Here is a 243793-nt window from a genome sequence, read left to right as displayed (position 1 = left end):
TTGGTTTATGATAAAATACCTTAAATGTAGAGTCCGATGACCAGTCAGCCGCCCTCATAATGTCCTCTAAACGAGAACCATACAAGAATGACTTAGATGCCATCGCTCCCCTGACAGAATGTGCCCCAAATTGCGAAATATCAATCCCAGCTTCTTGCAGGATCCAACGGACCCAACGTGCTAACGTTGTTGCTGAAACAGGACCAAACGGTTTTTGTAAGGAAATCAACAACTGACCCTGAAAATTTTGACGCACTTCTCTAGTACGTTCCTCATAAGCTTTTAAGCATTTTACAATACATAGCTTTTGATGGTGAGGGAAAGCTGGGTATGCAACACTTCTAGAACAGGTCTTAGTATGATTAGAAATAGTAAACGAGACTCCCGAAGGAGTAAATACTCTACCTGCTAAATCCAGAGCTCGCACATCAGACACTATGCGGCATGATAACAAACAGAGCAAAATAGTCAACTTCGCTGAAAGTTGTTTGCGTGAAAGGTCCTCATTGCTCAGCCATAATTTTAAGAATTTTAAAACAATATCGACATCCCACAGGAAAGTATACTTGGGCTGAGGAGGGGTCACCATGCGAATCCCCCGCAACAGCTTACACACTAACGGGTGTTCCCCAATCGGTTTACATTCTATATGGGGATGCCCCGCTGAAATTGTGATCTAAAATTGTTAATAGTTTTATAAGCTAGGCCATGCGTCGCTAATTCTGAAAGAAAATTGACGATCATAACAATGGAAGACCCCACGGGATCAATATCTCATTGATTGCACCAATCCAGCCATCGTTTCCAGGCGGATTGATATCGTTTGTTAGTGGAAGGAGCCCAAGATTGTGACAAGAAGAACATTGTGTTGTCCGAAACTCCCGGCATTTGCCAGCGTCTCCGGAAATTCTCCACACCATGAGGTTTATTTGTTCCCTCCATATCAATGGATAAGGAGATCCCACCGGATCTAACAACAGTCGAGGGTCCTGGGGAATCGCTACAGGGGAAGCGCAAGACATCAACATCGCCAAAGGGAACCAAGGCTGAGCCTTCCAGATGGGTGTCACTAAAATCAATTCCGCCCTCTGTCTCCGCGCCTGCGAGAGTACTCTCTGAATCATGATGAAAGGGGGAAACGCATAAAGCATCCCCGACTTCCAAGATTGGAGAAATGCATCCGTCCCGGCCGCCAACACGTCTGGTCTCCAACTGAAGAACCATGTCAGTTGAGTGTTGAGTCCATCCCACAAGGACCCCAAAGAGAGTTCAACTTGTTGAATACCAGAGGGTCCATCTTCCAATCGCTGCCATCCCTGAGGAACCGATAATTCTAGTACGCAATGAGATTGGCTCGACCCGGAATGTATTCAGCCTTTACCGATATGTGATGGAGAAGACAAAATTGACAAAACTCCTTTGCAATCTCTACCAATACCCGGGACCTGGTCCCACCCAGACGGTTGATGTATTGAACTGCTGAAATGTTGTCCATCCTGAGTAGAATACAACATTTCCCTTGTTGGGGAGACAGGGATCGAATAGTAAAAGCTCCCGCTAATAACTCCAGGCAATTGATGTGAAGGGTTAGTTTGTCCTGGGACCACCGACCCCCCGTTTGAACAGAGCCACAGCTGGCTCCCCAGTCCCACCGGCTGGCATCTGATTCGATAATCGTCTCTGGATTCAAAACGAAGATCGCTCTGCCGTTCCAGGCATCCATGTGTTCTAGCCACCAATTGATTTCTGACCGGGCCTCGTCCGTCAGAGTAATCTGCTCTGCATACGAAAGGCCCTTGCGAAGGTGAAGAATCTACAGACGCTGAATGCTCGATAATAGAGAGGCCCTGGGAAGATTGCCTGAATTGAGGAAGCTAAAAGACCCACTAGGAGTGCTAGGGTCTTCAATGATATAGTCAGAGAGGCAAGGGCTCTCCTCAATTCCTTCTTGATAGCTTTCCGCTTTGCAAGAGGTAAAAACAACTGTGCTTTGATGGAGTCTACCTGAAACCCTAAGAATTCTACAACTTTGGACAGGATTAAGACCGATTTGTCTACATTGATGAGAAATCCCAAGTCTTGTAGGAGATAGACTGTCCATGTCAGGTGAAGGAGGACTGACTCTTCCGACTGAGCCATGATCAGAATATCGTCTAAATAAATAATGAGACGAACGCCCCTTTCTCTGAGTAGTTGGACCACTGGCCTTAAAAGTTTGGTGAAACACCACGGGGCGGAAGAAAGACCGAAGGGAAGGATGGAGAACTCGTACCAAGTCTCCCGCCAACTGAATTGGAGGAACTGTCCGTGAGGCTCGAAGATGTGAACTGAAAGATAAGCGTCTTTTAGGTCCAACTGAACCAGGAAATCCCCCTCTAACAGAAGGTCTCTTAAGAGGTGAATGCCTTCCATTTTGAAATGTCGATAGACCACCCAGGAATTGAACTCCTTCAGATTGAGGACTAACCGAGAGCCACCTCCTTTTTTCTGAACCAGGAATATCGAACTTACAAACCCTCTTGGGTGTGGTTCGGAACGGCAAATTACGCGTTTCTGGAGTAAACGGGCAATCTCGACGTCTATGAAATGACCGTCTGTTTGGGAAAAAACAAGGGGACGGGGAAAATTCGTCTGATGCGTCGGTGCATAAAACTCTATCTTGTAACCCTGAACAGTCTGAAGACTCCACATATCTTGAGAAATCCGTTCCCAAGCTCTTAAGTGATCTTTAAATCTCCCTCCCAAGAAAACTTCTGAAAAGGGAATAATTCTCACCTGTAGAGGGTCCTTCGACGGAGTTGGCGCTGCCTCTCTTGCGGTAACCGCAGCCTCTGCCTCTGCGGGCTCGGGAGGGATAGAAACCCGACCTGGGGTAGTATCCTTGTTGGTTGTAACTGCCTGAGGCCTGATTGAAGCCACGGCCAGGCGCTCAGCCTCTGAAGCGTCCGGCCCTGGCAAAAAGGCCTCTATTAAACATTTTTCTCATGGAGGATTGAGCTTTATCCAACATGGAAAAGGTGGCAACATATTTCCCCAGGTCTTTCACAAATTTGTCGCCGAAAAGAAGGCCATTCGCTGCTGGGCCTGCATCATTGGGGGCTAAATCTGCCAGTTTCGGGTCAATTCTCATGAAAAAGGAGCATCTGCGCTCCGTAGACATGGCACAGTTCGCATTACCTAGTAGACAGATTGCTGGTTGAGCCCACTCTAAAATTGTCTGAGGGTCAAGAGACGATTTGGACTCTTTGGCCTGGACAGCCAACTCAAGGATTTTTGTAATGGGGCCAGAGATATCCAGGAGCCTGTCCTGAAAATTCTTCCAGGCCCGATCCAGACCCTTCTTCGGATCTTTTGAGAATTTTCGCATAAAGGTCGCCATGTTTGGGTCAAGGTCTGGACTCTCTGTTACTTTGCCATGGAGCGAGGGACGGGGGCATTCAGAACGTAGGGTGTTTCAAACCCTTTACGGATATGATCTTGAACATACTGCGCCACTTCCTCACAGGAAGCCATTCAGTGGACCTGGGATGTATTATATTTTCTGGTTCAAAGGAAAGATTGCGATAAGAGGAGCTACGCTCTTGCGTGTTATGAGATTTGCGTTTGCGCTTTCCTGATGGTTTGGGGTCTTCTTGATCCTGATCTGAAGCAGAGGACTGCGCAGGGGAAGAAAGGTCGTCTGGCCTAGCCGAGGATTCTCTGTTACCATCTAATGTGTCTAAGGACGAATAAACATCATAGCCGTGATCTTGCATCACTGAGGCGGCCATATTCGCTAGTATGTCAGCTGACGATAAAGGTCTTTTTAAGGCACCCTGGGACAAAGCCAGATCAGGTATTTGGTTGGGTTGCGAACCAGCTTCTAATAGAGGGCAACCCCTCAGTTCACGCTGCCCAAATCGTCTTAAGGGCTGAGCAAAGGGCTTTAGCGCATTTATAAGATCCTGATTTACAGAGTCCTGGACATGATAACCCAGTGCTTCCACTAGTCTTTCCTCCATGTGTTCATCAGTAAAATCAGGTTGGTCCTGATAGAAATCATCCTCTCCGGCGTAGTACGCCATGACCACAGAGGAAAATGGAGGAGATCACGGAGGGGAATTGTCTTTCCCAGCAGGAAAAAGGGTCAGTATTTAATTGACCTAAACACAATTCTTTTATAATTGTTTAAATTATTGTTATTATTAGCACAACAATATCAGGTGTGCAAGGAGCTCCTGCTAAAACCCCTCAGCCAAGCTTTTCTATGTGAAAATCGCACCGTCGGGCGTTCTAGGGCTCGAGAAATTCGGTTGGTGGAGAAATGAGCTAACAATAGCTTTTCCTCCAGCTCTGACGCGCAGCACACTCCCCGTTCTCTTCCGATTCGAAGGAACGAGGCGTGCGCATGCGCGCGCATAGAAAGTAAAAGAGGACTTAGCCTCTAGTGCGCGCCGCGGTCTAGGAGTCGGAACGACTCCTAAGCTAGACGCGAGCGCGCCCCTCGGCAAAGCCGAGCCCTCAAAATGAAAGTGCGAGAAATCCGAAAAGGAAAGGGCGTGCCGCGCAGAATGTGCAATGCGGCGCGTTCAGAGCCCGCTACCGCTCCACGTTGTGCCGGCATAAAATTACTAGAAAAACAATAGGAATAAGGTGCAGAAGGAAAGGAATACACTTATCTCTTGGCTTCAGCAGCAAAGAAAGAGGAAGGACTATGCTGCAAGGGACAGTTATATGGACAGGTTACTGGTGATTGGTGGACTAGAACTACTGTGTTTATGGGAAATGTAGTTCTTTTGTTTTGTTAAATTTCATTGGCTGCTGAGTTTTGCAGTAAAGAGAGAGAAAAGCATAATCCGAAGCCTCCGGTCCTGACATAGAATGAGAAATTTCCCAGCTATCGTGAAGGAACGTTTCAATTCTATTAAGGACACGGAGGCGAGGATTATGCACAATCTTTCTTCACTTTTTATTAATAGCAGGTTCAAAGTTCAACAAAGAAAACTACAATGCCCATGAGACCTATTCCCATGGCAACCAATGTCCAATCACACTGCCATCCGACTGCTTGTATAAATATCTCCAGGCGGTGACGTTCTTCCTCGTCTTCACTGCGAACTGAGACTGACTCGTCGCTAGGTAGTCGCAGGTTCCACTCCTAAGAACAAAAGTGTGAACAATGGATAACCATTGCTATCTGAAAGAATAGTCAATAAATTAAACAAAACGGAATTCCTAGTCCCACTGACAACGTAGCAAACAATGCTTGCAGTATTGAAACATACGTAGCTAACACCTCATGCCCCAATCATATCAAAGAAACTGAAGATACCACCTCTCAACTGATGGATTCGTTCCGGGCGGGCGCCATGGCCACAATGGCGGGTGGGATAATCCTCGCCTCTGTGTCCTTAATAGAATTGAAACTTTCCTTCACGATAGGTAGGAAATTTCTCATTCAATGTCAGGACCGGAGGCGAGGATTATGAATGCTCAAAGCTTATTTACCACTAATGAAGCGGCTTCATGGATTGGTTTAAAATAGAACTTTTTAAAAGTGGACTAGGATGACCAGTCAGCTGCATTCATAATGTCCTCCAATCTACCACCTAACTGGATTGCTTTAGAAGCAATGGCACCCCGGGTGGAGTGAGCCCCAAACAGTTGGACGTTAATGCCCGATTCCGATAGAATCCACTTGACCAACCGGGCAATGGAAGGGGAGGAAACCGCTCTGAAAGGTTTCTTGATCGAAATGAGCAGCTGTCTCTCCCCCGGCGGCCGGAGTACCGTCGTCATCTCTTCATATCTCTTTAGACACCTGACCACGCACAGTTTGGTTGTATGCTCAAAAGTGGGGTAGGTTACTGACCTGGTACTACACTTTGTACGACGAGAAATCGTGAAAGTCACTCCCTCCGGAGAAAAAACCCTAGCAGATACATCCAGAGCCCGGACATCTGAAACTCGTTTGCACGAAATGAGGCAGAGCAAGATTGCCAGTTTTGCCGATAACTGTTTATGTGAAAGGTACAGATTATCCGGCCATGAGATCAAGAAGCGCAAAACCTGGTCAACATCCCACAGGGAGGCATATCTGGGTTCAGGCGGTCTAGCCATTCGAATGCCCTTCAGGAGTTTGCACACCCACGGGTGTTCCCCTACGGGGCGATCATTAATTGGGGGATGCCCCACCGAAATCGCGGACCGAAAGGAGTTAACTGAGCAATAGGATTGGCCATAAGCCGCTAGGCCGGCTAGAAAAAACAAGATATCGGTAATCTGGGCCCCCAAGGGATCGACGTGCCTTGCCATACACCAACGAGCCCAGCAGTTCCAGGCTGATCTGTACCTCTTACAAGTACTAGGGGCCCAGGCCTGTCTGATGAAATCCTCAGCCTCCTGTGAAAGTCTGTGGTCTGCCCAGCGATCCCGGAAATCCTGCAGGCCACCAAAGAGAGATGCCCTAGCGGGCTAGCGGATGGGACTGCCCCTTTGGATTTGACAGTATGTTTGGACGGACTGGAAGTAGGATAGGAAGATCGCAGGAGAGCTCTAGAAGCGCTGGGAACCATACCTGAGACCGCCAGAGCGGTGTGATTAGAATCACTGTCGCCCCCTGACGACGAATCTGAGCAGTTACCCTCGGGATCAGTAGGAAAGAGATAATTCTGATCCCGACCCCAGTCCTGAAGGAAAGCGTTGATTGCCATCGCCCCGGGATCCGGGCTCCAGCTGAAGTACCGTGGCAACTGAGTGTTCTACTTGGACGCAAAGAGGTCCACCGCACAAGGGCCCCATCGATCCAAAAGAGCTAGGAACACTGCTCTGTCCAGGTGGCAATCGCTGGAATCCTCCAGATGTCTGGAGTTCCAGTCCGCCAGGGCGTTCTGGGATCCCGGAAGATATTCCACTGAAACCGAGATTTGACGTTGAAGGCAAAAGTGCCAGAAATCCTTTGCCGGCTCCGCTAAAGCCTTCGAGCGGGTCCCCCTCAAGCAGTTGATATATTGCACCGCCGAAACATTGTCCATCCACAGAAGGACGCGGCAAGAGACCTATGCCTGCATCAGAGATCTGATCGCGAACGAACCAGCAAGGAGTTCCAGGCAGTTGATGTGGAGGTGAGTTCCCGTTGGGTCCAGCGGCCCCCGAAGGAGATGTCCCCACAATGAGCTCCCCAGCCGAACCGGCTGGCGTCCGACTCTATGACCAGATCGGGTGCGGCCCCGAAAATCGCTCTGCCGTTCCACGCTTCCATGTGATCCAGCCACCACTGGATCTCCGTCCGCGCCTCCTGGGACAGAGCTATCAGCTCCGAGTACGAAAGGCCCCGACGTAAGTGGTGGGCCTTGAGGCGCTGAAGGGCCCTGTAATGGAGTGGTCCTGGGAAGATGGCCTGAATCGTGGAAGAGAGGAGTCCCACCACTCTGGCCAACTGCCTCAGGGAGATCCTGTCCCGTCTCAAGACTTTGGACAGTTCCTTCTTGATCTTCGTAATCTTCGTGCCCGGGAGACTGAGGGAGGCTGCCTGGGAGTCGATGAGGAAACCCAGAAACGTCATGGACTGCGAGGGGAGCAGTTCCGACTTCTGTGAATTGATCATGAACCCCAGGTCTTGCAGAAGCTGAATAGCTATGCTCACGTTGGATATGAGCTGCGAGCGCGACTGGTCCATCAGGAGGATGTCGTCGAGATAAATAATCAAGCGAATCCCCCGAGCCCGCAGGTACTCCACTACTGGCTTGAGTAGCTTCGTGAAGCACCATGGGGCCGACGACAGGCTGAACGGCAGGGACGAGAATTCGGATGTCTGTCCTCTCCAAATGAATTGCAGAAACCGACGATGGGGGCGAAAGATGGGGACTGTAAGATAGGCGTCCTTGAGGTCTAACCGCACCATCCAATCCCTGCAAAGCAGGAGGTCTCTGAGCATGTGGATGCCCTCCATTTTGAAGTGGCGATAAACCACCCACTCGTTGAAGGACTTGAGATTGATAACGGGTCGGAAACCCTTGTCCTTCTTTTCTACCAGGAAAAGATTGCTCACGAAACCCCTGGGATGGATAGTCGCTGGGTAAATAGCTTCCTTCTGAAGAAGCCCCTGAACCTCTGCATCTATCAGTACTGCGTCCGCATCTGAGAAGACTAAGGGCCGTGGAGGAGAGTCTTGAACTGGAGTCCCCCAAAATTCTATGCGGAAACCCGCGACCGTCTGCAACACCCAAGCGTCCGACGTTATGGTCGCCCACTTATGGGCAAAGAAACTCAGCCTACCTCCTAGAACGCGAGGGGAAGAAAGGGTAACACTCACCATTAACGCCTCGTGGGGCATTATCTCCATCGCGGGCGGTCCTCTTGGTCTTCCCTCTACCTCGGTTGGGGAAGAAGGTACCCTGCTGGCCGTCCCTCCATCCGTTGTTACGCGGTGGGTAGGGGTTGGGGCCTTGCTGGAACGCACGGCCGGAAGAGCGGCCCCTGCCACGTCCAGCCCCACCGAAAACCTTTCCCGGAAAGATTTTCTTGATGGAGCTCTGCGCCTTGTTGAGCGCAGAAAAAGTTGCCACGAACTTGCTCAATTCCTTTAAGAAAGGATCTCCAAACAAGTTTCCCTGGGCCACAGCCCCAGCCTCTGAGTTGGAGAGTTCTCCTAACTTAGGGTCTATTTTAATAAGCAGGGATCGACTCCTCTCTGCAGAGAGAGCGAAATTCGCGTTCCCTAGCAAGCAGACCGCCCATTCGGATCCTTGGCATACTTCCCGAAGAAAGTACACATCTTAGGATCCAAGTCAGGGGTTGCTGCCACTCGATCTGGCAGAGTCGGGCGCAGGCATTCTGCCCGTAACCTGGCCCGAACCTCTTTCTCCAGAGGCTGGCGGATTTTGCTGGCCACATAATCCGCCACTTTCTTGTCCGGGTGCCACTCCGAATAGCGGGGGTGATATAAATCCTCAGGTTGGAACATTTCCGAATCTGAGTCCTCAGTTCCAGGCGGGTCTGACAAATTAGAGGACGGGCGCCAAGGCCGCCCCGCTTCCTGATCTTCCTCGGAGAAAGAATCCCCGTTTGTGTCCCTCACGACCCGCTTAGGGGAACCCTGATCTGGGTCCGATCTGGTGTGAACCACTTCACAGGTCTCTCTGGGTTCGGAACCCTCCCGGAAGGGAGGTTGCTTTAGCGAGCGCGCACTCTTACGGAAGGCTTCAGCCAGACTACCGAAGCCCTCCAGGTGCCCCGCGACACGCTTGTGACATTTCTTGGGGACTGCCTCTCCCTGTAGTTCAGTCCCCGTCACCCCAGTCAATCCTGTCCCCTTGAACACATGATCTGAGAGCCTGGCCACGCTGTCCTTTAAGGGGCCCAAGGCCCTACTAATGGCCAGTGTCAGCAGGAGTTCCACCTCAGGGGCCAGGGCCCTCTGAGATGAACCCTCCTCCGGGGACAGGGCGGGGGAAGCATCATGCTCATGTGAAGTCTGCATGAGGGCACAGAGAGTTAAATTGCAGGAAAAAACGCCCTTCGCTTTACAGGGCAGCCCCCCTGCACTCCTGCCGGAATGGAAAATGTGCCCTGAAGGCAAGGGCCTCAACGCACGAGACGCACGTTAAATAAGGGCCCCGAGTAAAAATACACCGCCACGTGGTGTCTGCGGGGATTGGCAAGGCTTAAAGTGAGCAGGGACTCACTTTTAGCCCAAACGCGTTTTCCAAAGGCGACCGAGCGCAAACGTGACTCGAATCGCTGAGGAGAAACGCTTGTGAACACCAGAGCGTGCAAAAGAGCGCCCTCTGGTGGACCCGACTGGTATCAAATATCGATTGCGCTCGGGCTGAAAAAACTAGCAGCAACGCATGCGCGTGCGATCAATACAATAGGCAAACTATATATATTAACAGTAAACCGTCAAAAGACAATCCTTTGCAACTCTACAACTGAGAGACAGAGAAGGGGACTTATCTGAATCAGAGAGCAGTGAAGAAAGAGGAAGAACGTCACCGCCTGGGGATATTTATACAAGCAGTCGGATGGCAGTGTGATTGGACATTGGTTGCCATGGGAATAGGTCTCATGGGCATTGTAGTTTTCTTTGTTGAACTTTGAACCTGCTATTAATAAAAAGTGAAGAAAGATTGTGCATAATCCTCGCCTCCAGTCCTGACATAGAATTCGAGCAACTCTCATCAGCCTGCACCGTAAACTAAAGTGACCTCTCACAAGCTTACTCATACTATCCCACTACACTCTGTCAATCCCTTCTCAAATGTAGAATGAGCAAAAAAGTCACAGAGCTTAAGGCGGATGTCCATGTTAGGAAAGCGACGCGGGTGAGTGACCTTGTATATGCAGTCCAGGGCAACTGTTGTTTGCACGGCCATTTGTAAATCATAATAGAGCACATAAGGTGATAAAATGTGAAATGTACCTTATCTCACGGGTGTGGCCTTTTTCTGCTCGCAAAAAAAAAACTGTGTTACACAAAAGGTGCCACTAAACGCACACTGCAAAACATGCACAAGCAACAAACAAGCACATTGGAACCTTCGCAACTATGCCCAACTCCCCTCTCCACGAGTAAGAGCGTCTTAAGAGACGTGAACGCACTGTCCTTACGCCCTCTTCCCCCATTTCACCTAACCACGAGTGGTTCAATTCACGACACTATTGAGACGAGCTGTACACAAAAAAACACAACTACGCTTTCGCTTTTCTTTTCGTATCAACATGCTCAAGAGCGCTGCTTAGATTGTACGCATGCGCGTCAGATGGACTCCGCGCATGCACGTCAGATGGACTCCGCGCATGCGCACCAGTAGGAAGAAACGCTAGCTCTACGACGAACGCGAGAACACCACAACCACGGCACTTGCGTTCTGTTGCCATGGCAAGGTTGATTTTTAAATGGCGCCGGAAGTGATGTCGACACACAAGCAAGTGCTGCCCGGGCTGTTTGAAAACATCGAAGGCGCTGGGAAGAATAAGGGACCCGGAGCGCTGCTTCAAGTCCAGGGAGGGGACTGGTACACTTGCGTCGCACAGAGACATTAATTGCCTCCTTTACAAAAGGTATTTTTAACCTATAATTTCAGTAAGCAATATGTTATTGAGAAGCGGTGAACGAGTTTAGGAGACAGCTGACTGGCTTCCCCCTCCTGAATTGTTAGTTATGGCTGGCACCGCTCCGAAATCGGGTGCAAAGGACTGGTGTTGAACGGACAGCGAGCGCTGTACCAGGTGATTAATGTCACCCGTTCGAGGAATGAAAGGGAGGACGTCATACTGCTGGCTCCCAGTGATCCATTTTACTGATTGTGTTACAGAAACCAATGTGTTTCCTGTCTGTGTTTATTTTCAAAAGAGGCAAAATACTGAAAATTGAGCTTCTTGTGAAAAACTCCATGTTGTCCTTCTTGAATTCCAGGCAAACGCTGCACAGATAAACAGCATGGGGAGTTAGAAAAAAAAACAAAAAACAGGATGAGAATTCTCTATGTACAGGCATAGGTTAGCATACATTTGTACTATAACAATTTTATGCACCTGTAGGTGCACTGTTTTCTTATGTGTGGCTGCTTAATGTGGTAAAACGTGACATGCATCCATGTATGAGTGCACAGGTATGAAATGTGGACATATACCATTTTACAGCTCCATTTATTTTCAAAACAAAATTTGGATAAATACTTTCAAGATGACAAAAAAGTAAATATGGATTAATAAAAATAGGAATGTAAAAAAAAAATACCATAAAACAGGAGCCCTGCTTATAACGGGTACATCCATGCACGCTTAACCTTTCACCCAGTGACGTTACTAGACATTGACCCCTCAATGACATTACAGAAAGGTGCATGGGTACATACTTGTACAATAAAAGTGCCAACTTAATAGAATTTCACCGGGTTGGGGGGGAAGGGGGGCTGAAAAGGACTGCTTCTGCAAGAGGCACTTTTGCCTAGTTCTCCCTCGATTACCCTCCTACTCCAAAAAGAAAACAGGGAAAAAAAAAAAAAAACCTTGCATATTCTGATGCAGCCAATGTTCATAGCGTTTTCATACTGCTTAATTGACGTTGGCTACTCAGAGCCTCCAAAAACAGCTGAAAAAACATTACTGTGCAGTGTTTTCAAGCTGCCCATCTCCCTCCCCACAGCATGATATCGATTCCTCTCTGGGTGTCCTTTTGAGTGGAGCTAATAGTGTGTGACACATGACACTATGTGAGGTGGTTGGTTTGCTAAGGGAAATCGCATACATTACGCTTCCACCCTGTCCTAGCAGTTTTGTTTATATAGACATTCACATTCTGGTACATGTGAATCAAAGACTACACTTTTTGCGTATTAATTGCTGGATTGCAGGTACCGGGATCCAAGGTGTGTAAAGGACTGGTTGAGCTTGATGGCATGTACAACAGCAGATCGCTGCTTTCAGATTATTAATCCTCAAAAACAGCATTAAATAATTATAATATTTGTGAGTAATGCATCTTTGCTTGGAAACTATTTTTTTATGTTTCTTGGTTACATGGAACTGTCTATTAACTGAAGACTTTAGGCACTTTGGCATTGTATTTATGGCCTTAGAGCCGCCGTGGACAGACGCAGTACTCTTAGTCTCAGCTTGTGAGTATTCTGCAGGACCACTGGAATTAGGCAACAAAGGAAAACCAAATTATGCAACAGAGTTGACTAAATTATGCACCAAGAAAAGGCAAATTATAACTTCATTATTTTGTCATTTGTATACAACATTGTCTGGGCAAAGGTTTCACCACATTAGTACCACTAAATACAGCAAAGAGCAACGCAAGGTGACCAGTCAATCTTTGTGAAGGGCTCTCCGCTGTACAGTAGCACACTTTTACTAACTTTTCATCGTTTGTGCTAAAAACTACTTTTGTTTTGGTTATAATCTGCAAATGATGGATTATGTGGCAAATTCATAATTAAGGGTGTTGTTGGCAGGTCACGAATAAAGAACGACAGGATTCAGTTTGGCAATTAATATGAGCATTTATGAATAACGGCCGGGAGGACAGCACAGCTCTAAGTCTGAAACTGCTCTCAAATTCATCAACTCAAGCAGCCCTTTTTATATACTTTTGCTACCTTGAATGCATCTTATCACTTGTCATGCATTTTGATTTAAGCGCTCATGTGGTACATTGTATCACTGCTTACGTCAGCATAAAGACGCATTTCTAATGAGAAAGCATCTAATTACACATTTGCAGAAAAGTGAAGGTTACATATCTGTCACGTGCACATTTACTAATAAACAGCAATACCTTTTATCTCACGTTCTAAGGCTGTCTGTATTTCCTCCTTTTCTAACTCCGGACTTGGAACGCCCCCAACTGTCTAGCCTCCCTCACACAGCTGCTGACCTTCAAGCATCAAAGCTTATTATGCTCCTGTCCAGAAACTCCCTTTCCTCATTAGCGTGGATTTGAAATGCGTGCCTTTCCTGTGACTATATTATCGAGTTATGATACAAGCTTCTAGGCCTTTCTACGTGTAGCTGCTTTGTGGATAACTATGCCTTTGTCTCTCTTCTCTGTCTCCTGTACCTTTTACTTGGATGCCATGAGCACTCGGGGCCTGTATTCCTCTCTGAGCATATACGACTCTGCACGTTTTCCTCCCAACTCATGCATTAGCAAAAATGGGCCCTCTCTTTCTATATTTTCAGTAACAAGGGGAAAAAGCTGCAGCTGCAAAATCACCTATTTATAGTGGCCCCAGTATACTGTCAGTTCATGGACTATGAGAGGTGCCATTCTCAGGCTGCATGGAGTCATGTCTTCCTCACCAGAGACTCTGACGCACAGCCTTAGGTGAAGGCACAATACGTTCCAAGCTTCACTTATGAAGGGATAGGTACGGAGAGGGACTTATCTGGTCAGGCTCTGCCTGCTCCCAGAAATTCTAGTGGGAACAGTATTCGGTGTCTGGATGGAGTCTCTCTTTACAAAACCTTATGGACCAGTGGAAATTATTTTACTATGTGGAACTGTGAAAGTCTATTGCCAGTATTCATCACGTGCTGGTGAAGAAAAAGTGACACTGCACAAAACAAAATGTGTGGATTGACGTGGGACTGGAGTAGAATAGGTTTGAGGATTATATAGAGGAAGGTTGGCCATCAGTAAAGGGTATCCGCCTGTAATGCACCTTTCTTCTTTGTGGCTGGAGTAGAGTTGTCACTCGAGACAGGTATACCATCTGGCGGAAAGAACTCTGTTCCACCTTCTGGTATGCAGAATGTTTTTTTTTATGTGGCATGACCTACAGTGGGCATTTTGGAAAAGCTCTGACCAAGTGAAGATAAAGAGAGTCCTACTAGTAGCCTGGAATGGATAGACAGGTGGATGAGCGGGTGAAGAGCTGTGTAGATTTCGTAAATGGTGAAAGAAGATTGACTGTCTTAAACCACCTTTTGACTGATGTGAGCCTGCATGTAAAGTGTGGGAAAGGGCTTTATCTAGCTGTTATCGGACCAGTGTTTGATTTGCCATTTGAAAGTGTGTTTTGCTGATGTGTCTATTATAACTGGTACCGGTGAGGTTTTGAGAGATCTATCCAGAATACATTTTTTTTTATAACTTAGAATTTTTTATACACAACTAAATCTTTCCAACAAATTGTTACAAGTCTCTGTATCTAATGATACCATGAACTCATTATACATTCCGAGCATCAAGCTGTTTAGTGAGACTCATTCTTAAAAGATACTTCACATTTGCAGATCTAGCTCCTAATCTATAGTTGAATCTATACATTTGTTGAGATATTTTTAGGAAAGAGGGGCTAAGCAGCTAAAATTGTGATTGATGATGGTTCGTTTTTATTATTGGAAGAAATTAAAGTCTATGACATTTGGTATAGGATAGTATTATCCACAGGCAGACGGCCAGGTAGAGCATATGAATAACTTTAAAAGTTCCTGTAGGCAAGTGTTCGATGTTAATGAAGTGATTGACGAAATGCTGAGTGTTCGTAAGAGTCCACAGGATGATGTCACTGGATGACAACTTTTTTGTGTTAAGTCCATTGATAGTGAAGTTTGACAGCCTCAAAGATATGGACAAGATACCGAAGATAGAAGAGAAATAATTCATATAATAAAGAAGCAAGGGAGAGATATTGGTCCAGGCAATGTAATTGAAGCACGATTGCACGAAGGAGCATGAAAAATAACATTGGTGGTGATTTTTGTACAGCACGTTAATAAATTGAATGTCATCAAAAAGGCTTCGTTTGAAAAGACAGTAGAAAAAGGCAGGTAGTCTGCAAGAGAAAATGATGACTGGGCTATTAGAAGAGGTGGATGCTTGAGAAGACACACACATTGAGAGCACAAATACGTTTAAGGGACCCATACAAACTGTGATGGAATTGGACTGAGTTTATTGAAGAGAGGATGTGCAATTCTATACATTACTGTTGGGGTTTGCATCCTCAGTTTTCTATATGATTAGGGCTGCACGTTTCGGGTTGTGTTGAGGAAAAGTGAAACGTTGTGTATAGAAGGCTGGGCAGCGCATGTTTACTGCATGGCTCGGTCAAGCGTGCAACGTTTGCGTAAGTTCCCTTTACAATGAGTCCCCGTGTACTTAGGGTTTCCGCATTAGTGCGCAGGGATGCATGCTGCGAATCTGAAGCAGAGTGAAATGAGACTTGCCCATTGCTCTATGGCCTGGAGGGGCACCCCGTGTGCACACTTCCTTTTCTCAAGGGGTAGAAAATGACTGGCCGCTGTGGTAGTAAAAGTTTATAGTAGAAGCAGCAGGCTGATGGACTAGCTACTTTTCGTCTTAGTTTTGCCTACTTGCCATCTCCTGGTTAAAAAGGTGTGCCACTTCCTTTGACCTGGGTTCTGTGCCTCATCTATGCGTGGGCATGGATGCCACGTTTGCTCTGAATGGATTAGGCTATGCTTGACTGCATGAATATGGGAATCCGTTTGGGAGCCCTGTGGGTGAATGGCTAACAAGACGGAAGATGGAGAAAGGCTGCAAAACAGGGATGTCATTTGGAAGAACGTGCTGAACGTTCTTGAGATCTATTGAACTGGACCAGGCTCCCCAAACTGCTTGAGTGACGACTACAGCAGGGATGCATTATTTCTACCGCGCTAGCGACTTTTTGGGGGGCTACGGGCAACAGGTTTTGTTTACTTTATCCAGCAGAACAGCGAGCCAAGCCCAACCCACTGCAGCACAAAGTCTTGGGCTGTCAGTTTACAGTCCCCCAGAATGGTTGCGGGAAAGATAATGGTCTTACTCTAAAGCAAGACTTGTATGCATCAGTGTGCGCCACATCACTGAACACCCACTTCGGCCACCCACTCGCCACACTCTTGCGTTATTCCCTCCCACCTCTTGCTCTTCCCTTCTTCCTAGTGCACCGATTTTGCTCTCCAACCCACCAGCTGCCCTCTCTGAATTCTCATGAAAAGGACATTATGTTACCTAGAAAAAGGTGACGGTCCTCGAGAAATGTCCTGCTGCAGCGTCGGGGCAGCTTCACTGGCATGATTAAGAACGGAGGGAAGAAGGTTGCTGTTATTGTGCACACAATCACCAAAACAACCATGCATTACAATCACTTACTACGCATATTTACAGTAGTTTCTTTTTCTTTTTTTGTCTGTTTTTTGTTGTTGTTTTGTTTTTAAGTTCCGATTTACTTCTGCTTCACTGGTAGGTCTAAATAAACTGAACGTTTCATCCTTTTGAGGTAAATACATTGAGCACCAATACATTCGATAATTATAACAGCCACAGTGTCTCTCTCTTAGAAAAGTCCCAGGGTGCCAAATGTTGGCTAAGTGGCCAATAACAGCTTAAGGTGTCACGTTAGAGATTGATCACCTTGCCAGATTTATTCCAAGGCTTATATAGCACCATGCTCATTCAGCCGCTGGCCTTAACATAACCCAGCACTGATTTTATCGTTCTCAAAATGATGAAGAGCTAAATGCACCACCAGGTTTCACCAGTAAGTTGCACGAAGCTCTCTGCAGCAGGCACGTCACTCCTTTGAGCTATCTGTGTAGTTCTTGGGTGTTTTTTTACTGTTGTCCTTGTTCAGCCTCTTGCGATTTTAGCTAAGTTTTACTATGCCACACACCCTTCAAAGCCTACAAGACGGCACAGTTGCCAGGTTTGTTAATGACTTCTTGTGGGCATTCTGAAAGCTTTCCTGGGAATGTATTCTGCCCATTGCTGACCTGAGGTTTGTGACTCACATCTGCTTGCTTTCTATTTGCTGGCTTTATTTGCTTTAGGCTGCCCAGTTTGAGTTCGTCCATCTGCTAGAGCATTCCCTGTTTACTGTATCCCTCTGAGTGCTCATTTTCTGTAAACATCGCTTTAAACCTTGTTTTTATCTTTTCACATTTGGTGTACATTCGAAGACTCCAATCCACTTTAACCTGCGTATAGCAGATTAAAGTGGATTGGAGAGGTTTAGAATGGAGTGTTATAGATTGGGGTGGTATAGACTGGGGTAGATTGAGTGGGGTAAATTGGGGTGTGGTAGCTTGGGGTGGAGTGGGATAGAAGGAGTTGCAAAAATGAAATGGACTCGTTGGGTAACCAAGAGTGACTCGGAGAGCTGGTCTACCTCTGATGCCGCTGGAAAGTCGGGGAAGGGATTAGCAGAACGGAGCTGCTTTTACCCTCATGGGATCTCCGAGAGCAGAGGAGACAGACCGATCTCAAGAAGCCTGCAGAGTGGCCCTGGCTGTACAACACCTCCTCCTCCAAAGGCCGCATCCGAAGCTCTCAAGGGGCAGCAACTGAGTTTGAGAGCGGTCTCTGGAAACTGCAGACTACATTTGGCCCTGAATTTCCCATCTCCCATTATAGTGCTCAGTGAGGCTGGTGTCTGTTTTAATAGAGCAGTTAATGCTCAGGTGAGCTTTGCATTCATAAAACTCTGGTAAGACGAGACTGGATTCAGAGCACTGACTTCAGACGGACCTCAGAAGCTAAATAAGCATTTGCAATGCAATAGATCTCGTATTTCCTTGAGTTGGAGCTATTGGCATTGAAAATGCATAACTGGACTTGTTTTGACACAATAATTGGTCAGCCCTGCTGCATATTTTGGTCCTTTCTGCCACATAATTCCAGTGGCCCTGCATATAACTAAAGGGCTAGTAGGCCTTCTGGAATATTGAACTGAAGTATTAGTTATAAAATATTGATCACTGTACAGCATAACAAACTGAAAGCTCTCCTCAAGGTTAGTTTTATTAATACATGCACACACCATTCAAGTTTCACGGACTCAAACGTGTGTAGTTCATCTAGTCCGGTTCCTGCTTTGTATTCATAGCTTGTATCGTGTCAGAAAAATAAAACTACAAGTCCCAGAATGCAAAGCAGAAACATAAATTGAATAAGCGAATTGGTCATCAAACTAGGGAGTGGGACAACTCTACTCCAAGAGCTGGCTTCGAAATTTATGATATTACAGTTGGAATGCCCTCTTGAATTGTGGTTTATCACAGTAAAAGCATGACAAAGCCAGGATTTCAGCACCTTACCTGACTGTTTTCATCATGGACTGTAGCTACAGCTCATGAGCTGGGGTTGGTTGCCTGCAAAGGGTTTAGAAGCGGCTGCAGTGCACATATTTCAAAGGTATTTATTAGCCCCTTAGCTGCTGGGCCTTTTCCCCCCCAGTGCTGAGCCCTTTTTTGGCTATTTGGGGTAGTTCGCGCTTAGGGCTTCATAACTTTTTGTCCACATAAGCTAACCACGCCAAATTTGCGTCCTTTTTTTCCAACATCCTAGGGATTCTAATGGTACCCAGAGTTGTGGTTTACCCTGGAGGAGACCAAGAAAATAGCCAAAATACAGTGAAAATTTAGTTTTTTCCAAAAAAATGGGAAAAAAGGGCCGCCGAAGAAGGCTTGTGTTTTTTTCCCTGAAAATGCCATCAACAAAGGGTTTCTGGTGCTGAAATCACTATCTTCCCACCTTTCAGGAACGGGCAGACTTGAATCAGAAAACCACATTTTCCAACACAAATTTGGCATTTTACTGGGACATACCCCATTTTTACTATTTTTGGTGCTTTCAACCTCCTTCCAGTAAGTGACAGGAATGGGTGTGAAACCAATGCTGGATCCCGGAAAGCTAAACATTTCTGAAAACTAGACAAAATTCTGAATTCAGCAAGGGGTCATTTGTGTAGATCCTACAAGGTTTTCCTACAGAAAATAACAGCTGAAATAAAAAAATATTGAAATTGAGCTGAAAACAACAGCCATTTTTCTTTATGTTTTACTCTGTAACTTTTTCCTGCGATGTCAGATTTCTGAAAGCAATATACCGTTTTGTCTGCTGGACTCTTCTGGTTGCGGGGATATAAAGGGCTTATAGGTTCATCAAGAACCCTAGGTACCCAGAGCCAATAAATGAGGTGCACCCTGCAGTTGGTTTTCATTCTATACTGGGTATACAGCAATTCATTTGCTGAAATATGAGGAGTGAAAAAGAGGTATCAAGAAAACCTTTGCATTTCCAAAATGGGATCAAGATAAGGTTTTGAGGAGCAGTGGTTATTTGCACATCTTTGAATTCCGAGGTGCCCATACTAGCATGTGAATTGCAGGGCATTTCTCAAATAGACGTCTTTTTTACACACTCTCTTATATTTGGAAGGAAAAAATGTAGAGAAAGATAAGGGGCAATAACACTTGTTTTGCTATTCTATGTTCCCCCAAGTCTCCCGATAAAAATGATACCTCACTTGTGTGGGTAGGCCTAGTGCCCGCGACAGGAAATGCCCCAAAACACAACGTGGACACATCCCATTTTTTCACAAAATACAGAGCTGTTTTTTTGCAAAGTGCCTACCTGTAGATTATGGCCTCTAACTCAGCCGGCACATAGGGAAACCTACCAAACCTGTACATTTTTGAAAACTAGAGACCTAGGGGAATCCAAGATGGGGTGACTCGCGGGGCTCTGACCAGGTTCTGTTACCCAGAATCCTTTGCAAACCTCAAAAAGTGGCTAAAAAAACAAGTTTTCCTCACATTTCGGTGACAGAAAGTTTTGGAATCTGAGAGGAGCCTCAAATTTCCTTCCACCCAGCGTCCCCCCAAGTCTCCCGATAAAAATGATACCTCACTTGTGTGGGTAGGCCTAGCGCCCGCGACAGGAAATGCCCCAAAACACAACGTGGACACATCACAGAAAACAGAGCTGTTTTTTGCAAAGTGCCTACCTGTAGATTTTGGCCTCTAGCTCAGCCGGCACCTAGGGAAACCTACCAAACCTGTACATTTTTGAAAACTAGAGACCTAGGGGAATCCAAGATGGGGTGACTCGCGGGGCTCTGACCAGGTTCTGTTACCCAGAATCCTTTGCAAACCTCAAAAAGTGGCTAAAAAAACAAGTTTTCCTCACATTTCGGTGACAGAAAGTTTTGGAATCTGAGAGGAGCCTCAAATTTCCTTCCACCCAGCGTCCCCCCAAGTCTCCCGATAAAAATGATACCTCACTTGTGTGGGTAGGCCTAGCGCCCGCGACAGGAAATGCCCCAAAACACAACGTGGACACATCACAGAAAACAGAGCTGTTTTTTGCAAAGTGCCTACCTGTAGATTTTGGCCTCTAGCTCAGCCGGCACCTAGGGAAACCTACCAAACCTGTGCATTTCTGAAAACTAGAGACCTAGGGGAATCCAAGGAGGGGTGACTCGCGGGGCTCGGACCAGGTTCTGTTACCCAGAATCCTTTGCAAACCTCAAAAAGTGGCTAAAAAAACAAGTTTTCCTCACATTTCGGTGACAGAAAGTTCTGGAATCTGAGAGGAGCCACAAATTTCCTTCCACCCAGCGTTCCCCCAAGCCTCCCGATAAAAATGATACCTCACTTGTGTGGTTAGGCCTGGTGCCTGCGACAGGAATAGATCACACAACGGTCAATGTTGGTCCTTACGTGAGGCAGCTGTTGACCCTGGGGTGATCCATTCCTGACACAGACACTAGGTGTAGGCACTCAAGTGGGGTAGTGTTTTTATCAGGACAGGTGAGGAGTCACTGGGTGGTAGGAATATTGTGGATCCCAGCATATTCCTGTAGTTTGTGTGACAGAAATGCGAGAAAAATTGAGTTTTTTTTCAACATTTCAGCTTTGCAGGGTATTCTGGGTAAGAAAACTTTGGGGAAGCCACACAAGTCACACCTCTGTGGACTCCCCCGAATGTCTAGTTTCCAGAAATGTTTGGGTTTAGTGTGTTTCTCTATATGGCCGCCGAATCCAGGACCAAAAACACAGGTGCCTGCCTTACAAAACCAGTTTGTTTTGCCATGGATAATTTTGATGTCTCCACAATATGATTTGGGTGGTGGAATTTGGGGCTGAACTAAATTGGGGAGCTCCCAAGAGAGCACTCTCTCTCTGCTTGCCGCCGCATTCACCTGCTCTCTGGGTTGGCCTAACCCACTATTACCCAGTTGCACAAACAGCTTGCAAAGGGACAGCAGGACTGTCCTCATCACCTCCCTCATAATGTACTGGAAGAGGAGTTATCGAATGGGACTCCTCTGACTGAAAAATCACTCCCAGAGTCTGCGCCATTGTCCTATCCCTCAGATGCTGTCTCAGTATCTGATGTCTCAGTCTCTGATCCTATGTCAGAGCGGTCCTCTATAACCCGAGTGTAGGCAGCAGTCATCCATCAAGATGCCATCTCTGCTATTGGCTAAACTGTTGCTCTAAAACACTAGCCTACGTAGACAGTCACAAAATCGATGGTGTGTGAGATACGTGCAACAGTAGAGGCCACCTTACCTGCGCTTCTTCCCTCAATCAGCACGTACTTTCAAGACACTCAAAAAACACCTTGTCACATACCATTCGTCACAGTCTTTAGCACCTCCTGCGCCCAGTCCAACAATCATTATTGGTGCTCCCACTCCCTCCTCCTCGGATTCCCTCATTACCACCCAGCAAAAGTGCCTTTCATCTCTCCATAGACTTTGCTAATGTACTCAGCTATTTACATAAAATACAGATTTGCTCTTTGCAGTAGGCATATAAACCTTCTGCGCTTCTTTATGGCACTAAAACTGCCACTAGACAAGTCGGACCCTTTTCCCCCCAGGGAAACCACACACATATTGACAAAAGTGATATATATATGACAGCCAATCACCTGAAACTCAACTCAAGCAAAACCAAAATAATCCTCTTTGGCCCACACAAAAACACCTGGGACCCCTCATGGTGGCCCACCACGCTAGGCCCTGCACCCACCCCCGCCAACCACGCACGCAACCTCAGCATCATCCTAGACTCCTCCCTCTCGATGACCCAACAAATCAACGCTCTCACCTCCTCATGCTTCAACACACTCCGTATACTGAAAAACATTCAAATGGATCCCCACAGAGACCAGAAAAACTGTCACTCACGCACACATCAGCAGCAGGCTTGATTACGAAAACGCCCTCTACGCCGGCACCACTCTAAAACTCAAGCGCAAACTACACTCATCTAGAACTCAGCAGCACGACTCATCCTCGACCTCCGCCGACACGAACACATCTCTCCACACCTCAAATCCCTCCACTGGCTCCCCATTGACAAAAGGATCACCTTCAAGATCCTCATCCTCGCACACAAATCACTCCACAACACAGGCCCTGCCTACCTCAACGAGAGTCACCTTCCACACCCCCACACGAAACGTCCGCTCAGCTGACCTCTCTCTCGCCTCTGTCCCCCGCATCAAACACACCACCACCGGGGGCAGATCCTTCTCCTACCTTGCACCCAAAACCTGGAACGCCCTCACAACCCACCTACGCAAGACCCAAAACCTACTTCTTTTCAGGAAGGGCCTCAAAACCTGGCTTTTCGAACAGTGAACCTCCCAGCCCCTTTCCCTCCCCCCGCCCCCCCCCCCAAGCGCCTTGAGACCCTCACAGGTGAGTAGCACACTTTATAAATCTCTTTGGTATATATAGATCTACCTCTATATATATATATATCTATGTACATAGATATATCTATAGATATATCCATGTACATAGATATATCTATCTACATAGATATATAAATATAGATCTATATATAGATCTATTTTTTTTAGTTGTTGTATGGTTTCCTTGGGGGCCAAAATGGCCCCCAGGGAAACCCTACAACATCTAAAAAAAAAATTGCCCCCACAGGGGGTCACCCTGCCCACGGGCGACCCCCTGTCATTTTTTTTATTTTTTATTATTTAAAAAAAAAAAAAAAACAATCCCCTGGGGGGGGGCAGCTGTGCTGCGATCGGGGGCCAGGAAACACTTTCAGGAAGGCCTCGTAAGAAAGGGGAGACACTCCCCTTTCTTACGAGGCCTTCCCGAACGTGAGAAAGGCCGTTTTCCCCTTCAAAGTAGGAAGCGGCCGCAAGGCTGCTTCCTGCTTTGATGGGGAAAACACCTTTGCAACGTCAGCGTGCCGCGAGGCGCGCTGACGCCACAAAGGGGCGGGTGGGGGGGGCGGGGGGAGACACGGAAGCTTCCGTGTCTCCCGGGGGGGGGGTTAAAAAAATAAATAAATCCTCGGGTGCAACGCACCCGAGGATTTATTGATACCCTTCCTGGTGTCGGCCACTGGTCGTGACCCGCACCAGGGAGGGTGTGTGGGCGTCGGCCAGTGGCCGACGCCCGCACCTAAGCGGTTAAGGAGTTCAGCAGTTTTTTTTTGTTGTTTTTTTTTTTCCCTTCATTTGTGACGTTTTTCTGTTTAAAGTGCATCTAATGTACAGATGTCAAAATAAATCTGGCGATTAATGTTCTTTTTGGAGAGAGAACATACTTTTGTCTAGTGGAAGCTTGGACTCCTTATAAGGTAGCAGAGAGGGTTAATATACCTGCTGCAAAAAATGTGTACTAGGCACATTACAAAGTGCATATAATGTAAAAATGTAAAAAACTCTGGTGATGAATGATTTTTCTGGAGAGAACCTACTTTTTTTTTTTTTTTAGTGGAAGCTTGGACTTATAATAAGGTAGTGGAGAGGGTTAATAGGCCTGTTTTAAAGAACGTTTACTAGGCAAATCACAAAGTGCATGTAAATGTAAAAATAACTCTGGTGATTTATGTTCTTTCTGGAGAGAGAATGTAATTTTGTTTAGTGGCAGCTTGGAGTCATCATAAGGTAACGCATAGCTTTAATATCAATCAGTATATAATGTCAAAATAACTCTTGTGAGTAATGTGGTTCTGGAGAGAGAACATAGTTTTAACATAATATTATCTAGTGGAAGCTTGGATTCATTATAGGTAGCACAGAGGGTTAATTTTCTTACTGGAGAGAATGTACTTTTGTCTGGTGGAAGCTTGGAGTCATCATAAGGTACAGCACAGGGTTAATGTGCCTGCTGCAATAATGTTTACTAAGCAGATCATAGTGCATATAATGTAGTCAAAATAACTCTGATTTAATGTTCTTTCTGAAGAGAGAACGTCCTTTTGTCTAGTGGAAGCTTGGAGTCATCATAAGGTAGCGCATATCCTTAATATGCAGCTATAAAGAACGTGTATTAAGCAGATCAGAGTGCATATAATGTAAAAATAACTTTTGTGATTAATGTTGTTTCTGGAGAGAGAACATAGTTTTAAAGTAGTTTTATCTAGTGGAAGCTTAGATTCATTATAAGGTAGTGCAAAGGGTTAATGTTCTTTCTGGAGAGAATGTATTTTTGTCTAGTGGAAGGTTGGAATCATTGTAAGGTAGAGCACAAGGTTAATATGCAGCTGCAAAGAACGTGTGCTGAGCAGATCATAGTGCATATCATGTAAAAAATATCAAAATAACTCTGGCGATTAATGTTTTTTCTGGAGAGAGAACATACTTAAGAGAGAGCAAAAATAAATTACTCTAATTAGGTAACAATGTGACCAGTGCGCTTTCTGCACTGTTCACGCTATGGCTGCCTTGGAGCATGAATGGGAGAGACAAAACCAAAAAGTAGTTGACCCACACTGAAGTATATCGGCAATCATGCAAATAATCCATGTAACCGGATCAGTCTGCAAGGCGGTAACAAAACCGCCAAAAGGCAGGACAAATATAAAGCATTTAACAATGACATCAAGGCATTTTTGAAAGGCAAGCCTATGAATGAGTGAAAGTGATGGACATGGGTGAAACGCCCACTGAATATTTACAATGGGTCGGAAAGTGCTTGCCCATTCAACCTAACAAGTAGTTTGCAAAAACAACATATGGTCAATAGCAAAACGATTTATGTAGCAGGGGCAGTCTCCAGGGCGGGAACAAAATAGCTAAAAGATGGGACAAATGTAAGTATTCACCAATGAAACCAAAGGAATTTCAAAAGGCAGATGAAACAATCAATAAAAAGCAGTACAGCGTGTCCAAAGCCCACAGAGGAAGTACAGCATGTCTCAAACAGCCCATGTGCGCTGGCTAGGCTTGACTTATAAAGCGGCCAGGGCTGGCTGCTTCATAGTGTGTTTTTTGTTGTTGTTTTTTTTTTAACTTCTGTTAGTGGGATGGGGAAGAAATAGCAGGCCAAGTATGACACCCAAACTCCTTCCCCCATAGACCATTCAGGCGCTTTGCACTGTGTAATACTTTGGCACCTCCTATGGTGTTTAAAATGCCTGTTACAATAGGAAAAGCTGGCCCATGAACAGGCAGTACAACAGTGAACACAGGATGTGATGAACCAAATAGTATATGGGGCGGACAATATGGGGAATTAAGAGAAAATGACCAGTATGAGATACAGTTTAACAGTCCACGATAAAGAGAATTCTTTCCCTGTGCTTATATATATAATAAGTCACCTATGTGCCCAGCTCAATCCTAATCCTTATAGCTAAATCGAATTTTTCGCGAGCAGGTTATACACGGTTTCCTGCAGCAGGCCCTCAACCCGCTGAGCCCTGCATAGAGTCGCACATGGGCAGCTTGTAGAAGGCCCCACCCTTGTTTTTATGGGTTCTTGCTTGGTCACGTTTCAGGAGGGATTCTGGGGTAAAGAACCAGTTACCAGCGAGGCAGCAACCATAATAACAACAACTTGTTTTTATAGCATAAAATGAAAGTATTGAAGCTTCCTAAATAATAATCGTATTACCTGCAAGAATGGACCTCTTTGGGATGAATAGTGTTTCTAGTTACAAGAGCAAATGCTCATGGCCGTGCGAAACTGAAGGCTAATAGTAATGAAACCTGTGACCTTCAAATGACTCGCATAGCTTAGCAGCAAGCGCCAAGCCGATGCGCTGTTTTCCATGTTCTACATCCCCAGATCCAGGGTGTATTCCCTCAGAGTATGTGTCCCACCAGTGTGGTTGAGAACTCACTGTGCCACAGGGACCCCAAGTTCAATGCGACATTCCCCCCTCCGCCATTTCCTCGGGCAGACCAGTCTTGAACCTCCATGAACTGCAGCCAACAGGTAATGAAGCGCACGCTCACAGCCCAACAAACCCCACAACCAAGACTATCTCCACAAATCCCAGAAACAGTGGAGATGAGTACGTCCAACAGCACTGCGAGGCCGTACGTAGGCAGGTAGGCTAGCAAGGGTTCCACGCAGACACGGAAAGTTGTGCCTACCTATTCTTGGTGCTGTAGAAAAATAAACCCTAATTGCAGAGCAGAAATCCCCTCACACCCTTGCATCTCTCAGTGATGCTGCACCTTAGACGTCCACGGATCTGTACAGACAGCACTATACAAAACACAACACAAACCTTGACAAAGCCAATAGATCTACTTCCTTTAGCAATCGGGTAGGGACTGTTAATTGGGGATGCAGAGTTTGACGTTTGAAAGGGATAAAAAAAAAAACAATTGAGCGCCAGTGCTACCCACGACTTAGCATTTTTGATGTTTTACTTCTGTCAGTGGGAGGAGAGAAGAAAAACTGATTGGTTGGGTGGTAGAGGGGAGAGAAACAGGAGGGGAAGACTGATGGGAAGGGGGAGAAGAAACATGATGAGGGTGGGGAGAAAAGAAACCGGATGGGCCCGGTGGGGGAGTGGAGGACTGGGGGGTGTTTAAAAAAAAAAAAAAAGAAGAAAAAAAAAGCTATGAGGCTAGCATTGCCTGTGTTATGGTGTTTTTTTTTTTTATTTTGTAAAGAAATAGTACCTGTGTTATAGCAGGGGGTGTTTAGTGGCGGGGCACTAATTAAACGTATTTAACCTATGCTTAGACCAATCGCATCCGTAACAAAAGGAAGTGATGCATGTCAAGCACTAACCAATTAGAATGCAGCGAAGAAGAGTGGCAATGCTGCAAATGAATGCTGCACAATGGGCGGTTCCAAGCCTATTACTAAACACACGAGTCTTGCAAATTAGAGGGCATGTGGTAATGCATGCTCACACGGGCGAGACCGTAAAAAAAGATCTATGGTCTAATTTTGTAGGCGCAACAAAGCATGCATTCGCCTACAAAATGATGCAGGTGCTTTTTAGGTCACTCCTGAGACAGCGCATGCACTGTCCCAGAGCCCGTTGTCTTAAAAAAAATAAAAATCTAAAAAAGGTTTGGAAATTATTTACCGTTGGTCGGCTTCCTCCCATCCCCCATCCCCCCCCCCCCCCCCCCCCCCCCGGCACCACCCAGATGCACAGGGGTCAGTTCTTATCTTTCCGCACCAGTTAGCGCAGATCCAGAGACAGCTACCCCTCTGTCGCTTTGTGACAGGCCTTTTCTTGACGTTTTGTCCAATTTTTTTTCTTCTTCTTTTTTTGGTTTCTTCAAGAGTAAAGGATATCATCGAAGAAGGCTGGGTTCAAATGGTTTGGCACCTTTCAGCGTGCCATGTCAGTTTCTGACCTCTTTTTCGTTTGCCTCCGGTGCCCTGAGCGCGACGATGACTCCAAGTCATGCTCTGACTGCCAGGCCGTGGCGCCGAATGTTTTGAGGGAGCGGTTTCTAAAGCTGCTTACAGCCCAGCAGTCGGCGACACCAGCACGCACATCTTTTCGGAGGTCTCAGTCGGGAAAAAGGTTGCAGGACTTCTTCAAGAGTCCCAAGTCCTCTTGGTCCCACTTGAGGTCCTCAGGACTCTCAGGGAAGAGGCACAAAAATAAGTTGTCCAAGAGGACTTCGGCTTTACCTTGTCTGCTGGCGAAGAGATGAGCGGGGAAAACAGTATTTCAAGTACCATGTATAGCAGGGATTGCACCCCTTTTGTGTATGTGACAGATTAAGAGGCCGGTGCGATTCTCCGGTAATAGCCTCCCCTTTTACCTCTTTGTGGTGGTATAGAGGATCGGGAGGGGTCACTGGTCCCTTTAGAACACCAGTTGGAGAGATCTTTGGATTGGTCTGAGGACCTAGGAGAGGCCAGTGGTCTCTAGATACTGGCGTGCTCCCCCCACTTTGGCTACTGAGGAGGAAGCTTCCTATGCAATGGTGGTGTGTAGGGGAGCAGAGGTCCTCGAACTTGAACTGCCCTCAGTGGCTGTCAAGATGACCATCTTGACAGAAGTGCTTCAGCCTGGGGCTTCTACATCCTAACCCCTTCTGCTCTTTAATGAGGCACTTACCAAAGTCCTGCTGGGAACTTGGTCCAACCCCAGCACAGGGGCTCCTGTAAACAGGATGAATGCCCGCCATCACCCAGCTCCGGGCAACCCTAGCTTCCTCAGCCAATACCCCACCCGAGAGATTGGTAGTCCAAGCCCCCACTTCCCACGATGCATTCCCTTCTGCTCCCCTGGACAGAGAATCCAAGAGGCTGGACCATCTTGGGAAGAAGATGTTTTCTTCCACCAGCACGTCACTGACATCGGTGAACACCTTTTGCTTATTGGGCCGTTTCTCACACACCAATTGGGATACGGTTGCCCAAGTGCTACCTCTGGTTCCGCAGGAGGCCCGAGTCATACTCCCCCAAGCTGGAAAAGACGCCATTCAGTGTGGTTTAGATATATCTGACTAGCTAGGCTGAGCAGTAGTGTTCTCCTGGCGGAGAACATGTTTTTTCGGGGGATGCCCAGGCAAACCTGATGGACATGCACTTCGAGGGAACTCACTTGTTTGGCAAGAAAGCCGACTCTGTGCTGGAGCGTTTTAAGGACTCCTGGAGTATGTCCCCTCATCCACCTTCTTCCTTTTGGCCCTTTTGTGGCTATGGAACAGGTGTGGCACAGCGCCCGCCCTATCAGCCACCATCTTACACAACCACCCCAGGCTATACAAGATGTGGGGGCATTGTCTTCAGACCTAGAGGGTCTGCAGGCCAGCAGTCGTTAGCCTCAAAGCCCTCCTAGTTTGTTTCTACAGGACCATGCTTGCCCATTTGGAGGGAGAATACACAATCGTCTCCACCACTGGCAGTCCATAACATCTGACGCATGGGTACTCCAGATCATCAGGAAGGGCTACACCCTTCTTTTCCTCCCCAAATACCGCCAACATTCGAACAGCTGGCAGAGGATCATTTGTTTCTACTCTGAGAGGAAGTTACGGTTCTCTTGGGTGAGGGAGCCATAGAAAAGTTCCCAGTATCAGAAGTAGGCAGTGGTTGTTATTCTTGCTACTTTCTGTTACCCAAAAAGAACGAGGGTCTTCACCCTAGTGCAGACCTACGGGCCATAAATATCTTCCTTAAGAAGAAGTTCAAGATGCTCATGTTGGCTCAAGTCTTCTCTGCCCTGGACCTAGAAGATGGTTTGGTAGCGCTGGACTTGGAGGATGCATATTTTCATATTCCAATCCCACCGGCCCCCTAGACGTTACCTGCGGTTCAAGGTAGGACACAAACACTTTCAGTTCACCATGCTGCTGTTTGGCCTTACCAGTGCCCCTCGGTTGTTCACCAAGGTGATGGTGGTGGTTGCAGCTCATCTGCGCAGTTCAGGGGGTTCTGCCTTCTCCTACCTCAACGGCTGGCTGTTAAAGGCGGGTTCGCCCCAGGCAATTGTCTCCCACCTCCAGAATACGGTGACCTTCAGCACATTTAAAGTGAACCCCAGCGAAAGCAAAGGTCACAGCTGACTCCCTCTTAGATGCTCTCTTTCATCAGATCTATTCTGGACACCGTGCAGTTTCAGACTTGTCCTCCTGAGCAGCGAGTCTAGGATATTCAGGCTAGGATATCGATGGTTTATACTAAGTTTTCGGTGAGACTGACTCTGAGGCTGCTGGGCCTCATTGACTCCTGCCGGTGAATCATGCCAGATGGCATATGTGGGCTCTGCAGTGGGACCTGAAGTTCCAGTGGGCTCAGTGTCAGGAAAACTTCTCTGATACGGTTCAGATCTCGGAGAGAACTGCAAAAGACCTGCAGTGGTGGATTTTAAACCATGATTCAGTCAGAGGCAGACTCCTCTCCCTTTCCCAACCAGATCTTACAGTAGTGACAGATGCGTCACTTTTGGGAGGAGTCGGGCATCTGGGAGAGGTGGAGATCAGAGGACTCTCTCTGGCAAAATCCAGACTCCACATCAACCTGTTGAAGCTCTGGGTGATCCGGCTAGCACTGAAGGCAAGTCTTCCCTCTGTCAAGGAGAAGTTTATGTAGGTGTTCACGGACAACACCACCGCCATGTGGTACTGCAACACGCAGGGCGGGATGGGGTTGTGGACATGGCTGGACCTTGGTGGTTCAACACCTGGTAGGTTCTCTGAATGCCAGGGCGGATGAACTCAGCCGTCAATGCCTAGCTGATCACAAGTGGTGTCTCCATTTGGAGGTGGTGCAAAGTCTTGCGCTTTTTGTTGTGAGTGGAGTTCAGGCCTCCTGTACTCCTTTCCGCCTATACCACTCCTGCCCAGAGCTTCAAGTAGATCAAGAATGACCAGGACCAAGGCATTCTTGTGGCTCTGGTCTGGGCACGGAGAGTCTGGTATCCCAAGATTCTGGAAATGAGTACTGATCCTCCGATCAGGCTGCCCCTTTGGGAAGATCTTCTGTTGCAGCAGAAAGGGAGAGTTCTGCACCCGAACCCGTCAACTTTGCATTGTCATGTGTGGAGACTGAGCGGCGACAGCTGACAGCATTCAACCTTCCCCCCCGAAGTCTGTAACATTACCTTGGCCACCAGGCATTCCTCCACAAAAATGGTATACGCCTGCCAATGGCAACAGATTGTATTAAATTGTACAGAAAAATCTATCGACCATCTTTCTGCCTCTCTTTCTGACATTCTTCTCTCATTATTACCCTTTCCCAGCAGGGCTCTCCTCCGGGGTACTTGTCTCTCTGCTCTATCTGCCTTATTGCGGCTGCCTGACCAACCCTCTTTATTTAAGTTCCATACTGTAAATTGATTTCTCAAAACCATGCAACATGACGGAGACTGTTCAAAAACCCACAGACTCTCATGGAGTGCTTCACACATAAAGAAAAAAAGTACTGTTTGAAATGCAAGCTATGGAAGCTGAGATGCCAGTCGATTAAAGCAATGGTAAAGACACAATGCTACATGGGAGGGAGAAACACAAGATTGATAAGCTAGGGCAACAGTAAGAAGCAGGCAAATGAGTGACAAGGACAGCTAAGCAATGGGTGGGCTCCAAGGCTCTTTGTGTTGTTCCTAAGCTGGCCTCAAAAAATGACAGTGCACTACCACAGCATGCTTTAGTAAAAATATTTATTAAAAGTGAGAGTTTTTAAACACTGAGAAACATTCATGCCTCAGCCCTGATGAGTTATTGAACTAAGAGGCAAGTCAAGGGTCATCTGTACCCTATCTGTATGCTAGTTTCGTATTATACATGGAGAATAAGGTTAGTCTATTAAATCAAAACAAAATAATTTTTTGTACAACAGACATGCTGAACTTACATATTTGAAGGTGCTCTATTATTCGATAATGAAGAAAACAGCAACTATGAAATACAATATTTGCCTAGCATCATACAGTTTGAGACCAGTTTATGGGTCAAGCATTTCACAGTCAGATCGAAGAGATTATTAAAGTTACTCAACCAGCAGGTCTAGTAACATTTCTGATTGTCCGAGGCCTCGTAAGTCAAAATACACTTCACAACAGACATGCATCCGCTGTCTAGAGGCATGACCTAAAAATCAGAATTCCCATTGACCTAATCACAAGTGATTTGTGTGTAGCCACTCTGGCTTGCCAGCTTAAACCACTCTGCATAGAAGTTCTCATAGTTTTTTACAGAACCTGATGTGGATGTAAAAAGAACTTGCCTATGCACCTCAAAAGTGTGGTTTCCCGCATCATAGGAAAGCCTTAAACGCTTTGCTTTTCTGTTAGACTCTTTACTACGCAGTTTTGTTTTTCTCTCTCTAGATCTATTTTCTTAGCGCCTGTGTTGCTGAACAGTGTTAAACACAAAACGACATTGCAATATACCCTCTTGGCCTTGGGTAACTGTAATTAGGTAAGTAAAGGTGCCAACAAGATCACAGTGTGCATTACCAAACGTTCTAGTGGAAAGTTTCCTAACGCAGTAGGAAGGAAGGCAGTACCTCTGCTTCTATCCTGGGACACATTTGCCCATCAGAAGTCTGCTAATATTGCCAAGAATACAAAGTGTACACTGATTTTTCATCTTTAGGTACAGCATTATAGAGAAAATTTATTCATTTTAAGTTTGCTGAATCACTTAGGATTCATTAATATATAATGTTTTAGTACTGTCATCTCAGCTCCGACTAGATAATGATTCTACAGGGGGGTCCTTCATCTCTATTAAAAGATACAGCCCTGAAGATGGTCTCACTGATGTCTCACAATAGAGACCGAAACGTCAATGCATAACCCAACTTTGTTTGAAAATACTGCTAACATCTATGAAGTCTAGTTCTGTTGATACAGTCTCTAGTTATTTGTCTAAAAGTGGGTACTATATACATCGACATATAATGGACAAGATTTTAATTGTTTTATAACAAACATTGTCAATTAAGATTTGTTTGAACCCCTGTGACCGTGTGTTTAATACTTGTACTTTTTTGCAATATGATTTTGAAAACATATACAACTGTATGTAGATTTTTGTTCTCTTTCAATCGCTGTGTATAGGTTACATAATTATTCAGTTGAGTTGGGATGTCACTAATGGACATCACAAATGTATATCAAATTATTTCCAAAAATTGTTGTTAAGTAAATCCCTTGATGGCACCTTTACTTACCTAATTATATGCTGCTGAACAAGCACTTTATAAATCTCCTGAGCAGTCAATCAACCTACAGCAGAAGGTTCTGTGTAAATAGCTGATAATGGTGCTGTGGAGGCTGCTTCTAGGGTCTGAAGTGCTGCTCAATCAGCTGAGGGGTGGGACACCCTGGAGCTGTGGCTAGGAGAGCTTCTAAAGGATTCTGAATATATACACTAGCCTGTGTTCCCTGACCTTGCCTAAAATAGACAGGTATCCAGTAAAAGAAATGCATTGTGATTATTATTGGTGTACTTTGCAAACCGATTAGTTTGTACTTTGCTAGTAAAATAATATACACAATGATAACCAGAGTAAGTCCTAATTTATTGCAAAACACTTAGTATAGCCCATGGGTTATAGCGTTTTGTTTGCTGGTTACTTTGAGCTTTTTCTGGGTGATATGTGTATGTTGTATTTGACTAGCCCAAACATAGCTGGAAAGCAGTAAAGTATCAAAGCCAAAGATGCAGTCAGCATGCGATTGGAGGGATAGCTGGATTCAGTGTTCTCTAATGAGGAGTGTTTTTGGGTCTCTACTAAATTGGAGCAGGTTTGGGGCAGTCCTGACTGATATGGCATGTTGATCTAGATACTGGATTGATAGATTAAGGCCTGTTGTCTTGTTTAAAAAAAATTAAAACTGTGGTTTATGACAAACCTTTTGCTAAAAATAATGTACCTAGAGTGGGTTTGAGTCCACTCCATTCAACCAGTGGGTTACTTCGAGCAGCCTCTTTCATTCATTGGCCTGACATGGTCTATTGCATCTTGGCTCAGCCAGTGGAGTATTCATCTCGCACCTACTGCTTATTGACTATATGCTTTCACATCCTTGCAGCACATTGAACTTCATGGGAGACCATTTTATATCTGTAGTCATCTCTGTCTACTCCTGCTGGGTCCTTCTTTTGTTTCTCACCCCCTCCTAACTCCCTCAAACTCATACCTTCCTTCCTTCCCCTTGTGCTCCTTGTCACATATGAATTACTAGGTAGAATGATCAAGACGGTGTGCCAGTGTCAAGAAACTCTTGTGAGGAAAATAGCAGTGTGCTCAAAGATGTATTCAGAGCTACAGCTCAGTGGTAATTGACTTGACAGCCTCCTTACCAAGTCTGATCCCGTCTTGGAAAATCCTGAACTCTTAGATAAGTGCTATCGTCCCTTGACCTTGCGGGAGGAAGTTATTTGCTGCGAGGAGAAGTTGCAAGGTAAGTGCTTCATCAGGCAGAGGGCTGTCCAGGAAAGGAAGACTATAGCCCAGTGACCTGCAGTTGGCAGAAAGTTATGTAGAGAGATTCAAGGAAGACTTAACATCTACACTGCCAAACCTGGGAGAGGAGTGGCAATGTGAGGAATTGTGTCGAGGTCTTCTGTCCCTGAAAGTCTCAGTGTGTGCACCACTTGCTGTCCCCAATTTGGACTTGATCTGAAAACCTCTCAGCTCCTTAGCATGACCCATAAGAGCCAGCTAAAATGAGAAAAAGCGATAAAGATTTCTGGTACTATAGATCAACTGTCCACTTGCCTTGATTCAATCCAGTAATGAAACAACTTCTGTTGACTGACTCTCAATGATGTAGAGTGTCAGGCACATTTTTGTAGATACTTACAAATGCATTTACAAAGGAGTTTTGACATGGAGAGCCAGAGTGAAAAATCAATGACCGAAGGTCTATTTATTTTTGCTGCAGCAAAAGAGGACAGGTTTACCACTGGCATCCCTGGCCCGAAGTAAAGTGTGGTAGCATGGAGCGTTTAACAGTGATATTTATACTCATACATCAAAGGATACATAAAGTATGTAAATAATGATATACGTCATACAGATATTTTAAGGAGGTAATCAGTTTCCACACACCGGTTCCATTCCCTGCTTTGTCCTCGACTCCCTTCTGCGGCTGCCTGACTTCCCACATTCTTGAAACCCTTCAAAGGATTGCGTGGTTCAAAGGTATAGCTATCAGTCTTTCCCTCCCCAAAATACAACAGCTGAGGTCGGTTAGTTATTTTTACCACATGATTATAATGAGTAACATGCCCCAGCTAGGGAAAGAAACCAGCTGCAAGCCTGTGGTGTGGAGCCAGGCTTATTTTACTTAAACAAATATACATAAGATAACATATGTGATAGGCAGTGCGTTCAGAGAGAAAGAGCTCAAACTTACACGTGTTAAAGGAAAAGGAGCAATTCAAAATGGATTCTTACAATCGACCCTTTTTGAGTTTTTCTCACTGAACATAATCAACGTTTGAATGGAGTTCTAAATTTCCTCATATATGTTGAATTTTACTCCTACTTCCTTGGAATTGACATTCATGGGGACATAAACAACCGATGGGTATGAGCAACCAGTATCTGTAGTGAGAATAGTGGGATCAATAGCCATTAGGGAATTTATCTCTTCTCTCTGCAACATAGTTCGATTGGATTCTAGTATTTTCACTGGAGGAAGTTTACACAATTTTAAACAGGAACAGAAAGCAGGTAAGCACTGTACTAACAGACAGCTTAATATAATACCTATTATTATAAAAAGTATGTCTTTAAACAATCAGCCCCACCCGCCAAGCCAAGACCATAACCATGATAAACTTAAATTGCCTCCTTCATATTGGCCCCCCTTTTCAAATACCTGTACTGCTTCTTTTATTTTCCCAATATCCAATTCTATCTATGATGATTTGTTGACAAAGTAGCAGCATTTGTGCTGGTACTGATGTTGAATTAAAACACATGCTCCTCCTTGTTGTACCGTAATCAAATCTAGAGCAAGCCGATTTTGTATCACCAATTGGGCTGCAGAGTTTATTTCTAGCTGTACACTTCCTATGGCCTCCTTGGTAGCATTAAATGCAATGGCTAATTCAGCAGACATGTTCATCATTGCCAGTAAGTCGAAAATTCCAAATCCTGGAATAAGAACATGTAGTACTTGAAATACCCAGTTCTTTCGTTCCTCTATTATGGGCGTCGCTCGTTTGTACCTATGAGCAAAACTCCCCATGTTAAGGGGCTGGGAAGATGATATATTTGATATCATGGTAATGTTGGGTGCCAAATATGCCAGTGAACATATCCCTTCCCAGTTTAGAGGAAGTATTTTATATGCAGTTCTTCCACATACAAAATACATGCCTCTCTGGATTTGTGAATTTATAATACTGTATTTTGTTCGGGGCAAACCTACACCCTGTAGTGTCATGCTCAGAACTATTACAATACTTGTAATCCACCCAAATTTCATTTATTAATGATACATTTGCCCAGGGTGCAACATAAGAACATCTAGCCGTGCAGAGGGGGCCAAGGAAAACCCGAGACAATATTACAGGTGAATTCTTCCCATTTCTATCTCGTTCCCTGGAGGGATCATATAGCAATCCTTCTGGATCTACCATAACCTCGTTTCCTCCCACCGTCAGGTTCCAATAATTTACAGTGCAAGACCCCGGCCAGATGATTTGCTACCAAGCAAATCTGATGGTCCTTTGCCCAGGACCATAGTCGAAGAGCTTCTCTGCAGAGAAGGTACGACCCTACTCCTCCCTGTTTGTTTATGTACCACATCGCGGTAGTATTGTCCGTCAGGACCTGTACAGACTGACCACGAAGGGAAGGGAGGAAGGCCTTGAGAGCCAGATGTACAGCCCGCAACTCCAACAGATTGATATGAAAAATCTGTTCCTCTGGAGACCAAAGCCCTTTGATCTCCAGATCCCCCAGATGAGCTCCCCACCCTAGAGTGGAAGCATCCGTTATGACCGTGGTCACTGGTGGTGACTGCGCGAACAGCTTTCCTTGTGAAAGATTGTTGCCCGCAATCCACCACTTCAAGTCCACAGCAGCATCTCTGGAGATCTTGACAGCACCTTCTGGATCTCCTTTGTGTTGAGACCACTGCCTTCGGAGGCACCACCGAAGAGCCCTCATAGGCCAGCGAGCATGCGTGACCAACAGTATGCAGGAGGCAAACAGACCGAGCAGACGAAGGACCTTGAGGACTGGAACTACCGCTCCATTTCAAAACATTGGAACCAACTCCTGAATATCTTGAATCCGCTGAGGCGGAGGAAAGGCTCGATTCAATGTTTTATCCAGTACTGCCCCTATGAACAGGAGGCGCTGAGAGGGCTCCAGGTGAGATTTGGGCACGTTCACTGAAAAGCCCAGGTCGAACAACAACTGGGTTGTTGACTGCAGATGATGCGACACAAGCTCCGGAGACTTGGCTTTGATCAACCAGTCGTCCAAGTAAGGGAATACCGTTATCCCCTTCCTTCTGAGCTCTGCCGCAACCACTGACATCACCTTCGTGAAGACTCGAGGTGCTGAAGTAAGACCAAACGGGAGGACCGCAAACTGATAGTGCTGCGACCCCACCACAAACCGGAGATACTTCCTGTGCGACTTGAGTATTGGGATATGAAAATAAGCATCCTGCAAGTCGACAGACACCATCCAATCTTCTTTGTTCAACGCCAAAAGCACCTGAGCTAGGGTCAGCATCTTGAACTTTTCCTGTTTGAGGAACCAATTCAAGATCCTCAGATCCAGGATTGGTCTCAACCGACCATCCTTCTTGGGAATCAGGAAGTACCTTGAGTAACAACCTCGACCCCTTTCCTGCTCTGGGACCAACTCCACCGCGCCCTTTGAAAGGAGGACTTGAACCTCCTGTTCTAACAACAGGAGGTGTTCTTCTGAACAATAAGATGGGCGGGGCGGGATGGGGGGCGGAAACTGCCGAAAGGGAAGGGTGTAGCCTTTTCCCACAATACTGATAACCCAAGTGTCCGATGTAATAGTCTCCCACTTGTGGAGAAAATGCCGTAACCTACCCCCTACAGGAGAGGAGTGAGTGGGAAATGGTGGAAGCCTAAGGCTGCTTTCCCTGCTGCACCCCTCCAGAGGACGAGGAAGAGGCAGAGTGCTGCTGAGAGGCTCCTCTGGTGCGGGCCCTACCCCTCCCTCTAAATGATCTATAGGGGAGGGAAGAGGTGGGTTGCTGGAATCTCCCCCGAAAGGAAGAGGAGGAAGAGCCACGCCCAAATCCATGAAACCTCCTAAAAATTCTGGAGGAGGCAGAAGAAGAAGGGGCTTGCAGCCCTAATGATTTGGCTGTGGCCCTGCTTTCTTTAAATCTCTCCAAGGCCGAATCTGCTTTGGCTCCAAACAGTTTGTCCCCATCAAACGGGAGGTCCAACAGGGTCGACTGCACGTCCGCAGAAAACCCTGAGTTACGGAGCCAGGCCTGCCTCCTTGCCACCACAGCCGTGCCCATTGCCCTAGCCACCGAGTCGGTCGTGTCCAGCCCAGACTGGATAATCTGGGTTGCGGCAGCCTGGGCATCCGAGACAACATTCAAGAGTCCCTGGGGAAGCTCCGTAAATGAAGATGAAATATCGTCCATGAGAGCATGGATGTATCTCCCCAGAATGCAAGTCGCGTTGGTGGCCTTCAACGCCAAACTACAAGAGGAAAATATCTTCTTGGATTGTGCATCCAGCTTTTTAGAGTCTCTGTCTCCTGGTACCGTCGGGAAAGATCCAGGCGCTGACCTAGAGGAACAGGAGGCTTGCACCACCAAGCTCTCCGGCGTAGGGTGTCTAGACAGAAAGCCAGGGTCAGATGGTGCAGCTCGATATCTCCTGGCCACAGCCCTATGAACAGCCGAGGAAGTTACTGGCTTCTTCCACACCTCTAACACCGGATCAAGCAAAGCCTCATTAAATGGCAAGAGAGGCTCCGCTGCAGCAGAGGCCGGATGCAGTACATCAGTCAGTAAATTCTGCTTCGCCTCTGCCACCGGCAAAGGCAGGTCCAGAAAGTTAGCCGCCTTCCTCACCACAGCGTGAAAGGTAGCAGCCTCCTCCGTATATTCCCCTGGAGATGAAAGGTCCCACTCAGGGGAAGTATCCAGCCCACTGGCTGTATCCAGACCATGCAGTCCATCACCAGAGTCCTCAACCTCTCCTTCCTCCAAGACTCGTTGGTATTCCTGCTCTTCCAAAAGACGGAGAGCACGCCTCCTCGAATGTAGTCTTTCCTCGATACGCGGAGTCGACATGGCCTCCGTCGAAGATCGGCGCGATCTCCAGAACCATCCGGCGCCACAGGCAGCTTCGGCGCCGAGGAAGGAGCCGGACGAAGAAATTGATGGACCTGCCGGAGTCACAGGACGAAATCCTGACGTCGATGGGATGGAAACCTCTGGGGCCAAAACCTCTGGAGCCACCGGCGCCGAGCCCACATTCCCTAAAGGGAGAAAGGGCATAAAGGGTGTCGGCCGTAGAGGCGCAGGATCACCCAATGAAAAGGCCAAGGGCCCCGAAGGACCAGCCGGAGCACATCCTGGAGCCATCTGTTGAAAGATGGTATACATCGCATTCAGAAATGCGGTATTATCGGCTCCAGGGGCGGGAAAAGCTGGATACTGGGGTGCCTGGATCGAAGGCGACCCCGACGCCAGCCTCGACGTCCGCGACGCCGGAGACATCACAAGAGGCTGCATTACCTCAACCACAGACGCCTGTCCAGGCGAAGTCGGTGACGTCGGAGAGGGCAACGGCGTCGATGGATGTGGCGTGACCGTGGGACTGACCTCCCAAGTCTTCCGACGCCGAGCCGAAGGCGACCTCGAACGAGACTCCTTGCTGGAATGACGCCGTGAATCCCTACGGCGCCGGGAGTCTCGATGACGCCGATGAGACCTTGGCGAAGAAGACTTCTTATGATGTTTCTTCTCCTTTCTCTTCGACTTCGCCATGAATAGTTTAGCCTCACGTTCTTTCAGGGCCTTCGGATTCATGTGCTGACATGAATCACAAGTTGCGCCGTCGTGGTCGGAGCTTAAACACCATAGACAGTCGGAGTGAGGATCAGTAACGGACATCTTGCCGCCACACTCTCGACAGGGCTTGAAACCCGACTTCCTCGGACACATTATTACCGCAGAGAAAATCCACGCAGCAGAAAATACACTCTAACTATGAAAGTAACAGTAGCTCCCTCGAAGATAACTTTTTCGAATGCACGTAAAAAATGTTGGTACTGACGTCGGCGAGGACCTCCTATTGTCTGTATGACGTCAGACGGCGTCACGTGGGCTAATGTGACGTCCTCGTCGACGTGCAGAAGCTAGGAAGAAGATTTCCGTCGAATGCTGGCGCCATGGGAGTATTCATTAGGTGAGGAATCCACAGGTAGCTAATGTATCCACCAGAAAAGTCGTTACCGAAGGTAAGTAACTCGTTCTTCAGGTGGAATCTTCCCCATGTATTTTGCCTCTGGATTTTGCCCGTAAAAAGAGGTACCAAAATATATGGGAAACATTTTAAGTGTGGCATTCTCTCCAGGAATCGGGGAAAGCTTGTATTCTTCCTGGGTATTAGGGAGCACAACACGCCTAGGGTACCACTGATATTCTCGTTGGTCACATGTCTAAGTGGTATTTGGTACAAGATACACTTCCCCACTTTCATATTCGCTTGGTGATACTGGTACTTCATAAAGGCCTATATGGTCCTCAGGGCGTCTAGACAAGTGCGGGCAAATCCAGCAGTCAGTGAGACTTAATGTCTCAGCCAACTTTCCATGAACCTTTATCAATGGATGTAAAGTGGGATTTTGCAACAATGATTCAACACCGCTGGGCATTATACATATTAACATGAGGGTCACTAGGTACTTCATTGTTGTTTTGTAGAAATAGTTATAAGACCACTCTTCTCTATTCTCTTGAAGGATTTTTGTCGGGCAAATGGATATATTTTCATAATTTTATTCTACTCTCCTCCTTGTTCCTGCAACCTTTCTATGGTGCCGTTTTACTCGTCTCAACCACCTATGCATGTTAAAAAATATACCCACACAATTACCAAATATGCAAATGCAAAATATTGAGACCACTATACTAATAATCATATATGTATATATACAAATAAGTGAGTTTCCTTCAATGTTCACAACCCACTAGGGTTCAGCGACGCCGTGCTTCCCACTCTAGCAGTTCGGCTGCACTAGTTGGTCCATGAACTAGTTTTTTAAATACTGGACAATAGATGTTGGCTTGATCCTAGGTCCCTTGAACGCTCCTTGTTGAGTTTTAACTCCTGATGAGAACTCAACTCCCAGTGAGTAAGTCGCGATACTTCAAAGTTCGTCTTCAGTATAGTTTGTCAGTTTTGTTCAGTGTTTCAGCAAAATGAGGGCAGAGGCCAGCAATTGCAACCAGATCGGTGGTGTGCTGGGTACTTAACAGAAAAAGGCACCTTCTTTCCCGCTGGGACTACAAACCGCACCAACCCTAATGACTGGCCGCTTCCGTTGAATTGGTACTTGGTTTTTCTCGCCAGTCACAGAACTGTTAACCCCACTTACACACTTTCTTATCACAGATAATATTGTTGCACAAGCTGCATCCCACTATGCTTGTGTTCTTGTTGAGACAGTTGTTCTGACCAATGTTCTGGTGTCGTTGCACAGGCTAGTCACCCATGTTCATGTTCATGCTGAAGTTTTAGTCATCACAATCATTTACAACCTCGTCGCCCCATGTGTGCGTAACAACAGTGAGGATAGCTCGTTGAAATGCTGTTACATAAGGGGCATCGGAAATGCCTGTGGTGGTGAAAGCGGGGAACTGTATTTCATGAAGGCAAGCGTGCCGTATTCAGCTGAGCAAAAGATTCTTTGGCCATTCAGAAAAGACCTCAGTTTGCAGTTCCAGGCTGTGAGCTATCAGGGTGATGTAAATGTAGCTTTTCGTAGGGGTGACCACTTTACGCACCGTCAGAATTCTGTTCATTTGGGTGGGCGAGGACGCAGATTGTATCAATGAGTTGGTTGATCTTCAAACAGCAAACCTTCGTCATTGGGCTGCTGTGTCACCTCAGGAGCAGAAATGGTAGCACTTGAATCATGTGGAGGTGGTTCCTGTCTCCTTACTTCTCTGTAATCAGGAGACAACGGTAATTCTGCTGCTGGAGTAGATTGCAGTGGAATTGGTGCACGCTTACAGTGGCTAGCATGTATCCAGTTTTTCCTTCCTTCCACTTTCACTGCCGTCTGTGACAAGCAGTACCTGGGCTGGCCCCCGCCACCTGGGCTGAAGACTGTTGGTTCTTTGAAAGTTCTTTGTCATAAGCCAATCCCCCGGCTTGAAAGGGTGACCAGGGCCTTCAAGAGGAGTCGGTAGGCTGGCCTTGACCTGTTGGTGGATCAAACGCAAATCTTTAGTCAATTGTTTACAATAGTCTGCAAACAAAGGATATTGTACTTCAGAAAGCTTCTTTGGTCGTGGTACCCCCCAGATATTGGCTGGCCTTCCCATGACTGTCTCATACAGGGATAATCGTGACTTGCTACTGGCAGTCGTCCCAATGGACATTAATGCCAGGGGCAAAGCATCTGGCCATTTTAAATTGGTCCCCGCACAAATCTTAGCTATTTTGCTCTTCAAAGTGTAATTATACCTTTCTACAAGGCCCACTGCTTGTTGGTGATTTGCAGCATGAAATCGCTGTTTCATGTTAAGGGCGTGTAAGGAAATGCCTCCTTGGCATGGTTACCCCCTGACTTTTTGCCTTTGCTGATGCCAAGTTATGATTTGAAAGTGTGCTGAAGCCTGCTAACCAGGCCCCTGCACCAGTGTTCTTTCCCTAACCTGTACCTTTGTTTCCACAATTGGCACACCCTGGCATCCAGGTAAGTCCCTTGTAACTGGTACCTCTGGTACCAAGGGCCCTGATGCCAGGGAAGGTCTCTAAGGGCTGCAGCATGTCTTATGCCACCATGGGGGCCCCTCACTCAGCACAGACACACTGCTTGCCAGCTTGTGTGTGCTAGTGGGGATAAAACGACTAAGTTGACATGGCACTCCCCTCAGGGTGCCATGCCAACCGCACACTGCCTACAGGTATAGATAAGTCACCCCTCAAGCAGGCCTTACAGCCCTAAGGCAGGGTGCACTATACCATAGGTGAGGGCATAAGTGCATGAGCACTATGCCCCTACAGTGTCTAAGCAAAACCTTAGACATTGTAAGTGCAGGGTAGCCATAAGAGTATATGGTCTGGGAGTCTGTCATGCACAAACTCCACAGCACCATAATGGCTACACTGAAAACTGTGAAGTTTAGTATCAAACTTCTCAGCACAATAAATGCACACTGATGCCAGTGTACATTTTATTGTAACATACACCCCAGAGGGCACATTAGAGGTGCCCCCTGAAACCTTAACCGACTACCAGTGTGGGCTGACTAGTTTTAGCAGCCTGCCACACACCAGACATGTTGCTGGCCACATGGGGAGAGTGCCTTTGTCACTCTGTGGCTAGTAACAAAGCCTGTACTGGGTGGAGGTGCTTCTCACCTCCCCCTGCAGGAACTGTTAACACCTGGCGGTGAGCCTCAAAGGCTCACCCCCTTTGTTACAGCACCCCAGGGCACTCCAGCTAGTGGAGTTGCCCGCCCCCTCCGGCCACGGCCCCACTTTTGGCGGCAAGGCCGGAGGAGATAATGAGAAAAACAAGGAGGAGTCACTGGCCAGTCAGGACAGCCCTTAAGGTGTCCTGAGCTGAGGTGACTCTTACTTTTAGAAATCCTCCATCTTGCAGATGGAGGATTCCCCCAATAGAATTAGGGATGTGCCCCCCTCCCCTCAGGGAGCAGGCACAAAGAGGGTGTAGCCACTCTCAGGGCTAGTAGCCATTGGCCACTAACCCCCCCCAGACCTAAACACACCCCTAAATTGAGTATTTAGGGGCTTCCAGAACACAGCAAGATAGATTCCTGCAACCTAAGACGAAGAAGGACTGCTGAGCTGAAAAACCTGCAGAGAAGACGGAGACAACAACTGCTTTGGCCCCCAGCTCTACCGGCCTGTCTCCCCACTTCTAAAGACACTGCTCCAGCGACGCGTTCCACAGGGTCCAGCGACCTCTGAAGCCTCAGAGGACTACCCAGGATCTAGAAGGACCAAGAACTCCCGAGGACAGCGGCTCTGTTCCACAAAGACTGCAACTTTACAACAAAGAAGCAACTTTGAAACAACACACGTTTCCCGCCGGAAGCGTGAGACTTTGCACTCTGCACCCGACGCCCCTGGCTCGACTTGTTGAGAACAAACACAACAGGGAGGACTCCCTGGCGACTACGAGACCGTGAGTAGCCAGAGTTGACCCCCCCTGATCCCCCACAGCGACGCCTGCAGAGGGAATCCAGAGGCTCTCCCTGACCGCGACTGCCTGCTTCAAAGACCCGACGCCTGGTAAAGACACTGCACCTGCAGCCCCCAGGACCTGAGGGATCCGACCTCCAGTGAAGTAGCGACCCCTAGGTGGCCCTCTCCCTTGCCCAGGTGGTGGCTACCCCGAGGATCCCCCCCCCTTGCCTGCCTGCATCGCTGAAGAGACCCCTTGGTCTCCCATTGAAACCTATTGCGAACCCGACGCCTGTTTGCCCACTGCACCCGGCATTCCCCCGTGCCGCTGAGGGTGTACTTTTTGTGCTGCCTTATGTCCTCTCCCCCCCCCCCCCCCCCAGTGCCCTACAAACCACTCCTGGTCTGCCGTCCGAAGACGCGGGTACTTACCTGCTGGCAGACTGGAACCGGGGGAACCCCCTTCTCCATTGAAGCCTATGCGTTTTGGGCACCACTTTGACCTCTGCACCTGACCGGCCCTGAGCTGATGGTGTGGTAACTTTTGGGGTTGCTCTGAACCCCCAACAATGGGCTGAGTTGGACCCAACTTTGAACCCCATAGGTGGTTTACTTACCTGCAAAACTAACAAACACTTACCTCCCCCAGGAACTGTTGAAAATTGCACTGTCTAGTTTTAAAATAGCTATATGTCATTTGTGTGAAAACTGTATATGCTATTTTGCTAATTCAAAGTTCCTAAGTGAAATACCTTTCATTTTAAGTATTGTTTGTAAATCTTGAACCTGTGGTTCTTAAAATAAACTAAGAAAATTTATTTTTTTATACAAAAACCTATTGGCCTGGAATTGTCTGAGTGTGTGTTCCTCATTTATTGCCTGTGTGTGTACAACAAATTAACACTACCCTCTGATAAGCCTACTGCTCGACCACACTACCACAAAATAGAGCATTGGAATGATCTCTTTTTGCCACTATGTTACCTCTAAGGGGAACCCTTGGACTCTGTGCATGCTATTTCTTACTTTGAAATAGTACATACAGAGCCAACTTCCTTCAGGGCGGTACAGACTTTTCCCATTACCTCATTAGCAAAATGACAGCCATTGTCACTCCAGACTAATCTTGGCAATCCGTATCTAGGTAAGTACTCTTTGAGTAATATCTTGGCGGTAGAGAGGGCACCATTGTCTTTTAATGGGTAGGCCTCTATCCATTTTGTAAACATACATACTACCACTAACACGTATTTCAGTTTGTTACATGGTTCCATGTGGATAAAATACATCTGTATTGCCTCAAAAGGGAGGTCAGGAGGGGTAAAATGGCCAGGGGGCGTAGGGGTCCCTTTTCCTGCATTATGTACTGCACACACCATACAACTTTTGACCAGGTTATTAGCAGCTTTGGATATCATGGGATTACTCCAAACGTGGTCCAAAGTTGTCTTGATGCCTTGGGCACTGATGTGTGCAGGACTGTGGGCCATAGTAACCATAGCGTGTACATAACAATTAGGTAACATCCATCTTCTTCTGTCTGTGTCATCTGTGTAACAACCCTCACTGTCTAGACTACCGTTCTTCTCCCACTGTTCCCTTTCCTCTGCTGTTGCTTCTGCTTGAATATCTCTCACACACTGCAAGGTATTTTCTAATACTTCGTTCTTGGGCTCTCCCCTGATACTACTCTCAACGTATACCTTGTCAAATGGTGCTCGTGCTGTTGCTTTCGCAGTAGAATCTGCAAAAGCATTTCTTCGTCCTATATCATCAGTAATTTTCTTGCGGGCACTATACTTAATGATTGCGACCTGACGGGGCAGGCTGAGAGCATTCAAAAGTGTCACAATCAAGTTGCCATGTTGAATAGTAGTGCCATGTGACGTGATAAAGCCTCTATTCGTCCAGAGTCGGTCAAAATTATGAGCTACTCCAAACGCATACTGGCTATCAGTGTAGATATTAACACTAAGATGTTCAGTTATTTCACAAGCTCTGGTGAGGGCAATTAATTCTGCAGCCTGTGCCGAATTTTGCGTGATTCTATGAGACTCAACCACTGTTTTTCATCTGGTGACGGCATAGGCTGCAGTGGTTGTACCGTCTGGTAACTTGATGCAAGACCCATCTACAAACAGCTCTGCCTGCGGGTCAGATAGGGGAGTATCTGTTAAGTCTACCCGTCCCTTGGTTTCTTCCTCAGTGGCAAAAATGCAATTATGATTAAATTCCACATTGTCCTGAGGGAGGGTTAGTAACGTAGCTGGTTTCAAGATATTGCACCGCTTCAAAGTAATATTTGGACTGAACAATGCTAATTCATAACCCGTTAGACGAGCACTGGTGAGGTGCCGCATCTGTGTCTTGTTTAACAAAATATCAACTGCTTGAGGAACCATCATAGTGAGCGGATTGCCACCAACAAACCCTTCTCTTTGTTTCACCGCAGAAGCCACTCCTCTAAGACAAGTAGGCAAAGCTTGCACCACAGTGTCCAAGGTGGAAGAGAAGTATGCACAAGGGCGTTGTCTCCCACCTTGATCCTGTGTCAAAACAGACAATGTACAGCCATGCTTTTCATGCACAAATAAAACAAATGGTTTGCTGTAATCCGGATCACCCAATACAGGAGCAGAGCACATCGCCTTTTTTAATTCCTGAAAAGCCTCCTCATATCTGTCAGTCCAATGTACAGGAGAGGGCACATCTGAAAGTGTCAGAGCAGTTAATGGTTTTGCTATAAGTGGAAAAATTTGGAATCCACTGTCTGCAAAAAGATGTAAATCCCCAAAATGCTCGGACTTCAGAAGGGGCGAGTGGTCCAGTCATTGTATGAACCAGTTTTATTCTGTCTGGATGTAATCTCCTTCCCTCCTTAGAGAGGAGGTGTCCTAGATAGGTGACCTCCTCTCTACAATACTGCAATTTTGGGAGGGACACCTTATGGCCCAGAGATGCTAAATGATGTAATAATGCAACAGTATCAGTCTTACATTGTGTCATGGAATCTGAGGCAATTAAAATATCGTCAATGTACTGCAACAGTGCAGAGCCTGAAGGTGGATTGAATTGGTCTAGTTGACGTTTAAGATATTGACTATATATACTCGGGGACTCCACAAACCCTTGTGGAATTCTTGTCATTGCGAATGACCTACCAAAAATTGCGAAGCTGAACAAATATTGGCTTTCTTCGGCAATTGGAATACTGAAGAACGCATTCTTCAAATCGATAACGGAGAAATAACACGCAGAGGGTGGGACCATGGTGAAAAGACTATTCATGTCTGGGACCATAGGAAACTGGGGAATGACTATTTTATTTATTTCTCAAAGATCAATAATTGGTATACCGTGTTATCAGTAACTGATTGCTCACCATCTGATCTATTAGCATAATTTTGTTTCTTTACAACAGGAAGAATTGGACTGTTACAGGGGCTGCTCACTATTTCCTTTATTACACCTGCGTGCAAAAGATCAGAAATGACTGCCTTGAGCCCTTTTTCGCTTGCTTTAGATAATTTGTATTGAGGAACACGAGGTAACCGGGCACCTGGTTTATTTTTTATTACAATAGGGTCGATATCCATAATGCCTACATCATTTTTGCCTTTGGCCCATAAGCGAGGGTCTATTTCCGCTAGCTCTGGGGGTAAGTCGTATTCCTGTGAGAACATGCACCGAGTAGGGGCAACACTATCCATAGTTACATAGACACCATCCATTGAACAGTGAATAACTGCATTTAATTTCTTTAACATATCTAATGCAAACAAGTTTTCATTGCAACCTGAGGTTAAAGAGAGTGGCCTGTAAATGGTCCTACAGTTACTCTCATAGGTGCTGAGATGGGGCTCACCACGGGGATCCCAGAAATCCCAATTGATGTGGTATGAAGCCCAGACGGGGGAGCCCCGGGGACTGCAGAATGTGCAATAGATGTTCTGGTGGCACCAGTATCTAGGAGAAACTTATGGCCCTCTCCTTCGATTTTTACATCGATATAGGGACCACTCTGATCTACAGGAATACTTACTCGGCCCTGGCCCTGTCTGTGGCTGTCCTAATAATTGTAGGATTCAGAAAAGGAATCATCAGCATAATATTGTCAATCAAATGCATTGTCAAAAATATTAGTATTATGCGGGACCTGGTTCTCATTCTGCAAATTCTGACCATTTCTACCTCTTGTATTGCCTGACGCGTTACCTCTATCACGTGACATACTATGCCTTCCTTCCAGTAATGGGCAGGTATCACGCCAATGGCCATCTTGTTTACAGTAGGCACATTGAATATCAACCAATCGGCGGTCTTGGGGTGGTGCAGATGCACCTCGGCCTCGACCCCTTCCCCGTCCCCTTGGTGGGCCACCCCTTGGCTGAGGGGTTGTGTCCCGCTGGGTATATGCCTGCTGTAATAGTACCTTTTTCTTCAATTCTTTCACTGACTTCTCATTCTTTTCTAATTCTTCCTTATACCTGCTCTCATAATATTGTGCCATCTGTAAAATCTCTGCCTGTCCCTTCGTCATCCACGAACTCTCTGTTGCTTTTAATTTTTGTGATATTTCAGGTAGAAGGCCATTAACAAAGTGTTCCACAAATAGCGTGACACCTGTTATGGTGGCGAGGTCTTGACTGCTAAAATCTATAAAAGCTTGTTCAATTCTAGTAAAATAATCTGGGACATCTTCACCTATTTTCTGTTTATAAGTGGCAAGTTTTCCCCAATCCACAGTCTGAAGGGGAATAACAGTTTCTAATTTAGTCAATATCCGGTTAGGTAAATTTAAAATATCCTGATGAGGCAGGGATCCTGGTGCCCTCTGTGCTTCATGTGCTTCTAAAACCCCCCATGTAGCTCCCAAAGTAGGCGCATCATCTACTCTTCGAATTTTATGCCAGACTTCAGGGCCCAATAAGACACCAAAAAAATTATCAATGTCTTTGAGTGTCATGGTGGTGGTGGAAATAGCAATTCCAAGGACCCATAAGAATCCAGCTGGATTCTTTAGAGGATCTGGCAAGTCTTTTTTTTATAGCCATTACCTTCTCCCTTTTCCGTGGGATATGGACAAATCGGGCCACCGGTACAGGAGGTGTACTTCCCTCATTGGGTACTCCTTGTCATATGTATTGAGATATACACTTATAGAAGTGGCTATAACGCAAATGCGTACTCCCTCAGTTATGCCCTTACTATCAAGATTACAAGCCACACTGTCCCGCCAAAATTGGTGTAATTCTTATTCATAAGGGAGAGGGGTAGAGTCGCTAATACAAGAATTCCAATCCCTTTCCAATCATGTACTGTATTGCTAATTGCTGTCCAAAATGTGACATCTGTTGTATTGTGCGCATAATATTGGTGCGAGTGTAAATAGGATGTGCCATCCAGGTCTCTGACTGATTTTTGATAACCCGTTTTTCCTCCTCCCCAATAGTGGAGCAGGTACTAGGGGGCGAAATCGACTTCATAGGTGTGCTCCACATGGGTGAAAGTGGATGAATGGCTGTACATCGTCGGCGTTGTCCATTTGGGGTATTAGGGGCAGAGGACATTATTGGTAAACTTGCAGTGCTGGCTGGTAGTGGTGGAGCAGGTGGCAGAGGGATTTGGACTTGGGCTAGAGTCTGTGGTTGCTGTGGGACTTGCTGATGTGGTGGTGCACATGGATTTCCCAAATTGTGCCCTTGCTGCTGTTGCTGTGCCCCCATGATAGGTTGGGCTACTGCAGGGGGTGTGTAAGGTGGAGGTGCAGTGGGGCTATTATCTAATATCTGTAGCAATACCTCATCTTCCTCTAATGCATGTTTGGATTCTGTTGACTTTGATACATAACTTCCCTCCACCTGGGCTCTATGGACTCTATCTTTAGACTCAACGCTTTTCTGGGTTTGGGAATGGTGGTATTGTGCGGCTTTTTGCATGATGGTTTTCCTTTGCTCTTTCTCTATCAGTTTATCTGTCTTAATTTTTCTTTTGGTGGCCTCCGTTTCCCATTTTCTGTATACCTCAAACATGTGTTGTCTAGCCTTTTTATGAAACAAACATAACTGTAGGTAGGTTATTTTCTTTAAATCAAAAGAACCATCCTCCGGCCACTGGAGGTCAGGACAATGTCTAGTATATCTGCGCAATATACTGTTATACAAATTATTCTCTAAACCATAATCCTTTAACATGTCCCACCCTGGTGTTCCCTCTTTTGGGATCGGTTGTTTTTTATCTAAACGTGGAACATGATTTCGGCGAAAACAACGACATAGCCCTTGCCAGCATTTTTTATTTCCCATATCTAACCTTTTAAATTTCAAAATGTAACATGCAACAAAGAAACTTTTTTTAAACCGCTTTTCAAATGTTTACCAACTTACAAATTGGTCCAGGCCTGGGCAAAATATTCAAAATTAACAAAACACGTGTAATACAAATTTTCAAATGGTACCTTGTACAAATGCAAATTTACCAAGAACTAATCATTCCCAAAATTGATAAGTTATCCAAAAACAATTATTCTCTCAAATGCAAGTTAAAGCAGACAAATAGCCAGCGAGGAACAGTCTTACCTGACTATCTGCTTTTCCTGGATTTCTCTCCGGCCGCCCGTGTCAGACTAATCAGTCAAGTTAAAAACCGATGTTCAGGGTCTTCGCTGGGATGTCGTGAAAAGCGGGGAGAGGCCTGCCCGGTGGATAAGATGCAGCTACTTTGAAACTAAGTCTTTGTGCAGGGGCCCCTGGAATCTACACCTCCGGAACGGCGTCCCCCCACTGGCAGCACGTCTCGTGACAGCGCTAACGAAGACATCCACTGGAAGGTCCCTATTCGGGCGCCAAATTGTCAGGCACGTTTTTGTAGATACTTACAAATGCATTTACAAAGAAGTTTTGACACGGAGAGCCGGAGTGAAAAATCAATGACCAAAGGTCTATTTATTTTTGCTGCAGCAAAAGAGGACAGGTTTACCACTGGCATCCCTGGCCAAAGTATGTAAATAATGCTATACGTCCTACAGATATTTTAAGGAGGTAATCAGTTTCCACACACCGGTTCCATTCCCTGCTTTGTCCTCGACTCCCTTCTGCGGCTGCCTGACTTCCCACATTCTTGAAACCCTTCAAAGGATTGCGTGGTTCAAAGGTATAGATATCAGCCTTTCCCTCCCCAAAATACAACAGCCGAGGTCAGTTAGTTATTTTTACCACATGATTATAATGAGTAACGTGCCCCAGCTAGGGAAAGAAACCAGTTGCAAGCATGTGGTGTGGAGCCAGGCTTATTTTACTTAAACAAATATACATAACATATAATATAAGATAACATATGTGATAGGCAGTGCGTTCAGAGGGAAAGAGCTCAAACTTACACGTGTTAAAGGAAAAGGAGCAATTCAAAATGGATTCTTACAAGAGACCCGATTCCTTTAACAGGAACAGAGTAAAAGCGGGTGAAAACACTCTTAATCCAAACTCCTTCAGACTTTCATTGTCATGTAAGTAACAAAAATTGTTGACCCTTAGAGAAACCCCCTTGACTCTGTCACACATATTTTCTCTTGAGCCCTGTACTTCAAACCGTTCATGCAGTCCTCTGTAGCGAGACATGTACGTGGCCTCTGATGCTAATCACAAAAGGGATAGGGAGCACTCTGCCTGGCATACCAGCACACAATTAGCCCAGGTGCATTGTGCTAAATGCAGTGAATGATAACACTCACTTTAGTTGAAAGGCTTTAGCATTCACCATTTTGGTGCAGCTAGTGCTGTATATCTCTAGGCACGTGTTTCAGGATTAATGTCCTTCTTCAGATGAGAGTAAAAAGTGAAAATTGGGGGTGCCAGCAATGCCATGTACAGTATTCTCAGGTGTCTATACCATTCCCAGAGTGTAGGGGTATCCCAGAGTTTGTCAGTCCAACAACTCAACAAGGACACAATCACAGAAGGGGTTGGGGCACACTACCCGGCTGCACCAACAATGGTGGAAACCAAAGGCGGACTGAAGTGTTACCATGCATTGAATTTACCATAATGCATCTGAGCAAACTGAGTGCTGGGGTGTGAAGCAGTGTGCTCCTTTGTTTAATATGGCTTCTGATGCTATGCTATAATCTCTGTGCGCTTCACATCAGCCCTGATTGACGTATCTGTACAGACCTAGTCGGAAGCCATTGATCAGAACTATCCTACCAGGATCCACTTAAGGTACAAACTATCGCTGGGCTAAGTTAAGATGTGGTCTAGTGGCTGTCAGTTGCTCTTATCTAAGTATGACTTTCCGTTTTCCTGTTTGTTTCAATCTTGGATAGTCTTGTGTTCTTTCTTTGGGGCACATAACTTAAACTCTTTCTCATAAAGCACTGGCCAGTTGTGGTCACCTACCTAGGCTGCTGTCTTCTTTATTTCCAGTTTAAGTAATTTGGGGGCTAGGCTACACAGGCTTTTGTGTTCCAAATGTAGGGCTAGAATATTGACAAACACGCCCTCTTGAAATCCCGGCCAGATCCATAAGTTTGCTGATGCCTTGGAGGTGACTGAAAAGGGGTCCTGATGGTAGTTTTTGTTTTCCCTCTGCAGGTGCTTGCTGCTCTCTGGGGAAAGGCTGGAAACTGTGAACAGCCATGAGGCACACAGCCTCTCCTCCTAGTACATCTGTTTCAAAGCGCAAGGCCAGGACGCCAAAGAAGGTGATAGACCCCAGACAACCCCCTTCACCTCAGCCTTCTCCGCAGCGCCGGCCTCAGCCTTCCCCACACCGCCGGCCTCAGCCTTCCCCACACCGCCGACCACAGCCTCCCGCAAGAAGTCCATCTCAAGCAGGTAGGAATTTAGGAGGTAATGGATGTCAGTGAGATGGTGGATTGGAGGCTGAGCTTTGATGCTCATATGAAGTATGGCTGTGATCTGTATATTCACAAGCCTACAGATGAGTGTTAACAGGTGTACACGAAAAGTGAGTTCAAGAAGTCTTGAGCAACAAAAACAAAAGACTGCTTCATCCTCAAATGGGTTCAATATTTAAAAGATTGCATGAAATATACTACTTACATATTTGGTTGAGCTACCCAGAGCATGAGATACTAGACTGGTTATTTGGCCTGTTCTCAGATAAGGAACATTGTCACATGAAGTCACTGTTCATTTAAGAGGGCTTAGCCTGCCCCTCATTCCTCTCTTGTGGGTGTGTGAGCCATTTGAACTGATAAACCTGGGATTAGTAGGTGTGAAGCACTGAGGTGCCAGTCAGAAAATGTAATGCACTTTAGTGCAGTTTTTCCAAGTATTAGATCATTGACCTTAATTGCTAGAAGAGTAACTAGAAAATAACTGCATCGATGATCTTCCCAGACTACGTTGCCTGTGTGCTGTGAATTTAGCCCTGATGGGGTTTACAGTTCAAAAGTTGAAGGTTAATGGTAACTTTATATTTTTCTAACTTGCACTATATCTACAGCATTGCCTTCTCAAACGTGTCCTTCACTTCTTTTCTTTTATCTATTCTCCTGGAAGCTGCACATATAAGTTTCAGTTCTTAGACATCTTTGGGAAGTTATCCCAAAAAGGAGTACTAATAATGGAAAAGAGGCAGATTGGTCATTGTTGAGTCTGCAGAGCTGTGCATTAGCTGTAGTTCATGAAAATGTATTTTGGAAGTGCAGCTCAAGAGAACGTATCTAAAATCCATTTTGTATCTTAAATACTGTTATTTTGGTGCTAATAACGGCTCAACATCTTATAACTTACCTACAGTACACCCAGCACCCTTATTACTAATTAATTGTAGAGCCTAAAATTACTGTGGGAATGGAGGTCCCGCAAGACTTATAGAAACATGTTTATTATTTTTGTAGTGTCAGACAATTGTGTGTGGAGGGCTGTGATAGTATTATCTGACATAACAATGTACCTGTCCATATTCCATCTGCTCATCCAATGGCAAACAATTTTGGAATCTTTTCACCCATCATCTTTCTGTGTTCCTGCTTACTCCATAGCTGCAGCTGTTATTGCCCAGATGTGTGACTGTGTTTACTGTCTCGCTGGACTCCAGTTGCACCTCGCTGATGAGGCTCAACTTGTATTCCTATCTAAATGGCACCTGGTTGGATACTTTGGACTGAACAGTTAACTACTGGAGCAGGACTGGGGCCTGATAGCCATACTGGGTTGATTAACCTATAGGTTTGAGGCACTTGCTGGGAAGATCGATACTGGTACTGTGTGTGGGGAAAATGCCACTGTTGGCATGGTTACACCTTAACGTTTTGCCTTTTGTTGATGCCAGCTTTGATTGAAAGTGTGCTGGGACCCTGCTAACCAGGCCCCAGCACCAGTATTCTTTCCCTAAAACTGTACCTTTGTCTCCACAATTGGCCCAGCCCTGGCACACAGATAAGTCCCTTGTAAATGGCACCCCTGGTACCAAGGGCCCTGTGGCCAGGGAAGGTCTCTAAGGGCTGCTGCATGTATTATGCCACCCTGGGGGACCCCTCACTCCGCACATGCACACTGCCCCACAGCTTGTGTGTGTTTGTACTGGTGGGGAGAAAAATACTAAGTTGACATGGAACTCACCTAAGAGTGCCATGCCCACAAACCACTGCCTGTGGCATAGGTAAGTCACCCTTCTAGCAGTCCTTACAGCCCTAAGGCAGGGTGCACTATACCACAGGTGAGGGCATAGCTGCATGAGCACTATGCCCCTACAGTGTCTAAGCAAAACCTTAGACATTGTAAGTGCAGGGTAGCCATAAAGAGTATATGGTCTGGGAGTTTGTCAAACACGAACTCCACAGTTCCATAATGGCTACACTGAATACTGGGAAGTTTAGTATCAAACTTCTCAGCACAATAAATTCACATTGATGGCAGTGTGAGATTTATTGAGAAATGCACTCAGAGGGCATCTTAGAGATGCCCCCTGCATGCCAGCCCAACTGCTAGTGCTAGGCTGACCGGTCTCTGCCAGCCTGCCACTTCCAGACTAGTTTCTGGCCACATGGGGTGAGTTCTTTGTGCACTCTGTGACCAGGAACAAAGCCTGTCCTGGGTGGAGGTGCCTCACACTGCCCCTGCAGGAACTGTAACACCTGTCAGTGAGCCTCAAAGGCTCAAGCCTGGTGTTACAACGCCCCAGGGCACTCCAGCTAGTGGAGATTCCCGCCCCCGGACACAGCCCCCACTTTTGGTGGCAAGTCCGGAGGAGATAATGAGAAAAACAAGGAGGAGTCACCCTCCAGCCAGGACAGTCCCTAAGGTGTCCAGAGCCCCTTCCTTAGAAAATCCTCCATCTTGCTTTGGATGATTTCGCCTAATAGGATTAGGGATGTGCCCCCCTCCCCAAAGGGAGGAGGCACAAAGGAGGGTGTAGCTACCCTCAGGGACAGTAGCCATTGGATACTCCCCTCCAGCCCTAAACACACCCCTAAATCTAGTATTTAGGGGCAACACTGAACCCAGGAAATCAGATTCCTGACGACCTAACAAGGACTGTTGACCTGAAAACCCTGCAGAGAAGGAGACCACTGCTTTGGCCCCCAGCTCTACTGGCCTGTCTCCAGATTCAAAGGACCTGCAACAGCGATGCATCCAGCGGGACCAGCGATCTCTGCCGACTCAGAGGACTGACCTGCAACCCAAAGGACCAAGAAACTCCTGTGGACAGCGGCTCTGTCCAAAACAACAAAGACGAAACCATCTTTAAAGGGGCTCCCACCTCCCTGCTGAAGCGTGAGTCCCCAACACTCTCCACCAGATGCCCCCTACGCGTGCCCAGAGAAACCAACACTGCATTGTGGACCCCCAGGCGACTCCCATGACTTGTCGACCCTGAGATGACCTCCCTGCACCTCCACAGCGACACCTGCAGAGAGAATCCAGAGGATCCCCCTGACTGTGACTGCCCGGTAATAAAGAACCTGACGTCTGGAAGAAGCACTGCACCAGCAGCCCCCAGGTCCGAGAGGAACCAACTACCAGTGCAGGAGTGACCAGCAGGTGACCCTCCTTCTTGCCCAGTCGGTGGCTGGCCCGAGAAGCCCCCCTGTGCCCTGCCTGCATCATCAGAGTGACCCCCGGGTCCCTCTATTGATTTCTATCACAAACCTGACCCCTAGCTTGCACAGTGCACCTGGCAGCCCCTGTGCCGCTGAGGGTGTATTCTGTGGGCCAGTTTGTCCACCAGCCTCCCCCCCCCCCCCCCCCCACCCCTCTACAAAACCCTCCTGGTCTGCTCCCGAGTACTTACCTGCTAGCAGACTGGAATCGGCGCCTTTGTTATTTGGGCCCATCTTTGACATCAGCACCTGACTGGCCCTGTGTTGCTGGTGCTGGGTGTTTGGGGTTGACTTGAACCCCCAACGGTGGGCTGCCTATGCCCCAGAGACTAAACTTGTAGGTGCTTTACTTACCTGACAAACTAACCTTTACTTACCTCCCCCCAAGAACTGTTGAATTTTGCACTGTCAACTTTTAATAATAGCTTATTGCCATTTTTTGCTAAACTGTATACATTACTGTTTTACTTCAAAGTTCTGTATTGAACTATGCCAAGTACCTTATAATTAAATTACTTAATTTATTTTAGAACCACAAGATTCAGAGTTCAAGTAAGAAAATAATATTTTTCTATATAATAACCTATTGTCCTGGAGTTAAGTCTTGGAGTGTGTGTTCCCATTTATTGCCTGTGTGTGTACAACAAATTCTTAACACTACCCTGTGATAAGCCTACTGCTTGACCACACTACCACAAATAGAACATTAATATTATCTATTTTGGCCACTATCAACCTCAAAGGGGAACCCCTAGACTCTGTGCACACTATCTCTCACTTTTAGATAGTATATACAGAGCCAGTTTCCTACACATTGTTTGACTGGAAGGGCAGAAAATGCAGCTTTTGGTGTCAGGAAGAAGAGACTGATGGTGCTTGTTGTGGAGTGTCTGACCTTCGGCCTTCTATTTGAATCATCCCAAAAAAATAATCTCGGACCAAGTTGGATGAAAAGTTGTCAAAGACTCTACCTGAATCAGTAGCAAACTGCCTTTAAACGTCTGCCTAGTTTTCTATGTGATTCTTATAGAGGTCAGTTTAATCTCTTACTCAGGGGACAGGCAAGATCCAGCTCATTACCGACTTATCGCCTGAATGGATATCAAAGCAAAGGGCTTCGCCTCCGTTCTTTTAAAAGAATTACAAAGCTGGGCAGAGTCCACAGGGATAGTCCCCCCTTTGTCAAACTGGTTTCAGGATGAAATCTGTGACCACAGATAACATCATGGCCCTCTCTTTTCTGAAACATGAGGCTGCCACTAAGAAGCCACCTTCACTCTTTGCTTGCTTTTTGGATTATTCTGCAGTCTTTGATGCGGTGGACTGGAACTTGTTAAGGAGCAAACTCCAAAGCTGGGCAATCCCAAGTAAATTATTAAGGGTAATAATCGGACTCCCTCTGATGTCATTGTGGCAATAAGAGGTCCTCACCGGCATGATGACGTCAGTTCCCTTTTTTCCATGCCTTTGACGCTAAAGTTTTTTTCCTGGCTCTCGAAGCTACTGTTTCGAAGGTGTCTTGTTGTACTTGTTACAATGTCTCCTCCAAAGAAACGAGGATTTAAGCCTTGTCACAAGTGTGGGGGTCATATGTCAGTCACAGACCCTCATTAAGAATGCTTGTGGTGTCTGAGTTCGGACCACGGCGTAGAATGGTGAGTGTCTTGCCGGAGGATGAATCTAAAGGCCTTAAATGAAAGAGAGGCTAAACTCTTCTTAGCAAAAGCTAAGCGAGGACACAAGGGCCATCGGCGATCTAAGACTAGGGACTCTTCTTCTCATAAGTCATTGAGATCTCACAAGAAGAGGCGCCGGCACAATTCTCGATGCCGTTCTTCCAGAGATCAGTCTCGGCCCCCTTGGAGACAATGGCGTGGGAGGTCAGTCCGACTGTTACTCCCCAGCCTCAGAGTCCTCAGGCTTCTCCGGCGCCATCATTGATCGAGGTTGTCAAGTCTCCGGCGAGTCCTCCGACTCACTTTTCACCTGTGTTGGTCCAGGAGCCGGTGGTGCAAGCTTCGGATCCGACCCAAGTGCCGCAAGATGAGCAGAGGTTTCTTGCCTTCCTGACTATGGGAGTGGATCCAGCAGCTTTCCTAAATGCTATGTCCAGCATTTTTAATAAAGCTATGGCCCCTGCTGGTGCACTGGATGGTCCTATGGGTCTATTAGTGTTCTCTTTGGGTTTGCTGGCACCATACAAGTGAGCTCCGTTTGTGCCCTTCTATCAGGCTGAGGGTGCTGGTTCGGCTTCGATGACGTTGTCGCCTCAAATGATGCCGACTGCGCTGATGGCGTCAATACTGGCGCTGCATGGGTCCTGGTCGGGGCACAGTGTGTCTCCACCATCTCCTCTGCCACGTCAGTCTGCCTTGAAGCCGGTGTCGTCGACGTCTGCTAACTCTGTCGATGCCAAGATTGGAGGACAGATTATGATCGAGGAGGAGAGCATTGAGGCTCTTGGAGGAGCATTAATACCAGCAACAGTTGTTAGAGGAAGGAGAGATTTCTGAACCTATAGGAGAGTTTCAGGGTCTGGACTCTGCTAGTGGACTGGATCCATCCCCTGAGTGGGATCTTTCACCCCTGGGTGAATTCACAGAGGAGGCAGCATCCTATCACACTGTTATAAGGAAGGCTGTGGAATTTTTGGAGCTTCGTTGCCAGCTTTGGAAGTAAAGACAAACATTTTGACTGAGGTATTGCATCCTTCTACTTCGGCGGAGCCCCTGCTCCCTTTTAATGATGCTCTTACTGAGCCTATTTTGGGCACTTGGAAAAAGCATGTTATGTCTCCAGTGGTGTCCAGGACTGTAGCAAGAAGGTACAGGGTTTGCTCCTGGGGATCCAGGATTTTTATCCCAACAACCGACTCCTGAGAGCTTGGTGGTACAAGCTTCTTGTTCTGCTCAATCTGCACCTGCCTCGTTTCCTGCTACTCCATCAGACAGGGAGTCCAAGAGAATGGAGCAAGCAGCCAAGAAGAGTTTCTCCTCTTGTGGTATGGCCCTAAAATCAGTCAATGCTACCAGTGTGCTGGGGAGGTATGTTCATGCCCTGATGGACACGGCAAGAGCTGTGGTGCCTAACTTGCCTCAGGATATGCAGGGGCAGTTTGATGAGCTCCTTTTGGACGCTCAAGCGGCGGCCAAGCAGATTATCCAGTCTGGTCTGGATACAGCAGACTCAGTAGCCAGAGCAATGGGTACTTCGGTGGCCACCAGGAGGCATGCGTGGCTTAGGTCTTCTGGATTTTCAACGGACGTTCAAACAACTTTGTTGGCTTCCATTTGACGGCAAAAAGTTGTTTGGGTCCAAGGCGGCCTCTGCTTTACAACGTTTCAAAGACAGCAGGGCTACTGCAAGATCTTTGGGGCTACAGGCGTCTGCATCTACTCCCTTCAGATCCTTTCAGAGGTTTAGGGGGTTAGGCCGTGGATCCTCTTATCGTGGAAGGCCAGTCAGAACTCAACAGCCTGCCAACCCTCTCTAGAGATCTTTTAGAGGGCGGGGAGGGAGTTAGGACACGAGGAGCCACCCAGCAGCACCCTGCCTCATTCTCTTCCTCTGGGGGGACACAACAAGGAAAGCAGCCCTAGTTTTCCATCCACCTTAAGTCATGCGTCACCCGTAGGGGGCAGGATATTTCATTTTTGCCACGAGTGGAGATAGTCACATTGGACTCTTGGGTACTAAGTATCGTGGGCAAAGGTTATGTCCTTCCTTTTCTGGACTTTCCCTCTCCAATCCCTCCCCATCATTCATTTTGTTCAGAAGATCATCTCCTGTTGCTGCAGCAGGAGGTTCAAGTCCTTTTATCAAAACGTGCAGTGGAGTTGGTTCCAGAGCAGGAAAGGGGTCAGGGATGCTAATCAAGATATTTCTTGATTCCCGAGAAGGATGGTCGGTTGAGGCCTATCCTGGACCTGAGGATTTTGAATTGGGTCCTCAAACAAAAGAAGTTCAAAATGCTGACTCTAGCACAGGTGCTTCTGGTGTTGAACAAGGAAGATTGGATGGTGTCTGTCGACTTGCAGGATGCTTATTTTCATATCCCCATTCTGAAGTCGCACAGGAAGTATCTCCGGTTCGTGGTAGGGTCGCAACACTACCAGTTTGCAGTCCTTCCTTTAGGTCTTATTTCTGCACCTCGGGTCTTCACAAAGGTGATGGCGGTGGTTGCAGCAGACCTTAGAAGGAAGGGAATATCTGTATTCCCTTACCTGGACGATTGGCTGATAAAAGCCAAGTCCCCAAAGCTTGTGTTGGACACTTGCAAGTGACAACAAGGTTGTTCAACCTGGGAGTTTTGGTGAACGTGCCCAAGTCTCCCCTGGAGCCCTCTCAGCGCCTCCTGTTCATAGGGGCAGTACTAGATACCACATTGAATTGGGCCTATCCTCCACCTCAGCGGATTCAGGGCATTCAGGCATTGATTACTTTTTATTTTGGAAAGAGAGAGTGCCATTTTGGGTTCAGCTCCTTTATCTTCAGGCCAACAGAAAGCAACAGAAAGAAAAAAGAAAATCCCCTTGGCAGAGACTTCACAATTGATGAAAGAATCACATGTGATACTACATTTGTAGTATATGTGATAGAATGTCTCTGTGGTATGAGGTATGTGGGCAGTACTATTTGCCCCTTAAGAAAATGATTTTTAGAACACATAAGGGCAGTTCAAAATGGTGACATCAATTATGCAATGACTAAAAACTTGAAAAATCACGTGGGAGCGGATTGGCTACATATGAGATTCTTTGGCATAGTGGTGGTAAAAAAACATGAGAGATGAGTTGACAGAGTAATTATAAGCCTTGATTCTAAACATCTCAACTTTAGTAGATTAAAAACTAAGACCCAATGTGGGATCAATGGGGATGAAGAATTATATTGCCATCTTTAAGTTGCTCTAGAAATCTAAACTTTTGAAGAGACATGGTTGGCTGTTGCTTTTCTGTGAGGGAGTGTGTAACTTGTATATGAGTCTGTGCAAAGTCAGGACTAGGATGTACATGAATATATAGATATTGACACACACACATAGAGAAATATGTTCAACATCATAGCAAATGTAAAGAGCTGCCTAGATGAAGTAAGACGGGGACAGTTTGAAAAGTAGAAATTTCTTTAGTATTAGTCAGTTAGGAGATTACTGGACCTGCCGCTCTGACATATAACTTAAAGAAATCCAAATAAATCTAAAAAACTCAAAAGTGGATAAAACTCTGAAATGACAATAAGGTTTATAGTTCTTTTTGTTTATATTATTATTTTTCTTGGTATATAATTTGCTTCTCTTGTGACGTTGTCCCCCATTTAAAATATGTAAAAATCGAAAATTTAAATTTGATGTGTGCAAATAAGAAAAGGTCAACAAATAATTGGTTTTAATATTTGTAATATTCACATTTGCTTTTGTTTTATTAATGTGGTATGTGGGGTGTAAAATAATTTTTATTTTGTGTGTCACTGTGTGGAGGTACATAATGGTAAAACTTGTTATAACTACATATCCCAGAATGCCCCATAATGGCAGACAATAGGAGAATCTATAAATGAAGCTGTAAATGGATCACTTACTCACCGTGATCAAGACCTTTGGTGATTGAAACACGTTGGTGGTGCACACAGTTTGTGGTGATGGATACAGCTACCTGTGGCTTCCTCAACTAAAGAATTTTCCCCATGCGCCAGCTTTCGACGGAAATTTTCTTCTAGCTCTGCACGTCGACGATAACGTCACAATTGCCTGACTCCCACGCGACACCGTATGATGTCATCCAGGCAATAAGAGGTCCTCGTCGACGTGCAGACGTCAATTCCCTTTTGTCTGTGCCTCCGAGTAATGTTTTTTTCTTCTAGGCTACCACAGAGCTACAGTTTCACTTCGGTGTAACTATGTCGCAGTCTAAGAAGTATGGTTTTAAACCCTGTAAGCAGTGCGGAGGTCGGATGTCGGTCACGGACCCAGATGACAATTGCTTGTGGTGCCTTAGTTCTGACCACGAAGTCGAGTCGTGGGGTTCATGCCAACACATGAATCCAAAGGCACTGAAAGAATGGGAGGCCATGTTGTTTCTGACTCAGTCCAGAAAGAGGAAGGAGAAGCATCACCACAGAGAATCTTTTTCAAAATCCTCGAGGTCTCATCGACATCATGGGGACTCTCTGCGTCGACATGGATCACGGCGGCGGTCGAGCAGGGACCGCTCCCGTTCGAGATCACCATCGGCGACCGACGTGGGAGGTCAGCCCAACTGTTACGCCTCCGACGACTCCAGCTTCACCAGCGTCCCCTCTGTCGGTGTAAGAAGTTGACCCACGACAGGAGCCGAGGGTTTCTCCGGAGCAGGAGATGCCTGAGCCAACGCCGGCTTCACCTCAAGCACCGGCTCCTCAGACTTATCCAGTGTTCCCGGCGCCTGGCACGGATCCAGCAGCATTTCTTAATGCTATGTTTAATATCTTTGCCACCATGGCGCCTGGAGGTGTGCATGCGGGGCGGTCGGGTCCTTTGGCTTTTGACATGGGTGTTCCGGCCTCTTACCGACTGACGCCCTTTGCACCCTTTCTTCCTTCGGGAAGTACGCTTCGGCGCCGATGCCTATGGCGTCGCCCAGAAGACCGGTGACGCCGACGACGTCCACCATCCCGGCGCCGATGGATTCACCACGGATCCAATCCACCTTGGCGATGCCTGTGACGCCGAGGAATCCGGCTTCGGATGACTCCATGGATCTACGCCGTCTGAGGTCTTTGGCGTCGGCTGACGCCTTATCGATGCCGGGGCTCAAGCCCACACTCCGCTCCAGAAGGTTGGCTCTAAGGCTGCTGGAGGAGCAGGAATATGAGAAACAAGACTTGGAGGAAGGGGAGATCATGAAGCCTTCAGGGGACCTGCAAGGTTTGGACACAGCTAGCGGTCTAGACACTTCCCCGGAGTGGGACTTGGCTTCTTCGGGGGAGTATACAGAGGAGGCTGCCTCTTTTCATGCCGTGGTGCGGAAGGCAGCAGACTTTTTGGACCTTCCTCTTCCTGCTGCAGAGGTTAAGACCAACCTCCTTCCTGAGGTGTTGCACCCAGCATCAGCTGTTGCAGAGCCGCTTCTTCCATTCAATGAGGCTCTTATGGACCCTATTAGGGAAGTTTGGAAGAAGCCAGTGACTTCGGCCGTGAATAGGTCGGTGGCAAGACAATACCGAGTGGCCCCAGGTGAGCCGGCATTTTTGTCCAAGCACCCGGCTCTTGAGAGTTTGGTTGTGCAAGCTTCCTGTTCCTCTTGTTCTGCTCCTGGATCGTTTCCCGGAGTTCCTGCAGACAGGGAGTCTAAGAGAATGGACCAGTCGGCTAAAACGGCCTTCTCTACATGTAGCATGGCTTTGAAATCTACAAATGCTACTTGCATTTTAGGACGTTACATTTATGCCCTTATGGACGAGGCTAAGGGGCACCCTGGATTGTCGCAGGAGGTGCAGAACCTTTTGTCGGACGCTCGGGCGGCGGCGGCGACCCAGGTGATTCAATCTGGGCTGGACACCTCGGACTCAGTGGCCAGGGCTATGGGCACATCCATAGCGATGAGGAGGCATTCCTGGCTGCGGTCGTCAGGGTTCTCTCTTGATGTTCAGACCACACTGCTTGACCTGCCATTTGATTGGGACAGACTCTTTGGGTTGAAAGCTGACTCTGCCTTGAAGCCGTTTAAGGAGAGTAGAGCCACGCCAAGATTCCTGGGACTGTAAGCAGCCACCTCCTCTTCTTTAAAGTCATTTAGGAGGTTTAGAGGATTTGGTCGTGGCGCTTCCTTTCGTGGCAGGCTCCATGCGCCAGGACAGCAATCGCCAGGAACTCTCCCTTATGGGTCCTTCAGGGGTAGGGGTAGAATACGCACTAGAGGGGCCACCCAGCAGCACTCTGCCTCTTCCTCTTTCTCCAGAGGGGTGCAGCAGGGAAAGCAACCTTAGTTCTCCATCACTCCCTGTTCACACATCTCCTGTAGGGGGAGACTATCTCACTTTCTTCACATGTGGGAGTCAATAACATCAGACTCCTGGGTCACCGATATTGTGGGGAAAGGTTATGCTCTTCCCTTTCAGGAGTTTCCTCCTCCTATCCCTCCCCGCCCACCCTTCTATTTGAAAGACCATCTTCTGTTACTGCAACAGGAGGTGATGTCCCTTTTGTCAAAAGGCGCAGTGGAGTTGGTCCCAGAGCAGGAGAGGGGTCAGGGCTGCTATTCAAGGTACTTCCTGATCCCCAGAAAGGATGGTCGGTTGAGGCCAATCCTGGACCTGAGGATTTTGGATTGGTTCCTCAAGCAGGAAAAGTTCAAGATTCTGACCCTGTCACAGGTTCTTTTGGTGTTGAACGAAGGAGATTGAATGGTGTCTGTCGACTTGCAGGATGCTTACTTCCATATTCTGATCCTCAAGTCGCACAGGAAGTATCTCCGGTTTGTGGTGGGGTCGCAACACTATCAGTTTGCGGTCCTTCCGTTTGGTCTTACTTCGGCACCTCGAGTCTTCACGAAGGTGATGATGGTGATTGCAGCGGAGCTCAGAATAAAGGGGATAGCCGTATTTCCTTATCTGGACGATTGGTTGATCAAAGCCAAGTCTCTGGAGCTCTTGCAGCATCACTTGCAATCGACAACCCAGTTGTTGTTCGATCTGGGCTTTTCAGTGAACGTGCCCAAATCTCACCTAGAGCCCTTTTAATGCCTCCTGTTCATAGGGGCGGTACTGGACACAACATTGAATCAGGCCTTTCCTCTGCCGCAGCAGATTCAGGACATTCATGCGTTGATTCCAATGTTTCAAGATGGAGCGGTCGTTCCAGTCCTCAAGGTCCTTCGTCTGCTCGGTCTGTTCGCTTCTTGCATTCTGCTGGTCACTCATGCCCGCTGGCACACGAGGGCTCTTCAGTGGTGCGTCCGCAGGCGGTGGTTTCAACACAAAGGAGATCTTGAGGACTCGATAAGGATCTCCATAGACGCTGCAGCGGATCTTCAATGGTGGGCTGCGGTCGGCAACCTGTCTCAAGGAAGCCCATTCTCGCTACCTTCGCTGGTGGCCACCGTTGTAGCGGATGCTTCCACTCTAGGGTGGGGAGCTCATCTGGGGGACCTGGAGATCAAAGGTTGTTGGTCTCCAAGTTTCACATCAATCTGTTGGAACTGCAGGCGGTACGTCTGGCTCTCAAGGCCTTCCTCCCTTCCCTTTGCGGTCAGTCGGTTCAGGTCCTGAGGGACAATACTACTGTGATGTGGTTTATAAACAAACTGGGAGGAGTGGGGTCGTATCTTCTCTGCAGGCAAGCTCTTCGGCTCTGGTCCTGGCTTCAGGACTACCGGATTTGCTTGGTACTAAATCATTTGGCCGGAGTTCTGAATGTGCGTGCCTACAGTCTCAGTTGGCTCATCTCGACCGATCATGAGTGGCGTCTTCATCCAGATCTGGCTCTTTACATCTTCCAGACGTGGGGATATCCACAGATAGATCTGTTTGCCACTCGGGAGAATGCGCACTGCCCGTTGCTTTACAGCCTCCAGTATCCGGTGCAAGGAGCTTTGGGGGGCGCGTTTCAGATGGCCTGGAAGGGTCAATTGCTTTACGCGTTTCTCCCCATACCCTTGATTCCTCGGGTTTTGAGGAACATCCGCCAAGATTGGGCTCAAGTCATCTTAATAGCCCCGGATTGGCCAAGGAGGGTATGGTACTCTGATCTTCTCCAACTCTCTCTGTGCCCTCCGCTCTGTCTCCCGTGCAGGGCAGACCTCCTCCCGCAGTCGCAGGGGTAGGTTCTACACCCCCACCTCCAGAGTCTGCACCTTCATGCCTGGAGATTGAACGGGGCAATCGGAGTTCCTTTTCTCTCCTGCCGGAGGTGGTGGAAGTTATTTTATCGGCCAGGTGACACTCCACCAAATCTATCTATGCAAGCAGATGGGCCAGATTTGTGAGTTGGTGTGGAGAGAACCCAATTGATCCCTTGAGGGCCCATCTGTCTGACGTCTTGTTATTTGCTCTATCCTTGGCACAGAAGGGTTGTGCGGTTGCCACAGTTAAAGGTTATTTATCAGCGCTGTCAGCTTTTCTGTGCCTTCCAGATCAACCATCCTTGTTTAAGTTGCCCATTGTTTTAAGGTTCCTTAAGGGTCTCACTAATAAGTTTCCGCCCACTCCGTTCGTTATGCCGCAGTGGGATCTTAACTTGGTTTTGACCTTTCTTATGGGATCGCCATTTGAGCCAATGCACTCTTGTCCATTGAAACATCTCATTTTGAAGACTGTTTTTCTGGTGGCCATAACATTGGCTAGAAGAGTGAGTGAGCTCCAGGCTCTTAGTGTAGAGCCCCCTTATATTTCCTTTTACAGGGACAAAGTGTTGTTAAGGACCAAGGCGGCTTTCCTTCCAAAGGTTGTTATAGCCTTTCATTTGGGACAGTCCATTACTCTCTCTTCTTTCTATCCTCCCCCTCACCCATCTAAGGAGGAAGAGAGACTTCACCGGTTGGATCCGCGAAGAGCGTTGAGCTTCTTCGTCGACAGGACGAGGGAGTTCAGGCAAGACGATCAGCTCTTCGTTGGTTACGTGGGGAAGAGGAGAGGCAAAGCTGTCCACAAGGGAACTCTGTCCAGGTGGGTCATTCTTTGCATCAAGTTATGTTATTTGTTAGCAAAGAAAGAACCTCCTGTAGGGCTCTGAGCCCATTCCACTAGAGCTTCATCTGCCTTGGCTAGAGGTGTTCCTGTGGTTGACATCTGCAAAGCGGCAACTTGGGCATCCCTCCACACTTTTGCCAAGCATTATTGTTTGGACTCTGAGGTTAGGAGGGATGGCCATTTTGCATGCTCAGTGCTGCAGGACTTCTTGGTTTGACTATTCAGGCACCCACCTCCGGAGGTGGTTCTGCTTTGGGACTCTATTCTTTAGGTGAGGAATCCACAGGTAGTTGTAGCCATCAGAAGAACAAGTTAATTACCTTTGGTAACGCCTTTTCTGGTGGCTACACTAGCTACCTGTGGATTCCTCAAGGTCCCACCCGCCTCCCCGTTGCCTGACTAGTCTTACTAAGAATTCCTTGGGTGAGTGCCCGTATATTGTACATATGTATATGCTGATGCAAGTTTTTTGTGTGTATGTATGTGTATATATATATATATATGTATATGTGTATATATATTATATATATATAAAGAAACGTGCTTATTGGTATATATATTTTTATGCATATGTTTCGTGTTATTGATTTTTATTAAATAAGTTTCATAATATTCTAATAAAAGTTTCATTGATGTACTCATATCACAGCTGTAATGTCAATGTTCACCTGTTCGCCTCAAAGGCAAGTAAAACATGATAACTGACATCTGCACGTCGACGAGGACCTCTTCTTGCCTGGATGATGTCATACGGTGTCGCGTGGGAGTCGGGCAATTGTGACATCATCGTCGACGTGCAGAGCTAGAAGAAAATTTCTGGCGAAAGCTGACGCGTGGGGAAAATTCTTTGGGTGAGGAATCCATAGGTAGCTAGTGTATCCACCAGAAAAGGCGTTACCGAAGGTGAGTAACTTGTTCTTCAGGGCCCTTTTTATCCCTATCTGTGTCTGGGCGAGCAGAACGAGATCATCTGGATAATAGGGAGACTTGTCTGGCCAAGTTTGGGTGGTTGGGGGGGGGGGAGAATGTGTTCCCTTCTGAGCAACTCCGCACCCAGGTCAGCTGTATATAGATTAAAGAGAATGAGGGCAATAGCACAGCCTTGTTTTAGGCCTCTATAAGTGTAAAATGCCTCTGTTGCTTGTGTTTGTGATATCTTGGTGCACACCCAGCAGGGGCGGCTGCTCCCTCACGCCCCCCCACCAGCAGCTTCAAAACTTTTCAAAGAAAAAGATAATAAACTATGGGGGTCATTCTGACCCTGGCGGTCTTGGACCGCCAGGATGCAGAATGACGGAAGCACCGCCAACAGGCTGGCGGTGCTTCAAAGCCCATTCTGACCGCGGCGGTAAAGCCGTGGTCGGAAAACCGGGGCCGGCGGTTTCCCGCCGTTTTTGCCCCGGCTGGGCGAATCCGCCAGGGCAGCGCTGCCCTGGGGATTCTGACCCCCTTACCGCCAGCCTGTTTCTGGCAGTTTTCACCGCCAGGAAGAGGCTGCCGGTAAGGGGTGTCCTGGGGGCCCCTGCACTGCCCGTGCCACTGGCATGGGCATTGCAGGGGTCCCCTAACAGGGCTCCGGCCAGCTTTTCACTGTCTGCCTAGCAGACAGTGAAAAGCGCGACGGGTGCAACTGCACCCGTCGCACGGCCGCAACACCGCCGGCTCCATTCGGAGCCGTCTTCTGTGTTGCGGCCTCATTCCCGCTGGGCGGGAATGTTGGAATGCCGGCAGCGGTCTTTTGGCCGCATGGCGGCCGATTGCCGGCTACCGCCGCCCGCCAAAGTTGGAATGACCGCCTATGTTATTTATCATTTTCTTTCAAAGAGGTGGGGGTCACAGGGGTACTCCCCCTTACTGCGCATGTATGTTTGGCCGCCCCCTCCATGTTGTGTCTCCCCCGCCTGTGTCTGTATATAGGGCACTTATGGCTGTTAGCAGCTTTTTTGGTCTACCCCATTCTGCAAGTTTTTTCCAGAGGGTATTGCAGGTGAGTCTATCAAAAGCTGTGAAACAAGCATAGAGTGGAGGGGACAAGGTTTTCAGTGCCTTGACATCCAAATATGAAAGAGCGAGTACATTGTCTATAGTAGTTTAAACCCAGTCTGGTGCATAGGTATGATGTTATTTTCTGTTATCCAAGTTTCAAGCTCTTGTATGAGAACTTTAGCAGATGCCTTACCATCCACATCCATTAGGGCTGTTAGCCTATAGTTTTTAGGGCCAGTGACGTCCCTCTTTTTATAAATCGGATGCAGGATCAACCCCTTCCAAGCCTCTGGCACCACAGACAAATACGAGCATTCATTGAATAGGGTTGTCATGAGGGCAGCCCAGAGATCCAAGTCTTCCTTAAAAATATTCCCCGGAAGACCATTTGGTCCCGGTGCCCTATCACCCCGGATACGTCTGAGGGTATTTTGTGTGGTTTCTTCAGCAACAATTAGGGTGTCATTGTCCATGCAATCTAGTGCTTGTAGCAGCAAAGATGTATTATGAGCCGCTATGTTGTCAGGATCCACATATAATTTTTTAACATGGCTCTCCCAGTCGCAGGCCGTGACCATGCTGTCCTAACTAGTGGATTAATTGATCAGGGTATTAACACAGTCCCAAAATTCTCTGCTTTTACTTGGCAGCAACAGCGCATTAATGCGTTTCCAGCATTTCTATGTATCCTTTAGTCTTAGTTTCCAGGTTAGTTTCCTATGTTATTTTCTTGCCTTGTGTTGTGGAACGTAGTAGTCAAAATTCCCCACTGGTCCACCACCCAGCTTGTTCCCTTTACAGGAGTTGGAAATCCATGGGCAAGTTTCCATTTCAAATACTTAGTCAAGCAGAATGGGCCCCGTTTAACCCCTTTTGTAATGGGCTTAGATGGGTAGATAACGGTTTTCCACTAGCTGTGTATGTCTGTGGCCTCCCTGCCCTGAGATTGATCACTATTGACATAGAATTGTGGTTGCTTTCAAGTCTGTACAGATTCTGATTGCTTAAACATCTAGCCCAGAAAGCCATGTTTACAAATATATAGTCCAGTGTAGTGATATTTTTAAAAGTTGGTCTAAGTGTACAACTATGATCCAATTTTGGTTGGTCGCTCTCAAGCCAAACTCTTCAAATACATTTTTTAGGGAGATTCTTGCAGGTCATCTGAGAGCCCATCAGTTTGACCCACATTTCGATAATTTAGGTCTCTTGTTACCATGTACTTGTGATTAGGGTCCTCCTAGAGAATGCCTGTACCAGAGATATGATATGTTTAACATTTGCCTGTTTTTTTCTCCCAACATGGGTTGATGTACAGATTTGCGATTGAAACCGGGGTGATTTTCTGGATAATGTATCTCTACCTTTACTTGTAGGTCTAATTTTACATACGTCACAAGGTCACCTATTTGTCTGCCAAACAGATTTTTCTTTTGCGTAGGAGTCTGAGTTATTAAAAAGCCTTGAATGGGTAGAGGCTACACCAACCAGGTTTCTTTGAGGCACAAAATGTCAGCATAATTTAAAACCTCATAATTTAAAAACTCCCTTGGTAGTACTCTTGATAAGGGAGGACAAGCCCAAGACATTTCAGCTTACTACCTTGATCGTACTTTTTATCAATTTGGTGTTTATCCCTTTATGGCTAAAGAGTCAGCCTTCCCTTGGTACACAAGGCTGCAGGAAGCCAAGCCCAATTTCAGGGTCCTTCATTGATATGTGCTGTTAGCGCATCTGAACATTGTAAGCCACCTATGTCCCTTGGCAGTTGGATAGTGATTTTTTTGTCCATTATCAGCAGACATCCAGGGTGTTCCTCTCAAGCTGTGGATCGCTTCTTTATCTGTATGAGATGGTTGTTTTCCCATTAATAAGACAAACAGATATTTTTTATTTTACCAGCTTGCTAATTAATATGTCCCAGTTTTTCAACTGATGGGAATTTTCAAGATTCCTTTAAATACTCTGATCAGTCCATGTTGTCAATGAGGATTCTCCCTGGCTAATCCAGGCGTAAAAATTGAAGTTTACCAACATCAGATGCCCTGGTTGGAAAGCGATGGTATACTAAGATGCAGGATATTTGATCTGTTAAGAATGTCCCAGGGCCCCCACGTGGCATATTGCAAGGTGAAGATTAAAGTAGGCATTCCAATTTTCCTCTGGGAATTTGTTGTCAAGTCTATCTTGACAACTTTTTTTTTCTCCATATTGCGCATGCGATGGGCCAATTCCTTGCCTGGTCTGGCGCTCCAAGTTGTCTTTACTAGCTGGTAGCCAATTAGTTGAAGGCTTTGATTTTACATGTTTTTCATGCCTTTGGCCCCAATCTTACTCCTCTGATGACATATCCTCCCTTGGGAGGGTTACTTCCTGCGAGATTCCTTGTTCATCTGGACCCTGAGATTGCACAGTCTGTGAAGATGCGACAGTCCTAGCAGGGGTTGCGTCCTGTGTGACTCTTCGTTCTGCAAGGGCCAACTCCTTTTGTCCTATGCTAGATGAGTAGTTGTGATTTTTTTGTAGTTTATTTCTTTATGTAACACCACATGTGGCATGTCGCAGCTATGCCTTCTCTGGGCTGTCAAGGCTGCGCTACTTCTCTGGGTAGTTGACTGATGTACCCCAATGCTGATTATTGCTGAGGTGGCTACAGTCTCCACACCGGCCATCTTTGGCACTGACTAGTCCCTAGTTCGCAAAAAAGCAACCAGGTTTTCCCTCACTCACTTTAGCCTTAGTGCACAGCACCTGAGCATATGTACAGTCGATGTTAGCTGAGTGTCATATCTGCTTTTCCCCTTACTGTCTTCAGGGGGTTTAAAACATTCTGGGTTGACCTGTCCTTCTACCACTTCTTCCAAAATGATGGATTACTGGGTTTAGCCAGACGTAGTGGAACATCGGGTAAATATCTAGCCATACAGAGTTGTCCCCAGTTCCATGGAGTCCCTGCTTTTTGGAGAGATGTGGCATGGTGCTTTGTTTTTCCCATTGAGACAGCCTATTCTTTATTTTGGTGTTTTTGAGTGATTTTTCTTTAGATTTGTCTTCTGGCATCTCAAGAACTGTGACCGTTCGGTTGCTTTCAGAGACCTGGCCACCTGCCAGAGTACTAGAGGCTCCTGTCACCTGCCCTATTATACAATGTGGTGCAGCAACCACTGCCAGGAAGATCGTCAACCTTGATTATTGTTCAGTTTGAGGTAGAATGTTCTTATCTCTACCCATTCACTCTTCACAGGACTCTTTTGGTGTGACGGTTCACCCATGTTTCTGTGTCCATTGATTCCCCTAACTTTATATCAGCCCTCACACTACAGTATTTGTCACACTACAGTAGATGAGCAATATATTGAGTTAGTATTTTGCATGAATGATGAAAATTGTTTACCTTAAATGATGCCTTTTGGGACACTCGTAGGACTCTTTTATCTGATGGTACGACACGCTCATAGTACCAGATGCAGAACTTCCTGTTCAAGGCATTTGGTCAGGGCCACTAGAATTATGCTGCAGGGGAGGGGCAAATTAAGTGACACGGATAAGTAAATTAAGCGGGAAGAATAGGAAAATTATGCTGCGTAGTAATCTAGGAATCTGGCTATCTATACCATGTACCAATGTATGGGTACACTATGCAGATAGTACAGTGGCCCTTATTGGCTGATGGAGATTAATATAATAAACCTAAATGCTTTTTTTTGTGGTAATGTGGGCGAGCAGTTCAGGCTTATCAGAGGATAGTGCTAAGCATTTGCTTAACACACAAATTCAGTAAATGAGTCACACACTCCAGAAGAAACTCAAGACCAATTTTAGAAAAATATAACACATATTTTTGGACATCAAAAATCTTCAGCATAAGGTAAGTACTGTTCAAGATATCACTTTGCACAGCGAGGTAAGTATTACACACAAGCGCACTTTTACGCGGTAATGCTTTTCAATGGAGAAAAAAACATGTACTGCATATGGGTACTTGCAGAGGTATCTCGGTGGATGACGGGGGGAGGTGGAAGCTGGAGGGATGGGGTCCCTTAAGGTCTTAAGATACTAGGGGGGTCAAGGTCACGAGAACGGCCAACACTTTGGTTTTTCCTGCCGCAGGTGTCCAGGTGCTGGATGAATCAGGTGCCTCGTGCCCTGCATGGTTGGCGAGGAGGGGGGCTACCTAGAAACAAGCTGCAGAGGGGAACTTGAGGATAAGTCAGGGAGCTCCTAACAGGGGACTCCGTTTGTGAAAGTCCTGGAAGCAAGAGGGCACAGTCGATAGTCATGCACCCGGGGCAGGGCTCTCGAGTGCAGAGGGTTTTGGTCAGCTGGTCCTCTGGGTCAAAGGTGCTCACAGAGTGGTTAGACCTGCAGAGGGGGAAGGAAAACAGACAGGAGGGCCACTCTCGTGGGCAGCCTCCTTGAGTCAATCGTCCCTTGGGGACAGGTTGTCTTTTTGCAGAGGTAGTGTCTGGTCAGACACAAACAAGCCTTGGTGCTTGCAACTGCTCCAGCATCCTGGGTATTGGTACAGGGCAACTCCTGGTGAGTTTGGCATCTTCAAACTTGGTGGGGAGACTGGTCTGTCCTTCTAGAGCATGGTGACCTCTTCCAGGGTGACTGCTTCATCAGTGGACCTGGTGGTCAGTAGATTGGTGGACCGGATGTTGCAGGTGGTGCCTGCAGGTTGCAGGGAAGTGGCTCCTCCACTCCAAGGGAGATGCTGGCTGGTTTATAAAGTGCCTGCAGCCCTCCGAGGTTTTTGGGAGATGCACAGCTGCAGGATAGGTCTGGTCCGGGTGACTGTCGGGACAGCAGCAGGTAGGCAGGGTTTGGCATCAAAAGTTCAGGCTGGTCCACCATTCTCGAATTGGTCAGGTCTTCTTTGTCCTCTTTCTTCCGTCAGATGAATCTAAGTTCATCTAAGCTCAGAGAGCTACCTAAATTCTCAATTTAAGGGTGTGTATGGTAGTAACCAATTGGCTTCTCACCCCCTAGGGTGACTACACCCCCTACATGACCACTTCCTGTTCCAGGACTCCTAACTCCACCAAAAACAAGATGGGAAATCCTTCTTTTGGAGAGCACATCAGGTTGCCTACTTTAGGGGTGTGACTAGCTTAGCTGTGCAAGGAGAAGGGTTGCACTACCAATTTCTGATGGATACACCTACCTGTGGATTCCTCACCTAAAGAATTCTCCCCTCGCGCCAGCCTCGACGGAAATTTCTTCTAGCTCTGCATGTCGACGATGACGTCCCAATCGCCTGACTCCACGCAACGCCACATGACATCATCCAGGCAATAAGAAGCCCTCGTCGACGTGCAGACGTCAGTTCCCTTTTTTCCGTGCCCGAGTAACGGTTAATTCTTCGAGGCTCACAGGGAGCTACTGTTTCCAACGACGGTTACGATGTCGCAGCCTAGAAAATCCGGCTTTAAACCTTGTAGACAGTGTGGGGGTCGGATGTCGGTTACCGACCCCCACGAAAACTGCCTCTGGTGCCTTAGTTCCGACCATGAGGTCGAGTCATGCGGTTCATGTCAACGCATGAACCCTAAGGCACTTAAGGAGAGGGAGGCGAAATTGTTCTTGGCTCGCTCCAAGAAGAAGAAGGAGAGGCGTCATAGGAGGGAGTCTTCGTCGAGATCCTCGAAGTCTCGTCATCATCATAGTGACTCTCAGCGCCGTCATGGATCTCGGCGCCGATCGAGCAAGGGCCGGTCCAGATCAAGATCGGCTTCTCCGTCGGCTCGGCGTCGGCCGACGTGGGAGATAAGCCCGACCGTCACCCCTCCGCCTCCGACGACCCCGACATCACCCGGGTTGACGGTCGAGCCTCCCCAGAGGCCTGAAGGTTCTCCTGGCCAGGAGTTACCTGGACCCTCCTCGGCAGCTATGCCGGTGCAGCAGCAGCAGTACCCGGCTTTCCCGACTCCTGGATCGGACCCTGCAGTGTTTTTAAACGCAATGTATAAAACTTTTGCTTCCATGACTCCAGGTGGAAATCATGCAGGTCCGTCTGGCCCTTTGGCCTATGATTTGGGGGTTCCGGCGTCTTACAGATCGGCGCCGTTTACCCCATTTTTATCTGCTGCACCTGAAGCGGCGCCGATGCCTATGACGTCGCCCAGGATGACTACACCTGCTACGGTGCCGTCGGATTCGCCTCTGCCTCTTCCTCTTCCTCGGAAGGGATGCAGCAAGGAAAGCAGCCGTAGTCCTCCTCCACTCCCTGTCCACTTGTCTCCAGTAGGGGGGAGACTTGCCCATTTTCTTACAATGTGGGAGGTTATAACATCGGACTCTTGGGTCATCGACATTGTGAAGAAGGGGTACGCTCTTCCCTTTTGGGAATTCCCTCCTACCTTCGCTCCCCGCCCATCCTTCTATTCGGAAGACCATCTTCTCCTATTACAGCAGGAGGTATTATCCCTATTGCCAAAAGGTGCAATAGAGTTGGTTCCCGAGCAAGAGAGGGGTCAGGGTTGTTATTCAAGATACTTCCTGATTCCCAAAAAGGATGGTCAGCTGAGACCGATTTTGGACTTGAGGATTTTGAATTGGTTCCTCAGACAGGAAAAATTCAAAATGCTGACCCTCTCACAGGTTCTTTTGGCGTTGAACGAAGGAGACTGGATGGTGTCGGTCGATTTGCAGGACACGTATTTCCATATTCCGATCCTCAAATCGCACAGGAAGTATCTCCGGTTTGTGGTGGGATCGCAGCATTATCAGTTTGCGGTCCTCCCGTTTGGTCTTACTTCAGCACCTCGAGTCTTCACAAAGGTGATGGCGGTGGTAGCGGCAGAGCTCAGAAGAAGGGGGATAGCTGTGTTTCCCTATCTGGACGATTGGTTAATCAAAGCCAGAACTCCAGAGCTCTTGCGGTGCCATCTCCAGTCGACGACTCAATTGTTGTACGACCTGTGTTTTTCAGTCAATGTACCCAAATCTCACCTGGAGCCCTCTCAACGCCTCCTGTTCATAGGGGCAGTATTGGACACAACATTGAATCTGGCCTTTCCTCCACCCCAGCGGGTCCAGGACATTCAGGCGTTGATTCCAATGTTTCAAAATGGAGCAGTAGTTCCAATCCTCAAGGTCCTTCGACTGCTCGGTCTGTTCGCTTCTTGCATATTGTTGGTCACTCATGCACGCTGGCACATGAGGGCTCTTCAGTGGTGCGTCCGCAGGCAGTGGTTTCAGCACAAAGGGGATCTCGAGGATTCGATAAAGATCTCCAGAGACACTGCAGTGGATCTTCGATGGTGGGCAGCGGTCGACAACCGGTCTCAAGGAAGGCCATTCTCGCTGCCACCTCCAGTGGCCACAGTGGTAACGGATGCTTCCACTCTAGGGTGGGGAGCTCATCTGGGGGACCTGGAGATCAAGGGCCTTTGGTCTCCAGGGGAACAGAGGTTACACATCAATCTGTTAGAGTTTCGGGCAGTACGTCTGGCTCTCAAGGCCCTCGTCCCTTCCATTCGCGGTCAGTCAATCCAAGTTCTGACGGACAACACGACCGCGATGTGGTATATAAACAAACAGGGAGGAGTGGGGTTGTATCTTCTCTGCAGAGAAGCTCTTCGTCTCTGGTCCTGGCTTCAAGACCACAAGATCTGCTTGATTGCACATCATTTGGCCGGGGTCCTGAACGCGCGTGCAGACATTCTCAGTCGATGCAGCTCGGTCGACCACGAGTGGCGTCTTCATCCAGATCTAGTTCTGGGTATCTTCAGGATGTGGGGATACCCGCAAATAGATCTGTTTGCCACTCAAGAGAATGCGCAGTGCCCGCTATTTTGTAGCCTCCAGTATCCGGTGCAAGGAGCTTTGGGGGCCGCGTTTCAGATGACCTGGAAGGGTCAGTTACTTTACGCGTTTCCCCCCCATACCCTTGATTCCTCGAGTTCTCAGGAAGATTCGCCAAGACTGAGCACAAGTCATCCTAATAGCTCCGGATTGGCCGAGAAGGGTGTGGTATTCGGACCTACTCCAACTCCGCTCCGTCTCCCTTGCAGGGTGGACCTCCTCTCGCAGTCGCAGGGGCAGATTCTACACCCCCACCTCCAGAGCCTGCATCTTCATGCCTGGAGATTGAACGGGGCAATCTGAGTTCCTTTTCTCTCCCACCAGATGTGGTGGAAGTTATTTTATCGGCCAGGCCACACTCCACCAAGTCAATCTATGCTAATCGTTGGGCGAAGTTTGCAAAGTGGTGTGGAGAGAATAGTTTAGATCCTTTAAAAGCTGGTTTATCTGACATTTTGTCATTTGCACTCTATCTGGCACAGAAAGGTGTTGCAATTGCCACTGTTAAAGGTTATCTGTCTGCACTATCTGCTTTTCTGTGCCTTCCTGATCAACCGTCCTTCTTTAAATCACCAATTGTTTTAAAGTTTCTAAAGGGACTAACTAATAGGTATCCACCCACACCATTCGTTATGCCTCAGTGAGACCTTAACTTAGTTTGAACTTTTCTTATGGGGGCTCCGTTCGAACCAATGCATTCTTGTTCTTTACGGTACCTAGTATTCAAAACTGTTTTCCTGGTGGCCATAACATCTGCCAGAAGGGTCAGTGAGCTTCAGGCTCTTTCTGTGGGGACCTCATACCTTTCTTTCTTTAAGGACAAAGTGGTGTTGAGGACCAAGGCGGCTTTCCTCCCGAAGGTTGTTACACCCTTTCACCTGGGGCAGTCGATTACTCTCTCTTCCTTTTACCCTCCACCTCACCCATCCAAGGAGGAAGAGAGGCTCCACCGGCTGGATCCGCGAAGAGCTCTGAGCTTCTACGTCGCCAGGATGAAAGAGTTCAGACAGGATGAACAGCTCTTCGTTGGATACGTGGGGAAGAGGAAAGGTAGAGCGGTCCACAAGAGAACGCTATCCAGGTGGGTCATTCTATGTATTAAGATCTGCTATTCTTTGGCAAAGAGGGATCTACCTGTGGGGCTTCGTGCCCATTCCACCAGAGCCAAAGCAGCTTCATCAGCTTTGGCTACATTTGTTCCTGTGGCTGACATCTGCAGGGCAGCGACTTGGGCGTCCCTCCATACTTTTGCCAAGCATTACTGTTTGGACTCTGAGGTTAGGAGGGATGGCCATTTTGCTCGCTCGGTGCTGCTAGATTTCTTGGTTTGACCATTCGGGCACCCGCCACCGTAGGTTATACTGCTTTGGGACTCTATTCTTTAGGTGAGGAATCCACAGGTAGGTGTATCCATCAGAAGAATAAGTTACTTACCTTCGGTAACGCTTTTTCTGGTGGATACAGTAACTACCTGTGGATTCCTCACGGTCGCACCTGCCTCCCCGTTGCCTGTCTGGTCAAACCAGGATGTCTTTGGGTGCGCATCCTTGATTCTGTATATATATGTATATAGCAGTTTCATGCATATAGTTGTATTCATTGTTTATACTTTTCCTTTACAAATTATGTTAGTGAAAAATACATTTTGGACTGGAATTATACATATATATATATATATTTATTTATTTCTATCTTGAATTAAACATTCATAGCTGTGATATATATAATGAGTTCTACATTAAATGTTTTATTTTCATCTATTCTGGATGAATGTGTACTCTTTAGGTTTAACCTGTTCGTCTCTATGGCACGTAAAAAATGGTGATAACTGACGTCTGCACGTCGACGAGGGCTTCTTATTGCCTGGATGACATCATGTGGCGTCGCGTGGAGTCGGGCGATTGTGACGTCATCGTCGACGTGCAGAGCTAGAAGAAATTTCCTTTGAGGCTGGCGCGAGGGGAGAATTCTTTAGGTGAGGAATCCACAGGTAATCCACTGTATCCACCAGAAAAAGCGTTACCGAAGGTAAGTAACTTATTCTTCTGATGGATACAACTACCTGTGGATTCCTCACCTAATGGATACTCCCATTGCACCAGCATTCGACGGAAATCTTCTTCCTAGCTTCTGCACGTCGACGAGGACGTCACATTTGCCCACGCGACGCCGTCTGACGTCATACAGGCAATAAGAGGTCCTCGCCGACGTCCGTTCCCTTTTTTCCTTGCCATTCGAAACGGTTATCTTCGAGGGAGCTACTGTTGCTGTTCGGCAGTTACAGTGTGTTTTTGGCTGTGTGTTTTTTCTCTGAGGTTACTATGTCTCAGAGGAAGTCTGGTTTTAAGCCCTGTCGAGAATGTGGGGGCAAAATGTTGGTTACTGACCCACATTCGGACTGTTTGTGGTGTTTGAGTTCCGACCATGATGTGGCCAGGTGTGATTCATGTCAGCACATGAATCCGAAAGCCCTGAAGGAGCGAGAGGCCAAACTTTTTATGGCGAAGTCGAAGAGAAAGGAGAAGAGGCACCATAGAAAATCCTCCTCGCCGAAGTCTCATTGACATCATCGAGACTCCCGGCGCAGTCGGGAATCACGGCGCCAGTCGAGTAAGGAGAGGTCTCGGACGAGGTCGCCATCGACTCGGCGTCGAAAGACTTGGGAGGTCAGTCCCACAGTCACTCCTCATCCATCGACGCCGTTGCCTTCTCCAGCCTCGCCAACTTCACCCGGGTCTTCGGGCCAGCCGCCTTCAGTATTTGAGGTGCCACAGCCTCAAATGTTCTCACTGACGTCGCAGACGTCGAGGCTGGCGTCGGTGTCTCCTTCGATCCAGGCACCCCAGTATCCGGCTTTTCCGGCCCCTGGAGCCGATAATACCGCATTTTTAAATGCAATGTTTTCCATCTTTCAGCAGATGGCTCCAGGTGGCGCACCGGCTGGTCCTTCGGGTCCTTTGGCTTTCAGTTTGGGTACTCCGGCTCCGCTGCGACCAGCACCCTTCATGCCCTTTCTCCCCTTGGGGAACGTGGGCTCGGCGCCGGTGTCGGCTCCGGTGGCTCCAGAGGCTTCGGCTCCGGAGGTTTCGGCTCCATCGGCTTCGGTTTTTCGGCCAGTGACGCCGTCTGGGCCTTCTGCGACTCCGAGGCAGTCTTCTCTTCATCCGACTCCTGGTTCGGCGCCGAAGCTACCTGTGGCGCCTGTTGACCCGGCGTCGGACGGATCCGGTGATCGGCGTCGTTCTTCGACATCTGCTGACGCCATGTCGACATTGAGGAGAGGCTGCATTCGAGGAGACGTGCTCTCCATCTCTTGGAAGAACAAGAGTATCAGCAGGTCCTGGAGGAAGGAGAAATTGAGGACTCTGGCGAGTGTCTTCATGGGCTGGACAGCTAGTGGCCTTGATACTTCCCCTGAGTGGGACTGGTCATCTCCAGGGGAGTATACTGAAGAGGCGGCCACTTTCCATGCTGTGATAAAGAAAGCAGCTAACTTCCTGGAGCTGCCTTTGTCGGTAACTGAGGCGAAGCAAAATTGGCTGACTGAGGTTTTACATCCGGCCTCTACATCAGAAGAACCTCTTTTGCCATTTAATGAGGCGCTGCTGGAACCTGTGTTGGAGGTCTGGAAGAAGCCGGTATCTTCCTCAGCTGTCAATAAGTCTGTGGCCAGGAGGTATCGGGCTGCACTAACTGACCCTGGCTTTCTTTCCAGACACCCTACGCCTGAAAGCTTGGTGGTCCAGGCTTCCTGTTCGACAAGATCTCTGCCTGGATCTTTTCCATCAGTGCCGGCGGACAGGGACTCCAAAAAGATGGATATGCAGTCAAAGAAAGTGTTCTCGTCATGTAGCATGGCGTTGAAGTCCACCAATGGTACGTGTATTTTGGGGAGGTACATTTATGCTATGATGGACGAGATAACATCTACGCATACAGAGGTTCCTCAAGGGCTGTTGAATCTCGTGTCAGACGCTCAAGCTGCTGCAACCCAGGTTATCCAATCTGGGTTGGATACAACTGACTCAGTGGCCAGAGCGATGGGCACGGCTGTGGTTGCCAGAAGACAGGCTTGGCTTTGCAACTCAGGGTTCTCTTCGGATGTGCAGTCGACCCTGTTGGACCTCCCTTTTGATGGGGACAAGCTCTTTGGTGCCAAGGCAGATTCGGCTTTGGAGAGGTTTAAGGAGAGCAGAGCCACGGCCAAGTCGTTAGGACTACAAGCCACTTCTTCTGCCTCCTCCAGATTTTTTAGGAGGTTTCGAGGATTTGGTCGTGGCTCATCCTCTTCCTCCTTTTGGGGGAAATTCCAACAGCCTACCTCTTCTCTCACCTATAGGTCTTTTAGAGGGAGGGGTAGGGTTCGTACCAGGGGAGCCTCTCAGCAACACTCTGCCTCTTCCTCTTCCTCTGGAGGGGTGCAGAAGGGGAAGCAGCCTTAGGCTTCCACCTATTCCCACTCACTCCTCTCCTGTAGGGGGAAGGTTACTGTATTTTCTTCGCAAGTGGGAGGTCATCACATCAGACGCCTGGGTTACCAGCATTGTGAGAAAAGGCTACACCCTTCCCTTTCGGGAGTTTCCGCCCCCCATCCCGCCCCGCCCATCTTATTGTTCAGAAGAACACCTCCTGTTGTTAGAACAGGAGGTTCAAGTCCTCCTTTTAAAGGGCACGGTGGAGTTGGTTCCAGAGCAGGAAAAGGGTCAAGGTTGTTATTCAAGGTACTTCCTGATTCCCAAGAAGGATGGTCGGTTGAGACCAATCCTGGACCTGAGGATTTTAAATTGGTTCCTCAAACAGGAAAAATTCAAGATGCTGACCCTAGCTCAGGTGCTTTTGGCGTTGAACAAGGGAGATTGGATGGTTCCCCCCATACCCTTGATTCCTTCGAGTATTGAGGAAAATACGCCAAGACCGGGCCCAAATAATCTTAATTGCTCCGGATTGGCCAAGGAGGGTGTGGTATTCCGACCTTCTCCAATGCTCACTGTGCCCTCCGCTCCGTCTCCCTCTCAGGGCAGACCTCCTCTTGCAGTCGCAGGGGCAGGTTTTACACCCCAACCTCCAGAGCCTGCACCTTCATGCCTGGAGATTGAACGGGGCAACCTGAGGTCCTTTTCTCTCCCGCCTGAGGTAGTGGATGTTATCTTAGCGGCCAGGCGTCACTCCACTAAATCTATCTACGCTAATAGGTGGTCTAAATTTGTGGTATGGTGTGGAGAGAGACAGATTGATCCCTTACGTGCTAATTTGTCAGACGTTTTATCTTTTGCTTTGTCTTTAGCACAGAGGGATTGTGCAGTGGCTACTGTTAAGGGTTACTTGTCTGCTTTGTCAGCCTTCATTTGTCTTCCAGACCAGCCTTCGTTATTTAAATCTCCTATAGTACTTAGATTCTTGAAGGGCCTTATGAATAAATTCCCTCCAACTCCTTTCGTTATGCCTCAATGGGATTTGTCCTTGGCCCTAACTTTCCTTATAGGGTCCCCTTTTGAGCCTATGCATTCTTGCCCCTTAAGATTGTTAGTTCTTAAAACAGTTTTCCTGGTTGCTATAACTTCTGCAAGGAGAGTAAGTGAGTTGCAGGCTTTATCGGTAAAACCCCCTTATACAACTTTTTATGGGGATAAGGCGGTGTTGAGGACCAAGGCTGCTTTCCTTCCGAAGGTTGTTTCACCCTTTCATTTGGCCCAGTCAATTACTCTGTCCACGTTTTATCCTCCGCCTCATCCTTCAAAGGAAGAAGAGAGACTACATCGCTTGGACCCAATGAGGGCGTTAAGCTTTTACATAGGACGAAGGATTTCAGGCTGGAGGATCAGCTTTTCATCGGATACGTGGGAAAGAGGAGAGGAAAGGCAGTCCACAAGAGAACACTCTCCAGGTGGGTTGTTCTTTGTATTAAAATGTGTTACTCTTTGGCAAAGAAGGATCCTCCTGATGGTATTAGAGCTCATTCCACCAGAGCTAAGTCGGCCACTTCGGCCTTGGCCAGAGGTGTTCCTGTGGTCGACATCTGCAAGGCCGCAACTTGGTCGTCCCTTCACACTTTTGCGAAACATTACTGTTTGGACTCTGAGGTCAGAAGGGACAGCAATTTTGCACGGTCAGTGCTGCAGGATTTCTTGGTTTGACCATTCAGGCACCCACCACCGGGCGCGGTACTGCTTTGGGACTCTATTCATTAGGTGAGGAATCCACAGGTAGTTGTATCCATCAGAAGAACGAGTTACTTACCTTCGGTGACGACTTTTCTGGTGGATACATTAGCTACCTGTGGATTCCTCACGGTCCCACCCGCCTCCCCGTTGCCTGTTTGGTCTAACCAAGTAATTCTTGAGTGTGCTCCTCTTGGTTTTGAGGACTGGTATAGATTATGTATATATATATATGCATGTGTATATATCTATATTTATATATATATATTTATTTATATTTAGTGTATATATTTATTTATAAAAAAAATATATATATATTATTAAATTAGTAGTCTGTTTTATCGCAATGATGTGTTGTTTACAATGTCATGAAATATTGCTTGTGTCTTTCATCTCATTGGATTATTGTTCTCAGGCACGTAAAAAATATTGGTACTGACGTCGGCACGTCGGCGAGGACCTCTTATTGCCTGTATGACGTCAGACGGCGTTGTGTGGGCAAATGTGACGTCCTTGTCGACGTGCAGAAGCTAGGAAGAAGATTTCCGTTGAATGCTGGCGCAATGGGAGTATTCATTAGGTGAGGAATCCACAGGTAGCTAGTGTATCCACCAGAAAAGTCGTCACCGAAGGTAAGTAACTCGTTCTTCTGGCCTGTCCAGGTGCCAGATGGGCCTCAAGACAGGGGGCGGCCACTTCCAGGTCTGGGGGATGCCGGGGTCGCATTACAAAGGTGACAGGGACTTTGAAGTCCCTGGCCTTGGCATGCAGATTCACTACCCATCCTGCTAGAGGAGGTGATAACACTTCCTCTGGAGCAGACATTGTTTCTGGCCTCTGAGAGCGCAGGCTCTCTCCTCTAGGGGGAGCAGAAACCTGTCTGTGGTGGCAGACTGGTCGATACCAGTCAGCCAGCACACTACAAGTCTGGTAGGCTTTAAAGGACCCTCTAAAGTGCTCTCTGGGTGCATGTCACAATAAACCCAATACAGGCATCAGTATGGCTTTATTAAAATGAGATGTTTGGTACCAAACATCATAGGTTTCATTAAAGTCATTATGTAGCTGGGTAACTCATAAAGACAAGTGCCCAGTACATATCTTAAGATGGCTTCCCTGCTCACTTGCAATATCTAGGAATCAAACTAGACATCACTAGGGCATATCTGCTCATGCAGATATGTTCTCACATCAAATATAATGTGACCTGCTATAGGCCTTAAGTTAGATGCATGGACCTCAGGCATAGCACACAATGAGTGTGCAATGTTGTGTTTTCAATAATGATTTGCACCAGGACACGCAGTCTTCAATAGCAGCTGTGTGAAGTTTGTAAAGGGGGGTGGGGGGCTCACTTAAGGTGGCACAATACATGCTGTAGCCCTTAGGGACCCTCCTTTGTACCCAGGCTATACGTACCAGGGGTATCATTTCCTAGGGACTTACTGCAGTACTTAAGTGTGTGCCAATTGTACACATTTAGACCTTTCACCTTGTTTTAAGGAAGGAGTACTGGCACAGGGGACCTGGTTAGCAGGAACACAATGCACCTCCAGTCCAAACACCTCTGTACCAGTGGCAAAAAAGTGGGGGTGACCATGTCAAAAGGCGCTCTTTCCTACAGTATTCATCATTTTGTCATTTTTACACTTGTTAACACTATCTGGGTAATGTTTTCACCTCATTAGTACCAGTTAAACACCCAAATAAAACAGTAAGCAACAGAAAGCTGACCACTAACCCTATGCAGAGGGCTTTCCACTGTTTGGCATGTTGCTGCAGTTTTAGTAACTTTTGAACCGTCTGAGCTATAAAAAGTTTTTTTGTTTAAAATCTGCAGACTATGCAGCAGATGATGAATTAAGTGAAAAATGTGGCAAATGTATAACTTTGCGAACACACCGCTGTCGCACAATCCATCATTCCTGTGGCCATGCATTTCATGCACAAACAATGTTTTGCCCCTCATTATGTTCATATACTCCTCCGTTAGATTGAGGGGGCCGGATGACAGGTGTGTGGGATAATTCCAGGCAAGCTCACTGTTGGCTTGTGACGATTTAGGGTCTTACATATTGGTGAGACGGTACAACCGCATGGAGGCCTCCTTTGCGGTTGTAGAGATTAATGAAACCGGTCCAGGTACTATTATATGTTTGGTGGCCACCAGCAGATTATAGTTTCACAAAATCACTTTTTTAAACTTTTAATGTGGAACCTAACCAGTATTTCTTTAGATAGTTCGAAACAAAAACGGCAAGACAAACGCATGTATTTGAACCAAAAAATTTATATGCACATTAAGAAATAAAATCAAGAATTTCAGTTAATGATTTATTGAGTGGTGTAGCTGGTTTAAAAAATAACATAATGCAAATTTTGTACAGGTTATAGCTGAGGTTGCACGGTAACACTTAATTTTTAAGTAGAAATCTAAGCTTGGCATCTGAATGCGAGGAGCAGCTGCTGGAGCCTAGAGGGAGTGGAGTTCTTGAGTGTGGTTTTTGACACACTGATGTACAACAGAAGCTGTGTCTGCTGACCCGAACTTCAAAAGTGCCCTGGCCACAGGGAGCCCCAACGTTTGAATTGATGAAGCTGAGCTCACACACCTAAAGTGCAAAACCAGCAATGACAAAGCCAATAGGTTCCGCCTTTCTGGTGTTTGGGAATGGGCCCATGAGTGCATACTCGTCATAGCTGCGTTGTTCTGTAGGCCCGTGCATGCATGATGACGTGTGCATTCATATGCCTAATCATGCATACATCTTTCTTTTTTTTCTTTACCAATCCAAGATTACGTAATAAGTGACGCAACATGTTAAGATATAAGCTGCGCTTAGGGAGGAGAAAGCAACGCAGAGCACACGAGAGAAAGAGCAGGTAGGCAGTGTGGCGAAGCAGCATGAAGCGTGTGAGGAGAAGCAGCAAACAGAAGTATAAGAAAACAATTGCACTTTCATGAAGTGCTCCAAGAAAAGGCAGTTTGCTAAATATGAGTAATGGAAGGATATAAGTGATCCAATCCAAAGGAAAAGTAAAGAAGGAATTGCTACTTGTAATCCTCCTTCAGCATCACAGGTATTCTCACTGAAGTCATAAGCCTATGATGGACCTGTGGGCGCTGGCTCTCTCTTACTCTCATACACACACTTACTTTCTACTGAGGTTGACAACCCATTAGTGCATGGTTACACAAGACCTCCATAAGTCTGTGAAAGATCAGATTGAACTGCATTTTTCTGATAGTGCAGTTTTCTGTCATATTAAAACCAAGCTACAGTACAGCATCTGGTTATAGAAATGTGTTATATAGTTAACACAACCTGAAGACATCATGTAGCTGCAGAGATAAAGGGAGACGAGCCAGTCAGGTTAAAAGTGCACAATATGCATTCCGCATACAATGAGCTCCATTATACAGCATGCACTCCACTGGCAGCTTGCCTCATAGCCTCAGTTCATGTTGTGCAGGACAATATGGTTTTGTATCAAGAGAAATATCTACGTTGATAACCGATGAGGAGGGAGGGTTGTTAATGACTTAAGCGAGACTACCCACAAAGCAGAACTAAAAAATACCTATGATGCAGAACTAGGACTGCACATAAAGTATCCTTAAGCTGGTTTGCTGGCCTACAAGGTCCAGGAGGCTGCAGTAGACATTGGAGGAGGCAGAGGTAGAGGGCCCCCCCCACACACCATTTCATGGAGCGTGGTCAGCGTTCCAGGCGCACAGGGTGCGGACTGCCGTGCCTGGCCTATTTTCATCATCAACCAGAGGAGCCAGGCCACCTGTCTTTGCTCCTTGCAGAACAATCGGTTCCGTTTTTTTTGTTTAAGGCTTTATTCTCCAGAAAATAAATCTCTAATGACTTGCTAAAATCCTGTTGCTTTGGTATTACACCGACTGAGACGGTCACTGCACTTTTCGTTTGCCCACCCTAAGCCATTTGCTTCTTAAATTTGCAGATGTTATGCCTGTGTTGGACTGTATAGCACACCTCTCTAGTAATTCCTTGTTACTAGTTTTCAGTTATTATGCGCAGCTCCAAGAGCCTTTATAAGCCAAAAAGTAGCACTTTGGAACACGCATTAGAGGTCATCACATTGTGGTAGTGTCCAGGGGCTTGTTGTTGGGTGGGGGCATATTCTACTTCCAGTTTTGCCTCCAGTTTAGACCTATGAGATGAGACTGGGGTTCTGGATTGTTGCAGTGATAAGCAATGCTGGCCTTTCAGAAAATAGAATAAAAGGGAGATGAGAGACCCTGAATTACCTGCACAAATGGACGGTCCAATATCTCTGAGTCAATAACGTTGGGGCAGGGAGAGTTTAGGGTAATGGTCCCACTTAGGATATGTTTTTTCTTGTTTTCTTTCTTTATTTTTTTAATTGAAGGGTAGACCAAGTTACTCACCTTCAGTAATGTCTTATCTGATAGGGAGATTATCTAGCTGCAGATTCCTTACCTTCGAATTATCCCCAGGCATCAGACTGGTCATGAAAAAATTTGGTGAGCAGTACTCCTGCGCGCCAGTAGGTGGTATTGTTCAGGTCTGCATGGTGCGTCGTCCGCACCGGAAGTGATGTGCGTGGTGCCTAAATAGGTGCCACTCACGTGCGCTGATGTTGGTGTCTTTTCATGACTTTCCACTCCAGGACTGTGGAGCCACGAAGAACACTGACCACTGGTGTGGAAAACTAAGGCCCTGAAAGGGGAAAAGCCCTGTTCCTAAAAATCTGTTCACAAAGTGGGGAGGATGGGTGAGTTGGTAAGCAATCTGCGGCTAGATAGTCTGCATCAGATAAGACATTACTGAAGGAAAGTAACTTGCTCATCTGATAGTCATCTAGCCTCAGATTGCTTACCTTAGAATAGGTACCCAAGCAATAACTCCCAGGAGGTGGGCTTGTGGAACAATCTCAAACCAAAAAGTCCTGCATGACTGAATGGGCGACAGACCTGACTGGCTTGACTGTCCAGTCAGCAGTGCTTGGTGAACATGTACAGAGAAGCCCACGTTGCTGCCTGGCAGATGTCCAGGACCGGGACTCCGCATGCTGATGCAGTGGTCTCAGCCTTGACTCTGGTGGAATAAGCACGCAAACCCTCGGAGTGTCGCTTCTTGGCCAAGGCATGGCAGATTTTAATTGAGATCAGGAGATGGTCTGTTTCAGCACAATTCTGCTCTGATTATACCCCGCAAAGAGTTGGTCGTCTACCCAGACCAACTCTTTTGTGTGGTCTTGGTGGGCGGGGGAACATGGCGGCTGACTGAGAGTGCTGGTCGGAAGCTCTCCAACCCGGACAACACCAGGACGCGATGCAGATGAATTGGTAAAGACTAAACTAATTTGTTCCCACTACTGACCTTTTTCTCGGACAGAGCGTTTGGCCCTCTTTGGTTCCATGCTTGTGGAGACGTTTCTCCATCGTGAATGGTGGAGTGGCGGTCCGCTGGAGCAGCAGAGCAGAGTTGTGGGCAGAGGCGGCTGCAAAGCTATGCTAGGATCGGTGCGCCTTGGCTAGAATCTGCTTCCGGGGCTTAGTGACTAGCACAGAGGGCTACTCAGGAATGGCTGTGGCTCCTTTGATCCAGATGGAGAGGGCTGAACTAGAGCAACACATCAATCTTCCTGGAGGGTGACTAATGATAACCCACAAAGTTTCAGGGTCGCGGAGGGAAAGAAAAAGAGCTACTTGCAGAGAAAGAGAGACCATCTATGGGGCCCGGGCACGGAGCAGGCTTTGTTGGAGTGCGGGCAAAGAGCTATTTCTTGAGAAACAAGGGACAGAAGATATCACAAGTCGTTTGGGCACTCCTGCGGTTCAAAGAGTTGGAGTGCGACAGGTTCAGGGGAGAGCCTTGGGAACCTGCAAAATCTGACTATTGACTCTCATTGACTTATCTAGTACAGCTATACACATTAATTCTGCAACCTGGGCTTTGAGAAGGAAGGAGGGAACACTTAAGTGAGGGGGTGTAAGGTCAGTAGGGGTGCATTAACATCACACCGTCTTTGCGTTCTTTTTTTTAAAGCCCAAGTGTCGAGGCCACAAGAGTATACCAACAAATCTTTGGGTTCTGTTAGTATAAACACCATAATGCAGCCTGCCGGTAAGAGCAGTTACTGTGGAGGGAATAACCCAGGGTTGGCAGACCCTTTGAATAAGGTCGCGACCCAAGTCGGAAACCGGATGACCCCCAAGTTCCTGCACAGGGGCCGTCTCTCCAATCTCAATCTACTCAATTGTTGGAAGGTGAAGGGCAATTAAACTTACAAAAAATCCTGATAACCTTTACAGAAGAAATAAGGGGGAAGTTTGCAATTTCGTAAGAAAATCAGGAAAAGATTAAGGAGTCATGTGAGACCATAGAAGAAAAAATAAACGAGTTATTAGACAGAATGGTGGCAATTGAAGCCTTGATGGAAGAACTGAATAAGAGAGTGAACTTGAATTGCCTGGAAGACAAAAAGATTAGAGAATAATTTGAGAACAAACAACATCAGGATTTTGAATGTGCTGGAGGGTCTAGAGGGGGAAGACATTAAGAATTTGGTGATATCTTTGATTAAATAATTTATCCCCTCTGAAAATAATCTAGCTCTTGAAGAAGATATTCAGAGAGTCCATTGTGACCCCTTTAAAAAAAAAACAAATTGCCAGGAAGGCTCCCAGGAAAATTTCAAAACCTACTCTATCAAAGAGAAAATCTTTTCGGAGGACCTTTAAAGCCAACAGCTTTACGAGATAGGAATGGTCCCTTCGCATAAGTTCAGACATCTCCAGAGTAACACAGAATAGGCAGTGGAACAAGAAGGTATATTCAAGAACTGAGGTCCTTGGGGGTTACTGACCAAATAAGATTTCCAGCCACATTAAGAATTATGTGGAAAAACAAGATTTATAACATCAAGAACCCTAATAAAGTTAATACCTTAATCAGGCAAATTAAGGCTCCACAGAATTCTTGTTGTCAAGGATAAGGAAGACTTGATGGGGTTACATTTATTTAGATTTACCCAATAACAATAGGGAGGGTTCCCCAGAGTTGTGGGATGGGGGTTAGGGTCACAGCAATTTTATTTGTTTCTTTTTCTTAAGTCACAGGGAGTGGGAGCATGTGGGAGAAAAACAAAAAAAGTGTTAGTCTTCATGTGGAATTCTGGTGATTTTGGAAAGATGTGTCGTGTTTTGGAGCTCAGGCTAATAGGATTTCTCACCCACCTAGGAGGTTTTGATCTGTGTGACTTGAAAGTGGTGGTCACGATGGTCCCCCTTCCCACATCCCTAAAGGTTGTCTCTGTGTATACCAGGATGAGGGGACAGGCGCTCATGTCTCTAACAAGATGAGCTCCCTTATCCCTTTGAATTCACAAATGAGGATAAACAAAAAAAAAATGCTTATAGGAAAGTCCCCTCTTTCTGGCCTGGTTACCCCCACTTCTTGCCTAATGTCAGTGTGCTTAGACTGCTTTCACTGGAATCCTGCTAATCAGGACCTCAACCAGATTTAGAGGAGCGAGCATAATCACTCTCTTGTTACTTCTTACACCTAACAATTGGCATACTGGGGTACCCCAGTAAGTCCCTGGTAGATGGTACTTAGGTACCCGGGGCATTGGTACAGAAGGAGTCTCCCATGGGATGCAGCATGTATTATGCCACACATTGGAGCCCATGCAAACTGTGTCTGCAGGCCTGCGATTTGCAACCTACGTGAAAAGGTGCATGCATCCTTTTACTATGGGTCACTACACCAAGTCACTGTAAGTCACCCCTATGGTAGGCCCTGTAGGAGGCTGGCCTGGCTTTTAGTGGGTACCAGAGGTACTTACACCTTGTGCCAGGTCCAGTTATCCCTTATTAGTGTAGAAGAGGTGTTTCTAGCAGCTTAGGCTGATAGAAGGTAGGTATAGCAGAGCAGCTTAGGCTGAACTAGGAGACATGCAAAGCTCCTACTATACCACTGGTGTCATATGCACAATATCATAAGAAACCACAATACACAGATATACTAAAAATAAAGGTACTTTATTTTTATGACAATATGCCAAAAGTATCTCAGTGAGTACCCTCAGTATGAGGATGCCAAATATATACGAGATATATGTACACAATACCAAAAATATGCAGTAACAGCAAAAGGAAGTAATGCAAGCAGTGTAAGGATACAATAGATTGCAATAGGAGCGCATAGGTATAGGGGCAACACAAACCATATACTCCAAAAGTGGAATGCGAACCACAAATGGACCCCAAACCTATGTGAGCCTGTACAGGGTCGCTGGGGCTGTAAGAAAATAGTGAGGGTTAGAAAAATAGCCCACCCCAAGACCCTGTAAGGTAGGTGTAAAGTGCACCTACAACCCCCAGAGAGCACAGAAGTCGTGATAGGGGGATTCTGCAAGGAAAACCAACACCAGCAAAGCAACAACAGTGGATTTCCAGACCTGAGTACCTGTAAGAGAAGGGGACCAAGTCCAAGAGTCGTGACAGTGTCGAGAGTGGGCAGATGCCCAGGAAATGCCAGCTGAGGGTGCAAGGAAGCTGCCACCGGATGGGAGAAGCTTGGTGTTTTGCAAGAACGAAGAGGACTAGGAACTTCCCCTTTGGCGGATGGATGTTCCACGTCATGAAGAAGCTTGCACACAGAAAGACCGCAAACAAGCCTTGCTAGCTGCAAGGTTTGCGGTTAGGGTTTTTGGATGCTGCTGTGGTCCAGGAGGGACCAGGATGTCGCCACTTGGATGAGGAGACAGAGGGGGTGCCCAGCAAGTCAGGGAGCCCTCACAGAAGCAGGCAGCACCCGCAGAAGTACCGGATCAGGCACTTAGAGGAGGAGTGAACCGGAGTCCACCCGAAGTCACAAAAGGGAGTCCCACGACGCCGGAGGACAACTCAGAAGGTTGTACACAGCAGGTTAGAGTGTCGGGGGCCCAGGCTTGGCTGTGCACGAAGGAAATCCTGGAAGAGTGCACAGGAGCCGGAGCAGCTGCAAATCACGCGGTACCCAGCAATGCAGCCTAGCATGGGGAGGCAAGGACTTACCTCCACCAAACTTGGACTGAAGAGTCACTGGACTGTGGGAGTCACTTGGACAGAGTTGCTGAGTTCCAGGGACCACGCTCGTCGTGCTGAGAGGGGACCCAGAGGACTGGTGATGCAGTCTTTTGTTGCCTGCGGTTGCAGAGGGAAGATTCCGTCGACCCACGGGAGATTTCTTCAGAGCTCCTGGTGCAAGAAGGAGGCAGGCTACCCCCAGAGCATGCACCACCAGGAAACAGACGAGAAAGCCGGCAGGATGAAGCGATTCAAGGTTGCAGTAGTCGTCTTTGCTACTTTGTTGCGGTTTTGCAGGCGTCCTGAGCAGTCAGCGGTCGATCCTTTGGCAGAAGGTGAAGAGGGAAATGTAGAAGAACTCTGGTGAGCTCTTGCATTCGGTATCTGAAGAATTCCCCAAAGCAGAGACCCTAAATAGCCAGAAAAGGAGGTTTGGCTACCTAGGAAGGAGGATAGGCTAGTAAGAAAGGTAAGAGCCTATCAGAAGGAGTCTCTGACGTCACCTGATGGCACTGGCCACTCAGAGCAGTCCAGTGTGCCAGCAACACCTCTGTTTCCAAGATGGCAGAGGTCTGCGGCACACTGGAGGAGCTCTGGGCACCTCCCCTGGGAGGTGCAGGTCAGGGGAGTGGTCACTCCCCTTTCCTTTGTCCAGTTTCGCGCCAGAGCAGGGCTGGGGGATCCCTAAACTGCTGTAGACTGGCTTATGCAGAGATGGGCAGCATCTGTGCCATCAAAGCATTTCCGGAGGCTACTCCTCCCCAGCATTCACACCTATTTCCAAAGGGAGAGGGTGTTACACCCTCTCTCAGAGGAAATCCTTTGTTCTGCCTTCCTGGGCCAGGGCTGCCTGGACCCCAGGAGGGCAGAAACCTGTCTGAGGGGTTGGCGGCAGCTGCAGAGGAGACCCCGGAAAGGCAGTTTGGCAGTACCCAGGTCCTGTGCTAGAGACCCGGGGGATCATGGAATTGTCTCCCCAATGCCAGAATGGCATTGGCGTGACAATTCCATGATCTTAGACATGTTACATGGCCATGTTCGGAGTTACCATTGTGATGCTATACATAGGTAGTGACCTATGTATAGTGCACGCGTGTAATGGTGTCCCTGCACTCACAAAGTCTAGGGAATTTGCCCTGAACAATGTGGGGGCACCTTGGCTAGTGCCAGGGTGCCCACACACTAAGTAACTTTGCACCCAACCTTCACCAGGTGAAGGTTAGACACATAGGTGACTTATAAGTTACTTAAGTGCAGTGGTAAATGGCTGTGAAATAACGTGGACGTTATTTCACTCAGGCTGCACTGGCAGGACTGTGTAAGATTTATCAGATCTCCCTATGGGTGGCAAAAGAAATGCTGCAGCCCATAGGGATCTCCTGGAACCCCAATACCCTGGGTACTTCAGTACCATATACTAGGGAATTATAAGGGTGTTCCAGTATGCCAATGTGAATTGGTGAAATTGGTCCCTAGCCTGTTAGTGACAATTTGGAAAGCAGAGAGAGCATAACCACTGAGGTTCTGGTTAGCAGAGCCTCAGTGAGACAGTTAGTCATCACACAGGGAACACATACAGGGTACACTTATGAGCACTGGGGCCCTGCCTGGCAGGGTCCCATTGACACAGACTAAAACAACATATATACACTGAAATATGGGGGTAACATGCCAGGCAAGATGGTACTTTCCTACAGGCCCTTTTCAGCACAAAGTGCAGGGTGCAGGTCCCTGTGTGTATGGGCACCCCTGCATGAGCAGAGTTGCCTCTACAAACTCCAGTTCCATTTCCCCGAGTTTCGTAAGTGCACGGAAGCAATTTTATCTATCTACCTGCCACTGGTCACTGTGTGGTCTGTCTACATAATGGTAACCCCTTACCTAGGCATATTTAGTATCAAACATGTCTGAATCATACCCCAATACTGATTTAAGTATTAGTGACATGATTCTATCCACTCTGGGGGGTTCCAGCCTTCCAGGGTCTGTGGGCAGCCTGCCCTCCTGCAGACCCTCAGACATGATTCTGCCCTGCTGCTGCTTGACCAGCTCAAAGAGGAGATAGCAGTCAAAACGTATTAAGCAAAATGGAAACATGTTTGATTTGGGACAAAAGCTAAAGCTAGACCCTTTACGGATATCATCTCACAAATTCATGCTGAACTTACTAAGCCTGGCTAATAACTGGCTGTTTAATATATTACAGTGCATCTGGCTGTAAAATCTATATTTTTAAGAAAGCCAAAAGAATTATACATATGCTCTCAGCCAATAAACAAAACGTTTATGAAAAGAGTCTTCTGAATGTTTTCTCCATTGCCAAGATTGGCTCTGGGATGACAGTTAAATGGGATGACATTTGGCAGCTCCGAAGTGCCTGCAATTTGAGCACATTCATAAATCTACTATCCAGCATATCTCTCGTATGCTTTTCATTGAACGCAAAGAATCATCCTTCCAACATTATTTCTTTGGATGTGATAAGATGCCTTAATTTTTCTTTTAACGCCTCTAAAATGTCCGCAAATCAGACCAGTTATTTGTTGCCTTCAGATCACTAAACAAAGGAAGATCGATAATGAAACACACTGGCAAGATGCACTGTTCCTTGCATTACACAACAGCATCTTATTTGTGAGCTTGTATTAACAATTAGTAAGGGCGCACCGAACAAAAGTGATGGAAGTCCCAACAGTTCTTTTTGTTGGAGTCCTTTTTTTTTTTTGTAATTTTTTTTTTTTTAAAGGAGATATTTGCAAGGCTGTGACATGAAAGACAACGCATTCTCCAGGCATTACTTTATTTATGTCAATGTCACCAGGGAGGCAGCAGTCGAAAGGGCAGTGCTCAAAAGCCTTGTTACCTAAGATAAACCTTATGCCCTCTGCTACTGTGAACTGCTATAATAATCTTAATTGAAGCATGTGACTCTATGAACGATCCAATGCCGAAGGAATACAGTTACTTATCTTTAGGTTCTCCGGCATCTGCATTTTTCATAGAGTGAAATTCAACCCACCATCCTTCACTTGTCATGAGGCTTGGAGAAACAGTCATAAAAACATGTAACAAGCTAAAGAATCTGACAGCTGGAAGCCTCTGGCAAGGGGACAGCTAGGGGGTGCTGGTCTGATTGGCTGATTTGTCTTTTATAAGGATGTGGATAGGTTACTACAGTCTATTTGAAAGCTCTGCATTGCAGCATGAATGTAATTCCTACACTGCTGTACTAACATTGATAATAGATCGTTCCAGTGTGGCAAACATGTGAATCGATGAAAGATGCCAATGCTGGAGAACCGGAGTTACAGGTGATTAACGGTTTTTCCTTCTCAGTCAAAACTATATATCCCCTTAACAGCTCAATGGGGAGAAGCATACGAGCAATCCAGTGGTCTCATGGAAAGTGGGTGGCAAAGCACAAATGCTGAGTAATGTAGAAACACTGAAGTTTTGATCCAAATCAATATGTCTGTAGGAAAGTACCCTCTTTTTGGTATGGTTCCCCCACTTTTTGCCTGCTCTCTGTATATGTTTTGACTGTGTTCACTGGGATCCTGCTAACCAGCCTCCCAATAGATTTGGTTGCTTAGGACGTAGTAAGTCCCACAACTGGCATATTGGTGTCCCCATATAAGTCCCTAGTATATGGTACTTGGGTACCCAGGGCACTGGGGCACCAGCGGTTCTGCACGGGCTACAGCATGTATTGTGCCACCCAATGGAGCCCATACAAAATGTGTCTGCAGACCTGCCATTGCAGCCTCTGTGAAAAGGTGCATGCACCCTTTCATTACAGGTCACTACACCAGGTCACTGTAAGTCAACCCCATAGTGGGCCCTCCTAGTCCAAAGGGCAGGGTTCAGGTACCTGTTTGTAAGGGCACCCCTGCATGAGCAAACTCCAGCTCCATTACACTGGACTTTGTAAGTGCAAGGAAGTCATTTTACCTGTGTCCAGCTACACAATAGTAACTTTGAACCTGGGAATGTTTGGTATGAAACATGTAGGAATCATACCCCAATACTGTTACCAGTATTGATTGTATAATTCCATGCACTCTGGGGGCTCCTTAGAGGATCCCCAGCATTGCTCCTACCAGTCTTCTGGGGTTTTCCGGGCAGCCCGCCCTGCTGCAACCCCTCAGACAGGTTTCTGCCCTCAAGCAGAGGAAGGCAGAAAAAAGGATTTCCTTTGGGAAAGGGAGGCAACACCCTCGTCCTTAGGAAATAGGTGTTACATGGCTTGGGAGAGGTAGCCTCCTCAAGCCACCGGTATACTTTGAAGAGCACATTTGGTGCCCTCCTTGCATAAACCCTAGTCCCTATTCTGGTGTGAAACTGGACAATGGAAGGGGGGGGGGGGTAACCACTCTCCTATGCATCACCACCCTAGGGGTGGTGCCCAGAGCTCCTCCAGGTGGCCACTTGATTCTGTCATCTTGAATCCAAGGTAAGCAGAGGCCCCTGGGAGCATCTGAGTGGCCAAGTCAGGCAGGTGACGTCACAGCTCCCTCCTGATAGTGGTCACCCTTCTAGGTGGCCAATCCCCCTTCCTGCGCTATTTAGGGTCTCCCTCTTGGCTTTCCAACATTGTTTCCCCATCTCCTTTCAGCAACTGCAACATTTCCCTGGCTGTGCATCCTCTGAGGGGGATGAGTCTTCAGCCTGCACAAGAAGTGAGAAGGAATCTTCCTTGGAGTGAACGAGTCACTCCCCTGCTTCCGCAGGCACCAACTGCAATGATGACCGGCTGCGTGGATTCTCTCTCCTCCGGAACTGCATGGATCCTGCATCACAGGTGGTGGTCTGGAGTGGTCCCGTTGGTGCTATCTACCAGCTGTCCAACTAGGGAGATGGTAAGCCCTTGGATCTCCTTGCAGGACAGTACCCCTCCCTGTGCACCCAGACTCTTGTAGCTACCAAGGTTTGTTTGTTCCTCCTCTAAGGGATCTTCAGGCTCCGTTTAGCCCCAGCCTCCAGCACTGTTCCCAGCAAAGCACAGTCTTCTGCCTGCTGCTCCAGAGACGTGGGACTTCTCTTGAGGTGTGCTGAGTGGGCCTCACTGTGACAACTGTGCCTGCTGCCTGTGGGTCACGTCTGGGGACTGCCTCCTCTTCTTGTGACTCACCCAGCTGCTGAGGGTCAGCTCGGACTCCCCTCCTTGAGTAGAGTGCCCTGGGCCTTGCTGGTCCTCTTCAGCCTTGCAAAACCTTCCACTCCGACTCTTGCGTTTGCCAAGGCTTGTGGGTGGTTTTTCAGCACCACTGACTGACTGCAGCATGACCGCCAACACAGGACATCGCTTGCATCACTTCTGGAACTCCTCTTCTGCTCCTATGCTGCACTGCTGACTTTCTTCATCCACAGTCGACCTGGTCCTACATCCACAGAAGGGTGGGTAGTGGTTCCTGCCACAGCCAGACACTCCAACTCGAACTGGACCTAGTCCCTTCTTTGGCACGTCCTCTTCTGTCGGGGGTCCACCTTTGGTTTCTTCCAGTCTTGTCTGGGTCTTGCACAGTCCTTTTCCAAAGTTTTCTGTGGTTTTGGGGAAAAACAGGTACCTATCTCTTCTCTCCTGGTTGCTTGGGGGGTGGGGAAGGGCTGGTACTTATCTTTTGGGGTTCATAGTTCCTCCAGTTCCCCTCTACTGATTCCACTTCCTTGGGTGGGGGGGACTGTCTTTGTCATTCCACTTACTTTGTATATAGTTTGGTCTCCCTTATTTTTTTTTTTTAACTGGTTGCCATTGGTTTCTATACTAATCACTGACTTATAATGTGTACAACTTAGTGTGTTTACTCACACCCTAGTGGAGTATTGCTTATACAGTATTTTGGAATGTGTATTAATATAATAAACTACCTTTATTTTTGTAACACAGTGTGGTCTTTTAATGTGTGTAAGTGTTGTGTGACTGTAGTGGTATTGCAAAGCTTTGCATGTTTCCTAGATAAGTCTTGGCTGCTCATCCACAGCTACCTCTAGAGAGCCCTGGCTTCCTAGACACTAGACACTGCTCACTAATATGGGATACCTGGATATGGTATAAGGTGATAACACCATAAGTGCTCACCACATAGCAGGCCATCTTCCTACAATGTCTTCACGAAATGTGGTATTTGGGGGACCTGAAAATACACATATGGAGTATCTGAAGAAGCAAAGCTGTTTAAGGCGACGTAGTCTTTTTGATCTCCACTGATAATAAATTGACTAGTGTAAGGAAATGCCTCCTTGGCATGGTTACCCCCTGACTTTTTGCCTTTGCTGATGCCAAGTTATGATTTGAAAGTGTGCTGAGGCCTGCTAACCAGGCCCCAGCACCAGTGTTCTTTACCTAAAACTGTACCTTTGTCTCCACAATTGGCACACCCTGGCATACAGGTAAGTCCCTTGTAACTGGTACCCCTGGTACCAAGGGCCATGATGCCAGGGAAGGTCTCAAAGGGCTGCAGCATGTCTTATGCCACCCTGGGGACCCCTCACTCAGCACATGCACACTGCTTGCCAGCTTGTGTGTGCTGGTGGGGAGAAAATGACTAAGTCGACATGGCACTCACCTCAGAGTGCCATGCCAACGTGACACTGCCTATGGCATAGATAAGTCACCCCTCTAGCAGGCCTAACAGCCCTAAGGCAGGGTGCACTATACCACAGGTGAGGGCATAGGTGCATGAGCACTATGCCCCTACAGTATCTAGGCAAAACCTTAGACATTGTAAGTGCATGGTAGCCATAAGAGTATATGGTCTGGGAGTCTGTCATACACGAACTCCACAGCACCATAATGGCTACACTGAAATCTGGGAAGTTTGGTATCAAACTTCTCAGCACAATAAATGCACACTGATGCCAGTGTACATTTTATTGTGAAATACACCCAGAGGCCATCTTAGAGATGCCCCCGAAAACATACCCGACTTCCAGTGTGGGCTGACTAGTTTTGCCAGCCTGCCACACACCAGACATGTTGCTGCCCACATGGGGAGAGTGCCTTTGTCACTCTGTGGCTAGTAACAAAGCCTGTACTGGGTGGAGGTGCTTCTCACCTACCCCTCCAGGAACTGTAACACCTGGCGGTGAGCCTCAAAGGCTCATCCCCTTTGTTACAGCGCCACAGGGCATTCCAGCTAGTGGAGATGCCCGCCCCCTCCAGCCTCGGCCCCATTTTTGGCTGCAAGGCCGGAGGAGATAATGAGAAAAACAAGGAGGAGTCACTGGCCAGTCAGGACAACCCATAAGGTGTCCTGAGCTGAGGGTGACTCTGACTTTTAGAAATCCTCCATCTTGCAAATGGAGGATTCCCCCAGTAGGATTAGGCATGTGCCCACCTCCCTCAGGGAGGAGGCACAAAGAGGGTGCTCCCAGACCTAATCACACCCCTAAATTGAGTATTTAGGGCCCCCCAGAACCAAGCAAGATAGATTCCTGCAACTTGAAGACGAAGAAGGACTGCTGACCTGAAGCCCTCCAGAGAAGACAGGGACCCCAACTGCTTTGGCCCCAGCCCTACCGGCCTGTCTCCCCACTTCAAGAAAAACTGCAACAGCGACGCATCCCCCAGGGTCCAGCGACCTCTGAAGCCTCAGAGGACTCCCCTCCATCTAAAAGGACCAAGAACTCCTGAGGACAGCGGCCCTGTTCCAAAGAAACTGCAACTTTGCAACAAAGAAGCAACTTTTAAAGACCACACGTTTCCCGTCGGAAGCGTGAGACTTTCCACTCTGCACCCGATGCCCCCGGCTCGACCTGTGGAAAACCAACACTACAGGGAGGGCTCCCCGGCGACTGCGAGCCTGTGAGTAGCCAGAGTTGACCCCACTGATCCCCCACAGCGACGCCTGCAGAGGGACTCCAGAGTCCCCCCTGACCGCGACTGCCTGCTTCAAAGAACCCGACGCCTGGTAAAGACACTGAACCTGCAGCCCCCAGGACCTGAATGATCCGACTTCCAGTGAAGGAGTGACCCCCAGGAGGCCCTCTCCCTAGCCCAGGTGGTGGCTACCCCGAGGTGCCCCCCCCTTGCCTGCCTGCATCGCTGAAGAGACCCCTGGGTCTCCCATTGAAACCTATTGCAAACCCGACGCCTGTTTGCACACTGCACCCGGCCGCCCCCGTGCCGCTGAGGTTGTACTTTCTATGCTGACTTGTGTCCCCCACGGTGCCCTACAAAACCCCCCTGGTCTGCCCTCCGAAGTCACGGGTACTTATCTGCTGGCAGACTGGAACCGGGGCACCCCTATTTCCATTGAAGCCTATGCGTTTTGGGCACCACTTTGACCTCTGCACCTGACCGGCCCGGAGCTGCTGGTGTGGTAACTTTGGGTTTGCCCTGAACCCCCAACGGTGGGCTACCTTGGTCCAAACTTTGAACCCTGTAAGTGCTTTACTTACCTGTGAAACTAACAAATACTTACCTCCCTCAGGAACTGTTGAATTTTGCAGTGTCCAATTTTAAAATGGCTTATTGCCATTTTTGCCAAAACTGTACATGCTATTGTGATGATTCAAAGTTCCTAAGATACCGGAGTGAAATACCTTTCATTTAAAGTATTGATTGTAAATCTTGAACCTGTGGTTCTTAAAATAAACTAAGAAATTATATTTTTCTATATAAAAACCTATTGGCCTGGAATTGTCTGAGTGTGTGTTCCTCATTTATTGCCTGTGTGTGTACAACAAATGCTTAACACTACCCTCTGATAAGCCTACTGCTCGACCACACTACCACAAAATAGAGCATTGGAATTATCTCTTTTTGCCACTATCTTACCTCTAAGGGGAACCCTTGGACTCTGTGCATGCTATTTCTTACTTTGAAATAGTACGTACAGAGCCAACTTCCTACAACTGGCCTAATATTGTCGCTGAATGGAACTATGGTACAGGTTATGTTGATTAGTATTAAGGCAATAAGACGACAAAATAGTTTATCTGTATTATTTGTAGGAAACTGGCTCCTTGTTGCAGTACTCCTCCACACACTTTGCGTCTGATTTTTGATGCTAACTTGACTTAGTGTGCTAAAACGTTACGATTGTTTCCACAATTGACAGACCTCTGGCACACAGATAAGTCCCTTGTAAAAGGTACCAATGGTACCAAGGGCCCTGTGACCAGAGAGTGTCCATAAGGGCGGCAGCATATATTATGCCACCCTAGGGGACCCCTCACCACACCACATGCACACATCCACTGCAGATGTGTCTGTTGGTGGAATGAAAAAGGTAAAGTCGACATGGCATCCCTCCCTTGGTGCCATGCCTACCAAACGCTGCCTGGGGCATAGGTAAGTCACCATTCTAGCAGGCCTTGCAGCCCTAAGACAGGGTGGACGATAACTCAGGTGAGGACATAGGCACTGCACATGCAGAGTAGTCAATTCTTAGTCATTATAAGTGCAGTCTAGTTATATTGAGTACATGGGCTGGGAGTTTGTCTCCCAAATTCCATAGCTCCATGATGGCTTCACTGACCGTTGGGAAGTTTGTTATCAACATTCTCAGCTCAATAAATCCACACAGAGAGCATCTTAGAGATTCCCCCTGAAATTCACCAAACTCTCTAGTGTGAGGCTATCCGGTCTATGCCAGCCTGCCACCACCAGACCCATGGGGTGAGGGCCTTTGTGCTCTCAGGGGTAAGGGACAAAGCCTGCTCTGGGTGGAGGTGCTTCAGACCTCCCCCCAGCAGGAACAGCAACACTTGGTGGTGAGCTTCAAAGGCTCCTGCTTTTTGTTATGCTGACCCCAAGGTACTCCAGCCAATGGAGATGCCCACCCCCAGACCAAGCCTCACTTTCCAGCCGCAGGTTCCCACCCAAGTTGGGACCACCCCTAGGGTGCCCAGAGCTGATGTGAACTCCTCTCTCCAGAATCCTCCATCTTGTTTTGAAAGTTATAGAGTTAGCCAATAGGGTTAGGAAGGTGCCACCTCCACCCCAAAGGGAGTGCGGACAGGGTCAGCAGCCATTGGCTAATGCCCTCTGACCCTGTAGCACCTCTAAATCTTGTATTTAGGGGCACCCCTGAACCTTGCTCTTCAGAATCCCAGCAACCTCTACAAACCCTCAGAGGACTGCCTGCCTTCCCTAAAGACCAGATCCCCCGAGGGTAGCTGGCCCTGTTCCCCTCCACCCCACCTCTGACTGGGCTGGAGCCGGTGAAGATACCAGACGCCTAAAAGTACCCCTGCCTCCGCAGCCCCCTGGCCTTTGGGAACCCAGCCGACGGTTTATCAACGTCCAGAGGAGCCTCAACATACCTATCCAGCCATTGGTCTTCTTCAGCCGACCCGCTGGACCAAGCCTGCAGCCTCTTTTGTGAACCCAGAGTCCCTGATAGGATTGCATTGGGCACTCAACGCTGTTTGCACCCTACACCCAGCCGCCCCCATGCCGCTGAGGGTGTATGTTTGGTGCTTACCTGTGCTCCCTCCTCCCCGTGCTAATTTACACCCCCTCCAGCTTGTGACCTGATCCCGCCGGTAATTACCTGCAAACATTTCTCTTTTGAGCGCTCCTCCCCCCATCGCCATTGTAAACTGTGTATGCCCCCCCCCCCCCCCCCCAACTGCCAGCTTTCGATGCATGTGACTCTGTAGGACCTTTGAGAATCCATATTAATCAAACAAACTACAAATGCAAGAGGCAATTTCCTTTGCGAAAATCTTTGCTATTGATTTTAAGCAAATAAATGCATTGTTCCATTCAATTTCCCTAGCCTATCTTACACATCTCAATAAATGGCAGTAACAAGTATTTGATGGAAGATGGAGACAAAAAGTGGTAAGAAACTTTAGAGTGGCACTCTCAAAGACATAAGGTGTTACTGAATCTAATTACCTGAATACCTTCCCTAAACATTGCATCTATGCCCCATGGAAACAGAGAGGTATTTAGCTTTTTTTTAGCCTATACGCATTCTGGGTAACAAACACGCTGGAATCCAGGCAGTCAATACCTCCCTGAATCCCCTTAAATCTTTAATCTTTAATCCTTAATCTTAAAAAATGCCGCGGTTTGGTAGGAGTTTTTATGTGCTGGATGACCCCAGCATCAAGTAATGCAGCAATCCCCCCCCCCACACACATGTTCAGTCCATATTGACTTCTCCAGTCATGCCAAGTACAGCACGTCACAGGTTACACTAATACATTTTAGTGCTGGTGTCTGCATCACTACAGTGATCAATGGTAGTTTTCAGAGTCTGTCTGAGTCAGGACCTGTTCGAAAAGAGGTAGGTTGCTATAGAGAGCCCAGCCTTGACCCGGCTAATCTGTTTACTTTAATAAAATTATTAATAGTATCTTCCTTTGCTCAAACGCACCTCCCCACATGCATGCATTCATAACTGATGCAGTGCTTTTCCAGCTACCAGTGCTCCAACTGGGCCCAAAAAATTGTTTCATGATAGTACTGCACAACACAGGTCTCCCCCAGGGTCGGATTGCCAGCTGCTCATCACACAGGTGAGATCTACTCCTGCGAGAAACTATCAGTAGAAATGTGAGAATGCTGGATGATGGGACTTGTGCTGCTAGCCGTAAACTCTGGTGTAGCCAGTCATTATATTAATGTGATAAAGGAGTGCTACTCAGACCTCTACTCTTCTGTTCTATGGGGAGGCTAGATATTCTTAGCTCTAGTGCAAAGCAGAGGGCCAAAATTTGAGACATGCCACTCGTAAATTCTCAGACAAACCACAAATCTAAAGACCTTTATGTGTTGATTCGGGTTTTGAATGTTAATTTTCACTGTTGTATAGTCGCCCTCTCTTGTGGTCTTAATTTGATAGTAATGTGTGGGATAGCTAGGTGGGAGGCAAAAGGAGCTAAATACTAACCCACAGTGCAGACGTCCTCTATATTCTCTACTTGTAGAAAAAATAGTGACTCTTGTTCTTTTTATTCTTACCTACCTTAAGATGCATGGAAGCATAAGACTGGCATGCCATTTGCCAGAAAGCACGCATTTCCCGTCTGTTTTGTTTTCTTCTTGATTAAAAAATAATCCCACCAGTCTAAGGGGCATTTGGAGTCCCAAAGGTTGCCAGATGGGTGGGTTAATGACCCTTGTCAATCCTGGCAGGGAGGGACGGAGGCTGATGGTGAGGCACCCCCCCCCCCCATCATCCCTTGTGGGGTATGCAAAGTAGGAAGCCTCTGAAGCGAGTACCAGGTGTTTCCCATCCCACTTCTGAGGATATAACCTCCAGGTACTCGACAATATAGAGGTAATTGAAGAAATTCTCAGAAATGATTCTGGGCTCTGAGTAAATTAATAAACAAAAGGCAAAGATATTTTGCTGTGCTAAAAAGGTGGTAGAGCTATATGAGGTATTGTCAGGATGTTAGGTTATATTCATCTATTTTAGTTCCTTCTGTATTCATCCCTATGGGTTTTTTATGGTATGCTGTAGGAATGTTGGGGTTGTCGATGGCTGAATTATATGTGCTGTGACAGAAGCTGCTTCTGGAGATCTGCCAGGGCTGTAATGTTGTGAATGGAGTTTCTCTTCATTACATGAAAGTGAGTTTCTTTATTGATGCATAATCTTGCAACATACTTTCCATGGTATATCTATCTTAAAATGTATTAAGGGTTAGTTGTAGCAAGGTGGCAGTATTATGTGGTATGACTGGGTAGTCATGTAATACCCAACATGTTACCCAAAAGTGGACCTCTGGTTCACACTGGTAAACCTTAGCTCAGTCCTGGTAGTGTGGCAAAGAGCAGTTAAGCTAATTAGAGGGACATGTGTAAAGCATTTCACAATACCAACCCGGGCGATAAGTAAATGACACAACTCGTAAGAAATCCAACACCAATTTAGAAAAATAGAACTTATTTTTATGTACATTTAGACAGCAGAATCAAGTCCTAAAGTTGCACACAGAGTTATGAAATTTGAAAACATTGATAGATCGCTGCAATTCCCTCTTTAAAACAATCACCATAGAAGTAAATTGGGCAAAACCAGGTTGTGCACTCAGGCGCTTGAAGGGTGACTTCAGGGAGCCCACAGAGACTTAAGGTTCTTGGGGGGGGGGCTAGACCAAGGGTCAACAGTCAGATTTTGGTTACCTTGCCCAGGGAGTCAGGGTGCAGAGGTACTTTAACTGTTCTTGGTGCTGAAGAGATTTGGGCTGCTTGCACATTTGCCCCACTTGGAAAATGGGTAATTAGGAATGGATCCACTCTTGCCCTCGATGTAAGGTCCTTGGGTGGGAGGGGGCAGGACCAGGATTCAACAGCTGGATCGATGTCACCACTTCTGGTGACTCCAGGTGCAGAGATCGCTTCCAGCTGTCTTTCATAGGAGCTGGTCATGCCAAGGGAACTTTGCTGTTCTCAAGGTCACGGTCTTCAGGATGAAAATCCACAGGAGAGGGGTCACTGCAGGCGCCTCTGTCTCTATGCTGAGGTCTGCTCTGGGGACAGAGATGTCCAAGGGGCCGTCAGTTTTCATGAAGGCGACAGACAAGCTTTGGTAGCAGTGAATGTGGTCCACTGCTTCATCGATTGGAGGTCGATTAGAGTCTCGAGACTTGGAAGCAACCTCCCTCCCACTCTTTGGATGCTGGACACAGAGTTTCTTTAGGCTCCGTCACATGGGGACCACCAGTCCGGGGGGGTCCTTCTTGGTTACTCGGTGACCAAAAAGGACCCTCATGGTAGGCTCATTGATCTTTCACCACGGCACACATCAGGCACTCAGCTTCAGCACTGGGCTCCACAGGTCAATCTGGTGTCCCCTTCTATGTGCTGTGGCAGGAGTCCAGGGGCTGTTGTTGGTAGCAACGGCTCTTTGTGCCTCTTCTTTGTTTCTAAGTAAGAACTGACGGTCTGGTACCAGGGGAGCCCCTTAAATCCTAGTTTAGGGGGTGTAGCTGGTGAGGGTGACAGTGGCATGGGCCATCCTGTGGGATGTCACTTCCTACCCAGAATACACTATTCCTAAGGGTTGTCAATATGGCAGCACCCTTCCTCGGCTCTACAGACCTCCTAGCCCAAACTAAAGGTGTGGCTAGCTCGTTGGAGGTATACGCTTCCTGCATAACTAATTTTCCTGCCTCTCAAGCTAGACAGGGCAGGAAGGGCTCTGTCCTCCCCTGGGGTACACACACATACACTGTGGCTTGTGGTCGCAGAGGCTCGAGAGAGCTCACCAAAACAGCATAGTGCTGGTTAACTTGGTGGGCACCCTCTAAGAGTGCCAACAGGGTTTGTACAATTTAATTTAATACTGGCATAGCACTCAGGTTAAAAAGCACGGTGTTTGATACCAAACATTGGGGACATTATCGGCCGGGCCATCACTGAGCTGGATATCTGGATAGTGCCCCATCGCCAGCCCATGTTATCCCATAGACTGCTGGTTACTCATGCCAGCATTATGTTTTAAATGTCAGCACGGGGTCATCCTAGCTCATAACACAGTGCACACTGCCTCCTGGGCTACAGGCGGCCTGACTTGGGAGTGACTGAATTGCCTATGGGCAGTAAAGGGGGCTCTGCCTGCACTTGGTGTGGGCAGAGTCTCACTCGAGCAGCAAGCTGCTTGTGAAGGCTGACAGAGCAGCTCTGCAGTCTTTCATTTACTTGGGTCACTCAGAATGGCACAATCGGCTCTGCAGTCCTGGTGAGCCCTTTACCACCCTTGCCCTGAGTACCCCTGGTACCATTTACTAGGGACTTACAGGGATGTTAACGCCCTTGCCAATTGGCCTGTGCAATTTGACATTCTGTTTAAGAGACAGAGCAAAAGTACTGTGGTCTGATTGGCAGGCCTCAGTACACTAACAGGTCAAAAATTACAGCATCAAGCAGCAAAGAGTGGGGAGGAGGGTGACTATCCAAAAGGGGCACTTTACAACAGTTGTGTAGTGCAAACATAGCAAAAAGGGCAGCGGATGGCAGTACTAGGTCAACTGCAAGCATACAGTCATTAAGTGATAGGCAATGTTGGACATGGCCCTTTTTGCAGGGTCATCCCCAAACGTTGTGCCTCATTCCTCCTATTTTTTTCTGACCTGTTTTTGTTGGCTTTAGGACTCTAGCACTGGTTAGCAATGGTAAAGTGCATATGCTATCTGTGTAAACTGTATTGGTGATTGATTTATCCATGATTGGCATATTTGTGCCACCCATGTGTAAACCTGTAAACATGTCTCAGACCTGCCATTGTGGGTCTGTGTGTGCAGGCTTGCACTGCCAATTCAACCTGGTATGTGTACCCACTTGCCCGGCCCAAACATTCCCTTTTTATGTATGTAGGGCAACCCTAAGGTAGGCCCTAGGTAGCCCCCAGGGCTAGGTTCAGAGTATGTTAAAGATGGAACATGTACTGATGTGTTTTACATGTCCTAAATTTGGTTTTCACTGTTGCAAGGCCTATCTCTCTCATAGGTTAACATAGGGGCTGCCTTTAAATATTATTAATGTTCAGATTCCCTTCGAGAGCAGATACAATATGGAGTTTGGGGTCTCTGAACTCACAATTTAAAAATACATAGTGAAGTTGTTTTTTAGATTGTTAGTTTGAAAATGCCACTTTTAGAAAGTAGGCGTTTTCTTGCCTAAACCATTCTGTGACTACCTGTATGTGGATTCCCTGTCTGGGTTAGAATGACTGTTGGGCTGTTTGAGAACCCCCTCTAGACAGTGAGACAAAGGGAGCTAGGGTGTAGTCTGCATCTCCTGATGAGCCATTTGTGCTAGAGGGGAGGGAGGAGTGGTCACTTACACCTGAAAGGACTATGCCTGCCCTCTCACAATGCAGTCTCCAAACCCCTGGTGTGTGTCTGGGACCTGGCCTGGGCAAGGTAGGATCTTGTAAACAACAGAGACTTTCCTTTGAAGTTTTCCTACTTCAAAGGCAGAAAGGGGTATAAGTAGTGGACCCAAAACCCCATACCTTAGATTTCTTCAAGATCACTTCTGGATTCAAGAGGAACCTCTGCCAAGGAGATGAGCTGAGGAGAAGTGCTGCCCCTGCCTGTGACTGTGCTTTGTTGGGATATCCTGCAGTTGCTACTTCTGCCTGTGAAAGGGGATAAAGACTGGACTTTGTTGTGCATTCCTGCTTGAGAAGAATCTCTGAGGGCTTGAACTGAGCCTGCCTCCTGTTTTGAAGTATCAGGCCATCAAAGACTTCCTCTGCCAGCATCTGGGTTCTCTGCTGAGACTCCTGCCCTGCCAAGTGGTGCCCTATCCAGTCCCTGGGCCCTTAAAAGGTGAAGTTGGTAGAACAAGAGCTGAAAATCCATGCGCATTATGTTGTGCAGGAAATTTTCAACATACTGATAAACGACGCGCCGCCGGCTCTGCAGCTGAAATCGAAGCTGCACCTGCATCGCAGCTGGGAGATTGACTCATCGCTGCTGGAGAAACTACGCACAACACCCGCTTGTGGCTGCTGATAACGACGCAAACCCCATGCAGCGTGGTATTCTGACACTGTGCAACTGGATTTTCCACGCATCGACCCCATCGACCGCATCGGTCACCCCGGCTGTCCGTGGATCCGAGGTGCCCAGTCTGGAAATTGACGCATTGCTCTCTTGCCAGGGAGAAAAATGCCAACTCACCAACCCGATCGTAGAAGAAACAACGCACGGCCTCCTTTGCGACGAAGGAATCGACTGCTGACTGTTCTGGCGCGCATGCTCGCCCAGGTTTATTTTTGGCGCAAACCAGCCACTTTGTGCAAAATCATCGTTTCCATTGTTTTCTATGGAGTAAGACTTCTTCTTTTGAAAATTCATATTTTAACTTGTGTATGTTGGATTTTTGTTGTTTTGGTCTTGTTTGATTTAGATAAATATTGCCCATTTTTTAAAACTGGTGTGGTGTCCATTTTGTAGTGTTTCACTGTATTACTGTGTGTGTTGGTACAAATACTTTACACATTGTTTCTGAGTTAAGACTGCCTGCTTGTGCCAAGCTACCAAGGGGGTGAGTGGAGATTAAACTGGTGTGTTTCTCCTTTGCCCAGACTAAAGTGGGTATCCTTGCTTGGACAGGGGGTAACCTGACTGCCAACCAAAAACCCCATTTCTAACAGGCAATGTAGCTGATTATTGGATTGTTACTGCATTGCGATGTAGTGCTCTTAAAGAGGGTGTGTCTTCAACTCTTAGCTAAACTGCAGAAGCTTAGGGGCTGTTCTTGTGTATATGAGTATGTTGTCCCAGATCCTAGTTATACAAGTAGAAAACTGAAATAACTACATTTCCATCAATGCAATATCGCTAATGGTGATCTCTTCACAAGTGACAAAATAGTGACCTAATTCATCAGCATGTTTAATTGGAAAAAAAAAAAAAAAAAAACAGTTTCAGCTACAACAGACAGCACTAAAAATAATCCTTAATTCCTTATCTCCATAAATAAGTGAAAAAAACTGATAGGCCTACCCAAAAGCACAATGTGCTGAGCAATACAACTGGAACTGAACCTGCTGGCGTGAAACGTTTTAGCTTATAAAGCTACCATATGCTTTTGGGATAAGCTTTTTGACCCCTGACGTCCCAGGGCAATGGATCTCTACTATGTTTTAAGAAAACCCTCAGCGAGTTTTATTCTCGACTCCTGGGATAATTTAAGGATGTTCACTTATAGATCCACATTTCAAGGGCCCCAGTTGTGTATGCTGATATTAAGGTTTCGAGCGGCATCCAATTTTCAATTTTTAAATCTGGAAGAGTTTGACGCACTTCATGATTCTGATAATAATTGCATTTGTGGATTATGGCCGCAAATGTTAATGTGCATCTCATGTTAGACTGTTTATCCTTTTACAGATTACCATATCAGATTTAAAAACCTCAGCTTTAAAAAAAAAAAAAAAATAGTATGGCATCGCAATGAGTAACTGCCAGTTCTCATGAATGTGGAGTTTTTAGATGCAGCTTGTGCTTTAGCAACATTTTTAAAAACTAGCTTGTGTTAGAGTTATTGTTAGAGACTATGGCCCATATTTATACTTTTTTAGCGCCGCATTTGTGTAATTTTTTTACACAAAAGCGGCACAAACAAAAAACGACGCAAAAGCGGCGCTAAAAAAGTATAAATGTGGGCCTATGTTGTTTAGGGGGTGGCCAAACCCCATGTTGATTTTTATAGGAGGAGTGCCGAAGCAGCAATCTTGGTAATATGTGTAATTACGCTGTACTCTTTATTGTAGCTCAGTGAGGACAAAATGAGTAGGTGTTTTTAATGTTGGTGAATAAGCTTTAGGGGAAAGCGGGGTAGGGTATAAGGTGTTATCGTGAATGTGTGTACATTGTTTTATATACGTGTCTAAACAATAATAAATATTTTTACCTACCTCCATAAGATTTACAAAGGATCTCAAAGGTAGATAAAAAAAATAATACAATGTTCTTAATCCCAAATGATCTAACATTGATTTTTTTTTAAATAAAACATTTAAACAATTTGAGTCTTGTTTGTTAAAGACCTATGTACTTTCCTGCCAGTTGTTCTGGCACAATGGCTAAAGCATCTTAGATGCAAATCCATAAAGATGGTTAGGATTTTGTGGATCCTGCAAACTACAGGCCAATCACATTCTGAAGGCAATGAGTGCAAATTAAATGCTAGCAAATAAGCAGATTACACTTTCACCTACACTGAGTCATTTGCAGACAAAAAAATAAATTGTTATCCAGTGATAACTCTAAACTTTCTAACTCTAATCATAAACGAGGCACCTACTTCCGTTGATATTTCGGTTGCCATTGAATCAGAACATGCGCCTGATAGGATGTCACAGCAATTCCCGTAAATCAGAGTGCATGTACCAAATGTCAATAAATATTCTGGTCTTAAATAGCAAGACCATGTGCTTAGATACTAGATGATACTGAGCATAAACAATAAAATCACTATTGCAACATTAAGAGAAATAACACAAAACTGGGGCAGAATTGATGCCACAAAGCTGACCGTCATTCCCATAATTATGTGGCCTTCAGCACTAGATCTTTCAAAGAGTTACATGCATGAATATACATGCGTTGTCAGGGAGTGAATCCTCCGTACATTTGTATAAACAGTAGCCCTTTTACTGTGTTTTTTTACCATCACACAAATACAGAGCATACATATAATCATTCCACATAATTGTTACTCCATGCCATTGGCTGAAATATGGGTGGCACAAAGATCCCCTTTCTGGCCCGAGAGTCCAACTGCGAGATTTTTCTACTGTTCATTTACTTTAGGAACCCTCTAGAGCTCAGCTTAGCGCTACATTCAACAATTTCTTAATTTAAAAAGCATAATGTTACTTTGGAGTTAGTGCGCTTTACCGTTAATCTCTACATAATTTCTCCATATACTTCCTTTTCACTACCAGCTTCCTTATGACTGAAGATGACCATAAGGAGAATCTCTTTTTGAAAGTGTACTGTATGTGGCAAGAGATCGATGTGTGAAGGACAAGCATACCTAATGTATGGTTTGCCTTCACTCTGGCCACGACCTGGAATAAGTGACATTTCTGTTACCGTTCCAAAAAAATGACCTTGAAAGATCACATCAGGAAGCTAGCCGTTGCCTTTCTGGTTGAAGATGTCTGAGCACGAACAACTGTTTTTGCCAAGAAGAGAATACTGGAAACAGAATCATCTTCCAGTAAAGGTAGTCTTAAGAAAACATTTAAGGAGCGATCTACATAGCCTGCTACTAATACTCAGTATCATGGTCAGGCAGGTATTGCACATTGTTGGAAATACCCTTTCAGTAGGCCCTTTTTGCCTTTTTCCTCCTATTTTTCTAACCCTCTTTTGTTAGCTTTAGGACTCTGGGCACTTTACCATTGCTAAACTGTGCCAACGAGCATGCTCTCCCTCCTAAAAATGTACCTGTAATTCCCTTGTAAAGTGGTATACCATATACCCAGGGCCTGTAAATTAAATATTACTAGTGAGCCTGCAGCACAGATTGAGCCACCCACAGAAGTAGCGTTTCAAACATGTCTCAGGCCTGCCACTGCAGTGCCTGCATGTGCAGTTTACTGCCAAACTGACTTGGCTAGTCAAACTACTTGCTAAGGCCTGAGCCCCACTTTTACTACACCTCAGATACCCCTAAGGCAGGGTGCTTTGTATGTAAAAGGTAGGACATATATGTTTATGTACTACATGTACTAGTAGAGTCCAACAGCCTATTTCGTTTTTCACTGCCGTGAGTGCTGCTCCTTCATAAATTTGCATTGGGAATTAACTAAGTGGTAATTTAGATAAGAAGCAGCGTGGGCATGTTTAGTATGTGTGTAATGGTAGTGAGAAATCCCTGTTACTGGTGTAAGTGGATTTTCTTTATTACTATTTTAGAAATGCCACTTCTAGAATGTGGACATTTCTCTGTGCCCATAACTCTAATGCTTTGCAGCCTGACTCCAATCCACATCTGGGGCAGATTGACAGCTTCATTTGGTGCATACGTTCCAGACAGCCACACCACAGGAATGTCTGGTTGTGACAGAAGTGGCATCTGCTTGTATATAATCAGCCTGGTCTGGGGAGAGGGAAGGTCGTTCACCCCTTACATGTCAATAGAGTGTGACCAGCCCTCACACAAATTAATAGATTACCCCCTACTGATGTCTGGAGACAGGGTTGGGTTGAAAGGGTGTTGTACTTCACTTGAAAGGGTCCCTTTGAATTTATGCCCTGAACAAAGTCATTTTTTTTAGTCTAAGTAGCTGGGCTCTGATTCTGATGGATACAACTACCTGTGGATTCCTCACCGTATGATTCCTCACCGTATGATTCCTCACCTTATGAATTCGCCCATGCGCCAGCATCCAACGGAAAATAATCCCAGCTCGCCACGTCGACGTCACAATTGCATGGCTCCACGCGACTCGGTCTGATGTCACCGTGCCAATAAAAGGTCCTCGCTGGCGTGCTGACGTCAGTTCCCTTTTTTCCGTGCCTCGACGCTAACGGTTTTCTCCTAGCTCTCGCTACTGTTGGAGGTGTTCCATCTTGTTGCTAGTTTCTATCTGGCTTCTTGTTACAATGTCTCCTTCTAGGAAGTCGGGATTCAAGCCATGTCGAGAGTGCGGGGGTTGCATGTCGGTTACTGACCCTCATGATGATTGCCTTTGGTGTCTTAGCTCTGAGCTTGACGTCGAGGAGTGTTTCTTGCCAGAGCATGAATCCAAAGGCTTTGAAGGATAGAGAGGCCAAACTCTTTTTGGCCAAGACGAAGAAGGGTCATAAGAGCCATCGTAGATCCTCTTCCAATGCTTCTTCGAAGAAGCATAAGAAACGGCCTCATCATGACTCTCTGCGTCGTTCGGCTCTGAGCCGATCAAGATAAAGGTCTCCATCTCGTCGGCACCGTGCGACGTGGGAGGTGAGTCCGACGGTGACTCCACAACTTCAGAGCCCTGAGGCTTCTCCGGCGCAGTCAGTCTTTGAGGTAGTGGCGCCTCTGGACAGTCCTCGATTTTCACCTGCTGCTCATGAGTCCGATGTTCAGCAAGAACAGGTGCAACAGGGAGATCAGCAGTATCCTGCCTTCCTGGCTCTGGGAGCGGATCCGGCGGCATTTTTGAATGCCATTTTGTCAATGTTCAATGCGATGGCCCCTGCTGGTGCACCGGCTGGTCCTACGGGTCCGTTGGCATTTACGTTGGGCTCCCCTGCTCCATACAAGGCGGTGCCGTTCATGGCATTCTATCCGGCTGAGGGTGCTGGACCGGCGCCGATGAGGTCGCCTCGAGGCCCTGTGGTTCCCATGACGTCGCCTTTCAGGCCTATGGCACTGATTTCATCGCCCCGTCAGCCGGCGCCAATGGTGGAGCCGCAAGTGTCCTCGGCGCCATTGGGATCCGTTCCGGCGCCGGGTCCGAGTGATGGATTTGACTGAAGTCAGCCTTCCTCTCCTGTTCCACATCAAGTATTGAAGCCATTGTCTTATTTGGGCAATTCTCTGTCGTCGCCGAGGTTGGGGGCTAGACTGAGGTCACGCAGAAAGGCCTTGAGACTCTTAGAAGAGGAAGAGTACCAAAGGCAGTCGTTGGAGGAGGGGGAGATTGTGGAGCTCTTGGGAGAATATCAAGGGCTGGATTCGGCCAGTGGGCTTGACACTTCCCTGGAATGGGACTTGTCTTCACCGGGGGAGTTCACGGAGGAGGCAGCCTCTTTTCACACAGGATTAGGAAGGCAGCGGAGTTTTTAGATCTTCCATTGCCTGCTGCAGAGGTTAAGACAAACATTTTAATGGAGGTCCTGCATCCTTCTTCGACTTCTGTGGATCCTTTGCTTCCGTTCAACAAGGGTCTTAGGGAGCCCATATTAGAGCTTTGGAGGAAGCCCGTGTCATTATACGAAGATAGAGTGGTGCCTGGTGATCCGGGGTTTTTATCAAAACATCCTACCCCGGAGAGTCTGGTGGTTTAGGCCTCTTGCTCTACACGGTCTGCTCCAGGCTCCTTCCCTCTGATTCTATCAGACAGGGAATCCAAAAGAATGGAGCAATCCGCAAAGGAGACTTTCTTGTCTTGCAGCATGGCTCTCAAGGCTGCGAACGCTACCTGTGTGCTGGGTAGAAAAGTCCACGCCCTGATGGACTCTGCGAAGGCTAAGGTTCCTGACCTGCCACAGGATGTACAGAGACTGTTTGGTGAACTCTATCTGATGCGTCGGCTGCGGCAAAACAAATAATCCAGTCTGGTCTGGATTCCACGGATTCGGTGGCCAGGGCAATGGGTGGTACATCTATCGCTACCAGGAGGCATGCTTGGTTGAGTTCCTCTGGGTTTTATTCGGATGTACAGACCACTTTATTGGAATTGCCTTTTGATGGGGAAAAGCTGTTTGGTGATAAAGCGGACTCTGCCCTAGAGCGCTTTAAAGATAGTTGGGCCACAGCAAAGTCTTTGGGTCTTGAAGCATCTTCTGTTACCCCTTTTAGGTCCTTTCGGAGGTTCAGGGGGTTTGGGTGTGGAGCTGTTTACCGTGGGAGACCCCAGTCCACGTTCCAGCAGCCTACCAGCCTCCCATATTGATCCTTTAGAGGGCGGGGGAGGGTTAGGGCAAGAGAGGCCACCCAGCAGCACCCTGCATCATCCTCTTCCTCTGGAGGACAACAGCAAGGGAAGCAGCCCTAGTTTTCTCCCCTTTATCGACCATACTTCTCCTGTAGGGGGAAGATTATGTCTTTTTCTCCATGAGTGGGAGTTAGTTACATTAGACTCATGGGTTCTAAACATTATGAGAAAAAGGATATGCTCTCCCTTTTCAGGAGTTTCCTCCTCCCTTCCCTCCCTGTCCCTCGTTTTGCTCAGAAGACCATTTCCTGTTGCAGCAGGAGGTTCAGATCCTATTGTCAAAAGGTGCGGTGGAGTTGGTTCCAGGGCAGGAAAGGGGTCAGGGTTGGTATTCAAGATACTTCCTGATCCTCAGGAAGGACGGTCGTTTGAGACCCATTCTAGACCTGAGGATTTTGAATTTGTTCCTCAAACAGGAAAAATTCAAGATGCTGACTCTGGCACAGGTACTTCTGGCGTTAAACAGAGAGGATTGGATGGTGTCTGTCGACTTGCAGGATGCTTACTTTCATAGCCCTATACTTAAGTCGCATAGGAAGTATCTCCGGTTTGTGGTTGGATCGCAACACTACCAGTTTGCGGTCCTTCCATTTGGTCTTACTTCAGCACCTCCAGTCTTCACAAAGGTGATGGCAGTGGTGACAGCCAGTCTCATAAGGAAGGGGATATCGGTATTCCCTTACCTGGACGATTGGTTGATCAAAGCCTCATCTCCAGAGCTTGTGATGCCTCACCAGCAGATGACAACTCAGTTGTTGTTCAATCTGGGTTTTTCGATAAATGTACCCAAATCTCACCTGGAGCCCTCTCAACGCCTCCTGTTCATAGGGGCAGTACTGAATACAACATTGAATCAGGCCTATCCTCAGCCTCAATCGATTCAGGACATTCAGACGTTGATTCCAATGTTTCAAAATGGAGCGGTTGTTCCAGTCCTCAAGGTCTTACGCCTGCTCGGTCTGTTCACTTCTTGTATTCTGTTGGTCACTCATGCACGTTGGCACATGAGGGCTCTTCAATGGTGCCTCCACAGGCAGTGGTTTCAGCACAAATGGGCTCTTGAGGAGTCAATAACAATCTCCAGAGATGCTGCAGCGTAGTTACGATGGTGCGCTGAGGACGGCAACCTTTCTCAGGAAAGGCTGTTTTCACTGCCGCCTCCGGTGGCCACAGTCATGACGGGTGCTTCCACTCTAGGGTGGGGAGCTCATGTGGGGGATCTGGAGATCAAGGGTCGTTGGTCTCCAGTGGAACAGACTTTTCATCAGGGCGATAAGTTTGGCTCTCAAGGCCTTCCTCCTGTCCCTTCGCTGTCAGTTCAGGTCCTGATGGACAACACTACCGCGATGTGGCATATAAACAAGCAGGGAGGAGTAGGGTCGTATATTCTCTGCGTCTCTGGTCCTGGCTTCAGGACCATCGGATTTGCTTGCTAGCCAATCATCGGCCGATGTGCTCAACGTGCGTGCAGACTCTGTCTGCTCCTTTCGGCCGATCACGAGTGGCGTCTCCATCTGGATCTGGTCCTGCACATTTTTCAGATGTGGAGTACTCCGGTGATAGATCTGTTTGCCACTCAAGAGAACGCGCACTGCCCGTCATTCTTCAGCCTCCAGTATCCGATGCAAGGAGCTTTGGGGGATGCGTTTCAGATCTCTTGGTGCATCCAGTTGCTTTACGCATCCCCCCCCCCCCATATACCCTTGATTCCTCGGGTTCTGAGGAAGATTCGCCAAGATCGGGCTCGGGTTATTTTAATAGCCCTGGACCGGCCAAGAAGGGTGTGGTACACGGACCTTCTCCAACTCTCGCTGTGCCCTCCGCTCCGTCTCCCTCTGGGGGCAGACCTCCTCTCGCAGGGGCAGGTTCTACAACCCCACCTCCAGAGCTTGCACCTTCATGCCTGGAGATTGAACAGGGCAACCTGAGTTCCTTTTTTCTCCCACCAGATGTAGGGGATGTTATTTTATCGGCCAGGTGAGACTCCACGAAGACCATTTATGCTGGTAGGTGGGCAAAATTTGTGGCTTGGTGTGGAGAAAAGCAAATTGACCCTTTGAAGGCCCACCTTTCTGATATTTTATTATTTGCTTTGGACTTAGCAAAGAAGGGTTGTGCAGTGGCTACGGTTAAGGGTTATTTAGCTGCTCTGTCAGCCTTTCTTTGACTCCCGGATCAGCCCTCATTGTTTAAATCACCTACTGTAGTTAGGTTTCTTAAGGATTTACTTAATAAGTTTCCTCCCACTCCTTTTCATGTGCCTCAGTGGGACCTAAATCTTTTTTTACTTTTTTAATGGGGTCACCTTTTGAGCCCATGCACTCTTGCCCATTAAGGTTTTTAGTGCTTAAGACAGTTTTTCTTGTTGCCATAACCTCTGCCAGGCGTATTAGTGAGCTCCAAGCTCTTTCTGTAAAACACCCCTTTTACCTTGTTTTTCCCCAGATAAAGTGGTGTTGAAAACCAGGGCGGCTTTCCTGCCAAAAGTTGTCACTCCTTTTCATATAGGGCAGACTATCACCCTTCCATCTTTCTACTCTCCTTCTCACCCCTCGAAGGAGGAAGAAAGGCTTCACTGGTTGGACCCTAAAAGGGCGCTTAGATTTTACATTGAAAGGATGAAGGTCTTTCGCCTTAGAAGATCAGCTGTTCGTGGGGTACGTTGGACAGAGGAAGGGCAGAGCAGTCCATAAAAGAACTATCTCCAGGTGGGTTATCCTTTGTATCAAGATCTGCTACTCGTTGACGAAAAAGGTTCCCCCTGAAGGTATCAGAGCCCACTCCACCAAGGCTAAGTCTGCTATTTCGGCCCTGGCAAGGGGGGTTCCGGTGGTCGATATTTGCAAGGCAGCAACTTGGGCGTCCATCCATACCTTTGCAAAGCATTACTGCTTGGACTCTGAGGTTTGTAGGGACGTCTATTTTGCACGATCTGTTTTGCAGGATTTCTTGGTGTAATCAGACAGGCACCCACCTCCAACTGCGATACTGCTTTGGGACTCCATTCATAAGGTGAGGAATCCACAGGTAGTTTGTATCCATCAGAAGAACAAGTTACTTACCTTCGGTAACGCTTTTTCTGGTGGATACAATAGCTACCTGTGGATTCCTCACAGTCCCACCTGCCTCCCCATTGCCTGTCTGATTGCACTTCGATTTGTTATTTATTGGAGTCATTGTGGAGTCGATTCTCACCTGTTTGCCTCAAAGGCACGTAAAAAATGGGTGAAATGGATGTCAGCACGCCGATGAGGACCTCTTATTGGCACGGTGATGTCAGGCGGAGTCACGTGGAGCCATGCAATTGTGACGTCCTCGTCGACGTGGAGTGCTGGGAAGAAGATTTTCCGTTGGATGCTGGCGCAAGGGTGAATTCATAAGGTGAGGAAGTCATAGGGTGAGGAATCCACAGGTAGCTATTGTATCCACCAGAAAAAGCGTTACCGAAGGTAAGTAACTTGTTCTTATGGTTCATTAATGCAAAGCCTTTAGTATAAGTGTTGTAAATGCATGTTGTAAGCTCCAACTGCACTAATGACAGTGGTTCCAGTAAACAAATGTGATACACATTTGAAAAGTTTTACAATGAAGCTATGTATAATGCTCCCAGAATGTTCTCTGATTAGATGAAAATAGTTGTAGATGCTTGAAAGCAAGATTGATGATTCTTTGTTTTCAAAATAAAATGTTCACAAAAAAATGCAACTAGGAAAAAAATGTTTTGCAACATGTCTGTGAAATTTTAGGTACCAGATCTTTGCAGCACCATAAAGTAAAATGTGGAATGTGGTGATGCATGGCAGTAAGTTTAAAAAAATAAATACAAATAAAAAAATATCATAAGTTCAGAATGGAAAATCAGTGCATCCAGTTTCAACAACATTATGGGAAACATGGAAATAAACAAGCATTGGCAAAGCCAATAGGTCCGATATTGATGGTCAGTCTTAAGGCCAAGGCCACTGGAATTATGTGATTGTGCAGTTGTGGCGATTTTCACATAATTATAAATTTGCCTCTTTTGCCCTATAATCCATCATCTGCCACATAATCTGTAGATTTTCACCCAAAAAATTTTCTACCGCGAACGGTTCAAAAGCTATAAAAAATGAAGACGTGTTGCCACTCAGTGGAAGGCCTTTTGTAAAGCTGGATTGGTCCCTTTTCTATTGCTTGTTGCTATATTTGGGTGTTAAACTGGTACTATTAATGTGCAACAAATGGCCAGAGTGTTAGCAAGTTTAAAAACAATGAAATAATGAAGTAATATTATTACAAAATGTGCCACATTATGCAGCATAATTTGCCTTTTCTTGATGCATGATTTGCAAACGCTGCTGCATAATTTGACTCTTTCCTGCTGCATAATTCCAGTGATTCTGCTTATACCTTTGTCAATGCATGTCTTATTTTGACATGGCTTTTGTAAAATGTTACTGTTGTAGGAGCTGCCATGCCTTCACAAACATTGGCACAAAGCAAAAGCACAAATTGCAACAGTAGCTTCTGCCACTGAACAAAGCTGCTTTGTGTACCAATATGCTCACAGTGTGAGAGAGAAAGAATTTTAATAGAAACAAAAGGTCTTGGTTAACGCCAGACCTAATTAGGGACCCAATTATTAAAGAAAGTCGCAAAATTGCACTTATGGCATATTTCGTTGCGTTGGTGCAGATTTCCATATTTCATGAAATCACAAGAATTTATAGAGGTAGACCAGGTAATCATACTTCTAGAAAATATTTGTGAACTGTATTTTAGCACGAGTAAATATGCATGTGTAGATCTGCTCATGTGAAAATCAGTTGAGCATTTAGAAGTTCACTTTCCCTCTAATCACCTTTTTTTCCCCAACCCTGGAAGAAGATTTACTTCTGCCCTTGTCCGGAGTAAATTTCCAACCTTTCTCAATATAGGAAACGATTAGAGAAGAATTGGTGAAAACCCTTAAAACATGCAAGTTAGATTTGCAAAGACTCAAAAGACCATTCCAACCCTGGAACGTTTGCTTACCGCTACCTCCAGCACCAGTATGTAGATCTGCAGAAAGGTGACAAACAAAGAAAATTGCTAGTATTCCAGCCCTATTATAGCATTCACCCTAGCATGATCAGAGAGGCTAATATCAGAGCTCTTATATAATGAGATTGCTGCCATATTTTGTGTAGGAAAGTCCTTTATTTCTGACATGGTTACCCCCACATTGTGCCTGATATCAGTGTGCTTAGACTGTTTTCACTGGGATCCTGCTAATCGGGACCCCAGTGATTTTGCTCTCTCCTCCAAATTTGATTGTTTTGGTACTTAATACAACCCACAATTGCCATAGTGGTGTACCCCTGTAAGTCCCTGGCAGATGGTACTTAGGCGCCCAGGGCATTGGTACACCAGGGGTCTCCCATGGGCTTCAGCATATATTATGCCACCCAGGGGAGCCCATGCATACTCTGCATGCAGGCCTCTAATTTGTAGCCTGTGTGAAATGGTGCATGCACCCTTTCACTGCTGGTCACTACACAAGGTCACTGTAAGTCACCGCTATAGCAGGCCTTTCTGATGGATACAACTACCTGTGGATTCCTCACCTAATGAATACTCACATGGCGCCAGCATTCGACGGAAATCTTCTTACTAGTCTCTGCACGTCGACGAGGACGTCACTCTAGCCCACGCGACGCCGTCTGACGTCATACAGGCAATAAGAGGTCCTCGACGACGTGCGGACGTCAGTTCCCTTTTTTCCGTGCATTCGAAACGGTTATCTTCGAGGGAGCAACTGTTACTTTTTTGGTTACAGTGTATTTTTGCTGCGTAGTCTTTCGCTGTGGTAATAATGTCGCAGAGAAAGTCTGGATTTAAGCCTTGTCGTGAGTGTGGAGGCAAGATGTCGGTGACGGATCCTCATTCCGATTGCCTTTGGTGTTTGAGCTCCGACCACGACGTCTCGACTTTTGATTCATGCCAGCACATGAATCCAAAGGCCCTCAAGGAACGTGAGGCGAAGCTGTTTATGGCTAAATCGAAGGAGAAGCATCACAAGAAGTCTTCTTCTCCAAGACATCGGCGTCATCGAGACTCCCGGCGCCGTAGAGATTCTCGGCGTCATTCGAAGGAGACTCGTTCCAGGTCTTCGGATCGGCGCCGAAGGACATGGGAGATCAGTCCCACGGTTACGCCGCATCCTTCGACGCCGGTGCCCTCTCCGGCGTCTCCAACTTCACCTGGACAGGCGTCGGTGATTGAGGTATTGGAGCCTCAGGTATTTTCTCCGGCGCAGACGCCGAGGCCGGCGTCGGGGTCGCCTCCGAGACAGGCACCTCAGTATCCGGCTTTTCCCACCCCTGGAGCCGATAGTTCCGCATTCTTGAATGCGATGTATGCCATCTTCCAACAGATGGCTCCAGGGGGTGCTCCGGCTGGGCCTTTGGCCTTTTCTTTGGGTGATCCTGCGCCTCTTCGGCCGGCACCCTTTATGCCCTTTCTCCCTTTTGGGAACGTGGGCTCGGCGCCAGTGTCGGCGCCGGTGGCCGCTCCGGTGGCTTCAGAAGGATTGGCCCCGGGGATTTCCATCCCGTCGAAGTCGGGATTTCGGCCTGTGACTCCGGTGGGTCCATCTGCTTCAGCTGCTCTTTTGTCGGCGCCGAAGTTACCTGTGGCGCCGGACGCGGCGTCAGTGGCTTCTGAAGATCGGCGCCGATCTTCGACTTCGGCGGAGGCATTGTCGACTCCGCGTATTGAACAGCGACTTCATTCCAGGAGACGTGCTCTCCGTGTATTAGAAGAGCAGGAGTACCAACGAGCCCTGGAGGAAGGAGAGCTAGAGGACTCGGGTGATGGGCTGTGTGGACTGGAGTCGGCCAGTGGGCTGGACACTTCCCCTGAGTGGGATCTTTCGTCCCCGGGGGAATATACTGAGGAGGCTGCCTCCTTTCATGCAGTGGTACGGAAGGCAGCTAGTTTTTTGGACCTGCCTTTGCCGGTGGTGGAGGCTAAACAAAACCTTTTAACAGAGGTGCTACATCCGGCCTCAGCTGCGGCGGAGCCTCTGTTGCCATTTAATGACGTTCTGCTGGATCCGGTGATAGAGGTGTGGAAGAGGCCGGCATCTTCCCCAGCAGTTCACAGAGCCGTGGCCAGGAGGTATCGGGCGGCTCCGACTGACCCTGGGTTTCTATCTAGGCACCCTACGCCGGAGAGCTTGGTGGTGCAGGCCTCCTGTTCATCCAAGTCAGCGCCTGGTTCTTTCCCGACAGTGCCTGGGGACAGAGATTCAAAGAAGCTAGAGGCGCAGTCGAAGAAGATTTTTTCGTCCTGCAGTCTGGCGTTAAAAGCCACCAATGCAACCTGTATCCTGGGGAGGTATATTCATGCTCTGATGGATGACATTTCCTCATCGTTTACAGAGCTTCCCCAGGGTCTTTTGGATCTTGTCTCAAATGCTCAGGCTGCTGCGACCCAGATTATCCAGACGGGACTGGATACCACTGACTCGGTAGCCAGAGCAATGGGCACAACTGTGGTGGCAAGGAGACAGGCCTGGCTCCGTAACTCGGGCTTTTCTGCAGATGTACAGTCCACATTGTTGGATCTCCCGTTTGATGGGGACAAACTGTTTGGAGCCAAGGCTGATTCGGCCTTGGAACGTTTTAAGGAAAGCAGGGCCACGGCTAAGTCGTTAGGGCTCCAAGCTCCTTCTTCCACGGCCTCTTCCAGATTTTTCAGGAGGTTTCGTGGATTTGGGCGTGGCTCTTCCTCCTCTTCCTTTCGGGGAAGATATCAGCAACCTGCCTCTTCCCATCCCTATAGATCTTTCAGGGGGAGAGGTAGGGTCCGCACCAGAGGAGCCTCTCAGCAGCACTCTGCCTCTTCCTCATCCTCTGGCGGGGTGCAGCAGGGGAAGCAGCCTTAGGCTTCCACCATTTCCCACTCACTCCTCTCCTGTAGGGGGAAGATTACAGCATTTTCTCACCAAATGGAAGACTGTTACAACGGACACTTGGGTTCTCAGTATTGTGGGAAAAGGCTACACCCTTCCCTTTCGGGAGTTCCCGCCCCTCATCCCGCCCCGCCCTTCTTATTGTTCAGAAGAACACCTCCTGTTGCTAGAACAGGAGGTACAAGCCTTCCTTTCCAATGGCGCGGTGGAGTTGGTCCCAGAGCAGGAAAGGGGTTGAGGATGTTACTCAAGGTATTTCCTGATTCCCAAGAAGGATGGTCGTTTGAGACCAATTCTGGACCTGAGGATCTTGAATTGGTTCCTCAAGCAGGAAAAATTCAAGATGCTGACCCTAGCACAGGTGCTTTTGGCGTTGAACAAGGAAGACTGGATGGTGTCTGTCGACTTGCAGGATGCTTACTTTCATATCCCGATACTCAAGTCACACAGGAAGTATCTCCGGTTTGTGGTGGGATCGCAACACTATCAGTTTGCGGTCCTTCCGTTCGGTCTTACTTCAGCACCTCGAGTCTTCACGAAGGTGATGTCGGTGGTTGCGGCAGAACTCAGAAGGAAGGGGATAGCAGTATTCCCTTATTTGGACGACTGGTTGATCAAAGCCAAGTCCCCGGAGCTTGTGTCGCATCATCTGCAGTCAACAACCCAGTTGTTGTTCGACCTGGGTTTTTCGGTGAACGAGCCCAAATCTCACCTAGAGCCCTCTCAGCGCCTCCTGTTCATAGGGGCAGTACTGGATACAACATTGGGTCGGGCCTTTCCTCCGCCTCAGCGGATTCAAGATATTCAGGATTTGGTTCCAATGTTTCAAAATGGAGCGGTAGTTCCAGTTCTCAAGGTCCTTCGTCTGCTCGGTCTTTTTGCCTCCTGCATTCTGTTGGTCACGCATGCTCGCTGGCACATGAGGGCTCTTCAGTGGTGCCTCCGAAGGCAGTGGTCTCAACACAAAGGGGATCTAGAGAGTACTGTCAAGATCTCCAGAGATGCTGCTGTGGATTTGAAGTGGTGGATTGCAAGCAACAATCTTTCACAAGGAAAGCCGTTCCAGCAGTCGCCACCAGTGGCCACAGTCATAACGGATGCTTCCACTCTAGGGTGGGGAGCTCATCTGGGGGATCTGGAGATCAAAGGACTTTGGTCTCCAGAGGAACAGATGTTTCACATCAATCTGTTAGAGTTACGGGCTGTACGTCTGGCTCTCAAGGCCTTCCTCCCTTCCCTTCGTGGTCAGTCGGTACAGGTCCTAACGGACAATACTACCACGATGTGGTACATAAACAAGCAGGGAGGAGTGGGGTCGTACCTTCTCTGCAGAGAAGCTCTTCGACTATGGTCCTGGGCAAAGGACCATCAGATTTGCTTGATAGCAAACCATCTGGCCGGAGTCTTGAACGTGCGTGCGGACAGTCTCAGTCGCCATTTCTCGGCAGACCACGAGTGGCGTCTCCATCCAGATCAAGTCCGTTTAATCTTCCAGAGGTGGGGGTTTCCTCGGGTAGATCTGTTTGCCACTCGAGAGAACGCGCATTGTCCGTTGTTCTGCAGCCTCCAGTATCCGATGCAGGGAGCGTTGGGGGACGCGTTTCAAATAACCTGGTGCGGCCAGTTGCTTTACGCGTTTCCTCCCATACCCTTGATTCCTCGAGTATTGAGGAAGATTCGCCAGGACCGGGCTCTAGTCATCCTAATAGCTCCGGATTGGCCAAGGAGGGTATGGTACTCCGACCTTCTCCAACTCTCAATGTGCCCTCCGCTCCGTCTCCCTTTCAGGGCAGACCTCCTCTCGCAGTCGCAGGGGCAGGTTCTACACCCCAACCTCCAGAGTCTGCACCTACATGCCTGGAGATTGAACGGGGCAACCTGAGTTACTTCTCTCTCCCGCCTGAGGTAGTGGATGTTATATTAGCGGCCAGGCGACACTCCACTAAATCTATCTACGCTAATAGATGGTCTAAATTTGTTGCGTGGTGTGGAGAGAGGCAGATTGATCCTTTGCATTCTCATCTATCGGACGTTTTGTCTTTTGCTCTGTCTCTAGCGCAGAAAGGTTGTGCAGTGGCTACCATTAAGGGTTATTTATCGGCCTTGTCAGCCTTCATATGTCTTCCAGACCAACCATCTTTATTTAAATCCCCTATTGTTATCAGATTCCTGAAAGGTCTTCTAAATAAATATCCTCCAAAGCCATTCGTTATGCCGCAATGGGATTTGTCCTTGGTCCTGACTTTCCTTATGGGGTCCCCTTTTGAACCTATGCATTCTTGCCCCTTAAGGTATTTGGTTTTAAAAACAGTCTTCCTGATAGCTATAACATCAGCAAGGAGAGTGAGTGAGTTGCAGGCCTTATCAGTAAAGCCCCCTTATACAACTTTTTATGGGGATAAGGTGGTGTTGAGGACCAAGGCTGCTTTCCTCCCGAAGGTTGTTTCACCCTTCCATTTGGCTCAGGCAATTACTTTGTCCACGTTCTATCCTCCGCCTCATCCTTCCAAAGAGGAAGAAAGACTGCACCGTCTGGACCCAAAGAGAGCGTTGAGCTTCTTTATTGATAGAACAAAGGATTTCAGGCTGGAGGATCAGCTGTTTATTGGATACGTGGGCAAGAGGAGAGGAAAGGCAGTCCACAAGAGAACACTATCCAGGTGGGTTGTTCTTTGCATTAAAATCTGTTACTCTTTGGCAAGGAAGGATCCTCCTGAGGGCATTAGAGCTCATTCCACCAGAGCTAAGTCGGCCACTTCGGCCTTGGCCAGAGGTGTTCCTGTGGTCGACATCTGCAAGGCCGCAACTTGGTCGTCCCTTCACACTTTTGCAAAACATTACTGTTTGGATTCTGAGGTTAGAAGGGACGGCCATTTTGCACGGTCAGTGCTGCAGGATTTCTTGGTTTGACCATTTAGGCACCCACCGCCGGGCGTGGTACTGCTTTGGGACTCTATTCATTAGGTGAGGAATCCACAGGTAGTTGTATCCATCAGAAGAACGAGTTACTTACCTTCGGTAACGACTTTTCTGGTGGATACATTAGCTACCTGTGGATTCCTCACGGTCCCACCCGCCTCCCCGTTGCCTTTCTGGTCTTACCAAGTAATCCTTGAGTACGCTCCTCTTGGTCTTTGAGGGTGCAATGGAGGTTGTATATAATATATTTATATATATGTATAATATGTATATATCTTTGTGTATATACTTGATGTGTATATATATTTTAAAAAGAGAGAGTTATATATATATATATATAAATGATTTACAGTTATTCATGCAATGTTGTGTATTTTTACAATGTAATGGGATGTTGCCTTGCTCTTTCATTGCATTGCCTGGTTGTTCTCATGCACGTAAAAAATGATTGGTACTGACGTCCGCACGTCGTCGAGGACCTCTTATTGCCTGTATGACGTCAGACGGCGTCGCGTGGGCTAGAGTGACGTCCTCGTCGACGTGCAGAGACTAGTAAGAAGATTTCCGTCGAATGCTGGCGCCATGGGAGTATTCATTAGGTGAGGAATCCACAGGTAGCTAATGTATCCACCAGAAAAGTCGTTACCGAAGGTAAGTAACTCGTTCTTTCAGCCCAAAGGGCAGGGTGCAGGTCCCTGTGTGTGTGTGTGTGTGTGTGTGTGTGTGTGTGAGCACCCTTGCATGATCAGAAGTGCCCCTATGAACTCCAGTTCCAATTCCCTGGACTTCGTAAGTGTGGGAAAGACATTTTATCTATGTACTGGCCACTACATGTGGTCCCGCTACATAATGGTAACTCCAAACCTGGGCATGTGTGGTATCAAACATGCCGGAATCATTCCCCCAATACTGATTACAGTATTGGTGGCATGATTCCATGCACTCTGGGGGTTCCTTAGAGGATCCCCCAGTTCTACTCCTGCCAGTCTTCCTGGGTCTGTGGGCAGCCTGTGCTGCTGCAGCCCCCAAGACACAAGCTGATGTCAGTGACCCCCCTGTTGATAGGTGGGCACCCCAACCAGTGACCAAACCCATTTTGTTTGGACTATTTAGAGACTCCCTTGTGAGTGGGTCCCCAGATACGCCACACAAACTACTGCAAGGAACTCGCTGTAAGACATTTTCTGTTCCTGTCCCCTGGAACCTTTTACTGGGCTACACAGGAACTGGACAAGAATGCACCGCTTGAGGGGACTTTTCTTTGGATCATTGCTTCCGTGGTTCCTGTCAGAATTCTGCAACATCTCTAAGGCTGTGCATCCTGTGGGGTCGGCAAGACTTTGACTGCACCAAGAACCAAGAAGACATCTCCCTTGGAGTGAAGGAGTCAGTCCCCTGCATCCACAGACACCTAAAGAAACGACTTTGGTCTCTTGTCTCTACCACTGGGACAGAAGCCCTGTGCACTGCGACTGTTGCACCAACCATGGCTTGTTGACTCCTGATCCGAGGGATCGCCAGGCTCCAAGTAGCCCCGGTCCCCAGCATTCTACCTCTGCAAAGTCGGTCTCCTCTTTGCAGTTCCAGCGACTTGGGACTCCTTTTCAGGTGTGTTGACTGGGCCTCAGTGTGACTTACTGTGCCTGCCGCAGTGGGTTGCTTTGTGGGGGCTTTGACTGCTTCTTCTGGCTCTCCTGCATTCTGAGAGTCAGTCCGCACTCACCTCCAAGGGCCGAGTCTCCAGGACCTTGCTGGTCTGCCACAGCTCTGCAAAACGTCCAACTGCTCTTTTGCATTTGCTTGTGCTTGCTGGTGGTCCTCCAGATCACTGGCGTGTTTGCAAACTGGTGACTGTCGAGGGACAGTTCGTAGGTGACTTTAGGTACTCCTCTGCAGCTTGTGAATCATTGACGATCCAGATCTTCAGTCATGGATGGGGGGGGGGGGGGTAGATTTGGAGGGCTTTGGTGGGGAGGTGGCTCACCATCACAAAAACAAAGGATATTATTCCAGATTTGTGATTTTTCTTCCTAATCATGCAGAAGAATTAGAAGTGGAGTCCAATCCAGCACCTAATGAGGATTATACATATACTTTAATATGAAAGTGTTTAAGACTTTGTTCCTTTAGTTCAAAAACATGATTACTTTGCCTCAGCAGATCTAGAGGATCCATATTTTAATATAACCATACTTGGTGTCCATTGCCAGTTTCGAAGATTTGAAGTAGAACTGCCTCCTACCCTACCTGGACACTCTACGTGGACTGGACTCGTGTGCCAGGACTAGGGCCCTGAAAGGGAGTCCATGTCCCTAGAAATCAGTTTGTAGTGTGGGGAGGATGGGTGGGTTGGTAAGGAATCCACGACTAGAATATATCTCTCTCAAATAATTTGTTACCGAAGGTAAGTAACTTGTTCATGTGACAGAGACTTCTAATTGCAGATTTCCTACCTTAGAATAGATACCCAAGCAATACCATTTCCGGAGGAGGGTCTGCAAACCAGGATCATACCAGTAAGTCCTGCAGGTCTGAGCGGCCAAAATAGTCTCTATGGACCTGACTAGCCAATCAATCATGAATTTGTGAAGCACAACACTGTTACCCTCCTGCATCTCTGGGCTGTAGGGAAGCCATGTCTCCATCGAAGGGCCATGTCTTGAATTGTTTCCTGAACACTGCCAGGAAGGGGTGGCCGTCCTGGGGTGTAGGAGGAGGTTGTTCCAGGATTTGGCAGCAACGTAGAAAAAGGAGCAGCCGCTGCAATGGGAGCGATGGATGCGGGGAATGTGTGTCAGGTGAAGGGAGGCGAAGCAAAGCTGTCTTGCAGTGTGTGAATATTTAGTCTGTAGTTGAGGTATGGCAGGCCTTCATTGTGTGTGCTTTGAAGGCCAGTGTTAGGATCTTGAATTAGCACCTCTTTTGGACCGTGAGTGAATGAAGGGCTCTTAGGTGCAGGGTGGTGCTGGCGCATCTGGGGAGATCAAGGATGAGTCTGGCTGCTGCATTAAGTTTGGACTGCAATCTCTTCTGTAGATGGGAGGGAAGACTGACGTAGAGGGCATTGCCGTAGTCTAGGCTGCTGGTGATGAGTGCGTGCATGACTGTTTTTCTTTCGCTGGTGGGGATCCACTTGAACGTTCGGTGGAGCATCCGGAGTATGTGTTTCAGCGTTCAGCGAGATTTGGCTGTCAAGGATGATGCTGAGGTTGCAAGCATGGTCCGAAGGGGTGGGTGGGGGGCCGAGTTGCTCTGGCCAACTTGAGCAGAGCTTCAGGCAGATTTCCTTCATCCATGCGGCTACGTTGTTCATGGCGTTGCGGAAGTTAGTTTTGGCTTTGAGGGGGTCATTGGTGAGGGAGATGATCAGCTGGCGGGGGTGGGGAATGGGCTCAGGGGGGTCATGTAGATGTTCAAGAGGGTGGGGGCTGAGGGAGGACCTTTGATGGTTTTGGGCGCCAAGGTAAAGGGTCAGAGGTGGATGCTTTGCATGCTGTCTGTGAGGAAGGATGCGATCCACTCGAGAGCTCTATGTTGAATACCATTGCGGAGAAGTCTCATGAGGAGTGTGTGGTGGGAGACAGTTGTAGGAAGCTGGCCTGGTGGGTGATGAGCACCTATGGTGTTATCACCTTATACCAGGGTCATGTATCCCCTGTTAGTGAAGTTTAGACAGAGTCTAGGAAGCCAGGGATCTCTAGAGGTAGCTGTCGATGAGCAGCCAAGACGTTTTCAAGAGACAAAACTTGTGCAATACCGCTACAATCACACAGCACTTACACACAGTGTTACAAAAATAAAGGTACTTTATTATGGTAACACAAATACTAAAATACTGTATAGGCAATACTCTATTAGCATGTGAGTAAACATACTATTATATACACATCAGAAGTCAGGAGTTGGCATAGAAAACAGTGAAATAGCAGAATGTAATCCAGACCCAAGGGGGAGACCAAACCCAGGGGTGTGGAATTTATTAAAATATCTACTTGTCCAGGGGACAGGTTGCTTCTCAAATCTACTTGTCCTGTAAAAAGATCTACTTGTCCCTTTGGTGCCATGTAGTGTGGCGACAAATTATGGCAGCAATTAATAGCCTCTCTGATTATGCCAGGGCTACTACCATAGTAGGGCTTGAATACTTGGAGTTTCAATCCCTACTGTAGCAATTTCCTTATTTTGCCACCTTTCTGCAGATCTGCATACTGGGGCTGGAGGAAGCAGTAAGCAATAGTTTCAGGGTTGGAATGCCTTTGAGTCTGCAAACCTACTAACCTGCATGTTTTAAAGATTTTTACCAGCTTCTCTCTAATATTTTCCCATAATAAGAAAGGTTGGACATTTACTCCTGACAATGGCAGAATTAGAACTTCTTCCAGGGTTGGGAAGAAAGTGGCTGGAGGGAAAATGAACTTGCAAATGCTCAATAGATTTTCACATGAGCAAATCTACACATCGTATTTACCCATGCTAAAATACAGTTCACAAATATTTTATAGGGGTACTACATATACCATGGGTGCACTTTTGTGACTTTCTTTAAGAATTTGGGGCCACATGTAGGTAGGTTCAGATTTGTGACCTGCACATTGCGAGTCGCAAATCCGAATGTAGGATGGTGTCCTTGACACCATCTGTGATTCGCAAGGGCTTCGCAAATGCCCACCTCATGAATAATCATGAGGTGGGTCGCAATTTGCGACCCCCTCGCGAATGGTGGCCTACTGGAGACAGCAGACCACCATGTCTGTGACTGCTTTTCAATAAAGCATTTTTTTTTGTTTGTTTTTGTAATGCAGCCCGTTTTCCTTAAAGGAAAACGAGATGCATAACAAAAACGAAAAATGAAACGTTTTCGTTTCATTTTTTCAGAGCAGGCAGTGGTCAGTAGGACCACTGCCTGCTCTGAAAAAATGTTTACAGTGACATTCACAATGGGGAAGGGGTCCCATGGGGATCCCTTCCCTTTTGCGAAAGTGTTAGCACCCATTTGAAATGGGTGCAAACTGCGATTGGTTTGCGCCCGCGTTCGCGGTCACAAAACAATCCTACATTGCACTGCGAGTTGCAATTAGGAAGGGAACACCCCTTACTAATTGCGAGTCGCAAACCCGTTTTGTGATTCGGTAACCAGGTTACTGAATCGCAAAACTGGGTTTGTGCATCGCAATGTGCTTTTTGCATGTCGCAAACAGCGAAAGTCGCTGTTTGCGACATGCAAAAAGCTACCTACATGTGGGTCTTGGTCCCTAATTAGGTCTGGTGTTAACAAAGACATTTTGTTTTTATTAAACTTCTATTTCTCTCTCTTTCAAAAGTAGTTTTGTTCAGTGTCAGGAACTACAGTGGCAATCAGTGACGTAACGAAACTGGAGGGTGCCTCTTTGCAAAGAACATGGAGGAGCCCCCTCTCCAGACTCACTCAGGGCAGGTGCTGTGCTGGAGGGGCCCCCTGGAGGGCGGCTGCGAGGCCTTTGTTATGCCGATGGTGGCAACGTGTGCTTTAAGAGTTCAAAAACTTTTGGGGGGGGTTTTGCCAATGTTTGTTACAATGTTGAGGGCCTGGGAGCTCCCACAACAATAAAGTGTTACAAAAGCCATGTCAAAACAAGACACGCATTGATGAAACTAAAAGACTTATAAAAATATGTCAGATCAGTTGGCTTTGTCAGTGTTTGTTTATTTTCATGCTTCCCATAATCGTGTTGAAAATGGTTACACTGATTTTCCATTAGAAATATTTTTGGGAAATACTAGCATGCATCAACACATTTTACTAAATGACACTTCATTTGCATATAATCAGAGAGCATTCTGGGAGCATTATACTTAGCCTCCTAGCCTAAACTTTTCAAACATGTGTGTACACGTTTTTTTTTTTTTGTACTGGAACCAACTAGTGAAGTGTGACCTTAAAACATTTATTTACAGCACTCACCCTAATAATGAAGGCTTTCAAATAATGAACCATAAATACAAGTTCGAACAGCATTATCTTTTGGAAACACATTACCTCAACTGCAGAGAATTCCACTCTCTGTAAACAGGCAGCCAAAGGGTTTGTGCTGCAGGGGGTTGGGCCTACTTGTCCCAAGGACAAAGTAAACATAAAAACGTGTTGCCCTTGACCCCAAACAAGATGTCCCGGGCGATAGGAATTCCACATCCCTGCAAACCAGGGTGCCCCCCAGCGACTAGGAGAGAAAAGGCTGAAACATCGGTATCATAGCCTGAATATCCTGGACTCATCGCTCGGGAGGATAGGCCTGAAACTGCACTGTGTGCAGAACAGCTCTGATGAAAGGTAGTGTCTTAGAGGGAGTCCGGTGTGACTTCCGCACACTGATAGTGAACCCCAGCGAATGCAGGAGGTTCGCCATAGTCTGGAGGTGGGAAATGACAATCTGGGGTGAGTCTGCCTTCAACACCAAGTCATCGAGGTAGGGGAAGACTGAACCCGCTACCTAGCGTAGATGAGCTGCAACCATCACTTTTGTGAATACCTGAGGGGCACTGTTAAGGCTGAAGGAAAGCACAGTGAACTGAAAGTGCAGTGAGCTTCTAGGAACTGCAAATAACGTCTGTGGGCAGGCAGGACAGAAATATGAAAACAGGTGTCCTGCAAGTCCAACGCTACCATCCAGTATTCAGGTTCCAGGGCAGCAAGGACCTGAGCCACAGTGAGCATCATTTTGAACTTCTCGTTCCTGAGCAAGAGATTGAGGGCCTGGACGTCCAGGATTGGTAAAGCTCTAAGCCTGCCTTTCAGGTTCCCCCGGGAGGACATCAACCCTCATACCTGAGCAAAGACCTGTTATCTGCATCAGCATCTGCAACGGGGCAGTCAGCATCTAGTTGTAGGTTCCTGGTCGGAATCTCCCTCTTACGTGTACTGGGACTAGAAAGAGTTTTTATATCTAACATGGGATGTTCTAAGAAAATGTCCCTACGTAAGGATGTGTATTTTCTATGAATACTAGAGACTAAACTTCTACCACGTTTACCGGCAATGTACCAGACTGTAACCTTGACTGAAGCACAGAGTGAGCAAGAATGCATTGTTTGAGAACACAGTGCTGAACTAAGCTAAACAGTGTGATAGAATGAAATAAAAACAAGACTGTAAAACTGGTTATTGTAAAATAACAGTGCAAGGTTGAATAAAATGTATTTAGGGCAAAGTGCACAGAGGCCTAATATTTTAAGCTAACGTGCACAAAGCTATATTAAAAAAATGGCTACACTACGCCCTCCCCTTGTCGGTAGAAAGTGGTTTAAGCCGAAGCTAAAAATGCCCTAAGCTAAAATATAAGTAAAACCCTATCCAATTTTAACAAGTTAAGAAGACACACAAGCATAGTAATTTGTAATTTAAAATATGAGCATGCGGCCAAAGCCGAATTCAATTGATAACGTCAATTTAGAATAAGTCCAAATTATGCATTGATCATGGAAAGCAGGAAATTCTCCACTTCGACAGATGACAAAACCGGAAAATCCACGCCAAATACTAGCAAGGAGCAGGTGTGTTCCAAAGCCCCAGTGTCAACCAAGGCGGCATCCCTTGCAGTGCCCATGAACGAGTCAACATCAACTTCCTCCAGGAAGGGTATCTCGTAATCAGCCTCTCGAAGCAAACGCAGCCGCAGCGCGCATGTCTGGTAATGAGCCCTCATCGAGAGCATCAACAGATCAGCATCAATCACTGGGGGGCGCTGCTGTGAAAGACAAACGGCCAGTGCATGTTCAAAAGAGCACCAACGGCACCGAAACACGGGCTGCACACAATCCAAAACTGGTCTGAATGACCGAGACCAGTTACACTCCAAACATTCCAGGAGTGTTGCTCCAAAGTACTGTATCATGCGTTCACGACACAGCTGCGCTGATGGGAGCGCCCACATTCGCCCTTGTTGCAGCGGGACAGCCATTGCAGAAAAGCAACAGCAAAATGTCGGCTAATAAAGCCAAAGTTATCGGAAATCCCCCAAAAATGCTTCCGAAAATTGAATGAATAGCCGAAGGTATTAAACCGAATATGGAAGAGAAGGTGTGAACGAAACCAATACCAACTGCTTTGAAAAAATGTGCTAATCCAGTCTTGCTCGAAGCATTAAATATACGTCCCACGAGTTCACCAAAGTGGCTCGGAATGTTTGTTTTTAACAGGGACTGTATTTCCGCGGATGACCTTGCTACCTGTAGTGCGTAGGTCTCGCGTGCAGATGTAAGGGCCACATGCTTCTGAAACAACAAAGCCTTCAGTCTGCTTAACTTGTCAAAATTCACCTTGGAAGTAGCAATGTGAGGCCAAATATCTGCAACCTCCCTAATTTTAGTGGGGGGGAAACAACACGTTCCCGCAGCAAGTAACGATCTTAGTGACCGAAACAACGGAAACTATTCCGGGCCGCATGCCACAATAGTCTTCACTATTGATGAGGACGTAGCTGCTGTTTGAAAGCACCTGGAACGTGCGTTTAATCAAGGGGACTAAAACTCCCTTCAGATAGCAAGCCAAGTTCGCAACCGAGGCATTACATGCCCCATGCAAGGACAGCTGCTTACAAATCATCAAATGGCTCACTGAAGTCTCACATTCACTACCGCTAAGAAAGACCTCTTTAATGCCATTGAGGAATTTGTACAAAAAGGGAAGCTCCCACACCTCATGGATGTAACTATCTCCTAGCTTCTCATATCTGCCTAAAGGAACATGTTTTAAACAAGAAGTGAATTGTAATGTAGAAATAGGCAGATTAATAACCCCGTGTATCAACCACTCTGCTGAGGGAATCTCAGCCACGGTAAAAGGCAATCTTTCCAACTTTTCAATGTTAAGCATGACATAAGTCGCCTCCTTCTTAGCCATTAGTTGTTGTTGTCACGTCAAATTATGAGAAAAATATTTCCCTGGCACTGATGTGCTGCCACGGAACGCGACCCGCCTTCAATGTCTGAAGCGTCCAACCTAACTGCATAATGGACCTGGTCTGACTCTGTCCATGATATAAAGAAGACATATCAGATCGTAAAATGTCTATAGCAGAAGAAACAATGTTGTTAATTGAATAAATGCGGTCGGACAAGGTGTGAATTCCATTATCCACAACAGCTAATGCTTTTTTTCAGATTTTCCTGATCTATCTGCCTTAACTGGGCTGCAGGGTCTTGTTGAGAAAGCTCCCATATTTCATTGTGTACTTCATACAAGAAACGCTTCCTAAGTGGCGTCTTCGGGCCTGACAAAAAATCTTGTAAGTCAGTGTCATTAGACAGGAGAGTGAGATGTGTCTTAACTGCATCTAGCGGGGATGATTTCAGCCATTGCTGGCACAATTTTCCCACACTATATGTCGTAATTATTTCTGCATGTTCTGGTGATATATAGGGAGGGTCTGACCTACTCATTCGGAAACCCCCTGAGGAGGTGACAAAACGTTGGTATCTACTGGCCACAATAACCACTTGCCTGGATGTGTCAATGAAGTGTTAAATGTACCATTCTGGACCCATTCAGTAAGCTCACCAAAGGTGGCATTTATGTATTTCTGTCAATTATTAATTTTTGCAGGGGCAGGTATACTGGGCATGTTTAATTCTCTGATTGTAGCTAAACCTAAGCAGCTGGTCTGCTGTACTGTTTCATTTAAAAAAATCATTTGAGCAGGAATGAGACATGCTCTAAACAGTGCTTCTGTACCCGTAGTTTGCCAGTTCTTTGTTCCCCAAACACTTTTCAAATCAAACTTTCTGATGGATACAACTACCTGTGGATTCCTCACCTGATGAATACTCCCATGGCGCCAGCATTTGACGGAAATCTTCTTACTAGTCTCTGCACGTCGACGAGGACGTCACTCTAGCCCACGCGACGCCGTCTGACGTCATACAGGCAATAAGAAGTCCTCGCCGACGTGCCGATGACAGTTCCCTTTTTTCCGTGCATTCGAAACGGTTATCTTCGAGGGAGTTACTGTTACCTTCGTGGTTACAGTGTATTGTCTGCTGCGTAGTCTTCTCTGCGGTAACAATGTCTCAGAGGAAGTCGGGTTTCAAGCCCTGTCGAGAGTGTGGGGGCAAGATGTCAGTTACAGATCCTCACTCCGACTGTCTATGGTGTTTGAGCTCCGACCACGACGTCTCGACTTGCGATTCATGTCAACACATGAATCCGAAGGCCCTCAAAGAGCGCGAGGCCAAGTTATTCATGGCAAAGTCAAAGAAGAAGGAGAAACATCATAAGAAGTCTTCTTCGCCAAGGTCTCACCGGCGTCATCGAGACTCCCGGCGCCGTAGAGACTCACGACGTCACTCCAGCAAGGAGTCTCGTTCGAGGTCACCTTCGGCTCGGCGTCGGAGGACTTGGGAGGTCAGCCCCACGGTCACGCCGCATCCATCGACGCCGTTGCCCTCTCCGGCGTCACCGACTTCACCTGGTCAGGCGTCAGTGATTGAGGTGGTGCAGCCTCTTGTGTTTTCTCCGGCGTCGCAGACGTCGAGGCCGGCGTCGGGGTCGCCCTCGATCCAGGCACCCCAGTATCCGGCTTTTCCCACTCCTGGAGCCGATAGTACCGCGTTTCTTAATGCGATGTATACCATCTTTCAGCAGATGGCTCCAGGAGCTGCTCCGGCTGGTCCTTCGGGGCCCTTGGCCTTTTCGTTGGGTGATCCTGCGCCTCTTCGGCCGGCACCCTTTATGCCCTTTCTCCCTTTTGGGAATGTGGGCTCGGCGTCGGTGGCCGCTCCGGTGGCTTCGGATGTTTCGGCCCCGGAGGTTGCCCCTCCGTCGAAGTCAGGATTTTGCCCTGTGACTCCGGTTGGTCCATCGGCTCCAAGACCTCGTCCTCCGGCTCCTGCCTCGGCGCCGAAGCTGCCTGTGGCGCCGGACGCGGCGTCAGATGCTTCTGGAGATCGGCGCCGTTCTTCGACGTCGGCGGAGGCCATGTCGACTCCGCGTATCGAGGAGAGACTTCATTCGAGGAGGCGTGCTCTCCGTCTTTTAGAAGAGCAAGAGTACCAGCGAGTCCTAGAGGAGGGAGAGATTGAGGACTCTGGAGACGGACTGCATGGTCTGGATACAGCCAGTGGGCTGGACACTTCCCCTGAGTGGGACCTTTCATCTCCAGGGGAATATACGGAGGAGGCGGCTTCCTTTCATGCTGTGGTGAGGAAGGCAGCGAGCTTTTTGGACCTGCCTTTGCCGGTGGCAGAGGCAAAGCAGAATTTTCTGACAGAGGTATTGCATCCGGCCTCTGCTGCAGCTGAGCCTCTCTTGCCATTTAATGAGGCTTTGCTGGATCCGGTGTTGGAGGTGTGGAAGAAGCCGGTGTCTTCCTCGGCCGTTCATAGGGCTGTGGCCAGGAGGTATCGAGCTGCACCATCTGACCCTGGCTTTCTCTCTAGACACCCTACGCCGGAGAGCTTGGTGGTGCAAGCCTCCTGTTCCTCAAAGTCAGCGCCTGGTTCCTTCCCGACGGTGCCTGGAGACAGAGACTCCAAGAAACTGGATGCGCAGTCCAAGAAAATATTTTCGTCATGCAGTTTGGCGTTGAAGGCCACCAACGCTACGTGCATTCTGGGGAGGTACATCCATGCGCTGATGGATGATATTTCGTCTTCATTCACGGAGCTTCCCCAGGGTCTTTTGGATGTGGTCTCGGACGCCCAGGCTGCCGCGACCCAGATTATCCAGTCTGGGCTGGACACGACCGACTCGGTGGCCAGGGCGATGGGCACGGCTGTGGTGGCAAGAAGACAGGCCTGGCTCCGAAACTCAGGGTTCTCTGCGGATGTGCAGTCGACCCTGCTGGACCTCCCGTTTGATGGGGACAGACTGTTTGGAGCCAAGGCAGATTCAGCCTTGGAACGATTTAAGGAGAGCAGAGCCACAGCCAAATCGTTAGGACTGCAAGCTCCTTCTTCCTCTGCCTCTTCTAGAATTTTCAGGAGGTTTCGGGGATTTGGGCGTGGCTCTTATTCCTCTTCCTTTCGGGGGAGGTTCCAGCAACCCGCCTCTTCCCTCCCCTATAGGTCATTTAGAGGGAGGGGGAGGGGTGGGGTCCGTACCAGAGGAGCCTCTCAACAGCACTCTGCCTCTTCCTCGTCCTCTGGAGGGGTGCAGCAGGGGAAGCAGCCTTAGGCTTCCACCGTTTCCCACTCACTCCTCTCCTGTAGGGGGAAGATTACAGCGTTTTCTCCACAAGTGGAAGTCTATCACAACGGACAATTGGGTTCTCGGCATTGTGGGAAAAGGCTACGCCCTTCCCTTTCGGGAGTTCCCGCCCCTCATCCCGCCCCGCCCATCTTATTGTTCAGAAGAACACCTCCTGTTGCTAGAACAGGAGGTTCAAGTCCTCCTTTCAAAGGGCGCGGTAGAGTTGGTCCCAGAGCAGGAAAAGGGTCGAGGTTGTTACTCAAGATACTTCCTGATTCCCAAAAAGGATGGTCAGTTGAGACCAATCCTGGATCTGAGGATCTTGAATTGGTTCCTCAAACAGGAAAAGTTCAAGATGCTGACCCTAGCACAGGTGCTTTTGGCGTTGAACAAGGAAGATTGGATGGTGTCTGTCGATTTGCAGGATGCTTACTTTCATGTCCCGATACTCAAGTCGCACAGGAAGTATCTCCGGTTTGTGGTAGGGTCGCAGCACTATCAGTTTGCGGTCCTCCCGTTTGGTCTTACTTCAGCACCTCGAGTCTTCACAAAGGTGATGTCAGTGGTTGCGGCGGAGCTCAGAAGGAAGGGGATAGCAGTATTCCCTTACTTGGACGACTGGTTGATCAAAGCCAAGTCCCCGGAGCTTGTGTCGCATCATCTGCAGTCAACAACCCAGTTGTTGTTCGACCTGGGCTTTTCGGTGAACGTGCCCAAATCTCACCTGGAGCCCTCTCAGCGCCTCCTGTTCATAGGGGCAGTACTGGATACAACATTGAGTCGAGCCTTTCCTCCGCCTCAGCGGATTCAAGATATTCAGGAATTGGTTCCAATGTTTCGAAATGGAGCGGTAGTTCCAGTCCTCAAGGTCCTTCGTCTGCTCGGTCTGTTCGCCTCCTGCATTCTGTTGGTCACGCATGCTCGCTGGCACATGAGGGCTCTTCAGTGGTGCCTCCGAAGGCAGTGGTCTCAACACAAGGGAGATTTAGAAGGTACTGTCAAGATCTCCAGAGATGCTGCTGTGGAATTGAAGTGGTGGATTGCGGGCAACAATCTTTCACAGGGGAAGCCGTTCGCGCAGTCGCCACCAGTGGCCACGGTAATAACGGATGCCTCCACCCTAGGATGGGGAGCTCATCTGGGGGATCTGGAGATCAAAGGGCTTTGGTCTCCAGAGGAACAGGTGTTTCATATCAATCTGTTGGAGTTACGGGCTGTACGTTTGGCTCTCAAGGCCTTCCTCCCATCCCTTCGTGGTCAGTCGGTACAGGTCCTGACGGACAATACTACCACGATGTGGTACATAAACAAACAGGGAGGAGTAGGGTCGTACCTTCTCTGCAGAGAAGCTCTTCGGCTATGGTCCTGGGCAAAGGACCATCAGATTTGCTTGGTGGCAAATCATCTGGCCGGGGTCTTGAATGTACGTGCGGACAGTCTCAGTCGCCAATTCTCGGCAGACCACGAGTGGCGTCTCCATCCAGATCAAGTCTGTTTAATCTTCCAGATGTGGGGGTTTCCTCGGATAGATCTGTTTGCCACTCGGGAGAACGCGCATTGCCCGTTATTCTGCAGCCTCCAGTATCCGATGCAGGGAGCGTTGGGGGACGCGTTTCAGATAACCTGGTGCGACCAGTTGCTTTACGCGTTTCCCCCCATACCCTTGATTCCTCGAGTGTTGAGGAAAATTCGCCAAGACCGGGCCCAAGTCATCTTAATAGCTCCGGATTGGCCAAGGAGGGTATGGTACTCCGACCTTCTCCAACTCTCACTGTGCCCTCCGCTCCGTCTCCCTCTCAGGGCAGACCTCCTCTCGCAGTCGCAGGGGCAGGTTTTACACCCCAACCTCCAGAGTCTGCACCTACATGCTTGGAGATTGAACGGGGCAACCTGAGTTCCTTCTCTCTCCCGCCTGATGTAGTGGATGTTATCTTAGCGGCCAGGCGACACTCCACTAAATCTATCTACGCTAATAGGTGGTCTAAATTTGTTATGTGGTGTGGAGAGAGACAGATTGATCCCTTACATGCTCATCTGTCACATGTTTTGTCTTTTGCACTGTCTCTAGCGCAGAAAGGTTGTGCAGTAGCTACCATTAAGGGTTATTTGTCGGCCTTGTCAGCCTTCATTTGTCTTCCAGACCAACCATCGTTATTTAAATCCCCTATTGTTCTCAGATTCTTGAAAGGTCTTCTGAATCAATATCCTCCAAAACCATTCGTTATGCCTCAATGGGATTTGTCCTTGGTCCTGACTTTCCTTATGGGGTCCCCTTTTGAGCCTATGCATTCTTGCCCCTTAAGATATTTGGTTATTAAAACAGTATTCCTGGTAGCTATAACATCTGCAAGGAGAGTGAGTGAGTTGCAGGCCTTATCGGTTAAACCCCCTTATATAACGTTTTATGGGGATAAGGTGGTGTTGAGGACCAAGGCTGCTTTCCTTCCGAAGGTTGTTTCACCCTTCCATTTGGCTCAGACAATCACTTTGTCCACGTTTTATCCTCCGCCTCATCCTTCAAAGGAGGAAGAAAGACTACATCGCCTGGACCCAAAAAGGGCGTTGAGCTTCTATATCGACAGAATGAAGGATATCAGGCTGGAGGATCAGCTGTTTGTCGGATACGTGGGCAAGAGGAGAGGAAAGGCAGTCCACAAGAGAACACTCTCCAGGTGGGTTGTTCTTTGCATTAAAATCTGTTACTCTTTGGCAAAGAAGGATCCGCCTGAGGGCATTAGAGCTCACTCCACCAGAGCTAAGTCGGCCTCTTCGGCCTTGGCCAGGGGTGTTCCTGTGGTTGACATCTGCAAGGCCGCAACTTGGTCGTCCCTTCACACTTTTGTGAAACATTACTGTTTGGACTCTGAGGTCAGAAGGGACGGTCATTTTGCACGGTCAGTGCTGCAGGATTTCTTGGTTTGACCATTTAGGCACCCACCGCCGGGCGTGGTACTGCTTTGGGACTCTATTCATCAGGTGAGGAATCCACAGGTAGTTGTATCCATCAGAAGAACGAGTTACTTACCTTCGGTAACGACTTTTCTGGTGGATACATTAGCTACCTGTGGATTCCTCACGGTCCCACCCGCCTCCCCGTTGCCTTTTTGGTCTCTCCAAGCAATCCTTGAGTGTGCTCCTTTTGGTCTTCAAAGTTGCAATACATTTTGCATGTATGATATTTGTATATATGTGTATATTTATATATAAATCTATATATATATTGGGTATATACATGATTCGTATGTATAAATATATTTATTTGTTTAAAAAAAAAAAAAAAAAAAAAAGTTATATTAAATCTACAGCTATTTTATTGCAATGTTGTGTGATTTACAATATTAAGAGATGTTGATTTGCTCTTTCATTGCATTGGGTTATTATTATTATTCTCATGCACGTAAAAAATGTTGGTACTGTCATCGGCACGTCGGCGAGGACTTCTTATTGCCTGTATGACGTCAGACGGCGTCGCGTGGGCTAGAGTGACGTCCTCGTCGACGTGCAGAGACTAGTAAGAAGATTTCCGTCAAATGCTGGTGCCATGGGAGTATTCATCAGGTGAGGAATCCACAGGTAGCTAATGTATCCACCAGAAAAGTCGTTACCGAAGGTAAGTAACTCGTTCTTTTTGACCAATATTCATAACCTTCATTTGACAATCGGGAAACAAAGGAATCTGAATATATGAATTTCGTGTTGGTCAGCAACATTTGTTTATCTTTTGTCGGAGTTAACTTAAAATAATATGACTCTGCATTCTTTTGGTGGTGCCCAGAAAAATACGTGAATTTATCAAAATAGGTTTTGGAACTCCCTTGCGGGGGAGTCGGGCAATGTTCCCATTGCGTATAGTCAAATACCGTTTTGGGAGTACTTGCTTTATGTATGAAGTGGTGCCCATAATAATTATAGCAAAACATGTCACCATAATTGTCTCTAAACTGGTAAACATCTTCATTTTCATAGACCGTGTAATATTGCAATTCTGTCATCATTGAGTCAACTGTCTTTACATCCCAATCATCAGAAACAATACCTGGTATTGCTATATCATTCATGGATAACTTTAGCACATACGGTATTTGAATTATTTCAGTGGGACCATATATATCAAACATTACTTTATCCCACACAATCCTATCTGGAATTGGCACTGCAGAAATGTTCACAAAGGACAAGTCTCTTCGAACCTTATGTGATGAAAAATGTGGTTTCAACACCTCCTCCACCTGTTCAACCACTGATCTTTCAGGAAGAAAATGACCATGTATCAACAGAAAAAAGGTAATGACAAACCCAATCCAAAGAAAAAATGCTAGCATAGTCCATAAAAACCACAGATAGTTCCATGGAGAAACAAAACACGTATCTTTAAGCCAAAGCATCAGCTTACGTGGACCTTACGGGTCAGCAGTTGAAGAGGCAAATGAGTCCGATAGACTATCATCGTTGTCGGCAAAGTAACCAGAGGCAGTTAGTGCAAAAGGCGTTGCCGTAGTCAATGGAGGAGTTGGTGTCTCTCGCAGTGGTACACTGTAGACAGCACCATCCGTCACATCTGTAGTCATGGTGACTTGATCATATGTTTCCAAGTTGGTCGTTGTTAGTGGAACTAATGCAAGATCATCATCCACCCTCCCTAAGCTCGGAGAGTCAACAGTGTTGGTATAGACTACTTGAAGCGGAACTTCTTCTCCAGTAGTGAGAGGGATTCAGGAACTACTGTACGTTCCTCTTGGTCGGCTGTGTAGAATCGGCCACATGTTGTAACTTGACATTGTCAATCGAAACAAAGCTATTTTCTTTGGCACCTGGCAACGGGGGTAGAATAACAGTTCTGATGGATACAACTACCTGTGGATTCCTCACCTAATGAATACTCCCATGGCGCCAGCATTCGACGGAAATCTTCTTACTAGTCTCTGCACGTCGACGAGGACGTCACTCTAGCCCACGCGACGCCGTCTGACGTCATACAGGCAATAAGAGGTCCTCGACGACGTGCGGACGTCAGTTCCCTTTTTTCCGTGCATTCGAAACGGTTATCTTCGAGGGAGCAACTGTTACTTTTGTGGTTACAGTGTATTTTTGCTGCGTAGTCTTTCGCTGTGGTAATAATGTCGCAGAGAAAGTCTGGATTCAAGCCTTGTCGTGAGTGTGGAGGCAAGATGTCGGTGACGGATCCTCATTCCGATTGCCTTTGGTGTTTGAGCTCCGACCACGACGTCTCGACTTGTGATTCATGCCAGCACATGAATCCAAAGGCCCTCAAGGAACGTGAGGCGAAGCTGTTTATGGCGAAATCGAAGGAGAAGCATCACAAGAAGTCTTCTTCTCCAAGACATCGGCGTCATCGAGACTCCCGGCGCCGTAGAGAATCTCGGCGTCATTCGAAGGAGACTCGTTCCAGGTCTTCGGATCGGCGCCGAAGGACATGGGAGATCAGTCCCACGGTTACGCCGCATCCTTCGACGCCGTTGCCCTCTCCGGCGTCTCCAACTTCACCTGGACAGGCGTCGGTGATTGAGGTATTGGAGCCTCAGGTGTTTTCTCTGGCGTTGCAGACGTCGAGGCCGGCGTCGGGGTCGCCTCCGAGACAGGCACCCCAGTATCCGGCTTTTCCCACCCCTGGAGCCGATAGTTCCGCATTCTTGAATGCGATGTATGCCATCTTCCAACAGATGGCTCCAGGGGGTGCTCCGGCTGGGCCTTTGGCCTTTTCATTGGGTGATCCTGCGCCTCTTCGGCCGGCACCCTTTATGCCCTTTCTCCCTTTTGGGAACGTGGGCTCGGCGCCAGTGTCGGCGCCGGTGGCCGCTCCGGTGGCTTCAGAAGGATTGGCCCCGGGGATTTCCATCCCGTCGACGTCGGGATTTCGGCCTGTGACTCCGGTGGGTCCATCTGCTTCAACTGCTCTTTCGTCGGCGCCGAAGTTACCTGTGGCGCCGGACGCGGCGTCGGTGTCTTCTGAAGATCGGCGCCGATCTTCGACTTCGGCGGAGGCATTGTGGACTCTGCGTATTGAACAACGGCTTCATTCGAGGAGACGTGCTCTCCGTGTATTAGAGGAGCAGGAGTACCAACGAGCCCTGGAGGAAGGAGAGCTAGAGGACTCTGGTGATGGGCTGCGTGGTCTGGAGTCGGCCAGTGGGCTGGACACTTCCCCTGAGTGGGATCTTTCGTCCCCGGGAGAATACACTGAGGAGGCTGCTTCCTTTCATGCAGTGGTACGGAAGGCAGCTAGCTTTTTGGACCTGCCTTTGCCGGTGGTGGAGGCTAAACAAAACCTTCTAACAGAGGTGCTACATCCGGCCTCAGCTGCGGCGGAGCCTCTTTTGCCATTTAATGACGCTCTGCTGGATCCGGTGTTAGTGGTGTGGAAGAGGCCGGCATCTTCCCCAGCAGTTCACAGAGCCGTGGCCAGGAGGTATCGGGCGGCTCCGACTGACCCTGGTTTTCTGTCTAGGCACCCTACGCCGGAGAGCTTGGTGGTGCAGGCCTCCTGTTCATCCAAGTCAGCGCCTGGTTCTTTCCCGACGGTGCCTGGGGACAGAGATTCAAAGAAACTAGAGGCGCAGTCCAAGAAGATTTTTTCGTCCTGCAGTCTGGCGTTAAAGGCCACCAACGCAACCTGTATCCTGGGGAGGTATATTCATGCTCTGATGGATGACATTTCCTCATCATTTACAGAGCTTCCCCAGGGTCTTTTGGATCTTGTTTCAAATGCCCAGGCTGCTGCGACCCAGATTATCCAGACGGGACTGGATACCACCGACTTGGTAGCCAGAGCAATGGGCACAACTGTGGTGGCAAGGAGACAGGCCTGGCTCCGTAACTCGGGCTTTTCTGCGGATGTACAGTCCACATTGTTGGATCTCCCGTTTGATGGGGACAAACTGTTTGGAGCCAAGGCTGATTCGGCCTTGGAACGTTTTAAGGAAAGCAGGGCCACGGCTAAGTCGTTAGGGCTCCAAGCTCCTTCTTCCACGGCCTCTTCCAGATTTTTCAGGAGGTTTCGTGGATTTGGGCGTGGCTCTTCCTCCTCTTCCTTTCGGGGAAGATATCAGCAACCTGCCTCTTCCCATCCCTATAGATCTTTTAGGGGGAGAGGTAGGGTCCGCACCAGAGGAGCCTCTCAGCAGCACTCTGCCTCTTCCTCATCCTCTGGAGGGGTGCAGCAGGGGAAGCAGCCTTAGGCTTCCACCATTTCCCACTCACTCCTCTCCTGTAGGGGGAAGATTACAGCATTTTCTCACCAAATGGAAGACTGTTACAACGGACACTTGGGTTCTCAGTATTGTGGGAAAAGGCTACACCCTTCCCTTTCGGGAGTTCCCGCCCCTCATCCCGCCCCGTCCTTCTTATTGTTCAGAAGAACACCTCCTGTTGCTAGAACAGGAGGTACAAGCCCTCCTTTCAAAGGGCGCGGTGGAGTTGGTCCCAGAGCAGGAAAGGGGTCGAGGATGTTACTCAAGGTATTTCCTGATTCCCAAGAAGGATGGTCGTTTGAGACCAATCCTGGACCTGAGGATCTTGAATTGGTTCCTCAAGCAGGAAAAGTTCAAGATGCTGACCCTAGCACAGGTGCTTTTGGCGTTGAACAAGGAAGACTGGATGGTGTCTGTCGACTTGCAGGATGCTTACTTTCATATCCCGATACTCAAGTCACACAGGAAGTATCTCCGGTTTGTGGTGGGATCGCAGCACTATCAGTTTGCGGTCCTTCCGTTTGGTCTTACTTCAGCACCTCGAGTCTTCACGAAGGTGATGTCGGTGGTTGCGGCAGAACTCAGAAGGAAGGGGATAGCAGTATTCCCTTACTTGGACGACTGGTTGATCAAAGCCAAGTCCCCGGAGCTTGTGTCGCATCATCTGCAGTCAACAACCCAGTTGTTGTTAGACCTGGGTTTTTCGGTGAACGAGCCCAAATCTCACCTAGAGCCCTCTCAGCACCTCCTGTTCATAGGGGCAGTACTGGATACAACATTGGGTCGGGCCTTTCCTCCGCCTCAGCGGATTCAAGATATTCAGGATTTGGTTCCAATGTTTCGAAATGGAGCGGTAGTTCCAGTCCTCAAGGTCCTTCGTCTGCTCGGTCTGTTTGCCTCCTGCATTCTGTTGGTCACGCATGCTCGCTGGCACATGAGGGCTCTTCAGTGGTGCCTCCGAAGGCAGTGGTCTCAACACAAAGGGGATCTAGAGAGTACTGTCAAGATCTCCAGAGATGCTGCTGTGGATTTGAAGTGGTGGATTGCAAGCAACAATCTTTCACAAGGAAAGCCGTTCCAGCAGTCGCCACCAGTGGCCACAGTCATAACGGATGCTTCCACTCTAGGGTGGGGAGCTCATCTGGGGGATCTGGAGATCAAAGGTCTTTGGTCTCCAGAGGAACAGATGTTTCACATCAATCTGTTAGAGTTACGGGCTGTACGTCTGGCTCTCAAGGCCTTCCTCCCTTCCCTTCGTGGTCAGTCGGTACAGGTCCTAACGGACAATACTACCACGATGTGGTACATAAACAAGCAGGGAGGAGTGGGGTCGTACCTTCTCTGCAGAGAAGCTCTTCGACTATGGTCCTGGGCAAAGGACCATCAGATTTGCTTGATAGCAAACCATCTGGCCGGAGTCTTGAACGTGCGTGCGGACAGTCTCAGTCGCCAATTCTCGGCAGACCACGAGTGGCGTCTCCATCCAGATCAAGTCCGTTTAATCTTCCAGAGGTGGGGGTTTCCTTGGGTAGATCTGTTTGCCACTCGAGAGAACGCGCATTGTCCGTTATTCTGCAGCCTCCAGTATCCGATGCAGGGAGCGTTGGGGGACGCGTTTCAAATAACCTGGTGCGGCCAGTTGCTTTACGCGTTTCCTCCCATACCCTTGATTCCTCGAGTATTGAGGAAGATTCGCCAGGACCGGGCTATAGTCCTCCTAATAGCTCCGGATTGGCCAAGGAGGGTATGGTACTCCGACCTTCTCCAACTCTCAATGTGCCCTCCGCTCCGTCTCCCTTTCAGGGCAGACCTCCTCTCGCAGTCGCAGGGGCAGGTTCTACACCCCAACCTCCAGAGTCTGCACCTACATGCCTGGAGATTGAACGGGGCAACCTGAGTTCCTTCTCTCTCCCGCCTGAGGTAGTGGATGTTATATTAGCGGCCAGGCGACACTCCACTAAATCTATCTACGCTAATAGATGGTCTAAATTTGTTGCGTGGTGTGGAGAGAGGCAGATTGATCCTTTGCATGCTCATCTATCGGACATTTTGTCTTTTGCTCTGTCTCTAGCGCAGAAAGGTTGTGCAGTGGCTACCATTAAGGGTTATTTATCGGCCTTGTCAGCCTTCATATGTCTTCCAGACCAACCATCTTTATTTAAATCCCCTATTGTTATCAGATTCTTGAAAGGTCTTCTAAATAAATATCCTCCAAAGCCATTCGTTATGCCGCAATGGGATTTGTCCTTGGTCCTGACTTTCCTTATGGGGTCCCCTTTTGGACCTATGCATTCTTGCCCCTTAAGGTATTTGGTTTTAAAAACAGTCTTCCTGATAGCTATAACATCAGCAAGGAGAGTGAGTGAGTTGCAGGCCTTATCAGTAAAACCTCCTTATACAACTTTTTATGGGGATAAGGTGGTGTTGAGGACCAAGGCTGCTTTCCTCCCGAAGGTTGTTTCACCCTTCCATTTGGCTCAGGCAATTACTTTGTCCACGTTCTATCCTCCGCCTCATCCTTCCAAAGAGGAAGAAAGACTGCACCGTCTGGACCCAAAGAGGGCGTTGAGCTTCTTTATTGATAGAACAAAGGATTTCAGGCTGGAGGATCAGCTGTTTATTGGATACGTGGGCAAGAGGAGAGGAAAGGCAGTCCACAAGAGAACACTATCCAGGTGGGTTGTTCTTTGCATTAAAATCTGTTACTCTTTGGCAAAGAAGGATCCTCCTGAGGGCATTAGAGCTCATTCCACCAGAGCTAAGTCGGCCACTTCGGCCTTGGCCAGAGGTGTTCCTGTGGTCGACATCTGCAAGGCCGCAACTTGGTCGTCCCTTCACACTTTTGCAAAACATTACTGTTTGGATTCTGAGGTTAGAAGGGACGGCCATTTTGCACGGTCAGTGCTGCAGGATTTCTTGGTTTGACCATTTAGGCACCCACCGCCGGGCGTGGTACTGCTTTGGGACTCTATTCATTAGGTGAGGAATCCACAGGTAGTTGTATCCATCAGAAGAACGAGTTACTTACCTTCGGTAACGACTTTTCTGGTGGATACATTAGCTACCTGTGGATTCCTCACGGTCCCACCCGCCTCCCCGTTGCCTTTCTGGTCTTGCCAAGTAATCCTTGAGTACGCTCCTCTTGGTCTTTGAGGGTGCAATAGATGTTGTATATATTATATGTATATATGTATATATCTTTGTGTATATACTTGATGTGTAGATATATATTTTAAAAAGAGAGAGTTATATATATATATAAAAGATTTACAGTTATTCATGCAATGTTGTGTATTTTTACAATGTAATGGGATGTTGCCTTGCTCTTTCATTGCATTGCCTGGTTGTTCTCATGCACGTAAAAAATGATTGGTACTGACGTCCGCACGTCGTCGAGGACCTCTTATTGCCTGTATGACGTCAGACGGCGTCGCGTGGGCTAGAGTGACGTCCTCGTCGACGTGCAGAGACTAGTAAGAAGATTTCCGTCGAATGCTGGCGCCATGGGAGTATTCATTAGGTGAGGAATCCACAGGTAGCTAATGTATCCACCAGAAAAGTCGTTACCGAAGGTAAGTAACTCGTTCTTCTGGTACTGTGTATCCCCAACACAGGGACTGGTGCACAATAAGAAGGGCCAAATTATTTTTTCACGGCGACCTTTTCACGCACAAGATCCCCAACCCTGGGAATCCAGCTGGTAGGTGTGACTGGCACATCCTTAATTCCTGTGGAGGCAGCACTTTTAGAAGAGTTATCTTCACGGAACTGCTGTAATTCCTATAAAACAGTGGCACGATCATTTATGTCAAAAGGTGTCTCCGCCGCCTCCACACCAGGACCATCAAGATCCAGAACAAACATTTGTGTTCCGAACAGGCACTCATATGAAGTACGACCCCCCCAGGGACCTTCTAGGCAGGTTATTTAGTGCTCTCCGAACTCCATATAGGTGAGTTAGCCAACTATGACCCGTACCCAAGATTCTGGCTGTTAAGGATTGCTTTAAATCGCGTTTTAATCGCTCCACAACAGAATTTCCCTTGGGATGAAATGGAGACGAGTACTGGAGCTCGACCCCCAACAAAGCCATGGTGTCCCTGAATGCCCTTGAGGCAAAAGCAGGGCCCTGGTCCAAATGGAATGCCGCAACTTCATATGCACCGACAAAGACTCGCAAATCTTTAATAACAGTCCGAGCGTCAGCCGAGAGCTGCGGACACACCCACAGAAATCTGGAGCAAGAATCAACAGCGACTAGTATATATTTGTATGCACTATCCAGTGTTAATGGACCACAATGATCCAGGTACACACATTGTAACGGTCTGTTTGAGATTAAGAGGGGTATCTGCTGCAGGCGCTTAGCTGTTCAGACTTTAATTTGTTGACAGATGTCACAACAAAGGACATACTGCTTGGACTTTTTATAGAGACCAGGCCACCAATAGCGGGCCTGTAATAGCGAAATTGTAGCGGCCACGTCAGCATGTGCAGATGCCACTCCCTCATGTGCTGTTTTAATCAGTTGTGGTCTTACATCTTTATTGGGGATGTCGCGTACGCCTACGCCTTGAATCTTAACTTCAGCGTTCAGCATACTTCCCATGAAGTAGTGGTATTTATTAGGCAATCCCTTAGGATAAGGCGTGCCTACAACCATATCTTTTATGGCAGCCATAATGTCTGTGTCTGGTTTGGAACTCGAACGAGTCACTGCAGCTACAGTAGCAACAGCCACTGCTGACTTTGCGGCTTCATCAGCCAAAGTATTTCCAGCAACGTGTATTCCAACGTGCTGGTGTCCAAGTGTATACACAACATGGACCTTGGGTAGCGTCTCTTTCAGGTCTGCTACCTTCCCCCACAGTAGTCTGTGTTTAATGGTGTTGCCTTTCGAACCTCTGAACCCATTCAAGCGCCAGTAATATAGGTATTCATTAAAAGACTGGACGCAATAATACGAATCACAAACAATCAGTGTAAACTGTGTCTGATCCGTATATGTTCTAGTGCCATTAGTAGAGCTTTTAGCTCAGCCAATTGTGCTGTACAATCCCCTAAGGTCTGGGTATAGGTATGTTGGGGTCAGAATTTCGCCCCCTCCATATAGCCGTCTACTACCGCACATGCAGCAGAATATTGATGTTTTGTTCCAACCGCTGGTTGCGCAGAGCCATCGGTGTACATGACTACCCGAAAATGGTCAATAGGCAATGTGTCAGCGGGAACCGGATATTCAACTTCACATTGTAGAAATTCCTGAGTTTGTAACCTTGGGTCAAAAATGTAGTCTACATCAGTGGCTGTCAAGGACGTGGCCCATTGTATCCTTCTTGGGTGGAGTGCTTTTGCATTTGAGACGCTAGCTTTTGTAACAGCCTCAAGGGCTGGAATCGGAGAAACGACAATAATGCGTTTTCCCTGGGCCAGAGGTCTCTCTTTAATAACAGCCATCTGTACAGCAGTGAGAATTTTCTCTGTGGGTGCAAATCGTTGTTCGGCAGCGGAATACCAGTGTGACTTGTTTGCTATTGGGACTGTCTCACCTTCATTAAATGTGACATAAGTAAACCCAATGGCCCCAGCTATCACCCTGATGACCAAATGTGTCTTACTGTCACGTGTGTGTAGATGTTTTGCTGCGAGCATATCTGCTTGTAACTCTCGAAGAGTATGTGTATGTTCTATTGTCCAAAATTTGCCCGAAAAGTCAGGGCGTATTAATTAATATAAAGACTTTATGCGTGTAGCATAATCCGGAATGTATGTTCTGCCAAAATTCAGAAAGCCCAACAATGATTGGAGTTTCTTAATCGTATTTGGTGGTTGCAATTGTGCAAATTTTTCTAAGAATTGTGGCGCTAGGCTCCTCCTTTCATTCGACAGCTCATATCCCAAGAACAGGACGCTGAGGAAGGCAATTTTTGATTTTTTTAAAGTTAAATTTGTAGCCTATTTCGGCAAACCCTACAACAATGCGGGCTACCCGTCTTAAATGTTGTAGCAACTCGTCATCCGTGAGATATGTATCATCCACATATGACAACGCTTCAGGGTCTAACTCGTGCAAAATAGCAGTCACACGAGCTGTAAACAGTCCTGGGCTATTCTTATACCCCTGAGGCAAACAAAATAATTTTTTCTGGGAGCCTAGTGCGCTAAAGCTTGTTAAATTTCTGCTTTCAGGAGCTATATTCTGGCTGAACAATCCATTTGAGATATCCAAAGTCGTTTTATATTTTTTACGCACAATGTTGCTCATTAATGCAGTGCTATGCAAGTTTTGTATAGCATATGTACGTGTATGTACGTTCAAATGTCTGTAGTCTGACTATTCTGTATGAATGGTCCGGTTTTGCTACAGGAAATAAGGGATTATTCATCGGTGAGGCACAGGTTTCAATTACCCCCTGGTATTCTAATTGTGTAAGTATTTCTCTCACCGGTGCCCTTGCTTCATGTTTTATGGGATACTGCGGTTGTGGCTGAGGTTCACCTTTAATGGGAATTACATGATATGGAGAATCCCTGTCCCACCCTACGTGATTTCTATATAAGGCAGGTGCCTGTGCAAGAGCCCATTTTATAGAATAGGACTCTGCGAGTTCCTCTGGAACAAGGGGCGAGAAGGAAGGTTTAATAACCTCCTCCCCAGCTCGGCAGGTGCGGCCAAAATCAGATGGGCAATCTTGTTCGGCCAGGAAAATGTCATATATCTTAACTACACAATCCCAGAAGATTGCGTGTATAGTGCGTTCAATGTCTCTTTCCAATTGTAAAGTTACTTTATGCACCCTATCGGGTTCGGAGACACGTATATCTGCTGTTTCTACTTGTATAAAGTCATCAGTTGCTTTCCCTCCAGATGCTCTAGAAGATTCCGGCGAACTATTGTGACCTCTGCCACGCTGTCTAGCAGTGCTAGAGCCCATTTCTTGTTCTTCAAGAGAACCCTCTTGCTGAGTGGCATGTCTAACTGAGACTGCTGCCACTTTTTTCTTTTTATACTGTTGTTTTTGTTGTACCGGTTTCTCTTCCTTCTTGACAGAAACCTCCGAAGAGCGTTGTGATTCCTGTCTGGGTTTCACGTACTCTGTTCTGCGCTCTGACCGCCCACCTCTCTCATTTCTCTTTTCCGATGAGTCCTGAAAGGAACGAGATTGGCGGGTATCAGTATATTGATATCTATCAGGCGTTTTAATATTCTCTCCATTTCTGAGATTATACCTATTCTGCGGGGTCTCCTTATGTGGAGATTCTCCCCTTTCTTTTTTAGGTGTTTGTTTTTTCTCCCAGCGCTTCTTATTACCCTCCGGTTGCTGTTTAGTATTGTCTTTATTAATTTTTCCCTGAAATTTAGGTTTTTGCGCTCTAGCCCCCAGGCTATCTCGACCGATACTGGAATATGTTTCCGCTATTATTTTAGGCAGTTCCCGCTCCTGATCTTGTTGCAGAACGTCACGAAGACACATGCGCACTGCAAGTGCAACTGCTTCTCCTTTAAGATTGCTTAGGATTATCGAAGAAACCGTGGCAAAGTTGCTCATCAGTTGCATTTCTAAATTTAAGGCCGGGGCAGCCCCGTATTCATCTTGAATTTGTTTAAGCACTTCCGGTAGGCTGGCTAGTGTCGGTGTACCGCGTGCCGTCATATAGAGCGCGGCAAATACCGTGCCCCATGTATTACAGTGTTCAACTGTAGGAACCATCCCAAAGGGTAAACACATATTTAGTATTCTATGATTGTCCTGAGGTCCCGTATGGGGAAATACCCCCTCCAGCGTATTAATTTTTTGTGTCAGCCAAATTGGAGTCTCCTACCGTTTTGCCGGGACCTTACCCATAAAAGAGTGTACGGTCACCGGATGTATACCTGGTGTTACTGCATGTGGCTGTGCTGGAGAAGCACGATCTGGGTTTGTATTTAGTGTCTGCATCACAAATTGTACTAAACATATATATCTGTTAAGTCAGTATATAAGCGTCGAACCTCAGCCACCGCCATATTTGTAGCCACAGGATGCGGTGTATATGTGGCCAATAGAGGCCAGGTAGGACCATCATCACTTAGTGGACCTAACCTTACTGGTAATAATGTATGGGGTAGGGCGCCATCAAGCCAATTAAAATGTTCTTGATAAGATAGAGGTATCTCTACGTACGTGAACGCCCTGTACTGTCCAGGCGCGTTCGCAACTGTATATGTATGAAATGTATTTGTGTTCCCATCAACTGCTGGAAATGTGACCCAAGAGTAAAAAAGTTCTGTTCTATATGCTGCGTGGGCGTCCACCACAAACGTGACTGGACCACCGTGGGCCGTAAGGCCATTTGCTAGCAAATGTGCTGTGAGCGGTTGTCTCCTGTTAAGAGCTATTTATACAACTTGGGGATTCGCCATTAGAAAAGCACTAAGCATTCAGAGAAGGCACACCAAGACAGGGTCTATCCTTTTAAGGTTCAAACTTGAACAACCACCCGCTGTAAATAGGGCTACCTATACGGCAGTGGTGGAAATCCTCAGTTCCACGGACGTCTCCGTATACGGAATTGAGGGATCATTATATTATATGAGACCGAGATATGCCGGTGGACCCGAAAATTAGAGCCTGACCAAACGTTGGCGGTGCCATGTTGCGTAGGCTCTCATTATCCTAATGAGACTACTGGATTTTGAGCAGAAAGATCGTTCACAGTGTGGGGGACTAAGTCTGACCCACGGTGAAGGACCCTTGTCACTCTAAATCCGGGTTTTGCTCCGGCTAACTAGCAGTGCCTCATCTCTCCCAAAGGGAAGAGACAATTGGGCAGCCGAGCGCATGACATCTTAGTATTTCCCAGGGAAGTCGTGGTCACTCAGGTCACAACCGGTTCTCTCATACACAGTGCGGTCTCCTATATAAATGACAAAGGCAGTTTAAGTTTTAAAGATTGGTTTAATAAAACGACTGCATTTTAGATAGCAAAGCGTGAGCTGCAATAACCAGAACTACACAACACAATAGGATTAAAATAGTAAAGATGAGAGAAGCACAAGAATAAGGCTATCATAGTGCAACTAGATTAGGTTTTCTCTAAGTTATAGTCTGAGCACAGCATATAAAGCTCTAAGCATGCCTTTCAGGTTCCCCCAGGAGGACATCAACCCTCATACCTGAGCAAAGGCCTGTAATCTGCATCTGCAACGGGGCAGTCGGCATCTAGTTGTAGGTTCCTGGTCGGAATCTCCCTCTTACGTGTACTGGGACTAGAAAGTGTTTCTATAAATAACATGCGGATGTTCTAAGAAAACGTCCCTACGTAAGGATGTGTATTTTCTATGAACACTAGACTAAACGTCTACTAGGTTTACCGGCAATGTACCAGACTGTAACCTTGACTGAAGCACAGAGTGAGCAAGAATGCATTGTTTGAGAACACAGTGCTGAACTAAGCTAAACAGTGTGATAGAATGAAATAAAAACAAGACAGTAAAACTGGTTATTGTAAAATAACAGTGCAAGGTTGAATAAAATGTATCTAGGGCAAAGTACACAGAGGCCTAATATGTTAAGCTAACGCGCACAAAGCTATATTAAAAAATGGCTACACTACAGGATGACGGACTATGAAGGTTTGGAGGATGCAGTGGTAGGGTGGGGAGGGTAGACTGGGCCAACCGCTGGCTCCCTGATCTACTGGGACATTGGATCCTGCATCCTCGGCCATGGTGGCTGAAACGAATTTGATGTTTTTGGGCACCCCTTCCGCATCAACGAAAGAGGAGAAAAGCGGACTGGGGGCGAAGAGCAGCTGCAAGGCCAAGGAACCTAGCCATAACCTGGGACTCACTCAAGCGCTCAGTCAGCATTTTCTCCGAACAGACGGGTGCCATCGGAGGGCATGTGCATAAGCGATTGCTGGACATCCCCTGAAAAGCCAGATGTCCTCAACCAAGTGTGGCGCCAAAGGGCCACTGTTGACGCAACTGATCTGAACAGTGAGTTGGTGGTGTCCAGTCCTCATTGAATTGTGAACTTTGCTGTGTCTCTCCCATCAGCAACAGCTCGGAAAAGAATGTCCTAGGCCTCCTCCAGGACCTGTGGCAGCACCTGTGCGACCGTATCCCATAAAGTATGGGTGTAACAGCCCAAAAGGCATGTGGTAGTCAGACTGGAGGAAGAGAACATTTTTTTCCCCAAGTTGGTCCAGTCTTTTCGAGTACTTGTCTGGGGGTAGCGGAGGGAAATGCACCCAAAGAGGAAGAAGCCTGCATGACAAAGCTATCAGGCATTTAGGGTGCTGGGTCCAGAATTTAGGGTCGTTAGGCCCAGGCCTATGACTGCGGACAATTGTCCTGTTGATAGGAGCCCCTGTGCTGGGTCTAGACCACTTTCCCAGCAGGACATCAGTGATAGCCTCATTGAAGGGCAATAGGGGTTCAGATTGGAGGCCACGGGCTGAAGCACCTCAGTAAGGTTAGCTGACTGCCAATGAAGGCAGCTCGAGGCCCAGGTCCTCAGCCACTCTTCGCACCACCATTGAGTAGGAGGCTCCCTCCTCCGTAGCCACAGTAGGGGGAGAAAGCATGCCAGAGTCTGTGGAGGTGTCCAGCCTCACTGGCTTCACCCAATTCCCGAGCCCAGTCTACTTAAGGGTCTTCAAGCTGGAATTCTAGAGGGTCCAGCGACTCCCCCGACCCCCCCCCCCCTCCATACTCTCACCGTCCCAATACCCATAGGTATCTAACCAGAGGGGGGAAATGTCCCTGCCAAAGTCTGAATCTGATTCTGGCGACGTCATTCCTGCTTTGGGTCAGAGTCTGGAAGGAGTATGGGATTGATGTCGGTTATGGGCCCATCCAATGTCGGGAGTGTCAACTTCTGCGCTGGGGAAGATTGCAATGGCACGACCAGCATCGGCTCAAATATAGAAACACATCCTGGGGATGCCTCCAGACCCACAGGGGCCTGCCAGCCTATTGGGCCCAAAGGCGTCACAGGAGGGTTGGTCTGCCCAAATATTAAGCATATGGCCTCATAAAACTCCCTGAGTTGGGCAGGGGTGGCTCCGACTTCTGGAAACTTGGGGAGGCGCGGAGCCGACCCAGAAGCAGGCTCTGAAGATGGAGGCCTATAAGAATGATGCGCCTCCCATGTTGCATCTGCCAAGCGATGGGGTGAAGTCAAAGAACGTTTGCTTTTCTTCGACCTCTTCTTATGATCCGAATGTCCTGAGGCCTTGGAGTGTGACGAGTGGTGATGACTCTGTGAATGGTCTTGTGACCTTCCTGTTGAGTGAGACTGAGAGCTATTCCGAGCTGACCATCGGGCCACCATGAGCTTTAGGGATCGCTCTCTCAAAGCCTTCAGGTTCATGACCTGGCAGTCTGAGCAAGACTTTGGGTCGTGGTTTCGCTCAAGACACCACAAGCACACACGCTGTAGCTCTATCACCAACATCATGCTTTTGACAGGAGTCACACGGCTTGAATCCGGAAGACATCTCAACGCACCAAAAATGTCAAAGTCTGACAAAAGAGTTGAAAAGTCAGTCAAAAGCGACTAAGGATAGCAGTTCTCCAGGTCAGAGCGTAGGCTGGCACGGAAAAAAAAATTGATGTTCGCGCACCAGGTGGTGCCTATATATGACCGAGACGTCATCACGGCGACCACGGTGCCAACAACTGATGAGGAGTCGACCGACGGCACCTGACAGCACGCAAGGATACTGCTTGAAGAAAAATCTCTAGATCCAGTCTGATGCCTGGGGAAATTCTATTGTAAGGAATCTGCAATTAGAAGTCTGAATCGGAAATGTATGGTACCGGTGGTAGCCTCTCTATGTCAAAACAAATGTCTGATCTATTATTATCTATACCGCTGGATGATTATCAGCACTATCTTACAATTATGCACAAAAGGAGATGCATAAGCAAAGCTAGGTTTAGCAGTATTCCTAAAAATCCAAGTTGTAGCTTGAAAAAGAGATTATCTTGAGAGCAAGAATTATTGCCAAGAAAGGTATTTTCATTACAGGAAATGGGAAGAAAATTAAAACACTTGGCATTCTTTAGACGATCTTGTCTCATATCTTTATGCACCACGCTACTTCATTATCGCCTATGCAGGAGGAATTGAATGATCAATGGATTCAGGCAGAACGCAAGTGAGAGGACAAAATCCATTTGACGCAGCATATTGAAAGCAGCATATTGAAAGCAGCCTCATATGGTGTATATGAGAATTTTTTTTGCAGGCTTGCCAGTAATGGTATCTGAACCGTTGAGTTACAATAATTATGATGCCGTATTTACAGGAAGGAGAGCACATCTTCAGTGTCTGCTTGTGACGGGACACTGGAACAAATTAAAAAGATCAATGTACATCAGTCTTCTGGAGGTGAGAGCAGTGAGACCTGCTTTAAAGAATTTTATACAGCAGGTGCAAAGCAAACCAGTGTTAAACCACATAAGAACTATGCACTATATAAAAAAGCAAGTGTACAGTATCTTTTGCAGTGTCCCAAGGAGACCGCATCTGTGGATGTGGGCACTCAAAAATAAAGTGGACATTCTAGTGGGGCATGTACCAGAGTGCACAACATACCCAGAGAGAGCCAGGAGGCTTCGGTCAGTAAACCACAAATAGGAGATCAACAACCATCATCTGGAAGTATGGTTCAAGTGATAGGGACTCCCAAGGATAGACTAATTTGCAATAAACACCAACCAAAAATTGTTGAAATTCAAAAGTTGATGGCCTTGGCTTGGTCTGAAGGGGCAGCGTTCAGCAGAATTGGAGGGAAGGCATAAAGCAAAGCTTCCAATCTGTGCTGAACCCAATACCACTAATGCAAGATGAGGACAGAAATATGCCTTAAGATGCTGATAGCTCAGGTGTAGCCCCGGCATTATTGGTTTTCTGATCTGTAGACAGACCCGTTCAGTGCAGCTCCTGCATTACTGTTCAGGGATCAAGCACACATTTTCCACTCAAACCCATAGTCATTGCACTTGACACACATTGTTTGCTGAAGAGCTAGAGTTCAGCGCTATGGGAATTCCAGCAGGCCGCAAAGCAGTAATTAAAGAGCTTCAAGTCACATGCTGATTTACGTGACAGAACAAAATATATTGTTACAGATATTGCTGTGGTACAGTCATTTAATGCTGGTGTTGTGCTGTTATCTAATGTAAATGGAGCAAATTGCTGTAATAGACTGATGTAATGATTGAGACCTATGCTGCATTCTTTTCCTCTAGGTGCTGAACGAACAGCTCCTCGAAGAAGAAGATATCGGCCAGGCATCCGGGCACTGATGGAGATCCGAAAATACCAGAAGACCACAAACCTGCTTATCCGGAAACTTCCTTTCTCCAGGCTGGTACATGAGCCTCCCTTTTTGTTTTTTTGTTTTTTTAATAGCAGTTTACATTTTATAGCTAGATTGAGGTTATAGATGCCAAACTACACAAATGCTTTGTGCCACTTGTAGGAAGTTGGCCTGGTGTGGCGTTGGGCACCTATGGTGTTATCACCCTATACCATGGCCAAGTATCCCCCATTAGTGAAGTGTAGGCAGTGTCTAGAAGCCAGGCTCTCTAAAGATAGCTGTGGATGAGCAACCAAGGCTTATCTAGGAGACATGCAAAGCTTACGCAAAACCACTACAGTCACACAGCACTTACACTCATGAAAGAACAACAAAATATTACAAAAATAAAGGTACTTCATTATAGTAACACAAATACTAGAATACTGTATAGGCAATCCCCCAACTGGAGGTAAGTAAACACACTATTATATACATATTAGCAATCAGTAAAGAGCATGGAAAGCAATAGGCACTGGTTAAAGCAATAGCAACTAGTGAGGGGTGTATGGGAGGGCCAAACTATACTAAGAAAGTGGAATGTGAAAGGAAGGCCCCCACCCAAGGATGTGGAATCGGGAGAAGGGAGCTGGAGGAACTAGGAACCCCAAAAGGTAAATACCAGGATGCCCCCCAGCAACCAGGAGAGGTAAGTACCTGGTTTTCCCCAAACCCAACAGGCAGGCTTTGGAAAATGATTGTGCAAGACCCAACGTAGACTGGAAGAACCCAAAGATGGATCCTGACAGATGAGGACATGCAAATGAAGGGGGCCAAGTCCAGTTCGACTTGGCGTGTCAGATTGTGGCAAGAGCCACTGCCCACACTTCTGTGGTTGCAGGACCAGGGCAATGGTGGACGAAGAAGACCAGCAGTGCACCACTGAAGAAGAAGAGGCGTTCCAGGATGCAAGTGACGTCCCACGATGGCGGTCATGATGCAGTCGTCAGTGGTGCTGGAAATCCAGCAACAAGTCTTGGCAAATGAAGAAGACTAAGAAGAAGGTTTGCAAGGCTAAAGAAGACCAGCAAGGTCCAGGGGACTCTACCCAAGGAGGGGAGACCGGGGTGACACTCAGCAGCTGGGAGAGTCACGAGAAGAGGAGACTGCTCCCACTGGCAACCCACTGGCAGCAGGCACAGGAGTCGCAGTGAGGCCCACTCAGCACACATGGAGGAGTGTCCCACGTCGCTGGAGCAGCAGACGGGAGACTGCGTTGCAGAAAGAACTTCTGTAGGCCGGGGTTACACGGAGCCTGAAGATCTCTTGGGGAAGGAGTGTTTTGCTTTCACTAATGACCGAGCTGACAAAAATCTCAGTTCAAAGAAGACATTTATTATTATTTCACCACGAGGTTCCTAAAAAAGGAGATTAGTAGGTCGAAAGCACACGTTTAAAAAGTCACAGCAAAGAAAGGAAAATTTATCAAAAATGATTCTCAACTGCAATGTACAGAGCAAATATATGTGATTATATTATAGCATAATTTCAAAGCAAAGAATAAAGTAAAAATTCATCACCGTAGGGCCTGCCAAGCTCTTCATCTTTCTCATGCCAGCAAGAAGATGACTCCGTTCAACTGCGAGAAAGAGATATCCACCCTCACGGGCCAAGTGTCTGTGTCAGGCATATGATGTCTAATCCTGACAGAGGTCTTGGAAATTCCCTTACTACTTGAGCAGGGCCACCTTTTTATATCTTTAAAGAACAGAAAGGGTTTTCTGGGGGAAAAAAAACCCTCCCATGAAAGAGAAATATTCAAACATGCTGGCTACTGTAGGTCAGAGCTGGAAGAAAAACGTTGAAAACTGGCCAACATTTCAAGGCTCTCCTCCCAAGGCCGAACCGTTCCATGCACTGAAAAAAAAAAAAAAAAACATGTACATTCTTATCATGCTGACTGACTAACTGTCCATGAGAAATAAATATGAAAAACAAGCACAGTTTACCATGTGGAAAAACACAGTTCAACTCCAATGTCTCAACTGCAATGTCTAACGCCACAATAAAGTCAATAGGCAGCTAAACTGAATACAGAATGTAATCTGCAACTGGTGAACACTTAACAGCCAATATGCAAAGTGGTGCAACACAAAGTCAGTGGTCAAACATACCTATTGTCATTACAAGGAGCAAACAAGCCTTGGTAGCTGCAAGTGCTGCGATGCTCAAGGGTGCTGTCCTGCAAGGAGAGGCAAGGCCTCACCATCTCCCAAGTTGGAGAGCAGGCAGAGAGGACCAAGGGGACCACTCCAGACCACTACCTGTGATGCAGGATCCATGCAGTTCTGGAGGAGAGCCAATCCACACAGCCAGACATCATTGCAGTTGGTGCCTGCAGATGCAGGGGAGTGACCCCTTCACTCCAATTGAGATTCCATATTGCTTCTTGGTGCAGGTTGAAATCTCGCCGACCCTAGAGGATGCACAGCTGGGGAAATGTTGCAGTTGCTGAAAGGGGCCAGAGAAACAAAGTCGCAAAGCGAAGTCATCGCAGAAGTTGCAGACTTGTCAGTTCCCGAAGAGTCCAGTTGCGGTTTCAGTGACCAGAAGTAAACGATGTAGAAGAGTCCTAGTGAAGTCTTGCATATCAAATCTGGGGACCCACCCGCAAGGGAGATCCTAAAAGGGGGTTTGGTCACGGAGCACAGTAACCACCTATCAGGAGGGGTCTCTGATGTCACCTGCCTGACTGACCTGGCCGCTCAGATGCTCCAAGGGGCCTCTGCACATCTTGGATTCAAGATGGCAGAGGCAGGGGCCACCTGGAGTAGCTCTGGGCACCACTCGTGGGTGGAAATGGACAGGGGAGTGGCCACCCCCTTTTCTGTGTCCAGCTTCATGCGAGAGCAGGGACTGGGGGTGACATAAGTCCCTGTGGCTGGTACATAGGTAAAATGGCTTCCCAGCACTTACGAAGTCCAGTACAATGGAGTTGAGGTTCGTAGGGGTACCTCTGCTCATGCAGGGGTGCAGGTCTCTGTCCCACAGGGGTAGCTTACAGTGACCTGGTGTATTGACCTGTGTTGAAAGGGTGCATTTCTCCTGCTCCAAGGAATCTTCAGGCTCTGAATAGCCTCGGGCTCCAGCACTTCATCTTGCCAAACATAGTTTCCTCTGTGCTGCTCCACCGATGTGGGACTCCTCTTCAGGTCTGCTGACTGGGCCTGCTGCCAGTGGGTTGCCTGTAGGGGCTGCGACTGTTTCTGCTGGCTCTTCTGACTACTGAAGCTCAGCCTGGACTCCCCTCCAAGGGTAGAGTCCCCTGGACCTTGCTGGTCCTCTTCAGCTTTGCAACTCCTCCTGTGCCTCTTCTTGCCTTTGCCAAGGCTTGTTGGTGGTTCCACTAACCACAGACCAACTACAATCTGACAGCCAACGTGGGACACCATCTGCACCACTCCAAGGACTTCTCTTCAGCTTCTGGGCTGCACAGCTAGTCTTCTCCTTCACCTGTCAACCAGGTTCTGTATCCATAGGTAGGTGGGTAGCGGCTCCTGCCACGACCGGACACTCCATCTCTAACTGGACTCTATCCCCTTCTTTTGTGGGTCCTCTTCTGTCAGAATCCACATTTGGTTTCTTCCAGTCTGGTCTGGGTCTTGCACAATCCTTTTTCTGATTCCTCCTCTTAGTCCTTGGGAAGACCAGATACTTACCTCTGCTTTCTTTTTGTCACTGGGGGTCACTCAGGTACTAACCTCTTGGGGCCCCTATTTCTTCCACCTCCCCTCTAACTACTCCACATCATTGGATGGGGGACTTCTCTCTGCATTCCACTTTCTTAGTAATGGTTTGGCTCTCCCTTAGGGCCCTCACTATTTGCCAATGCTTATTGTTTTTATGCTAATCTGATTACTATGGTGTATGTATGTGTGTGTATATGTATGTATGTGTGTATATATATATATATATATAAGTATTCTAGTGTCGTGTTACTATAATGAAGTACCTTTAATTTTGTAACATTGCATTTCTTTCTTGTGTGATACGTTGCTGTGTGACTATAGAGGTATTACATATGGTTTGCATGTCTCCTAGATAAGTCTTGGCTACTCATCCACAGCTACCTCTGGAGAGCCCTGACTTCCTATACACTGCCTACACTTTACTAACAGGGGTTGCCTGGACCTGGTATAAGGTGCCAACAACATAGGTGTCCACCACACACCAGGCCAGCTTCCTACATGTGCACTTAGGCCATTATGGAAACTTGGAAAGAGAGTTTGATAGGTATTTGTGGTACATCAAAGTGGAAAAACTAGGTGTATCAAATTAGCCAAGAAATTGCAGTGTTAGATTACTTTGCCAGCCTCTACAATGCTATATATCTATCTAGAGATACAGTGAGCAAGGCGGATGCAGAGAGAGCGTGACAGAGGGAGACAGATACAGAGATGTACAGAGAGACAGAGCTACAGAGGTACAGATAGATAGAGAGATACAGAGAGAGAGATTGTAGCAAGGTGGCAGTATTATGTGGTAAGAGTGGAGAGTCTTATCATGTAATACTAGCACATTACCCAGAAGTGGACCGCTGGTTCAAACCAGTAAGCCTTAGCTCAGTCATGGTAGTATGGCAAAGAGCAATCAGGCTACTTAGAGGAACATGTGTAGAGTATTTAAAAAATATTAATCTGACACTGATTTAGAAAAATAAAGCAGATTTTTATCTTAATTTAAACACCAAAACAAACTTAGCATTTTAAATACAGCCAGAGTTGTGAGTTTTAGAAAAGTTGAAAAATAAATGCACTTTAGGATATCTCACAGTGCCATAGAAGGCAGTGCGGGAAAAGCACAACATGCAGATGGACTCTGAGAGGTGAGTTCGGGGGAACCCACGTGGAGTTAATGTTTGGGCCCTAGTGTAGGAAGCTGTCTCTGTATATATTATATCAAAATGAGGTATAGTCCACTGGATTGCCAGAGGCTTTACATAGACTTAAGTAGATAATACTAATGCTCTCTTTTTGTGGTAGTGTGGATGAGCAGTTAGGCTTATCAGAGGGTACTGCTAAGCGTTTGTTGTACACACACAGTCAAGAAATGAGGCACACACTCAATGATATACTTATAAAAACATACTTTGTTACTTTATTTCTAGAACCAAAAGGATCTTTGTTGCAAGTAAGTACAGTTTCAAGAATGTATCACTTTCAGGTATCAAATGCACTTTGTTTAGGATTTGTAGATAAAACAATTTTCAGGTAAGTAATACTTTTCAATATCAAAAGTAGACAGTGTAATTTTCATAGAAAGCAATGCAGCCCTAGGGGAGGAAACGTATCAACACAGTTTGCAGGTAAGTACTCAACTTACGATCCCAGTCTTCTGGGTTTAGGGTGTTAACAGGGCACAGCTCAAGAAGTCACCAAGGATGCACCACCAGTGACACAGGGCTAGCTGGGTGCTGAGGTCAAAGTTTGATGTCAGGTGCTCAAAGGAAACCAATGAAGACAAAGGGCACTCGGAAAGAAAAAGCCTGAAGGTAAGTACCTGCGACTTCAGGGCACAGACCTGAGGGATTTAGCTCAGCGCTGAGGCCGGAGGGGGCACAGGTCAGCACCAAACACACACCCTCATCAGTACAGGGGTGGCCGGGTGTGAACAAAGCATTGAGTGCCCAATGCTTATCAATGGGGGTACACCGGGGTGTCACAAAGAAGTGGCAGGCTTGGTCCAGGGAGTCAGCTGAAGCAGACTAACAGCTGGACAGGTAGGTAGAGAGCCCACTGGACATTGCTGGACCATCGGTTTGGTTCCCCAAGGCCAGGGGGCTGCAGGTGCAGGGGTACCTTCAGGCATAGAGAAATCTTCACCAGAGCCAGTTGCGGTCAGGAGGGAGGGGTGGAGTCCTCTGGATTTAGGCTGCAGGCTTCATCATGTTCAACCCAGGGTGGACTCGAGGTTGGAATCGCCTGGGGACCTTCTCTAGAACAGTGGACCACCTGGACTTGGGCTGAGTGCAGAGTGGGCAACATTTGCGGATACGCGAGAGTCTAGAATCCTTCTTGGAGGTTTCTTTGTGGACAGGGCTGCTGTCCTCTGCAGGTTTTTTTAGCTAAAGTCTTGAAGCTGCAGACAGGCCGTAGGGCTGGGGCCAAGTCAGTTGTCATCTGGAGTCTTTTCTGCTGGAGTCCTTCTTCTATCAGGTCACCAGGAATCTGAAGAGCAAGGTTCAGAGGTGCCTCCAAATACTAGAGATAGGGGAGTTACAGAGGCCTACACTCTTCTTGTACCCACTTCCATTGGGGAGGAGCACGCATTCCTTATCCTACTGGCTATCTTCTTCAAAAACAAGATGGAGGATTCTGCCAGGAGGGGTGCACCTCAGCTCTGGACACCCTACGGGTGGTCCCAGCTGGGTTGGACACTCCTCCTGGTGTTTACTAATTTTCCAGCTGGGCCTGCTGCCAAAAGTTGGGCTTGGGACAGGGGGAGCGGGCATCTCCATTAGCAGGAGTGCCCCTAGGCAGCAAAACAGGCAGGAGCATTTGAGGATCACCGCCAAGTGTTGCTGTTCCTGCAGGACGCAGATGTGAAGCACCTCCACCCAGAGCAGGCTTTGTCCCTGACTCCTGAGAGCACAAAGGCTCTCACCCCATGGGGTCAGAAACTCGTCTGGTAGTGGCAGGCTGGCATAGACCAGTCATCCACACACTAGAGAGTTGGATGAATTTCTGGGGGCATCTCTAAGATGCCCTCTGGGTGCATTTTACAGTAAATCCAACACTGGCATCATTGTGAGTTTATTGAGCTGTGAAGCCATCATGGAGCAGTGGAGTTCGTAATGACAAACTCCCAGCCCATGTACCCAATATGGCTACACTGCACTTACAGGGTCTTAGAATTGACTTAGACACTGTATGGGCATACTGTTCATTCAGTTTTGCCCTCACCTGTGGTATAGTCAGGGCCACTGGAATTATGCGATTGTGCAACTGCGGCGTTTTCACATGATTACAGATTTGCCACATAATCTATCATCTACTGCATAATCTGCAGATTTTAACCCCCAAAAAGTTACTAAAAGTGCAGCGACACGTGTTGCAGCGCAGTGAAAGGCCCTTTGCAAAACTGGACTGGTCACCTTTTTGTTACATTTTCCTATGTTGGGGTATTAAAATGGTACTAACGTGTTGTAACCAATGCTCAGATAGTGTTATCAAGTTTTAAAATGTTGAAATAAGGAAGTAATATTATTACAAAGTGTGCTTGCTGCGTTATGCCGCATAATTTACGAAAACCTGACACATAATTTGACCCTCTCATACCTCATATAATTCCAGTGGCCCTGGATATAGTGCACCCTGCCTTAGGGCTGTAAGGGCTGCTAGAGGGGTGACTTACCTATGCCACAGGCAGTGGTGTGTAGGCATGGCATCCAAAGAGGGATGCCATGTTGACTCTACATTTTTCTCCCCACCAATACACACAATCTGCAATGGCAGTTTGCATGGGTTTGGTGAGGGCTCCCTTTGGGAGGCACAATACATGCTGCAGCCCTTAGAGATCCTCTCTGGCCACAGGGCGCTTAGTAACACTGGTACCTTTTACAAGGGACGTAGCTGTGAGCCAAAGGTGTGCCAATTGTGGAAGCAATGGCCTTTGAAGTTCACCACCTTGATCACTGTAAACACTAGCCATCCTGGGAGGGTGGACGAGTCACCTACGTCCTGCCCAGGTCCTTTGTCTCCGTCCTAGGGGAAGTGTTAGCACGACCAGCAGGATGGCAGTGGGTTCTGAATGCTACCACAGGAGCATATATGCTCGGGCATATATGTCCACACTCGTAACACAGTGCACCCTGCCTCCTGGGCTATAGGAGGCCTACCTTAGGGGTGACTGACCTGTGCTATGGCAGTGAATGGACTCTGCCTACACTTGGTGTGGGCAGAGTCTAAGTCGGGCAGACAAGCTGCTTGTACAGACTGACATGGCAGCTCTGTAGGCTTTGCTTGTACTTGGGTCATACAGGGGGCACCATCAGTGCTGCAGCTCTGGTTACCCTTTTTCCATCTCTACCTTGGATACCACTGGCACCATTTACTAGGGACTTACAGGGGTGGTAAAGTCCTTGCCAATTTGGTTTACTACACCGCAGTGCCCTTTTTAGGGTAAAGAGCACTGGCGCTGGGGCCTTGTTAGCAGGTCCCAGTGCACTATCGGCCAAAAACTATCATCTAGCAGTTCTAATAGGGGCAGAAAGTGTGTGTGTGTGGGGGGGTGGGTGGCGGTATCTGCAAAGAGAGAGAGAGAGAGAGAGAGAGAGAATAAATATTAAGAGGTGGAAGGAAATGAGGTAGAGATGGAGCAAGATACAGAGAGGCAGAGTCGGAGAGAGAGAAGGAGCTATATAGTGAGAGATGGACACACACACACACACACACACACACACACACACACACACACACACACACACACACACCTACCCCCACCACACACACACCTACCCCCCCCCCCCCCCAAGGGAGATGGAGATAAAGAGATAGAAATATAGATGAGCTAGAGAGACAGTCATTAAGACAGGTGCAGAGACAGATGCAGATATATATCTAGAGAGATACAGAGAGAAAGATAGAGATAAACAGAAAGAAATATAGAGATAGCTGGAAAGACAGAGCGAGATACGGAGAGCAAGAGATACAAAGAGAGAGAGACAGACATGCAGAGAGAGATAAAGAGATATAGAGGGAGACAGAAAAATGGAGACAAAGATAGATGGAGAGAGACAGGGCAAGATACAGAGAGCAAGATGACGAGAGATACAGAGACAGACAGGGAGATACAGTGAGACGGAGTTGCAGAGACTGTGTGATGCCGAGATGGAGGGAGATGCAGGTAGCATATATATATATATATATATATACACAGAGATACAGAGACAGATAGCTTTGTAACTTTTTTCTAAGTCGTGCAATTTTCTGCTTCTTTCTCTCTAGTGGGTTTTTTCCTCGCAAAAACACTGCGAGAATAGGAAGAGATGATATTTCTGTGTTGAGGCATTAAAAAAGCGAATTATCTAAAGGGTTAAGATAATCTCTGTGGTGATCTTAGTCTGGCTGGCTTGAAAACCCTCTGCTGCTGCCTTAACAAGCGTATATTGGCATGTATTGTATTGTATTGTAATCGTATTTATATAGCGCTTACTACCCCGACGAGGCGTCGAAGCGCTTTTTGATGAGTAGCACGCTACTCTGGAACCCAACAAGAATTAGTGATGGATTAGTATCGTTTAATAATGAGTACAGTTTTAGTATTATTATGAGTTAATTTGAGCCGCGGATATGAGAGTTTGTTAGTTAGATTGACTGGAGTAATGGAGGGGTGGAGGAGGAAAGAAATCCAGAAGTGTTAATTGGGAGTATATCCTTCATTTACTCAACTATACTGTACTTAATATATATCTATATACATACATATATATACAAATACACACACACACGCCCCCTGTTGTATGGCAGTCTTGAGACGAATAGAACTACAATAAAAAGTAACCAGGTAAGAAAAATCTGAATCTGTAAAGATATGCAAACAGAAGACATGATGTCACGTGACTGAAACCCCCCTCCCCCCCCAAAAAAAAACCTAAACAGTGGCCTATGCAAACAGGATACAACTGCCAAGAGAAAACAGAAGGCTCGCCGTTCATGGATCAAATGAGCTAAGTAACGTATATTGCACAGAGATTTCAATTGATTATTCTAACTACCTTCAACGGAAGCTAACTATGTAATCAATGGCAAATATGCACCAATCAACGGGCGGAAAATAAACTGACACTATTTATTGAAAAAAAAAAAACACACACACAATACCTCACAAAACACGCCGGAGCCAGACAAATCTACAGAAAGAGTTGTGAAATAAAATATGTACGCCGAAGTCTGCCACTGGCTCAGTTTTAATCGTAACACCTTCCCTTCCAAAAACAATTTAATATATTAACTGCCAGAATTGAGACGCTTGTTGCGTGTTTAAATACAAAACAAATTGCAGCGCAGAACACATAGAACTTTAAAAAGGATTGAATTGATTAGAAACAGCTGTGATTAAACAGTTAACAACGTATGAAGCAGTCTCACGTTTGCCACTTTATTGCCAACCAAAAGCACGCTCACGCGAATTAGAAAAATAAGGGTTACCTTTGTTTTTTAGGGACAGAGTGTTCAATCTCTAGTTGTTTGCCGTGCAGCTCCTCTTTACCCGAGAAAGTTTCGATGGCCTTCATGTCGCCATAAAACAATGCTCGTGTTTCTGATATCAACAGGCGCGCTGAAGGAATGCAGGCAGTGACTGTTCTGGGGTAATATCGTCCTAGTTGCCTTTGAACCGCTCAATATCTGTCTTTAAGAAGACATTAGTTTGCCACCACAAATTGCTGTTGCCCTCTCTCTGGGAAGATTGCATGCAAGTTCTTTGTCTATGCGAGAGCTTAGTTTGCTCCATTTTCTATAAGGGAGCACATCTACAGTCCGTGCTCATCTACAGAGACGCCCTGTCCAAGAACTAGGTTCATCTTCATAGAGGCCCTGTCTACGGTCTACCCTTGTCTATAAAGAGTCTCAACATGGATTATCCTTGACTCTAGAGTAGTCTCTGTTATACAGGGTGGCCTTTCTAGTCTACTGAGAGTAGGCTAATAATTGTAATGGGAACATCTGCAGAGCTGTTTATCTATGCAATGGCCTTGCCTACAGGGAGTTTTGCCTTTAAAAGGGCCTCATCTACTATGAGGTTTAATGCAATGTTTGTCTGTAGAGGAATCTCGTGCCCTACACGGCTTCGACATGGACTTCACGTCCATGTTGGCCATGGTCTGAGCAAGGGATTAGCTCTAGACAAAATGCATCTACCCAAACACTTTGTCAATGAATGCTATGGTTTACAGAAAGTTTGAGCCATTTTCCTGCATGTTACTTTTCACTGCCTTGTATTTCCTGGGTTTTAAATTCCTTCTAGTCAGCAGCCTTCACCCAGACCCCCGTGACTGGTTGAAGGCTGCTGACGGCAGTGCACTTCTGAAATGGATATAAAAAGATTCTGCATTTTGAACATTTGGCAATGGCACGAAGTTATATATATTTGCAGTGCACTTTGAAATAAAATAATATGACACCTGCTCAGGCACAGTTAAATGATTGCACTTAAGGATGAAATGCGTTTTAAAGAGACTGCAAAAAGACCTTGTGACTTTAAGGCCACAGGATATAAGGGTGGTCTGTTTCATCACGTGGTCATTTTAAAATCGGACTAACTAAGCACCTATGATTAAGGCTTATGTTGATAGCCGAAACGCGTCAGGAAAGGAAAGAACGCTTGTTACTGCTGTTTGAATTTGGTGAATAAAGTGCCTCACTTTACTGCAAATTTAGGCAAACGGCGTACTTCTTTTATCCGAGAAGTTGGTTTGGATGTTCAGCGAGGGTGCTCCGTCCCCACAGTGCTGAGGCCGCCCTGTTGGTGATTAGGCTAAATGCGGAGATATTGTGTTAAATATATATCTTTCTCTCTCGTGAAAAGAAACTTCTAGGGGTATGCCTTTGAAGTGTACGGGTGCCCTGCCTCCCTGGCTCCAGACTAACTACATGGGGGATGGGGGATGGGGGGTGTGCAGCCCTTTTTCTGGAGGCAGGACAAAGTCTATTCAGGACAGTCATGGCCCACCCAGACACACCTAAGGTTCCTATTGTGTGTGACTATCTAGGAGAAATATACAAAGTCTAACTGGCAACTACATACAGTCATGTGACTCCGAGACAGACAGCAGGCACCAAATGGTTAAGCCAAAAAAATGTAAATTTTCTAAATAAATAAATAAATGTAATTTTCAAAATCGTAACTTAAAATTCGACTCCACCATAAGTCAGGGTTTTTCATTACAGTTCCAGAGACACTTCACATGAACTGTTTACCTGTTCCCATTTGGAAATTATACTTATAAAATGTAATAAGATAGCTCCTGTCCTCCTATGGGGGAGAGGTAGGCCTTGCAGAAGTGAAAAACGATTTGGATTGTTTTTCTGCTACCAGGACATGAAAAACGTTTTTTTAAAGACATTCTTTATTGAATAAAAGAAACAGGCATATTAGCTGGTATAACATAGGCAAATCTAAATCGCAGCCTTATACCCAAATCGATCTCTGTCATGATCACAGAATGAGGAGCCCAGTCGACCTCTGGACATTCAACGGGGTGAGGCCCTACCCACTAATGCAATTAGCCAATAACTGTAGCTGCAGAGTCCTTGTGTTGTCTGGAGTCCATGGGGTCTATGAAGATGCCCAAGAATTACACCCCTACCTTATCAAGTCTGCACTTCCTTCAGCTGCACTTTCTCTGCCACTGCCCATTCAGTCACATCTGCCACGCAGCGCTCCACAGTGGGACACGTCTCACCCATTAAAGTGATCACCAACCAGAGTTTAGCCAGTAGCTGCAACAAATGCAAGAACTTATGCACCATTTTCTGGCCTTTCTTCCTACAGATGTCACTCAGCAGGCAAACAGTAGGGGCCACAGGAAAGGGAATCCGCACCACCACCTTCACCCGAGCCACCACACTCATCCAGAACTTGTGCACAGTGTGGTTAGCCCATGCCAAATGTAAAAAAGCCACTGGGCCTGGCATCTGGGACAACTATACCCAACCTACTAAGGTCCATTTTATGTAAGAACACTAGTGTCACTTATGTGCAGTGTAGGAAATGAAAATGTATTAAATCTGGCATAGCTCCATATGGACTTCACTGCACATCCTCACTATGTATCCCTGGGTCATCATCCCATGCCGCACAGGCAGGGAATGGAGTGCGTGGCCAACCAGATGTTAAGGCTGTGTATAGGAGAGAGACTAAGTGAGGGCTCCCACCCAATTCCAGCAAGTCTCAAAATGTTTAGCAACATCACAAAGCCACAGGGAAGATATCCCTGACTATTGCTATAACAAGAGAATGTCGCAGAATCTGCTGTGGCCCTAGGTGAAAACTGCTTTGTGCTGCTTCAAACGATATAAACTCTTCACTGGGGAATAAGTCCCCCAGAGTCTCACAGCCACCCTCCCCCAGGGCAGACACATCCACAGACTCCACAAGCTCACGGAATGCTGGTGAGTCCCAGAAAACGAATTCCCATGCAGATGGAACCCTCTGAAGAACCACCTTGACTGTATGTTTCCATACGGAAGCTGTATGCTTAATAAGGTCAGGTACCTAAGCAGCATTCTGTCCCCCTGCCATCAATAGCTGAGGAAGAGGCTGCCCTTGTCATGTCCTGTAAAAGGGATTCCTCCCAGTTACCCTCCGTCTTCATAAGCTAATGCACAGCATGCTGGATCAGAGGTGCCAAGTAATACTGCTCCACATTACGAACCACTTACCCCCATTTGGGCCCTCCACCCTGTGTAAATCAGTGAGGTGAGTAAGGTCTGCAGTCTCTAAACTCCGCATGAGGGAAAGTGTCAAATGAGTGTTGCATAGAGTACAGACATCATGGCAAAACACCATCTTTAAGACGTTTACCCAATCCATGAGGGAAAGGATGAGGAAATTCCAAAACTGTACAGATGACCGGAGGCTAGCAGTAACTATCCCAATATTATATGGTAGGCGTTTGTGTCTTATGGGCCACCATAACCCCCAAGTATAGGAACTTATCAGTCTCCCAACGGCTAGGCAATTTAAAAAATGAACTGGGTCACAGGCAACCAGCGTCCTCGAAGGAAACACCAGCAATTGTTTTGTGTTTAATCTTAAGACCAGAGAGCTCTCCAAAAGCATCCAGGTGGCTCAGCAGGAAGGGAAGGGATAGTCGGGCCGAGCATATAAGAAAACCAAGTGATTAATGCTCCCTACCCTGATACTCCACTTAGACATATCTTGTCGGATATGAATGCCCAGCAGTTCCAAGGCAATAGCAAAGAAGAACGGCGACAAAGGACAACACTGACCTGTGTCCCTGCCAACTAACCATGAATTAGAGCATAGCTTACCCACTCACTCTAGCCATGGGATCGTGTACAAGAGACGCACCAAAGGTAAAAAATGTGCACCAAACCTCATCGGCTCTAGCACCCGCCAGTTGATCATGTTGAAGGCCTTGGCAATGTCAATGGAGACAACAGCCAGTTTCTCATCTCTATCATCCACCTCATGCAGGATCTGCATTAGCCTCTATAAATTCATGGTGGTTCTGCAACCGGGTATGAATCCACCCTGATCCTTGTGAATTTACTGTGGGATCACTGGGCGTAACCGAAAGGATAGTGCCTTGAAAATCACTCTTCTATCTGTACTGATCATCGTGAGAGGTCTATAGACAGACAGGTCTGAGCCATCCAAACGAGGCTTCAGCATCATAAAGATGCATCCTTTTAACATGGACAGAAGAAACACACAAGAGTCCTTGGCCTCAATGTACACCTTCAGTAAGTTTTGAGTAAGAATGGTGGTAAAAGTCTGCTTAAATTCGATGGAGAAATCATCACTGCCTGGTGTTTTGCCCTTGAGTAATTGCCCAAGTGCTGTCCAGATCTCTTCCAAGATAAGATCTGCATCCAGAGGCTTCCTCCTGCTGCGTTTGCTATGTGCTACAGGTCAGGCGGGTGTGGGTTACATTACACCTCCTCCAGATGAGACTTGAGAACTATATCCCCTCTGTGTGTAACCTTCCTGCCCCTGAAGTGGGTATGGGGCATTGGGGAACCTCCTGCCTAAAGATCCAGGCCAACAGCGGGCTAGAGCCCTGCCTATGGAGAATCTGGCGATATGATTTTAAGGTGTATATCTCCAACCTATCCCACACATTAGCAACCTGCTGTTTAACCTGCAACTCCCCCTGCCGTCCCCCCTCATTACCCAGAGGGAGCCGCTTCACACTGACCAACTTATCCTCCTGAGTGAGTTTGGCTTGCAGAGTACACCTAACCCCGTAAGTGAGACCAACACAATGCCCTCTGATCACTGCCTTCATTGTCTCCCATTTAGTGGACCAACAACGTGTTGAGAACCAATTAATCACAAAGAAATCTGCAAGCCTGTCCCTCCCCTCTACGTCCTGCAGGATCTGAGAAGGGAGCCTCCATGTTAAAGGTGACCGAGCACAGTGTCCCCATTCGATCTTGCAGGGGACAGGGGTGTGATCAGACAAGTGTGCCACTCCGAGGACCCCAGGACCCAGTGATGCAGACAGCAAAATTCAATCTAGTCTACTATGGGTATTGTGTCAGGGAGTAGCAAGTATATTCCCTCAAGATGGGATGAGGAGCCTTCCAGAAGTTGCAGAGGTCCAAGTGAGCAGTGACCTCCTAAGGTAAGGATATCATCCTAGGCTTAGTATTATGAGGTAGGGGGTGCCTGTCACCCACACAGAGTCCAGCGCCGGCGAGAGGATATCTCACAGTTTCAGGTAAAAGCTCCCTTCGTCAACGTTCGGTCATACCTATTGAAAATGACGACATCCACCATATCAAGTCTGCCCTGTAGCAGCAAGTAACAACCCTCTATAGCGGCCTTCAAGTACAAGAGGGCAAAAGGGACTCCTGGTGTGAAAAAGATTTTGACTCTTGTGAGAAGGTCAAATAATTAGCATAGCAGACTTGATTCCTGACGTTTTTGGGTAACTTCGTAGCCTCAGCATCTGAAAGATGAGTCTCTTGTGAGCAGGCAATACTGATGGTGTTTACTATGGAAGGAGAGAACCCTTTAGCATTTCATTTGAGAGCCCAACCCACGTACTTTCCAGGAAATTAGTCTATATTTTCTGAGCTTACACATCATTGCTTAAAGTGTGCCTGGACAGCGAAACACAGCTCCCCGTGACAAGGTTACAACAAACCCAAAAGACAACTAAGTAAAACATACAACCAATGTATACTCCCCCACCACCACCCGAACAAGTAAGACTTAACCACAGCATCATTTAAGCCCAAACAAATCGATGTCAGGACATACACCATTGCAAACCAACTCCCCAAGAGCGACTCAACATAGGAAAACCCCTCCTCCTGCACTAATGCGGCATATACAAACCACTATGCATGTATAAGGATAAAGAAAACAACCCGCATGGAACAAGACTGCTGTAAATCGATCCTCTTCCCCATTTGCAGTGCCCTAAGCCCCAGGAGAGGGTGGTTTATGCGCAGGCAAAAACTGTTCCCCCTTCAATGGCAGGAATGGAACAACACACAGGACTTCACAACGGCACAAATAGCACACACTCTACCGCAGCCAACCCCCATTCAACAGCACCCATCAAGACCACCCTCCCCTGTGGAGGAGAGAAGCCAGCAAGGAGTCCCCTCTGCAGGCATTAATACAGCAAAGATCCTTTAAGGAGGCACAACGTCACTACATTGAGGAGTGTCTGATGCCTCGCCATTAGGTTAGGTCCCATCCAACAGCATTTCTGGCACCTGATGGGTCTCAGACGTGGTAGCATCCATGTTGCCATCATCAAGGACCACAATGTGTCTGGTGCCCATCAACCGGAAGTACTCGTGTCAGTGCCGCCCACCACAGGTGTGGAAGTGGACTGCATCACTTGGGGGACGCAGTGGGAGCCTGTTTGACATGTCCAACCACGACCAAACTTCCTCAAGATATTCAAAGATATGCGACTTGCCTGTTACTATGACAGTCTGGCCGGGTAGAGGAGCAAGTACTTGAGGTCCATGGTCTGCAACCTCTTCATCTCCAGGAAAGATTTGCACCACTCCCGGACTTTATGGGTAGAGTCAGAGTAAATTGTGATGTTACGATTCTCAAACTGCTTAATGGTTGTCTCCCTGGCAGCTCTCAAGATTGTCTCTCTATCCGTGTACTTCAGTGTACGTGCCTTTTCTATTACAAAGAAGTCAGGCAAGTCTTTGGGGCTTAATGAGTGGCGTACCCAATACTGCAGGAATTGCTCCGCTGACTAGCCCTCCACCGTCTCTGGGGAGCCCAACAGATGCACAATGTTCCACCACGATCGTCCCTCTGCATCCTCCATCCAGTGTTCCAAGGCGCTGGAGACGACCGTCAGCTGGGAGACCAGCTGTTTCAGCTGATGCACCTCAGTTTACAGGAAAGTGACATTGATTTCTGTGCTCTCCACCTTGTCCACCACCTTGCGAAAATCAGCACATAGCAGGTTCAATTTAAATGAGTCCACTGAGATTTGGTCCTCAAGGGCTGCCTTCGACCCCTGTATCGCCTCCAGAAGGGCAGTACGCGCAGGCTCATAATGGCGCTCCAGGGAAGGCTCTGGTGAACCTGGGTGATCCTGACAAGTGAGTCTGTGGGTGGTATATTGTGTTAATATTCCCCTGCTGCTACCTCTGGGGCTTATCCTTCCCCATGCTGTGGGCGAGAAGAGGCCATCAGCCAGATAGCTGTGCGCAGAGTTGAGTTGGGTGGTTAGGGGGGGTTGGCCACAGCCCTGGCCTTGTAGCCAACCCTCGCCGTGCACGGCGCAAGGTTGGGTGCTTATAGGGGGTTGGCCTCAGGCCAGATCCTGCAGCCAACCGCCCCTGCACAAGGCCGAAGGCCATGCGCAGTGGTGGTTGGATTATCATATAGTAATAAAAATTACTATACATAAAAAAAAATATAAAAGTTATCTTAAAAAACAAAGGTTGGAGGGATGTTTGGTTAGGCTCACATTTGAAACGTACAAAACCACAGAAATTCACCTGTTAGAGTTATTGCAAGTAACTATAACTTATGCACTCGCCATGCACTGCTAATTACCCCACAAATTTCGGCACTCATGACACCCTTGATAACATCATTGATAATATCAATGTAATATTTGCAGTAAAAATTTTGACGAAAAAACTGTGCTTGGCGGGTGTAGGAAAGTACCATCTTGCCTGGCATGTTACCCCCATTTTTCACTGTATATATGTTGTTTTAGTTGTATGTGTCACTGGGACCCTGGTAACCCAGGGCCCCAGTGCTCATAAGTGTGCCTGAATGTGTTACCTGTGTAGTGACTAACTGTCTCACTGAGGCTCTGCTAATCAGAACCTCAGTGGTTATGTTCTCTCATTTCTTTCCAAATTGTCACTAACAGGCTAGTGACCATTTTTACCAATTTACATTGGCTTACTGGAACACCCTTATAATTCCCTAGTATATGGTACTGAGGTACCCAGGGTATTGGGGTTCCAGGAGATCCCTATGGGCTGCAGCATTTCTTTTGCCACCCATAGGGAGCTCTGACAATTCTTACACAGGCCTGCCACTGCAGCCTGAGTGAAATAACGTCCACGTTATTTCACAGCCATTTTACACTGCACTTAAGTAACTTATAAGTCACCTATATGTCTAACCTTTACCTGGTAAAGGTTAGGTGCAAAGTTACTTAACTAGCACTAGCCAAGGTGCCCCCACATTGTTCAGAGCCAAATCCCTGAACTTTGTGAGTGCGGGGACACCATTACACACGTGCACTACATATAGGTCACTACCTATATGTAGCTTCACAATGGTAACTCCGAATATGGCCATGTAACATGTCTATGATCATGGAATTGCCCCCTCTATACCATCCTGGCATAGTTGGCACAATCCCATGATCCCAGTGGTCTGTAGCACAGATCCTGGTACTGCCAAACTGCCCTTCCTGGGGTTTCACTGCAGCTGCTGCTGCTGCCAACCCCTCAGACAGGCATCTGCCCTCCTGGGGTCCAGCCAGGCCTGGCCCAGGATGGCAGAACAAAGAACTTCCTCTGAGAGAGGGTGTTACACCCTCTCCCTTTGGAAAATGGTGTGAAGGCAGGGGAGGAGTAGCCTCCCCCAGCCTCTGGAAATGCTTTGTTGGGCACAGATGTGCCCAATTCTGCATAAGCCAGTCTACACCGGTTCAGGGGACCCCTTAGCCCTGCTCTGGCGCGAAACTGGACAAAGGAAAGGGGAGTGACCACTCCCCTGACCTGCACCTCCCCTGGGAGGTGTCCAGAGCTCCTCCAGTGTGCTCCAGACCTCTGCCATCTTGGAAACAGAGGTGCTGCTGGCACACTGGACTGCTCTGAGTGGCCAGTGCCACCAGGTGACGTCAGAGACTCCTTCTGATAGGCTCCTTCAGGTGTTAGTAGCCTATCCTCTCTCCTAGGTAGCCAAACCCTCTTTTCTGGCTATTTAGGGTCTCTGTCTCTGGGGAAACTTTAGATAACGAATGCAAGAGCTCATCAAAGTTCCTCTGCATCTCTCTCTTCATCTTCTGCCAAGGAATCGACTGCTGACAGCGCTGGAAGCCTGCAAACCTGCAACATAGTAGCAAAGACGACTACTGCAACTCTGTAACGCTGATCCTGCCGCCTTCTCGACTGTTTTCCTGCTTGTGCATGCTGTGGGGGTAGTCTGCCTCCTCTCTGCACCAGAAGCTCCGAAGAAATCTCCCGTGGGTCGACAGAATCTTCCCCCTGCAACCGCAGGCACCAAAAAGCTGCATTACCGGTCCCTTGGGTCTCCTCTCAGCACGACGAGCGAGGTCCCTCGAATCCAGCGACTCTGTCCAAGTGACCCCCACAGTCCAGTGACTCTTCAGTCCAAGTTTGGTGGAGGTAAGTCCTTGCCTCACCTCGCTGGGCTGCATTGCTGGGAACCGCGACTTTGCAGCTACTCCGGCCCCTGTGCACTTCCGGCGGAAATCCTTTGTGCACAGCCAAGCCTGGGTCCACGGCACTCTAACCTGCATTGCACGACTTTCTAAGTTGGTCTCCGGCGACTCCTTTGTGCGACTTCGGGTGAGCACCGTTTCACGCATCCTCGTAGTGCCTGTTTCTGGCACTTCTCCGGGTGCTACCTGCTGCTGAGAGGGCTCCTTGTCTTGCTCGACGTCCCCTCTCTCTCCTGGTCCAATTTGCGACCTCCTGGTCCCTCCAGGGCCACAGCAGCGTCCAAAAACGCTAACCGCACGATTTGCAGCTAGCAAGGCTTGTTGGCGTTCTTTCGGCGGGAAAACACTTCTGCACGACTCTCCACAGCGAGAGGGATCCGTCCACCAAAGGGGAAGTCTCTAGCCCTTTTCGTTCCTGCAGAAACCTCAGCTTCTTCTGTCCAGTAGAAGCTTCTTTGCATCCACAGCTGGCATTTCCTGGGCATATGCCCATCTCCGACTTGCTTGTGACTTTTGGACTTGGTCCCCTTGTTCCACAGGTACCCTAGATTGGAAATCCACAGTTGGTGCATTGTTGGTTTGTGTCTTTCCTGCATTATTCCTCTAACACGCCTTCTTTGTCCTTAGGGGAACCTTAGTGCACTTTGCACTCACTTTTCAGGGTCTTGGGGAGGGTTATTTTTCTAACTCTCACTATTTTCTAATAGTCCCAGCGACCCTCTACAAGGTCACATAGGTTTGGGGTCCATTCGTGGTTCGCATTCCACTTTTGGAGTATATGGTTTGTGTTGCCCCTATCCCTATGTTTCCCCATTGCATCCTATTGTAACTATACATTGTTTGCACTGTTTTCTAAGACTATACTGCATATTTTTGCTATTGTGTATATATATCTTGTGTATATTTTCTATCCTCTCACTGAGGGTACTCTCTAAGATACTTTGGCATATTGTCATAAAAATAAAGTACCTTTATTTTTAGTATAACTGTGTATTGTGTTTTCTTATGATATTGTGCATATGACACTAAGTGGTACTGTAGTAGCTTCACCCGTCTCCTAGTTCAGCCTAAGCTGCTCTGCTAAGCTACCATTATCTATCAGCCTAAGCTGCTAGACACCCTATACACTAATAAGGGATAACTGGGCCTGGTGCAAGGTGCAAGTACCCCTTGGTACTCACTACAAGCCAGTCCAGCCTCCTACAGCGGGGGCGCAAGTTATAGTTACCTTAGGACATGAGTTATAGTTACTTGAGATAACTCGAACTACAACAGGTGAATTTCACATTTAAAATGAGAGGGATTGAGTGGGAGGGATTGAGTGGGAGGGATTGAGAGGGAGAGAGAGATTGGTGTAGAGTAAACCTTGCCAAAAGGTAGTGGAACACTGTACATAGGTTTAAGTATGATAATTGGAAACCCGTCAAAAAGCAAACCACAATAGTTGCCTGAGTGCTCACATCCGTGCAGGATTCACACATTTGTTTCTCAAGACCTGTTTTGAGTTCACGTCAGATAAAGCTCTGAAGGTTTTCTTCACTACTAGTACCTTTAAGTGAACTAAAGCAACCGTCACTAGCCCAAGTGATCATGGGTGACAGGTGGGGGTACATCCAGCTCTATGGTGACTGGCCAAGTATGGCCTCTTCTCTAGACAACATATACCTTCATATCAGAATCATAAAATGGATTTTCATGGCTCTGATGGCCATTGTCGCACGCTTTTGTTATCCAGAGGTGTATTTGTCTGGTAATATTTTAATATGAAAAAGCAAGGAGTGGTGGCAGAGAAATTTTTGTGTCGTCAGATAGAGAAGTTGCAGTTCCGGCTACTGAGAAGAGAATTTTTTTTTCTTCAACCAATATTTGGTGTATTAGTTAAAGTGTCTGACTATCCGCTATGCACAGGATAGTGCATAGCTTACTGTGGGGTGGAATCTGACGGCTTAGACAAAACTGGGTGCAGGTTCGGAAAGTGGCCAGATGCATTTGACAGACTCCTTAGTTTGCTGGGGGATTTGGTCTAGTATTTAGTTGCTCCACCTCCAGGCTGGAGACACAAATTTGAAACTGTTAGTGGCAAATTATTTTATCTATCTGTACCTCAATTCATAAATTTGTTTAATTGCGCAAATATTTGCAGTAGAGAAATTGAATAGTTCACTGTCCATGTTATTTTTTCCCATTTTCTTATTACAGTAATCTCACTTTCGCTGTTACTGTACTTTTTTTTGTTGTACGCCTTCTTTTTAAGATGTTCCTTATACCTTACAAATGTTACTTTTTAAAAATCCTTCAATATTCCATCCCCACCAGATCACACATTTTTATTCTATTTTTAAGTTGAGCATTTGATTATGTTGCAATGGCTCAAATCTTGCAAACGTGGCATCCAGTGACCTTAAGCTGGTGATGTAGAAGGTCACCTTCCCTGAGTGTGTTCTACAGGTGATGTACATTTTAGACTAGAAATACTGAAAAACTCTTTAGCTAGACTTTAACTATTAGTTAAAACTCTGTCCCTTGTATAAAATCTGCTCTGCCATCTTTCCATGTGTGGAAAAGAAAGGCATGTGGCATAGCTTAATGGCAGCTGCGATGCAGACACTCATCAGACGTGTGCGCGCTTGATGCACCAAGGTGCGCAAAATGTAATCCTGTCTGTGCCCGTCCACACCTGTCAGCGCTTGTAGCCAAGAACCCAGGTTCTTCCCCTACCAACCACTACCCTGCTGTGCTCCTCCATGCTCTCAACACGGCCGCCACTCGCCATACAGCTGCTACACCGCACCACTCAATACAGTAATGCACAGTTCTAATGCAAACATAGTTCTAATGCAAGTTCTAATACATTCTCCCACACCCTAAACTCCCTGACCCCATACCAACAGCACCCCACGCGCACAAACCAGCCACTGGCTCACACAGATCAAACACCACCCACACAACACCACACTCGTATGTATGCTTCTCAACAACCACACACTCACCAAAAATGGCAGGACGATATGGGACCTGCTGTTCATCACGAAAACATGGCTAAATCCAACCTCTGCACCGGACATCACTACAGCCATCCCCGCCAGCTATAAGATCATCAGATAAGGCTGTCTGCACAAGCCCGGAGGTGCCATCATATTCAACAATACCACTAGCTGCACCACCTACACAGACACCTCCACCATCTCCATAGAACATGTCACGTTCACGACACACATCACAGTCAACTTTTTCCTGGGCCTAAAAGACATATAGAGGCCACCAGGATCCTGCACAAATTTTGACAGCGATATCACCTCTCATCTGCAACTCCAGCACCTTCATCCTCCTCAGAGACTTTACCTTTAACCTAGAAGACCACACTGACTCCCTAAACATCCCTACTAGAAAACCAGCATTCCGTTGCTCACCCAGCATGTTACCAAACCCACCCACATTGCCAGACACCTGCTGGGCTGGATTTTCTCCTCAGTCAGCAACATTATGGTGGACAAACCAGCAACTTTGACTGGACAAACCTTGCCCTAGTCAGTTTTAGCATAACCATCCCACACCACCAAAGACCTACAACCATCAGAACCGACTGCCACAGCTGGAAAGGCATCATAGAAGAGGAGTGGGCTTTCCGCCCTCTCTGTGCAAAAGCCTTAGTATACCAGCAACTTGCTGAACATCATCAAGAACCTCAAGAGCTGGATCACCGCATGCACAGACGCCCTGGCTCCTCTCAAGTGCGATCAATCGGCATGGGCCGGACCATAGTCCAGCTGGTACACAGAAGACCTGTGACTGATGAAACACTACTGTAATCAATTGGAGCACAAATGGAGAAAAAGTCAAGACACCACAGATGAACATCTCTTCAAGTTAGCCCTCAAAGGCTACCACCAGCTGATACAGAACACGAATGACACAGCTCTTGACGATCACATTAACGGGGCACTAACAGCAACAAGGTAATCTTTGTCCTCATCAAAGATGTCACTTTGCTTCCTTTTGCCTCCAGCAACATCACCCCTGCACAATACCTTTGCAATAAACACTCAGAATTCTTTTGTAACAAACTACTTTCATATATGGCAACTTTGATTCTCAACCTGATCCAGTCACAACTCAAATTCCCATTCACAGCCAAAGAAAGAACCCTGATCTTATGGTCCTCCATTACCGCTACCAAAATTGCTGCTAAAATGAAGCTCATCCACTTGGGACCTCATATGAACCTTGTCCCCACCACTCCATCACCAGAGGACTCCATTAATTCAGCCACATTTCTGGACAAGCAAAGCATGTCGCCACCAGGCCCCTGTTTAAGAACCATCTGCTGAGCCAGCCACGCATTCCAACTATAGACGTATCTCTCTCCTACCATATCCGCACAAGTCTTAGAGAAACTAATCGACAAATGTCTTATTGACTATCTCAACAGCCACCAGCTCCTCTGAGCCATGCAGTCCGGACTCCAGACCAAATGCAGTATAGAAACAGCCCTCACCGTAGCCACAGATGACATCTGCATGATCCTTGATAGAGGAGACATGGCAGCCCTAATTCTGCTGGACCATCCTGCTGAATTTTACATAGTCTCGCACCTCACCCCCATCAGGCATGAGACTGCCATCCAAGAACCCGCTCTCTGCTGGATCAGCTCTTCTTAACAGAGAGAACATAAGCTGTGAGCCTACCAACTTACTCCTGTCACTTATCGTCAGCCTCGCACACAACACTTGTGTCACACCACATCTCACGAAGTTCCGCTGGCTCCCAGTACACAAACACGCTCCTTTCAAACTCCTCACACATATTCAAGACACTACACAACTTACAGTTGCTTCTCCTTCACTAGCCACTCAGACACCTCCACCCCACAGGACTCCTACTTGCACACATCCCAGGCATACACAGACCCAGATTAGGAGGACAGGTGTTCGCTTACATCTTTAATACTTCTATGTTTAATTGCATGTTTCTAAGCACTGGCCATTGTCACTGAATATCCTATGTGTCTGACTGATGGACTAACCATTCTACAGTTATTTTTGTGGAGAGTGAGAAAAAACACATGGAAGTGCTGCTTTGTGTTATGCAGTTCTAGATGTGAGAAAATGTAAACACAAGAGTTGTTTTGAAAGAGTTGTAAAATTCTCTCAAACTATGGAAAAAGGTCTTCGTCGCGAGTGCAACTGGTACCAGTTTGGGAAGAAAATTGACAAGTAAGAAAATAAGTTACTTACCTGTAACTGTAGTTCTCCAGTATTGGTATCTTTCATAGATTCACATGCTAGAATCATTCCCCGTCGTCGAAGTGGGAGTCCCACGGTACATAAAAAGCAATAAATAGATAAATTCCCTCTAAGGAAATGGCTCCCTGTTGCAGTTACCCCCCACTTTTTGCCTGATACTGATGCTGACTTGACTGAGAAGTGTGCTGGGACCCTGCTAACCAGGCCCCAGCACCAGTGTTCTTTCCCCTAAAATGTACCATTGTCTCCACAATCGGCACAACCCTGGCACCCAGGTAAGTCCCTTGTAACTGGTACCCCTGGTACCAAGGGCCCTGATGCCAGGGAAGGTCTCTAAGGGCTGCAGCATGTCTTATGCCACCCTAGGGACCCCTCACTCAGCACAGACACACTGCTTACCAGCTTGTGTGTGCTGGTGGGGAGAAAATGACTAAGTCGACATGGCACTCCCCTCAGGGTGCCATGCCAACCTCACACTGCCTGTGGCATAGGTAAGTCACCCCTCTAGCAGGCCTCACAGCCCTAAGGCAGGGTGCACTATACCACAGGTGAGGGCATAGGTGCATGAGCACTATGCCCCTACAGTGTCTAAGCAAAACCTTAGACATTGTAAGTGCAGGGTAGCCACAAGAGTATATGGTCTGGGAGTCTGTCATGCACGAACTCCACAGCTCCATAATGGCTACACTGAATACTAGGAAGTTTGATATCAAACTTCTCAGAATAATAAACCCACACTGATGCCAGTGTTGGATTTATTAAACAATGCACACAGAGGGCATCTTAGAGATGCCCCCTGTATTTTACCCAATTGTTCAGTACAGGACTGACTGGTCTGTGCCAGCCTGCTGCTGAGAGACGCGTTTCTGACGTCATGTGGTGAGGGCCTTTGTGCTCTCTGAGGACAGAAACAAAAGCCTGCTCTGGGTGGAGGTGCTTCACACCTCCCCCCTGCAGGAACTGTAACACCTAGCAGTGAGCCTCAAAGGCTCAGGCTTTGTGTTACAATGCCCCAGGGCACTGCAGCTAGTGGAGATGCCTGCCCCCTGGACACAGCCCCCACTTTTGGCGGCAAGTCCAAGGGAGATAATGAGAAAAACAAGGAGGAGTCACCCACCAGTCAGGACAACCCCTAAGGTGTCCTGAGCTGAGGTGACCCCTGCCTTTAGAAATCCTCCATCTTGATTTTGGAGGATTCCCCCAATAGGAATAGGGATGTGCAGCTCCTCCCCTCAGGGAGGAGGCACAAGGAGGGTGTAGCCACCCTCAAGGACAGTAGCCATTGGCTACTGCCCTCCCAGACCTAAACACACCCCTAAATTGAGTATTTGGGGGCTCCCAGATTCAAGCAAGATAGTTTCCTGCAACCTAAGACGAAGAAGGACTGCGGACCTGAAAGCCCTGCAGAGAAGATGGAGACACCAACTGCTTTGGCCCCAGCTCTACCGGCCTGTCTCCCCACATCAAGAAAAACTGCAACAGCAACGCGTTCCACAGGGTCCAGCGACCTCTGAAGCCTCAGAGGACTACCCTGCATCTAAAAGGACCAAGAACTCCCGAGGACAGCGGCTCTGCTCCAAAGAAGAGACATCTTTGCAACAAAGAAGCAACTTTTAAAGAACACACGTTTCCCGCCGGAAGCGTGAGACTTTGCACTCTGCACCCAACGCCCTCGGCTCGACTTGTGGAGAAACAACACTACAGGGAGGACTCCCCGGCAACTGCGAGCCCGTGAGTAGCCAGAGTTGACCCCCCTGATCCCCCAGAGCGACGCCTGCAGAGGGAATCCAGAGGCTCTCCCTGACCGCGACGGCCTGCTTCAAAGAACCCGACGCCTGGTAAAGACACTGCACCTGCAGCCCCAAGGACCTGAAGGATCCGACCTCCAGTGCAGAAGCGACCCCCAGGTGGCACTCTCCCTTGCCCAGGTGGTGGCTTCCCCGAGGAGCCCCCCCCCCCCCACCCCCCCCCCCCCTTGCCTGCCTGCTTCGCTGAAGAGACCCCTGGGTCTCCCATTGAACTACATTGCAAACCCGACGCCTGTTTGCACACTGCACCCGGCCGCCCCCGTGCCGCTGAGGGTGTACTTTTTGTGCTGACTTGTGTCCCCCCCGGTGCCCTACAAACCCCCCCCCCCCCTGGTCTGCCCTCCGAAGACGCGGGTACTTACCTGCTGGCAGACTGGAACCGGGGCACCCCCTTCTCCATTGAAGCCTATGTGTTTTGGGCACCACTTTGACCTCTGCACCTGGCCGGCCCTGAGCTGCTGGTGTGGTAACTTTGGGGTTGCTCTGTACCCCCAACGGTGGGCTACCTTGGACCCAAACTTGAACCCCGTAGGTGGTTTACTTACCTGCAAAAACTAACAAATACTTACCTCCCCCAGGAACTGTTGAAAATTGCACTGTCTAGTTTTAAAATAGCTATATGTCATTTATGTGAAAACTGTATATGCTATTTTGCTAATTAAAAGTTCCTAACGTTCCTACATGAAATACCTTTCATTTGAAGTATTACTTGTAAATCTTGAACCTGTGGTTCTTGAAATAAAATAAGAAAATATATTTTTCTATACCAAAACCTATTGGCCTGGAATTGTCTCTGAGTGTGTGTTCCTCATTTATTGCCTGTGTGTGTACAATAAATGCTTAACACTACTCCTCTGATAAGCCTACTGCTCGACCACACTACCACAAAATAGAGCATTAGAATTATCTCTTTTTGCCACTATATTACCTCTAAGGGGAACCCTTGGACTCTCTGCATGCTATTTCTTACTTTGAAATAGTACATACAGAGCCAACTTCCTACATTCCCTTTTTTTTTTTTCTCATTGTAGTCAATGGCAAAAATACATTCACTTTTCTAGCTATCAGCCTCATTAGAAAAGGCCCAAAATTCAGCCAATCAGGCGAGACCAACCCTTTAGAATCCTCAGCACAGAGGCTCAGTCTCTCAGATTTCTCCGCACTAATGATTTTAAGAAAAATAAGAGGTGAGCCCCCATGGGGAGGAGGGTGGGTTGCATGTGAATCTATATACCAACATACCAATACTGGAGAACTACAGTTACAGGTAAGTAACTTATTTTCTTCTCCAGTATTGGGGTATCTTTCATAGATTCACATGCTTGAATCAGAGTAGTCAGCAGTAGAAGAGATGTTTAAGTTCTGCAAATGCCAGAAAACATGCTTGTTCGCATTTCATCCTATATGGACTTATATGGGTAGTTAAATATGTTTATCAACATTTAAAAAAATAAATACATATATATGGAAAAAAATATCAGTCTGGGAATATATTCGAGGATGGAGGGCAAAGATTATTGGCTCACCTTAGGCAAATAATTTACGTAACACTGCTTGTCCTACTGCGGCATCCATCCTGTCAGTAGCATCCAGGCACTAGTGTTGGGTAAAGGTGTGGGCACGCGTCCACGTTGCCGCTCTGCAGATCTGGTTCAGAGGAACCCCTGCGAATAGAGCTGCCGAAGTGGATACCGCTCTAGTGGAATGTGCTTTGACATTGGACGATAGCGGTTTTCCTGCTAACTGGTGGCAGAGTTGTATGGTAGAAGAGATCCAGCGTGCTATGGTTTGTTTGGAAACGGCCTTGTCGCTATTGATCTGTCCATAGCTAATAAACAGTTGTTCAGATTTCCGAAAGCTGCTAGTCCTTTGTATGTAGAATTTCAGACATTGTTTAATGTCTAGGGAATGTAATGCTCGCTCTGCCGGAGTTCGAGGATTTATAAAAAAAAATTTGCAAAACCACCGGCTCGTTTAAATGAAAGGTCGATGGAACCTTGGGGATAAATTTTGGATTAGTTTTTAGAATGACCATCTCTGATTTGAATTGCAGAAAAGGTGGTGAGACTGTGAATGCCTGGATATCGCTAACCCTCTTCGCGGAAGTGAGGTCCAGAAGGAGAGCTGTTTTCAAAGAGATATATTTCTGATGGATACAACTACCTGTGGATTCCTCACTCATTGAATTTGCGCCAGCATCCGACGGAAATTTTCTCCTAGCTTCTGCACGTCGACGAGGATGTCATAATTGCCCGGCTCCCATGCGACATACGGGCAATAAGAGGTCCTCGCCGGCGTGCTGACGTAAGTTCCCTTTTTTCCGTGCCTTCAAGCAACTGTTATTCTTCGAGGGAGCAACTGTTTCTGCTGCGTAGTTACAGTTACTATTTCTTTCAAGATGTCACAGCGAAATGTCGGGCTTTAAGCCTTGTAGAGAGTGCGGAGGCAAGATGTCGGTGACAGACCCACATGTGGATTGCTTGTGGTGTCTGAGCTCCGACCATGAAGTGGAGAAATGTGAATCCTGTCAACGCATGAATCCTAAGGCGTTGAAGGAACGGGAAGTCCAAAAAGAAAGAGAAGCGGCCCAAATCTCATCGGCGCCACCGTGACTCCCGGTGCCGTCGTGATTCTCAACACCGTTCGAGTAGAGAGCGTTCACGCTCGAGGTCGCTTTCGGTTCGGCGCCGTAAGACATGGGAGGTTAGTCCCACCATCACTCCTCAGCCGCAGTCACCTCCTGCTTCAGAGATGCCGAGGCCAGCGCTGTTATCACCTCGAGCACAGGCTCCGCAATATCCGTCATTCCCGGCGTCAGGTGCTGATAGTTCTGCATTTCTAAATGCGATGTTTGCCATTTTTCAACAGATGGCTCCAGGTGGTGGTCCGGCTGGTCCTTCGGGCCATTGGCCTTTAATATGGGTGCTCCGGCTCCTTTCATGCCCTTCCTTCCAATGGGAGGTGCTGGCTCGGCACAGGTTCCTTTGGCGTAGCGTACAAGACCTGCGACTCCGATGAGGACTGCTGTCCCGGGCCCGGAGAGTTCTCCGCCTTCTCATCCTCTGCCTCGTTCGGCATCGGATGGATCAGAGGATCGGCGTCAGGCGAGGTCATCGACTTCGGCGGACGCCTTGTCGACGCCAAGGATCGAGGCCAGGCTTCATTCTAGGAGGCTAGCTCTTCGCCTCCTTGAGGAACAAGAATATAACAAGCAGGCCTTGGAGGAGGGTGAGATTGAGGAGCCTCTTGTAGATCTTCACGGTTTGGACACTGCAAGTGGCTTGGACACTTCCCAAGAGTGGGATTTGACATCTCCTGGGGAATACACAGAGGAAGCTGCTTCTTTCCACTCCGTTTTAAGGAAAGCAGCTGACTTTTTGGACCTTCCCCTCCCAGTGGCTGAGGCAAAACCCGACATACTGATGGAAGTACTACATCCGGCTTCGGCAGTTGCAGAGCCACTTTTGCCTTTTAATGAGGCTCTCCTTGATCCAATTATGGAGATTTGGAAAAAGCCAGTTACATCTACAGCCGTTAACCGGACAGTGGCGGTCAGATATCATGTGGCTCCTGCGGATCCAAGCTTTTTGTCGAGGCACCCGACTCCAGAAAGCTTGGTTGTGCAAGCTTCATGTTCATCACGTACTGCTCCAGGCTCTTTTCCGGTTTTGCCTTCGGACAGACTCTAAAAAGATGGACCAGTCTTCAAAAAAGACATTTTCTTCTTGTAGTATGGCCCTTATGTCCACTAATGCCACATGTATCTTGGGCAGATACATCTACGCCCTTATGGAGGAGATCAACTCATCTCATTCTGAATTGCCTCAGGAGGTGTTGGGCCTTCTGTCCGATGCTCAGGCTGCGGCGACCCAAGTAATCCAGTCAGGGCTGGACACGACTGATTCTGTGGCCATGGGCACTACTGTCGCTACAAGGAGACAGGTCTGGCTTCGTTCTTCAGGGTTTTCATCAGATGTTCAATCAGCCCTGCTGGATCTACCCTTTGATGGGGATAAGCTTTTTGGGTCGAAGGCGGACTCTGCCCTTGAAAGATTTAAAGAAAGTAGAGCCACAGCAAAATCTTTAGGCTTGCAGGCCTCCTCTTCTGTTTCTTCACGATTGTACAGAAGATTTAGGGGGTTTGGTCGTGGCTCCTCCTTTCGGGGCAGGTTTCAACAGCAAGCCACACTGCCCTCCCCTATAGATCATACAGGGGCAGGGGTAGGGTTCGAATCGGAGGGGCCACCCAGCAGCACTCTGCCTCTTCCTCTTCCTCTGGAGGGGTGCAGCATGGGAAGCAGCCTCAGTCATCCACCAATTCCTTTGCATACCACTCCTGTAGGGGGGAGGTTAATGTACTTTCTCCACATGTGGGAGGCAATAACATCGGACTCCTGGGTCACCAGTATTGTGGGGAAAGGCTATGCCCTTCCCTTTTGGGAGTTTCCGCTCCCCATCCCGCCCCGTCCACCCTTCTGTTTGGAAGAACATCTCCTGTTACTAGAACAGGAGGTTCTGGTCCTCCTTTCAAAGGGTGCAGTGGAGTTTGTTCCAGAGCAGGAGAGGGGTCAGGGTTGTTATTCAAGATATTTCCTGATCCCCAAGAAGGATGGTAGGTTGAGACCAATCCTGGACCTGAGGATTTTGAATTGGTTCCTCAAACAGGAAAAGTTCAAGATGCTGACCCTAGCTCAGGTGCTTTTGGCGTTGAACGAAGGAGATTGGATGGTGTCTGTCGGCTTGCAGGATGCTTACTTTCATATCCCGATACTCAAGTTGCACAGGAAGTATCTCCGGTTTGTGGTGGGATCGCAACACTATCAGTTTGCGGTCCTTCCCTTTGGTCTTACTTCAGCACCTCGAGTCTTCACGAAGGTGATGGCGGTGGTTGGAGCGGAGCTCAGAAGGAAGGGGATAGCGGTATTTCCTTACCTGGACGATTGGTTGATCAAAGCCAAGTCTCCGGAGCTCGTGCTGCGTCACCTGCAGTCGACAACCCAGTTGTTGTCCGATCTGGGCTTTTCGGTGAACGTGCCCAAATCTCACCTGGAGCCCTCTCAGCGCCTCCTGTTCATAGGGGCAGTACTGGACACAATATTGAATTGTGCCTTTCCTCGTCCCCAGCGGATTCAGGACATTCAGGCGTTGGTTCCAATGTTTCAAAGTGGAGCGGTACTTCCAGCCCTCAAGGTCCTTCGTCTGCTCGGTCTGTTCACTTCTTGCATTCTGTTGGTCAGTCATGCACGCTGGCACATGAGGGCTCTTCAGTGGTGCCTCCGAAAGCAGTGGTCTCAGCACAAAGGGGATCTCGAGGGATCGGTAAAGATTTCCAGAGACTCTGCAGTGGATCTTCGATGGTGGGATGCGGACGGCAACCTTTTCCAAGGAAGGCCGTTCTCGCTGCCTCCTCCAGTGGCCACAGTGATAACGGATGCTTCCTCTCTAGTGTGGGGAGCTCATCTGGGGGGGGCCCTGGAGGTCAAAGGTCATTGGTCTCCAGCGGAACAGATGTTTCACATAAATCTGTTGGAATTGCGGGCGATACGTCAGGCTCTCAAGGCCTTCCTCCCTTCCCTTCGCGGTCAGTCGGTTCAGGTCCTGACAGACAACACTACCGCGATGTGGTACATCAACAAGCAGGGAGGTGTAGGGTCGTACCTTCTCTGCAGAGAGGCTCTTCGACTATGGTCCTGGGCAAAGGACCATCGGATTTGCTTGGTAGCAAATCATCTGGCCGGAGTCTTGAACGTGCGTGCGGACAGTCTCAGTCAGCACTTCTCAACAGATCACGAGTGGCGTCTTCATCCAGATCTAGTCCTGTACATCTTCCAGATGTGGGGATTCCCTCGGATATATCTTTTTGCCACTCGGGAGAACACGCACTGCCCGTTATTCTGCAGCCTCCAGTATCTGGTGTAAGGAACGTTGGGGGATGCATTTCAGATGTCCTGGTGCGACCAGTTGCTTTACGCGTTTCCCCCCCATACCCTTGATTCCTCGGGTTCTGAGGAAAATTCGCCAAGACCGGGCCCAAGTCATCTTAATAGCTCTGGATTGGCCAAGGAGGGTGTGGTATTCGGATCTTTTCCAACTCTCTCTGTGCCCTCCGCTCCGTCTCCCTCACAGGGCAGACCTCCTCTCGCAATCACAGGGGCAGGTTTTTCACCCCCACCTCTAGAGCCTACACCTTCATGCCTGGAGATTGAACAGGGCAACCTGAGTTCCTTTTCTCTCCCACCTGAGGTGGTGGATGTTATTTTATCGGCCAGGCGACATTCCACTAAATCTATCTACGCTAGCAGGTCGGCTAAATTTGTAAATTGATGTGGAGAGAAGCAAATTGATCCCTTACGTGCCCACTTATCGGATATCTTGTCTTTTGTGTTGTCCTTGGCACAGAGGGGTTGTTCAGTGGCGACAGTTAAGGGTTACTTGTCGGCTCTGTCAGCCTTTCTGTGTCTACCTGACCAACCTTCTTTATTTAAATCTCCATTAGTTTTGAGGTTCATAAAGGGCCTGACTAATAGATATCCTCCCACTCCTTTCATTATGCCTCAGTGGGATTTGAACTTAGTTTTAACGTTTCTTATGGGCTCACCATTTGAGCCGATGAATTCTTGCCCCTTAAGGCTATTGGTTCTAAAGACTGTTTTCCTTGTTGCCATTACTTCAGCTAGAAGGGTGAGTGAGCTACAGGCTCTTTCTGTAAGCCCCCGTACACATCTTTTTATGGGGATAAGGTGGTGTTGAGGACCAAGGCTGCTTTCTTGCCGAAAGTTGTTTCACCCTTCCATATGGGTCAGTCTATTACACTCTCCTCTTTTTATCCTCCACCTCATCCTTCGAAAGAGGAAGAAAGACTGCATCGTTTGGACCCGAGAAAAGCACTGAGCTTCTTCGTCGACAGAACGAAGGAGTTCAGATTGGAAGATCAACTCTTCATCGGGTACGTGGGAAAGAGGAGAGGAAAGGCAGTCCACAAGAGAACACTCTCCAGGTGGGTCATTCTTTCTATTAAGCTGTGTTACTCTCTGGCAAAGAAGGAACCCCCTGATGGAATAAGAGCTCATTCCACCAGAGCTAAGTCGGCCTCTTCAGCCTTGGCTAAAGGTGTTCCTGTGGTTGACATCTGCAAGGCCGCAACTTGGTCATCCCTTGACACTTTTGCAAAGCATTATTGCTTGGATTCGGAGGTGAGGAGGGATGGCCATTTTGCATGGTCGGTGCTGCAGGATTTCTTGGTTTGACCATTCAGGCACCCTCCACCGAGTGCAGTACTGCTTTGGGACTCTATTTAATGAGCGAGGAATCCACAGGTAGTTGTATCCATCAGAAGAACAAGTTACTTACCTTGGGTAATGCCTTTTCTGGTGGATACACTAGCTACCTGTGGATTCCTCACGGTCCCACTCGCCTCCCCGTTGCCTGTCTGGTCTTTCCAAGATTTCTTTGGGTGAGCTCCTGTAAGTTATTGATTTGTTTATACTGGTGCAGATGTTATTCATGCTTGTGTTGTTTTTATATATGTATATATCTATATAATTCTATATATGCATATATATTTTTGTTATGGTATATTTGTTTATAATTTATATGTATATATTTTTGCATATATGCATATTTATATGAATGTTTTTTCTATTTAATTTAATTAAATATTATGGCATAAGATTTTATTTGATGTGGTCGTTTCAGATATATTTTGTTGGTATTTGCTTGTTCGCCTCAAAGGCACGTAAAAAATGTTGGTACTGACATCAGCACGCCGGCGAGGACCTCTTATTGCCCGTATGATGTCAGACGGCGTCGCGTGGGAGCCGGGCAATTATGATGTCCTCGTCGACGTGCAGAAGCTAGGAGAAAATTTCCGTCGGATGCTGGCGCATGGGGGAAAATTCAATGAGTGAGGAATCCACAGGTAGCTAGTGTATCCACCAGAAAAGGCGTTACCGAAGGTAAGAAACTTGTTCTTCAGGTCTGCTTTGTGAATAGGCTCAAACGGTTGCTTCATCAATTGGGAGAGCACAATATTTAAATGCCAGGAAGGTGGAGGACGGTGAATCGGCGGAAACATCCTGAACAAGCCTTTTAGAAATTGCTTTATTATCCTGGATGACCATAAAGATGGTAAGTGTGATGTTCGTCGGAAACGGGATATAGCAGCGAGGTGGACCTTGATAGACGAGTGGGAAAGACATGACTTCGCTAAATGCAACATGTATGGAAGGAGCTGTTCTGGAGAGGACTTCAGAGGATGAACGTTAGAAGTTGAACACCATATGCAGAACCTCTTCCACTTGAGCTTATACGTCCTATTTGTAGACTGGGCTCTGGCAAAGGCAAGCACTTCCCTGCAGTCTGAAGGGATATCTAGGCCGTCAAACTCATAGAATTCAGCAGCCAGGCTGATAATCGAAGAGAAGTCTGGTTGGGATGACAGACCTGCCCCTGATTCATTGTTAGCAAGTTTGGTGCTGGTCTCAGCCGTATGTGAGGCTGTTCCGAGAGCAATAGAAGCTCCGTGAACCAAAACTGGTGCGGTCATTTGGGAGCACTCAATAGAAGGCAGCATGGTTCCCTCTTCATCTTCTGCAGAAGTCTCGGGATGAGTGGGAGCGGGGGAAAAGCGTAGGCATAAATCCCTGACCATTTGATCAAAAACGCATTCCCCTTTGATCCTCTCTACGGTCGCCAGCTTGCGAAGTGTTGGCATTTTCTGTTCTCTCTGGTCGCAAACAGATCCAGACTGGGTCTGCCCCAACGACGAAAGAGGCGGTTGAGAATTGTCTGATTGAGTTCCCATTCGTGACAGCTGGTTCGAGTCCTGCTTAAGGCATCTGCCCACGTGTTGGAAGCGCCCGGAAGATGTTCCGCTCTGATCGATATCCAATGCTGAAGCACCCAATGCCACAGTTTCTGAGCTTGTAGAGACAATGCCTGTGATCTTGTACCCCCCTGTTTGTTGAGATAATGCATGATTGTGGTGTTGTCGGTTCTTATAAACACTAAGGAACCCTTGATGTTGGTGAGGAAGGCCTTGCGTGCCAAGGAAACTGCTCTTAATTCTAAAACGTTTGTCGAGAATCGACTCCTGAGTGGACCATCTCCCTCTCACTGATAGGTCTTGTAAGTGTGCGCCCCATCCCTCTAAGGATGCACCTGTTTGTTATAATGTGCACTGGTTTGTCTTTGAGGAAGGAGAGACCTTCTGAGATAAGGGGGTATCCTTCCACCATTTGAGGGCTTGTCTCGCTGATGGAGTTATTCGAACTATATCGTCGAAAGATCCTTCTATTTGCTTCCATTGATTGTCCAATTGCTGCTGAAGTGTTCTCATATGTAGACAACTGTTTGCTATCAACGGAATGCATGAAGAAAGCATCCCCAGAAAAGACTTGTAGGTCCAAACAGAAGCGGACCTTCTTCTGCTGAGACGTGTTGCTAGATCTTGAAGTCTCTTCTGTCTGTCGTGCGAAGCAAAGGCTCTCGCTTGGACTGTGTCCAAGACGGCTCCTAAAAAGGTGATGTTCTGCGAAGGATCTAGATGAGACTTGGGGTAATTGACTGTTAAGCCTAGTGTCCTGAAGAGAGATAAACATGTTCTTGTGTCCCTGGCAGCTTTTAATGTTGTTTGTGCTTTTATTAGCCAGTCGTCTAAGTACGGGAACACCTGAATCCCTCGTTGCCTGAGGTAGGCTGCAACTGGTGCCAAGACTTTGGTGGACACTCTTAGGGCCGATCTGAGGCCAAAAGGCAATACTCTGAACTGGTAATGAGTGCCTGCAACCCTGAACCGTAAGAATTTCCGTTGACTGGGGTGAATGGGAATGTGGAAATATGCGTCCTAGAGATCTAAGGATGTCATGAAATCTCCCCGGTTGAGTAGGCGTAGGACATCTTGAAGGGAGATCATGCGAAATGATTGCTTCTTGAGGAATTTGTTGAAAGAACGAAGATCTAAAATAGGTCTCCAGTCTCCCGTCTTTTTCCATATAAGGAAGAAGCAAGAGTAGAAGCCTGTTCCCCTCTGATTTCTCGGTACAATCTCAAATGCTCCTATCTCTATCAAGATGGCAATCTGTGCTAGAAGTTCCTTGAGATGGGCAGGTGGGGGACCCCTTGGTGGTACGTGAGGGGGAGGCTGATTGAATTCTAGTGTATGTCCTCTGCTGACAATATCGAGTACCCATTTGTCTGAAGTAATCTGGGACCACTGGTGGAGGAAATGGAAATTCTGTCCCCTATTATAGTGTTGGTATAGGGGTTGGGTGCAGGCAATTGATGAAGGTCAGTGTTTTCTTGCTGTCTCTTTCGCTTTATAAGCCGACTTTCCTCTTGCAGCTTGTCGGAAGTGTGTGGATGACGGTTGTCGATAAGTATGCGGCTGTTGCTGGCCAATGGTGGAACGAAACTGTCCCCCAGTAGGATGAGTATTGGCGGTACTGGTGTGAGCTGCCTCTATAAGAATAGAGCCCTCTTCCTCTCACTCCTCGAAAGGGCTGTCTTCTGTATTGCAATGTACCCAGGGATCTGGCCGTTTCCGTGTCTGTCTTAATAGATTGCAAACCATCATCTACATGCTTACCGAACAAAAGCTCACCATCATAGGGCATGTCCAGTATCTTTAATGGCACCTCTGGTTGAAACGATGTGGCTTTCAGCCACCCCTGACGCCTGAGTACGGCTGCTCCGGCTAACTGGCGGAAACCTGTAGACGAGACATCTACGGCGCAGTCTATAATCTCAGCCGAGATCCTCTCACCATCTTGTAATATTTTGCGTGCTTCTACTCTACTATCTTCCGGCAGTAGCTCTATAAACTGCAACATATCGGACCACATCTTACGGTCGTATCTTCCCAGGATTGCCAGGGAATTCGCTGCTCTGACTGTAGTGGGCGCCATAGTTGAAATTGTTTTGCCAATGGAATCTAACCATTGTCCCTCCTTATCCGGGGGGGGCAGTCAAAGATGAAGACTGATTTCTGGACCTTCGCTGAGCTGTCTGTGATATGACAGAATCCGGCTTAGGGTGACTAACCAAACATGCTGGAGAGTTGTCTGGTGCTTTGTATTTCTTTTCGAGTCTTGGTAGTACTGCTGGTATAGAAGATGGTATCTGCATGACTTTAAGCCCCTCTTCCCAAATGAAGTCAACAATGGGTATTGCTCTTACTGACTTACAAGTGTCCTCTTTGAAGTCATATAGGAAACAGTCTGGCTGCTTTGATATTATTGGCAGTTGAAATCTTTTTGCATCTCTTTCCATCACACTGTGAAAACCACCAATGTCCTGTGGTGGAGAGTCCACCGGTGGTGGCGTAGAAGGAGATGGCGTCTGGATCTGATATTCATCCCATTCTTGAATGAGCAAGTCAGTGTCCTGAATTTCACCTTCCTCCTGCTCGTCCTCTGACGAAGGTGGATCAATATCCTGCCCAGAAGAAGGACCTGGGATAGGGTCCGTAGAATCCGATGGCCGAACAGGAGTAGATATTGGCGTATGTGGAGGTTGCACCGGAGTAGTGGAGCCAGGTGGAGGTTGTACCAGAGTAGTGGAGCTAGGTGGGGTGAATCTAGAGTAATAGTCCTGCATCATCTGCTGAAGATTGGCTATCAAAGAAACAGGCATCTGGATCGTCTGCTCCTGTTGCTCTTGAGGTTGTATGTGACTCTGCGGCTGTTGACCTAAATAGAGCTGGTCACTCTCCTCTTCATCCTCCTCCTGCCATTTAATACGTAGTTCTGAAGCGCTACGTGCCACTGGGCAAAAAACGTCATCTGAATATATGTCCTCTTCCGCCTCCTCGTCAGCAAACCGATGCTGCGGGGGTACTGGTGCGACTTTACTAGGCGATGTATGAGACGGTAACAGGTGAGTAGATTTACTCTTTATCGGCAGAATCCTTTGAGGTAAGTAAGGAGATGCTCCATATTGTTTGGATATAGATTCAGGAAACTGAGCCGTCGACGAAGTCGTCGTTGACGGTACGTTCGATGGTGTTCTCGGCGACGGTGTAGGCGTCGACGGAGCCGTCGTTAGCGGTGTCGTTATCGGCGGTGCGAGGGTCGATGGAGTTGCCGTAGACGGTGCCAGTGTTGACGGAGCTGCCGTCGACTGAGTAGTCGCCTTTAACGGCAAATTAGATTGCTGCGCTGTCGATGGTTCCGTCGGTGGGATCGTCGACGAAGAGCTCTGGAGCTTACCCGTTGATGAGTGCGTCGACAATAGAGACCTCACTTTTTCCCCCGCTGACGGTCTCTTTGTAATCTTTAAGGTGCGAGCAGGTGAGGGACCGTATTTTAAGTTCACCGACGTTATGGTTGTAGCTGACAGCGGGGATGAAGTAATAAACATTGGCGACAACGGAGCTGTAAATGTGGCCGTCGCTGTTGTCGTCGATGAAGGAAGACCTGCCGTCGATGATGCGGTCGTCGACGGCGCCGTCAACGGTGTGGAAATCTTTGATGTCGACAGTGGTAGGGAACTTGAAGATCTTTTGAGCTTTTTTGATGTGGTAGCAGGAGTAGATGGCTCAGAACGAACCTTACCACTATGTTCCCTGGATGTTGATGGGTGTTCCTCAGGTCTGTCCTTAAACACATGCAGCTTCTTAGCTGACTTACTGCTCTTGGGGGACAAGCTCTCCACAGACCTTTTCCTCTTTCTTGAGGCCACTGATGTATCGCTGTCCTCCTCCTCGGAGAAAGTTTCTCTGGACTTTCGCTTTTGAAGCCAAAGCAGGAGTCTGGCTTCTCTGTCTCTGAGAGTCTTATTAGGAAATGTCCTGCAGATCTTACAATCTTTGACCTTATGTTCAGGATGGAGACAGTATATGTAGTCCTTGTGAGGGTCTTCACAATGAAGTCTTAACTTTCCACAGGTACCACAAGGTCTAAACAAACCTTTTCTAGCTGTAGACATGATGGAAAAAGAACTACAGCGAAGCTAAGAGTGAAAGCTGAACAATATCTCCTGAAGAGAAAGTAAACTGAGCAGAGCTCAGGGAGACTCCCTCACACACGACGTGCAGTAGAAAATCTGCGAGACTGAGCCTCTGTGCTGAGGATTCTAAAGGGGTGGTCTCGCCTGATTGGCTGAATTTTGGGCCTTTTCTAATGAGGCTGATAGCTAGAAAAGTGAATGTATTTGTGCCATTGACTACAATGAAAAAAAAAAAAGGGAATTTATCTATTTATTGCTTTTTATGTACCGTGGGACTCCCACTTCGACGAGGGGGAATGATTCAAGCATGTGAATGTATGAAAAAAAAAACAATACTGGAGAACTTCCCTTGATCATTCCTACTCAACTCTGTTAAAACAATTTACTTTTGCAAGGAATGTACTTAAAGAATTACAAATTTTAACATCTGTGAAACTCATTCTTCCCCTTCCACTCTTTAGGTCCGTGAGATCACTGCAGTGTTCACAAGGGGGGTCGATTTCCGATGGCAGTCATCAGCCCTGCTTGCACTGCAGGAGGTAAGAGAAAGGTTGGCCTGGGCAGAAAAGAGTGAATGGGCAGTCATATTTATTCCTATGTATGGACTTTATCCTAAGGTTGCCTTATTTCTTTAAAACACATGTGCACAGTACCATTGGAACAACTTCTAATTTGTCAGGCACTCACCTGGAAACCACCACGGGTACGCCGCTGGACTTCGAATCCCAGCTGGGGCACCCTAGTGAAACAAACAACTGTCTGGTTTCAAAGACTACTCCCAGTGAGGAAAGGGGGATAGTATGAAACAAGAATAGATGAACTCCTGTCACTTGGGGAACTGCCTATTAGTACCGGGACTCCCTGGACCGCGTAATCCTCAATGCAATTGTGATACAATAAAAATAATAAGAGGCAATGTTACCAATAGTTTTCCAACCAGATTTTCTGGCACTCCGAAACATACACGATTCCGGTTCAAACGTGACTACAACTTCAAGCTCTAGAAGTTTCTTCCAAAATACAACTTGTCAAGCAACACAGTGACAAACTTTAAGTTTGGGTACAATAGAGCTGAGAATGCTGCATTGAAAGAGTCAAGAGCGCTGGGCCTCATGACTGGTAATACTCAAACAATGTCCAATATCCAAAAACGTGCTCAGGCCTTCCAAGGAATAAGTCTTTCGATTATTGCTAACCTATGGATTAGTGCGTACTAACCTCAGGAAAAAGTATTTAGCCATGACAGCACTTGAACTGGAATCCGAAGATGACAGGAGACTCGTTGCAAGAACCTTAAGAGGAGGCAGAATCGTAGATCATGAAGGAAACCACTGAAGGTGTTGCAGACGCCTGTATCCCAAAATCATCAGGAAGGCTTGGAAGTCTAGAGCGCTAGAAATTCTGGGTGAATCAGGTGAGTGCAGCGATAATGTTTGCACAGGGCTGGAATGAGGCCAAGTGCCGATGCAGGTTCAGAGAGGGTATTTATACTGGAAGAAAAGAATGTTCTAGAAAGGCGTGTGTCCCACATGCCAGTATGGAAACTTCCTGTGAACCTTTGGAAGATCACATGTTAGATTTAACAGATATGAGGCCTTGCAGATGTCAGGTGCAAACAGTAAATAGCAACAATTAACACGTTTAATGGAACCCAAGTGCCTACTGGTACAATTCATTGGGTCACAGTGGATTATGTGACTTGTCCTAAAAGAGACATGATAATCTGCAGGAGCAAAACAGACTAAACTTGCATAGCAACAGAACAAGAGGGTCAATGGTTCAAGCTTCCTGGGAGTGGGGGGCCATGGAGTGCCTGAGTCAGGAAGGAGCCACAAGAGAAGGATAACATGAGCCCAGCAAGTGAAACCCACATAACATAGGGCACAAGATGGAGTTGTGACATAATGTGGATTAAACGTTTTCTGTCCTCATTTAAATTAGTTTTTTTTTCTCATTTGTATTTTGGTCTGGCTTCCATGCTCTGAGAATGTGATATCCCTAGTTTTTTCTCTCTCTCTATCCTTAAAATACTCTTTTTCTTCCTTGTTTTGGACATGTGTTGTTCTTTTTACTCGTTTGATGCTCCAGGTCTGTTGTGCATTGCCACATAAATGACTTAACTCTTGTTTGATTTGCTGCCTTCTTTCTCTTGTTCTGTTCTTGTCTGATTTAATTCAGTAAGTCTTTTTCCAATATGTTATTTACCATTTTATCCTCTCTAGAACTTTAATCTGAGCAATTATAGAATCTTCAGTGATGGTCAAATAGTGATTGCTGTTTGTGAGTATGTGAGTAGAGATTCTTGAAAATTTGCTGGCTTTGAGGTGGTTGACCTCACCAGGATCAAATATGAGTTCACCATTTAATCTAAACAGGAAGAGTTCTCTTTAGCGAGAAAACACCAAGGGGGGTTGTTGCCAAAATGGGCTATAGCAGTAAATCATTAGGAAACTCACAATGCGAGATGAGGTTTACGTCCATAGCCATCTCTTCGTTGGTCAGGAAGAGAGAAGAAGCTAAGCATTGGTCAACACTTGTATTTCTCTAACTCTGCCTGTAAGAGCAGAGGACTCGATAGGATTTGAGGGTACAGCTGAGTGTAAGCCATGATTGGTAGGGCGCTTGGTAGGAGGCTGGGGGGAGACTGTACTCTTGCATTTGAATGGCTGTTTCTTCCCTTCTTTTTTTTTGTAGTAGTATATAGTAGGAAAGTTTTTTTGTAATGTAAATAACAGCTGTTGATGGTTTTGCTGGGATTGCTGACTCTTTTAAACTTGAAAACAAGCAATAAGCAACAAGCATTTGCAATGCAATAGGTCTCGCATTTGCTTACGTTAGATATTGGCGGTGTAAATGCCTAACTGGATTTTTCTTGCCACATAAATTGGTCAACCCTGTCACATAATTTGGTCCCCTCTGCCACATAATTCCAGTGGCCCTGCATATAACTAAATCACTTATATTTACCTTCTTCCCCTATCTGCAGCAACATATGAAAATATTGCCATTATTATCTTTTTTTATATTATTATTTTTGGGTCCACCAGTATCTTGACTGTAATGCTCAGAACAGCCCCTAGAGGGCACACACAATAGCATTTGTAAGAAACATGGTCATGTAACCATATAGTCAGCCCCTAGAGAGCATAACTACCCGAAAAGAGAATGGCAGAATGTAATGCAATGTAACCATATATTTAGCCCCTAGAAGGCATAGTGCATTACACAGTTTCAGGCCTATTAGCTGTGAAACTAAAGTTCAGGCCATGAGAAAGCTTGGAAAGACATTGAATGGTGGGAGAGGTTGCTATTTTCAGGTCTCCCTCAACCTAGTGTGGGGACCCACAGATGACCTAGGCAGAAAGAGTGTGTCATGCTAAATGATTTGGTGGTGGTCCCATTGTTGTAGGTCCACCGCAGGCTGAGTTATGGGCAAAAATGTTTTATAAAAGAAATGACCCGCAAAGCAATATGGGGCGAGTTTCCCAAGTGCAGTGGATATTGTAGTATTGATTCTCTCCCGCTGTGCCTGGAGAGTCGCTTTGAGGATTTGTGTGTTTGTTTTCTGTGTTAAATGCTCCAGTTTGTATATTTTTCAACTGCTAAACTTGTTAAGTCGTACTCATGTAAAGCGCCTCTCAGATCGAGGTCGCCCTTTATGAAACTATACATAGTCATGTAAAGTGCTCCTCAGATTGAGTATGCGCTAAATGAACCAATTTTTTAAAAATCATTACATAAATTAAAAAGAACCCCCTACAGCTTGCAGCCCTTGTGCGCAGACACCATGCTCAAAACTCAGAGGAGGAAGGAACATACGCCACCCAGCACAAAGTGGCAAGGCACAAGAAAAAGATTGTGCACCACACTAAGGTTTCTGATGGATACAACTACCTGTGGATTCCTCACCTAATGAATTCTCCCAATGCGCCAGCATTCAGCGGAAATTTTCTTCCCAGCTCTGCACGAGGACGTCACAATTGCCCGACTCCCACGCAACGCTGTCTGACGTCATTGAGGCAATAAGAGGTCCTCGCCGGCGTGCAGACGTCCGTTCCCTTTTTTCCGTGCCTTCGAAGTAACGTTTTTTTTTCTCCTGGCTCTTGGGGAGCTACTGTTTCTCAGAGGTGATACTTTGTAGTAAAAATGTCTCCACCTCGGAAGTCCGGCTTCAAGCCTTGTAGGGAGTGCGGCGGCTCTATGTCGGTGATGGACCCGCATAATGACTGCTTGTGGTGCTTGAGCTCCGAGCATGACGTGGAGTGTGGTTTGTGCCAACAGATGAACCCAAAGGCGCTCAAAGAACGTGAGGCCAAGCTGTTTTTGGCTAAATCAAAAAAGAAGAAAAAGCATCGACATCGGAGGTCGTCATCAAAATCTTCAAGGTCTCATAAGAGACGGCGTCGTCATGACTCTCGGCGTCAGCATGATTCCCGACGTTGTTCGGAGAAAGGCCGATCCCATTCAAGATCTCCACCTACTCGGCGTCGTACGATGTGGGAGGTCAGCCCGACAGTGACGCCTCAGCCACAAAGCCCTCGGGTTTCTCTGGCGCTGTCGGTCTTTGAAGTGGACGAGTCCTGGCTTCTCGCCCGCACTGTCAGAGGTGCCAGATCCAACGCTGATATTGCAGGAATGTACAGCGCCGACGCCACAGGGGTGTATTCTGCTTTTCCGGCTCGAGGTGCGGATCCGGCGGCATTCTTGAATGCTATGTACAGCATCTTCAGCTCCATGGCCTCTGGCGGTGCACCGGCTGGTCCCTCAGGTCCATTGGCTTTTGGTTTGGGCGTCCAGCTCCATACAAGCTGATGCCATTCATGCCCTTCTGTCCAGTAGAGTGTGCTGGTCTGGTGCTGATTCATTTGGCGTCGCCGAGAAGGCCTTCGACGCCGGTAGCTTCTGCTGATCCGGTTGCGCCGTTGACTTCGCCACAACTCCAATTGACGCCAGCGAAGAGGGCTTGCCTTTCCATGGCGCTGATGGATTCAGCGTCAGAAGAATCCGAAGATCCGCGTCAGCCGAGATCGTCAACGTCGGCCAATTCCTTATCGACGCCAAGGATAGAGACCAGGTTGCGCTCGAGAAGGAAGGCTCTGAGGCTACTGGAGGAGCAGGAGTATCGGAGGCAGCATCTGGCGGAAGGAGAGATCGTAGAGCCCCTGGGGGACTTTCAGAATTTGGACTCTGCAAGCTGTCTCGATACTTCCCCAGAATGGGACTTAGCTTCTCCAGGGGAGTTTACTGAAGAGGCTGCTTCATTCCACTCAATTGTGAGGAAGGCAGCGGACTTCGTAGATATCCCACTACCTGCAGCTGAGGTAAAAACCAACATCCTCACGGAAGTGTTACATCCAAGTTCTGCTGCTGCTGAGCCACTCCTTCCTTTTAATGAGGCTCTCACTAAACTGATTCTTGAGGTTTGGAGAAAACCAGTGTCTTCGACTGCAGTTAGCAGATCAGTGGCGAGGAGATAGAGTGGCTCCTGGGGACCCCGGTTTCCTCTCTAAGCATCCTCTCTAAGCAGAGTCTGGTGGTTCAGGCCTCCTGCTCCTCGCGCTCAGCTCCTGGGTCCTTCTCTGGGGCCCCGTCGGACAGGGAATCAAAAAGGATGGAGCAGTCGGCCAAGAAGATTTTTTTCGTCATGCAGTATGGCCCTGAAGTCTGCTAACACCACTTGTGTCTTAGGCAGGTATATCCATGCCTGGATGGATGTGGCCAAGGCTGAGCTGCCTGATTTGCCCCAGGACATGCAGGGTCTTCTTACTGATGCGCAAGCTGAGGTGACTCAGGTCATTCAGTCAGGGCTGGATACAGCGGATTCGGTGGCCAGGGCAATTGGCTCGTCCATTGCAACCAGGAAACATGCTTGGTTAAGATCGTCTGGTTTTTCATCGGATGTACAAACTACTCTTTTAGACTTGCCTTTTGATGGGGACAAGCTATTTGGTTCTAAAGCTGACTCTGCCTTGGAGCGCTTCAAGGAGAGCAGGGCTACTGCCAAGTCCCTAGGCTTGCAGGCTTCAACCACCACCCGTTCAGATTATTCAGAAGGTTCAGGGGGTTTGGACGAGGCTCTTCCTTTCGGGGGAGACTCCAGCCAGCAGGCCAACAACCTTCTATGCTTCCCTATAGGTCATTTAGAGGGAGGGGTAGACTTCGAACCAGAGGAGCCACCCAGCAGCACCCTGCCTCTTCCTCTTCCTCCGGGTGGGGGTGCAACAGGGAAAACAGCCTTAGTTCTCTGTCCATTCCATCCCATACTTCTCCTGTAGGGGGAAGGTTGTTTCATTTTCTCTGCATGTGGAAGCTGATCACATCGGATTCATGGGGTCATGTGGTTTCCCCCTTCCATCCCTCCCCGTCCCTCCTTTTGCACAGAAGACCACCTCCTGTTGTTGCAACAGGAAGTTCTAGTCCTTTTGTCGAAAGGTGCAGTGGAGTTGGTTCCAGAGCAGGAAAGGGGTCAGGGTTGTTATTCAAGATATTTCTTGATCCCCCAAGAAGGCTGGTCGGTTGAGGCCTATCATGGACCTGAGGGTTTTGAACTGTTTCCTCAAGCAGGAGAAGTTCAAAATGCTGACCCTAGTGCTTTTGGCGTTGAATGAAGAAGATTGGATGGTGTCTATCGACTTGCAGGATGCTTACTTCCATATCCCTATTCTCAAGTCGCACAGGAGGTATCTCGGGTTTGTGGTGGAGTCACAACACTCAGTTTGCGGTCCTTCCTTTTGGTCTTCCTTTCGCGCCTCGAGTCTTCACAAAGGTGATGGCGGTAGTTGCAGCACATCTCAGGAGGAAGGGAATATCTGTATTCCCTTACCTGGACGATTGATTGATCAAAGCCAAGTCTCCAGAGCTCGTGCTGCTTCACCTGTAGATGACAACCCAGTTGTTCGACCTGGGCTTTTCGGTAAACGTGCCCAAATCTCACTTGGAGCCCTGTCAACGCCTCCTGTTCATAGGGGCAGTAACGGACACAACATTGAATCTGGCCTTTCCTCCGCCTTAGCGGATTCAGGACATTCAGGCGTTGATTCCAATGTTTCAAAGTGGAGCGGTCGTTCCAATCCTCAAGGTCCTTCGTCTGCTCGGTCAGTTCATGCATTCTGTTGGTCAATCATGCACGCTGGCACATGAGGGCTCTTCAGTGGTGCCTCGGCAGGCAGTGGTTTCAACACAAAGGGGATCTCGAGGAGTCGATAACGATCTCCAGAGACACTGCAGCGGATCTACGATGGTGGGCTGTGGACGGCAATCTTTCCAAAGGAAGGCTGTTTTCACTGCCGCCTCCAGTGGCCACGGTGATAACAGATGCTTCCACTCTAGGGTGGGGAGCTCATCTGGGGGACCTGGAGATCAAAGGTCGTTGGTCTCCAGTGGAACAGATGTTTCATAACAATCTGTTGGAATTGTGGGTGATACGTTGAATTCTCAAGGCCTTCCTCCCCTCCGTTCAGGGTCAGTCGGTCCAGGTTCTGACAGACCATACTACCGCGATGTGGTATATCAACAAGTAGGGAGGAGTAGGATCATACCTTCTTTGCAGAGAGGCTCTGCGGCTCTGGTCCTGGGCACTGGACCATCAGATTTGCGTAGTAGCAAGTCATGTGGCCGGAGTTCTAAACGTACATGCGGACAGTCTCAGTCGCCACTTCTCAGCTGATCACGAGTGGCGTCTCCATCCCGACCTGATCCTTTACGTCTTCCGGATGTGGGGATTTCATCAGGTAGACCTCTTTGCCACTCGGGAGAAAGTGCACTGCCCGTCGTTCTGCAGCCTCCAGTATCTGGTCCAAGGGGCATTGTGGGATGCATTTCAGATGGCCTGGTACGGCCAGTTGCTTTACGCGTTTCCCCCCATACCCTTGATTCCTCGGGTTCTGAGGAAAATTAGTCAAGACCGGGCCCAAGTCATTTTAATAGCTCCGGATTGGCCAAGAAGGGTGTGGTACTCAGACCTTCTCCAACTCTTACTGTGCCCTCCGCTCTGTCTCCCTTACAGGGCAGACCTCCTCTCGCAGTTGCAGGGGCAGGTTCTACACCCCCACCTCCAGAGTCTGTACCTTCATGCCTGGAGACTGAACGGGGCAATCTGAGTTCCTTTTCTATCCCGCCGGAAGTGGTGGACATTATTTTATCGGCCAGACGACACTCCACCAAATCAATCTATGCTGGTAGATGGGCAAAATTTGTGGCTTGGTGTGGAGAACCAAATTGATCCCTTAAGTGCCCATTTGTTTGACATTTTATTGTTTGCGTTATCCTTGGCGCAGAGGGGTCGTGCAGTTGTGACTGTTAAGGGCTATTTGTCGGCGCTGTTGGCCTTTCTGTGCCTTCCTGATCAACCCTCTTTGTTTAAATCACCTATAGTTATAAGGTTCTTGAAAGGTCTTACTAATAAGTTCCCTCCCTCTCCTTTTACTATGCCTTAATGGGATTTGAATTTAGTACTCCCTTTCTTGATGGGTTCGCTGTTTGAACCTTTGCATTCATGTCCATTAAGGTTTTTGGTGTTAAAAACTTTTTTTTTTTATAGCCATCACTTCAGCTAGGTGAGTGAGTAAACTTCAATTGCTTAGCGTTAAGCCCCCTTTCACTTCTTTTCATGTGGACAAGGTGGTGCTGAGGACCAGGGCGGCTTTCCTACTGAAGGTTGTTACACCCTTCCATTTAGGGCAGTCTGTAACACTTTCATCCTTTTACCCTCCTCCCCATCCATCGAAAGAGGAGGAGAGACTCCATCGGCTTGACCCTAAAAGATCTTTAAGCTTTTACATTGAGAGAACAAGAGCATTCCGAGTGTAAAATCAGCTCTTCATCGGCTACGTGGGGAAGAGGAAAGACAAGGCGGTGCACAAAAGAACACTGTCCAGGTGGGTCATTCTTTGCATAAAAATGTGTTATTCCTTGGCAAAGAAGGTACGTCCTGTTGGAATTAGAGCCTATTCCACCAGGGTAAGTCGGCCTCTTTGGCTTTGGCTAGAGGTGTTCCTGTGGCTGATATTTTAAGGCCGCAAATTAGGCTTCCCTCCACACTTTTGTGAAGCATTATTGCTTGGACTCCGAGGTTAGCAGGGATGGCCATTTTGCACAGTCTGTGCTGCAGGATTTCTTGGTATGACCATTCAGGCACCTGCCACTGAGTGTGGTACTGCTTTGGGACTCTATTCATTAGGTGAGGAATCCACACCTTGAAGGCACATAAAAAATGGTGAAAACTGACGTCAGCACGCCGGCGAGGACCTCTTGTTGCCTCGATGATGTCAGACGGCGTTGCGTGGGAGTCAGGCAATTGTGACGTCCTCATGGATGTGCAGAGCTGGGAAGAAAATTTGCGTTGAATGCTGGCGCGTTGGGAGAATTCCTCAGGTGAGGAATCTACAGGCAGCTAGTGTATCCACCATAAAAGACGTTACCGAAGGTAAGTAACTTGTTCATATGGCTGATCGTGAAATAATGCATGTAACAGGGTCCGTCTCCAAGGCAGTAACAAAGCAGCCTCTAGGCGGGACAAAAGTAAAGCATTTACCTTTGAAATCAAGGGTATTTTGAAAGGCAGGCCAAGGAACGAATGAAAGTGATGGGTGTGAGAAAGGCATGTTGCAAGCCCACAGATGTAGATTACATGTTGAGAGACGGCACTTGCGCACTGCCTCGGCTCCACTGAATAAACGACACCACATAATAGGTTGGTGAGTGGTTGTTTTGATTGGTTGATAAAATAAACTTGAGATGCCCGCCAAGCTATTAGAATGTGTGCTGACGTCCAGGTGTAGCATGAGTGGAGAAGGTGAGCGGAGCTTTGGAGGATGCAAGGTAGAATTCAAATTCACAGGGAGAGCAGTAAGAGAGGGGTCTGTGTGTGTGCTGTGCAGAAAAGCTAAAAATTTGAATAACAGCTGGAGTACTAGAAGAATGATCACGACGGGCAACAGTGTGCCATGAGAAAGGCAGTGAGAAAAGTTGTGAAACGTGCCCAAGTAAGTTGAGGGGGGAGGGGTCAGAGCTATCTGAAGGAAAATGAGACAAATATAACGTAAGGGAAATGTAGAAAGAGCAGATATTATTATAGAAATATAAATAGGGAAGAATTACAATATTGATAAGGAAAGGTGAGTGGCGCTAGAAGAGAAAAAGCTGTGAAAACTAAAGCAAAAACAATCACAGCGTTAATAAGAAACTTCTTGTGCTGCAAGCAATCAAAAAAGTGACTAGGGGATTACCTGTTATAAACACGGACACTGCAGGGGTTTTCTGTTTATGTACAATTGCTGCTTGAAGTAAGTAATTAAATGGATATAGTTATACAGAGATGTCTTCTTGTCCTTGAATTGCTATATTACAATAGTCCTACATTCGGGTTTTAATGATTACAACAGTCTTGGCTAAGTGGGAGATATACTTGAGTGGAAAAAGACCATAGTGTGTAGCTGAATGTCATCAGTGTTTTGATAACTTAATTTTCCCGAGTCGTTCAGATAACTGAAAGTTTGAATGCTTTAGTTTGGGTGAGGGTCACTAGTTTCACCAATAGGTGGCAGTGTATCCACATATTCTGAACAGGAGGGCCTACCGAGTAAGTAACTTTGGGCCATATGTACGAAAGCTTTTTCCCATAGACACAGAATGGGTAAAATCCTTTCGTACATCTGGCCCCAAATCCCTCTCTATCCTAGCATCTTCAATAAATTCTTGACCTTGGGATACTGCTGTGCGCAAATCCTCAACAATTTTACAAACAACCGTATTAAAGACCCTGCCTTGAAAAGTGTTAACTTCCGTGAAGCGCTTTTTTTGGATTTTCGTGTCCTACCAGACAGAATTATGGATTAAACGATGATTAGACTGGTAATCAGTAATCTAACCGAAATGAAACGTTCACTGTGGGTGGCGTGCGAAGATGAAGGCCTCTGATGGAAAGCCTCGACTAACGGAGAAAGCTGAAATCCTTCAGAGAGTGAGGTCACTGGGGAAGCCTCTGCAAGTCAGATGACTGCCCTAAAGACTCCGTTCCCACCGCCTGCTACTTAACCTTCCATCCCCCATCCGCTTAGTATTCACGGCTATTTTATACAAAAGGACCACGCATTAAAATGAATGCCCCGTAGCCGAGAAGGTAAGACTTCATGGCCATTCTCCGTCAAAGGTACCTCCTCTATATTCGTGATTAGTTGCTTGACTTCCTCGGTGCCGGAAAAATGAATGGCATCTCTTATATGGGGCTTCGGGTGCCTTTGTGGCTGGTGTTAGTTGGTTGCCCATCCAGCACTTAATTCCGCTTTCTAGTTTTTTGCGTAAATATGCTTCTTGTTTTGAAAAAGACGAAAATCCCACCAAGCTGCCAGGAATTCTTACAGCAGGCAGTGGTCAAGTTTCACTATAAGAGCAATATATGAACCTGCAACTTACATATTTGTGGGAAGGGAACCATTATTGTGCACTCCATGTCCACCCTGAAAGGATATGCATTATCCTGACAACGTCAAATCTTGACACAGTAAGAGTAAAAACAAACAAACAAAAAAAAAAAAACCTACATTGGAGCCCCCAGGGCATGAAATACAACTCTGTGGTTATGACAGGAACACACAGGAGTCACCACGTAAATCACTGAGTATTACCTTGCAAAAGAGAGAGAGCACAGCGCTCTTGTACTCCTGTTAAGCTATCTGCAGTGATTAGCCTATCAGTAAAAATTCTGAAATTAAGAAAGAAACTGAGGAACGAGCTCAGAGTAATAAAAGATGAAACTTTCACAGAATTTTCATGTGCCCAAATAAAGGCTCTTTGAAAACAGTATAAAAATCAGGTATGGTGTGAACGCATCAAGAAGGAGGATAACTTCTGGCTTAAATTACTCCATAACTCAAGAAGGGCCAATTCTAGGGCCTTTTGGGCAACAGTCAATGGTATTGACCGGCAGTCAAGTAATAAACTGTCCATCAATTCCTGAGAATAAATGAGTGGAATACCTGGCCAACATCTTTTTCAAGCCAGTCTCATCTGAAGCAAATTTACATCGGAAGGACTTTGCATGTCCTAAAGTCTTCTGTCAGGTTGATGCTGGATTCAGTGCCAAGGCAGTCTCCCAAGTAATCAGGAGGGGCAGTAGGGACGGGGATCCTGGCCCCAATGGCCTTCTACAGGCTATCTTTAAGGCCGATCATGAGTACTGGTCAACTACACTGTCAATTCTTTACACCGAAGTTGAACCTAACACAACCATCCCGGACAGCTAGAGAGGATCTATCATCAATCCGATGTTTAAAGGGGGTGATAGAATAAATCTGGCCAATTACAGACTGATTTAATCGACAGCGAGGCCAAATATTTTGCCACCCTAATTTTGGACGACCTGCTCAACTGGTCCAATTCAAACAACCTTGTTCCCCCTGAATCAAACTGGTTTCTGGAAGGGTTACAGCACAGTGATCAATATCCTCGCGCTAAGTGACATAGCCGAAAAAGCAAAATGCCTAAAGAAAAAGTTACATTTATGCTTTGTGGACTTCAAAAGCGCCTTTGATCAGGTGCACAGGGCAGTTCTTTGGCGCAAACTGCGAAGCTGGGGCTTGCAAGAACAGCTTCTTAGGAGCATTGAAATGCTATATGATAAGACTTGGGTGCAGATCAAGGTAGCAGATGGCTCGAAAATTTCAAGGAGGATACCGACAAACATAGGCTTAAAACAAGAATGCGTGCTTACACCGCACCTCTTTAACCATTTTTTGGCAGATCTCTCCCCAAAGCTAGATGCGACTAATCCACACTCTCCAAGGATGAGAAACTTGTCTATATCACACCTCTCATATGCTGATGATATTGTTTTATTGAGCCACACAAAAATAGGGCTACAGCTGCTAGTTAGCACCCTGGGCGTTTTCACGACAAATAAATTACAACCCTACAAAGACCAAAACTATATCTATAGGATGCCCTTCCAATCTTGTAAACAAAATTAAGTTGGGCGGCATTACCTTTGAAGTGACTCCCTGCTTCAAATTTTTGGGTTTTACTATAGACAACAAGGCTAACCTTGTACCACAAAAGCAGTGCATCGCGCCGAAAATGTAAAGCCATGTTGTTCGCCTTCTGCGAGATTCGTTCTTGTTGGCCAGCAGTGATGAAAATGTTTGACTCAACTGATCCGTAGACAAACTGCAGACTTGTGAAACTCTGATTGCACACACCACATGCGTAAACTTATGGCCTGGGATCGCAAATTCACCTTAAGGATGTATATTATGATCTTGTAACAAATTGAATCAGACAGATCAAACAGTTTTGCACTTAGCAATTGTTCAGTTACTTATTAATAGCTCTTATTATTGTTTTAGTCTAAAGTTTAATTGTAGTTAATAATTTAAATATTAATCATTTTTGCTAAGATTTTAATTAATCATGAAAATAAATAAATAAAACAGTGATTAGGCGTGGGAACGTTTGGGGGGGGGGGAGGGGGGAGAGGGGGGGGGCACCCAGTATCAGGAATATGGTAATTACCGAATGGTAATTATGGAATGTGGCCGGGTTCCTTGGTAACACTCAGGGGCCTCCGTCGAGGTCCTACCCCGAATTGTGAAGATCACATGAAGGTAGGTGGAGATGCCGGGGGTGCTGGGTTCAGTGTGTTAGGGGGTGTTAATCAGCGTATGGCTAGTGTTAGAAATTGGGTTTTTGGTTGGCAGTCAGGTTGCCCTCTGTCCAAGCAAGAACCCTCACTCTAGTCAGGGTAAGTCACACACAATCCAAAATCAGCCTGTGCTCACCCTCCGGTAGCTTGGCACGAGCAGTCAGGCTTAACTTAGAAGGCAATGTGTAAAGCATTTGTGCAATAAATCACACAACACCACAGCATAACACCACAAAAATACACCACACAGTATTTAGAAAAATATATAATATTTATCTGGGTATCTTCAGGTCAAAACGATCAAAGTTGCAATACGAATTTGTAAAGATATCACTGAGAAGTGATAGAAAGTGTCTTAAGTCTTTAGAAAGTAAACAAAGTCTCTTTCAAACACAAAGTACCTGGTTTCTGGTGGAAAATCTCCTCAGAGGGCCACAGGAGAAGAGGTGCGTGGAAAACTGGTGTGTGCGTCGATTTCTCCTCAGCACACGCGGACTTGCGTCGTTATTTTCCACGCGGGGAGTCGGGCGTCGTTTTCCGGCGCGCGGACAGTCTCTTACTTTGGTTTGCTGGGAGTACCAGATGTTCCGGGTCTCTGCGTGGATTTTCCTGCTTGTTTTCCTGCTGCGCGTCGTTCTGCAGGGCTGCGCGTCGAAGTTTCGATCTCACGGCAGGCGTCGCGTCGATTTCTCCGGCGGAGTCGGGCGGCGTTGTCCTTGCGAGGCCGTGCGTCAAAGTTTTGATCTCACGGCAGGCGTCGCGACGATTTCTCCTGGAAAGTCGGGCGGCGTTGTCCTTGCGAGGCCGTGCGTCAAAGTTTTGATCTCACGGCAGGTTGATCAGCGTCGGTGTGCAGCGTTTTTCTTGCCGCGGAACAAGCTGTGCGTCGAAAAATTCGGCGCACGGAGCATCCAAGAGGAAGAGAGAAGTCTTTTTGGTCCTGAGACTTCAGGGAACAGGAGGCAAGCTCTATCCAAGCCCTTGGAGAGCACTTTCACAGCCAGACAAGAGTTCAGCAAGGCAGCAGGGCAACAGCAAGGCAGCAGTCCTTTATAGAAAGCAGACAGGTGAGTCCTTTGAGCAGCCAGGCAGTTCTTCTTGGCAGGATGTAGTTTCTGGTTCAGGTTTCTTCTCCAGCAAGTGTCTGATGAGGTAGGGCAGAGGCCCTGTTTTATACTAAGTTGTGCCTTTGAAGTGGGGGTGACTTCAAAGAGTCTCTAAGAAATGCACCAAGCCCCCTTTCAGCTCAATCCTGTCTGCCAGAGTCCCAGTAGGGGGTGTGGCAGTCCTTTGTGTGAGGGCAGGCCCTCCACCCTCCCAGCCCAGGAAGACCCATTCAAAATGCAGATGTATGCAAGTGAGGCTGAGTACCCTGTGTTTGGGGTGTGTCTGAGTGAATGCACAAGGAGCTGTCAACTAAACCTAGCCAGACGTGGATTGAAGGGCACAACAAGATTTTAGTGCAAAGAAATGCTCACTTTCTAAAAGTGGCATTTCTAGAATAGTAATATTAAATCCGACTTCACCAGTCAGCAGGATTTTATATTACCATTCTGGCCATACTAAATATGACCTTCCTGCTCCTTTCAGATCAGCAGCTGCCACTTAAACAATGTATGAGAGCAGCCCCAATGTTAGCCTATGAAGGGAGCAGGCCTCACAGTAGTATGAAAACGAATTTAGGAGTTTTACACTACCAGGACATATAACCACACAAGTACATGTCCTGCCTTTTACCCACACAGCACCCTGCTCTAGGGGTTACCTAGGGCACACATTAGGGGTGACTTATGTATAGAAAAAGGGGAGTTCTAGGCTTGGCAAATACCTTTAAATGCCAAGTCGAAGTGGCAGTGAAACTGCACACACAGGCCTTGCAATGGCAGGCCTGAGACAAGGTTAAGGGGCTACTGAGGTGGGTGGCACAACCAGTGCTGCAGGCCCACTAGTAGCATTTAATCTACCTGCCCTAGGCACATGTAGTGCACTGTACCAGGGACTTACAAGTAAATTAAATAGTCAATCATGGATAAACCAATCAGTAGTACAATTTACACAGAGAGCATATGCACTTTAGCACTGGTTAGCAGTGGTAAAGTGCCCAGAGGTCAAAAGCCAACAACAACAGGTCAGAAAAAATAGGAGGAAGGAGGCAAAAAGTTTGGGGATGTCCCTGTCAAAAAGCCAGGTCCAATAGCTAGGTAGTGGAACCTAGCTCCAGTTTTGAACCAGGGCCGCCCGCGCATGTAGAGTGGGTGGCAGTATCATTCCCCCAGGGTCTGCCTTTGTGGTGGGTCCGCAACCAGGGCTCACAATGTCTCCCTCGTTCGCTCAGCAACCATGGAGGCAAAGGAAAGCAATCTGGTGCGCTGCGCTCAGTCCCTCAGAGCGGGCACGCTTTGGGTAACACGTCTTCCTTCAGTGAGCAGGAGCAGAGTGGCCAGATTTGGGGGGGGGGGGAGCTTCCCATGAGGGGGGGGGAGGGTTACTCTACATATGATGATCTTGCTCCCGGCCGTCCGAGGAATGCTGCAGTATGTGATTCAGTGCCTTAGTCAGGGCAGTCTGCAACGCATCAGAAGCGCCGGTTCGCTTCTACATGAGACTCTCTGGACCCGCTGGAGATGGAGCGCGCACCTGTAGCACTCTGTCGTTGTGGTCAGCCGTGACTTCACCACCAGGCTTTGTGAGAAGCGAGTCACACCATGCTTGGAGTTCGCAGAACATGAACAAAAATATGGCACTCCCCAGACTCTGTATTGAGGCCAGGAGTGCTCCCCCTCCAAAAAACACTGGGCATCCTGGGGGAAGCACTGGGGCACACAGGACCGGGCAGACAAGCACACCAGGCCACACAGTGGCGGTTCCTCCTGGCAGTCCAGTAGTGCCAGTGAAGTTCAGGTCAGGTAGTACTGGCAGCAGGGCAACATGCGGAAATGCAATCCTGATGAGTCCTGTATGCCACCCACCAGATACCAAGCAGCAGGACAAAAGCAGAAGAGTAGTCCAGATGAGTCCTTTGTGCAGCTTAGCAATCCATCTGACAGAGGTCCAGTCCTAGTTCCAAAAGTGATCTCATCATGGGGTCAGGCCCCTTTACTCAACAATGTCTTTGTTCAGCGGGTAACTTAAAAAAATAAAAAGATCCCTTTCAAGTGAAGCACAACACCCTTTCAACCCAGCCCTGTCTCCAGAAATCAGTAGGGGGAGGTGGGGGGGGTAATCAGTCAATTGTGTGAGGGCAGAACACAGCCTATTCACATTTAAGGTGGGAATGACTGTTAGAAATGGGGGTCCTGGCTGGCTAGGGTAGGCACCTCAGTCAGGCACAGACCACTACTCTAGTCAGGGGGGCTACACACCTAAGATAACCCCTGCTCACCACCTTGGTAGCTTGGCATGAGCAGTCAGGCTTATCCCTGAGGCAAAGTGTAAAGCATTTGCACAACACACACAACAATAGTAACACAACAAATAGAGACTCCACAAGTTATATAAAAATAAACTGTAGTGCACAAAACATCATTAGACCAAAAATGACCTGTATCAGTAGTATTCAGCTACACAAACATTTGTCAGATCATCACATAGGGTTCTAGTAGTCTGCTACTAGTATTTAGGTTACTAGTATCCAGTAACACCAGCCATTGTCAGGTCATCATTATCACTATAATGCACATAGAGGGAAATATTCCTATACTGCATACATCATACATCACAACCTCCCACTGCAAAAAAAACAAATCCTAAAAGGATGTAGGTCACCCCTAACATGGCAAGCACAACATGTAGTATGAGTCGGGTGGTGAGAACCATACAGAAACAATGAGGGCAGGAATACCCCATTGAAATGTAATTATTACAGGGGTCACAATCACCAACTTCTATGCAAAGGCTACAGTGTCCCTCTCACAGAAAGTGCAGAACCAGAGCGCCTTGTCCAAAACGGGGGCTCTTACTACAATAAATGCTGTGATCGGGGACGCCCGTGTCCCAATCCAGGAGCTCCTGCACTCCTAGGAGAGATCACGCAGCAATGCTAAAATGATACTGACAGGACCGGTGACTTCCGTTGAGGGTCACCACCCCAGCCTGCTACTGACATCAGCAAGGCGGTATAGCCACGGGCCCCTCCCTTGAGGCAAGGGAGAAGAGGGAGGGGCACAAGGAGCTGTCGCGTACAGCAAGGAACCCTCCCTGGATCGTTTGCGGGGTAAGATACCAACAGGTAGCCCTCTGCCTACCTGCTGGCAGCTGCTCACTCCGGCAGCGTTCTCTCTGGCTGCACGCCCCTCCTGGAGCGTGTCCCAAGCCCTCCTGGGGTTAGGGACAGAAACTGTAGCCCTTCTGGCAGGCCTGGTCTCCGGCGGCAGGGTTCCGTTGCCGCAGCAGTGTTTTGTAAACAGGAAGTGTTGGTTTGTTCCCCGGGGGCACCACGCTGCTGCACCGACCCTTGGAGCAACTCACTTGTCCTGCCGCTGCAGCCTCCAAGAAACTGGGAGAGCTGCAAGTGCTTCACAGATTGCCAAGAAGAACTCCATTGGGAAGCTACTCCCCTACAGGCCCCCAAGAAAGAACTGTGAGTACTGGGACCACCGAAGACCCCACACAGGACACCACTACTGCACCAAGCCACCTAGCCCGAGCTGAAGTGGGCCAACGGTGTGAGCATGGTCCCAGGCCCTCCAGAGAGAAAGCCCACCAAGCTTGCCCTCTGTGTGCTTCCCAACAGTAGAGAAACTGTCGAGGGTCCCTGGTGTAATAAGTAGCCCATCCAGGGAAAATACTTGAGTACAAGAAAAATGAAATGAGCTACAACTAATATTCACTGTTGTCCACAATAATATACAGAACAACTAAAAAATAATAATAACAAAAATACAAAAAATGATATTTGTTACATATGTATGTACAACAAAAACGAAACACCATTGTCAGTCATATAAATATATACATATTCACAAGGGAAGACAAACACTTATTTCTTTAAATATACCTACACATATGTACAATTGATAGACAAAGACAAAGTGTCACACAAGACGAGACCGTGAAGATAATAGAAACACAACACTGAACAAAAATAAAGTTCAAATTAACAAAAATACAATGAGATACAAGCTTAAATAGACACTTTCTCTTTCTGGAGCTTTAATAATATTCGCAATAGTATCATATTGTAATTCAAATCTTGATTACGTCTCCGTCTTACTGATTCACGAAATAAAGATTTATACTTTAACACTATGAATTCATAGTCCATCCAAACAACTGTAGGAACCAAGCCTACGCGCGTTTCGGCGTTAACCATCCAATTTATAAGGCGGCCTTCATCAGGGCAGTTCCTTTTCAATATTTAATAAATAATGCTGCAGGTCTTATAAGTTCTCGTCCTTCCCGTCTGCATATATCCAAGCGACGGTGTTGATGAGTTTCCTCAGACAAAAGTCGGCCTTATAAATTGTAAAAGTATTTTTTATTTTTATAAGTTGGTGTCAGATTTCTTTGAGTGTCTCTCACTTATTATATGAGTGTGTGCCTTACATGGTTAGCACTACCCTCTGATATGGCTAACTGCTCGGCCACACTACTACAGTTTGTGTTGTCATTTGTGCCTCTGATACCTCTGGGGTTTGACTGGAATATTTGCAGAGGACCTCATTTTGGCCCACAATATAAGGAGCCACATTCCTCAACCTTACCACACCCTATGGCAGTGGAAAGTGTCCAATCATATGCCAGCATCAGTTACATGCAGATTACCCAACCTTGTGATTCAGCATTTTGTGTTAGTCTCTGTGTCCTCCAGAAAGAACTGGAACACATGCCCACTTTCTCTTACAGTTTCACTCTGACACTCTTTAACCCACATACTCACGCTCAGACTCTAACTTATGCTATTGCCCTGTTTCTCACTTAAAGTCTCCATATCGCTGACCCTTCACTAGTATTCTAAACCTCAGTACACAACCCATAGAAACTCTGTGGGATAAAAACAAATGTTGCAATGGTATGGTTGGTGTGACTGTGTCCCCTGCTCTGTGTATAGTTATGTTCCCCTACCCTAAGAGCCCATCTGCGAGGATCTGGTATCATGATTTTTGATTTTGGCTGTACCCTCATTCTAATCTAGCATGTGTGAAGAGACCAAGGCCTGTCCCTTGAAATGAATAAGGTCCTGGACCTGTTCTGTTACCTGGAAGGGTGCACTCTCTTTGAAAGACATCAAACTACTACCTCTGTTGTGGGTGTTGCACAGAGCAGTGGTGGCTGCATAACGTTTTGTGACTCTTTGCCCGCTCATTTAAAGTTCAGCTTCTATGTGCTTGCCCAGATCCTAGCATTAATATCCCAGGTTAATGTTGCATGTATTTCGCCTGGGTGGTACATTTATTGTGTGTGGAAGTGAGCCAGAGTAATGGAGGCCTGTGGTCTCTACGTTGGGATACCCCATGCCTGTCCTGCTGCGCAAGGCGGTGGTGAAGATTGTGCAGTGGACGTGCATTGCTCCTATTCCTGATGCTGGAGGGAGGAGACTAGACAATGAAGTGAGTGTAGAGGAGTCAAGGCTCCTTCACAATTTCATTTGGCTTTTGCTAAGGCAGGGGCTTCAGATTAATCTTCCTGAACACTGCCATTTAGAAAATGGAAGGGGGTGAAGGGTGGAATTTTAGACTCTGTTGTGCAAGGTGAGACTTCACGCCCTCCCCCCTTAGATGAGGCCCAGCTTAGCCTTTTCCTGATCACTATTTCAGTTTTTAAGATGACAACCAGGTGCCAGCAACTGACACCTTTGTGTCTCTGTTGAGGGTGTTCCAGGCTGGAGACACCCTCGCTGTAAGAAGCATCACTCTACCTAAACACTGTATCTGGAGAGCGGCCTGGTAAGGACACTTGAAGAAATAATCATACCAAACTAGTTCCTAAATTGCAGACAGTGGATATACATTCCCTGCTTGTCTTTGCTGTAAAAGTGTGGACCACTGCACAACCAGACTTAGGCCCTCATTAAGAATTCAGTGGTCTTTTACAAAGACCTCTGAAGCCACTGACGGTCTCAAGACCGCCCTATTACGACTACTGCCAGATTTCTGCCCGATTTTAATCGGAATTCTGACAGCAGTCGGTCGGTGTACGACGGTGGAGAGGCGGTTTCACTACCAGCACCGACACATCAAAAGGACTCTGTCCGCCGTATTATGATTTGTAATACGGCAAGGCGGTGTGCTGAAAACATTGTGATGCCAGCGATGGAAGCGCCAGGACCTATCCCCTCCCGGACAACCTCGTCGCTGGAGAAGGTAAGTGATTGTATGGGGGTGTCTGTGTTTGCATGTGTGAGTGTGTGTGAACGTATTGAATGCTGGGGAGGGGGATGTGTGCGTGCGGGAGTGGGAGTATGTGGATGTGGCAGGAGAATGGTGTATATGTGCGTGTATGTGGAGAAGGGAGGGGGATGGTATGTGCCTGTATGTGGAAGGGAAGGGGGATTGTGTGTGTGTGTGTGTGTGGAGGGGCTGCTGTATGCATCCGTGTATGCAAGTGAATGTGAAGGCGTGAGTGCGTGAATGGGGGTGGTCGTGTGAGCATTTGCATGGATGTGCCTGAGTGCATGTACGTGCGTAAATGAGTGTTTCTGTGTGTGTGTTTGAGTGTGTGTGCTTGAGTGAATGGGGGTGTATGTAGCGAGTGCTTGGGTGAATGTAAGAGTGTAGAAGTGTGTGGGTGCATGTGTGCAGGAGTGTGGGGGTGTGTCTCACAGCGAAAGGAATTAAGATTCCTGTCGCCGGGTGCAGGACTGCCATGAAAATGTTGGTGGTCTGCCATCTCATAATACCACTAGCGGTATTACAGCTGCCACCGGGCTGGACGTGCTCACCTCCAGCCCGCCCAAAATAAGCGGTACAGGTGGCGTTTCGGCAGTTTGGATTAGGCCAAACTGCCACACTTGTAATATGGCGGTCTTTATTGTAAAACCGCTACCGCAAGTCTGGTGGTCTTAGGACCGCCAGACTTGTAATGAGGGCCTTAGTGCCTGCCTGAGTTGAGGAGATTTCACCTGAATCTATTTTTTGCTGGAAGAGATGTTGCCTGACCTGAAGTGCCCAAAAGCCAGACTGCCTGCTGAGAGAGTGAAGAGACCTACCAAGCCTGCAGTAGAAGTGACTGTCAAGGAGGAGTGAGGTGCATCGTGATCCTGGGGGCTGTTGGGGTCTCCAAAAGAGGTGACTACGGATACCGTGCTGTATACCAGGTGTCTGGCATGTTAGTCTCTCCACCAGCAGTCCTAGCAGGAACTGATACACCTCGAGAAGATCACTGAAGCCTACTCAGAAATTTAATCGGTGTCAGAATAGCCTGCACAGCCGTTGTGCCCAGAAGAGTTGCTGCTTGCAGTCTTTACATCCAAAAGAAGAGTGGCCAGACGCTGCATTGCTCAGAAGTAGTAAGTTCAGTGCACAATATTGTTACCCCAAAGGAGATCACCCTGTGTGTGGCTGCATCACCGTGATGAAATCAATCTGAACAGATGTAGGAAGCTGGCCTGGTGTGTGGTGGGTACCTATGGTACTTATACCTTATACCAGGCATCCCCTCTTAGTGAAGTGTTGGCAGTGTCTAGAAGTCAAGCTCTTTAGAGGTAGCTGTGGATGAGCACCAAACGCTTATCTAGGAGACATGCAAAGCTCATGCAACACAACTGTAGTCACACAGCACTTACACAAATGAAAGAAAACACTGTTGTACGAAAATAAAAGGTACTTTATTTTTGGAACAGATCACCACAAAATACTAGACAGTTAACCCACCCTTAGGAGGTAAGTAATACACTAAATATATACACTAGTTATCAGAAACAGCCATAGAAAAGGTTAGAAAACAGTGCCAATAGCAATAAACAATAGTGACCCTAGGGGGAGCACAAACCATATACTAAATAAATGGAATGCAAACACGGTACCCCCACCTAGGTAAGTAAAATGTGTAGAGGGGAGCTGGGGCTATCAGAAAACCACAAAGGTAAGTAACACAGTCCCCTCACCCCCCAGCGACCAAGAAACCCAGAGAAGACTGCAAGAAAACTAGCAGTGGATTCCTGAAGAAAGATCATCTGTGGAGAAAGGTGACCGAGTCCAGGAGGAGTAGAGGCTTCTACCCACCCAACTGTGGTTCCAGGAGTTGGTCGACAGGGATGAAGAACAGGTGAGCACTGCAGGCCTGGAGCCGGAGAAGAGTTCCTGATGGATGCAGAGGAAGCTCCACGCTGGAAGGAGATTTTGGACTGGTGTTGGTGCAGGAATTCCACCAACAAGCCTTGGCAAAGGCAAACTCATGATTAGTGGAAAAGAGGTGTTGCCGGGGACCAGCAAGGCCCAGGAGGACTCAAACCAGGAGGAGGAGTCACAGGGGGCCCTCCGCGTTGTAGAGAGACCACAGGAGCAGTGGTAGCACCCACAGGAGTCCCACAGGACGGGGGCAGAGGAGTTGCTGAAGAAGCCCACGATGCACTACAAATGAGGATCCCACGCTGCAGGAGAACCACGCAGGAGGCTGTGCTTTGCAGGATAGAGTGCTACAGTATTGGGGTATGATTCCAACAGGTTTGATACAAAACATGCCCAGGTTCGTAGTTACCATTATGTAGCTGGACATAGGTAGTGACCTATGTCCAGGACACACATAAAATGGTGTCCCCGCACTCACAAAGTCCAAGAAAATGGATCTGGAGTTTGTGGGGGGCACCTTTGCTGGTGCAGTGCTGCCCTCACACACAGTTACTTGCACCCTGCCCTCTAGGCTGAGAGGGCTTACACTGGGGTGACGCATAGTGACCTGGTTTAGTGACCTGTAGTGAAAACGGGTGCATGCACCTGTTTCACGCATGCTGCAATGGCAGGCCTGCAGAACCCTTTGCATGGGCTCTCTATGGGTTGCAGAATAACTGCTGCAGCCAATAGGGATCCCCTGGAACCCCAATGCCCTGGGTATCTAGGTACCATATACTAGGGACTTACATGAGGGGACCAGTATGCCAATTGTGGGAAGGAAAAGGTACAATTTAGAGGAGAGAGCAAAACTACTAGGGTCCTGGTTAGCAAGAACCCAGTAGACACAGTCAAACATACTGACAACAGTCAGAAAATGGGGGTAACTATGATTTTAGCGAATCGCAATTAAGTAAATGCTATTGAAATATATGAAACTCCAGGAGTTTTCATACTGCGATTCGCAAGGGCTCGCAAATGGACCTACCTCATTTATTTTTATGAGGTAGGTTGCAATTTGCAAGCGATTGCGAATGGCTACAATCACGGGGGTGGTGGCCTGCTGGGCTGGTATTAGGAAGGGAGGCCCTTGACATGTCCCTTCCTAATACTGAATCGGTATGTAGTCGCAAATCCAATTTGCGATTCGGTACAAGTTCCAGAATCGCAAATTGGACTTGTTACATACCAAAATACATTTTTGCAATCGCAAAAATGTTTGATACATCTGGCCCAAAGATTCCAGTTCTGAAGGGGTTGTACTTAGCCCAGTTTGCAGAGCCATAGGTGGACAGACACAGGATATTGGAGGTAAATTACCTCAACTGCCACAGTTGAGGCCCAGTAGCCCCTGTTTGATTGTATGGCCCACAAGCAGAGTCTAACAGTTAACAAAACTGCAAGTAGTTCTCTCCAAACAGTACAAGTTAAAACATGTGTTTTCTTTATTATTGACTCCACTGTTGCCAACAAAGGAGTGTTATTCATATGTGCCCAATTACAGCGAATTAAGATTCTGCTGGGGCGCCATGCATCTGGCCTTCCAGTGGCCTCTAGGATTCAGGCCACAATTTGGAAAGAACAAAGGGAAATTGAAAGAGCTGCAAAAATATGGGTGTGAAAGCCTAAGTCATCCTTATGCACTTTTGTAGTGTTGTGCTCTTCTCGCTCTTTGGATGGTCTAGGTCTTGCCTTCATTACTTTCTGCTTATCTTCGTTCATTGTCTATTTAATTTCTCATTTAGTGTGCTGTTTTTGTCTAGATAGGCATCTCTGCTCCTTCATTTTAACTACTGTCCTCTTTGTTCTCAATACTGACCTCCATATGTTTGTTTACAGACCTTGTCAGTTATTGCTAAGCCTTTCCTTTTTTACTATGCTGATCCCCAACATTTCTGACAGCCCTTTTGTTGTTTTTTTCTAGTCTAATTTTATGTTTTATGAACAGTTATACAGGTCTCACACTCCTTTGTTGTCCTTTTTCTCCTTTCAGGCCACAGAGGCATTTTTAGTGCTTCTGCTGCAAGACTCGTACTACTGCACTCTCCATGCCAAACGGGTCACATTACATGTTCAAGATATACAGCTGGCGCGGCGTCTACGTGGGCACGATGGCATGCTTACATGACCCATCACCGTAAAAGGCTCAGACCAACTTCTGTGGGCATCACTTTTAAAGATGAGTCCATGATACAGCAAAGACAAGAACGTTGGCCAAGGCCAGGTCCTCTGCCAGCACCTGAGGCACCAAAAGAACAATTAAAAGCCACAGAAGAGCCTATGGCGCAGTTCTGGCCAGAACAGTGAGATGTAAACCACACAAAAATGTTATGTCACTTCTATCAATATGAGTGATGGAGAACCCACCTTTTAAGAACTGCCAGATTATATTTGGTTATCCTGATATTTGTCCTGACCCAACGTGATCGAAGAGGACTCACTATAAAGCAGGCACTCGTTCTTTTCATAGTGAAAAGGTTTTGTACAGTAATTCTTGTCTCTCAGTCACTCGCAGACTGCTGTGTTATTCAATTCAGCATTCTTCCACCTTTTTAAATTTTTATATTGAATACTGTGGTGGGCCAGTGCACTTAAATTGCTTGATCAGCTATTTGAATCTTGCCTACATTAATGAAAGATATGGGTTGACTTTTTATATATGTTGGAAATTTTAATGAATAGTGGTTTTATATATTTTATATTCAGCATTCCATGATTTTAAATTGTAAGGAAAAGAAAATCTTTTGTAGTCCTCTGTATTTTTTGTATTTTTTTTTTTTTACTGTACCCGCTGGTAATAGCTTTTGATCTGCATTGCTTTTAATGTTTAATTTTCCCATACGTTCCAACTTGGCTTAGTCCAGAAAGAAAATTGCGTTTTTAGTTTAAAATTTTATATTTGGATCATTTATCTACTTGTGTTTTTAACATTCTCCCTACTACCTGCACTAAGCAAGCCGGCCCAGAAGCAATCTATGCGATCACTAGTGCTCACTGTTTCCATTTTGGCTGTTACAAAATGCTAGGGAGTAAGAGTTCCAAATTCGTCCATTTCCCTTGCCTACACTAACCTTAACAATTCTATCCTATTAGGTATTTCCTCCTTTTCTGCAGCAGTTTCTGCTTCCAGGCATGTGCTCTCTTTCTCTCTCCTTGTAGATTATGTCCATTCTTACTGATGAAGAGGCCCTTATCTTGAAGTCTCTTTTCTCCTGAGGAGTTTCTCGTTTTTTACTCCATTGTTTGCTCCATTCTAGACTTCTAGTGCTTGTTTCTGCTGTCCTGTAACACTTCTGGTGTTTGGTTTTATGTCTCCAACCAGTTGTTCCTATTCAGTTCTCAATTGCATGCTACCCTCATGACTGAGCTTTTCCTGCTTTCACCTGCACAGCTAGCTGTTGGTTTTTCCCTTCTCTGATATCTCACCTATAGCTCCATTTTCCTGTCTCTTCAGCAGTTACTACTTTCCACTAGCAGTCCCTACTGCCTCTATCCTTGCAGCAGTTTCTGTGCTTTCCCTTGCTGTGCCTTACTCCACCTATCCGTACTTCTATGATCTCTCTCCTCCATAGCAGTTTCACCTTCTAACTACGCCGTCTCAGCAGTTCTGATTTCTCCATCTGTTCCCTCACCCTTCCTGCCTCCTGCCAGCTTCCTTATACTCAAGAGTCCCTGTTCCTTCTTCTTCATGTCTTATGTTTCAGCTGCTGTCTGTTCACATTCTGAAACCTTCAAGTTGCTTCTGAATGCTTTGTAGGAGCACCGTTTTTGCCGCTGTCACAAAGGAGCCAACAGCACAATAGACATTGGGTCCAGATTTAATTCAGCCTTTTCAGTTTTTATATTTGTGGCATAATTTAACTGGATACCCAATGCATCTGAGAAAACATTTTCATAATTCTTCATCCTATTGGCTGTGGCGGTGGGGTGAATCTGATGTGGTGGAACGTATAAAGTAATTAAATCATTTTATTTTAAACAATAATGCTTCATCTGCATGTGCAATGACCGGTTTCCAAGTTGGGATTTACTATTGAGGAAGTGGCGGTGGAAGACCTGAATGACTTGAATCGCTGAGAAACTGAAACATTACTCATTGTCAACCAAATATCTGTTACAGGGCATCCATAATTATTGTGGTGGGCATTTTACAATGGGGCTATTCCCTGTTCACTGTTTTATCCTAATTTAGAAACTGCAGTAAAAGAGCAAGTCTTGCATCCCAAAAAATGGGCTGTCAGATATGTTTTGCAAATAAGTGTTATTGGAATCATGGGTGTGCTTTAGTTATTTCAAAAAAGCTATTGATTAGTTGTTTGGGGCGTAAGTCATGAAAAATAATTATTTAGGAAAACAAGTTTGAAATGTTACCATAGTTTCCCCTCTGAAGCATTGATTGGAGTAAAACGTTGACAATTCAAAGATGGCTGTGATTTTAGCCTATTGTGTACCAGTGCCATTTGAATATTTGCACTATTTCAGCAATAGTTGTATTTGGGCATTTGATTTGGAGGCACATGCATAATAGTTATGCTATAAAGTATAGTTTTCATTTACCCTCCATAACTATTTTATTTAGTAGTTTCAATAAAATCCCAAGTGATCCTGGTGCTTTCTCCATTGTAAATAAGCTGTTTTACATGCAGAAGTTCTGCTTTTGATATCTGTGACATTAGGTTTTCTATCCATAATGGTGTTTTCCTCACTTATGCAGAGGTAAATGTTAGTCCGAATAATTGTTTTAATCCTGTGTTCCGCTTTCTATTATGTATTTTTCTATCTGTAAATGTTTGAGGTCCAGTCAATAAACTTAAGAGTATTTCACATCTTTGTACTGCGTGGTCTTTTAAAACATTTTTTTTTTTTTTTTTTTTTTACAAAGGTTGAGTGGAAGTGTTAGGAGGATGGATAATTAAAACATGTAAATAGCTGCCAAGCCCCTTCATTCTCTGACTGCCCAGCTGAAGACAAGTACAGTCTGTGCACACCCCCGCTGACTGCATGCCCCTCCAGCCTGTGAATATCCTTACCAGTTCCAGATGGGTAGACCCTGCTGGGAACCAGCTATCTCTTTACTTACCTTGTTAGTGTGAGGCATCTGCTTCGCGTTCATGTTGCATTTCTCCTCTTCTTGTTTCACAGGCCGTATAAAAAATTCCAACTATCGGCATAGTACGGCGCTCTTGGCTTTATGAGGCTTGCTGTTAACACTGCCTTTATCTGTTATCGCAGCACCCCTTAACCCTAATATAATACTTTGCTTAATTTTCCTTATCTATCATGCATCATTCAGATACAATTTCTACTAATAGTAAGAATGTATATCACCTGTTTAAACACAACTCTTTATTTTCAATCAAAATATTTAAAAAGCAAAATATATCTGCGTCCGCAGATGAGCCCTACCAAGGTCTCAGTTGGTTCTAATTATTGCTTGATGACTTGTCTCAAGAAAGTCTTTAAACAAAAGTATCACGAGTAGTATACATCCCGTCACCTATTCCTCCAGACTGAGATGTGGCACCATCTTCAGGCAGGAGATCCTGCATTGATTTTTTGTTCAGTTTTAATTGAGTCAATATAAACCATGGTCCCCACTGTAGAATCTTCACTGGTAGTCCTAAACAATAAAATAGTCAGGCTAAGGTGTGGTATCTGGGCACACTGAGTTAAATGTATTTATTTACTAAAATACAATTGTTATTAATAAAAATTTTAAAAAAACTGGGCATCTTTCAAATGAAGATAAATGTTGCAAACTATCAAAGGCTGGATTTGCCAATTTTTTTTTACTGAATGAAAATGGCAAAATGTACCAAAAATCCTTTAGTAGGTAGAGAAGCATAAAAACGATGTTTGCTTTCCAGAAGTTGTCAAGAACAACATTGCTGGGAAACTACGACATGGTACAAGTCAAGTAATGCCCTGTGAAGAAATTGGGGTCATCTGAAGATATGGGCTCCAACAGTTGAGAAGATGTAAAAATTGCTTAATCAGTGCTAAATAAGATCCCCTAGAACCACAAAGGTATAGGTCTACCATGCCTCATAAAAATAGTTCTTCCGAGCAAACTACTCCCAATTCAAAGACTATAAAAGTGTCCTCTCTGATGACCCGATCAATCTGCGGTCAAGGGAATTGGAAAGAAGAGGGAGCCCTTTAGGCAGAAAGAAAAAGATCAGCATGGACAAACTTTAGACTAAGACTTCACTTCAGAAGAATATCAAGATCGGAGGAAGGCCAAGGACAAAGATACACCACCATATCGTTAAGAGTGTTGATGAGTAATATCAAAGGCAAGGAAAAGGCAATCAACTCGGAGAACAGAAAAAGTGCTTTCTGAACAAAATGTTGATTATGCTGTGACAGTCCATAAGATTCTGAACTCTTTAAAAACAGTAAACAGCTTGCCCAGGATGGAAATAAAGCTTCCAGGGGAAAACTATTTGCCAGATGTACAATGCACTGGTTGCAAAATACTGGTCACAGTTTGCGACCAGTGTGCTGTTTTGCAAACCGACCAATGTATTAATGGGTAGGTTCACTAAATAACAATTCGTAGTGGGTCGCAATTTGACCTGTCTTATGAATAATAATGGGGTAGGTGGCAAATTGTGGCCCATTATGAATCACAGCCATCACAGGGATGATAGCCTGCTGAAGTCACTAAACCACCATGTCCAAGATTGCGTTTAAATAAATAAATAAAAAAAAGTTAAAGTAACATTTTTTTTAAGAGTAGGTCTTGGTCCATGTTTATGACAACATTCACAAAGGGGAAGAGGCCCCTTGGAGACTCCTTCCTGTTTGTGAATGGGTTACTATTACATTTGTTTATTCAGTAAAATATTGATGTTTTGTGACGTGGTCGCAAAACATTAATACATCCAATTCTGAATCAGTAGTTGGAAAGGGTGCCCTATATTTGCCACCTTGCAAATATTGATTCGGTCACAAACTGTAACTTGTTATAAAATCACAATTTGGATTTCATATATACCAAAAAGCCTTTATACAGTCACAAACCATCAGATTTTTGTGAATCAGGCCTTTTGTGAACTCAAAATAGCTTTGTACATCTGTCCCGATCTTCCATTTACTCCTCTAGACTCTTTGGAGAAGCAACTGGAAGAGAAACATGGGGTATTTGAAGCAGACCCGGATCTAGAAGAAGACACACAGTGGGATGCAGAAGCAAAATAACCAAAAGGGGGAATAGATGCATACCCCTCAAGACCCTCTCCACCATGGAACCATACAGCAGGTGATACCTATAGGGAGCAGCTCAATTGGAAGAGTCCTGTTTTCCGCTAGAGATGTAGTCTCCTACAAAAAATACATTTTACGATGGATACTGCTAATCACAGATTCCGCACCCTGTGAATATCCCCAGACTGGATCCAATACACTTTCTGCATTTGCCTCTGTTGTAGCTCTGTCACGGCCTGTGGACATGACAACACAGAGCAGCATGTATGTACCTGGAAGTAATTTCTTCACCATGGAATGTGCTCTGAAATTCCAAACAGGTAGATTATTCCCACACATCAGCAAGATTACGAAAAAAATGAATTTAAAAAAAGAAAAAAGAGCCCAATTAACCAAACTGAAACCTAAAAGCATACTTAGTAAATGACCTTTGCATAAATTTATATAGTGAAAAAATAAAAAAGCAGTAAATGTTATTTTAATACCTTCCAAGTAGAGCTGTGACAAATGACCCTGCTACTTTAAGAGTTCTAGTAGGCTGCACTTATCCCATCCTGCCCTGCAGGAAAACAGATGGGCAATTCTTATTTTTTTCTTTCTTGTGCGGACGATCTCGATAACCTTGTGCCTTTCAAGGATGTACGGCTATAAAACATTTTTTTTTGCTGTTGCTCTACGTCTTTTGATATTTTGTTTCTGTTTTCATGAGTAAATTGTGCTCTTTCCATAAGCTGTTAAACTTTTGTTTTCTTTTGACAGCCATGCCGGTGCTATTTGACAAATGTCGGGCCTGCAGTGGGAAGATATCTAGGAAAGATGACTATGATGTGTCTCTGGCATGTATTCTTGGCACATTAAATAAAACAATGTAGTAGAAAAAACATATTACAGGTGGTTCAGGGCCATAGAGAAGGTTCACATTTCAGCTAAAAGGCAAAATTGCGAAGAGGACCCCTACAGAAGCCTCTTCATTTGTCAATGTAGTGAGATGGGCCGTTTCTCCCCTCTTTAGCTATTTTTTAGGAAAGGAGTTAGCAGCTACTTGAGGTCATGGGACTCGTTCCTTCTGGAGCTGCTCAACTTTGAGAGACTTTTCGGGTCATTGGTTAACATCAAGGGGTTCTCATGTTCAAAGCTGAAAGGATCTGTATACTCTGAAGTAGCTTCTCCATCAGATCCTGAACAGCCTAATCCAATATCCAGTATGACCAAAATATTTCTGGTGCGTTACAAGTCTTTATGTGCCCTCCATGTAGAGAGGGGTCTCTTTCACGGTCATTGAGGAGACGCAGAAATGAGAGTGCTGCTCTCATCCTAAGTGCTCCTGACACAAAGTGAGTCTGAGTCGCCTATATGTGGGAGGATCAGAAGGCAAAGTTGTGTCACACGATTATGGCTCCATCACCTTTAGTTTCACCCATTGATGACCTCTCTTTCAACAACTAATAGAGCTGCAAGTTCAGTATTAAGACAGTAACACTGGAAGTGTAAACATCTGTGATTTTGAATCTATCCAAACAAAGACACAAGTTCGCCATATAGCATTTCTAGTTCCTGGACATTTGAAACCAATAATGGAGATGTTCATCAACCCATTCTCAGGTCACTCAGTAAAAAGACATTCGGGGGAAAAAGCAGTGTTCAGAAGCTCCTGAAAGAGAATCTGGGCTCAGACTCTTCACTTGTTGCACCTGCAAAGAAACATTTCAGCTCACTGGTCTCCACTTCATCCGTTTCTCCAGAGAAGAGCATGAAATGGGATGCTTGTGAAAGGAATGTTTCAGGACCTTTGCTGGATTCATTAGAGCTGCATGTTCTTCTGCCCTAATCAGTTGGTACATCAGTTTTTGTTGAATTCGTTACACTGGTTTTAGTGCAGGTATGTGATAGAGACTTCTATCTGCAGAACCCTAATCTTTGATTTACCCAGGCATCAGACTGGATCTGGAAACCTGTGCTGAGCAATACCCCTTGTGCACACCGTCGGGTGGCTCCATTCAGCTCCTTGTGGTGTCATTGGTGCCTAAAGTGACATCACGGTCTACTATATAGGTGCCACCCGGGCTCGCGGACATCAGTTATTTTCTTTCCGTGCCAATTAGCGCAGATCCAGAGAGAACTAATCCTCTGTTGCCATTGGACAGGCTTTTTTTTATATACATTTTGTAAAGATTTTTTGGTGTGTTGAGGTGTCTTCGAAGAAGGCTGGGTTAAACCATATGGTCCCTGTCACCATGCCATGTTGGTCAATGACCCCCATCTTGTTTGCCTGTGGTGGCTCAAGCGTGACCACGACTCCAAGTCATGCTCGGACGGCCGTGATATGGCGCCAAAGGTTTTGAGGAATTGGTCCCTAAAGCTACTTGCGGCCTGGCAGTTGGCAAGACTGGAGAGCGCGACTCTGAGAAGGTCTTGGGGGAGGTCACGGGACTGATCTCAGAGCCCCAACTTGTCTACTTCCCATTCGTGGTCCCCAGGGCACTCTGGGAGGAGGCACAAAAAAAAGAAGAAAAAATTCAAGAGGACCTTGAGCTCTGTTGGTCGAGACAAGCGGGAACATTTGCATTCCTGGCAAGGTTCTGCGGCGCCGTTAGCCAGTTAAGACTCCAGGTCTTCCACGCTTTCTGGGGACCAGGTCAACAACCGCTCAAACAAGGGAATTTTACGATGCCATGCGCCACATATTTGCGTGGTCCAACCCCTCTGGTGCGTCTTTGGGCCTGTGGGATTGGGTGAGGCTCCTACCAGATCTATGCTGGCAGCTTCGGCCTCGGCATCTGGCTGAGTTTCATGGATTAGAGCCTGGATCCGGACTGGCGCCGGTCATACCCAGATGACTGTCTGTTACAACACTAATGCTCCAGGCAACCACTGGCAGCTCCAGCCCTATTCTTATCCCCGATGATCCAGTTAATAGTACGATTTCCCACCACCTTCGACCTGCTCTGGCTGACTCGGACAACCAAGTTCTCAGGGATGAGGTGTTGGCTAAGACTCCACGTCCCATGGCGCATTCCCTTCCGCTCCCCTGGATAGGGAATCCAAGAGGCTGGAACTCCTTGGGGGAAAAAGTAGTTTTCTTCCACCAGCCTGGCACTGAGGTCTGTGAACATCTTGTGCTTATTGGGCAGTTTCTTCCATACCATTTCAGGTACGGATGCGCAAGTGCTGCCTCAGGTCCAGTCGGAGGCCCAGGCCATACTCTCCCAAGTGGTGAAAGACAGGAGAGATGCAGCTAAGTTCACCATATGGTGTGGACTATACACGACTGACTCGCTGGGCAGAGCAGTTGCGTCGACAATGGCCTTAAGACGCCACACCTAGCTGAGGATATCTCGCTTTTCAGTGGAAGTCCAAGCAAATTTAATGGACATGCCCTTCGATGGCACTCATTTGTTTGGTGAGAAGGCCTACTCAGCAGATTGCCTTAAGGACTCTCGGGCTACGGCCAAGTCCTTGGGCCTCTTGGCGACCCCCTCATCAACCACCTGCCTTTCGCCCCTTTCATGGCTATGGAAGGGACGTGACACTGTGCCAGTCCTATGCCAGCCACCGTCCCATGCAACCAACCCAGGTTATGCATGGAAATGGATGCTGTGTCTTCAGATCCAGAAGATCTGCAAGCCAGAAGTAGTCTACCATACACCCCCGGCAGCTACAGTCTCTAAGCCTTTCTAGTTTACATCAACAGGACCATGCTTGTCCAGTTGGAGGGAGATTATGCCATTATCTCCTCCAATTTAAGTCAATAACATCAGACACATGGGTACTGCAGATTATCAGGAAGGGCTATGCCCTGCCTTGTTAATCCTTTCCTCCTCCTAACCCCCTACATTTAAACGGTTGACGGTCGATCATTTAAATCTACTCTGAGGGGAAGTTTCGGCTTCTTTGGCCAAGAGCCCCCTAGAAAAGGTCCCTATATCTGAAGTAGGCAGTGGTTGTTATTCCTGCTACTTTCTGATACCCAAAAAGAACAAGGGTCTTCGCCCTATTTTAGATTTACAGACCATGAACCTCCTCAAGAAGGCAAAATTCAAGATGCTCACTTTGGGTCAGATCTTGTCTGCCCTAGACCCAGGGCTATGATACTGATGTTTCAGCCTCAGTCCTGGATTTCGGTCGGAATGGCTCTGAGGCTGCTGGGCCTCGTGGCCTCCTGAATTCTGTTGGTAGAACATGCCAGATGACATACACAGGCTCTGCAGTGGGACCTGAAGTTCCAGTGGGCTCAGAATCAAGACAAACTTTCCGACGTGGTCTAGATTTCAGAGCGAACTGTGGAAGACCTGCAGTGGTGTGTAACAAACCGCGAATTGGACTCCTCTCCCTTCTCCAACCAGATGTCACAGTAGTGAACGATGCATCACTTCTGTGATGGGGCCACCATCTGGGAGAGATGGAGAACAGAGGGCTCTGGTCTCCAGCGGAAACCAGGCTCCACATCAACATGCTGGAGCTCAGGGCAATCCAACTGTCATTGAAGGCATTCCTTTCCTCTTTCAAGGGGAAGTTAATGCAGGTGTTCACGGACCACACCATGTGGTGCTGCCATAAGCAAGGGTGTAATGGGGTCGTGGACCCTTTGTCATGATGCCCTGCGTCTCTGGACATGGCTGCAACAGCAGGGCATAACCCTGGTGGTTCAACACCTGGCAGGTTCTCTGAACACCAGGGCAGAGAACTCCGCATCAATGCCAAGTGGATCACAAGTGTGTCTCCACTCGGAGGTGGCACAAGGACTCCTTCCTTTTTTAGTTTTATTTGCCTCCGAAGAGAATGTGCAATTTCAGAAGTATTGCGTGTTGGAGTTTCCAAGGCGGCACTCGCTTGGCAATGCTTTTCGTTGCGAGTGGAGCACAGGCCTCCAGTACGCCTTTCTGCCCATACCACTCCTTCCCAGAGTTCTCAAGAAAATCAAGAATGATCGGACCCAAGTAATTGTTGTGGCTCCTGTAGGAAAGTGCCCTCTTTTTGGCATGGTTACTCCCACATTTTGCCTGCTGTCAGTGTGTTTTGACTGTGTTCACTAGGATCCTGCTAACCAGGACCCCAGTGACTATGCTCTCTTCCTTTGGATTTACTTCTCCCTAACTTTTTACACCCCACAATGGGCATACTGGTGCCCCCATATAAGTCCCTAGTAGACCAGGTACCCAGGGCATTGGGGTGCCAGGGGTTCCCCATGGGCAGCAGCATGTATTATGCCACCTATGGGCACCAGCGCGTGTCTGCAGGCCTGCCATTGCAGCCTGCGTGAAAGGATGCATGCAGCCTTTTCACTACAGTTCACTGCACCAGGTCAGTATAGGTCACCCTATGTTAGGCCCTCCTCACCCAGAGAGCAGGGTGCAGGTACCTGTGTGTGAGAGCAACCCTGCATGAGCAGATGCCCCCACAAACTCAGCCCCATTTCCCTGGACTTTGTGAGTGCGGGGACGTCATTTTACGCATATAATTGACATAGGTCACCACCTATGTCCAGCAACATAATGGTAACTCAGAACCTGGGCATGTTTTGTATCAAACCTGTCAGAATCATACCCCAATACTGTTGCCAGCATTGGTTGTATGATTCCATGCACTCAGGGGTCTCCTTTGAGAACCCCCAGCTTTGCTCCTACCAGTTTGCAGGTTTTCGCGGGCAGCCGCGCTGCTGCCATCCTACAGATGGGTTTCTGCCCTCCTGCTGCTTTAACAGCACAAAGGGTTTCCACTGGGAAAGGGAGGCAACACCCTCTCCCTTTGGAAATAGATGTTACATGGCTTAGGAGGGGTAGCCTCCACAAGTCACTGGTATGCTTTGAAGGGCACATATGTTGCCCTCCTTGCATAAACCAGTCTGTACCGGTTCAGGGACCTCCAGTCCCATCTCTGGTATGAAACTGGACAATGGAAAGAGGAGTGACCACTCCACTGTCCATCACTCCCCCCCCCCCCCACCCCCCCAGGAGTGGTGACCAGAGCTCCTGCGGGTGGCCACTTGATTCTGCCATTTTGAATCCAAGGTGGGCAGAGGCCTCTGGGAGCATCTGAGTGGCCATGTCAGGAAGGTGATGTCACAGCCCCCTTCTGATACGTGGTCACCTTGCTAGGTCTATTTAGGGTCTCCCTTTTGGGTGGTTCCTCAGATTCGACGTGCAAGATTCCAGCAGGGCTCCTCTGCAACATTTACTTTGACTTCTGGCCACCTGAACTGCAACTGGACTTCACAGGGACCTACAATCTGCTGCTCCAGCGATGACTTTGCTCTGCAACGTTGTTTTTCCGACTGTGCATCCTCTGAGAACGGCAAGTCTTCAGCCTGCAGATGAGCCCTACCAGCCAGCCAGCAGATGAGCCAGCTTGGGTGAAGGAGTCACTACCCTGCATCTGCAGGCACCAACTGCAACGGCGACCGGCTGTGTGTGTCCTCTCTCCTGCAACTCTGTGTGGATCCTGCATCACGAGTGGTGGTTCTGAGTAGTCCCCTTGGTTGCCTCTTACAGTTGTCCAACTTTCGAGGTGGTGAGTCTTTGTCTCTCCTTGCAGGAGAGTACCCCTGTGCATTGCAACTCTTGCAGCTACCAAGGGTTGTTGGTTCTTCTTCTGTGGGATCTTCAGGCTCCGTGTAGCCCCGGCCTCCAGCACCCTTCCCTGCAACATGTGGTCTCCTGTCTGCTACTCCAGCAACGTAGGACTGCTTTCCAGGTGTGCAGAGTGGTGTCACTGCGACTCCTGTGATTTGATTTATTTATTAATTAAAGTGTATAATAGTTAATAAAAACCTTTACACCATCCTTAATAAGATAAAATTCACAATACCTATTTCAGAAGATACCGTAAAATCACATAAACATATTTCTGATGGATACAACTACCTGTGGATTCCTCACCTTATGAATTCGTCCTTGCGTCAGCATCCGACAGAAAGTCTTCTTCCTAGCTGTTCACGTCGACGAGGACGTCATGATGGTACGGCTCCACGTGACTCCGTCTGACGTCAACGTGCCAATGAGATGTCCTCGTCGGCGTACTGACGTCAGTTTTCCTTTTTTCCGTGCCTTCAACGCCAACGGTTTTTCTTCCTGGCTCGTTGATAACTGTAGCGCTTTTTGGTGGTTACAATGTCACCTCCAAAAAAGTCTGGTTTCAAGCTGTGTAGAGAATGCGGGGGTCGGATGTCAGTGACCGACCCCCATTCGGATTGTATTTGGTGCCTTAGTTCGGAGCATGATGTAGAAGGATGCTCTTTGTGCCAGAGCATGAATCCGAAAGCTCTGAAGGAGTGTGAGGCGAAGCTCTTCTTGGTAAAAGCAAAGAAGGGCCATAAGAAGGATTCCTCCCATGCTTCTCCCAAAAGACATAAGAAGCGGCTTCATCATGACTCTCGGTGCCGTTCGGAGCGGAGCCGGTCGAGGTCTCGATCTTCATCTTCTTGAACTCAGAAGACATGGGAGATGAGCCCTACTGTCACGCCTCAACCCGAGGGTCCGGAGTTGTCGCCAGGGCCCTCCGTATTTGAGGTCATTCAGGGTAGCCCTCGGTTTTCGCCGGCGTCGAGGGAGCCTGATGTACAGCAGACCTCGGCTCAACAGTACCCGGCTTTCCCGGCTCCAGGGACGGATCCGGCTGCATATCTGAATGCAATGTATGCCGTGTTCCAATCCATGGCCCCTGCTGGTGCACCGGCGGGTCCCATGGGGCCATTGGCGTTTAATTTGGGTTCTCCGGGGCCATACAAGTCTGCTCCATTCATGCCCTTCTGCCCTTCAGAGACTGGCGGTTCGGCGCCGAGGGTATCCCCTGGCAGGAGTCCTCCTCTGGTGACGGTGGATCCTTCTTCACTTCAACCGACTCCTTCTCCGCGTCATCCGACATCGTTGATGTCCCCACCCAGGGCAGCTCCATCACCTTCCTGCCAACCGACTCCGAGAAGGTCATCGGTCGACTCCGTGTCGGCGCCGGCGTCGGGTGAGTCTAGGAGTCGTCCATCTCTTCCTGGGGACTTTCGGGATTCGAAGTCGTCGGCATCGATGGATTCTTTGTCGACGCCGGCCTTAGAGACGCATCTTCGATCTCGGAGGAAGGCTTTGAGACTATTGGAGGAAGAGGAATATAGACAGTTGGAGGAAGGCGAGATTGAGCCTTCGGATGAGTTTCAAGGTCTTGCCACTGCAAGTGGTCTGGATACTTCCCCGGAGTGGGACATTGCGTCTCCGGGGGAGTTTACTGAAGAGGCCGCTTCCTTCCATTCAGTGGTGAAGAGGGCAGCGGAGTACCTGGATTTACCTTTGTCTGTGGCAGAGGTGAAAACTAACCTGCTCACAGAGGTACTACATCCTTCCTCGTCCAGTGCTGACCCTTTGTTGCCTTTCAATGAGGCTTTAACTGAGCCTATTCTAGACTTTTGGAAGAAGCCAGTAACAACTCCGGCTGTGAACAGGGCAGTGGAGAGGAGACATAGGGGCGCACCAGGAGATCCGTTTTTTCTATAACGACATCCAACTCCGGAAAGCTTAGTAGTACAAGCGTCATGTTCTGCAAGGCCTGCTCCTGGGACTTTCCCTGGAGTCCCTACTGATAGGGAGTCCAAAAGGATGGAGCAGTCTTCAAAAAAGATCTTTTCATCTTGTAGTAAGACGCTGAAGGCTACTAATTCTACCTGTGTGCTGGGCAGATACGTCCACACCCTTATGGACTCCGCTAAAGAGATGGCGAAAGAACTGCCACAAGAGATGCAGAAATCGTTTGGTTCCCTTTTTGTGGATGCGCAGGCAGCTGCTCAGCAAATAATACAATCTGGCCTGGACACTTCAGATTCCATGGCCAGGCCCATAACTGGCTACACTGAACAAGTCAAATGCAGACTTAAAGTCCACAAAACATACGTACAGAGGTTGTTTGTTCTGACTACATTTATCTATAACAGTGGTAAAGGATAGAATATTTACCGCTGTTCCCGGCCCTTTGATGAAACCTGTCTGATTGACCGGAATGATGTTGTTTTCATTTGCCAAGTTTTGAGAGCCTCCAAAAGGGAACCAGCGTGGCATTTGCATTCTGAGTCAGCTAGGGTGATTAAGCGGTATTTCTCGAGGTTGCATGAATTCTACCTTTGAAGACTGGGTGAATGATGGCACCCTTCCAAGAAAGTAGAATAGCTTCAATACCCAGTGCATTATTAAAGACCGCAACCAACTTCTCTGTCCAAAAACCTGGGTTTGTTTTAATTAAGGCATTTGGGATCCCATTTGGGCCTGGAGCCCCAGCCTGCCTACTCATATCAATACGTTTAGTGATCTGGGCAACTGTAAATGTTACATCATTTCCATCTCTGAGCTTGGGGTGGGTTTGAGTGTCAATGGTACCCTGATCGTCAGCCCCTATTAACCCTGCTTTGCTGGGCACCTCTTCTTTACTATCTTTTGCTTTGTTAAAATATTGAATTAGAAAGTCGAGCCAAGATGATTCGGAAATACCCGAATTAGTCAGGGTCGTGGGGGGTTTGTTTAAATTGTTGATCATTTTACCAGAATGCTTGGTAGTTCGTATTTTTACTTAGAAATAAGTCCTTTGTCTAAAAATTCTACCTTTTTCTTACTCTTTTGTCCCACATCTGTTTCCTATATGAGTTATTTATAACTATACTTTTTGGATACAAGGATTGGTTGGATTTTTCTTTGCAAGTCTTAGTAGCCTATTTCTCTTTTTCCTCAATAAGGCAATTACAGCTGTTATTTTTATTTTATCTCTGTTTCTTACTTTTGCTAATGCATTATACTGGTGGAACTTGTGATGGTTTTCAGTGAGAAAACCAACTGCGAATTGTTCCAACAAAGTTGAGCATTGAAAGATTGGATCACCAGTTGGAACGCCAACTGTTTCACAAATTTTTGGGTTAATAACATCTCTGAGTTAATACCAATACTCTCAATTGAATCACTATGCCATCAAAGCTTCTTATAGTTAGTCGTGGTAATATTTCCGGGATGAGTAGCGGCAAGTTTATGCATTGGATAGCTATAATTAATTTCCATACTTTGCAGACCGTGGTCACTTAAATCTGTCCTAACCATATAGTAGGTGGCGACTAGGATTAGAGTGACATGGTGACCACTACATAGTCAATTAGGGATTGATTCCCAAAGGCATAGTAAGTAGGTGCTGGGGAAATATCCTGTTGGAACCTTACATTCAGGATTCTAAGGCCTAATGCCTCCAAGTTCTTAACAAATGATACCCCCCAGCATCAAATGGGCCTGTGCCATTGCTCCCTAGGGATTGTTGAGGGACGGACCATATCGGGTCCTGGAGCACTATCTGTTACTCTTTTTCAAAGGGTTTGTAAGGAAATGCCGCCTTGGCATGGGTACCCCCTGACTTTTTGCCTTTGCTGATGCCAAGTTATGATTTGAAAGTGTGCTGAGGCTTGCTAACCAGGCCCCAGCACCTGTGTTCTTTCCCTAACCTGTACCTTTGTTTCCACAATTGGCACACCCTGGCATCCAGGTAAGTCCCTTGTAACTGGTACCCCTGGTACCAAGGGCACTGATGCCAGGGAAGGTCTCTAAGGGCTGCAGCATGTCGTATGCCACCCTGAGTACCCCTCACTCAGCACAAACACACTGCTTGCCAGCTTGTGTGTGCTAGTGGGGATAAAAAGACTAAGTCGACATGGCACTCCCCTCAGGGTGCCATGCCAACCTCACACTGCCTATGAAGTATAGATAAGTCACCCCTCTAGCAGGCCTTACAGCCCTAAGGCAGGGTGCACTATACCATAGGTGAGGGCATAAGTGCATGAGCACTATGCCCCTACAGTGTCTGAGCAAAACCTTAGACATTGTAAGTGCAGGGTAGCCATAAGAGTATATGGTCTGGGAGTCTGTCATGCACGAACTCCACAGAACCATAATGGCTACACTGAAAACTGTGAAGTTTGGTATCAAACTTCTCAGCACAATAAATGCACACTGATGCCAGTGGACATTTTATTGTAACATACACCCCAGAGGGCACCTTAGAGGTGCCCCCTGAAACCTTAACCGACTACCCGCGTAGGCTGACTGGTTTTAGCAGCCTGCCACACTCCCGACATGTTGCTGGCCACATGGGGAGAGTGCCTTTGTCACTCTGTGGCTAGTAACAAAGCCTGCACTGGGTGGAGATGCTTATCACCTCCCCCTGCAGGAACTGTAACACCTGGCGGTGAGCCTCAAAGGCTCACCCCCTTTGTAACAGCACCCCAGGGCACTCCAGCTAGTGGAGTTGCCCGCCCCCTCCGGCCACGGCCCCACTTTTGGCGGCAAGGCCGGAGGAGATAATGAGAAAAACAAGGAGGAGTCACTGGACAGTCAGGACAGCCCCTAAGGTGTCCTGAGCTGAGGTGACTCTGACTTTTAGAAATCCTCCATCTTGCAGATAGAGGATTCCCCCAATAGGGATAGGAATGTGCCCCCCTCCCCTCAGGGAGGAGGCACAAAGAGGGTGTAGCCACCCTCAGGGCTAGTAGCCATTGGCTACTAACCCCCCAGACCTAAAACACACCCCTAAATTCAGTATTTAGGGGCTCCCAGAACACAGCAAGATAGATTCCTGCAACCTAAGAAGAAGCGGACTGCTGACCTGAAAACCTGCAGAGAAGACGGAGACACCAACTGCTTTGGCCCCAGCTCTACTAGCCTGTCTCCCCCTTTCTAAAGACACTGCTCCAGTGACGCGTTCCCAGGGTCCAGCAACCTCTGAAGCCTCAGAGGACTACCCTGCATCTAGAAGGACCAAGAACTCCAGAGGACAGCGGCTCTGTTTACCAAAGACTGCAACTTTGCAACAAAGAAACAACTTTGAAACAACACAAGTTTCCTGCCGGAAGCATGAGACTTTGCACTCTGCACCCAACGCCCCCGGCTCGACTTGTGGAGAACAAACACCACAGGGAGGACTCCCCGGCGACTACGAGACCGTGAGTAACCAGAGGTGACCCCCCTGAGCCGCCACAGCGACGCCTGCAGAGGGGATCCCGAGGCTCCCCCTGACCGCGACTGCCTGCTTCAAAGACCCGACGCCTGGTAAAGACTTTGCACCCGCAGCCCCAGGTCCTGAAGGATCCGACCTCCAGTGCAGGAGCGACCCCCAGGTGGCCCTCTCCCTTGCCCAGGTGGTGGCTACCCCAAGGAGCCCCCCCCTTGCCTGCCTGCATCGCTGAAGAGACCCCTTGGTCTCCCATTGACTTCTATTGCGAACCCGACGCTTGTTTGCTCACTGCACCCGGCCGCCCCGTGCCTCTGAGGGTGTACTTTCTGTGCTGACTTGTGTCCCCCCCCCCGGTGCCCTACAAACCCCCCCCCCTGGTCTGCCCTCCGAAGACGCGGGTACTTACCTGCTGGCAGACTGGAACCGGGGCACCCCCTTCTCCATTGAAGCCTATGCGTTTTGGACACCACTTTGACCTCTGCACCTGACCGGCCCTGAGCTGCTGGTGTGGTAACTTTGGAGTTGCTCTGAACCCCCAACGGTGGGCTACCTTAGACCCAAACTTGAACCCCGTAGGTGATTTACTTACCTGCAAAAACTAACACACACTTACCTCCCCCAGGAACTGTTGAAAATTGCAGTGTGTCTAGTTTTAAAATAGCTATATGTCATTTATGTGAAAACTGTATATGCTATTTTGCTAATTCAAAGTTCCTAAAGTACCTACCTGAAATACCTTTCATTTGAAGTATTACTTGTAAATCTTGAACCTGTGGTTCTTAAAATAAACTAAGAAAATATATTTTTCTGTACAAAAACCTATTGGCCTGGAATTGTCTGAGTGTGTGTTCCTCATTTATTGCCTGTGTATGTACAACAAATGCTTAACACTACTCCTCTGATAAGCCTACTGCTCGACCACACTACCACAAAACAGAGCATTAGAATTATCTATTTTTGCCACTAACTTACCTCTAAGGGGAACCCTTGCACTCTGTACATACTATTCCTTACTTTGAAATAGTGTATACAGAGCCAACTTCCTACAGGGTTGTAATAATTTCATGTTGAAATCCCCCACAATTAGGAGCTCCGGAGCATCGGATTCTTGCAAACCTGTTAGAATTTCTTCTACTAATTTCGAAGTCATTAATTTCCTGGAATGGTGATCAGGATGAATACAAACATTTATTAACAGGAGAAGTTTCCTTATCTTTTTATGTCAGTTAAACAATTCTATTATTTAAAGTTCTGCATTTTCCTCTTTTAGTTGCGTACATGATACTTATAGGCATGCTCCAATGAAGGTTGCCAAGCCACACTTCGGATGGCCGAACGTTTTCACCTTATATATTGGGGAAACCTATATAGCCGTCAATGGAAAATGGTTTAGTCGCCCAGGTCTCCTGTAATAGCATGATCTGAAAATCTTTTAATAGAGTTAGGTCTTTCGATTTATTATTTGCGCTAAGACCATTTATATTCCAGGAGCATATTTTTAAAGAGTTTTGACGATCTATAGCCTTAGTCGATCTTAGTAATGTGGGGAAAGACTGTTAGGGTTGCCTACTTTTATGAAGAGTTGCTGAAAGCCATCCTAAACTTAGGTGCCCAGACTCCTGTCCGTTATTCAGAGAATATCTCATCTGATGGTAAATAGCTGGTGTAAAATTGCTTATTGCAGTTCTAAGAATTTAATAGGGTTTTTGAATGCCACTATTTCGTGTACGTTGTGATGTCCTATTATCAATTTCTAAAGGTTCTAGATAACCAATCTGTTGGGAGATTCTAAGCTCAATTCCCCATTTAAAAAAATGCTTTTCTCTTTAAAAACCCTGTTAACAATCTGGGAAGCAGCCCAGGTCACCATGGTGGATTCTTGGGTAGGACTACTTGCTACCTCACCCCTTGTCATAAATTCAATAGAGTCAATGTCTACAGATTGGATGTTCTCCAGCAAAGGTATTGCTCTTAAGAGTTTTAGGATATTACTGCGATTCAGTATATCGTGTGGGCCCCTGATCTGATACTGTGGAGAAAAGATTATCTTATTTCCCACCCCCTGGGCAGTTCTGCTGGCAAATTTCTTTTATGGTATCCTGGCTGACTTCGCACGATTGACCATGCTGGGATTTATTTAAATTAAGTGGGGTCCTCTACCAATTCATCCATGCATGAGAAATTTGATTTGGGTTGTATCTGTGTTAACAGTCTTTGGGGGGTCTATAAAGGGCCCTGGGTACCCGCCCCTTTTATGTCACCCCTGCCCTGTGGGGGATGTTGGTCCGCTTACTAGGCCGTGACTACTTGTTGCGATGGCCTCTACTGTGGGAGGTAAATTTATTTTAGGGCATTTTCAGTTGGTATTGCTCTAGAATTCCTCCTTCATCCCTCTTCTAACGAGAGTTCAGTTTCAGTCCCATTTTTACGAATTCTACAGCCAGCAACCGGGTCCACTTGTGACTTCATTTTTCCATGACCCGGACTGACACTATTTGTTATGACCACTATCTCCCCAGAGCTTGTATTCGGTCCCATGTGCCTAAAGGTACATTCCCCTCTTTATGAATATTGAATTAAGGAAATAATTTGGGAGTCGGTTGACTGCTTTTATCTCATTCTTTAGGCTACTTCCTGTCTTATTATTGATGTTCAAGGGCTTTATTATGTTAGTAATATTTTCACAGGTTGCCCCGGGGACCCCCTTCAACCTTTTCTTGAATTTTCCTTCATTTTTCCTTTGTCTTTTGGTAGCTGGCAATTTCAATGTTTTTTCTACTTATCTATTAGGTGACAGGGAAATGGGTATGGAGGAGGGTAGCGAAATCTGGTTGGATATTCCTTCATAAGTCTAAACTACCTCTTCTGATGAGATCTCTACAACACCTCCATTTCCATAACATTCATTAACCTCTTTTGTACTTTCCGCTGTATTACGCACACTTTCCCCTTCCCCGTATACCCTGCTCATCTGTTCACACCCATTACTCTGGTCTTATCCCTTAATTTACTTTTAGAATACATCACCAACTCATCATCAGTTCTCTTCCCTATGGTAAGGTTAGCTTTAAAATCATCCATTAGTGCAGTTATTACCTCCGGTAGAGTTACAAGCTTACTAATTATTGGTCCACAAGTGCAATCATGTTCAATTGAGTCTTCATAGGATTGAGCTTGTTTAATTAGAGCAGTTAGATGTGCCAGTTTTTTATTCAATGCCAGAGACGGAGTGAGCCATCATGTTTACTAAGTCCACCTGCACATCCATTTTTGTAGACTGATAACGTAAGGCACCCAAAGTCAGCTGTGACGGTTTGAAGAAAATGTCCCATACTTTGCTATGTTTGACGGACCCTAAGGAGTTTGGTATAGATTGAGTATGGTCATTACACTCCCATTTTGTCTTGTTCT

At 47.2% G+C, this 243793-nt stretch overlaps 1 protein-coding gene across 1 annotated transcript; it reads left to right on the top strand.

The window, feature by feature from the left end:
* Positions 1–10844: 10844 nt before the first annotated feature.
* CENPA (centromere protein A) lies at positions 10845–226042 on the top strand. The gene is made up of 5 exons (XM_069237251.1): positions 10845–11043; positions 52888–53130; positions 158602–158723; positions 198778–198855; positions 223212–226042. The coding sequence occupies exons 2-5, from the start codon at positions 52932–52934 to the stop codon at positions 223344–223346; spliced, it is 534 nt and encodes a 177-aa protein (XP_069093352.1). The 5' UTR covers positions 10845–11043; positions 52888–52931; the 3' UTR covers positions 223347–226042.
* Positions 226043–243793: the final 17751 nt, after the last annotated feature.

Source organism: Pleurodeles waltl, chromosome 6, assembly GCF_031143425.1.
Source record: "Pleurodeles waltl isolate 20211129_DDA chromosome 6, aPleWal1.hap1.20221129, whole genome shotgun sequence".
Classification (NCBI taxonomy): domain Eukaryota; kingdom Metazoa; phylum Chordata; class Amphibia; order Caudata; family Salamandridae; genus Pleurodeles; species Pleurodeles waltl.
The sequence above is the reverse complement of the archived record's forward strand: the minus strand, read 5'-3'. Positions and strand labels throughout refer to the sequence as shown.

Bases quoted from the DNA above. Each gene is read 5' to 3' on its own strand.
- CENPA (XM_069237251.1), top strand. From the start codon at position 52,932: ATGAGGCACACAGCCTCTCCTCCTAGTACATCTGTTTCAAAGCGCAAG. The intron at 53,131-158,601 runs GTAGGAATTTAG...CTTTTCCTCTAG, and splicing joins AAGAAGTCCATCTCAAGCAG to GTGCTGAACGAACAGCTCCT. The intron at 198,856-223,211 runs GTAAGAGAAAGG...TTCTCCTTTCAG, and splicing joins CCCTGCTTGCACTGCAGGAG to GCCACAGAGGCATTTTTAGT.